At 44.9% G+C, this 257,680-nt stretch overlaps 1 protein-coding gene across 5 annotated transcripts; it reads right to left on the bottom strand.

Moving 5' to 3' along the window:
- Positions 1-17,029: 17,029 nt before the first annotated feature.
- Positions 17,030-183,736, bottom strand: CHD3 (chromodomain helicase DNA binding protein 3). 5 transcript variants are annotated; one of them, XM_077470665.1, is made up of 40 exons: positions 182,616-183,735; positions 143,293-143,420; positions 136,268-136,432; positions 132,234-132,355; positions 129,314-129,552; positions 128,866-128,990; positions 124,690-124,828; positions 123,194-123,378; positions 117,503-117,733; positions 114,254-114,457; positions 112,523-112,728; positions 106,700-106,831; positions 103,925-104,024; positions 99,364-99,555; positions 92,951-93,151; positions 92,702-92,839; positions 91,611-91,732; positions 87,717-87,890; positions 86,724-86,865; positions 86,224-86,355; positions 84,022-84,139; positions 82,864-82,988; positions 79,191-79,422; positions 78,358-78,524; positions 67,458-67,635; positions 66,673-66,738; positions 66,490-66,575; positions 66,190-66,323; positions 59,501-59,645; positions 53,270-53,438; positions 44,731-44,867; positions 41,652-41,787; positions 29,894-29,983; positions 29,657-29,809; positions 29,452-29,560; positions 27,612-27,744; positions 23,229-23,424; positions 21,411-21,574; positions 21,116-21,239; positions 17,030-17,789 (listed from the first exon to the last, which is right to left on the bottom strand). In XM_077470665.1, exons 1-40 carry the CDS (start codon positions 182,917-182,919, stop codon positions 17,689-17,691), a joined length of 6,144 nt encoding a protein of 2,047 aa, XP_077326791.1. In that variant the 5' UTR covers positions 182,920-183,735; the 3' UTR covers positions 17,030-17,688. The 5 variants fall into 5 exon arrangements, with proteins under 5 accessions (XP_077326791.1, XP_077326792.1, XP_077326790.1 ...); XM_077470666.1 differs by having other exon boundaries at positions 78,358-78,521; positions 132,234-132,358; XM_077470664.1 differs by having other exon boundaries at positions 132,234-132,358; positions 182,616-183,734.
- Positions 183,737-257,680: the final 73,944 nt, after the last annotated feature.

Genomic DNA, 257,680 nt, shown 5'->3' on the forward strand with positions numbered 1-257,680 from the left:
AAGCCCTTGTGGATTTATTTAACCTTTTGGGGGGGGGGGGGGCATATTTCCACTTTAAGGGGGTGTGGCAAAGGGTGTGTCTTATGCCTACATACTGTTTGCTAGTAGGTGTCCCTCATTCCTATCTCAAAATGTTGGGCGGAATGACCCATAGGGGGTTATTTATGAAAGACAAATCCACTTTGCACTGAAAGTGCACTTGGAAGTGCAGTCCCAAATCTAAGGGGTAGATCTGAAAGGAGTGGAAGCTCTGCTGATTTTATCATCCAATCATGTGCAAGCTAATATGCTGTTTTTTTATTTTCCTTGCATCTCCCCCTCGGATCTACAGCGACTTTACTTCCAAGTGCACTTTCAGTGCAAAGCGGATTTTTCTTTCGTAAATAACCCCCTATGTGTCATTCCGCCCAACATTTTGAGATTGGCAAATTCATTTTGCACTACAAGTGCAAACTACAAGTGCAAAGTGCACTTGAAATTGCACTGAAAGTGCACTTGGAAGTAAAGTCGCTGTAGATCCGAGGGGGACATGCAAGGAAAATAAAAAAACAGCATTTTAGCTTGCACATGATTGGATGATAAAATCAGCAGAGCTTCCCCTCATTTCAGATCTACCCCTAATGCCATGGCCGGACTTTTTGGCAGCAAAGGTCCAACGGAACAAGTCTGTCGGACAAGTCGATCATGTGTGGGCTCCATCGGACCTTTGCTTGCCAAAAATCCGGCAGACTTTAGAAATAGAACATGTTTTAAATTTTCCCACCGGAACTCCGCCGGACCGAGAAATCCATCCATGTGTATGCTAGTCCGACGGACAAAAACCGCCGCTAGGGCAGCTACTGGATACTGGCTATCCAGTTCCTTATTCTAGTCCAGTCGTACGTCATCACGTTCAAATCTGTCGGACTTTGATGTGATTGTGTGTGGCCAAGTCCGTTCAATTCGAAAGTCCGTCGTAAAGGCCGTCAGACCTAGTCCCTGGAAAAGTCCGGTCATGTGTACACGGGAATTAGATTTAGAGCGACTGCACTTCCAAGTGCACTTGCAGTGCAATTTCAAGTGCACTTTGCACTTGTAGTGCAAAGTGGATTTGCCTTTCGTAAATAACCCCCATAGTTGCAATTGTCTTAAAAGTCAATGTAAACTTTGAATAACATTTAGTTTGCTACAGTATAGCACTGTGTGTCAACAACTGCCATTTTTTTAACCCCTTCACATCACATCTGGTGGGCCATTAACATACTTCCCAACTTTTTGAGATGGGAATGAGGGACACCTATTAGCAAAAGTATGCAGGCATAGGACACACCCCCTGCCACACCCCCTTAAAGGAGAATTATACCAAAAAAAAAAAAAAGACTTGTGAAACACAAGTACTTTTTTTTACCACTACTATTCCTTTATATTGACTTTTGAAATATTCAAATGCAGAAATTTAGAAATTGGATGAAAGGTTTAGCACTGGGAAACACTTTTTGATAGATAAGTAGTGCATTTTATATACAACTATATTAGGGTTGGGCCGATAGCGAGTATTTGCACACGTATCGGTGCTTGTGCAAAATGCACCGATACCTGAAACCAATCATTTTAGGCTTGGTTCTTTAACCACTTCCCGACCAGCGCACAACGATGTACATCGACAGAATGGCACGGGCAGGCATATTGGCGTACAGGTACGTCCAATATTCGATGCTGCCCTGCCATCGGAAGCGCGCCGCCGGCGGCGCGCTCCCGCGCTGGTCGGGACCCCCGTGAGTCCGGTCGCGGGACCCGCGGACTCGATCGCCGTGGGCATCCCCGCGATCGTCTCACGGAGCGGCCGAATGGAGGAAATGCTGTGTAAACAACATTTCTCCATTCTGCCTAGCAACTAGTGACGCTGATCTCTGCTCCATGTGATTGGAGCAGAGATCAGTGTACACTAAATGAAAGCCCAACCCCCCCACAGTTAGTAACACACCCCTAGGAACACTTAACCCCTACACTGGCACCCGCTGGTTAACCCTTTCACTACCAGTGTCATTTACACAGGAATCACTGCATTTACATAGCAGTGATTACTGTATAAATGACAATGGTCCCAAAAATGTGTCAAACATGTCCGATGGGTCCCCCACAATGTCGCAGTCACAATAAAAATCGCAGATCGCCGCCATTACTAGTAAAAAAATAATAATAAAAAATTATTAATAAAAATGCTATAAAACTATCCCTATTTTGTAAACGCTATAACTTTTGCGCAAACCAATCAATAATCGCTTATTGCGATTTTTTTTACCAAAAATATGTAGAAGAATACGTATCGGCCTAAACTGAGGGAAAAAAATGTTTTTTTATATATTTTTGGGGGATATTTATTATAACAAAAAGTAAAAAATAATGCGTTTTTTTCAAAATTGTCGCTCTATTTTTGTTTATAGCGCAAAAAATAAAAACCGCAGGGGTGATCAAATACCACCAAAAGAAAGCTCTATTTGTGGGAAAAAAAGGACGTCAATTTTGTTTGGGAGCCACGTCGCACGACCGCGCAATTGTCAGTTAAAGCGACGCAGTGCCGAATCGCAAAAAGTGGTCTGGTCTTTGACCAGCAAAATGGTCCGGTCTGCAAGTGGTTAAGCTATCAGTGAGTCTCCCCTGTTGAAAAAAATAGGATTTTTTTACTCACCATAAAATACTTTTCTCTCAAGTTCATTGAAGGACACAGCCAGTAATCTTGACCGTAGGGTTATTATGCCACCTTCAGGAGAGGACTAGGCAGAACATGTAATACATGTGAAAACAACAGAACTTGGACCCAGGGGGCGGTCCCTCTGGTAATAACCCCCCAGCCTGCTTCCTGCAGCTCAGTACATCAACAAGCAGTATAATGTAAATCAATAGGAGGGGAGGGTGCTGTGTCCGTCAATGAACTTCAGAGAAAAGGATTTTACGGTGAGTACAAAAATCCTTTTTTTTTACATTTATATCAGGAACAGGGCCCACAAGGACTGGCAGGGTTACAGAGTAACATACAATACAGATAATGATTGTGCAAAACATAACATATGTTATAACAGCCTATGTCCATTGAACATTAACATAAAGGCAATAGGTATAAGATCAATAGTAAATGCTGCATTGGATTGAAGTATCTTCTCCCACCTGCTCAAAAGCTAGATGGGGTACATCATGTTCGGCTGGTTCTGGGGGACGCCGTTCGTGGGGGGGGGGGCTTTAGTTACCTCCCTTCTATATACTGTATATTCATCAGGTATTGTAGGAATTATGGGGTGTTTCAGTCCCGTGAGTCCAGTCCCCCTATTCTATATTTTTTTTTAAGTCCTACACTCCCCCTGCATGCAGTCCCCCAAATATGGGGAGCTACACCAGTGTGGAATATAAGACCAGAAATTGAAAAATAGTATGAAAGGAAGCGATAGATCAAGTAGAAAGGTGTGGGGGGCACTACCCACGACCTAGGGCGTCAGCGGGTTAATGCTGGGTTCTGGCTATGAAAAGTCATGTTGCTACATGGAGATCTTAGAGACTGAGTGTTCTCTTGTTTGTGTTCACGTGTCTAACACGGATCCTCTCAGGGCCCGACCTTCAGCTGAGTATATGAACGAAGTCCTTAGCTGCCAGGTTTTGGTAAATATCTCCTGTCTTTTTTGCGCAGTAAGGACAAGGTCTTCCATTTTCCTTATTTCCTCCACTTTTTGGAGCCGTAAGTCAATGGTCGGCGGGAGAGAAGATTTCCAGCAGAGCGGGATGCAGGCTTTAGCTGCATCTAGTAGGTGACGAATCACCGACTTTTTGTATATCCAATCAGGGATGTTTGATGTATGCAAAAGAAAAAATGCTGGGTCGGCTGTAATGGTCCGTTCAGTGAGTTTTTGTATTGTCTTGTGTATTACTTTCCAAAAGTGCGTCAGTTTGGGGCATGACCAAAAAATATGTAACAAGGTCACCTTATTCGTTAGCAACGCCAACTCCGGTCTGATGTTGTCTATGTAAACAAGGTAGATCGCTGTTCTGTCGGAGGGAAAGAGAGCACGGATCTTTCTTTGCCAAGACAAACCATCCCCCCCAACCTGTTTCTGCATGGGATGATCTTGGATGGAGGAATGTGCCTATCCAGCAGCATGCCAGAGAATCGGCAGTGGAAAATCTGCAGATTGCCATCCCCAAAGCTGAAGTGATGACAACAGGGCAGAGCTCTGCTAACCTCTGCTCAGCACTGATAGCATCTTCTGGGTTCCATGGACAGGAGATGGTGAACCTATATCCCCAGACACCAGTTGTAGAGACTGGGGATTTGATAGACTTTTCTGTTGGAGGGGACTGAATGCGAGCCTCTTGCCTTGTGATTATGGGCCCTCGCATTTGGGGGAATGGTGCTTGTTGTGAGCTGTATGCCTGGGGACCCCTGAGGTGTTACTTGGGTTCAGGTCCATGCTGCCCCCCCAAGACGCACAGACTCCGGATATATATTTGCCATATTAGCAATAGACTGAATCACACTGTTGGGACACAAACGGTTAAATGCTAATGTCATCAACTCCAGCCACCTGTCTGTTGTGTAAATGAGTCTAGTCTGGCTTGTAAGAATATTCCACACAATCTTGTTGTGCTAATTAACCCTGTGTTGATGTTTATATTAATATGATAATGTGTATTGAATAGTCAGTCAGTGAGCTAGGAGACGTACCCTGAAAAGTCTTATCTCTCAGTCAACTAGTCTGGGTCAATAATTAGATAATTAGCTCATGCTAATTAGGTGAGGTTTTAGTCATCTTGCGGTATATATTTGTGTGAGATCTCAAATAAAAGGCTATTCCTGATGTACTCCAAGACTGGTGTTGCCTAGTTCTTGGGGGTTCCTATAGCCAGATCCATTGGCGTCGTGTTCCAGGACTTAGGAAGCGGTATACTGACGGAAACACTCAAGCGGAGTGTGGGGGATAGGTTCCGGCACACGGAACATCTGGAAGAAAGGCTTGGTGTGGTTTATAAAAGTTTCATCTCTGTGTGGTCACTCCTTCCATGTTGAGCCACAAACTTTTCAGATAACCCTCATAACTGATAAGGATGCGAGAAAAGTAGATTGTACTGGTCAGGGTTGCACCGATATTGATATTGTATTGATGCCGATACTAAGCATTTACGCACGTATTGGTCCTCGTGCAAATGCTCAGATATCTGAAACAGATGCTTTCAGGTTCGGTTCTTTCATCTGTCAGCGGTATTCCCCCTCTGACAGCTGAAATGTAAAAAAAAAACGGCAATTGTCATCTGTTATGGAGACGGGCTACCGCATCCTTAATAACCGATGAATCATTCAGCTGTCAGTGGGGTTCCCCTGTTGACAGCTGAAGTGTAAACAAAGTCCTGGGCAAAAAAAAAGCAGCCGGGCAATGTTTATCAAGAACATTGCTTATCTGTTGAAACGGAAAAAGAAAAGTTTTTTTGTTTATACATCTACAGATCAAAGGGATGAACTTCGGTCTGCAGATTAAGTCAGTTTAAAGCAACCTATCAAGCAAAAAAAAAAAAAAAGGTTTCGGACCGCCTTCCGCACATTTACTACGGCAATGTGGCCCGGCTGCACGAAACGATGTACCTGTACAAAGTTTTTGTGCAGTAGCTCTGGGGGGGCATGCGCCGCTGGAGGTGCGATCATGCACTGATTGGCTAGAGGGGGAGTCAATCAGTGGGTCTGCCACCCGCGATTATTTTTGAAAGAGGCAGAACTGTGATTTGCCTATGTAAACAAGGTAGATCGCTGTTCTGTTGGAGGGAAAGAGAGCACGGCTCTTTCTTTGCCAAGACAAACCATCCCCCACACAGTTAGAAAGAACCCCCTAGGGACACATTTAACTCTTTGATCACCCCTGGTACTAACCCCCTCCATGCCAGTGTCATTAGTACAGTAATTGCATATTTTTAGCACCGATCACTCTATGGGTACTTTCACACTGGGGCGGTGCTGGCGTTAGCGGCGCTTTACCGCTTTTAGGTCGATAGTGGGGCATTTTTAACACCTGATAGCGGCCAAAGAAAGGGTTAAAAGCACCCGTGTTGCAGCACTGCTAAAGTGCTTTGCACCCGTGCTTCGACAGCACTGCCCCTTCATTTCAATGGGCAGTGGCGGTGCAGGAGCGGTGTATACACCATCCCAAAGATGCTGCTTGCAGGACTTTTTTCCTGTCCTGAAAGCGCACAGCCCCAGTGTGAAAGGGCTTTCACACTGGGGAGGCATGAGAGGCGCTTTACAGGCACTATTTTTAAAATAGTGTCACTGGTCCCTAAAAAAGTAACAAAAATGTCAGTAAGGTGTCCAATCCGTCCACCACAATGTAGCAGTCCAGCTCAAAATCGCTGATCGCCTCCATTACTAGTAAATAAATATATATATCCCATCGTTTGTAGACTATAACTTTCACGCAAACCAATCAATATACACTTAGAGATTTTATTTTTTACCAAAAACATGTAGCAGAATAAATAATGGACTAAATTGATGAAGAAATTTGATTTTCTTACATCTTTTTTGGATATGTTTAATAGCAGAAAGTAAAAAATAGGTTTTTGGGGTTTTTTGTAAAATTTTTGCTTTTTTTGTTCACAGCGCAAAAAAATAAAAACTGCAGGAGGTGATTAAATACCACCAAAAGAAAGATTTCTGGGGAAAAAAAGGACATCAATTTTATTTGGGTACAGCGTCGCACAACTGCGCAATTGTCAGCAAAAGTAACGCAGTGCCGTATCGTAAAAAAAAAAATTTAATTGGCCTGGTCATGATGGGGGTAAAATCTTCCGGGGCTGACAGCTGCATGTTTGCATTCATGGAACAGATATAATAGAACACTTTCAATGTTATATTTACCAGACGAAAGGGAGTCAATAAGAGGAGTTTATTCTAGTGATTACATAAACTTTAACTGAACTTATTGCAGTAGCCGGTAACAGAACTTGATACTTTTTAAAAGTATTGATCTAAAGCAGGGGCAGGGGTTAAAAAAACTATGGCCCAGGGGCCACATCCGGCTCAAAGAGACCCTCAGATTCAGTGCACAGGATTCAGATATATTGATTTCCTCTTCTTTTGCTCATCAATAGACGCCCTCCCAGAGCTGACGGCCAAGCTGTAGCAATCATTTGGCTATAGTGGGGTCGGCAAGAGGTTAAAGCTGAATTCCAGGAATTCAGCAACTTTGCAAAGTTGCAGGCACACTATGAGTTAAGTCTAGTTAGGTGCAAATCACCTCCATGACTTCTCTATTACTTATATGCGACAGGTTTATTGCACTCTCACAGAGTAGCTATGCCTGCCCCTCCCCTCTTTCTGCCCATTCACAGAAGCCTTTGTATTTTGGGAATGACGTCACATAATACAAAGGCTTCTGTGAATGGGCAGAAGGAGGGGAAAGAGCGGGCACAGCAGTTCCAGCGATTCTTGAAGGAGCTCAGACCACAACGAGCAGCTTCAGAGCCAGCCTAAGCCTTCAGTTTTTACAAATTATTTTCATTCCTGGAGTTCAGCTTTAACTGCTTCCAGACAGCCCACCGCACATATACTGTGGCAGGGCTGTGCAAAACAACGTACCTGTGCGTTGTTTCCACCTCGGGGTCTGGGGCACATGTCCCCAGCGACCCGCTCCTGCTGTGATTGGACACAGCAGGATCAGCAGGGCCGGTGGCCGATGGGACCCGCCGATCATTCGCTGGAGAAGCAGAACGGCAGTCTGCCTGTGTAAGCAAGGCAGCCCGTCGTTCTGTCAGCATCTCTCTTCCTTCAGTCAGTCCATCCCCCACACAGTTAGAAAACACTCCCTAGAGCACACTTAACCCTTTAATTGCCCCTGTTTTTAAACCCTTCCTTACAGTAACAATGCATTTTTTAGCACTGTTCACTCTATTAGTGTCACCGGTCTCCAAAAAGTGTCACCTCATGTCCAATTTGGCCATCGCAATATCGCAGTCCCACAAAAAAAAGAAAAAAAAAAACGCTGATCGGTGCCATTACAGTAGATTTATCCCATAGTTTACAAACGCTATAACTTTTGCGCAAACCAATCAATATACTCTTATTGGGGGTTTTTTATGTAGCAGAATACATATTGGCCTAAATTGATGAAGAAAATTATTTTTATTTATTTTTTTTAGATGTGTTTTGTAGCAGAAAGTAAAAAGTATGTTCTTCAATTGGTCTTTTTTTTGTTTATAGCGCAAACAATAAAATAAAAAAAATGCAGAAGTGATCAAACACCACCAAAAGAAAGCTCTATTTGGGGGATAACAAGGGGAAAAAAAACAGGATTTTTAAAAATAGCTTACCTGTAAAATCCTTTTCTTTGAAGTACATCAGGGGACACAGAGCCATAGTAGTTACTATATGGGTTATATCGGACCGACAGATGCTGGACACTGGCATGCCCTAAGACAAGAAGTGCACTCCCTATATAACCCCTCCCACTACTGGGAGTACCTTAGTTTTGTAGCCAAACAATACAAGTGTATACCAAAGAAGAGAGGGACCTCTGTGTCCCCTGATGTACATCAAAGAAAAGGATTTTACAGGTAAGCTGTTTTCAAAAATCCTGTTTTCTTTTCATACATCAGGGGACACAGAGCCATAGTAGTTACTATGTGGGCTGTCCCATAGAAATGGCAACTGAAGGGAGGGAGACAACAAAAAAAGTAGGGGATTAAGAAACTACAGGACTCATATTGCAGCCTGCAATATACCACATCCAAAGGCAATATCCTAATGACCTTTTACATCGATTTGATAGAATCTGGTAAATGTATGGATTGAAGACCAAGTTGCGGCCTTGCAGAACTGAGCCATAGAGGCCTGGTGATGCACCACCCAAGAGGCACTAACAGCCCTCGTGGACTGCACTTTAACATGAAAAGGGGGAATTTTCTTCTTTAGACCATAAGCATGAAAAATCACTTGATGAATCCATTTAGATATAGTAGATTTTGATGCTGCCTGTCCTCTTTTAGGACGTTCTGGCAGTACAAACAAAAATTCTGTTTTGCGAATCTGAGCGGTCTTCTTTAAATAGACCTTGACCGTTCTCACTACATCAAGGGAATGTAATGACTTCTCTTCCCTTGATCAAGGCTCTGGGAAAAAGGAAAGCAGAATATCCTGGTTTAAATGAAAACCTGTCACTACCTTCGGTAGGAATTCAGGATGAGGCCGCAATACCACCTTATGCATAATCAAATATGGTTCTTTACAAGAGAGAGCCGCCAATTCCGATACCCTTCTGGCAGAGGATATGGCAACCAAAAAGATTATTTTTCTTGTCAAAAGAACCAAGGGAATTTCCTGTATAGGCTCAAAAGGCTGTTTCTGTAAAGCCGACAAGACTAAATTCAAATCCCAAGGATTCAGGGGTGCCCTGACTAGAGGATTAATCCGCATTGCCCCCTGAATAAATCTATGCACAAGAGAGTGAGAAGCAAGAGGCCACTGAAAGAATACTGAAAGGCAGAGACCTGACCCTTGATAGTACTCAAGGCCAGCTTCATTTCCAATCCCATTTGCAGGAATTCAAGAATCCTACCTATGACATACTTCCTGGGGTGCCAACCCCTGGATCCACAACAGGAAACATATGCCTTCCAGACTCTATAGTATATGACTCTGGAGGCCGGCTTCCTAGCATTAACCAAAGTAGACACAACTGAAGGAGATAACCCACGGTCCTTTAGAATGTGGGTTTCAATAGCCAAACCGTTAAATTTAGCATTTGTAAGGTAGGATGGAATACTGGACCTTGTACAAGAAGGTCTGGCCACAATGGCAGGGTCCAAGGGTCCCCTACTGCCATCTTTATAATCTTGGCAAACCAAGATCTTCTGGGTCACCAGAATTACCTCTTTCCCTTCCTGCTTGATCCTGCGAAGAAGGCGCGGAAGCAGCTGAACCGGAGGAAATGCATAGATCAGTGAAAACTGATCCCATGGAAGGACCAAGGCGTCTGTTCCGCATGCCAGCAGATCCCTCGTCCTTGACACAAAGTTGTCGACCTTGTTGTTGAATCTGGACCTGAACAGATCCAGGTCCAGAACACCCCATCTTTGACATATCGACAGAAAGATGTCGGGGTGAAGGAACCATTCTCCCGGAAATAATTGTTGGCGATTCAAGTAATCCGCCTGCCAATTTTCTATCCCTGGAATGAAAATCGCAGATAGGCAAGGAATGTTGCTTTCAACTCAAGATAGAACATGATTCACCTCAACTTCTCGTGCCCCCTTGGTGATTGATGTAGACCACAGCCGTGGCATTGTCAGATTGAATCCTGACAGGACAATTCTGTAGTCTGAGCGTCCAGGCTTTTAGGGCCAGAAGTACTGCCCAAATTTCCAGAATATTGATGGGCAAGGTTCTTTCTGACTCGGACCACTTCCCCTGGACAGATGCTTCTCCCAGGATTGCTCCCCAGCCTAGAAAGTTGGCATTTGTTGTTACCACTTTCCAGACTATTGGTAGAAAGGATTTCCCCTGTTGAAGGTTGCTGGATATCAACCACCAATTGAGGCTCTGTCACACCTCGGGGATAAGCGCATTGGAAAGTCCAAAGCCTGGACTTTCTTGTTGCAGGTCGACAGAATGGTGTTTTGCAGCAGTCTTGAATGAAACTGCGCATAAGGAACGGCCTTGAAGGAGGCTACCATCTTCCCTAACAATTTCATGCACAGCCGAATGGAAGGATTTCTCTTTGTTTTGACAATTTGAATCAGTTCCTTTATGGAGCTGATTCTTGCCTGGTGTAAGAATACCTTCTTTGAATGGTATCTATGATCAGCCCCAAGTACTGTAATCTCCCCGATGGCTTTAAGGATTTTTCTAGGTTGAGAATCCAACCTAGGAATTCTAGGTAGCTTACGGCTGAGATTAAACTTTGGTTTAGACAGGTGACTACTAAAAGCAGATCGTCTAGGTAGGCTAGAATTGTTATACCCTGAGCCCTTAACCTGGCTAAAGAAGGCACCAGGATCTTTGTGAACACTCGCGGTGTGGTAGCTAGACCGAACGTCAGTGCCATAAACTGAAAATGGCGATTTTCTACCTCGAAGCGTAGAAACTTCTGATGAGCGGGAAATATTAGCACGTGGAGATAGGCATCTTTGATATCGATTGATGCCAAAAATTTCCTTCCTTGTAGAATGGAAACAACCGACCGGATTGACTTCAGGCGAAAGGAACGGATCTTCAAGTGCCATTGTCATGCCAAATAGTGTCCCCCGTCGGATAGTGTCCGCTGTGTACTGCACATGCACAGTACAAGCAGATTCAGAAAATCTCTGAAGATGAATGGTGCCTGCGCTGTGAGTCCAGGTTCAAGCCCCACCATTCAAGTGGACATAGAGTTAGAAAAAAAATAGCAGAGCGAAGCGAGGCCGTGCCCAAAGCGTGGCGAGAGAAGCGAGCCCGCAAGGGGCCCTCTAATATGCACAGTTGGATGGTGGGGCTTGCACCTGGACTCACAGCGCAGGCGCCATTCATCTTCTGAGATTTTCCGAATCTCCTTCTGCTCCGTACTGCGCAGTACACAGCGGACACTATTCGATAGGCGGACATTTTTGGACAGAACACCGGTTCAGATCCTTGAGATCTAGAACGGGTCTTACCTCCTCATTTGGTTTTGGTACCGTGAAGATGTTTGTATAAAACCCTGAACCCTGCTCTTCTGTGGGAACCTCTGATATCCCCTTCTGGGCCAAGAGATGATCCAGAGCTAGAAAGAGACTTCCTTTTCCCTGGATCTCTGGGAATGTCTGCGACGGGAATTCTCGGAAACTTTAGTTTGTAACCTAGAGAAATTGAGAAAGCCACCCATCTGTCTTGACAATGTTCCTGCAAATCTTTGAAAATTTTATAAGCCTTTCCCCCCACCCGAGCGAGCGGGGGGTGACACTTCATAAGGAGGCTTTAGTATTTTGCTTTGCGGGCTTCCTGCCCCAAGTTCTATTTTGGCCCTGGGACTGCCGATGAGGCGTTCCTCTTGAGCTCGACGGTGGAGGCTGTCGAGACTGTCTGGAGGCAGATGCTCCTGGCACTGGAGAAGATGCACGTTTAAAAGGAAAAATGTTTAAACTTCTTCTTTACTGGTAAAAGAGAACTTCCCATTAGAAATCCTTTGGATATACTTATCTAAATCATCTCCAAACAACCGTTCACCATAAAATGGGAAACTGGCTAAGAGATTTTTACACAGCGCTTTGGCTGAGGTTTCATTTGGTGGGCACAGTGAGGTTGCATTTGGTGGGCACAGTGTGGTTGCATTTTGTGGGCACAGTGAAGTTGCATTTGGTGGGCACAGTGAGGTTACATTTGGTGGGCACATTGAGGTTACATTAGTGGGCACAGTGAGGTTACATTTGGTGGGCACAGTGAGGTTGCATTTGGTGGGCACAGTGCAGTTGCATTTGGTGGGCACAGTGAGGTTGCATTTGGTGGGCACAGTGAAGTTACATTTGGAGGGCACAGTGTGGCTGCATGTGACTGGGGGGGAACATGCAGGAAGACAGTGAGATCAGCAACACTGCAGCACACCAGTGTGAGCCCACATCCTTAGGACCAGCTACTGCACATGCTGCTGAAAGAAACTTCCTTATCTGCAGGGGGGGGGGGGGGGGGAAGGACCCAACACAGACTCAGTCATCTCAGCTTCCATAGCATCCCATACAAAACATTATCTGCTCTGTTTAAATGTTCCCGCCCACACATCCTATTCAGACGCAGGACACAGGCTGCTCAGAGTGTGGGTGGGCACAGTAAGAGAGGGGGCTGGAGGAGGCGGAGCGGATCCACCCTCTTCCATTCGGCTGTGCTCACTCAGCTCAGAAGCCGGGGACAGCACTGTGACATGACAGATGTCCGCTCACAGCACAAACGTTCCTGCACTTCTGGGCTGTTATCCAGCCCTGTCAGCCTCCCTACGGACCGAGCAGTAACATGTGGCCAACTGCGGAAACTGCACATGTGCAGTTCCCAGCTCAGCTGGCAGCACATCAGCCTTTTTTATAGGGAATCAGAGCAGCCCAGGGGGAAATTGCATACCTGCCCCCCAGCCCAGCCCGCCCCTGCCCTGATCCCTTGAAATAACTTCATGTTCTCCTGCCCTTTGCTCCTCCGTATGAGGGTCCTGAGCACTGGATGGGGATCTGCTACGCTTGGATCCACTATGGAAAGCGACCATAGCATCAATCTTCTGTTTCAAACTTAAAATGGTAGAAGAAAAAACCTCCTGAGTGAAATATATATATAGGGGCTGAAGTGTCCAGAGCTGCTGCAACACCAGTCCCCCCTGATGGCTCACTCTGACCGGCTGCATCACTCTCAGAGGAGGATGACATTTTCTTGGACATGGATTTAGGTTGTCGTAAAACAATCAATCCTTTAGAACCCTTTGAGGTGTTCCTTGTCCCCCTTCCACTCATAGTCCGATGCACAAAACAGAGGCACTACCAGAAGGAATGCATACTAGGGCTATAGTCCAGCAAAATTGCTGCTATTAATGCCCAGCCTGATGCAGCAGTAACAATGTGTCAAAAGGAAATGTCTGTGTCACCAAACCTGATAATGCCACCTCTTTGCTTTTGTGTCCCTCCACAGCCTGCAGCAGCACAGTGTGCTTTTAAAAACTTGCCTCCATGTGCACCTGGCATCGAACACCGATGCCGTTAAGCCCCGCGCCCCCTTGTTTCCTACGCTCCACCCCCTAGTTCAAAAGGAAGGGTTTTCCCGCACGAGCGGTGGACTACAGGTCCTCTGAGACCTAGAGAAAGAGCATGGCGGGGGGTGTTACAAGCCGCCAAGCAGCCGCTGATCGCGCTTCCCCCCCTTTTTTTTTTTTACGAGTTTGAGTGATTTTACCACATGAGGGGTGAAAATACCTGCATAGGAGGGCAATAGGTGACAAACCCCCCCCCCTTAGGCTTACTGGAGGATCTGCTACTCGGCTGAAGGAGGAGGAGGAAGTATTCAGCTCCTGACACAGCGCTGTTTCCAGCATGAGGCGTTGAGTGCTCAATACAGCCCCCCCCCCCCAGTGGTGACACATGGACATGACAACATTATAATGTTTAACCACTGGGCACTTAAACCCCCTTCCTAACCAGACCAATTTTCAGCTTTCGGTGCTCTCACACTTTGAATGAAAATTACTCAGTCATGCAACACTGTACCCATATGAAATGTTTGTCCTTTTTTTCACATAAATAGAGCTTTCTTTTGGTGATATTTAATCACCGCTGGGTTTATTTTTTGCTATATAAATCAAAAAAGACTGAAAATTTGGTTAAAAAAAATTCTTTGTTTCCGTTAAAATTTATTGCAGAGTATTGGCAAGTGTATTGGCACGAGTATGGGCAGAGTATTGGCAGAGTATGGGCAGAGTATGGACAGAGTATGGACAGAGTATGGACAGAGTATGGACAGAGTATGGGCACTACAGATCCAGCCCCCAGCGCTGCTGCAAATGATCTCTCCGCTTGCACTGTACAGATCGGTACAGAGAGGGGAGGGAGGGAGGAACTGGCGTCATGAAGATCGCTCCGTCATTTAACGGATTGATCAAGCGGTAAATGGTCGTTACCAGCGGCCATTTACCGTGATGCACCATGTCTTCCAAAGCAAGACGCCCTCCCAGAATAAGCCGACCGCACTGCAGCCATCTTTCGGCTATGGCACGGTCGGCAAGTGGTTAAAGGAGACATTCATAAGAAAATTCTAAGGATTTCATAGAAAATTCACTTACCTTTCCCGCCGCAGGGTTTTCTGGGGTAAACCAACAGACCCAATCTTCACCCTTCACGGTGGGTTCCGTTAAACTTTCAGGAGCAGGGGATCCTCGAGGAAACCCACTATCCTGGGCCTGCAACAGCACCCTGCCAGTAAAAGCTTTATGGCCTCACTACCAAAAAGTCCTGGATCCCAGGATCCAGCTCTCTAAAAAGAGAAGCATTCACAGGCAAAACCTAATTTCTTCGGATACAAGGCCCAGGTACCATTCAATCTGGCCAAAAATAAGACACTCTGAATGGATCCGGTCAGCATGGCTAGCCCCAACAAGGATCGCTCCAGTGGAGCTCAGCACAGCACATCTTTATTCGTGACTAAGAAGTTAGACACTGGCGAAAAAACTGAGGTACTCCCAGTAGTGGGAGGGGTTATATAGGGAGTGCACTTCTTGTCTTAGGGCATGCCAGTGTCCATCACCTGAAGGTGGCCTATAACCCACATAGTAACTACTATGGCTCTGTGTCCCCTGATGTATGAAAAGAAATGTTGTTTATGCGATGTGGTGCCGTATCGCAAAAAATGGCCTGGTCATTAAGGGGGTGAAACCTTCAGAGGCTGAAGCAGTTAAAGCAGACCTTTCATCGCAAATTGGACAAATCATCTGTTGTCCAAATCCCTCTCTTTCTGAAAAGCTATGCAAAAGTAATTAAAACTGCAACCGATTTTATAATCTAGGTTCACACTGACAGCAAGATTGAAATCATGCGAGGTCATCTGAACTGAACTGATCAGCTGTCAGTCCAAGCGATTTCAGAGACATCTGTGCGGGTTCCTGTACAGATGTCAATTGAAATCGCACCCTAAAGTTGCCAAAAATAGTGCTGAAACGACTTTTGGGAATCTTTGCGGCGCCATAAAGTCGGACAGTGCCATTGCCAGCAAAAGCCGCTGATTTGATATGTCAAATCGCATCGATGTGAACCTAGGCTTAAAGCTTGATGTTTAGGTATGGCAATTTTTACATCCAGCTTGGACCAACGTGAAATATGTATGTGCCAAACCTGTGGAAGCTGGAAATCACTGTAGTGGTCTCCTTGCTACTACAGTGGTCTCCACTAGCTTCTGGGTCTCGTGCCGCCCTACTGCATTGTGAACATAGGAGGTCACTTACCACAATTGCCATTCACTGAACTTTTGGATTAATTTCGTAAAACTGGAGCGTGCAAAATCTGCATAGAAACCAATCAGCTTCCAGGTTTTAAAAAAAATGTTTTTGTCAAAGTTGAACAAGTTGAAGTGGAGGAACAAGTTGAGGAACAGTGGCACCAGATTTTGGTCTTTCCAGTTTTAGTTTTTACATCTGTACAGGAACCCCTTTAGGCTGAATTCACATTTATGCATTTTTAGCGCACTTGCAGATTTGCACTACAGAACATGTTCCATTGGAAATCACGTTAAATGGACTGTGGTGCAAATCTGCAAAATGCACTAAAAATGCATAGGTGTGAATCCAGCCTTACGTTTTCTTAATGAATGCAAAGCATTATCTGATTGAACAAGGTAGAGAGGTGGCATGATGATGTCACGATCTCAACTTCATTCATTCAGAGAACACATTTGCTTTCATTCAGAAAATGAGATGCGTCCTCTGCAATGGCGCCGGTGCGGAAAGAGAGATTGGCAAAATCTGCTGAGGTTGTGTGAAAACAGTTCAAAATGCAAAAGCGGTTTTGTTTTTTTAAATATACAGTGGAACCTTGGATTAGGAGCATAATCCGTTACAGGAGAATGCTTGTAATCCAAAGCACTCGCATATCAAGTTTCCCCATAGAAGTCAATGGAAACGAAGATAATTAGTTCCGCATTGACTTATATTACATGCAATACCGAAAGTGGCCAGAGGTGGGTGGGGGAGCCAGAGAGCCTCGGACTCGGAGACAGCTCGTCAGAACTCGAAAACCCTCAGAAACACTCCGGAATGGAGTATTTCTGAGTGTTTCCGAGTCATTCTGAGTATATCCGAACGGCTTCAAACCGTTCCGAGTCTCCCCGGCGCCCGCTCACCTCTGGCCAAATGCGGTACTGCACCACCCATTAGCTTGAATTCTGCACGTTTTGCGAGACAACACTTGCAAACCGCGTCAGAATAAAAAAAAAGTTACTCGTCTTTCAAAACATTTGTTAACCGCGTTACTGGTAAACCAAGGTTCCACTGTATACAGTACAAAGCACCCAACACACACACATAAAAAAAAGAAAAGACAGCTCTCTCTCCAACAGAATGAAATAAAAAGTATAATTTATATGTACATCAGGAGGCAAAAGCGCACCATGAGAAAAACAGAACCACACTAGGCATTGCAAGTCAGGCAGCGCTATACGGAAAGCAATGTGTTGCGTGTCTATTGAGTTATATACATGGTATACATCGGCAGCAAAGAAGAACAAAGGCGAGCAGTCAGGCGAGAGGACACTGGGACAGAGAGACTGACAAAGGGCTTTGTAAAGCATCATCTTTGCTCATTCATATGGCGTCAGAGTGTAGTCACATGACCGGCAGACCCATTACTCGCAGCTGTCTGTGTCACCCTATGAGGGGAGGGCCAGACTTTCTACTCCTGTCTGTGCCTCTTGCAAAAGGGGAGGAGGGGATAAAGCTGTTTCTCCCGGCCATTTTGGTTGCTCCCTGGGGGAGGGGGCGGGGGTAAAAGTCTATAGTCTGATATCACCCCACCAAAAACGGGACCGCTCAAGAAACCTTCGCTCTGTGCGGGCCTAGAGCATTTTTAAACACGAGTGATCCTGATGGGAACGGACACGGCAAAAGTACTTTCCTCTTGGTCTCCAGGGGCCGGTCTAATCCGTAGCGGCTTCCCCTTTAGTGCTCAACAAAATCTTCCGGACATCGGCAAATGTCAAGATTAGGGGGAGAAGCATCAATCATCGATACAAATCACCTCCCCGGCTCTTCCTTCTTTTCTTTCCATTAAATCCATCTCTCGCTCTTTCTTCACCAAGATCGGTGGCCCATTCGAAGCTGAAAGATCAAAGAGAAGAAAATAAATATAGTAAGGCAAGGAGCAAAATGATCACCAGTATATACAGTGCTCCCTAACTATTTTTTGTACTTTCAGGGTGTTTTTTCAGGACAGAAGTATAGGAGCTACCATTACCAGGGCAAAGGGTCACCTGGTAATTGCCTTTCTTTAATATTTGCAATCTTAACCACTTCCCGGCCCGTAGGCCGTTATATGACGTCCTGGACTTTGAGTGGAGATATCTGGAGTGCATCCAGATATCTTTTTCTTTTTTTCGGCAGGCTATTCCCTGCAATGTAAAAGCCATCATAGCGGCTGTTTAGCCACTTGATCTTTTTCTTTTTTCGGCAGGCTATTCCCTGCAAAGTAAAAGCCATCATAGCGGCTGTTTAGCCACTTGATGGCTTTTACAGGCGACTGGGAGGGGACATCCCCCTCCTGCCACCCCTTCGGTGGTTCTCCCAGCCCGCATGTCTGATCAAAGAGCTAGAGAACGAATTCGCTGGCGCTTTACCATAGGGCTGGCCATGAACCAGATGAACCCTGGCCATCTCTATGACCCTCAGAGCCCAGAATTGGCATCATGACGTCACATCCAGCATTGGCTGATGTAAACACTGACATTTTTTTGCTTGAAAGTTTGAGATTTTTTTTTTCTTCTTCTTCATCTCAGGCTTTCCAGCATAGAAAGGCGAACATTTTAAGACCTCAGATCTCTCTATAAAGAGGACCTGTCATGTCCTATTCCTATTACAAGGGATGTTTAAATTTACAACTGGAATCATGACTACAGTAGAAGCGGTATACGTTTATATTTGGCATCTTCTTAATATGCATGCACCATTTACATACTATCCATGATTCAGCCGTTTTGTAGCTGGTAGTATTGTCCTGCTGGGTTCGCTTTTGGTTTTTAGACAGGAAGTGATGTCATGTCGGGTTTTCCTCCAGCGTTATGGCAATTAAATTTGGGATCACTAGATCTATTTAAGCGATGCAGAAGTAGGGTGGTCCATACCCCAGATGACGACTGGTTAGTCGAAACGATTCGGGCAGACCTACCTACAAGCATCGCTCATGTACCTGTACTTTTCCGTGATAAGCCTATCTATTATCATCTAAATGTGAGTGTTCACTTTTAACATTTATTAAATACTACTTTTAAACGGTATCGCACTATGCAAGTTTTTTCTATTATATTACGCATGTTACGTGGTACCAAGCCTCTGCTTTCCATATGAAGTCACGGTTTACCCCCTGTGCCTTCTATTGATGTTTTGATCGTTGATGTTGATCAACCGCCTTGGATCTAGGACCAGCTGTATCCATCGGGCATATTGAATAACAAGCTGTTTATGACTTGTAAGCTACAGTGCCTTGCGAAAGTATTCGGCCCCCTTGAACTTTTCAACCTTTTGCCACATTTCAGGCTTCAAACATAAAGATATCAAATTTTAATTTTTTGTGAAGAATCACCAACAAGTGGGACACAATTGTGAAGTGGAACGAAATCTATTGGATATTTTAAACTTTTTTAGCAAATAAAAAACTGAAAAGTGGTGCGTGCAAAATTAAAATTTTGAAGCCTAAAATGTGGCAAAAGGTTGAAAAGTTCAAGGGGGCCGAATACTTTCGCAAGGCACTATGTATAAGCCTTTTCAAGTCAACATCATCTGGTAAGCCTCCTCCTCCTGTCTATGGTGGTGGTGTTTCTGGCTATTCTTCCCATCTTAAAGGGTCACACCTGTGGTTGGATTTTTCTGCCCAGTTTTTTTGGATCACACTCCTGTATTTGGGACTATAACATTTCGGAAAACCACACAGAGCAGGGATTTAAAAGAGAAGTATGTTTTTTGTTTTTTTTAGGTCTGCAACTAACGATTATTTTCATAATCAATTAGTTGGCTGACTGTTTCCATTAATTGGTTAATAACCTTTAAAAAAAAACAAAAAAAAACTGTGGTGTATAATTTAGTTAAAGAGGGATTCCACCTACAAAAAAAAATATTAAAAGCCAGCAGCTATAAATACTGCAGCTGCTGGCTTAATAAATGGACACTCACCTGTCCCAGGGTCCAGCGATGTCGGCAGCCGAGACCGATCGATCGATCGGCTCTCGGCTGCTGCCGCCACCATTCTTGGTGAGGGAATCAGGAAGTGAAGCGTTGCGGGTTCACTTCCTGGTTCCCTGCTGCGCATGCACGAGTCGTGCAGCGCAATGAGAATGGTCCACGCTGTCTCTGGGACCCGTGTGTGTCCCAGCAGACAGCGTGCTGAGACAGGAAACAGCATAGACTCCCGTGGGAGTCTATGCCCGGAAGTGGGTGCAAATACCTGTCTTAGACAGGTATCTTCACCCCCCTCCCCCCTGAAAGGTGCCAACTGTGACACCGGAGGGGGGGAGGGTTGCGATGAGCGGAAGTTCCACTTTAGGGTGGAACCCCGATTTAATATGTAAAGTTTAAAAAAAAAAGGCAATTTATTCATAAAAAGTCCCTGACCCTTTCCAAATAAGCAGTGGCTGAAAAAAGCGTAGATGTGAACGTGTCCCATAGGAAACCATGTAAATGCAAAAAGCACCAAAAGACACATAGGTGTGAAACAGGTCTAAGATGTTTAGTAACATAATGGGGTTAAAAAAAAAAAAAAATTAGCCCTTATAGTACAAAAAAGAAAAAGGAGCAGATAATCACTACTGTAAAGGGTTAATTTTTTTTACTGTAGAACAGTGAAAGTAATATCTACAGTAGCAATTATTTGCTCTTTTGTACTATAAAGTGCTAAGTTTCGTTTTTTTAACTTCATTATGTTTATGTTACTCGATCAATTTCATAAATCGATTAGTTAATTCAACCCTAGTTTTTTTTTAAGGATCTTACCTAGGTGGATGCCGCATTCGTCCGATGCTGCACCTGCCCCCCCCCCCCCGCCTCTAACACTGAGAACAGAGCGATCGATTGCCACAGATTGCTCAGTTCTCACAACCCCCCTCCCCCCTTCTAGATCTGTGTACTTGAGCTACAAGGTCCGACCATCTGCTATAATGTATGTAAAAGGACTGCATTTTCTACATTTCCACAGCAAAGGTTGTGCAAATTTCTTCATAAATAGACTTTTTACACAAGTTTTGGTGTTAATGTGTTGATCCATGTTATAACGCCTTTAGTTAATTATATCCTCTCTTTCCCATTGTAATACTCTGCCGATAATATACAGTTATGATGAAACTGCATGCATTATACTTCAATGAACTGACCTGATAAATGAAGACCGATCAGAGAAAGAAAGAAAAAAAAAAAAACTGGAGAGAGAAGGCCACACTTACCTGGCAGGAAGGATCCCAGAGACATCTGGTTATAACCTGCCCCTGGGTGTGGGGCGGTGGGTGGAGTGCTAGCGAAATGCCCCCCAAAAAAAGGGGGAGTGGCATAAGGACCAGGAGGGAACACCTGCAGACAGAGACAAATTATTTAAATATGCATACAAATGTAACCCAAAAATGCATTTTGGAGACATTGGCAAAAGTGGTAAAACCTCAATAGAGGAAAAAATTTTAAGAAACGCGCCCCCCAATATCCCCCCCCTTTTTTTTTTTAGGCAAAAATCCCCTGGTCTCTCACCGGATGGGTTGAGCTCTCATTCCCCTTGTTGGCAAGCCGGCTTAGGATGCTGCGTTCAGACATCTGCAGTCTGGCGGCGATGGGCGGAATGCGGGCGAGGGAGGCTGGCAAGCGGGTCACATCTGCTTTCATGTCGCTCAATAGTTCCTCCAGTTGGTTCAACACTGAATGGAAAGAAGAGATCTGAGACACTTGTACAGGAGTCTTCTCTATGATCAGTGAGATGCTGCCCTGAAAACTCTTCAGATGAGCTTACTTTTCCTTCCATTTTTTTTGTATACATCGTCCCCCTAAAGAAGAACCCTTTGTATGTCCTTTTCGGGCATAAAATTTTTTTCTGTACATACACTAGATTGTCAAAAATATTGGGACACCTGTTTTTACACGCACATGAACTTTAATGACATCCCAGTCTTAGTGCGTAGGGTTCAATATGGAGTTGGCCCATTCTTTGCAGCTATAAGGTTTAGGAGTGTGTCTATGGGAATGTTTGACCATTCTTCTATAAGCACATTTGTGAGGTCAGGCACTGATGTTGAGCAAGAAGGCCTGGCTTGCATTTTCCGCTCTAATTCATCCCAAAGGTGTTCTACTGGGTTGAGGTCAGGACTCTGTGCAGGCCTGTCAAATTCCTCCAGCCCAAAACTCCCTCATCTATGTCTTTATGGACCTTGCTTTGTGCACTGGTCTCCAAATCATTTGGTGGAGGGGGGGGGGGGTATGGTGTGGGGTTGTTTTTCAGGGGTTGGGCTTGGCCCCTTAGTTTCAGTGAAGGGAACACTTAAGATGTCAGCATACCAAGACAATTTGGACAATTTCATGCTCCCAACTTTGTGGGAACCGTTTGGGGATGGCCCCTTCCTGTTCCAACATGACTGTGCAAGCAAGGTCCATAAAGACATGGATGAGCGAGTTTGGGGTGGAGGAACTTGACTGAGCTCAACCTGATAGAACACCTTTGGGATGAATTAGAGTGGAGATTGCCAGCCAGGCCTTCTCGTCCAACACCAGTGCCGGACCTCACAAATGCACTTCTGGAAGAATGGTCAAACATTCCCACAGACACACTCCTAAACTTTATAGCTGCAAAAAGGTGGGCCAACTCAATATTGAACCCGACAGATTAAGCCTGGGATGCCATTAAAGTTCATGTGCGTGTAAAAGGCAGACGTCCCAATACTTTAGACAATATAGTGTATATGCACCCGATGGTAAGAGCTCCTGTGGGCACTAAAACTTTTGTTCTTTAAGCGTTTAGCTCTGTTAAAGTACTTAAAGTAGAACCCTGTGATAAATAGCAGCAATGAAAACCATCTAGGAGGTTCAAACTCTACCCACTCAGGTTTTGGTTGGGGCTTCACTTTTGAGTCAGGTGTGCATCCACTCTCTTTTAATATAATATACATTTTATATATATATATATATATATATATATATATATATATATATATATATATAATTTATATATATATATATATATATATATATATATATATATAATTGATATTATATTAAAAAAGAGTGGATGCACACCTGACTCAAAAGTGAAGCCCCAACCAAAACCTGAGTGGGTAGAGTTTGAACCTCCTAGTTGGTTTTTTCATTGCTGCTATTTATCACAGGGTTCTACTTTAATATATATATATATATTTTTTTTTAGAACACTGAAGTGCTGTGTTATAATTAGGATGCAAAAACAAGGGATATTTATGTAAAATTCAAAAGGTGGTGCACAGATTTTATGGGCTGTGCTACACTATATAGCACAGAGATGACTGGTTCTCTTTAAACACCCATGTCTTCTTCTTTCCCTCTTACCTTTATGGAGAACAGCATTGGCTGGCTTGTTCCCCGCTAGGGACTCTTTGGACAGGTGCTGGTGGCTCTCTGCCAGACACTCCACTTCTGAGAAGCGGGCGTTAAGAGCCATGGCTGGGTGAGACGGATCTTGTGTCATGTTCAGGTAGGCTGCACGGCGCAGCTGCTCCTCGATCACCAAAGCTTGTTCCAGAAGCTAGTGGGCGAGAAGAACAATGCTTTTATGTGACTGAAGATTACCTGGAACAGCCCTGGAAAAGTCGATCAATTGGATTGATTGCAAGCGGAACTTGTCCTGTAAATGCTCTTATGCGCCAATTGGCTAGAAGTGGTCTACTCCTATAAAGGCTCCAGCTATCCAGGACAGATGTCGGAAGATTTACCCTCACCTATTGTACTGCGGACAACTCTAAAATATTGGGATTTCCCCTCACTTCCTCTGTGAAAATGGTAACCTAAACAAATAGAGGTAGTAAATCTCCCTAGAGGGGACACAGAAAGGATTAGGATTTTTAGTTTACCTGTAAAACCCTTTGGAAGTACATCACAGGACACTGGAATTTTTCATATTTATGACTTCTTGGGTTATGCTGCCACCTTCAGGTGAATGGACACTGGCCAAAAAAAAAAAGGAGGTAGGTTTCCGCTCCCAGGTAGAATAGCCCAAGCAAGACTGTTCACCAAAAACGAGGGTCAGCAAAAGAAAGAACATCCCCCAAAAACTTGGAGGAGCTCAGTAAGCAGCCTTACAAAGTTAAACAAAAGCTTAATGCTGAATGGCCCAGTAGGCACCGACGCTCCTGGTGGACGACGCAAGGAGGAATATTGTCTAATACCATAGGCTTGAGAAGGGAGCTGACAGATAGACCTAGAAATTGTGGAAAGAGAAGCAGCTTAACCCTTGCAAGGTCCCTCAGAGAGAACCAACAGGGGATCAGACTATTGAAATGAAGCTGTAGACTTCAGATATATAGGCAGCTCAAACAACTTCCAAAAAATGAAACACCTTCTCCTTAGGAAGTTCAGGATTAAGACAAAAAGATGGCAACAAAATGTCGTAATTCAGGTGGAATGAGGAAACCACCTTACATACAGTGCCTTGAAAAATTAGTCATATCTCTTGAAATTTTCCCCATTTTGTCATGTTACAACTAAAAACGTACCACCCCAGACGATGTTTGAGGATGAAACGCGTCGGATGGACTCCACTGCCGCCAATTTTTTTTGAGTTTGTTACCATTTTTTTTAATAAATTTTGTTTTTTAATGGAATTACGCTATATGGCCCTATCTTTTCATTTTATGTGTCCATCACTCTGAGTTGGACCTCTATCAGATTGGAGAAAACCTATTGTCACCAGTTGTGTTGGCGGAAAGATTGCTTTGATGTTTTTGGCATTCCAGCACATGCGAGTTTGAATTTCTGCAGATATTGTGAAAGCGTGTATGACCCTTGGAATATATATTCTTTTGGGTCAGATACATCTGGTAAGCCCGCATCTACAGAGGTGGTGGGATTGTCACATGGTGCTCGCATGCTAACCTTTTAAGATCGGATGGTGTATTCCAAACTTAACTATACACGTGGGACTTGAATATCTTCGTTTAACAAAGAGACTTTACGTTTAAAATATTTTGTTTGACATTGATTGTTTTGTTTTGCAGACACACATAAGCACAATTTTATATGGCAAATGTTCTATTAATATGTTTTTGGTGTCTATTAGCATAAAAGTTTTCACTATAGATAACACAAAAATTCTACGTGGTTGTACACGAGGATGTTATATATGTTTTTGCACTAAGTCTGCATATTATATTTTTTAGCACTACACTTCTTTATAAACTGTACAACTAAAAACGGAAATGTGTTTTATTGGGAGTGATAGACCAACACAAAGTGGTACATAAATGTGAAGCGGAAGGAAAATTATAAATAGTCTTCACATTTTTTATTAATATGTGAAAAGTGTGGTATGCATTTGTATTCATTACTAGAACCACCTTTTGCTGCAATTACAGCTGCAAGTCTTTTTGGGGATGTCTCTACCAGCTTTGCACATCTAGATGTTGACATTTTTGCCCATTCTTTTTTTGCAAAATATCTCAAGCTCTGTCAGATTGGATGAAGAGTATCTGTGAGCAGCAATTTTCAAGTCTTGCTACAGATTCTCAATTAGATTTAGGTCTGGACTTTGACTGGGCCATTTACACATGAATATGCTTTGATCTAAACCATTCCATTGTAGCTCTGGCTGTATGTTTAGGGTCGTTGCCCTGCTGGAAGGTGAACCTTCGCCCCAGTCTCAAGTCTTTTGCAGACTCCAACAGGTATTCTTCTAAGATTGTCCTGTATTTGGCTCCATCCACCTTCCCATCAACTCTGACCAGTTTCCCTGTCCTTGCTGAAGAAAAGCATCAGTGGGGATGGTGTGTTCAGGGTGATGTACAGTGTTAGATTTCCGCCACACATAGCGTTCAATTTTGGTCTCATCTGACCAGAGCACCTTCTTCCACATGTTTGCTGTGTCCCCCACATGGCTTCTCACAAAATGCAAACGGGACTTCTTATGGCTTTCTTTCAACAATGGCTTTCTTCTTGCCACTTTTCCACAAAGGCCAGATTTGTTGAGTGCACGTCTAATAGTTGTCCTGCTGATCTCGGCAGCTCCTCCAGAGTTACCATGGGCTTCTTGGCTGTTTTTCCGATTAATGGTCTCCTTGCCCGGCCTGTCAGTTTAGGTGGACGCCCATGTCTTGGTAGGTATGCTGTTGTGCCATACTCTTTCTATTTTCAGATGATGGATTGAACAGTGCTCCGTGAGATGTTCAAAGCTTGGGATATTTTTTTTTATAACCTAACCCTGCTTTAAACTTCTCCACAGCTTTATCCCTGACCTGTTTGGTGTGTTCCTTGGCCTTCACGATGCCGTTTGTTCACTAAGGTTCTCTAAACAAACCTCTGAGGGATTCACAAAACAGCTGTATTTATACTGAGATTAAATTACACACAGATGGACTCGATTTACAAATTAGGTGACTTCTACAGGCACTTGGTTCCACTAGATTTTAGTTAGGAGTATCGGAGTAAAAGGGGGCTGAATACCTCCGCCCCAGTGTTAGTTTTCTGTAACAAATAGCATTTTGCTTTTAGGCCAAAAAGTTGCATTTTGGTCTCATCTGACCAGACCACCTTCTTCCACATGCTTGCTGTGTCCCGCACAAAGTTTCTCGCAAACTGTACTTCTTATGGCTTACTTTCAACAATGTCTTTCTTCTTGCCACTCTTCCATAAATGCCAGATTTGTGGAGAGCACGAGTAATAGTTGTCCTGTGGACAGATTCTCCCACCTAAACTGTGGATCTCTGCAGCTCCTCCAGAGTTACCATGTGCCTCTTAGCTCTTCTCTGATGAATGCTCTCTTTGCCCGGCCTGTCAGTTTAGGTAGACGGCCATGTCTTGGTAGCTTTGCAGTTGTGCCATACTATTTCCATTTTCAGATTTCAGTGCTCTGTGAGATGTTCAAAGCTTGGGATTTTTTTTTTATAACCTAACCCTGCTTCAAACTTCTCCACAACTTTATCCCTGACCTGTCTGGTGTGTTCCTTGGCCTTCATGATGCCGTTTGTTCACTAAGGTTCTCCAAAAAAACGCTGAGGGCTTCACAGAACAGCTGTATTTATACTGATATTGAATTACACAGAGGTGGACTCTATTTACTAAATAGATGACTTCTGAAGGCAACAGGTTCCACTAGATTTTAGTTAGGGATATCGGAGTAAAAGGGGGCTGAATACAAATGCACGCCACACTTTTTTACATATTTATTTGTTAAACACTTTGAAAACCATTTGTCATTTTCCTTCCACTTCACAATTATGTGCCACTTTCCGTTGGTCTATCAAATAAAATCCCAGTAAAATACATGTAAGTTTTTTGGTTGCAACATGACAAAATCTGGGAAAATTTCAAGGGGTGTGAACACTTTTTCAAGGCACTATAAACATGTCACTTGTGAAATCTACACAGTAAATTGCCTTACTTGGCACCACAGTAGCAACAGAGGCTCACAGCATAGTCCTGACAATTTCCCCTATGTTAGATACAAAGACTTCCACTGGTTTCTATTAATGCTTTTTCAAACAAAAGATGTATTCTTTTTTGTGCATAAAACATATTAGGAGGAGAAAAAAAAAAGATTCTTATAAGTTAAACGGTCTAATAATGCTGTGGGGTGATAACGTATGCTTAGAGGTTGGTGTCATCCTATAGATGTTCCCATGAAAATGATGATAGAGAGGGTGGATGGATTGAAGAGGATAGACAATGATGAATTGAATAGACACAAGAAGGCTGATGAGAAGAAATTCAGGAAGTGCACACCTTGAAGCGTCTGGCCAAGAACTTATTCTTCATCTCCAGGAAGTTGCCCTTGTTGGCTTCAGATTTAAATGGCTCATTAATGATTGCATATGGAGGGTCATTCTGGAGGTCCTGCCACCTTGCATAACCATGTCTGAGCAAGGGTTAAGGAGAGCAAACAAAATAATGAAAAGGCCATTTAGAGGCACTGTTAATTATGTCATAATAGGACTCAAAAGTGGTGATTAACCACTTCAATACTGGGCACTTTCACTCCCCTTCCTGCCCAGGCCAATTTTCAGCTTTCAGCGCTGTCACACATTGAATGACAATCACGCAGTCATGCAACACTGCATCCATATGAAATTTAAGTTTTTTTTTTCCACAAATAGAGTTTTCTTTTGGTGGTATTTGATCACCATTGGGGTTTGTTTTTTTTTGCTAAACAAATAAAAAAAAAAAAGTTTTTCTTCGTTTTCTATAACTATTTGTAAATAGTTTCTTTCCTTCCTTGACAAGCACTGATGAGGCAGCACTGATGGGCACTGATGAGGCAACGCTGATGAGCACCGATAATGAGGCACTAATATGCAACACTGATAGGCATTACTGGTGGGTATGGGTTGGCATCCCTGCTGGGCTCTAGTGGGCCTCCTTGGTGGGTCTGCACCAATAATCAATGCACCGATTATCAGCGCAGAACCCGTGTCAGAGCCGCTGATCGTCTGTCCTCTACTCGTGCCTTGTCAATGTGAACAGGAGGAAAAGCCGATAAAACAACACTTGCTGGTTACAATGTGACCAGCCGTGATTGGACACAGATGATCACATGGTAAAGAGGCTCTTTACCAGGATCGGAGCTGCGGTTTGTCAGAGCGACACACCGCACTACCGATTGTCATGTTATCCTGCTGGACGTCATATGACGCCCAGTCAGGATAATAGAGCCACTCTGCGGCCGTTATTCTGCATACGGTGGGTAGGAAGTGGTTAAAGAATCTGAGAAAGGCAGCAAGGTTTGTTTGGTCCATGTTTTATTTTTTTATATATACTATTTGATAATTTTTGATATTTAGTTGATTTTAGTTTGTTTGTATAACTATAAAAAATAAAAATTATTTGATTAAAAAAAAAAAAAAAAAGTCTGAGGCGGAAAGGGGGGGGGGGGGGAGAAAAGGAAGGGAAGGAAGGAAGGAAGGAAGGAAGAAAGGAAGAAAGGAAGGAAGAAAGGAAGAAAGGAAGAAAGAAAGGAGAAAAAGAAAGAAAGAGAGAAAGAAAGAGAAAGAAAGAGAGAAAGAGAGAAAGAAAGAAAGAAAGAGAGAAAGAAAGAAAGAAAGAGAGAAAGAGAGAAAGAAAGAAAGAAAGAAAGAGAGAAAGAGAGAAAGAAAGAAAGAAAGAAAGAAAGAGAGAAAGAGAGAAAGAAAAAAAGAGAAAGAGAGAAAGAAAAAGAGAAAGAGAGAAAGAAAGAGAGAAAGAAAGAAAGAGAAAGAGAGAAAGAAAGAGAGAAAGAAAGAAAGAGAGAAAGAAAGAGAGAAAGAAAGAAAGAAAGAAAGAGAAAAAGAAGGAAAGAGAGAAAGAAAGAGAGAAAGAAAGAGAAAGAAAGAAAGAAAGAAAGAAAGAAAGAAAGAAAGAAAGAAAGAAAGAAAGAAAGAAAGAAAGAAAGAAAGAAAGAAAGAAAAAGAAAGAAAGAATAGCATAGCCAGCCACATTTACTTTTCTTATACAAAGCTTCATTAGTTTTATTAGCAAAAAAAAATTGAATAATGATAAAAAAAACCAAAAGCAAAAAAATAAACACAACATTGAATAACGATATATATATAAAAAAAAAAAAATACTGAATGATGATATAGAAGGATACACCACAACCCCGGCCAGCAGCCAGTAGTCATGACGACGATGCCAGATCTCATTGAGTCTCCCGGAACAGATGGCGGCACGCTCTTCATTCTGCCACAAAGTGTGAAGTTCTGAGGATGATAGAAGGTGGAACATATGAAATGCATGTCCCCATCGTTGCCCATTATTATTCCATGTCACTTCTTTCCTCTCGGCCTTCTTCATACCTGTGAATCCTCCATCAGCAATGTTAAACATAAAGCGGGGCCTCTCTGGTCGGCCCTCCTCTTTCCTCCCATTGCTGTTCCTGGTCTCTTCCCGCTGGTTGGTGGGATTGACATCTTTCAGCGTCTCCTCCTTCTGTTTCAGCTCTTCTGCTCCTGGAAGACAACAGCCCAATTTATTTCAAACTGTGCACTGGAGTTTCAGCTTTGTGTTTGCCCTTATTATTTTGTATGAAATACCTCTTGGTGCTTCACCCTGTCCTGTTTCTGCCTTGTCTGCCGCTGGGTCTTTTTCTGTGGCACCACCTTGCGATTTCTCCGTCTGAGAAGCTACAAAAGGGAGGGGGGAGGAGATAAATAACTTTTAAATTCAGATTTTTATTTTACCTGTAAAATAAGTTTTATTTATTTATTTATTGAGTACATCACATCACGGGGCACAGGGTACTTATGCCGCGTACACACGATCTGAATTTCAGCCAGCAAAAGAAAATACGACCGTGTGTATGCTCCATCGGAATTTAGCTGGCCGAATTACCGCCAGCAAAAATTTGAGAGCATGTTCTCAATTTTTAAGACGGAAAAACTTTCTATCGGAAATTCAATTCACGTGTATGCAATTCCGACAGGCAAAAAACATCACGCATGCTCAGATTCAACTATGAGATGGATGCTATTGGCTACTAGGTACTGAACTTCCTTTTTCTAGTCCCGTCGTACGTGTTGTACGTCACCGCGTTCTTGACGGTCGGAATTTGGTGTGACCGTGTGTATGCAAGACAGCTTGAGGACAAAATCCCGTCGGTAAAACCATCAGAGCTTTTTCCGACCAAGATTCCGATCGTGTATGTGGCATTACTCAAACTTGCTGCTTTCTTTTTTGCTCTCTTGATTTGTCTGTTTGAGTCTGTTTGAGTAACAGCATTTGTGGAACCTCGCATAGAGGTCAAGACCTTCACATCTATAGTCACAATTCCTCTTAATACGCAAGAATTGCCCCACTGGTATTCCATTTTTTAACTGATGGGGCAGTGTTGTTTTGTATTGTTATATATGTTTTATGTCATGTTATGTTTATCTTTGATGATATGTTTATGCTAATTAATTAATTGCCTTATCGGAGTTAATCAGTTTTGAAGAACACTGCACTATTTCTAGTATAAACTTATTGATACATTAATTAAACATTTGTAAATGGAGTAAATGTAATATTTTTTTGAAAAATTCCAGTTCGATCTAATTTTCATTGCTAATGGTAACCCTTTACCCGGTATTCTCTATAGCTGGGTACCAACCCCCCCCCCCCCCTTTTATATGCTACACGGTTACAGCAACAACACCTTGTGAATGATCATAAATTGTCATTTAATGTATGCAACCGTTTACTAGTGGACAGCTTGCCTCCTTCCTTCCCTTTCCTTACCCCCTTCCCCCTTTTTTTGTTTATATACTTCTTACTCATGACTACATAGGCCCCTTTCACACGGGCAGACTCCGCCAGCAGATCCGGGGGTGGGTGGTGGTTGTGTCCGTTGATCCCCTTTGAGCAGGCGGATGACAGGTCCGGATAAAAATCAATCTTACAAGTGTATATAATAAGCGTGACAACAATATATACAACATATATACAATGTATCACTGGTGCATATAATCAAATATATAAAAAAACATCTAATGAAAAGTAGTCCATATATATTCAAGTGCAGAAACCAACTGGTGTGTATGAGCTTTGGGGTGTACATCCTAATGCAATAGTCTACGCACACCAACAAACAAGTCTATAGGTTGCTATGATGACACGTTTCGGAGGCGTGGCTTCCTTCCTCAGGTCACTTCCACTCTAACCACAATGTGCATTAAGTAGGATCCAGAGAGTAACCCCCTCCCCAGGGTCTTAAAGGCAGGGCTCGACAAACCCCGGCGCCAGGTCGCATTTGCGACTAGATTTAGCGACCTGGCGCCTGGGGATCCTGTCTCCGTGGACCCCCCCTCCGGCGTGATGGCGTCGGGCCGCGCCACCGGCGGCCGGTAATTGAGCCCCCGGCTTTGAGGCCTTCTGCGATCCTATGGTTCCTTCTGGAATCTGGCGCCCTCTTGTGGTGGCCGTTGGAATGACAACCAGTAATGCTTATGGAGCTTCCCCTGCCTGCCAGCCTAACTCCTAAACATGATATATATATTTTTTATTCTAACACCCTAGAGAATAAAATGGTGGTCGTTGCAATACTGTCTGTCACACCGTATTTGCACAGCGGACTTACAAGCGCACTTTTTTGGGGAAAAATAATTTATTTAATAAAAAAAAAGACAACAGTAAAGTTAGTCCAATTTTTTTTATATTGTGAAAGATAATATTACGCCGAGTAAATCGATACCCAACATGTCACGCTTCAAAATTGCGCCCGCTCATGGAATGGCGACAAACTTTTACCCTTTAAAATCTCCATAGGCGACGTTTAAAAAATTCTATAGCTTGAACGTTTTAAGTTACAGAGGAGGTCTGGGGCTAGAATTATTGCTCTCACTCTACCGATCGCAGCGATACCTCACATGTGTGGTTTGAACACCGCTTTCATATATGCGTTCGCTTCTGCACGCAAGCTTGGCGGGACAGGGCGCATTTAAAATTATTATTTTTTTCTTATTTTAACTTTTATTTTTTTCACTGTTCTTTTAAAAAAAAAAATGTGTGTCACTTTTATTCCTATTACAAGGAATGTAAAAATCCCTTGTAATAGAAAAAAGCATGACAGGTCCTCTTAAATATGAGATCTGGGGGGTCAGAGAGACCTCACATCTCATATTTACACTAAAATGCAATTTTAAAAAAATTTGTCATTTGAAAAATATTAAATTAATAAAATGTCCCTCTAAGAGCTATGGGCAATGACTTGGAGACAGGTGGGGGGCGGCAATCTTCCCCTCACTCGTCTCCATGTCAGACCAGGGACAGGTCCAGATCGCCGTCACGGACCTGGCTCCTAACTTTTTTAGCTGGCTCCTAGATTCCAAGCAAATTTGTCAACCCCTGCTTAAAGGGACCAATCCAGGGGAGGCCAGCACAGGATTCCTTAACCCATAATTCATTCCAATGCTCTACCTTATGTGTTATGGGTTAAAGTGGTTGATAATAACCCATATAAGTAAACCTTTGCCAGCCCCTCTATTAGAGCTTGGCATAGCACACTGTGTAAGTCTTCTATAAAAAAAATAAAATTTGGCTTGTAAATAACTGTTTAGAACGGTCTTCAGGCCAGTCACATGACTCGCGGCCGCTGTACAGCTCCGATGTATGGCTTCTGCAGGAGGGGCCGAGATCTCCCTCTGACGTCAGCTGGGGAGGTCACATGGCTGCTCAGCCCCTCCTGCAGTAGCCCTGTAAACCAACCGAGAGTCATGTGACCGGCCTGACGATCGCTCTAAACAGATATTTACAAGCCTCGTTTTTTTTTTTTATAAAAGAATAATACAGTGTGCTATGCCAGGCTCTAATAGAGGGGCTGGCAGTGACCATTTCAAGCTTGGGGGGAGGGGGGGGGGGGGCAGAGATAGAGACACAGTGCTGACAGGCAGGGAGGAGGGGGAGGGAGGAGAGCAGAGCAGGGCTGCGGATGATGTACACTGACAATGATGGTCAGCCCTGATTTTCATTGTCAACGCAAGGAGGGGGGACACAAAGTGGAGGGATCAGGGAGGTTTTTTACAGTTCAGAGGGGGGCAGATTACACAGCACAAGCACTGTGCTGTTTAATCTGCTTTAAGGGACCAGGATCTGCTTTTTTACTTTATTTTGGGTTAACACTTTAAGGAATCCCACCGCAGACAAATCTCGGCGAACACCACCGGGGGGGGGGGGGGGATTAAGCTGACAGTTAAGAAAACCTGCTAAATTTTCCACATCGGGAATGTGCAGTTTTACCCAGGACAAGATCAGGTCTGCTTCTTTCTGAGCGGCACAACTTCTTGCCCCTCCTTGATGGTTCATGTATGCCTCTGCAGTGGCATTGCCAGAATGCACCCGACAGGGGGGCCCTGAAAGCAGACAGACCAGTGTAGCAGAGCCAGTTGAAAAGCTTGAAGCTTTAGTATATTGATGGGCAACTTCAGCTCTTCCGATGCCCATGTTCCCTGAACTGAGGGGTTTTCTAGAACACCTCCCCAGCCCGACAAGTTGGTATCTATTGTCAAGACCTTCCAAGTCATCAAAGGACCTCCCATTATGCAATATCTGGTGGAATTCCACCATTCCAGAACTGACCTGGTCTTGGGAGTCAGATGCATTGGCTGATCCAAGGACTCTTGATGCTTGTCTTAAAGCAAAATGATATGGAGCTGTAAAGCTCTGAAATGAAACTGGGCATATGGGATGTGGCTACCATTTTTCCCAGCACCGATATGCCAAGAAGTCATCCTGATGAAGTGAAGCAATAACTCACTAAGTGGACTCCATCCTGAATGTTTGTATGTCTAGGAACTTGAGACCCTTGAGGTCCAGAACAGGCCAGATATCTCCGTTTGGGAACAGCAGGTTAGAATAGAATTTCTTGAGTTCTCTCCTCTTCTGGCAAAGGTGTGATTACCTACCTAACTACCCCCCTCCATAAAGCATGGAGGGGGAAAGCAGAGAAACTCTAGCCCATTAACCTCTGGATACCGTGCTGCAGGCCCAGTTGACTGACTTTCTGAGTCCCGACAGCTTCAATGGTCAGTAAAGTAAGCAAGTGACTCCCGCTCTGTCAAATTAGGAACTAAGTGTACAGTGCAGCAAACACCTTGTAAACTGATCCTTAACAGAAAGGGTGAGGGTGAAATTAATAAATAATGGCACAAGACTGTATAATGCCGCTATATTAAAGGTATGTGCAATGGAAAGCAACACAAGTGTTATAGTATTAAATGGAAAATACCACAAATAAACAGTGAAATTTAAAAGTAAAAACTGAATCCAAAACATATGATGAACATCAAAACATATGAATGATAAATGGTAAACAGATGAATCAAAATATCAGAAGTCCAACGTGCACAACTGGGTATAAAATATATAAGTGCAATCCAAACAAATTTGCAACAATCCAATGATCAGAAGATGTGATCCAAAAAATTGTGAGTCTAAAAATATATTTTTCAAATTGCAAAGTAGATCCCTCCACCGTGAAACAACAAAAGGCCGGGCCTGGCCAATCCTCTGTGATGGCACCTATGCGTGTGCAATCCTGACGCGTATCGTCACGTCATGCAACTTCATCAGGGGATGACAATCGGCTGTAATTCCGGTCCTTAAATAGTGTATTGAATAAGTTTGGCAGCTATTTAGGTGTGGTCCGCCATTGAAATATATGGCGTCGACCATTTTGCCTTTGTCTCCCATAAGATAACATTGGGCGGCCATTTTCCGTTGCATTCTGTATTTATCGTTACGGCGGCCATGCTCAGCTGGTCTCCATGTGAACCATCATCAGACAAACCATGGCAAAGAGACATGGAGGTCAGAAGTGATCTGAGCAAGACCGAAAATTAGACCCCCATAGGTTGGCATGTAAATTGCCATCATCCCCGAAAGAATTGAAGAAAATAAACCTCAAAATAGGATTTTAAAGGCAATTTAAAAAAAAAATTAGGAAAATTATATATAGAAAAAATATATATATAAATGTATTAATACACAATGAATCATAAAAACATAATTCTTATGGAAAAAAAACATAAGAAAAACATATATACATGCATTGTAATTATATAGTAGTTGACAGAAGTGGTAAAATCCTACTACATTGATAGAAACCATCTATCCAGATGACCAAAGATGGTAAGTAGTGGGAAAGTTCAATACGTTTCAGAAAGTGTATAAATTATAATCTTCATCAGGGACTGTTACTACCTATGTCAAAATAAATTAATTTGGAGAAAATAGTCCCTCAACACCACAGAACATCCTGAAAGCTTGTATTAGCCTTTCATCACACAAAGGGGCCAAAGGGTATGAATCCCAACGGAGGCGTCAAAGAAGAAGGAGATCCCAGAGTCATCCCAGCCAATGAACAAGGGAAACAAACTATGATTTAACAATTCCCAAGTCCAGGAAAGGAACTTGAAATGCAGTGGCCCCTACGAAAATAGTAGTCCCAGCCAACAAAAGGGGAAAACCAACTGTAGATTAGCAATTCCTTGGTCCCAGAAATGACACCTAAATTGCCGTAGCCCCTGCCCTCAGATGGACAGAGGATGGCCCCCCCTTATGGAAAGACTAAACTTTCCTAAGTATGATCCAAACAAAACGAGTGTGGAAGGAAAATGGTGCAAAGTGTCCTTTTGGAATGTTGAACAGACAGTTTTTATGTTGCCATCATAAAAACTGGCTATTCAACATTCCAAAAGGACAGATTATGCCATCTAGTCATGCTGTAACCTTACAGCAGTAAGGTGAGGGGCTTGCACACACATAGGTACTATCACAGAGTATTGGCCAGGCACTGCCTTTTGTTGTTTCAGGGTGGAGGGATCTACTTTCGGAATTTGAAAAATATCTTTTTAGACTGTCACAATCATTTTTTTTTGGATCACATCTTCTGATCATTGGACTGTTTCAAATTTGTTTGGATTTCACTTATATATTTTATACCCAGTTGTGCACGTTGGACTTTTAATACTTTGTTTCACCTGTTTACCATTTATCATTCATATGTTTTGATGTTCATCATATGCTTTGGATTCAGTTTTTACTTTTAATTTTCACTGCTTACCGTATATACTCGAGTATAGGCCGACCCGAATATAAGCCGAGGCCCCCAATTTATCCCCAAAAAACTGGAAAACTTATTGACTCGTGTATAAGCCGAGGGTGAGACATGGCTGTCCATCCCTGTGTGTGTGTCCGTCCATCCCTGTGTGTCCATCCATCCCTGTGTGTGTATCCATCCATCCATCCATCCATCCCTGTGTGTGTGTGTGTGTGTGTGTGTGTATTCATCCATCCATCCATCCCTGTGTGTGTGTGTGTGTGTGTGTATCCATCCATCCATCCATCCCTGTGTGTGTGTGTGTGTGTATCCATCCATCCATCCATCCCTGTGTGTGTGTGTGTGTGTGTGTCCGTGCAGCCTTGTGTGTGTGTGTGTGTGTGTCCGTGCAGCCTTGTGTGTGTGTCCAGCCTACCTGTGTCCCAAGCCTCCGTCCCGAGCCGCCGTCGTCCCGAGCCTCCTCCGACCCGTGCCGTGCCTCCTCCGTCCCGTGCCTCCTCCGTCCCGTGCCGTGCCTCCTCCTTCCCGTGCCTCCTCCGTCCCGTGCCGTGCCTCCTCCTTCCCGTGCCTCCTCCGTCCCGTGCCGTGCCGATGGATCGCCGCTCTTCTCGGCGGCCATTCTACAATTCATTATTCCGCCTCCGCCTGTGATAGGCGGAACACTCAATTTCCCAGCAGCCTGTGTTCCGCCTATCACGGACATCCTCTCATACTCGTCCGTAGTATGAGAATGAGCGGATGTCCGTGATAGGTGGAACACTGACTGCTGGGAAATTCAGTGTTCCGCCTATCACAGGCGGAGGCGGAAAAGGAGGCGCGGCTTTTAAATTTTAATGTCCGCCGTCTGTCTGCTCGATACGCTGATCGAGCAGTCAGACAGCGGTGACTCGAGTATAAGCCGAGGGGGCACTTTCAGCCTCAAAAAAGAGGCTGAAAATCTCGGCTTATACTCGAGTATATACGGTATTTGTGGTATTTTTCATTTAATATTGTAACACTTATGTTGCTTTCCATTGCACATACATTTAGTATATTGGCATTTAAACAGCGCTGCACCATTTTGATTCTTTTCTGGTGGAGAATGCGGGCATCGATCTGCACCATTATTTATTAATTTCAATGGTCAGTAGACACCCCTCCATCTGCTCAAGTGGGGGTGCCTCTTCACTGTGAAGAGGACCTGCTTCCAGATTTAGAGGACTTGAGGGACCAGTTTTTTATGGCTTTTGCATTAAAGCCCAAGGCTTTCCGCTTATAAAAGAATAGATGTAGCTTAGCTGGTAAGGGTTATGGCCTAGGTAGGGGGGAATTCCTGCCTTTTTTTTTTTGGGCAGCGTTTTTACCTGAAAATAGAAACATAAGCCAAATAGTCATGAATATGAAGTGCCTGTGATGTACGATTAAGAAACAAAATGTTCCACCAGCTTGTGCAAACACTTCGCATCCCCTGCGAGAACCTGCTTGTTTTATGCCAAAAGTGGCTCCACCTTGTACAGGAATGTCAATGAAAGCTAAAAACTGCTAGTTACTGGCTGAAAAGTGGCAAGTTGAACTCCAAGCAGGACTCCAGATGCAAACAAAATGCTATAGTTATCCAGTGTACTGTACACCCTGTAGTATTTTATTTTTATTTTATCTCGTTTTGATTTTAAAACAATTGTAAAAAGCTACAAACTTGTTGGAAGTTAAATATATGTTCTATTCAAAATACAAGGCTGTTTAGTTTAACCACTTAAGCCCCGGACCAATTTGCTGGCAAAGGACCAGGCCCCTTTTTGCGATTCGGCACTGCGCCGTTTTAACTGACAATTGCGCAGTCGTGCGACGTGACTCCCAAACAAAATTGATGTCCTTTGTTTCCCACAAATAGAGCTTTCTTTTGGTGGTATTTGATCACCTCTGTGGTTTTTATTTTTTGCACTATAAACAAAAATAGAGTGACAATTTTGAAAAAAAATTCTAGATTTTTTACTTTTTACTATAATAAATATCCCCAAAAAATATCTAAAAAAAATTTTTCCTCAGTTTAGGCCGATGCGTATTCTACATATTTTTGGGGGGGAAAAAATTGCAATTAACGATTATTGATTGGTTTGCACAAAAGTTATAGCGTTTAGAAAATAGGGGATAGTTTTAAGGCATTTTTTAAATTTTTTGTTTTACTAGTAATGGCGGCGATCTGCGATTTTTATTGTGACTGCGACATTATGGCAGACACATCGGACATTTTTGACACATTTTTGGGACCGTTGTCATTTATACAGCAATCAATGCTCTGATTCCTGTGTAAATGACAATGGCAGTGAAGGAGTTAACCACTAGGGGGCAGTGTAGGTGTTATGTATGATGTTATGAGTTTTTGTTATTGTAGGGGGGCGTGGCCTGGCCATATAAAAGGGAACAGACGATTGGTGACAGCCACACTAGGAAGCACGGGGAGAGGTTTGTTTACACAGACCTCTACTCGTTCTTGGGCTCTGTGACCCGATCGTGGGACACCAGCGGCGATCGGGTCCCCTGGTCCCGTAGTCACGGAGCTCAGGACCGTGTCGGGAGCGCGCCGCCGGCAGCGCACTCCCGACCCACGGCTGGGCACTTCAAGAGCAACGTACCGGTACGTGCTTGTGCCCAGCCGTGCCATTCTGCCGACATATATGTGCAGGAGGCGGTCCTTAAGTGGTTAATAAGCATTCAGCATAACGAAATAAAAGTGTAAACACAGACAGTCTCCAGTGAATCATTGGTACAGATGTGTACTTTTGAAGTAAAAAAAAAAAAAATATGACACGATAGTAAAACAAACCCTAGAATTTGTAAAGAGTGTCATAGACACTAGAATAATGTCCCACCGCTGCACAAGTTTCAGTTCTTGTGACAGATTCATAGACACTAAATAAATAATAAAGATCTTACGAGCTACCAAAAAGATGACCAAACCTATAAAAACACACCTACATCCATGCGCTATGGTGATAAATTTATACAATTTGATTATTATTATAAAGCAAATTAGCACTGATCACACTCCCATCATTTGTGCTAAAAAGTATATAAATCAAAGTAATGCAGCGCTGTGAAAATACATCCTTTAAACACCATAATATCATAACCATAGTGATAAAAATAAAGTGCAAAAGTGCCAAAAGTAAATAAAGCCCAGAGGTGGTTCAGCTGCTTTTCCAGACCAAACTTAGGGTCCTTTCACAAGGGACCAATCCGTGATGATCCGCCCTGTGAACATCCGCTTGCTCAGCGGTGATCGCTCTGTCGATCCCCGCTGAGCAGGAAGATGACAGGTCCGTCTCTGCACACAGCGCAGGGACGGACCTGTCAGAGCACCACTCTCCCCTATGGGGCATCAGATGATGATGGACCGCAGAGTCTGTCGTCACCCGTTCCGATCCTCAGACAGATGGAAAAGTAGGTTTTTCATCCGTCACACTTTTTCGGATCGGGTCGGATGTCAGCGGACGTGTCACCGCTGACATCCGACGCTCCATAGAGGTCTATGGAGTATCCATTCAGGTCTGCCTAAAAAACTGACAGGCGGACCTGAACGGATCGTTCGTGTGAAAGAGGCCTTAGTTGTGCGGTCACATACTCTGTGTGTGAAATCACTATCATTGCTTGGATGACCATAACACAGTCACTTTATTGGACGTTTACTTCAATTTCAACTATTTTTACTGTGAACTTGCTTTATTTAGGACTTTTTACAATTACCTTTATTTATTTTTTATTATTAATTTACCAGCAATGGCTTTGTATGTTATGAACAAAGCTTCTCTAAGCCCTTGTACACACGGTCGGACATTCCGACAACCAAATCCGTCGTGATGCCGTTATTTCGTTATGACGGGACTACGTTCAGGCTAGTAGCCAGTAGCTTTGGTCTAGGAATTTGATCTGAGCATGCGTGGCACTTTGTCCGATCGGAATTCTCTACACATGATCGGACAAAGTCCGATCGGATCATGTTGTTGGCAAATTTTATAGCCAAGCTGGAAAACTTGGTTGCTTCGGATATTTCGACGGAAAGGGTCCGATGGAGCCCACACGCGGTCATGTTATCCGACAACGCGGTCCGATCGGACATTTTCCGTCGGAATGTCCGACTGTGTGTACAAGGGCTAAGGAGTATTCTAGTATAACAAAGTTCTTCATAAAGTATACTAAACAAGCAGATTTTAGGAATACCCTGCAGTATTTTATTCGTGCTACTCCAGTCCATTGTCACACAATGCTTATTCAAAAAGGTCACCAGGAAGTTCCCTTCTACTCATAAGATGGGTCACCATTGCCTGCTTCATATAAGCAGGGTTACTGTAAAAAAGGTGAACTACACTGCATCTGAGCACCACTAATCAAAAACACTATTTACTTAATTATTATTATTATTATTAAACCTCCCCCATCCATTCACATCTCTATGCTTTATTTTGTTGAGAAAACCACTGGGTAACAACCCCCTAGCATGTCTGGCCATGGCCATCTTGGGTAAGGGCAAATGATTCATGAAGCATTTACTTCCTGGAATCCATTTGACCTTAGCACAAGCATGCATGCAGGACAGTGTGATTAGCTGAGAAAACCCATCGCTCTCCCCTCCTGAAGACTCCTTGGATACATGACATAATTTGCCTAGACAAGAAACCAGAAAGTAACTGAAGAAGCAAGCAAATATGATATACTTTCCTATCTATTTACTAATGCTAGCAGCATGAGGAATTAAAAAAAATCTCAACTTTTATCCAATTAAAAATTTCAATACCTTTTATCTTATGTGTGTGCCTACAGAGTCCATTTTTGTAATTTTAGTCTTTTCCAAATAAAAATAGTCAATGTTCATTTGGAGAGTAAAGTTCCACTTTAAGCCCAATGCAATTCTAATTATAGTAATCACATCAGTGCTACCCATTGATGGAGGAAACCAGGGATAAGTGAGTGGTAAGCTGGGGGTGATCTTCAGCTTCACATCCAGCACCATCCACCTTGGTCAAACACCCCCATTCTGAGTGCCAATCACTGTTGTTCCCCACTCGCCTCTCTACGCTTAACGTCAAATTTCATATATTTTGTGCTGCCAGGTCATGCAGCTACCCACAGTAGTGCCCACCCAGCTGCCAGCAACATTATTGCCACTCCCAAGACCCAACTACGTTGTGCAAAAGCCAGAGTAGATAAAAATCTAAAGGAACAGTCATGCCCCACAGAACTTGGAATGAACTTGGAGGCTTCTGTCAGTTATGTAGACCTACCGCTCCGCTCCTCTGTGACCGGGGTTTGGGTTCTAGGTTCTTGTTTTCCTTGCGCCGTTTCTGGAGGATCGGACGCCGGCTTCTCGTCGGGAACAGCGTTGGATGGAGGGCTTACCGTGTCCGGAGGACTTGGGGTCTGGAAGAGACACGGTGATATTGATTTTATTTTTAAAAAAAAAGGGAAAAAAACATTCAGTATTTCAAGAATATCAAAATTAACTAACAAAAGTCTACACTGTATAAATACACACTTCCTCCAATGTGGCAAACAATTGTACCCATATGAGGCTGCGTATATATGTACATCTCCTTGTGCTGGGAGTGCGCCGCACAGAGTGCTCCCTGTACAGAGGCCAGGTTCTCCCCGTACTAACAGGTCACCTGATTGATAGCCTCTGATTGGCTAGCACAGTGAGGCATAACTTATAGTAAAGTGGAGGTCCACCCTAAAGTGGAGCTTCCGCTCATTGGAACCCCCCCCCCCTCCCTCCGGCGCCACAACAATTGGCACCTTTCAGGGGGGAGGGGGGTGCAGGTACCTGTACAGTACAGGTATCTGCACCCACTTCCGGCATAGATATCTGCAGAAGGTACGCCCCTTTCTGCAGAATCTACGCCCCTTTACGAAGGTCCCCCGCTGTCTGCTGGGAAACACACGGATCCCAGAGACAGCGGGGACCATCCTTATTGCGCAGCGCGACTCGCGCATGCGCAGTAGGGAACCGGGAAATGAAGCAGCAAGGCTCCACTTCCTGATTCCCATACCTAAGATGGCGGCGGCAGCAGCACCCGAGAGACGATCGAGAGATCGGCTTCGGGTGCCAACATCGCGGGTGTGCTGGGCGGGTAAGTGTCCTTATTTTAAAAGTCAGCAGCTGCAGTATTTGTAGCTGCTGGCTTTAAAAAAAAAAAAAAAACGGCGGACTCCCGCTTTAAGAAACATTCCCATTTTATATGCAGATAAGGATCTTTTTGTGATTCTTAAAAATGGTTGTGTTTTTTCCAGCAGATGGGCCCCTATTTTGCGGAGCATGTTGTCCCCCACTCTATTCAGAGGGTTCCAATGGTTGAAGGACTTGGCTTTCAACTAAAGGTTCCTATTGCTGGATCCTCACCACATGTAGATATTGCATAAAAAAAAAAACGAAGAGTACTAAAGTGACATCTTCCCATCTTCCCAGAGCCATTTGAGTTAAACAGCTTAGATTACCTGTGGCTCTAAATTTGTGGTTTATGTGATATAGAGTGCCGTGTATGCAAACCGCAACATGTGGGGTGCACAATACGCCCCCTTCAGAGCTAGAATAGCTGGAAACTATAATGACACTAATCATTTTAATGCCAAAAAAAACATCTTGTGCTTCAAGACACTTCAGAGAAATGCATAAACAGTAGTCTAGATTCGTTCTTTTTCTTTTGGCATAGAGCGGGTTAACAGACCCCTATAGAGCAGCCTTTTTTAACCATGTCGCCCAGGTGTACCCTGGGGTGCCTTGAGGTTTCTTCAGGGGTGCCTTAGCAAATTGCCTAAAAACGTATCACAAATGGTATGCAAGCCAGTAGGTGGATGAAGCCTGCCATTTTAGTTACACAAAGCCACAGGTTTTCATTATGCACTATTATGACTTTCTAGGCACCGGCATCCTAACAACCAATGACGTCATCAATTGATAAGGAGGATGTCTGTTTCGTTTTCATCATCCTTGTTTGACCCTGCTCTGCCTCTCTCAGCACTGGGGTCACATTAGCTGACTGATGAAGAAAAACTGAGGGAGAAGAGAAACATTGGAATACTAGTAAGTACCAGTGTGCAAAAGTATATTTGCTTTGAAAGAATAAAATCACCTCTAAAGTTGGGTGTCCTATGTGTGTGGATGCGGCTGCATTATGTAAAACTATTAGGCCCCTTTCACACTGTCGGACCGTTCAGGTCCACCTGTCAGTTTTGTCGGCGGACCGGAACAGGAGCGCCATGTTAGTCTATGGAGCGACGGATGTCAGCGGTGACATGTCCGCGGACACCCGACCTGGTCAGATTTGCTAAAATCAGACGGATGGCCCTACGTTCCCATCTGTCCCTGGCGGATCGCATCGGGTGAGATCTGATGAAAAAACTGACATGCTGTCCATTTTTTGTCCGATCTCGCCATAGCAAACAACAGCGCTCGACAAGCCCCTCCCCGTTCAGTGAGCAGAGAGGGACCTGTCATCCGCCGGCTCAGCGCAGATCAATGGAGAGATCTCCCGCTGAGCTGGCCGACTTTGTGGCAGTGGATCCATCTGGTGTGAATGAGGCCTTAGAATTCGTTTTTTACATTTTAGAATGGGGTGCCTTGAGGGCGTCTTTAAAAAAAAAAAAAAAGACTCATCGTATCTTACTACAGCGAGAGGTGTGGTGGATCTACAATCTGAATACCAGGGCACTACTCGGTCTGAAAAATAGATGGGATATGGATTGGTTACTGAAAGGATTCATTTGTTTATTGTGATAATGGAGGTTTACAAATTATTTTCCCATATTCATTCTACAGTGGTTATAGAAAAGAATCACCCCCATTAAAATAATCACATTTTGTTACTTTGGAGCCTGAAATAGACAGGCACAGTTTGCTTTATCCAGCTGTATTTACTCAGTGTAACTTATAATATCCAAGAGAAAGATATAACACCAACATGTCAGGGAAAAAAAAAAGGGAGGGAGGATCACCCCCCTCCACCCCATAAGAATGACTTGTAATCACCTTCTGGAAGGCACACAAAGCCATTTACCATTCAACTGTTATCAGCTGTGATCATTTTGATTAGCTCAGCATGAAAAGCTTTCCTGGAGCATTTTAGTCCCCGGTACTGCAACTGAAGCAAAACAACTGAGTGGCAAGGCACTGTCACCAGGATCTCCGGGATAAAGTTGTGGACAGGCACAAGTCAGAGGATACAAAATAAAAAATAAAAATGTTAAAGGCTTTATCAATGCCTAGAAGCACAGTGAAGTCTATTATGAAGAAGTGGAAGGTATTTGGTACAACACAGACCCTCCCTGGATCAGGAAAACGCTCCAAACTGGATGAAAAAGCCTTACCCTCTCACTTGCTGCCTGATCACTCTCCGTCTCCCTCTTCTCTGTTCCTTTCACGTCTTTCTCTTCTTTACTTTCAGATTCCTCCTTGTCCACAGGCGTTCCCCCATTCTCTGCTCTCTCGCTGGGGGCCGGAGTGGCTTGAAGAAAAAGACATGATGAATATAAAGTACATACATACATACTCCTGCCAGTTTGGTATAAAATTAACCACTTCTGGACAGCTCACGCCAATATACATCGGCACTTTGAAGAGGGATATTGTTGTTATGGCAGCAGCTGGCTACCATAACCCCAGTATCCTCTTCTTCAGTGAGTGGTCCAGTTTCAGATAAAAGTGGTCTCTGCAGAAGATTCGCTGCAAGATCACTTAGTGGCGGGAGAGGGGCCTCCCGCTGCTTACCGGTAGCGATCGGGTCTTCTCCCTGGCTTGGTATGGAGAGGAGTGAGGGGAAGATGTCTCCATATTATGGCAGGGCGGAAGCGACATCAAAACGTCACTTCCACCCATAGCTCTTAAAGCAACATTTTTATTTTATTTTTGACATTTTAGTGCAAATATGAGATCTTTTTATTTAACCCTAGGTCTTATATTTAAGAGGTCCTGTCATGATTTTTTTTTTATTACAAGCGATGTTTATATTCCTTGTAATAGGAGTAAAAGTGACTTTTTTTTTTAAAGAACAGTGTAAAAAAAAATATATATATATTTTATTAAATAAAAAAAAGTAAAATAATAATAAAAAAAAAACACGAGCTTGCGTGCAATAGCGAACACATATGTGAACAGCGCCCGCATATCAAAACGGTGTTCAAACCACACATGTGAGGCATTGCTGTGATCGTTAGAGAGAGCGCAATAATTCTAGCCCTAGATCTACTCTAACTCAAAGATCTCTAACTGGAGATTAAGGGTAAAAGTTTGTCGCCATTCCATGAGCAGGCGCAATTTTGAAGAGTGACATGGGTATCAATTTACTCGGCGGAACATTATCCTTCACAATATAAAAAGAAGAAAAAAAAAAAAAAATGGGCTAACTTTACTGTTGTCTTAATTAAAAAAAAAAAAAAAAAAAGTCTATTTTTTCCAAAGAAAGTGCGCTTGTAAGACCGCTGCACAAATACGTTGTGACACAAAGTATTGCAACGACCGCCATTTTATTCTCTAGGGTGTTGGAAGCTAAACATTGGGAACCTTGAGTGGAGAGTGTGAGCAAGTTTTGTTTTTGACTGCTGGTGATTGACGTGTTGCATTTTTAGGTTCTTTGTGGCTTTTCCTTGTAGCTTTTTAACACCTTTTTCTGTCACTTTTTAAACAGCCTTTTTTATTTTCTTTGCTTCCTTCAGCCTACTAATTAAGAGGAGTGGTTAAGTGGTCACAGGTGCTTGAGCCCTATATAACCTTGTGAGTCTGCTCATCTTTTTATCTTGCTGGAACTTTGGAATTGCACTAATGCCCCATACACACGATGAGATTATCGGACGAACGATCGTCCGTTTTTTATTGCATGCTAATCTCAGATCGAATCTGATGAGTTTACTAAAGTCACGAAAATTCCCGCACGACAGAAAAAAAATTTGGAAGTGATGTCATGTGTTGTAATGCATTTTCGAACGATAGCTGTACTGATTAAACGAAAATCGTACGATTTGGCATCGTACGAAAAAAATTTCCGTGCATGTCCGATAGAATAATATCGGATGTACTGTCCTAATCGGCTCTCGAAAGCTCTGTACTAACGATCCGATTATCGTACGATCGCTTCGAAAGCGGTATTTTCCGTACGATTTTCGGATCGTGTGTACGGGGCATAAGTGGTGAGTTAAAAATCAGAGTTGAAAACAGAATGTTATAACAGGAGTCGAGTACCTGTGTAGGGTGAGTGTGTACCTGTGTATTGTAAGTGCACGATTGCATGTGGGCTGTATTGAGTATTAGTGTAAGGTAGTACCTGTGTATTGTGAGTACCTGAGTGTTGTCTGAGTAGTGTGTGTGTGGATCGTTAATACTTGTGTATTGTGAGTGCGCGTAGGTCTGCGAGTGTCTGTGTATTGTCTTGTTGAGCATTAATGTCAGGAAGCTAGTTGTTTGGTAATTTGGACAGGGTATAATCCCCAATCCTCATTAAATTAGTAGGTACAATGCCCGGCGGGTGTGGAGATGCGACTCGTACATCTTGTGGCATGTATGCATTCCTTGATCATCCAATCGAAGGCGAATACTACTGTGCAAAATGTAAGCGCATTGTTTCCCTGGAAGCCCAGGTTCTGAATCTGGGGAAGCAACTGTCAGCACTGAGAAGACCCTCCATACTAAAAGGAGAGCCAGGAACGTACACGGCAGGTGCCAGAACAGAGGCGGGTGGAGACAAAGAGGTGCAGGACTAGGAAAGAGTAGATGAGTGACAGTCAGGCAGGGTGGGAGGAGTTCCAGGGAGGCCAATCCACTCCATTGAGTGACATTGGTGAAACCAGTCAGAGACCAGCACTGCTGGAGCTGAGGGACTCTCTTAGCTGCCGGGGGAAATCTCCAGTGAAAGTGTGGGGGGGGGGGGGGGCAAAGGGAAAGGATATACAGATTCTGGGGTTAGGGGACAAAATTCTTAGGACAGAGAGGGCAATCTGTAAAAAAGACCTGAAGCACCAAAATGCATGTTGTCTGCCGGGGACTCTGGATCGGCACATCATGGATCTGGTGGACAAATTACTAGGAGGGGCTGGGGGAACACCCGGCTGTCATGGTGCACATTGGCACCAATGACAAAGTCAGAGGCAGATGGAGTGTCCTAAAGAACAATTTTAGGGACTTGGGAGCTAAATTGAGGAAAAGGGCATCCAAAGTAGTATTCTCAGAAATACTACCGGTACATCGAGCCACACCAGAAAGGCAGAGGGAGATTAGGGAAGTAAACAAGCGGCTGATGAGCTGGTGTAATAAGGAGGGGTTTGGATTTCTGGAGGACTGGGCCGAATTCTCAGTTGATAACCAGTTCTATAGAAGAGACGAACTGCACCTAAATGAGGAGGGTGCAGATCAGCTGGGAATGAAGATGAAGATGAAGAATCAAGCCAAAAAGTTAGAAGCGTTTTTAAACTAGGTGACGGGAGAAGAGGGCTCAGAGGTAGAAATAGTCAGCGTGGAACATATTCCAGAGTGTAATCATTAGTAGGGCATTAGTGGTAGCTAAAGCACATAAACCCAAGGTAAGTATAGTAACAAGTCCTAGTTGCAATCTCAGAACACCCAAAAAGAAGACAGTATTCGATTGGTCTAAACTACGTGGCATGTTCACCAATGCCAGGAGTCTGGAGGACAAGATGGGTGAACTAGAGATACTGTTGTACGAGGAGGATTTGGAATTTGTGGGAATGTCAGAGACTTGGTTCAACGGCTCTCATGATTGTCTGGCAACCATTCAAGGGTATACCCTTTATCGCTGGGATAGAGAGGGTAAAAAAGGGGGAGAGGTATGCCTATATATCAAGAATAATGTACAAGTGAATGTGAGAGATGACATCACTAAGCTAGGGAGGAGGTGGAATCCTTATGGGTAGAGCTCCTAAGGGATGAAGCAAAGAGGAAAAATATTACTGGGAGTATGCTATAGGCCCCGTAACCTGAGGGAGAAGGGGCAGACTGATCTCCTATCACAAGTTGGATTAGCAGCAAGATGAGCAGTGTTATCATAATGGGGGATTTTAATTATCCAGACATAGACTGGGTGGAGGGAACCACAAATTCGTCCAAGGCTCGAAAGTTGCTAAATGTCTTGCAGGATAATTTATGGTTCAGGTGGTCGATGCACCAACTAGAAATAAAGCGTTACTGTAGCTACCGATTACCAATAATACATACCAGATCAGGCATGTGAAAATACGGGGAAAATTAGGGAACAGCAATCACAGGTCAACGGGCTTCAGTATAAATCACACAAATAGGAAACATAAGGGGAATACAAAGACACTGAATTTAAAAAAGAGCCAACTTCCCTAAACTACGAACCTTACTAGAAGGCATGAATTGGGATAAAATCTTAGGAACAAAGAACACGGAGGAGAAATGGGTTCACTTTAAGAGCATATTAAATAAGGGCATTAGCCAATGAATCCCATTGGGTAACAAATTTAAAAGAGCGAACAAAAGTCCTGGATGGCTTAACTCCAATGTAAAAATACATATAAAAAGCAAAGGAGAAGGCCTTCAGAAAATACAAGATTGAGGGATCATCATCAGCATTCAGGAAATGCAACAAGAAATGTAAGGGTGCAATTAGGGCGGCAAAGATAGAACATGAAAGACACATAGCAGAGGAGAGCAAAAAAAAAATCCCATGAAATTCTTTAAGTATGTAAACAGTAAAAAAGAGGACAGACCATATTGGCCCCATAAAGAATGAGGAAGGACATCAGGTTACAAAGGATGGGGAGATTGCGAAGGTATTGAATTTATTCTTCGAGGGAATCGGGGGGCATCAGTAACCAAAATTGCAGTGTTTATCCTCATGACACATCACAGGAAGCACCTCCATGGTTAACAGAGGACAGAATTAAAATTAGACTTGGGAAACTTAACATTAATAAATCACCGGGACCAGATGGCTTGCATCTGAGGGTACTTAGGGTACTCAGTCAAGTAATTTCCAGACCATTGTTCCTATTTTTTACCGACAGTCTAATGGTACCAGCTGATTTGAGAAAAGCCAATGTAGCACCAATATTTAGAAAAAGGGCCCAAAATACATCCTTGGTAATTACAGACCACTTAGCCTAACATCAATAGTATGCAAGCTCTTGGAGGGATGATAAAGGACTTTATTCAAGATTTTAGTAACGAGAACGGTATCATTAGCAGTAATCAGCATGGATTCATGAAGAATCTATTAACCTTTTAAACCTAAAGTGAGGATTTGGTCTCGACTTCCACTAGGGATCTGGGGCCACATAAATTTAATTAAAATGGTCCTGCTTCCTAAAATACTTTACGTTCTATGGCATACCCCGGTATATCTCCCCCTGAAACCCTTTAAATCTTTAGAGGCCCTTTTAAAGCCCTTTGTGTGGGGTGCTAACAGACATAAATTAGTGTGGCAATCCCTCAAGAATCCCACAGATCTGGGAGGCATGGCCCTAACTGATTTCAATTTATATTATGTCGCATCCCAGCTATCGCAGTTATTCCACATAGATAAGACAGATGGTGAGAGATTTTTAACTCTCCTATGTCTCGGGTGGGCGCAACATACCAAAGACCCGTTGTGTGTGATAGCGGCGGGTACGCAGGGGCTGACACAAGGGGGACATAGACACACCACATTATACCATTATAGGAGGATATGGAATAGCACAATTTTTTTTTTTTAATTATGACAACATAAAAAGAGTACAAAATATACGCACTTCAAAATGTAAATGTATAAAAATATAAAATATAACAACAGAGACAAATCCATGGCACTCCTTTTAAAATGAATGGCCTCTCATCTTAGTCATCTTAGGAAATGCACTTCCCCTGCCTGGATATGGACCCAGGTCCATATCTAGCATTAGTAAGATAGCAAAATCAAAATTATGAAAAATAAATAAATAAAAAACCCTCGATATTATGAATGCTGAACTCAGGGGAATTGATAAAGCTAACCTTGACCTGGTGCATTATCCTAAAACATGATTGTTTATTGTATAAAGTGGTAAGTATTATACTCATAGTTTTTTTTTTTTTTGTTTTTTTACTAGAGCAGGAGAGTGCAAAATTTGTCACAATTCTGCATAGAAACCAATCAGCTTCCAGGTTTTATTGTCAAAGCTTAATTGAACCTGCTGAGGACAGAAGCCGACTGGTTTCCATTAAGATACAGTGCCTTGTGAAAGTATTCGGCCCCCTTGAACTTTTCAACCTTTTGCCACATTTCAGGCTTCAAACATAAAGATATAAAATTTGTATTTTTTGTGAAGAATCACCAACAAGTGGGACACAATTGTGAAGTGGAACGAAATCTATTGGATATTTTAAACTTTTTTAGCAAATAAAAAACTGAAAAGTGGTGCGTGCAAAATTATTCGGCACCTTTACTTTCAGTGCAGCAAACTCACTCCAGAAGTTCAGCGAGGATCTCTGAATGATCCAATGTTGTCCTAAATGACTGATGGTGATAAATAGAATCCACCTGTGTGTAATCAAGTCTCTGTATAAATGCACCTGCTCTGTGATAGTCTCAGGGTTCTGTTGAAAGCGCAGAGAGCATCATGAAGACCAAGGAACACACCAGGCAGGTCCGTAATACTGTTGTGGAGAAGTTTAAAGCCGGATTTGGATACAAAATATTTCCCAAGCTTTAAACATCCCAAGGAGCACTGTGCAAGCGATCATTTTGAAATGGAAGGAGTATCAGACCACTGCAAATCTACCAAGACCTGGCCGTCCCTCTAAACTTTCAGCTCAGACAAGGAGAAGACTGATCAGAGATGCAGCCAAGAGGCCCATGATCACTCTGGATGAACTGCAGAGAACTACAGCTGAGGTGGGAGAGTCTGTCCATAGGACAACAATCAGTCATACACTGAACAAATCTGGCCTTTATGGAAGAGTGGCAAGAAGAAAGCCATTTCTCAAAGATATCCATAAAAAGTCTCGTCTAAAGTTTGCCACAAGCCACCTGGGAGACACACCAAACATGTGGAAGAAGGTGCTCTGGTCAGATGGAACCAAAATCGAACTTTTTGCCCACAATGCAAAACGATATGTTTGGCGTAAAAGCAACACAGCTCATCACCCTCAACACACCATCCCCACTGTCAAACATGGTGGTGGCAGCATCATGGTTTGGGCCTGCTTTTCTTCAGCAGGGACAGGGAAGATGGTTAAAATTGAGGGGAAGATGGATGCAGCCAAATACAGGACCATTCTGGATGAAAACCTGTTGGAGTCTGCAAAAAACCTGAAACTGGGACGGAGATTTATCTTCCAACAAGACAATGATCCCAAACATACAGCAAAATCTACAAAGGAATGGTTCACAAATAAACGTATCCAGGTGTTAGAATGGCCAAGTCAAAGTCCAGACCTGAATCCAATCGAGAATCTGTGGAAAGAGCTGAAAACTGCTGTTCACAAACGCTCTCCATCCAACCTCACTGTGCTTGAGCTGTTTTGCAAGGAAGAATGGGCAAGAATTTCAGTCTCTCGATGTGCAAAACTGATAGAGACATACCCCAAGCGACTTGCAGCTGTAATCACAGCAAAAGGTGGCTCTACAAAGTATTAACGCAAGGGGGCTGAATAATTTTGCACGCCCCACTTTTCATTTTTTTATTAGTTAAAAAAGTTTCAAAAATCCAATAGATTTCGTTCCACTTCACAATTGTGTCCCACTTGTTGGTGATTCTTCACAAAAAATACAAATTTTATATCTTTATGTTTGAAGCCTGAAATGTGGCAAAAGGTTGAAAAGTTCAAGAGGGCCAAATACTTTCGCAAGGCACTGTATGTGATGAATTGTACCCTCTCTAGGCTTTCGTAAATAAACCCCAGAATGACAATTGCATCAAAGAACAGCAACATCCAGTGCAAAAGACAAATGGAGATCCAATACACGAATGTATTTCATGGACTAGCCTCTTCCTCAGAGCCACTCTGAGGAAGAGGCTAGTCCTCGAAATGCGTTACCCTATTGGATCTCCATTTGACCTGCTACACGTTATGGTGGTCTGGGTGGTGCTGTTCTTTGTCAGCTTTGATGCAATTGTCATTCTGTGAGTATAATAATTTCCACTTTATACAATAATAAAGTCATGTTTTTAGGGTTATGCACTAGGTCAGTGCGCTCTCTGTTTTGTTTGCTTTTGTGGTTTCAGTGGTTCCAGACTTCCCCAGTCTAATGAGGGCAGCAAGGAAAGACTTATCAATGAAAGCCAGCATGAAATTATAGAAGCAGGAGCCGTCACTGTAACTATTTTTTTTTCAGTTCTACATACTACCTTTCATACTGTGTTATCGGTATTATGCTGCAGCTGTCCATCAACTTTAAGACTAAGAAAATCGCATATTGCTCAGTTCTCAACCTGCTCCGAACAGAGAGCAGTGACTGTCAGTCACTGATCTCTGCTCCACCCTTACAGGACTCACTGCTGAGTGGCAAGAGCTGGGGAGGATGGGATTGTCTGGCTCTGGATCTCAGATACACGCTGAAAGGTAAAGCCAGCTGTCCATCAACCGGCAGGGTGGATGCCAAAAATATCGTGCTTCCGAAGCTTGCCCAATCAGTTGATAGCCAACAACAACCCGCTATCACGTGACTCTGGGTCACAGGTGAATAGAAGAAATTGTACTCCTGTGACCCACAAAAGAAGAAGGATTGCCTAAAAACAAGGGGTGGTGGGGGAGGAGGATGAGCAGAACTTTCACTTTTAAGTGAAGATCCACTTTAAGTTTCCCTTTAAACATTTTCTGTCCAAGACAAAAACAGCAAGCTCAGACTACTAAAGGTCTTGCTCGGAGCCAGAAGACAGCCAATGGCTATAGAGGATTTTGAACACCTCAACGTACCAGGTTTAGATGTGCAGGGGGTGTTGGTGAGAGAGGGTTCAGGAGTGGTTGTGCTGGTTTTCACAGTGGGTGAGGACGCTCTTGAGGACAGCTTGGAGGATTCTAAACTGGGATCGGGCATCAGCTCCGGCATGCTCCACCGCCCATTGATATGTTCAAATTCCTGAACCTGCGAGGAAGGAATAAAAAAATGTCACAATGCAGCAGAAGAGAAGGAAAATCAGCATGTCATTGTAAGTATAGAAAATGTCCTGCTAGTCAAACATTGAGCGTTCATTACCACGTCCATACCGAAGGCTAAATTGCACAGTTTAAATATACATACATTATAAAATTAAAAAAAAAATAGAAAGGAGAGAGAATAGAGCACATATCCAGGTTTTTATGGCTACCTGTGCCCACCCCCCCATTAAGGAGTCACCCTCTCTGCTTTGTCTTGTTTACTGCCATCACTGAGAGTGAAAGAAAATCCCCAGCTGTCCCAGTTCTCTTTCACCTCCCTGGCAGTATGATTCATTCTGGTTTTAGGTGCTGAAAGCGGTACAATTATTTTGCATGGAAATATTGTAGTCCTGTAATTCTTAGGAATAAATCTCTTAAATCTGTTCAAAACAGTCTAGCAGACATCCCGGGTATGATAAAGTTTATAATATAATAAATAATAATAAAAATTATTCAATAATGTAAACAAATCCAAAAACACTGAAATTTGCTCATTTGCAGAATTGTCGCTGTCATTAGATTTAGTGTTTGATGATGAATTTCCCCACAAATCGCTATCGCTCAATTCTGCAAGTGATTATAATTTATTATCACTGTTTGTTTTCTAGTTGGTCTAAAATCACTTTTGACATAAAGGGACACTTTTTGGTTGCTATGGGCAATCTCCAAATTCCAGGCAGAAAAAACTGTATTAATAATATAAAAGTGCATGCAGGGCACTGCACAGACCACTAGGGACAAAGGGTGTGTGTAATTTTTTTTATACAGTACTGTAATCTATAAGATTACAGTACTGTGTGTTTTGTGTATTTTAACTTTTTTAAATTTGGTGCCAATCTCCGCTCCCGCGCGCCGTAACGTCGCAGGGAACGGAGCTCGGTGGCACTTGGGCACTGTGTGAATCGAGCGGAGGACGGCTCGATCACACAGTGCGGAGGACAACGCTGGATCCAGGGGATAAGGTAAGTAACCTCTCCCTGTATCCAGAGATGCGATCCCGAGTCTGGCTCAGGGTTACTGCTTATGATAGTAAAATCCTATCCCGAGCCAGACTCGGGATTACCGCCAGGGAGGTTAAAAAAACACTTTGGGGTTGATTTACTAAAGGCAATTAGATTGTGCACTTTGCAAAGTGCAGTTGCACTCTCCAAGTGCAATCGTTCCAGAGCTTAGTACATGAGCAGAAGCTCTACTGAATTCCATCATCTAATCATGTGCAGCAAAAATGCTGTTTTTTTTTTTTTTTCTCCTTGATTGGGTATTAGCAAAGTGAAACTTTACCTCGTTTACCAAGTTCAGGAGCAACTGCACTCGGAGAGAGAAACTACACTTTGCAAAGTGCACAGTCTGTTTGCCTTTGGTAAATCAACCCCTTAATATGGATGAGGGAATTATTCAAGCTCATCTATTGCACTCTGGGCAGCAAGAGACTTTCTCACCATTAGAATACACTGATCAGTGTTGTTGGCCAGGACCACTGACAAGTAAAGTAAATAAACATGGATTATTTCATTACAATGGCACTTTAAAATAGAATATAATAGAATAAAATAAAATCGGTAAGTGCAAGCATTTGAGCGACTTGGACAAGGACCAATTTGGCTAGACGACTGGGTAAGCAACTCCAAACTGCAGGTCATGTGGGATGTTCCTGGTCTGCAGTGGTCAGAACCGACCAAAAGTGGTCTAAGGACAGAAAACCAGTGACAGGATCATGGACAGCCAAGGCTCATTTGATGCACGTTGGGGGGGAGGGGTGACGAAGGCTGGACTGCGTTGTCTGATTCAATAGAAGAGCTAATTTAGCTTAAATTGTTGAAAAGTGAGTGCTGGTTCTGATAGAAAGATGTCAGAACACACAGAGCAAGCAGTTTGTTGTGTATGGGGCTACGTAGCCGAAGACCAGTCTAGGTGTCCATGCTGACCAATGGGCATAACTAAAAGTGTCTACAATGGGCAGGTCAGCATCAGAGCTGGACCACGGAGCAATGGAAGAAGGTGTTCTGGTCTGATAATTCACATTTTGTTTTACATCATGTGGGTGGCCGCGGGCATGTGTGTCACTTACCCGAGGGATAATTGGCACCAGAATGTACCTCCAATCCATGGAGGCCCCACCTTGCATCTTCTAGGACTTAAAAGGATCTGCTAGTGACAGCTTAGTGGCAGATACCAGAAGACACCTTCAGAGGTCTAGTGGAGGCCTCAATGGGTCAGGGTTGTTTTGGCAGCAAAAAGTGGGACCTACTCAATGTTAGGTGGGTGGTCGTAAGTTCATGGCTCAATGGTATACTGTAGATATAGGGATGATGAGAATATACTTTATATACTGTATATATTAATATATTATTATTGCAGTTTTTAAATTATTATTTCATTAAGGGGAAAAAGCTGTTCAAACCTGCCTGGCTCTATGTGAAAAAGTAATTGCCCCCTCCCATGCTGAATCATGAATGAACTGCGATTAACCACAATTTTTTAAAAAAGTTGGAGTTAAATTTCACATGCCTGATTACTGCCAGCCCTGTTGAAGCAAGAAATCGCATAAATAGAAGCTGTCTGACAAAGTGAAGCATGCTACAATCTTAAAAAAAAAAAAACAGGAACAGATTAGAAACAAACATAATCGGTCTAGGAAGGGTTTCAAAGCCATGTCTAAGGCTTTGAAACTCCAGTGAACCACAGGGAGAGCCATTATCCTCAAACTTGGAACAGTGGAACATTGGTAAACCTTCCCAGCAGTGGTAAGCCTACAAAAATTACTCCAAGAGCATGACAACGACTCATCCAGGAGGTTATAAAAGAACCCAGAACAACATCTAAAGAACTACAGGCCTCACTTGCCTCAGGTAAGATCAGTGTCCATGATTAAACAACAAGAAAGAGACTGGTCAGATAAATGGCATCCATGGGAGAGTTCCACGGCCAAAGCCACTGTTGACCAAAAAGAACACAAAGGCTCATCTCACATTTACCAAAAAAAAATCTTGATTTTCCAAGACTTTTAGGCAAATATTCTGTGGACTGATTAGACAAAAATTTAACTTTCTGGAAGGAGTGCATCCCGTTACATCTGGCATAAAACTAATACAGCATTTCATAACAAGAACATCATACCAACAGTCAGACATGCTGGTGGTAGCGTGATGGTCTGGGCAGTGCTGTATCTTGGCTTAGGCCAAAAAGGCCAAGGCCTAGGGTGGCACTTTGCGAGGGGGCGGCAAATACGCGCACTTATGGGCCATATGGAACGTACTTGGCTGGGTAAGGTGGAAGGATGGGCGCCCCCCATAGAGTGGCCGGTGACTGCACCCTCCATAGAGTGGCCGGTGACTGGCCCTACCCTCCTGTGCGCTCCTCTAAGCAAGTCTGTCCCTCTCGGCTCTTCGTCCTGTCAGCGCGTGATGCATGAACGGCGGCCAGGGGCGATAACAGCGGTGACTGAAGGGTGTCTCGGGGAAACTATGGATGAGCAGAGTGCTGTGAAACCCTCCCTCCTTCTAATGCCCCGTACACACGAGCGGACTTTTCGACATCCAAACTCCGACGGACTGAGTCCGTCAGACTATCCGATCGTGTGTGGGCTGCAACGGACTTTAGCTTCGCTAAAGTCTGACGGACTTTAGAAATGAAGCATGCTTCAAATTTTCCCGACGGAACTCCGCCGGACCCGGTCCCCTTCGAAAAATTCGCTCGTGTGTGTGCTACTCCGACGGACTAAAACCGACGCTAGGGCAGCTATTGGCTACTGTCTATGAACTTCCTACGTCGAATCCAGTCGTACGTCATCACGTTCGACTCCGTCGGAGTTTGGTGTGATGGTGTGTGGTCAAGTCCGTTCGGTCGAAAAGTCCGCCAGAACTCCGTCGGAACTCCGGCGGAACTCCTTTGGAGGTCTGTCAGACTTAATCCCTCTCGTGTGTACGGGGCATAAGGAGGACTGGCTGGAGATGAAGGAGAGGAGCTTCACTGACCTGGAGGAGAAGCCTGAGGACAGGTATGAATAAAGTGTTCCTTGCCACAAATGTATAAAATAAACTTTGCAGTACATTAATTTTCACTGAATAGGCACTGTTTAATGAGTTAGCATGCATAGAGCACTTTGCACATGCTGAAATCAATGCAAACTCATTAAACAGTGCATATTCAGTGAAAATGTATGTACTGCAAAATGCTCAGTGCTATAATCCATACGCGATTAATATTAACTAATAAGCTGTGATGTTGATGAGGAGGCAGGGGCAGGGTAGGGGTTGGGTGGGGCAAGTGATGACCAGTAACTCTTATGGGTCCTTTCACATGGGGTGGATCAGCGGAGCGATCTCCGCTGAGCAGGAATATGACAGGTCCGTCTCTGCACACTGCGCAGGGACAGACCTGTCACAGCGCGCTCTCCCCTATGGGAGATCGGATGACAACAGACCGCAGTGTCTGTCGTCATCCGATCCGATGACGAATGGAAAAAAATTTTCTCCGTCACACTTTTACGGATCGGAGCAGGTCGGATGTCAGCGGACATGTCACCACTGACATCCGGCACTCCATAGATCTCTATGGAGCATCCGTTCAGGTCCGCCTGAAAAACCGACAGGCGGACCTGAACGGATCGTCTGTGTGAAAGGGGCCTAAGGCCTGGCTAGTGGTTTAGGACTTGAAATTTTGAAGTCTGCATTGTACATTCACATCAGTCCCTGCCCTCAAGGAGCTTGCAAGTAGGCACTTGGTACCCCCTTTTAATGTACAGAGGGGAAAAGGTGGAGCCTAAAGAGAAAGGGGTGTGGTTTACCGGTGGTAGGGTGGGTCTTAAACAGAAAGGGTATGGCCTTAGCAGGAAGGGGTGGGTCATATTTAAATTAAGGGGTGCATGAGTTTAGTCGGACCTAGGGCAGCACAAAACCTAAATACGCCACTGGGTCTGGGGCAGCTTTGCAGCTTCAGGACCTGGACGACTTATCATAAATTGATGGAAGCATGAATTCTGAGCTCTACCAAAAAATCCTAAAGGAGAATGTCCAGGCCATCAGTTTGTGACCTCAAGCGCACTTCAGTTATGCAGCAGGACAATGATTCAAAACACAACAGCAAGTCCACTTCCAAATGGTTCACACAAAGCAAAATTTTGGTTTTGGAGTGGCCTAGTCAAAGCCCAGATTTATATCCAATTGAGATGCTGTATCGTCACCTTACACAGGCCGTTCATAATGGAAAACCCTCCAATGTGGCTGAATTAAAACAATTTAGTGGACCAAAATTGCTCCACAGCAATGTGAAAGACTCATTGCCAGTTATCGCAAACACTTGATTGCAGTTAATGCCGCTAAGGGTGGCACAACCAGTTATTAGGTTTAGGGGGCAATAATTACTTTTTCACATAAAGCCAGGCAGGTTTGGGCAGCTTATTTTTTTCCTTAATAAAATTAAACCACCATTTAAAAACTGCATTTTGTATTTAATCGGGTTATCTTTGTGTAATAATAAAATGTTGTTTGATGATCCAAGTCATTTAAGTGTGACAAATATGCAAAAAAGAAAAAAAAAAAAAAGAAAAAAACAGAAAGGGGGCAAATACTTTCTCACGGGTGTGTGTATATACACACATACATACATTTTGTCTCTTAAAAACAAAGCTGCTAGGGGAAAAAAAAATTAAAAAAGGTAGCTAGAGCAAAAGTCTTACGACATGGGTAATGTGTCAGCAGCATCGGAATCTCCCTGGAAAGCCTTCCACTAAACTATCGAATCACTCCTTTGACATTTTGCTCTCCCAAGTAGCAGGGAAACAATGACCCAAGAAATAGGTACAGAAAATATACAGAAGCAAAGTTTATGCTCTCAGCATTTTTAGTGCCTCAAGGACAGTCTGCATCCTCACCCTTATTAGAACCAATCAGCTTCTCCCTTTTCCATCATGTTATTATGGCAGGAAGTGAGTGGTTGGCTTGTGGAGACACACAGATTGCCTGTACTGTACGTGAAGGGCCCTTCGCTGTATAATGTGTTCAAAGTTACCTTTTTCTTGACCAGGGACATGACGCCAATACGGGTCAGAACTTGCTGGCGGGACAATCCCTCACGGGGAACGCCATCTGCAAATGTCTCAGATCCGTCAGCACCTGGCTCACATAGATGTCTCATAAAGAGGGATACGTAAGCTCTAGGGCACAAAAAGATAAAAAAAAAAAAAATCATGACATTAGTAAATTCCTAATTGAAAGTTGTCCTTCAGTCCCAAAGAGGAGGAACCTGTATGAGAGTGTTGGAGAAAAAAAAAAAAGTCAGAAAATCTGCAGAGCCCCCCAAAGACCACAGAGACCACCATGCTTGGATTATAGAATCCACAATCCAATTATATAAACAATAATAAATTGTGAAGCTCACCTGATCAAATCATACATTGGTATTTGATTATTTATCAATGCTTCTCTCTATGGGTCCGATTTGACTTATGCCGCGTACACACGGGCGGACTGTATGGCATACTTAGTCCGTCATACAATCCGACAGACAGTCCGTCCTACTTTCCACTGAACGGACTTGACCACACACGGATACCCAAACAGTCCGACGAAAGCTTGCGCGATGACGTGTACAGCACGTACGACGGGACTAGAAATAGGAAGTCCAATACACAGCAAAGCACCCTTCCGCCGTGAAAATCCTTTCTGGGCATGCGTCATTCTTAGTCCGTCCGACTAGCATACTGACGAGCGGATTGTCCGCTGAAACCAAAGTATGACGGACAGAATTTCGAAAAATCCGAAACACTTAGTACGCCGGACTGCACGCTGAAAAAGTCCGCTGAAGCCCACACACGAGCGGACTGTCCGCTGAAATGTGTTTCGACGGACTAAGTACGCCATACAGTCCGCCCGTGTGTACGCGGCATTAGAACAGGATAGACTCTGTGCCGAGCTTAATAGCAAATGGCAAGTCTATAGGGTCCCTGACAAAACACTTTCTACAGTCTCTAAAATGAAACGCCCACAAAAAGCTAGGCTGATCATAGTTCAATCAAAGAAAAAAAAAAAAAAGAATCCGGCATCACAAGGTCTCAAAAATAAAAATGTGTACAAATTTTATTTAATTCATTCAATAAAAAGGAAATCAATACCTTTTAGTTGACGTGTTTCAGCCTCTTACATAGTCATAAAAGCTTTTATGACTAAGGCCTGTGTAAGAGGCTGAACTGAAAGAAATAAACTACAGGTATGGATACCTTTTTTTATTGGATGGATTGCATAAAATTGTCCATGTTTTATTTTTGAGACATTGTGGTGCCAGATTTTTTTTTCTCTTTGCACGTTCGGATGCCCGACTACAGGGGGGAGCCCCAAGCACGTGCGTTTCCACCTGACCCCATCTATCATTAATTCGGCGCTCCCCCCCAAAAGGGGAAGATCTGCTTATTTGCCTCCTCCAAGCAACCCCTCCCCCTTCGCTGACAGGTACCCGTCCCCACGGTGAGGTCCACCTTGAACTTTGGCCCCCCTCCTCCATCCCCCGCAACCGCGCCAGTCACAAAGGCTTCGCTGCCAGTTTCCGTCACAAGGAATGGTGGCGGCAGCCCCCGAGAACCGATTGAAAAAATGTCTGGGGTGCCGACGTCGCAGTGTCCAATTAAAATAGTCAGCGGCTACAGTATTTGTAGCTGACAACTTTTAAATTCTTTGGCGGGGGGGGGGGGGGGGGTGCATTCTTCCCACTGACCAAGGTAACTGCCACTTTTACAACTGCCCCCCAAAGAATTGGTTTTAGTAGGAGTTCCCTGAGACATAGAAATTATTTCAAGGGGTGCCATGGGGTGAAAAAGGTTAAGGCAGGCTGTATGCTGAGGTCAATTGAGGAGATGATTTAGCAAAGACAAGAGATACACACTCTGGCCACACAGACATTTATTGCTCTGCTTTTCCCCATCAGATATGCCACAACATCCTGACCCGCCTGGTCTGGTGTGGTGTCACTGGGTGACTGCTGATCTGCATCCAGCTGTGGGCAGAAAGACACAACTTAAGTCTTCTCCCGATTTCTGTCTGGCTGCAGAATGTAATGTGCGTCTGTGTGAGGGAGGCGGCTGGAGACTCATTAGCTGCCCCCAGGAAAACAGACCAATCACCAAGCGGGCATCAGATGAGTAAGGGAATCATCACGTGGGAAACTCTCAAAGCATTTAAATACTGGATTCTGCACGTCTTCTTTTTTAAATTTTAAAGCAAGTTGGGTGGTCCCCATTTCTAATGCCGCGTACACACGATCGGAATTCTCGTGGGAAAAAGCTCTGATGGTTTTCACAACGGAATTCGGCTCAAGCTGTCTTGCCTACACACGATCACACCAAATTCCGATCGTTTATAACGCGGTGACGTACAACACGTACGACGTGACTAGAAAAAGGAAGTTCAATAGCCAGTAGCCAATAGCTTCTGTCTCGTAGTTGAATCTGAGCATGCGTGATTTTTGGCGTGTTGGGATTGCATACACACGATCGGAATTACCGATAGAAAGTTTTTCCTTCGGGAAAATTGAGAACATGCTATCAATTTTTGGCTGGCAGGAATTCGGACAGCTAAATTCCGATGGAGCATACACACGGTCGCATTTTCCAATGAAAAGCTCTCATCTGTCTTTTTCTGGCCGGAATTCCGATCGTGTGTACACGGCATTAGAGTATCCAGGTCTACGATTATTCTCAGTCTTATATGGACATGGTGCGTTACTTATAGTGCCATCAAAATGCTTAAGGTTTCATTTTGGTGTCTTGACTATACCCACTACCTGGATGTACTTATGTTACTTTTATTGGTATACTGCTGTTTCTTTACTATTGGCTTGTTGACATGGAACAGTCTCTATTGAAAATAAAATATTTGAAAACAAAAAAACAAAACAAAACAAAAAAAAACACCACAACTGGATCCCTTTGCCGCGTACAGGCAATTGGAAATTCCGCCAGCAAAAGTCTGACGAGAGCTTTTGTTCGGAAAAGGCGACCATGTGTATGCTCCATCGGACTTCTGCTGGCGGAATTGCCAACAGCAAAAGATTGAGAGCAGGTTCTTTATTTTTCGGTCGGAAAAAGTTCCGATCAGAAATTCCGATCGTCTGTAGCAATTCTGACGCACAAAATTCCTACGCATGCTTGGAAGCACTGAACTTCATTTTCTCAGCTCGTCGTAGTGTTGTACGTCACCGCGTTATTGATGGTCGAAAGTTCAGAGAACTTTTGTGTGACCTTGTGTACGCAAAGCAAGCTTGAGCGGAATTCCGTTGGAAAAACCATCCAAGATTTTTCAGACGGAAATTCCGCTCGTGTGTACGGGGCATAACAGGTTTTCTTCTTAGCCCTTGTACACATGGTCAGACATTCCGACAACAAAATCCTTCGGATTTTGACGGATTTTGTCCGAAACTGGTGTTGCATACACACAGTCGGACAAAGTTGTCGGAAAATCCGATCGTTCGTAATGTGATGACGTTATTTAGTTACGACGGGACTACGTTCAGGCTAGTAGCCAATAGCTTTGGTCTAGGAATTTGATCTGAGCATGCGTGGCACTTTGTCCGATCGGAATTCTCTACAAACGATCAGACAAAGTCCGATCAGATCATGTTGTCGGAAATTTTTTTTTATCCAGCTCTCAAACTTTGTTGGTCGGACATTCGGACGGAAAAAGTCAGATGAAGCCCACACACAGTTGGATTATCCGACAACACGGTCCGATCTGACATTTTCCGTCGGAATGTCCGACCGTGTGTACAAGGGCTAAGCTTGCCCTGTATTTGGCTCCATCCATATTCCCAACAACTCTGACCAGCTTCCCTGTCCCTGCAGAAGAAATTCATCCCCACAACATGATGCTTCCACCACCATGTTTCACAGTGGGGATGGTGTGTTCAGGGTGATGTGCAGTGTTAGTTTTACGCCACACAAAGTTAAATTTTGGTCTCATCTGACCAGAACACCTTCTTCCACATTTGCTGTGTTCCCCACATGGCTTCTCGCAAACTGCAAAATGGGGCTTCTTATGGCTTTCTTTCAACAATGGCTTTCTTCTTGCCACTTTTTCATAAAGGCCATATTTGTGGAGAGCACGACTAATAGTTGTCCTGTGGACAGATTCTCCCACCTGAGCTGTGAATCTCTGCAGCTCCTCCAATTACCATGGGCCTCTTGGCTGCTTCTCTGATTAATGCTCTCCTTGCCCGGCTGGTCAGTTTAGGTGGACGGCCATGTCTTGATAGGTTTGCTGTTGTGCCATACTCTTTCCATTTTCAGATGATGGATTGAACAGTGCTCCATGAGATGTTCAAAGCTTGGGATTTTTTTTTATAACCTAACCCTGCTTTAAACTTCTCCACGGCTTTATCCCTGACCTGTCTGGTGTGTTCCTTGGCCTTCATGATGCCGTTTGTTCACTAAGGTTCTCTAACAAACCTGAGGGCTTCACAGAACAGCTGTATTTATACTGAGATTAATCTACACACAGATGGACTCTATTTACAAATTATGTGACTTCTGAAGGCACTTGGTTCCACTAGATTTTAGTTAGGGGTATCGGAGTAAAAGGGGGTTGAATACAAATGCAGGCCTCAATTTTCACAAATTTATTTGTAAAACACTTTGAAAACCATTTATCATTGTCTTTTCACAATTATGTGCCACTTTATGTTAGCCTATCACATAAAAGCCCAATAAAATACAGTTAAGTTTTTTGGCTGTAACATGACAAAATGTGGAAAATGTCAATGGGTATGAATACCTTTTCAAGGCACTGTAAATCCTGTATAATAAATGTAAAAAAAAGTGTTTAAACACACTGACCTTAACCAAGACCCAGTTTTGTCCTCTAGCAACGAGAAAAAGATAGAATGTATCTTTTTCTCCATTCAAGAGGAGAAGAAAAAAAAAAGACACATAAGGATGTACAGTGATCGATCAGAACCCAGTTCCCAATCGTTCGTACAAGACCCCGAGCTGCTCGCAACATGCAAGTTCATAAAAATAAAAAACAAACCACCACAGTCACCCTCTCCCATTTGTAAATACCTTCCTTTTTTATTACCCTGGTGCTCTTTTTGGCCATTGGGAGCAAAGACTTTTTCCCACCCTCATGTGAGGGTGCTGCCTGCCTGACTAATCACTAGAGCTGTCACATGGGAGGGGAGATAGCAATGCTTCCTATAACTGGAAGTACCGGGTATTTTACTTTAATTCTGACGGTCAAAAGAAATGGCAAGGAGCAATGCCATTATGAATATATATGAAACTGGGGGAGGAAGCATGGATGGACTGACAACTCATGGAGCTGCCGGGCAATAGAGGATTATGGGGCCCCCAGGTTTACAGATGACTGTCACGCCAGGAGTACGTAACAAACAAAACCTTTAGAGTACAGCAGTCTAGATGAGAGCCACGCTCACATCAGAGTCATCCCTTACATTAAAGTCCCAACATTCTTCCCTATACATTACAGTCCACAGAGTGCCACCCTGCGGCAGAGCCCCCCCACAGGGTGCCACTCTACGACAGAGGTCCCCCCCCCACAGGGTGCCACCCTACGGCAGAGCCGCCACCCACAGGGTGCCACCCTACGGCAGAGCCCCCCCCACCACAGAGAGCCACCCTACGGCAGAGGCCCCCCCCCCACAGAGAGCCACCCTACGGCAGAGCCCCCCCCACATTGTCACCTTCCATTAGTGTCTCCTTACACACTCCTTTACACCTTAGTGCTTGGTGTGGCAGGCAGCTGCCGGGAAAAGGCTTTTAATTAGAAAAAAATAAATTAAAAAATCCACTTGTTGCAGCCTCTGCACTGTGCAAGAGTCGTAGAGCCATCGGGATAGTGAACTGCTGTGGTTGGTCTCAGATCGGGCAGTGGGGCATGTGAATAAAGGCCATGCTTGACATGTGCCATGATGTCGCTGCACAGGTGTGCACCCAGACCTGCCCTGCTGCCTGATCCGAGGCCGAGCTCTGCAGTGCACCAATTAGATGGCTCCAAATGGCAACAAGTGCATGGGAGCAAGGCAGTTAAAAAGGAACCTGTTGCTTTTCTTTGCATCGGTCAAGCATAGGTTCACTGAATGGAGGAATGTAATGTACAAAACGATAATCATAAAAATGTCTATTTTGTTATGTGTATATATGTTTCTATACAACCTCTTACTTATTACATAGTAAAACAGCTTTGCTTTGGAACCAAGAAAGATATCCCCTGTTAGAAGAATGCAGAAGTGAAGAGGACCAGCTTCATCCAAGCATCGAATTTCTGCATTTCTCTTGTATTTCAGCCAATAAGATGTACTTATTAGACTGACATAGTAATGACGTATAATCTATTATGCTTTGTGTATAAAACATTAGCACCGCACTGCAATAAAGCAGAAGTGTGCAAGTAACCAAGCTGAACATGTGTCAGGGTGTTTACTTCTAGAGTGCATGCACACTCACACTTTTTAAATTAGAAACAGCAGCAGATAAGAACTTCAATTGAGTTCAAGGTTATCTATTACAACTGACACTCTCCAAATTGATAACCGTTGATGTCAGATGCCATAGAGAACAATGAAAACAATAATATCAAGACAGATTTTTTTTTTTTTTTTGCCTGCAGTAAGAGGTGAACAGACAGCATTAATGCATATGGGCAGTGATGATGACATCCATGGTCTGAGAACACAGAAGTAGATGGACCACTTACTTGAACTCCTTCTCGCTCTTGCCACGGAGATCCCTCACCAGCCAGTGCGTGGAGAAGGCGTCCTGAGGCGGCATACCCCACCGCATAACCGCATTTAAGAAAGCCTTCCGCTGCCGCGTGTTGAAGCCCAGGACCTACAATAAGACACAGAGGACATCTTAAAGTTTGTAGTCAAGAATAGGCCAGGTGCATTACGCAAAGCGAGACCAAGAACTCAGGCCTTGTCTCTCGGAATACAGGCTGAAACATTGGCCAGATGCAAAGGAACCAGTGTTAGTGACATGAATCTCGTCATCTTACCTCTATGTTTCCACCAACTCGAGCTAGAAGAGGTGGGAGCAGCTTGTCTTTCTCATTGCGAAGCTGGCGACGGGACTGCCTGCGACCTATTACAAAAAAAAAAAAAAAAAAACAATTAAAAAGCTAAACTCTAAACCGCAGAACAGATATAAAGCTCCACTCTGGAGTTCTTATCCAGCTCACCTTCTGTCCTCTCATCAAAATCTTCATCTTCCTCTTCCGAGCCCACAGAGTACTCGGATTGGTTATCTGAAAAGGTAGAAACGGGTCATCACATTCACCCTCCCACAGTCTTCAATTTGAGGAAAGCCAAACAAACCCTCCCAGGGGTAATTTTACTTAAATTTTGCCTCATGGGGGGCACCCAAGAGCTGTTGCATCAATTCTTCTGAGAATGAGATTAGTATGCAGTTGTTCTTTGATCACTCAAGCTAGCATTAGTTAAAGCGGAACTAAACTCCCAAAAAAATGTTAGTTCAGATAGAAGACTCTCCCTCTCCATAACAAAATAGTTCCCCCCTTTCTCTCATATATATATATATATATATATATATATATATATATATATATTTTTTTTTTTTTAGCCCTGCCCCCAGTCGCCATTCCAAATTGCACAGAATGAAGTAGACCAGGTCCTGCAGTCTCCTGGGATACTTACATCAAATCTCCCAGGAAGCTGAAGCGGCCAGGGGAGGGGGGGGGGTGGGGGTACTGTCTTTGTCTGGAGTGCAGGTCTGGCGCATCATCTCAGCTGCCTGCCTACACCCACAAGAGGCAGCCAGCTGAAGAGAACCAAGATGGCGGCATGGAACCCACTGTGTTGCCCGCAAACAGCCCGAAGCAGGACAAGGCTGGATTGGCTGTGCGGGTGAGTGTGTGCTTTGAGAGAACATAGCAATACAGGCAAGAGGAGAGAAAAAACAAACAAAAACATGAAAATAGTTTAATACTGCTTTAGGAGGTCTCACCTTGATCCTCCTGGGCTGCGTCATTGTAGTTGACCTGTTTCCGCACCCTCTTCCCTTTGCCCAAGTTCCGAGCCAGGTCCTCCTGCTGCTGCTCATAATGGTGCCTAAGAAGCTTCTCCCAGTAATCGGGATCTACATTCTCTTCTTGTTTTATGACCTCCCGTTCCAACTCTTCCAACTATGGACATTAAAAAGGTAAGGGTACTCTTAAGTCAATTTAATATACACAGGCAAATCAAACAACGCTGTAAATACAGCGAGAAAAAAAATAAGTATTGAACACGTCACCATTTTGCTACTGACGTGACTTGTTCACACCAAAACAAAGACGTTCAGAAATTAGGTTATATGTAATACAATGGAAAGACACAGGGAAAAAAAAAGTATTGAACACATGAAGAAAGAGAGGTGCAAAAAGGCATGGAAAGCCAAGATACCAGCTGAAATCTATCAGTAATTAGAAAGCAATCCTGCCCCTTGTCAGTGCTAATTAACATCAGCTGATTCCATCTCAACTGATGGCCTATAAAATGGTTTTAAATGAATAATTGCACTAATATTAACCTACTAATATTGCACGGTGTATATTGAACATATAGTGAACCATACAAAATATAAGAAATATATAAAATTATATAAAATTCCTTCTGTGTAATGGTAACAATAGAGCAAACTTTTGCAACAGGTAAAAGAATATCACATTCCACTGTGTACAAACCAAAGTGTCTGCCAATAAATTCACATAAGTGGGATTAGATAATCAAGCCTTAATGAGTCTTCTGAGTAACAGATGGTTCATTCAGAGATTTCACTGCTAATGCCCCGTACACACGACCAGACTTTTCAACATCAAAAGTCTGACGGAATGATTCCGGCAGACTATTCGAACGTGTGTGGGCTGCAGCGGACTTTTGATTTGCAAAAGTCTGACAGACTTTAGAAATGGAACATGTTTCAAATTTTTCCGACAGAACTCTGCCGGACCCAGTTCCTACTGAGAAATCCGCTCGTGTGTGCGCTAGTCTGACGGACTAAAACCGACGCTAGGGCAGCTATTGGCTACTGGCTATGAACTTCCTTATTCTAGTCCAGTCATACGTCATCACGTTCGAATCCGTCGGACTTTGGTGTGATTGTGTGTGGCCAAGTCCGTTCATTCGGAAAGTCCATCAGAACTCTGTCAGAACTCCGTCGAAAGTCTGTCAGACTTAGTCCCTCGAAAAGTCCGGTCGTGTGTACGCGGCATAATTCCCATGGATGAACTTCCAACAGGCTTCCATAACATAAAAAACAAAGAACAAACAAGACCATTGCGCAGATAGTATAACAAAGTGATCCCCATTTAGTTAGGATGAACCTCACTAACGCTTCCCCGCAGGATAGAGCGCATATGAAATGATCAGTTGCATACAGCATAACGCTGGGATCTCCTCATACGCACACAAAACTCTGCTGGTAATGTCACAGGCTCTAAAATGGTGTCTCATTACCAAGGGGCCACGCAAGAAACATCTCATGACAGCTAAAAGCAAAGAACTCTCTTAAAACCTTCACAAACTTATTGATGCCATTGGTTATAGGAGGATTTCTAAACCCCTGAATGTTCCAGGGAGCACTGTTGGGGACATAATCCAGAAATGGGGAAAAAAGAAATAAATAAAAATTTCACCATAAACCAGGGGTTGACAAATTTGCTTGGAATCTAGGAGCCAGCTAAAAAAGTTAGGAGCCGGGTCCGTGACGGCGATCTGGACCTGTCCCTGGCCTGACATGGAGACAAGTGAGGGGAAGATAGCCCCAAGCCCCTCACCTGTCTCCAAGTCATTGCCCCCCATAGCTCTTAGAGGGACATTTTATTTATTTTTTTCAAATGACAATTTTTTTTTTAAATTGCATTTTAGTGTAAATGTGAGATGTGAGGTCTCTCTGACCCCAGATCTCATATACAAGAGGACCTGTCATGCTTTTTTCTATTACAAGGGATTTTTACATTCCTTGTAATAGGAACAAAAGTGACACATTTTTTTTTTTTTAAAGAACAGTGAAAAAAATAAAAATAAAAGTTAAAATAAAAAAAAAATACAGAGACCTCCTCTGTAACTTAAAAAGTGCAACCTGTAGAATTTTTTAAATGTCGCCTATGGAGATTTTAAAGGGTAAAAGTTTGTCGCCATTCGATGAGCGGGCGCAATTTTGAAGCATGACATGTTTGGTATCGATTTACTCTACGCAACATTATCTTTCACAATATTAAAAAAAAATTGGGCTAACTTTACTGTTGTCTTATTTTTTTTTTTTTTATTAAATACATTTTCCCCAAAAAAGTGCGCTTGTAAGTCCGCTGTGCAAATACGGTGTGACAGACAGTATTGCAACGACCACCATTTTATTCTCTAGGGTGTTAGAATAAAATATATATATAATTTTTAGGGGTTCTGAGTAAAGGGAAGGAAGATAGGCTGGCAGGCAGGGAAAATTAGCATTGCATCCATTAGCATTGCTGGTTGTAATTCCAACGGCCACCACAAGAGGGCGCCAGATTACAGAAGGAACCATAGGATCGTAGAAGGCCTCAAAGCCGGGGGCTAAATTACCGGCCGGCGGCGGCGCGGCCCGACGCGATCGCGCCGGGGGGGGGGGGGGCCGCGGAGACAGCATACCCCCAGCCCCCCAGCTGTGCTGCCCCAGGCGCCAGGTCTGGAATTCTAGTCGCAAATGCGACCGGGCGCCCGGGTTTTGTCGAGCCCTGCCATAAACTATCCATGACCAGGTGCTCCTCACAAGATATCTGACCTCAGAGGATTGAAAAGAATTATCAGAAGAGTTGCCCAAGAGCCAAGGACCATTTGTGGAGAGCTTCAGAAAGACCTGGAATTAGCAGGTACAATTGTTTCAAAGAAAACAAATAATGCACTCAACCTCCATGGCCTGTATGCACCCTCACCACGCAAGACTCCATTACTGAAGAAAAAACATGTTGAAGCTCGTTTAAAGTTTGCTGCCCGACATTTAGACAAGCCTGTGAAATACTGGGAGAATAGAGTCTGGTCAGAGGAGACCAAAATTGAACTCTTTGGATGCCATAATACACACCATGTTTGGAGGTTAAATGGCACATCACCCCAAAAACACCCCCCATACCAACAGTGAGGTTTAGAGGTGAAAATCTGGGAATTAATAAACTGCAAGTCCCATCTGCCACCGCAGAAGATGAACTTGTAGGTTTAGACTAGGACTATGAGTGTGGTAATCGGCATGCTCATAGTCCACTGACACGTCCTCCAGCTAACTGAAATCCTGTACAAGCACAGGAGATGTTTGCAGGAGACAGTCAACCGTGATCCACTGATTGTGGGTGCAATGCTTTGCAGGCTTCTGTGGCAAAACAATAAATGTACTCCCCCCCCTGCAAAAATATGTTAATTTTTTTTTCCTTTAGGCCTCAAGCACACTGGACATTTTTACAGCCACTCCTAGGGGCTTCTGGTGTTTCTTCCTGCCTCTAAACTCCCCTGCACATTCGCCTATGTGTCCATGCACACATAGACTTTTAGCAGCGTTTAGTGGCAGGGAAAAAATGACCGCCGGCATTGTGGCGATTGTGGGCACGAGAGGCAGAGCACGGAAGTGTGTGTGTGTGTGTGTGTGTGTGCTAGGAACCACGATCCATCACTTCCTCTAGTCAGTCCCACCCCCCCCCCTTCAGTTAGAAACAAGATGCAGGGAACACAGTTAACCCCTTGATCGCCCACTAGTGTTAACCCCTTCCCTGCCAGTGACATTTTTACAGTAATCAGTGCATTTTTATAGCACTGATCGCTGTATAAATGCCAATGGTCCCAAAAATGTGTCTAAAAAGTGTCTGCCATAATGTTGCAGTCACGATTAAAAAATAATAATAATAATAAAAATGCTATAAATCTATCCCCTATTTCGTAGAAGCTATAACTTTTGCGTAAACCAATCAATATACTGCGATTTTTTTTTAAAAATTTTTACCAAAAATAAGTAGAAGAATACATATTATGCCCCATACACACGGTGGGATTTTCCAACAGAAAATGTGCGATCGGATCATGTTGTCGGAAAATCCGACTGTGTGTGGGCTCCATCTGACATTTTTTTCCGTGGGATTTTCTGACGCACAAAGTTTGAGAGCTGGATCTACAATTTTCCGACAACAAAATCCGATGGCATAGATTCCTATCGTGTGTAGACAATTCCGATGGACAAAGTGCCATGCATGCTCAGAATAAACTAAGAGACGAAAGCTATTGGCTACTGGTCCGTTTATAGTCCCGACGTACGTATTTGACGTCACCTCGTTCAGAACGATCGGATTTTACGACAACTTTGTGCGACCGTGTGTATGCAAGACAAGTTTCGGCCAAAATCCGTTGGAAAAAATCCAATGGATTTTGTGGTCGGAATGTCCAACCGTGTGTATGGGGCATTAGCCTATACTGAGAAAAAAAAATTAGCTTTTTTTAAAAGGGGGGAAAAAATTGGGATATTTAATATTGCAAAAAGTACAAGATATTGTGTTTTCTTTTTTTTTTTTCAAAATGGTCGCTCTTTTTTGTTTATAGCACAAAAAAAAAAATGCAGTGGTGATTAAATACCACCAAAAAAAAGCTCTATTTGTGGGGGAAAAAAGGACATCAATTTTGTTTGGGTGCAGCGTCGCATGACTGCGCAATTGTCAGTTAAAACAACACAGTGCCGAATCGCAAAAAAAATGGTCATTCAGCAGCCAAATCTTCCAGGGCTGAAGTGGTTACTAAGCCTTTAAGTTGCTGACCTTACCCTTCGGGCTAGTGCATCTTGCGTGGATTACCTGCTCCTCCCAGCTCCTGCATGGTTCAGACGAGCAAGCCTTCCATCAAACACCTTCCAGCCACATCAACTGCAGATTCCATTCCTCTCCCATGCTCTGCGGGAAGTGCATAGGCTTCTGTCAGGCGCTCCAACTGCTAGTAGCTGCTCCGTCTTCCATGCCAGCCCCATCAGTAAAGCTGCTGCTCTGAGCTCTGGTCAGGTTAATTGCTTCAAAGCCTTCAGACCATGTGACTCACTTTTACATCATTAAACAAAGGCTTGTACAGTGTTGGCATACGCCCATTACTCTCCTTCCAGAGGTTACCCATCAACAAGCATTATACCTTTTGTTATGCACCATTAACCCTTCCCATCCTCATACAATGAGTAGACAGAAGGTGATATAATAGAAAACTCTTACCCTATTATTATGCACGGTTCCTGCTTCACACCTATATACAAACCCTAGACTTATCTAATTAACATTCTGTTTTGTCTTATTGGTATGCACTGCTAACATTCTATGCTTTTCTTGGGGTGGGGAAAAAGGTTATCGATTAAAAAGATTCCTTTGACATATGCATTGTTAACTCTAAAGCCTCATACACACGCGCTTTCCGGCGGGAAATGTTTGATGACAAGCTGTTGGCAGTAAATCCGACTGTGTGTGTACGTTCCATCGGACAATTGTTGTTGAATTTTCCATGGACAAATGTTGGCTAGCAGGTTTTAAAACCTGCTAGCCAACATTTGTCCATGGAAATCCATTCCTCAATCCATTTGAAGAGTAGTAAAAAATAACTACTCTTCAAATGGATTCTGCCGGACCCCCTGCTATCTCTTCCTGGAAGGCACTGGTTAGAGCTGCCCTACCTATGTATAGGCTCACCTACAGAAACAGTGGATGGCAATGGAAGTAAGATAAAATTTGGGGCCCATGGATCAACGATTAGGTTAATGTTGACGATCGTATATCTCACCATCGACAATAGTTACTTTATGCTGGTAGATAATTGATCGAAATTGTGTATATCTATCCTTCTAGCTGTGAACACTGGATGCATGTTTGCCGTATACTGCTTTGAGTTTTGACTGTATGTGCACAGATGCTTCCTCATGCAATGCTATGTACTGTACCCAATGGTTATACTGTTTATTCAACCTATATGACAACAATAAAGCACCTTTGTTTTGCAAAAAAAAAAAATGTCCGCGGACAAATGTCTGTTGTCAGATTTTCCGAGCGTGTGTACACAAGTCCGTCGGACAAAAGTCCAAAGCACAAACACGCATGCTCGGAAGCAAGGAACGAGTCGGAAGTGGTTGGTCTTGTAACCTAGCGTTCGTAATGTAGAATTAACATTCGTGACGTGGCAAATCATGGAATCTCCAAATGCAGCGCACAATTCTCTTCTTCTTTAATGGGATAATAATGAAGCTGCTTTGCTGGTGATACTGATGGAGTTATTGCAAATTAATTTTCAAAGTTTTTTTTTTATTTAGATATATAGAATAATATTATTACGCTTGTTATTTTTTCTTTTTTATTTGCGTAAGTTACCACAACACCATTATCCTGTAGTTTTTAAAATCAAAGATACAACTATGTTGTTAATTTTACATTGTATTTTTTAAAATGTAACTGTCTACTCCCAAACTGTCATTTAAAGTAAAACACATAGCCAAGTATTATTCTACACAATTATTTTAATTGTGCATTAAAAAAAGCAAACAAATAAAATTAGACATGCAATCTGCCAACAGAACTTAACAAAAAGTGCATTCTATGTATCCAAAAATATTGAAAATATACCAAATCAAATCATTATTCAACCAAAAAAATAATGTCAAAGCAATAACTCCAAGACCAATAATAAATATGCACGTTATGTCCTCTGATTCCGCAACATGTTTGGTTGACGAACGGCCGCTCAGAAACGAACTGAAAAGCGCAAAATGAAAAGCGCTAAATAAAAACCACGTAACGAAAACCGCAAATCAACACTCACCAAACTTCTGCTAACACGAAAATAGCATAAGGAGCCCACAGGGTGGCGCTAAAGAGCTGAAAAAACAACGTATTATGCCACTACGCTTGTAATTGCTGGCTAATAATTGTGTGGCCGCGTGTATGCAAGACAACTTTGGGCCAACGCCCTTCAGACAAAATTCCACGGTTTTTGTTGGCCAACAATCCGATCATGTGTACGAGGCTTTACACAAAAAGCAGACAGAGATTATGTAATTGGGATGCAATCATCTTGTCAGCATGCACCGTTAACCCCTTTTACACCCCTAATAACCAGGCAAACACAAAGGTTATCTCATTAACAAGCATTTTCCATACATGCTGCTAACCCTGTACAAGGCTTATTACTGGTAATGTAATTAACAAGCAATTTACCTTGTTGGTCTGCACCATCAATCTATTGCTCCCCCTTACCAGAGTTAATGGAGGTGCGATTTATTTAGCTGTGAGGTCTTCAGTTATGCTCTGCCCCCCCCCCCCCCACAGGGCTCAGAGGTCTTTGTATAATTAGCAATCCTTTCAACGCTGCTGCTAATTAAGGATGGGCTCAGGCGTAGGGATGAGCTTCAAGTTCAACTCATGTTCGACTCGAATATTGCCTGTTTGCCCGTTCGCCGAACAATTTGGGGTGTTCGCGGCACATTCGAAAAGCCATGGAACACCCTGTACAAGTCTATGGGAGAAATCTAAAGTGCTAATTTTAAGGGCTTATATGCAAGTCATCGTCATAAAAAGTGTTTGGGGACCTGGGTCCTGCCCCACGTTTTTTTCGGGAGCAGTGATTTTAATAATGCTTAAAGTGAAACAATAAAAGTGAAATATTCCTTTAAATTTCGTACCTGGTGGGTGTCTATAGTATGCCTGTAAAGGGGCGCATGTTTCCCGTGCTCAGAACTGTCCCTGCACAAAGTGTAATTTCTGAAGGAAAAAAAAGTAATTTAAAACCACTCGTGGCTATAATGAATTGTCGGCTCCCCATAATACAGAGAACAGTCATTGTTATACAAAAAAAAAAAAAAAAAAGCGTGGGGTCCCCCCAAATTCAACTAGCAGGCCCTTCAGGTCTGGTATGGATTTTAAGGGGAACTCCACGCCAAATTTTTATAAAAAATTACATGGAGTTCTCCCCAAAAATCCATACCAGACCCTTTATCTGAGCACGCAACCTAGCAGGCCGCAGGAAAAGAGGGGGGGGCGAGAGAGCCCCCCCCCATACCAGGCCACATTCCCTCAACAAGGGCCTCATCCCCACAAGCCTTGCCCGGTGGTTGTGGGGGTCTTCGGGCAGGGGGGCTTATCGGAATCTGGAAGCCCCCTTTAACAAGGGGAACCCAAGATCCCGCCTCCCCCCCCCCCCCCGTTTGAAATGGTAACGGGTAGGGATGCACCGAAATTTTTGGCCACCGAAACATATCGGCTGAATATTGCCCTTTCGGCAAAAAGCCGGAAGAGAATTCCTGCCGATACTGTCGCAGAAACTGGGACGGGGGCGGAGCTCCGTCCCTGGTGCCGCCTATCAGGGGGGCTTCCTATATCGTAGAAAAGAGGAGAGCCGCCGCCTGTTTCATTATAGCTTCAGAAACATCACAGCTTTCATTTCAATAGCGGTGTGTTCCCCGCTGCTCGCCGTCACATACAGCCCCTCCCCCTTGTCCAGGCACTTTGATAGACAGATCACCTGTCTCAGGATTGGACTGGTGATCTGTCTATCAAAGTGCCTGGACAATAGGGACACTGGCTAAACTACTGGGGACACTGGCTAAAATACTGGGGACAATGGCTGCACTACTGGGGACAATGGCTGCACTACTGGGGACAATGGCTGCACTACTGGGGACAATGGCTGCACTACTGGGGACAATGGCTGCACTACTGGGGACAATGGCTGCACTACTGGGGACACTGGCTGGCTGCATCTGACCGGCACTGGTGAGGCTGCATTGATCTCTTGTATCATGTCCGCAATCTCTGACCATCTCAGGTACCATGTCCTCAGTCTCTGACCATCTCCTGTACCATGTCCCCAGTCTCTGACCATCTCCTGTACCATGTCCTCAGTCTCTGATCATCTCCTGTACCATCTCTGCAGTCTCTGACCATCTCCTGTACCATCTCTGCAGTCTATGATCATCTCCTGTACCATCTCTGCAGTCTATGATCATCTCCTGTAGCATCTCTGCAGTCTCTGACCATCTCCTGTACCATCTCTGCAGTCTCTGACCATCTCCTGTACCATGACCCCAGTCGCTGACCATTTCCTGTATAAAAATATTTTTAAAAACAGTCACTTTCGGTATCGCCATTGTTTACAGTATCGGTTTTCGGGATCAAGGAAGATTTATTTTCGGTATCGGTTTCGGGACCAAAAAACCCATTTGTACATCCCAGGTAACGGGTTCATTGTATCCCTACTATTTCTCATAGAAAGTGTAAAAAATTGTAAAAAAAAACAAAAAAAACACACGTTGGGATAAGTCCTTTATTAAAAAAAAAAAAAAAAAAAAAATAAAAGATTCCAGCGATGGTAATCCACTCTCGGTATCCTGCGATGGCTGATCATCTCTCCGGGGTCCAGCGATGGATGATCTCTCCTCTCCAGGTCCAGGATACAATGATGATATCCAGCGCAGCGCATCCTGTCTCCACCGGAGACACTGCGGGAATCCAGGCAGCCTGACAGGTCTCTTTGCTGATAACGGGGCCACCCGTCACGTGACCCCGTCCTCCTCTGACGCAAGGGGAAACCCGGGCTTCCCCAGTGACGTGCGGGTGACCCCGCCCCCCTCTGATGTAACGCAGGTTTCCGTTCTTTCTTATGTGCCCCATTCACACTGCAATGCAGCCTAGGGCAGCGATAAAATTGCTGAATTGCATGACATTACTTCAGTGCAGGCGCACATTGCATGAATGAAGTGTACATTTTGTACACTTCACATAAAGTTTGTACAAAAAAAAAGGGGAGGGGGAGCTATGTAATGCGCTGAATCGCACCACACTGCCCCCTAGTGCAGCCAGCCTAAGTGAATCCTAAAGGTTTGTCCAATTTATTTATTTTATTTATTTATTACAGGTACTTACTGTATATAGTGGCATCAATTCGTATGCCACGCTATATTGTACATTCACATCAGTCCCTTCCCTTCTTCGAGCTCACAATCTAATGCCGCGAACACACAACCGGACTTTCCAGCGGACCAGGTCCGACGGAATCAGTCCGTCAGACAATCCGTAAAAAAAATCAGATGGACCTAGAAATAGAACATGTTTCAAATCTGTCCAACGGACTCAACCCCCATCGGGAAAACCGTTCGACTGTGTGCTGGTCCGACGGACCAAATACGATGCTAGAGCAGCTATTGGCTACTGGCTATTGAACTTCCTTTTTTTATTCCCGTCTTACGCCATCACGTTCAAAACGAACAGACTTTAGAACGGACTTAGTCCATTCGTGTGTGGCCAAGTCTTTGCACTGGGTTTTTATTAAAAGTCGAGGGTCACATCACATCAAATAATCCACAGCAAATAAGCTATGAGTAAGCACTGATTTCAGTGCGAAACGCGTCAGTATTTTTGTACCCTTTTCCTTTGTGGATTATTTAATGTGATGTGACCCTCGACTTTTAATAAAAACACAGGATTTAAAGTCTTTTTCTGGCGTACGGCTATCCAGAGTTTTTCTGCTATTGCCTGCCTATTGTGTATGTATCAGCCAGCACCTGGGGCTCCTTGATAGGAAGAAGAGCAACTGCCCTGGAGGGCTATCCTGGAGCGGTGGTTCTCTTTCATTAGCAGAAGATGCCCAAAAGGTGGCATTCAAGAGTTGAAATTTCTCGTAGTACGTCACTACAGTCGTGTTTGCTGGCCAACAATTGTGTGCCGCTAATATGCAAGACAAGTTTGCAGCACCCGCCCTTCGTACAAAAGTCTGGCGCTTTGTCTGCCAACAATCCGATCGTGTGTGCGCAGCTTTAATCTGTCTTTTTTTCTGATCATTGAAATATCCCTTGTGGGTGGAGTGAATCCAGATGTGTTTTTGCATATTGTTGCACTCACCTTCTCTTCCTCCCGCACCACATATCGGGCCACCTTGAAGGAGCTGAGATACTCGTTCATATTCTGGACCTCGGTGTCCTCCGTCACATCCTGATTGCGGTCTAACAGCCTATCGATGGCGCTTGTGTCATAATGGATCACACTGCTGTCCTCCTCCTTATTGTCTGCTAGCAGAGAGAAAACAGTTACCGGTAATTTGTTTTTGATCTGTATATCTTAAAGTATATCTAATTTTTTTTTTTTATTCTGGATAAAGTAAGGAAGGGTTAACCACTTCCCGCCCGGCCTATATAAAAATGATGGTCAGAAGCGGTTCAGTTATCCTGACTGGGCACCATAGGACGTCTAGCAGGATAACAAGCCAGCGCATGAACACAGCACAGCGATAGGTGGTGTTGTGTGAGGCTCCACATCTCCTATCGTGCCCTGTCAAATCAGCTCTCCTTTCCTCACACGCTGTCTCTGTGTGAGGAAAGGAGAGCTGAGAAACCGGCAAGCCAGTGTGATTGGACACAGCTGATCACATGGTAACGTGCCGCTGTGATTGGCCCTTTACAATGATCTGTGATCCGTGGTGTCCAAGGGACATAGCGATCACAGGCACTTCCCAATGCATGCCCCCGGGGGGGATGCACGTTCTTGGGATGATGTCCAAGGACGCCTTTCCAGAACTGGAGAGCCGTGCTGCAGCTGTATATCAGCTATAGCGCAGCTGGCAACTGGTTAAACATGGAGAATCTTCTTCTAATCTCTTTTCTACAGACAACATGGCACTATAGGGACCAGTCTGGACAGCTTCTTCAAAACTGTGACTTTCCTTTAAAAAAACTTACCTTCAATTTCATTCTTGAAAAGCTCCTCTGTTCCAAACTTTAGGATGTCATCGAGCTCCTGCTTGGACATGGAGCCGGCCTTGGAGCCTAGGCCTGGCCTCACTACCAAGTGAGTCAGCATCATCTTCCTCTTGGCCACCTGAGTTATCCTTTCTTCCACTGACGCCCGCGTCACAAACCTATAAATCATCACTTTGTTGGCTTGGCCAATACGATGAGCCCGGCTGAAGGCCTAGAGATAAAGATATAATGAGGGCACAATGAATACAGTGCTAGCGCACTATCACTTTGTAACACAAACACATCCTCCTATAGTCCTGTTTATCTAGAGAACACCCTTCATAGCAATGTAGTCATGACCGTAATTAGTACATATAAAAAATACTGTAAAATATATGTAAACCAAAAACATAAATTTGTTCGTTTTGGATGGATTACGGCTTGCCGTCCCGGGGCAATATTAAAATTTTTCCATTAAAATCTAAAGTTTGTTAGAGAATTATTTAGAACCCCCAAACATTAAACATTTCCTGAAAACAGAGGCCCTGGAGAATAAAATGGTGGCTGCTGCAATTTTTTATGTTGCATGATATTTGCGCAGCAGTTTATCAAATGCAAATTCCCAGGATAACATTTGCTAAAAATGTATTTTAGCGAACACAATAGAATACCCAATTTTTTGTAAAAATATAAAAGATGATGTTGAGTCAAGTAAATAGATACCAAACATGTCAAGGCTGTAAATTGGAGACATAAAATGACGTGGATGAGAACACCCTGTGGTTGTGGTAATCTTGATCGATATCTCAGTGACAAATCCTCCACCATACGAATAAGGTACTGTTACCAAATGTGTAGGACCAGACCATGGTCATAAACGCATGGACCCAATAGTGGGGTGAAGAGGAGAATCTGATCGGACCAGAGGATAGCCAGAGGACATAGGCAGTAATGATGATTAGGACACAAATTATCTCTGCTGTGTCACCTTCCTCTCTAGGAGGGTCCTAATCATCATACTGCCTATGTCCTCAGGCTATCCTCTGGTCCGATCAGATTCTCCTCTTCACCCCACTATTGGGTCCATGCGTTTATGACCATGGTCTGGTCCTACACATTTGGTAACAGTACCTTATTCGTACATTCGTACAGGGTGTTCTCATCCACATAATTTTATGAATTCATGAACTTTTATTTGATTTAATTTTTTTGTGCTGCACTTATTTTCTTTTTATATACTTGTACTAAGGATTTGTGATATTGTTCAGCTTGCAAATTGTTCTTTCAAATTTTTTTAGTGGTATGCGCTGATTGCTTTACACATTTGTAAATTGGAGACACCTGTGAAATGGTGCCAAACTACAGTACCTAAAATTGTCCATAGGTGATGCTTTTAAAGCCTTTACAAGTTGTGAGTTGCCTCCCCTGCCCTCCACAATGGCTGATCAAATACAGATGATGCTTGGTTAACTGCTTCCCTGGCTTTGTGCACTGGTGAGCAGTCATGTTGGAACAGGAAGGGGCCATCCCCAAACTGTTCCCACAAAGTTGGGACAAGGAAATTGCCCAAAATGTCTTGGGATGCTGATGCCTTAAGAGTTCCCTTCACTGGAACTAAGGGGCCAAACCCAACCCCTGAAAAACAACCCCACACCATAATCCCCCTCCACCAAATGATTTGGACCAGTGCACAAAGCAAGGTCCATAAAGGCATAGATGAGAGAATTTGGGGTGGGGGAACTTGACTGGTCTTCAACCCCATAGAACACCACTGGAATGAATTAGAGCAGAGACTGCGAGTCCGGTCTTCTCATCCACATCAGTGCCTGACCTCACAAATGGTCTTCTGGAAGAATGGTCAAACATTCCCATAAAAACACTCCTAAACCTTGTGAACAGCCTTCCCAGAAGAGCTGAAGCTGTTATAGCTGCAAAGGGTGGGTCCACTCAATATTGAACCCTATGGACTAAGACTGGGATGCCATTAAAGTTCATGTGCGTGTAAAGGCAGGTGTCCCAATACTTTTGGTAATAGAGTGTATGTAACCTTTTGGTATATGTCTAATAGCCGCATTAGTGTTTTTAGTCCTTTATGTATTTTATTAAATTGTGTAATAATAGCTTTGATACTTTTATAAACTCAATTACCTCTTTTTATGCCCAGTACAGTCCTCATTTGAGAGATAATTTCTTTGGTTTCACTATCAATTCAGGGATGTGGGCATAACTTATGCACTCCAAAGCGGAGGGCAACAGTAAAACACAGACCAGTTATAATTCCCATGGTGGTGACCTTCACAGTTTTAGATGTTACAGATTTTAACTTTTGTAGCTTAGGCCCCTTTCACACTGCAAGAGAATTGAAAGTTGTGCGATTTTTTGCGGCTGCGATTTTGACGCAATTTCAGTGAATGTCTGTGTAAACTTGAGGTCTATGGATCAACTCATCAAGGTCAGACTTGCAGAGACTACTTTGAAGTGACACAGATATGAATGGTTATCATTGGAAATCGTGGGGTATGACATGTCATGCGACTTTGCACTCCCAAGTCGCAGGACAAGTTGCACAAGTGTGAAAGGGGGCCTTAGTTTTAAAGCGGAGGTCCACCCTAAAGCGGAGCCTCCGTTCATTGGAACCCTCCCCCCCCCCCACAATTGACACCTTTCAGGGGGGAGGGGGGTGCAGGTACCTGTACAGTACAGGTATCTGCACCCACTTCCGGCATAGATATCTGCAGAATATACGCCCCTTTCCGCAGATATCTACGCCCCTTTCCGCAGATATCTACGCCCCTTTCCGAAGGTCCCCCGCTGTTTGATGGGAAACACACGGATCCCAGAGACAGGTGGACCATCCTTATTGTGCAGCGCGACTCGCGCATGCGCAGTAGGGAACCGGGAAATGAAGCTACAAGATGGCGGCGGCAGCACCCGAGAGACGATCGAGAGATCGGCTTCGGGTGCCGACATCGCGGGCGCGCTGGACAGGTAAGTGTCATTATTTTAAAAGTCAGCAGCTGCAGTATTTGTAGCTGCTGGCTTTTAAAAAAAAACGGCGGAACTCCCGCTTTAAGACCCCTTTCACACCACACCACACCTTGCGTCGGCGGTAAAACGCTGCTTTTTTTTAGCGGCGTTTTACCGCCGGATTTGCGGCGCATTTCGGCCGCTAGCGGGGCGCTTTTACCCCCCGCTAGCGGCCGTGAAAGGGTTAAAACCGCCGGCAATACACCGCAATGGCGGCGTTTTGCCGGCGGCATTACAGCGCTGCCCCATTGATTTCAATGGGCAGCAGTGGTGGAGGAGTGGTAAACACACCGCTCCTTCACCGCTCCAAAGAAGCTGCTGGCAGGACTTTTTTCTGACGTCCTGCCAGCGCACCGCTGTAGTGTGAAAGCCCTCGGGGCTTTCACACTACACACAATGGTGCAGCTTCTTTAGGGCGTTTTGCAGGCGCTATTTCTAACGCTATAGCGCCTGCAAAATGCCCTGGTGTGAAAGGGGTCTAAGGAGAGATAGATAGATACAAAAAAAACAGACATTCACACATTCCCAATGTACATTAAGGTCTGAAACATGTGGTTCCCTATATATGAAAGTTAGGATGGACAAGAAGATGAATGGATTCATAAGGTGGCGATCGATGCAAAGGGAAAAGTTGATGTTTTGCTACCTGAATGTCGTTGTGGGGGTTCCAGTCGGAATCATAGATGATGACGGTGTCTGCTGTAGCTAAATTTATTCCCAGGCCCCCTGCCCGGGTGGAGAGTAGGAAACAGAACTGCTGGGCACCAGGAGCTGCAATATAAAAGAGGAAACTTGTAAAAAAAAAAAAAAAAAAAAGAAAAAAAAACATACAGACTAAATAAAACACATAGGGGGGAGATTTACTAAAACTGGAGCACTCGGAATCTGGCACAGCTGTGCATAGTAGCCAATCGGCTTCTAACTTCAGCTTGTTCAATAAGACCCCTTTCACATTGAAGCTCTGCTAAAACAGCCGCTAACCCTAGGTTCAACACCTATGCATTTTTACGTGCGTTTTGCAGTTTAAAAAAACGCACTACAGTCCATTTAACATGGTTTCCTGTGGTACTAGTTCACACCTATGCATTTTGCGGCCAGGGGCCTTTTTGGAAAGGGTCAGGACTTTTGTTCCCACGATTTGCCTCCATTGTGTTGTCGCCGCTGTGTGGCTTCTCTTATATAGCCGTGGGGTGCCCCACGCAGCAGCCGGCTTCTCGGCCCTCACCTTAGAAACCAGTGTTTACAGTGTGTTTAAAGAGGGGAAAAAAAGAAACGTATAACACAAAATGCATGAAAACTGCATGGAAAATAACTAGGGTTTAAAAACGGAAAATTTACTGCAAAACGTGGCTGAAAATGCATCAAGCGCAGCCGCGTACATGTTAACCTAGACTAAAGCGGCAGTCGTTTTTGTGGCACTTTTTGGGTGCTAGCGAGGTGCTTTTTAAGGTCATTCATTTCAATGTACAGGGGCATTTTTGAAGCGCTATTTGTAGCCCTCCAAACATGCCCCAAAGATGCTGTTTGCAAGACTTTTTCCCGCAAGCGCACCGCCCCAGCGTGAAAGCACCCATTTAAATGAATGGGAGGCAGTTTTCGGGCGCTATTTTTAGCAAAACCGCCTCCAGTGTCCTAATCTTTGGAATTAAAACCGGATTGGTTCCTGGAACGCAGAGCTGCATCAGATTTTGCACAATCCAGTTTTAGTGAATCTCTCCCGTAAAAGTGAATCTTCCCATGAAGTCTAAATAAAGATTTCCTTTCGCTTGCTCTTCAACCAGATTCGATGGACATATCTACACACCATTAAACCTGTCAATCGCCTCCTGTCTCAAGGATCCTGTTATTCCACCATCGATCCGTTCATATTTGTATCCCTCATAATCCAAAAAGTCTTCTAATAGGTCCAACATCTTTGTCATCTGAAAGAGGAAGGAGAGTCAGCAGAGGCAACAGTGACCACTAATCTGAAAATGCAAGCTTGCTTCATAGAACACAAGGAAGCCAATCACAGATCGGCATTCATGAGGTCATTTTGGATTTCTTGTTAATTAAAGCGGAACTAAACCCTGCAGAACTAAACCCTCCTATCCTATTCAGCCAAGGAAGCTGCCATGTGGGCCTCCGTTTGATTTGCAGCTGCCATGGTGCTGTACATGTGATCAGTTATGACACCAGGCATTTGATGAATTGACAGTCTGGTTAAGACCCCTTTCACGCTGTGCCACCCATAGCGTCGGTGGTAAAACACAGCTATTTTTAGCCCCGTTTTACCGTCGGATTTGCGGCACATTTCGGCTGCTAGCGGGACACTTTTAACCCCTGCTAGCGGCCAAGAAAGGGTTAAAACCGCCCCCAATGGCGGCGTTTTGCCACATGTATAGCCATGCTGCCCTACTGATTTCAATGGGCAGGAGCGGTAAACACACCGCTCTTTCACCTCTCCAAAGAAGCTGTTGGCAGGACTTTTCCTGACGCCCTGCCAGCACACCGCTCCAGTGTGAAAACCCTCAGGCTTTGAAGCAGCTGTTTAACCGCTTAAGCACCGCCTCCTGCACATTTACGTCGGCAGAATGGCACGACTGGGCACAAGCACGTACAGGTACGTTGCTCTTTAAGTGCCCAGCCGTGGGTTGCGCACGCACGGCGTGCTCGCGGGACCCGTGGACCCGATCGCCGCTGGTGTCCCGCGATCGGGTCACAGAGCTGAAGAACGGGGAGAGGTCTATGTAAACAAACCTCTCCCCGTGCTTCCTAGTGTGGCTGTCACCGATCATCTCTTCCCTGTTATAGGGAAAGATGATCAGTGACGCCACATGCCAGGCCACACCCCTCTACAGTAAAAAAAACACACACACGTTACACTTAACCCCTCCCCACCCTCGAGTGGTTAACCCCTTCACTGCCAGTGTCATTTACACAGGAATCAGTGCATTTAAATAGCACTGATTGCTGTATAAATGACAATGGTCCCAAAAATGTGTCAAAAATGTCTGATGTGTCCGCCATAATGTCGCAGTCACAATAAAAATCGCCGCCATTACTAGTAAAAAAAGATATATTAATAAAAATGCTATAAAACTATCCCCTATTTTGTAAACGCTATAACTTTTGCACATACCAATCAATAATCGCTAATTGCGATTTTTTTTTACCAAAAATATGTATAAGAATACGTATCGGCCTAAACTGAGGGAAACAAATGTTTTTTTATATATTTTTTGGGGATGTTATTATAGCTAAAAGTTAAAAATATTGCATTTTTTTCAAAATCGTCACTCTATTTTTGTTTATAGCGCAAAAAATAAAAACCGCAGAGGTGATCAAATACCACCAAAAGAAAGCTCTATTTGTGGGGAAAAAAGGACGTCAATTTTGTTTGGAAACCACATCGCATGACCGCGCAATTGTCAGTTAAAGCGACGCAGTGCCGAATCGCAAAAAGGGGCCTGCTCCTTTGGCTGCAAATTGGTCCGGGGCTTAAGTGGTTAAGGGCGGATTGCAGGCGCTATTTTTAACGCTATAGCTTAGAGAACAACTATTGTGACAGCATTCTCAGCATGCCGGGAATGTAAGACCCCCTTTTACACTGGGTTGTTTTGCAGGCGCTATTGCTCTAAAAATAGCGCCTGCAAACCGACCTGAAACAGCCGCTGCTGTATCTCCGAGGGCTTTCACACTGGAGCGGGGCGCTGGCAGGATGGTAAAAAAAGGCATTGTTGGAGCGGTGAAGGAGCGGTGTATACACCGCTCCTGCCCATTGAAATATGCAGAGGCGCTTTGCGGTGGTTTTTAACTCTTTCTTAAAACCGCCCCACTACCGGCCGAATAGCGCCGCGCAACTCCCGCCCAGTGTGAAAGGGGCCTTACTGTTTTTCTAGAAACTATTAAAATCGGTGGGTTTAGTTCCGCTTTAAGTAAGCCATGATGTGCCTCAGGTGTTGAGCCTATTAAAGCAGATGCACAGTACACCTAGTGGAAGTAGTAAAGGTCACCCTGCACCCACCTGGGAAAAGATGAGGACCCGGTGTCCCTGTTCATTCAGCTTACGCAGCATCTTCTGTAAGAGATGTAACTTCCCAGAGGCTTTCACAAGAGCTCCTCCCTCATAGGCACCACTAGGGAGCTTAGGTGATTCCTGAAAAATCAAGAGTGCAAGTCAGTCTTTGCCAATGGGCATACCAAAAACTCCCTCATAGCTCCCTTCTGTATGTATCCCCCTGCAGGAGGAGAACAGACTCATACCGCCTTCTGTCTGTATCACCCTACAGGAGGAGGACAGACTCATAGCTCCCTTATGTCTGTATCACCCTGCAGGAGGAGGACAGACTCATAGGGCCCTTCTGTCTGTATCACCCTGCAGGAGGAGGACAGACTCATAGGGCCCTTCTGTCTGTATCACCCTGCAGGAGGAGGACAGACTCATAGCTTCTTTCTTCCCATATCAATGAGCATTGCTTTTCTCTATGCAGAAGCACGGAAGGGAAGTTATACACTGAAACTCACCATGGATGCTGCTGGGAAGAGATACGGATGGTTGCAGCATTTCTTTAGATCCATCATAATGTTGAGCAGTGACACCTGGTTTCCTCCACCTCGAGAGTTGAGTGCTTCAAAATTACGAGTGAGTATAAACTTGTAATATTTTCTGCAAATGTGAATCGAAATAAATCATTGATTTCCAATAGAGCAGATGCAATTATTGTGATTATTTACCCACTACAATATAACCACAGCTGGTTTAATATAGAAAATATTGATTAATGATCGCATTAGAAGTTGGTTACCGTTTACTATTTCTATGGACAACTGATGGCAAATACAAGCCTTATGCCGCGTACACACGATCGGAATTTCGGCCCTCAAAAAACCGATGAGAGTTTTACGTCGGAAAATGCGATCGTGTGTATGCTCCATCGGTCTTTTGCTGGTGGAATTCCAGCCAGCAAAAGATTAAGAGCATACTCTCGATTTTTCGGTCGGAAAAAGTTCCTATCTAAAAATGTGATCGTCTGTGGCAATTCCAAACATGCAAAATTCCTACACATGCTCGGAAACAACTCGATGCATGCTCGGAAGCATTGAACTTAACTTTCGCGGCTCGTCGTAAGTCTTGTACGTCACCGCGTTCTTGACGGTCGTAATTTCAGCAAACTTTTGCCTGACCGTGTGTATGCAAGGCAAACTTGAGTGGAATCACTGTCAGAAAAGCCGTTGTATCTTTTTCCAACGAGAAATCCGATCGTGTGTATGCAGCATTAGAACAACCCAATACATGCTGCAGAAAAACTACAGGACCCAACAGGCTTTGCTACCTAAAAGTAAGTGTCTGAAAGCAGAACTGTCTGAGTTGCCTGCTCAGTGAGATTTTTTTCTTCTCCTTCCAATTTCCATGAGCAGTATGCAAGAAAAAATACAAAATTCTGCTGCAAGTCGCAAGGCTTTCATTTGTAAACCCTTTCACCCATCCTTCTCCACCTCCACCATTCTCCCTCTTACTTCTGTATGGGGCTCAGCTCCACACGCACAATCAGTTCCGTCTTGGCTGGCATATTTTTGAACACGTCGGCTTTAAGTCGGCGCAGGAGATGGGGGCCCAGTAGGTCATGAAGCTTCTTGATCTGATCCTCTTTGGAGATGTCAGCAAATTCTTCCAAGAAACCCTCAAGATTACTAAAAAAAAGAAAACTGGAGTAGTAATATCAAACAAGGCACACAGAGATGTTTGGCTCAGTATTCGGGTTTTGTATAAATCGGCACCAGCCATTCTCAACCAGGGTTCCATGGAGCCCTACAGTTCCTCTAGAGGTTGCTAGGGGTTCCTTGCACTCATTATCCTCCTATCTGATGGTACCTGCTTAGTTTTGGGGCCAATGCTACTACCTATATACTTGGCTACAAGAAATCACTATACAACTGACTTTGACCTCCGGAAGATTTATCCCCCCCCCTTTCATGACCAGGGCCATTTTTATTCCCATACGGCACTGCGTTACTTTAACCACTTAAAGCGGAGGTTCACACAAAAATTTAACCTCCGCTTTTGGGAACCCTCCCCCCCACCGGTGTCACATTTGACACCTTTCAGGGGGGATGGGGGTGCAGATAGCTGTCTAAGACAGGTATTTGCACCCTCTTACTGTCCCGGTGCGCTGTCTGCTGGGACACACACGGGTCCCAGAGACAGCGTGGACCATTCCTATCGCGCTGCGCGACTCGCGCATGCGCAGTAGGGAACCGGGAAGTGAAGCCGCAATGCTTCACTTCCTGATTCCCTCACTGAGAATGGCGCCGGCAGCAGCCGAGAGCCAAGTGATTGCTCGGCTTTGGCTGCCGACATGGCTGGACTCCAGGAAAGGTAAGTGCCCATTTATTAAAAGTCAACAGCTGCACTATTTGTAGCTGCTGGCTTTTAATAATTTTGTTTTAGGTGGACGCTGAGTATATTGATACCCAACATGCCACGCTCCAAAATTGTGCCCGCTCGTGGAATGGCGACAAACTTTTACCCTTAAAAATCTCCACAGACGACGTTAAAAAAATTCTACAGGTTGCATGTTTTAAGTTACAGAGGAGATCTAGGGCTAGAATTATTGCCCTCGCTCTACCGATCGCGGCAATACCTCACATGTGTGGTTTGAACACCGTTTTCATATGCAGACGCTACTCAAGTATGCGTTGGCTTCTGCTCGCTAGCTCCGTGGGACGGGTGCGTTTTAAAAAATTTTGTTTTTTTCTTATTGATTTTAGCTTTTTATTTTTACACTGTTTTAAAAAAAAAAAAAAGTGTCACTTTTATTCCTAATACATGGAATGTAAACATCCCTTTTAATAGAAAAAAAGCATGACAGGACCTCTTAAATATGAGATCAGGGGGTCAAAAAGACCTTGGATCTCATATTTACACTAAAATGCAATAAAAATAAAATAAAATAAATGTCCCTTTAAGAGATGTGGGCGGAAGTGACTTTTGACGTCACTTCCGCCCTGCAATGATATAGAGATGGGTGTGGGCTGTCTTCCCCTCACTCGTCTCCACCCGATTGTCCCACACTGCTACCAACGGCTCAAGTAAGCGGCGGAGGGCCCTGGAGCGGGGCGGAAGGGGGGAGCACTGGGGCGGGGGGGGAGAGGGCACTGGAGCGCAGTGGGAGAGGGGGGGCCCTCTCCCGCCGCCGATAAAACTGATCTTGCGGCGAATCTGCTGCAGAGACCACTATTATCGGAAACTGGACCATCCGCTAAAGAAGAAGATACCGGGGTTATAACAACGATATTCCTCCTTAGGCCGGGTTCACACCACAGCGATGCGGGAACGCCGCGAATCCGCGGCGTTTTCCCGCATCGCACACCTCCCGCCGGCAGTTCACACTGCCCTATGCGGACGGCTGGGAGTGTCAATGATATGTTAATGACACCCCCATATCCGTCTGCATATCGCAGTGCGATCTGCTGACTCGCACAGGAATCGGATCGCATGGTGTGAACCCCCATGCGATCCGATTCTGTTGCAGACCAAAAAAAGGGTCCCGTGCGAGTTTGCTGCGGGAGCGATGCGAATTCAGCCATACTATCTGTATGGCTGAACTCGCATCGCTACGGAGATCGGATGTGATTTGCGGTGCGAATCACATCCGGATCTCCCCCCGCAGCAGTGTGAACCCAGCCTTAAAGTAACGATGTAAAACTGCAGCGAGCGGTCCGTAAGTGGTTAACTGACAATTGCGCGGTCGTGCGACACTGTACTTAAATAATATGTATGTCCTTTTTCCCCACAATTTTGAAAAAAAAAATATATATTTTTTTACTTTCTATTATAAGATATATTCAATAAAAAAAATGTGGAAAAAAAAATCTAAATTTCTTCATCAATTTAGGCCAATATGTATTCTGCCACATATTTTTGGTAAAAAAATCACAATAAGCGTATATTGATTGGTTATATTGTCCTACAAACTATGGGATATTTTCATTTTATTTTATTTTTATTTTTTTCAATAAGTGCATATTGATTGGTTTGTGCAAAAGTTATAGCGTCTACAAACTATGGGATATATACTGGAATTTATTTAATTTTTTTTTTACTAGCATCGGTGGCGATCAGGGGGACTGCGATATGGCAGTGGACATACTGACACTTTTTCACTGCAGGTCCTCAGGTACAGCGCCATCTCCAGCAAGGAGAACAGTGAGCAGCACAGTAGTGACATCACCAAATCTCCTGAAACTGGCATTCAGAGGAAGAAGTGTGGACATACAGCTAGAACAGGTAGTGTGCCAACGTTCTCAGGAGTAATGCAAAACAAAAGAGACATCTTTCAGGTTATTCCTAATGCCCCATACACACTACCAGATTTTCTGATGATTTTTGTCTTCAGATTTCCAAAACCATGTAGTAGAAGGGCCTGCCTGATTGCATACACATTGAAACTCCTAAGGTTTGACCTCATATTACAAGGTTTTGGTAAATATGAAGGAAAAAAAAATCAGCAGAAAATCAGAAAGTGTGTATGGGGCTTTAGTTACAATTAACAATTTCTAGATGCTCCCTATAACATAGCAAATCAATTTTTTTTTTTTTAGTTCAGGTCTTCTTTAACCGCTTACTTACTGGGCACTTTTACCCTCTTCTTGCCCAGGCCAATTTTCAGCTTTCAGCGCTCTCACATTTTGAATGACAATTTCGCGGTCATGCAGCACTGTACGCATATGAAATTTTTATCACACAAATAGAGCTTTCTTTTGGTGGTATTTAATCACCGCTGGGTTTTTTTTTTTTTTGCTAAATAAAGCAATAAAGACCGAAAATGTTGAAAAAAAAAAACTAAAGTTTTCATAGTTTGTTATAAAACTTTGCAAACAGGCAATTGTTCTCCTTCACCGATGTGCATTGATGGGCACTGATAATCAGGGCACTATCAGTACAGCCTATCAGTGTACATGTCCCTTTTGCAGAAGCTGGTCATCGGCTCTCTTTTCCTCTTCACGCTGACAGCGTGAGGAGGAGAGAGGAGAAGAGTGCCGATGACCGGCTTCTATTTACATCCATGATCAGCTGTGATTGGACACAGATGATTACGTGGTAAAGAGCCGCTGATTGGCTCTTTACCACACACAATCTGCCGTGGCAGGCGCAATCACGGCACGCCGCCATATGACAACCTCCCAGAGCTAGCCGGCCATGCTGTAGCCGTCATTTGACTACCGTGCGGTCAGCAAGTGGTGCGGCTGTGCAAGGTAGCCAATCAGCTTCTAACTTCAGCCTATTCAATTTAAGTTTTGACAAAAAACACAAAACAAAAACTAGAGACTGATTGGTTTCTATGCAGAGCGGCACCAGGTTTTGCACTCTTCGGTTTTATTCAATCAACCCCCATGGGGTCAGATACATACTTGAACCTCTCCGGTGTCAGGAAGTTGAGCAGATGAAAGAGTTCCTCCAGGTTGTTCTGGAGAGGGGTCCCCGTGAGGAGCAGCTTGTAGTCAATCTTGTAGCCATTGAGGACCCGGAAAAACTGCAACACAGAACAAATAACTGACCAGTCTATATAAACTACTGACACGTGAGAAGACAGGAAAATGGAGTACGAGGTTTTATAAAAAAGACAAGAGGACCGTGAGCCACAAAATGGACAGGGCCTAAAGAAAAACTCTTAAGCTGGCAATAGATGGATCGAATCTCAGCCAGTTCAGGAGGGCCTGGCCTAGTTTCATTCCATCTATGGGCAGGCTGATTGTACCCAAGTCTATCGTTTAACTTGGGTACAACCAGCATGTCAGATTTTTAGCATGCGATTATTGCCAGCGGCTATAGCCGCTAGCAGTAATCGCTGCATTTTGCCGGCAGGGATGGCTTCCCCCGCCCCCTGCTGGCAGAACACGATAACTCCATGGGAGGGAATACTGACTGTACGATTTTCTTTCCTGCAAAATCACATAATCTATGGCCTGCTTTACTGTAATGTACAACAACCAGTTATGTTTGTGTAATACAGGTCACTGCTTAGACCCACCCAGTGCCGATGAAGTGTATTAAATTATTTGGCTTCAGCCAGTGCTGCTCTGGCCACACCCCCCCGACGTGTTTCATCTCTCCCACCGGTGGGATGGGTGAAAAGCATCAGTGGTGTGGAAGGAGCAGCTCTGGCTGAGGCCACATAATTTAATACACTTCATCGGCATTGGGTGGGTCTGAGGGACATCCTTTATTACACAACTTGGCGCTTATGGATGGAGGGAACTTTGATGCCTGCTCCCATTCCAGTAGGGAGACATTTCAGCCTCATATTGGAGTGGCGCTTCAAGCGTCTTCATGGACGGGGTACTTCATTATTCCATGTAAGTGCCAGATTATGAAAAGAAAAACGTTTGGAGCTGTTGCTAATAAGAACATGCCTACTGAGCCCTTATGAGTCTAGGTCTGCTTTACAAACAGCACAGGGTGCACGGAGGTTGCCCTTACTGTTGATGGCTTCCGGACACACCTTTGACTGGTTGTTCTTCAGGCGGTGAGCTTCATCCACCACCAGACAGGCCCACGTAATGGATCCCAGAGCAGCCTGATCAATCGTCACCAGCTCATAGGAAGTAAGCAGCACGTGGAACTTGACCTGGGCTTGAGCCTAAATAACGAGAGTCAAAACAAGAACATAAAGTCGTGCAAAGGGAAAGCTCAAAGGAACAAAACCCAAGACACTCTTTAGACTATAGACCGACATCCACCAACATCCCACCTTCATCTTGAAGGCTTTCTTCCCTCCCTTTATGACGTTGTCCTGGTAGGAGAACTCGTTTTCTCGGGTGACAGATCTACTGTCCTTGTCCCCCGTATAGGTAACAACGTAGAAGTCGGGCGCCCACATCTGGAACTCACGCTCCCAGTTGATGATGGTGGACAATGGCGCACTTACAAGGAAAGGACCTCTTGTATGACCCTGGCGGAGACAGAAAAAAAAAAGCACAAAGTGAAGCCCTCATTTCCAACACACAATGTTCTCCACTAGCTCTGTTATCTGATAATTACTGCCAAAGCAGCTAAAGAGAAGGTCCAGCCCAGTTAAAAGTCAGCAGCTACAAATACTGCAGCTGCTGACTTTTAATATTAGGACCCTTACTTGTCCAGGGAGCCAGTGATGTTGGCACCGCAGCAGATCTTTGGATCGGATGTTGGGTGCAGCCGCCGCCATTCCTGGTAAGCGAACCTGGCAGTGAAGCCTTTCAGCTTGACAGCCAGTTCCCTACTATGCATGCATGAAGCGTGCAGTGCTTTCTAATTGGTCTGGCGTTGGAGGAAGGAGGGGGGGCGAACATCCGAGAGACAGTGCCGCGGCCCCGTCTCCCATAAGCGGGGAACGGTACCTGTCAAAAACAGGTGCCCATGCCCCCTTCCCCCCTAAAAGATGGCAAATGTGGCACCAGGGGAGGAGACGGATAAGCAAAAGTTTCACTTTTGAGTGGAACTCCGCTTTAAGCAAGAGCTACAGGTAAGAAAAATGACTATTGTGACAAACGTTCGATCATTTGCATATCAACAGTCCTCCCAGATTCAGACAACTTTTTTTGACATTAGCACAGATGCAGATTCTCCTAGACAGCAAAGCAGCTAAAGTTCATCTAAACCCCAGAACAAAAATATTATATATCGTAGATTACCAGTCACTACATGTGATGACTGCATTACTTTTTTCAGTCAATATTTCCTTCATCCACTTGAAGGCCAGGCCTTTTCTGGCACTTTTCGTTTACAAGTTTAAATCAGTATTTTTTGCTGGAAAATTACTTAGAACCCCCAAACTTTATAAATTTTTTTAGCAGAGACTCTAGGGAATAAAATGACGATCGCTGCAATTTTTTGTGTCACATGGTATTTGCGCAGCGGTTGTTCAAATGCAATTTTTTGGGAAAAAAAGACAGTTTAATGAAAATAAAAAAAAAATTATATATATATATATATATATATATATATATATATATATATATATATATATATATATTTATTTATTTATTTATTTATTTACCCCAATTTGTTGGGGTAAAAGATGATGTTACGCTGAGTAAATACATACCCAACATGTTACACTTTAAAATTGCATAAGCTCATGGAATGGCGTCAAACTACGGTATTTAAAAATCTCCATAGGTGACATTTTAAAAATTTTGAAAAGATTATTTGTTTAGAGTTACAGAGTAGGTCTTGCGCTAAAATTATTGCTCTCGCTCTAACGTTCAAAGTGATACCTCACATATGTGGTGCGAACACCATTTATATTAGGGTGCGCAATGTACGTTTTGTGTTTGCTGCTGCGCACGACTATGGAGGGATGGAGGGGCTTTAATTTTTTTTTTTTTACACTGTCCCTTTTAAATTTCTTTCTTTTTGATCACTTTTAGGCTGGGTTTACATACTACCGGTAGCTCATTATACCTTGCAGGGTTTTTTTTTTTTCCTTTTTTTTAGTTTTTTTTTTGGATGTGCGGGTTTACTACCGCTTTAAGAGGTTTCAGATGCCAGGAGGCAGGGCGAGGTTAATGATCATGTGACCATGGTGACTGTGACAGCATGCAGGGTGCATGTCAGTGACACGAGTACCAATATGAGTATGTAGAACATGTGCGAAGTTGTTAATACCTATAGAAGGTAGATTGGGGCAATTCATATTTCCTATGCAATCCCTCAAAAGGAGCCAATACATTTCCATCACAGCGCTCCCAAAATCCAGAGTCCACAAATTGCCTTAAATGGGGGAACATGGGATTGTGCCAGAGTGGTAGCGCCTCATTGGCACCCTGAAAATTTGTAATTTTCTTGGTCTGCCTCCACACCTTAAGAGCCAGTGTCAATATTGGTATATGCCTTTCCCCCAGTGCCGCAATAGGTGCCTCCAGTGCTATCAGCAGTTGTTTGATTCTAACCGGGTCCTGACCAGCCGCTGCAGTTACACTGCGGCGGAATGGCTCCCCTGGGCGAAGCCGGCCCTTTAAGACGTGCCCACAGCATGTGCCCGAAGCCGGGCGCTCGTGACAGAGTGAGAACCGAGATCTGTGTGTGTAAACACACAAATCCCGGTTCTCTCAGGGGGACTGGAGACAGATCGTGTGTTCATACTAAGTATGAACACCGATCTCTCTCCTCCCCTAGTCAGTCCCATCCCCCCCACAGTTAGAACACACCTAGGGAAGACAGTTAACCCCTTGATCGCCCCCTAGTGTTAACCCCTTCCCGGCCAGTGTCATTTATACAGTAATCAGTGCATTTTTTTAGCTGTATAATTGTCAATGGTCAAAAGTGTCAGATCTGTCCGCCGCAATGTCTCAGTCCTGATAAAAATCGCTGATCACTGCTATTACTAGTAAAAAAATAAATAATAAAAATGCCATAAATCTATAACTTTTGCACAAACCAATTAATATGGGCTTATTGCGATTTTTTTTTTTTTTTTTTTTACCAAAAATATGAAGAAGAATACATATCGGCCTAAACTGAGGAAAAAAAATGTGAAAAAAAAATTTGGGATATTTATTATAGCAAAAAGCAAAAGATATTGTTTTTTTTTTTATGAAAGCCAAATCCAAAAGTGCACTTGGAAGTGCAGTCGTTGTAAATCTAAGGGGTAGATCTGAAACGAGGGGAAGCTCTGCTGATTTTATTATCCAATCATGTGCAAGCTAAAATGCTGTTTTTTATTTTCCTTGCATGTCCCCCTCGGATCTACAGCGCCTGCACTTCCAAGTGCACTTTCAGTGCAATTTCAAGTGTAGTTTGCACTTGTAGTGCAAAGTGGATTTGCCTTTCGTAAATAACCCCCATTGTGTTTTTTTTTTCAAAATTGTCGCTCTTCTTTTGTTTATAGCGCAAAAAATAAAAACCGCAGCGGTGATCAAATGCCACCAAAAGAAAGCTCTATTTGTGGGAAAAAACGGACGCCGATTTTGTTTGGGTGCAACGTCACACGGCCGCGCAATTGTCAGTTAAACAGCGCAGTGCCGTATCGAAAAAAAAAAAAAGCCCTGGTCATTGAGCAGCCAAATCTTCCGGGGCTGAAGTGGTTAAGGACATAGGTGAGATATGACTCAACCACCGCCTGCGTAGCCAGTCCCAACCAGTCTGTCAGATGGTGTCGCTGCCCAGCCAAATAATAATATAAGTTAGACAAAAAAAAGTGGGCTGGGCTAAGGACTGACCAATACTTAATGACTGAATATTAAAGTGACAATGTGTGATTCAAATAAATAAATAAAGAGCACTGATTGCTTCTCCAATAATCAATAAAAAAATATGTGCAAAAAAAGTAAACAATTCATATATATATATAATATATATATATATATATATATATATATATAAATATATATATATATAATATATATATATATATATATATATATATATATATATATATATATATATATATATATATATATTAGAACCATATACAAAAAATTAATTTACAAAAATCTAGCCACAAAAACGAAAAAAATAAATAATAATATAGAGTGAATATTTTGAAAATAAATATTATTAATATCACAATATATGCACTGATGTCACCGCTACACGCTGAGTCCCGGAAGTATTGGGTGTTTATCGAGATCGGCCGGATCGATTGCTATATGCTTTATGTACATCGTTTTAATGTAAGTGCGCACTCTGTTTTATTCTTTAAAATAAATGTTATGGTTTTACACTATTGCGAGCTTTATCCTTTATATATACGCTGACGTTGTGGATATTTGCTGTGTCGGACCGGAATATCGGTGGTGATTGGGGGAGCCTGCCCACACTAATAAATCTATCCAAGAACCTTGGCTGGGGTAACAAGCCATCTGTGTATTGTGGTTCCCTATAAGGAACCACTACCATCTGGTAAGCGGCAGCATTTACTGTGGTGGAGGTGCTGTTTTCCACATTTGACACGTCTTCGGATTTTTCTCACTTTCTCTTCACCGTGGAAGAATATACTTCTCTTTGGGACTTTTTTTCTATGAACGTTCAATAGAGTTACACTTAGACCCCTTTCACACCAGGGCGTTTTGCAGGCGCTATAGCGTTAGAAATAGCGCCTGCAAAACGCCCTAAAGAAGCTGCACCATTGTGTGTAGTGTGAAAGCCCCGAGGGCTTTCACACTGGAGCAGTGCGCTGGCAGGACGTCAGAAAAAAGTCCTGCCAGCAGCTTCTTTGGAGCGGTGAAGGAGCGGTGTGTTTACCGCTCCTCCACCGCTGCTGCCCATTGAAATCAATGGGGCAGCGCTGTAATGCCACCGGCAAAACGCCGCTATTGCGGCGTATTGCCGGCGGTTTTAACCTTTTCGCGGCCGCTAGCGGGGGGTAAAAGCGCCCCGCTAGCGGCCGAAATGCGCCGCAAATCCGACGCAAGGTGCGGTGTGGTGTGAAAGGGGTCTTAATTATTGGTTTCTTTATGTAATTGCGGTCTGATTCAATTACATATTCAATATTTATGCTTATGATACACATGAGATTTTTGATTGTGATAGTAACCACTTCGCGCCGGTAGGACGTCCTGGGACGGCCTCGGCTTTCGGTGGTTATATCTGAATGATGCCTGAGGCCACAGACATCATTCAGATATCTGCGTTTTCAGCCGACGATTCCCTGCACCATAAGAACGATCATAGCGGCTGTTCCCCCTGCTTGATCGTTCTTACGGGAGGGGACGTTCCCCCCCCCCCCCCCCCCTCCGGCTGCCCTCCGGTGCTTCTACCGACTCACCGCTTCCATCGGTGAGTCGGTCACAGGATCCGCCGGCCCCCGGATAATACCGTAGAGGTTTCCGGCGGACTAGATCGATAACGGTGCCGATTTGGCTAGGAAGCCAGGATCGGTTTTGTTTTGTTTTTTATTTTAGGCTTCCCAGCCTAGAGGTGAGATGCGGGGTCTTATTGACCCCATATCTCACTGTAAATAGGTCCGATCGTGCCATATTTCTATTACAAGGGATGTTTACATTCCTTGTAATAGGAATAAAAGTGATCTTTTTTTTTTATTTTATTTTTTAAATAAAAGTAAAATTAACAATAAAAAAAATAAAATATTAAAGTGCCCCTGTCCCCGTGAGCTCGCACACAGAAGCGAAAGCATACGTAAGTAAACGGTGTTCAAACCACACGTGAGGTATCGCTGCGAACGTTAGATCGAAAGCAATAATTCTAGCACTAGACCTCCTCTGTAACGCAAAACATGTAACCAATAAAAAAAATGTAAGCGTTGCCTATGGGGATTTTTAAATACCAAAGTTTGGCGCCATTCCACGAGTGCAATTTTGATGGGTATCTATTTACTCGGCGTATCTTCATCTATCACATTATGCAAAAAAATTGGGCTAACTTTACTGTTTTTTTTTTAAGCATGAAACTTTTTTTTTTCTGAAAAAAACGCGTTAGAAAAATTGCTGCGCAAATACCGTGCGAGATAAAAAGTTGCAACAACCACCATTGTATTCTCTAGGGTCTTTGCTAAAAAAAAACATATATAATGTTTGGGGGTTCTATGTAATTTTCTAGCAAAAAAATGATGAATTTTACATGTAGGATAGAAATGTCAGAATTGGCCTGGATGGGAAGTGGTTAATAATATTTATTTTCACGATATTCACTCTATATTATTATTTTTTTAGTTTTTGTGGCTAGAGTTTTGTAAATACATTTATTGTATATGGTTCTAATATATATATATATATATATATATATATATATATATATATATATATATATAAATTGTTTACTTTTTTGCACATATTTTTTATTGATTATTGGAGAAGCAATCAGTGCTCTTTATTTATTTATTTGAATCACACATTGTAACTTTAATATTCAGTCATTGAGTATTGGTTAGTCCTTAGCGCAGCCCACTTTTTTTGTCTTTTTTTTTTAATGTAGTATAACATTTGGGAATTGCAGCTTGTTTTTTTCTTGTTTAGGATAGCGCATTTCTTTTTCAATAATATAAGTTAGGCAAAGCCATGCCATCATTGGCCATAGGGCGCTGCAGAGTGGAGAATTAAAATTTGCGCCTATGGGTGGCCCAAATAAAGGTGATAAGTAGCGTGTCCGGGTTTTTAAAAAAAATGGTTTAGGTATTGATGTAGGAATGCGAGAAGTCACATGGGCAGACGGATCATCTTGTCTTACCTCTTTATACAGGGAATACAGGAACACGATGGTCTGTATGGTCTTCCCTAGACCCATCTCATCTGCCAGGATGGTATCTGTGCCCTGGGCCCAGGAGAAGCGCAGCCAGTTCAGCCCCTCCAGCTGGTACATGTGCAGGGTACCTCCTGTGGCGGTCACAAACTGCGGCTGAGTTTCATATTTCACTGTGGTCTGTGTAAGAGTCATTATAGGCATTAATGAATAGGTTACAATCAGGGCAAACAAATAAAATAGAAAATAGAAGATCAATTGCTGGCTGAACACTGAAGGAAAATCCCATCACCTTAAAAAATAAAATCGTAAAAAAAAAAAAAAAAAAAAAAAAAGTGCAGCGCAATGAGCAATAAAACACCAGTCCAAAATAAGAAATAGAGACATTACAACCCCATACTTGTTGCACATAAATGCTTTGTCGATAAGTGAGCAGAGCAGAAGAGATCCGTTCAGTCATTTAGATGGGGTTTCCAGACGTAGTTCTTTGTATAAAAAGTAATATCGGCGATACAGAAGTTAGTGTCGGTAGTATATAAATTATCAGTAGTATATATATTAGAGCTGTAGTATATTAAACAGCTCTGTAGTATATAAATCGGCCTTTCTCAGTATTTTACTATGGAGGAACCCTTGAAATTCACTGATCAGCCACGACTTTATTACCACCTTCCCAATATTCTAGGCTCTAGACCTCTGAAGGTACACTATGGTATCTGGTACCAAGCCGCCAGTAACAGATCCTTCAAGTCTTGTAAGTTGCGCGGTGGGGCTTCCATAAATCGGACTTGTTTTTCCAGCACATCCCTACACACAGTGGTGTACTTTGGTTTTGTGCTGCCCTAGACAAGACCCCACCCATCTAAATTTTTCCCACCACAGCCACTTTAAAATTGCACGCGCCAGTGCAACGGCGACAAACAACATACATTTTATTATGCATAGGTGACGTGTAAAAGTCTTTATAGGTTACCACTATAGATTTATGCCACATACACACAACCGGATTTCTCGACGGACTAGGTCCGACCGTCTTCCCGACGGACTTCCGATGGACTTTCCGAATGAACGGACTTGGCCACACACAATCACACCAAAGTCCGACGGATTTGCACGTGATGACGTACGACCGGACTAGAATAAGGAAATTCATAGCCAGTATCCAATAGCTGCCCTAGCGTAGGTTTTTGTCCGTCGGACTAGCATACAGACGAGTGGATTCCTTGATAGCAACTGGGTCCGGCGGCGTTCCGGCGAAAAAATGTAAAACATGTTCTATTTCTAAAGTCCGTCAGATTTGTGGACAGCAAAGGTCCGATGGAGCCCACACACGATCGAATTGTCCGTCAGATTCGTTCCCTCGGACCTTAAGGGCCGGTTCACACAGGGGGCGACACGAGGCGACACGACTTGCCGTGCCGCGACCTGACAAGTCGCCCCCGTTCTGTACAATGGAACCGTTCTAAGAGGAGCGACTCGAGTCGCTCCGTCTTAGAAAAAAGGTTCCTGTACTACTTTTGGGCGACCTCGGGGCGACTTGCATTGATTTCTATACAGAAGTCATTTGCAAGTCGCCACTGAGGTCGCGGCAGGTCGCAGCGAGGCAAGTCGTGTCGCCTCGCATCGCCCCCAGTGTGAACCGGCCCTTACTGTCAAAGTCCGGACGTGTGTACGCGGCATTACAGAGGAGGTCTGGTGCTAGAATTACTGCTCATGATCAGATGTTCGCGTGGTGATACCTGAAATGTGTGGGACAATCGCACGTTCCCCTTTGCCAGCGAGCATGGGAGGACAGGGGCACTTTTTCATTTCTTCATTAATTACTTCCCGTCCAGCCTATAGCAAACTGATGGCCAGGCGGTGGTTCGGTTATCCTGACTGGACGTCATATGACTATATAGCAGGATAAGCCGGGGGCGCGCAGTGTGGCGATCGCTGTTGCGCCGCATCACCGATTCTGGTAAAGAGCCTCTGACGGATCAGCCGTGTCCACTCACAGCTGATCACAATGTAAACAGGAAGAGCCGGCTTTTATCGGCTTTTCCTCACTCACGTCTGACAGACACGAGTAGAGGAGAGCCGATTGTTCATCAGCGCAGCACACCCAGGACCACCAGGGATGGCCACCACACAGGACCAACAGGTATGCCACCCTAGACCACCATGGATATCTCAATCAGTGCCCAGGCAGCTGTCAATCAGTGCCTATTAAAAATTCCTGCCAGTGAGTCGGATTTGCCTCTTTATACGAGAGGCGGGGGGGGGGGGGGGGGAGGCTCCCCGACACTGAAATTTCTCACGAGCTCAGATCCGGGTTGAGTGTGTCCTGAGTTAGAGTTGGGCACTGGGTACAAGAGTGTATACTAGCATATGGGCTGTTAACTATTTTGACTGTTAGTTATCCGCTGCATGATCTATATGGATATGTTAAAGCGGGAGTCCGCCGGGAGTGCGCATTTTTTTTTTTTTTTTAAAGCCAGCAGCTACAAATACTGCAGCTGCTGACTTTTAAAATAGTGACACTTACCTGTCCAGCGCGCCCGCGATGTCGGCACCCGAAGCCGATCTCTCGATCGTCTCTCGGGTGCTGCCGCCGCCATCTTGGGTATGGGAATCAGGAAGTGGAGCCTTTCGGCTTCATTTCCCGGTTCCCTACTGTGCATGCGCGAGTCTCGCTGCGCAATGAGGATGGACCGGCTGCCTCTGGGATCTGTGTGTTTCCCAGCAGGCAGCGGGGGACTTTCGGAAAGGGGAGTAATCTACACCCCTTTCCGCAGAGAGCGATCCAGGAAGTGGGTGCAGATACCTGTACTGTACAGGTACCTGCACCCCCCTCCCCCCTGAAAGGTGCCAATTGTGGCGCCGGAGGGGGGGAGGATTCCAATGAGCGGAAGCTCCACTTTAGGGTGGACCTCCGCTTTAATGATCACACTCTGTTACTGTTTGTAATGTGGGGTCCTCGCCCCTGTTTTGAGTTGAATAAAATTTATATTTGAAAACAAAAAACAAATGCCTGCCACTGCCACCAGTGATGCCTATCAGTGCAATCCATAAGTACCCATCAGTGTAGCCTTTCAGTGCCCATCAGTGCCACCTATGAGTGCCCATCAGTGCTGCATATCGATGCCCATCAGTGCTGTATATCAGCGTCACGCACACGTGCCGCAATGGCACACTGATTGGCCCCACAGGGGGAGCCGCCCTCACCCCCGCGATCACTCCCCACAGAAATAGAACGGCCATTCTGTCAGGCATGGACACTGTAATCTTGTGTTCCTGCTAATCAGGAACAGGGATCACTGAGTCCATGCAGTGAGCCCCCCCCCCCCCCCACTAAGAAAGCACAAACAGGGAACACACTTAACCCTTTGCTCGCTCATGATGTTAACCCCTTCCTTGCCAGTGTCATTTAGACAGTGTCAGGGTATATTTTTAGCACTGATCACTGTAATAATGTCACTGGTTCCCAAAAAAAAGGTGTCACTTAGTGTCCCGACTGTCTGCTGCAATGTCGCAGTCCCACTAAAAATCGTTGATCACCGCCATTACAAGTAATAAATAAATAAATAAAAATGCCATAAATATATTCCCTATTTTGTAGATGCAATAACTTTTGCACAAACCAATCAATATACACTTAATGGGATTTTTTTTTTTTTTTAACAAAAATATGTAGCAGAATATCATATTGGCTTAAACTGATGAAGAAATGAAATATGATTTTGTAAATTTTTTGTATTGGATATGTTTTATAGCAGAAAGTAAAAAATATTGTTTTTTTTTTTTAAATTGTCGCAAAAGATTGTGTTTTTTTTTTTCAAAATTGTCGCTCTTCTTTTGTTTATAGTGCAAAAAATAAAAATCGCCGAGGTGATCAAATACCACCAAAAGAAAAAGCTCTATTTGTGGGGAAATAAAGGGCATTAATTTGATTTGGGTACAGGGTCGCACGACCGCACAATTGTCAGTTAAAATACCGCAGTGCCGTATCACAAAAAAATTACCTGGTCAGGAAGGCGGTAAAACCTTTCCAGGGCTGAAGTGGTTAACTACTTGTCCTCCGGGAGATTTACCCCCTCCCTTCATGACCAGGCCATTTTTTTTTTGCGACACGGACTGCGATATTTTAACTGGCAATTGCGCGGTCGTGCGACGCTGTACCCAAATAAAATTTGTCATTTTTTTTTCCTCACAAACAGAGCATTCATTTAGTGGTATTTGATCACCTCTGCGGTTATTTTTCAAGATAATTGTGAAAAAAAAATATATATATATATATATATATATATATATATATATATATATATATATATATATATATATAATTTTTTTTTTTTTTTTACTTTCTGCTATTAAACATATGAAGTAAAAAAAAATGTAAAAAAAAAATCGAATTTCTTGGAAAATTTAGGAAAATATGTATTTTCCACAAATAGAGCTTTCTTTTGGTGGTAGTTGATCAGCTCTGGGGTTTTTTTTTTTTTCATTATAAACAAAACAAAAGTAGGTGTAGTGGCGCCCTCAGTGTTTTGTCAGGAGGTGTACTTACATCGCTGGTGGGGGAGCTGGGCACAGCATGCATGAATGATTCCTTGGGGTTCATCTTGAACTGAGGTGGGCAGAGGGCACTCTCTCCCATAATCTGTTCTCTGAAAGACAGAAGGTAGGTGAATGCATGACCCAGGAATAAGGTAAGGTAAGGTAAGCATCAAGGTGGGGTCTTTTTTACATTTATTTTATTCAAGGAGTATTAAAGCGGTATTAAACTCCAAACCAAAAACGTACTACATTGCAGCTTACCAATCATTAGATGTGGGGGCTGCATTCGTTTTCTTTCTTTTTTTTTTAAGCCTTTTTTCCTGCTCTTTTCTCACTTTGTGATCTTCCCAGTAACATACCTCCTGTATTTATGGCACCCCCGCTCTGGATGAAGCATTGGGGCACATTTGGACAACAGCATTGTCAGTCTGGGGGGAAGGGAGTGTTTGGGTACTTTCATACTGGGGCGTTTCGGGCGCTGGCGGTAAAGCGGTGCTATACTTAGCTGCGATTTACCGTCATTTTAGCGACGCTATTCGGCTGCTAGCGGGGCAGTTTTAACCCCCGCTAGTGGCCGAAAAAAGGGTTAAAATCGCCCGCAAAGCGCCGCAAAGCGCCGCCGTTTTCAATGGGAAGGGGCTCTTTAAGAGTGGTAAATACACCGCTCCTACATCGCTCCAAAGATGCGGCTTGCAGGACTTTTTTGACCGCCCTGCAAGCTCACCGATCCAGTGTGAAAGCCCTCGGGGGCTTTCACGCTGGAGACACATCAGCAGCTGTTTCAGGGTGCTTTGCAGATGCTATTTTTAGCACTTTAGCTCCTCAGTGTGAAAGCAGCCTTAAAAGTACTAGCAGATTTAGATACACTAAGGCTCCTTTCACACTGAGGCGCTTCTAAACGTCCAGTAAAAAACTGAGCGATTTTGAAGTGCTTTTCAGGCACTTTTGAAGAGCTTTCCATTTATTTCAACGGAAGGGGTGTATTTCCACCGTCCTGCCAGTGCACCGCTCCAGTGTGAAAGCATTAATTGATTTGAATGGAAATAGGTCTTCGTGAGCTTTTCAGGCGCTTTTTTAAGCGCAAAAGTGCCTGAAAAGCGCTGCAGTGTTAAAGGGGTCTTACAAATTAAAGCCAAACTCCACTTTCCTCCACTCTACTTTCCTTTTAGGCCCCTTTCACACTGAGGCGCTTTTCAGGTGCTTTCTTGCAAAAAAAAAAAAAAAAAAAAACGCATGAAAAGCTCCCGAAAACCTATTTCCATTAAAATCAATGAATGTTTTCACGCTGGGGCATTGCGCTGGAAGGGTGGTGAAAAAAATACCCCTCTCCACTGAAATGAATGGAAAGCTCTTCAAAAGCGCTCAGTGTTTTACTGGCAGTTTAGAAGCGCCTCAGTGTGAAAGGAGCCTCAAGGTTTTACCTAGATAAATAAAAGCCGATCATTGTAAGCACCCATTAATGGTAACAGGTTTGTCTCATCCTTCTAAGGCCCCTTTCACACGGGGACGGTGTGGGCACCGGCGGTAAAATGGCAATATGTTTTAGCACTGCTTTACAGTCATTTTAGCAGTGCTATTCGGCCGCTAGCGGGGTGGTTTTAACCCCCACTAGCTGGTGGTTTTAACCCCCGTGTTCATTACCACTTTAATGTTTGGGGTGGTTTTAACCCCCGCTAATGCCTGAAAAAGGGTTAAACTGCCTGCAAAGCGCCGCTACAGAGGCCCTTTGCTGGCGGTATAACCGCACTACCCCATAGATTTCAACGTGCAGGAGCGTCTCTTTCACCGCTCCAAAGATGCAGCTTGCAGGAGTTTTAACCCCTGCTAGCAGCCGAAAGGGTTAAAACCGACTGCAAAGCGCCGCTGCAGTGGCGCTTTGCAGGTGGGTTTGCAGCGCTGCCCCATTGTTTTCTATGGGAAGGGGCGCTTTAGGAGCAGTAAATACACCGCCCCTACAGCGCTCCAAAGATGCAGCTTGCAGGAGTTTTTTTAGGCTACTTTCACACTGGGGCTTTGCTGGCGCTGGCAGGAAAGCGGTGCTAGATTTAGCGGCGCTTTACCATCGCTATGCAGCTGCTAGCGGGGAAGTTTTAACCCCTGCTAGCGGCCGGAAAAGGGTTAAAACCGCCCGCAAAGCACCGCTGCAGTGGTGCTTTGCAGGCGGGTTTGCAGCGCTGCCCCATTGTTTTCTATGGGAAGGGGCACTTTAGGAGCAGTAAATACACCGCCCCCTACAGCGCTCCAAAGATGCGGCTTGCAGGACTTTTTTGACCATCCTGCAAGCGCACCGCTCCAGTGTGAAAGCCCTCGGGGGCTTTCACAATGGAGAGACAGCAGCGGCTGTTTCAGGGCGCTTTGCAGGTACTATTTTTAGCACTTTAGCGCCTGCAAAGCGCCTCAGTGTGAAAGCAGCATAACTGCTACATTCTGCTGGAGAGCTTGTTCTTTTGAAAAACAAAAGGCTTACTTGGCTGGATCATCAGATAAAAACAGAAGAAAGAAAGCCCAAAAAGAAAACGGATGCAGCCAATATATATAAAATAAGGGTAAGCTGCAATATAATAAATGTTTGCTTTTGGGTTTATTACCACTTTAAATGTTTACAACCCTCACCACTCCATATAAACCACCATTACCCAAATGTCAAAACAGGTTTCCACTAACAAAGTCACAACCACATCTATCCTGTGTAAAGGGAATAAAGCAGCATGGGATGGGTGCTTTCTCAGCATCTTTCCCAGAATCCCCTATTACCAGAAATTCAGCTGAGCCAAGCGCCTGGTACCTGTGTTGCCAGTACATCTGTTTGTGGTAGTTGACGTCGGGCAGTTTCATGTTGTCCTCCTCCCACGTAGACTGGTCATAGGACAAATCCCTCCATTTCACCAGATAGCGGTAATTCCCTCTCTTGTCCACGCTGCAGGACAAAGACAGACACCACAGACCTCAATGTCACATGTTCACATTATGCTTTTTGACTAAATAGAAAAAAGTTAAAAGTTGCTTGAGGCCGGCCTTTCTCAACCAGGGTTCATTGGATCCTCAACCTTCCTCCAGAAATTACTAGGGGTTTCTAAATCAATGAGTAATTTCTGCTTCTCAGATAAGTGATCTTTCAGCTATCAATATAGGTGGGTCTTCTCTCACTCACCACATATGGAAGACGTATTCTGCCCTTGACCACATATGTACAGAGAATTCTTCCTATTGACCACCAGTGAGAAGTATTCTTCCCACTGACCACCAATGTAAGGAACATTCTTCCCACTGATCACCAATGTAAGGAACATTCTTCCCACTGATCACCAATGTAAGGAACATTCTTCCCACTGATCACCAATGTAAGGAACATTCTTCACACTGATCACCAATGTAAGGGGAATTCTCCCCAATGACCACCAATGTAAGGGACATTCTTCCCACTGACCACAAATATAAGAAGATTCTTGCTGTTGTATCATTTCCGGTGTGTGTGGTTTGGAGTTGAGGCAACAAAGCAGATAGTTAATTAAAGCGGAGTTCCACCCAAAAGTGGAACTTCCACTTTAAGCACTCCTTCCCCCCCGTACATGCCGCATTTGGCCATGTAATTTTGTTGGGGGGGGGAATAGGTAACTTCTTTCCCGTCCCACTTCCTCCTTCCTCTTCTTGGCCACCGAGGCGACTCCTCCTTCTCCCCATAGGCGGCCCCTCCCTGCCAGCAATCTTCTGGGACACGTCACAGGTCCCAGAAGATTGCCTGGCCAATAGCAGAGCGCATGCGCACCACAACCCGCACATGCACAGTGCACACCCGGCCGTGTAAAGCCATAAGCTGTCACGACCGGGTGCCCGAGGTTGCTATGATGGCGCCGCAGAGAGGAGGGGGATAGGAGCTGGGCTCCGGGGGTGCCAGCATCGCTGGACTGTGGGACAGGTGAGTGTTTGTTTATTAAAAAAGTCAGCAGCTACACTTTTTGTAGCTGCTGACTTTTAATAAACTAAAAAAAGGGGTGGAACTCCGCTTTAAGAATCTGCCCCATTGTTCTTTGTGTTGTAAAATGTTTCAAGCGGGGTGAGATCTCAAACCAAAACAAATCCCCATTGAGAAGATAGTAGCAGTGGCTGTATTTAAAGCCCCAGTCCCTTGCACTGGGTCCTCCACACTGCACTACTTGTTAAAGGGGTAGTAAACTCTATTATTTTTTATGTTTACCTATAGATAAGCTTATAATAAAGCTTACCTGTAGGTTACATGAATACCTCCTGAATGTGATCCGTTTAGGAGATGTTTTAGTGAGCGGCAGCAGGTGAAGTCACTGGCGCATGCGCTCTGAAGGACTTGCATAACCCGTGCCCTTCCTTCAGATAAAGTCAGTACACTCAGGGTTGCCAGCAATGAGGAATAGAAGCCAAAATTACCACTCACCATCCTCGGAAAACACCACTCACCATCCTCGAAACACCACTCACCATCCTCGAAACACCACTCACCATCCTCGAAACACCACTCACCATCCTCAAAACACCACAGTACACCACTCACCATCCTCGAAACACCACAGTACACCACTCACCATCCTCGAAACACCACAGTACACCACTCACCATCCTCGAAACACCACAGTACACCACTCACCATCCTCAAAACACCACAGTACACCACTCACCATCCTCAAAACACCACAGTAAACCACTCACCATCCTCGGAACACCACTCACCATCCTCGAAACACCACTCACCATCCTCGAAACACCACTCACCATCTTCGAAACACCACTCACCATCCTCGAAACACCACTCACCATCCTCGAAACACCACAGTACACCACTCACCATCCTCGAAACACCACAGTACACCACTCACCATCCTCGAAACACCACAGTACACCACTCACCATCCTCGAAACACCACAGTACACCACTCACCATCCTCAAAACACCACAGTACACCACTCACCATCCTCAAAACACCACAGTAAACCACTCACCATCCTCGGAACACCACTCACCATCCTCGAAACACCACTCACCATCCTCGAAACACCACTCACCATCCTCGAAACACCACTCACCATCCTCGAAACACCACTCACCATCCTCGAAACACCACTCACCATCCTCGAAACACCACTCACCATCCTCGAAACACCACTCACCATCCTCGAAACACCACTCACCATCCTCGAAACACCACTCACCATCCTCGGAACACCACTCACCATCCTCGAAACACCACTCACCATCCTCGAAACACCACTCACCATCCTCGAAACACCACTCACCATCCTCGAAACACCACTCACCATCCTCGAAACACCACTCACCATCCTCGAAACACCACTCACCATCCTCGGAACACCACTCACCATCCTCGAAACACCACTCACCATCCTCGAAACACCACTCACCATCCTCGAAACACCACTCACCATCCTCGAAACACCACTCACCATCCTCGAAACACCACTCACCATCCTCGAAACACCACTCACCATCCTCGAAACACCACTCACCATCCTCGAAACACCACAGTACACCACTCACCATCCTCGAAACACCACAGTACATCACTCACCATCCTCGAAACACCACAGTACACCACTCACCATCCTCAAAACACCACAGTACACCACTCACCATCCTCAAAACACCACAGTACACCACTCACCATCCTCAAAACACCACAGTACACCACTCACCATCCTCAAAACACCACAGTAAACCACTCACCATCCTCGGAACACCACTCACCATCCTCGGAACACCACTCACCATCCTCGGAACACCACTCACCATCCTCCGAACACCACTCACCATCCTCGGAACACCACTCACCATCCTCGGAACACCACTCACCATCCTCGGTACACCACTCACCATCCTCGGTACACCACTCTCCATCCTCGGTACACCACTCTCCATCCTCGGTACACCACTCTCCATCCTCGGTACACCACTCTCCATCCTCGGTACACCACTCTCCATCCTCGGTACACCACTCTCCATCCTCGGTACACCACTCTCCATCCTCGGTACACCACTCTCCATCCTCGGTACACCACTCTCCATCCTCGGTACACCACTCTCCATCCTCGGTACACCACTCTCCATCCTCGGTACACCACTCTCCATCCTCGGTACACCACTCTCCATCCTCGGTACACCACTCTCCATCCTCGGTACACCACTCTCCATCCTCGGTACACCACTCTCCATCCTCGGTACACCACTCTCCATCCTCGGTACACCACTCTCCATCCTCGGTACACCACTCTCCATCCTCGGTACACCACTCTCCATCCTCGGTACACCACTCTCCATCCTCGGTACACCACTCTCCATCCTCGGTACACCACTCTCCATCCTCGGTACACCACTCTCCATCCTCGGAACACCACTCACCATCCTCGGACAAACCATCACCCCCAGCACTAAAGCCAAAAGCCTCTGAGTCATCTTTGACTCAAACATGACGATGGATGCACAAATAGGATCACTAGTAAGTGCATCCCACCACCTTCTTCGCCTATTGCATAGACTCATCCCCTACATCCCGGAGGGAGATACAGCAGCATTAGTTGGAACAGTCATCAATTCCCGACTCGACTACGCAAATTCCCTCTACCTAGGACTTCCAAGATATCTAATTTCACGTCTGAAAACCGTCCAGAATACAGAAGCTAGACTGGTAACTGGAAAAAAACATGGGAATCAATCACCCCGTCCCTGAGGACCCTCCATTGGCTAGCCGTGAAGGATCGAGTTACATTCAAGAGCCTCTGCCTCACTCACAAATGTGCACAAGGAAAAGCCCCGCAATACCTCTGTGACAAAATAAAGCACTACACCCCAGGTCACACTCTCCGGTCAACTAACCAGAACTTCCTCCCCAAGACCCATTACAAATTAAAAGGCGAACAAAGGTTGGCAGTACAAGGACCACGGCTACGGAATGCTCTACCCGCGGACATCCGCTCGGAGGAAAACTATCTGGTCTTCAGGATGAAGCTCAAGACTCATCTCTTCTGAAAACCCAGGCGGACACTGGCGGCAAAAGCGCCCTGAGGTGATTTAGTTCACATATATACCACTATACAAGTTATTCATTCATTCATTCAAAATGCCAGAGAAAGTAAAAACAAACAAGGAAAAAGAGAGGAGCCTCTAAGTGTAGAAGCTTAAAACACATTTTAATAAAGACAGACAAATGGTAACTCACACAAGTGAAGACAAAAACAGGCAAATCTGTGAGTAAAGCATCCAGGGGCACAGTGGGGGACCGAGTGGTGGTTTCTCCTAATCTCCACTGGTCTCAGGAAGGAGTGTGGCAGGCACATCTGTATGTCTGGTACAGATGTAGCACTGGTTGAAGGAGTGCGGCTTGTAATCCGGGAGGATAAGGACAGTGACCTGTCAGAAGCCCTCGCTCAAAGTTGCTGCAAAGCATTGGGTCCTTGCTGCGAACCGCTGATGAAAGTACCGGACGTGTTGTGATGATTCCAGAACGAGGCCTGGAGAGCGGCGTAGGGCAATGACGTCACTAAGGTGCTACGCGTTTCTGTGCATGTGTGCTGCGTATGTTACGACAGCCGCGCTCCTTCAACCAGTGCTACATCTGTACCAGTGTTTTAAACTTCTATACTTAGAGGCGCCTCTTTTTCCTTGAAGAGATCCCTTAGAGAAGTGGTCTCCAAACAACGGCCCTTAGGCTTGATTCACACCTTTTGCATTTTTAGTGCTTTTTGCATTTTGCAGATTTGCACTACAGAACATGTTCCATAGGAAACCATGTTAAATGGACTGCGGTGCAAATCTGCAAAATGCAAAAAGCACTAAAAATGCATAGGTGTGCATCCAGTCTTAGCTTGCCTTTATCTGGCCCTTGGGACACAATACTAATATCCTTCTACTGGTATGAGACACTATTCTGCCATCTGAAACCAACAATGAGGCACCTTTTCTCCACCCAATGACACCTATAAGGCACTATTCCTCCCTATGGTGCCAACAATTGTGCCACTATTTCTTCCTCTAATTACAAACGTGGCGATGTTTACCCCCACTGATGCCAGGAAAATTTCCACTCTCCTCACAGTCCGGACCTCCTAAAGTCTGAAGGACAATAAACTGGCCCTTTGTTTAGAAAGTTTGGAGACACCCCTGGCTTAGAGCTTCAAGATAGACAGTCAATACCAGACAGAAACTGCATCCCTGTTTTCACATCTAGCGCCGTGTACACACGGCTGGACTTTTCGACAGCAAAGGTCCGACGGGAACAAATCCGTCAAACAATTCGACCATGTGTGGGCTTCATCAGACCCTTGCTGTCGAAAAATCAGACGGACTTTAGATTTAGAACATGTTTCAAATCTTTCCGAGGGACTCGAGTTCAGTCGAAAAAAAACAGTCCGTCTGTATGCTAGTCCAAAGGACAAAAACCGACGCTAGGGCAGCTATTGGCTACGAACTTCCTTATTCATACGTCGTACGTCATCACGTTCAAATCCGTCGGACTTGGTGTAATTGTGTGTGGCCAAGTCCGTCAGAAGCCCGCTGAAAGTCCGTCGGACCTAGTCTGCCGGAAAGTCCAGTCATGTGTACACGGCATCAGTCTAAATCCCTCACCTGTGATTGATAATCCTCTGTATACACATCCACTCGGGTTTAATGCCGTATCGGTAGAAGCGTTCCTCCATATCGGAGTATTCGGCATCTTTGCTCTTCTCGTTTTTGCCCTCATCTTCTCCTGAGCCATAATCAAAAGGCGGCGGCTCGTCCATGTCATTCTTCCGCTGGAAGTTTCGGTACATAACCATGTGGAAGATCTCCAACTGGAAGAAATGTTGAAGGAGAACCACAGTCAAGGTAAATATATGGGGGGGGGGGGGGGGGTCTGTTTACAAAGCAAAGGGTGTCACTTTTACCAACATTCCCATTTAAAATGCATGGGCCTGGACAATTCAGCACTAGAGAATGTTTGTGCATTTTGTGAATCGGTGGCTTTACTATGTACCCCTTACTCATTCATGTGTTTGTGTGTGGGGAAAAGGGGGGGGGTATCTGGGGGCCCCCTTACTTTTAAGTAGAGCTTACAGATTATAACAAGCCCCCCACCCGCAAACCCCAACAAAGTTGTGCTTTGCCTTGCCCCTGGCACCCCCACCATAATGAAGGCATGAGACCTTGTATGGATCAGGGTGGGGGCGCGCACGTTCACCTTCTCCTCCCTTTCCTGGCCACTCACGCTGCAGGCTCAGATAAAGGGCTGGTTTGGATTTTGGGGAGGGGGGAACTTTTTTCCTTTGTTTTTTGCGCCTGCTCCCTAACAACCAGGACAAAGCTGTCACATTTAGCAGTAGTAATAATTCCACTGCTAAATGTTTCTCTTCACGTTGCACCTGGAGAACACTGTGATTGTTGCTACTGGCTATAGCCGCCGGGTAATAATCACATCCTAAAAATCCAAAATGCTTGTTGTACTCAAGTCGATCCATTGATTGACTTGGGTACAACAAGCATTTTGGATTTTTAGGATCAATCAGTCTGCCCATACATGGTACAAATCTCAGCTGGTCCCTGCTCAACTATGGCTATGGCCGGCTTAACAGTGTATGGCCTGCTTTAAGCTCCTTGTGCGGCGTACACACAATCGGACTTTCCGGCAGACTTGGTCCGGTCGACCAGAATCCGTCGGACAATTCGATTGTGTGTGGGCTCCAGCGGGCTTTTTTTTTTCCAAAAGTCAGACGGACCTAGAAATAAAACATGTTTCAAATCTATCTGACGGACTCGAGTCCGACGGACTAAAAATCGGGAAAACCGTCCGACTGTGTGCTAGTCCGATGGACCAAATATGACGCAAGGGCAGCTATTGGCTATTGAACTTCCTTGTTTAGTCCAGTTTACGTCATCGCGTTCAAAGCGAACGGACTTTCGAAACGGACTTAGTCCGGTCTTGTGTGGCCAAGTCCATTCGTTCAGAAAGAACGTCGGACCTCCGCCGAAAGTCCGTCGAGAAGACTGTCGGACCTAGTCCGTCAAAGTCTGGTTGCGTGTACGCGGCATTAGCATTCTGAGGATCTCCGAAGCGGCCCAGTGACGTCAGCCTTGCCAAGGCAAGCTGACCAGAAGCCAGGGAATAAGGTGAGTATCGGTACTTTTTTCTTTCTTAGTGTTTTATAATGGGGAGAGATGTTACAAAAGAAGTACATCTTGCATTTAAAAATTAAAAAAGACTGTTGATTCACTTTTATAGTGTAGTGTTTGTTGCCTGCTGCACTGGTCTGACTGGCTCCTGAATTCTAGATGAATATCACCACTTAGTTGGAAGCCTTTGGAACCTAGAACCATACACACCTGCAGTTCCGTGATCCAGCTACAGTGCCAATAGGACATGTTGTGCCACTTTACAAAGAATTCTCTCTCGGACCTGCCTTGCAGGATTCTTGGCTGTTCCTGATCTGGAAGTGGATTGGGCAGCTGGGGGGGCTGGATTCCTTCCGGGGGAACACCCCAACGCCAGTGTAGAATTTTCTGGACCTTCCCTTTCAACTGTGGGCACTGCGGACACAAAAAGGAAACCTTTGTTAAAAATGGGTATGACAAATCTGTGCATACACTTCACGGGAAGACTGAAGGCTTCTGAAATAGATAACAGTATAATATGAACCTAAAAACAAAAATGTTATATATTACCGCTGACCAGTTCATAGATGTGGTGGCTGCATTAGTTCCCTTTTCTTAGCCCTTTCTTCCTGTTTTTCACCTGGTAATCCTGCCAGTAACACACTTCCTGTCCTAAGGTGACCACGCCTATTCACCCACTCCGTCATTATGGAGGAGCAACATTGTCGCCTAGACTGCTGGCTTCTCGATTAGGACCACAGTGCTTTGAAAAAGTATTCATACCCCTTGACATTTTCCACATTTTGCTATGTTAAAACCAAAAAACGGAAATGTATTTTATTGGGATTTTATGTGATAGACCAGTGATGGTGAACCTTGGCACCCCAGATGTTTTGGAACTACATTTCCCATGATGCTCATGCACTCTGCAGTGTAGTTGAGCATCATGGGAAATGTAGTTCCAAAACATCTGGGGTGCCAAGGTTCACCATCACTGTGATAGACCAACACGAAGTGTAACATAATTGGGAAGTGGAAGGAAAATGATAAATCATTTTCAACATTTTTTTTTTACAAATAAATATCTGAAAAGTGTGGCGTACATTTGTATTCCACCCCCTTTTCCCTGATACCCCCTAAATAAAATCTACTGGAACCAATTGCCTTCAGAAGTCAAGTAAATAGAAGTCGAGTAAATAAAGTCCTCCTGTGTGTAATTAATCTCAGTATAAATACAGCTGTTCTATGAAACCTTCAGAGGTTTGTTATGCCGCGTACACACGATCAAACAAGCGGGTGGAAAAGTCCGGCAAACTCAAGTCCGCCAGACAATCCCCCCCCCCGTGTGTAGCCTCCGGCATAATTTTTTGACCCGAAAGTACGGCGGACTTAGAAAGTAGTTTTGCACTTCAATCTTCCCGCCGGACTCGCATTTCGGCGGACAATCCGGCCGTGTGTATGCCAGTCCGCCGTACTTTTGAAATGAGCAGACTTTTCCCGCCCGGAGAAAAGTCCGCTCATTTCGAGCGGGTCTGCAGGTAGGCGGGGCCCGCGAAGGATACGCCGCTGGCCCCCCCACATGGTATGGACTTAAAGGGGAACCCCAACACCGAAAAAAATCGGCCCCTCCAAGGGGTCCCTCCAAGTCCACAGCAGACCCTTGTCCGAGCACGCTACCCGGCCGGCCAGGAAAGGAGGGGCGAGCGAGCGCCCCCACCCTCCTGAGCCGTACCAGGCCGCGTGCCCTCAACATGGGGGGTGCCTTGGGGAAGGGGGGGCCGTGCGGCCCCCCCACCCCAAAGCACCTTGTCCCCATGTTGATGAGGACAAGGGCCTCTTCCCGACAACCCTGGCCGTTTGTTGTCGGGGTCTGCGGGCGGGGGGCTTATCGGAATCCGGGAGCCCCCTTTAATAAGGGGGCCCCCGGATACTGGCCCCCCACCCTATGTGAATGAGTATGGGGTACAATGTACCCCTACCCATTGACCTGTAAAATAAAGTACAAAAAAAAAACACAACACACAAGATAAAATAATTTATTGCACTCCGTCTTCGGGGGTCTTCTCGCCGGACTCCTCCGCTATCTTCTTGTAGCTCTTTTGCTAGCGGAGGAGCCTGGCATTCTTCTTCGTCGCCGCGGCCTCTTCTTCCGACTTCGGGGGTCTTGTCCCCCTCTTCGGTTCTTCTGCCGGGCCACCGCGCCTTCTTATAGCTCTTTTATAGGCGGTGGCCCGGTCTTCCGTCGCCGCCTTCCGTTCTTCTTCTTCTCCGTCTTCTCCTGGAGATGTTGACTCGACGTTCTCTCCGGCCGCAATGCCAGGGACGCGCTACGCTGCGACTTATATAGGGACAAGGGGCGGTGTCATCGGTTGATGTCACATGGGTTGATGTCACATGGGTTGATGTCACGTGGGTTGATGTCACGTGGGCTGATGTCACGTGGCGACAGTCCCAGCATCCTCCGGGACTGTGACATCGTAAGGGGGCGGGGGTCACCATGTGACATCAACAGCAGTATTTGTAGCTGCTGGCTTTAAAAAAAAAAAAACGGCGGACTCCCGCTTTAAAGCAACACAGTGTCATATGTAAAAATGGCCTGGTCAGGAAAGGGGTAAGTCCTTCCGGAGCTGAAGTGGTTAAGGGTCTATTCACGCCAGCTGATGCGGGGTGCAGTGCTATGTGACGGGTCAACTGCCGTGTCAATGCATTGATCAAGCATCACTTTTTTTTTTTTTTAAACAATCTTTATTAAAATGTGACAAAGTGAAATTTCAGAAAGTTCTACTGGATGCCACGCGGTGGATTGCCGCACACTGCTTTGGATAAAAAAGTACCCCCTGTCATAGATTTTTCAAAAGCACAACGCAATGGTTTGGTGTGAACCAGGCACATAGGAGACCAGGCATTTTGCCCTGTCTTGAAGTGGGATGGTGCTGGAATAGCAATCCAATGCAGTCTCACTGCACCTGGTGTGAATGTGTTCTAAGCAATCACAATTCCTATGTTTTAACTCTATCTTGGGTTCAGTTTCAACCCTTATGCCCCATACACATGGTCAGACATTCCGACCACAAAATTTTGTCCGCAACTAGTCTTGCATACACACGGTCGCACAAAGTTGTCGGAAAATCCGTTTATTCGGAACGAGGTGACATTTGTAACGTACGACGGGACTACGTAGTGGCCAGTAGCCAATCGCTTTCGTCTCCAATTTTTTTCTGAGCATGCGTGCCACTTTGTGGGTCGGAGTTCTCTACACGAGATTCGGAAAAAGTCAGATCGGATTTTGTTGTTGGAAAATTTTTAATCCAGCTCTCAAACTTTTTCCGTCGACAATTCTGAAAGAAAAAGTCAGATAGAGCCCACACACGATCGGATTTTCCCACAACATAATCTGATCTGACTTTTTCCGTCGGAATTTCCGACCGCGTGTATGGGGCATAATTCTTTTTTTTCTTTCTGAGAATCAACATTTCTCACCGTACACCGCGGGCACAGCCACTCTCCGTGCGGGATGTCGGGCAGAGGGGGATTCAGGCAATGGATGTGATAGGAGGACACGCAGGCATCACAGCATAACAGTTCTCCGCCGTCTTTACACACACGGCAGAACTCCATGTGGTCATCCTCTTCCTCTCGTCTGTCTCGCCGACGCTCTTCTATCTCCTCCTCTTCCAGATCTTTGGCCTCCCACTGGATTCCTTCCTTCTCCTGCCGGACCAAGAGTCAAAAATAAGTAAAAGGAAACATGAACAACGTTTTATAAATACCCACAATACTGTGCTATCAACAGTAATATTGATCATATAAATGTGCTCAAAATCTTATCATAAGTTCAATAAAGCAATAAAACACAAAATCCTTATTCAATGAGTCCATATATGTGTGAAAACACAATAAACACAAAGTTCCATGAAAACAAATCAACGTGACGTCTCTCCAAGCTGGTGCAGACGGAACGTGGAATTTGAAAACCTTCAACCATAATGGATCCCCTTTTGGGTGCGCTCTCACCTTAATATATTGCCCCGCACAACAAAGGTCACAATTTACTTCTATTTGATTGATCAGATTAACACTTCCTCTCAGCCTATTATTAAAAACCTTATTGTAACCTCAGGAACTGTGGTGATTAACAGCAGCTCAGGTAGTGGATAGATTAACACAATTCCCCATGTTAAAACACAGTGGAAAATTATATAGTGCTCACTGTTTGTTTTAAGCCACTCACATGTTAGCAGACAAGGCTAATGCATATATTACTGTACCCCCGATGACGTCATTATGACAAAACGCGTAGGGAATTGCTACACGGAACTGAGCGAGAGCGAGAGAGAGCTGACGGCTGGAGGAGCTGGACTACACTGACAGCATCCATTACCACCTGTCCCAGTTTAAGCTGAGGAGGGCAATTTGAAGTTATATATGCATTCTCCTTGTTTTTTAACAAGTGAGTGGCTTTTTATTTTCAGCTGAGCTCCAAACAAAGATAAAAGACATAAATTAATGCAACTAAATATTCATGAATCCATCCATAATTTATTTTTTAATTGCAACCAGTGTTATGCCCTGTACACACGGTCAGACTTTCCAACGGAAAATGTGCAATCGGAGCGTGTTGTCGGAAATTCTGGCCATGTGTGGGCTCCATCGAATGTTTTCCATCGGAGTTTCCGACACACAAAGTTTGAGAGCTGGATCTAGAATTTTACGACAACAAAATCCCACCGCATAAATTCCGATCATGTGTAGACCATTCCATCGCACAAAGTGCCACGCATGCTCAGAATAAAATACCAGACGGAAGCTATTGGATACTGCCCATTGAACTTCCTCTTTATAGTCCCGTCGTGTTGTACGTCACCGCGTTCTTGACGATTAGAATTTCCATCAACTTTGTGCGACCGCGTGTAGGCAAGACAAGTTTGAGCCAACATCCGTTGGAAAAAAGCCAATGGATTTTGTTGTCGGAATGTCCGATCGTGTGTACAGGGCATAAGAGTTAGCAGTACCTAATTTTGACTTGGTATCAGCCTTTAGTGTTCGGCATTCTATTTTTTCAATGCATTGTGGGAGTTTGGTATGCACTGTGGGATTTTTGGAGTGTCCTCTGTGTATTTTTATTGAAAACGCCCATAAACGCTAATAAACGCTCATAAACGCTAATACAAAAAGCTGTTAAAAGCACGTTTTTCCACCAGTGTTTTCTGCCAGCAATCTGGTGTCCAGAAAAAGCTTTTTTGAGCTTCAGTGTGCATGGAGCCTAAGGCTCCATGCACACTGAAGCTCAAAAAAGCTATTTCTGGACGCCAGATTGCTGGCAGAAAACGCTGGTTGAAAAACCTGCTTTTAACAGCGTTTTATACTAGCGTTAATGAGCGTTAATGAGCGTTTTACAGCGTTAGCGTTAATGGGCGTTTTTTATAAAAATACACAGAGGACACTCCAAAAATCCCACAATGCATTGAAAAATAGAATGCCGAACACTAATGAACGAGCGTTAATGAGCGTTAATGAGCGTTTGTCGTTTTTTGCCGCTGAAAAACTGCACTTTGAACGCGAATTTCTGGCGTTCAGAAAAAAGCCCATAAGCTCCACTGCTCATTAAAGCTGAAAAACGTCCATGTGTGCATGGACACATAGGCTAACATAGAGTGGAGTTTATGGGCTTTTACAAAAAATGCCGAAACGCCAATAAACTGCAGTTTATCAGCTTCAGTGTGCATGGAGCCTAAATGGCAAATACATTATTCTAAATTTAACGTACTAAAAATATTTTTTATACCAAATGATAAATCAATAAGAAGAAAAATATAAAAACGAGTATACATTCCCCCTAAAGGGAGGTTTTAAAATTTACAATTCCCTTTTTTTTTGGCCATAAGCATTGAACAGAATTTAGGCTTTTTGAACCCATCAACTGTTATTCTCAACGAAGCGAAGGAAAAAAAAACTTTTCTTTAAGGAGATGTCACAGGGGAGGTCTGGAGAAATAATAAAACTACCCTTGCATTGGGGCTTAGATGGCAGCCTGAAGCTTGAATCAGCAGAGGCCTGAACATCCACCTGGTAAAACTTTGAAAACATGTAAACAGAAGATGAGGTAAAGGCCTTGCAAACCTGCAAAATGGATGCTTAAAAGCCCAATAAACACCTACAGATCTGGTGGAATGGGCCCTAATAGGGAAGGGAAGAACCCGTTCCTTGAGGGTGTAAGCCCTGATAATATGAGTACCCTGAACCACCTAGAAATGGTGGAAGAGGAAGCAGGATGTCCCTTGTTGGGGCCTTCGGGAAGGACAAAAAGTGACGTTGCAGCTAGTTAGACCCTAACTACCTCCAGGCAATGGAGCGAAATCTTCTTGGCATGTTTTAGAGCAGGACATAGGGAAGCAGAATAATGTCCTTATTGAGGTGAAAGGATTAACAACCTTGGGGAGGAAGGAAGGTCTGGGTTTCAGGACCATTTTGTCCCTATGTAAGATAAGAAAAGGCTTCTTGTAAGAAAGGGCCATCCACGCAGAGATATGCCTGACAGAGGGGAGATCCTCCAATGGGATGAATCAGTTCCAAAAGGTGTTTTTTGAAGAACCAAAAGTATCAGATTCAGGTCCCATGAAGACATAGGAGGTCAGAGTGGGGATTGACGCAAGCAATTCCTTCCATAATGGTCATGACAACAGTGCAAAGCCAAAGTTTGTTGGAACAGAATGGATAAGGCCAAAACATGTCCCTTTAGCCCTTGTACACACGGTCGGACATTCCGACAACCAAATCCGTCGGATTTTGTCCGAAACTGTTGCATACACACAGTCGGACAAAGTTGTCAGAAAATCCGATCGTACTTAACGTGATGACGTTATTTCGTTGGGACAGGACTACGTTCAGGCTAGTAGCCAATAGCTTTGGTCTAGGAGTTTGATCCGAGCATGCGTGGCACTTTGCCCGATCGGAATTCTCTACACATGATCGGACAAAGTCCGATCGGATCATGTTGTCGGAAAATTTTATAGACCAGCTGGAAAACTTGGTCCGTCGGAGTATGGAGCCCACGCACTGTCGGATTATCCGACAACACGGTCCTATCGGACATTGTCCATCGGAAGGTCCGACCGTGTGCACAAGAGCTTAGAGTACTAAGAACCAGATGTTTGTCCAGGCATGACTGGAAGAAGGCGAAAATGTGAGGCATATAATATTCCCAGGCGTTAGGGTGCCTACTTTGACACAAGCCCTCCAAGTGTAATGGAAGATCCTTCAAGAGGTGGATTTTCTCACCTTGAGCAAGGTAGGAATGACAGAGTCAGAAATGTCCCTATCCTTTAGGACCTGAGTTTTAACAGCCATTCCGTTAAAGACAGTGACAGAGAAGCGGGGTGGAACAGAGGGCCATGTGACCTGTTTGGCAGCAGCTAAGGCTCATCTGCTAAGAGTCTATGTATGTCCGTGAACCAAGTTCTTCTGGGCCAATTTGCAGCAATGCGGATCAACAGAACCAGTTCATCCTCTATTTTGTGGGGTGGTTAAGGGAGAATTTTCTCCGGAGGGAATGCATACACCAGTCTGAACGGTGACAGCCACGCCCCCCACAGTTAGCAACACGACCCTAGAACACACTTATCCCCTACACTGCCACCTAGTGGTTAACTCCTTCACTGCCAGTGTCATTTACACAGGAATCAGTGCATTTAAACAGCACTGATTGCTGTATAAATGACAATGGTCCCAAAAATGTGTCAAACATGTCCGATGTGTCTGCCATAACGTCGCAGTCACAATAAAAATCGCTGATCGCCGTGATTACTAGTAAAAAAAAAAAAAAATTTATAAAAATGCTATAAAACTATCCCCTATTTTGTAAAAGCTATAACTTTTGCGCAAACCAATCAATAATCGCTAATTGCGTTTTGTTTTTTACCAAAAATATGTAGAAGCGATTCAGTTCGCATTGTGCACTATACAAGTATTTCATTCATTCATTCATTCAAGAATACGTATCGGCCTCAGGAAAAAAAATGTTTTTTTATATATTTTTTTGGGGATATTTATTATAGCAAAAAGTAAAAAATATTGCATTTTTTTCAAAATTGTCACTCTATATTTGTTTATAGCGTAAAAAATAAAAAGCGCAGGGGTGATCAAATACAAGCAAAAGAGAGTTTTTGTGGGGAAAAAAGGACACCAATTTTGTTTGGGAGCCAATTGTCAGTTAAAGCGACGCAGTGCCGAATCACAAAAAGGGGCTTGGTCCTTTGGCTGCAAATTGGTCCGGGGCTTAAGTGGTTAAGCGGCGCTTTTCAGGCCGAAGAAGGGGTTAAAAGCGCCTGTGTTGCAGAGGTTCCGAGGTGCTTTTCAGGGGCTTTGGAAGCGCTGCCCATTCATTTCAAAGGGCAGGGCGTTTTGGGAGCGCTAAATACAGCGCTCCCAAACCGCACCAAACACGCTGCTTGCAGGACTTTTCCTAATGCCTCGCAAGCACACCGCCCCATTGTGAAAAGTCACACTGCAATGAACGGGTGGCAGTTTTCAGTCGTTATTTCTAGCGCTAAAACGCCTGAAAACCGCCTCAGTGTGAAAGGGGTCTAATTAATAGGTTTCAGCCACTGGGACAAAGCAGGTAGGACTGACCCTTTCCAAGACAGTAAACGCTAACAGTAAAATCACTTTTCTTAGCATAAAAATACAAAATACGTTTTAGCCGCTAAGCACATTTAGAAAGAGGCAAGTCCCCAAAGATTCCCAGGAGACAATATTTAGGATTTAGGCCATTAGGAAGGCCCAACTTAGAAGAGAGAAAGGAGCCCACTTCCTCTCAGAACTTCTGAACTAAGGATAAGCTCAGGAGTGGAAACAACTCCACGGGCGCCCGCCAGGAAGCTGACACTGCGCAGCGTTAATCACAGGAAGTGAGACGTTTCCTGCACAGGCCGGGAAGTGTCTCAATACCTGTGATTGAGTGCTGCGCAGTGTCAGCTTCCTGGCGGGGGCGCGGCCACGTGGAATTGTGAACACGCCTGGGCCCATCCTTACTCTGAACCATGGGACAGAACCAAAAGTGATGGAGGAAATCAGCAACCTGACCACAGCCCTCCCCCTTCCCCACTCTATCCAAAAAAATAAAATAAAATAAAAAATACACAAAGTGCCATGAATTACGGAGTAACAACTTACGCAATGAGGGCAGCTCCACTTGCCCTGAGGTGCTCGCTCCAGCTCTGGCTCCAGGCACACCAGGTGATAGGCCCGCGGACAGGTATCACACAGGATAATCTCGCCCCCCTGCTGGCAGACCTCGCAGTAGTCCTGGTGGTCAGTTTCGTAGCCCTCCCCTGCAGAGATGACTTCATCCACGACAACTAGAGTGAGTCAACAAGGGTAAAGATATAAAAAAAAAACAAATTAAAAAGTTTCCCTCCATAAAAATAAAAATAAATAAAAAAATCAGTCTAGCCTAAGCTGATATAACAGCCACTCCCAAGGTGGACAGGAACTTTGAAAACTCCAATGGGAGAGGGAGCATTTGGCCTCTTGCACACGCTGCATTTTTATGACCCCTTTCACACAGGGGCCACGTCTGCGTTGGCGCCAAAGAAGGTTTTTTTGAACAGTTTGTCAGTAAAACTGTCAGTAAATTTTGTAAATAAGTAATTTTTCTCCTTCACTTAAGGGTACTAATGAGACGGCACTTACAGGCACTGATTAGTTGGCACTAATGAAGAGGCACTAATATGCCGCACTGATGGGCACTGTATAGGTTGCACTGGTGGGCAATGATAGGTGGCATGGATAGGCGGCACTGATGGACACTGAAAGGCAGCACTGACCGGCATCACCAATGGGAATTGATTGGTGTCACTGATGGGCACTGCTGGGGCTGAACTGTATCCGTCGCTATGGCTCTGAGGAAGAGGGTTCGCCCTCGTAACGCGTAAGCCGCTTGCGATGCCATCTGGTTCCTCCAAATATCTGATCCGGGTTGTAGGCGTCTAGAGATACTACTCGCAATTGCCAGAGCATTGATAAGCCTTGTTTTAAAGCTCGTTTGTGAGTATATTTCTTGTTATATTTTATGAATACATTTTATCTTTGGTAATGCATGAGGTTGGTGCGCCCTCCTGTTCTTTTTTGTATGTTTAAGTTCTCAGGGTACCCATTATTCTGAGGAGGGCAGCAAGATGTGTGACATTCTATTGACTTTGCTAAGGGGGTTGGCTGCACCACTTACTTAGCTGACCGGGCACCCGGGCGCAGGAGATTATTTTGTGGGGCTGAACTGTAATCAGGGCATTGATGATCAGTGCCCTGATTACCTGTGCAGGTCTCCCCTGCAAGGAGATACCGCTGATCGGCTCTCCTCTCCTCACACCCTGTCAGCGTGAGACGAGGAGAGCCGATAATAGGCACTTCCTTGTTTACATGTGACCGGCTGGGATTGGACACAGCCAAACACATGGGTAAAGAGCCGCGTCATCGGCTCTTTATGGAGATCGGGGTCGCACCTTGTCCTAGGACCATGGCGTGACCACAATCGCCGCACTGTGCCCCCCTCACGGGGGCGCTTGAGAGTGTTGGTTCTGGGGTGCCGTCATATGACGTCTTCCTAGAATGTGAGTGTATAGTAAAATGACGGCGGACGGGAAGTGGTTAAACTTCTACCTCCCAGTTACCTTTCTTCTTCTTCTTCTTTTTCCCTGCCGGTCTCCCTCTCTTCCTCTTCACTCTTCCTGAGGCATCTGAGGGTGCAGACGAGCTATGGACGCTGGAGTTCTCCAAGTCTGACACTTCGGCAAGTTCCATCTCTTCGCTCTACAGGAAGGTATAATATCGGGAGAAGGGGGTCAGTACAATACTAAACAATGAAAAACCATCGGACAAATAAAAATGGACATCTCTACATATCGGTAGACATCATTCGAGCCTCTCCCAGATCAAATTATATGGAAGAAGAAATATCTCTGTTGCTGCATGTCTCCCAAACAGAGTCATCTTGTCATGCTACTATGGCATGTGAGAAAATACGGTATTGAAAAAAAAAAAGGAATCGGATTTGCTAAAGTGAAACACAGACATTTCTGTGTTAAAGTGGGGTACCCCCTAAAAAATTAAAAGTCAGCAGCTACAAATACTGCAGCTGCTGGCTTTTAATAATCGGACACTTACCTGCCCCACGGTCCAGCGATGCGGGGGAACAAAGCCCCCCCCCCTCGCTCCCCGCTCTGCTCGCGGCGCCGTCATGCATACTGTGGGCACCCGGCTGTGGCTTCACAGCCGGGCACCCACTGCGCATGCGCAAGCGGCGCAGGGTGCCGTGGTACGCCGTACAGTCACCTGGGACACATGACTGGTCCCAGGTGAATGTGTGGCGCGAGGGGAAGTGATGTCACCAGCCCGGGCAATGAAAAAGGCAGATTACGAGGGACCCCCTAGCAACCGGTATTTAGAGGTGAGTAAAAAAATTTTTTTTTGCCAATTATTTATTTTATTTATTTTTTTTACAAATTTTAAGTAGCTTTTATTTTTTTGGTGGCAACACCACTTTAAGGAAACACAGACAGTTCAGCCAAGTGGCATGACGCCAGCATGTAGGCTCCACCCTACATAGGTGATGTCTAAGTGCTGGCGTCATGCCACCGCTTCAGATTTTTGGGCCTGAGGCCATACCAGTGGCTTCTGCCGATTGTCTGTTTGTCAATGCCGGGTTAATTTCTGTGGCATTTATTGTGATTCATCTGACTTTTATAATCATTTATTTAAACCAGTTGAGGACAACCCTATAGCAGATTTACGGCTACAGGGGCAGCCCCTCCTGGGCAGGTATAAATATGTGATTCTGCACATCCACCTGCAGGGGGAGCATGCACGCCGCTGAATGGGCCGCTTCTGCTGTAATTACTGACAGCAGAAGCCAATCTGCGGGTGCCGGGCACAGGATATCCGCCAGCACCCCGCCGAACGTCGGTAAAACACACAAAACGGAGATCTGCCTATCTAAATAAAGTAGATCTCCGTTCTGACGGGGGTGGGGGGTGGATTTTGTGTTCACGGCAAAGCAGGGAATAAAATCCATCTCTTCCCCCAGTAAAAGATGAACGCATAATACCGGTAAAACACTGGTTAAAGTAGAACTATAGGAAAAACTTTTTTTTATTTATTTTTTCATTCTGGATAGAGTATGGGAGAGTTATAACCCTCGTCAGATTTTTTTTTTTCGCCATCTGTGTCCCGTTGCAGAGATTTCGCTTCACTTCCTGTCCCATAGCAAAACAGGAAGTGAGAGGAAATCCCTGAAAATGAAGGGAATGCCTTGGGGACCCCCCGCCCAGTTCACCAGAACTAGTGTCCCCATTGGAAGATTTCCACATTATTACTTTTTTGGGGACAATAGACAGGGGGAATCTCCTTAATGGGGGCACAGACAGTGATAATATCTGACAGGGGTTCTAATCCCTCTCCACTCTATCCAAAGCTAAAAAAAAATGTTTTGCTTTAAGACCCCTTTCACACTGGGGCCGCCTGTGCATTAGCACTGAAGCGCCGCTCGCTTTAGCACGATGATCAAGCGCCGCTTTTTCGGCCGCTAGCGGCAGAAGAAGAGGTTAAAGGCACCCATTTTGTGCTTTTCAGGTGCTTTGAAAGTGCTGGCCATTCATTTGAATGGGCAGGCCGTTTTGGGAGTGCCCTGCCCATTGCCAAACCGCCCCAAAGATGCTGCTTGCAGGACTTTTCCTAAAGTCCCCCAAGCGCACCGCCCCATGGTGAAACATCACACTGAAATGAATGGGAGGCGGTTTTCAGTCGCTTTACAGGAGATATTTCTAGAGCTAAAACTCCTGTAAAGTATAATATATATAATCACACATTTAACCCTTTGATTGCCCTCTATGTTTAATCCCTTCCCAGCCAGTGTCATTGGTACAGTGAGAAAAGAGGTGTCCATCAAAAAAAATATATATTTAATCGTGGATCGAGTTTTTTTTTTTTTTAAATCGCAGATTTTTTTTTTATTTATTTTTTTTGAAAATCGCCCAGCTCTAATATCAAAGGATAATGCACAAGACTGGTGCGCCCTCTTTTCCCGGTGCAAAAAAACACAAAAAACACATCTCCTGGTCCCGTTAACGATCGGTAGCCGGCGGGACTGACCTCCTAACATGTGACCAATGTGACAGCCAATAACAGTGGTCATGTGATCAGCTGATATTTCCCGCCTACCGGAATTCAGAACTTTTTAGAATGACGCTGGGGCGGGTGAGAAATTTCAGTCATTTTTTTCAAATTCCCATCTATTAAATCTTCTGCCCTTAACTTTGGATAGTAAAACATTTTATTTATTTTTTGTTGCCAGTAAATACCTTATACAGCCCACTTCCTGTTTCTTGTCTGGTCATTAGCCTAGGCTTATGACATCATGCACAGCTCTCTCACTCACTCTCATATGGGTTTGCCAGGAGGGGGGGGGGGGGGGGGGGGGTGTCATAAGCAGGCCAATGAGAGCTGCAGAGCTGGAGGTGTGCCTCTGTGTGAATCCAGGAGGTGAACAGGCAGCAGCTTCAGCTGCCCACAGTTAAAATGGCTGCAGCCAGACTCAGTGGAGAGATTTCTGCAGTATATTTGGCAAATACAGAATCACAGTATATATAAAATAATATGCAAAGTGGTTGGAGGGAAGCTTCAGAATGGCAAAGATATTTTTATTACAAATTATGTGAGCAGACTGCAGTTCCTCTTTAAAGTGGTTGTATAAAGATGGAGCCAGCATGAACTGACCGCCCTGCCTTGAGGTGGTCCCGATGGAGTCGGAGCATGGGGATAGGCTAGTTGGAGGCTAATGGATGCCCCCCTGTCCTTATGCCCTGCTCAGCGGAGCCATTTCCAAACTACAGTGACTCATTTAAATTTAAGGGTCGTCGGAGGTCTGGCTGACACTCCCTTCTCAAGTACACAGATCCCTTTGTTCGGGATATCATTGGCGATCCGGGGATAGTGTGGGGGTAATATATCCACCAACCCCAGAAAATGAAGGGAGACCCCACATAACACCCACCACCCAAATAACGTGCCTTTCATGTTACTGGTTGGACAATCAATCCTTTCTTGTCCCTTGTTCTTTCCCCTCTTTTTATTTTCTTAATTATGTGTTTATTTTCACTTTCATTATTATTATTTTATTTTTATTTTCACTGTTCTATGTATTTTGCCCCCCTTCTCCCCAACTTTATTTTTCCCTGAAAAATTACAAGTGTGACAGTTGATATGTATATTACGGCAACTTTATTGAATTGTACATTCTTGTCCTTTATAAATAAAGATTATACAAAAAGTGGTTGCATAACCCCAATGCGGAATTTGTACCTATAGGTAAGTCTATAATAAGGCTTACCTATAGGTACTGTAAATATCTCCAAGAAGTGCTCCGTTTAGGAGACATTTACCTTCTAGTGCGCTGATGATGTCATCGGCGCATTCGCTGCGAAGAAACGGCCCTCTGTGCCGTTTCTTCACTAGAAAGCGCCTTGACTGACGGCTCCCACGCGCACGTGTGGGAGTGACGTCACACGACTCCGGCCAGTCACAGAGCTGGAGTCCGCGGGCTTGGAAGGAAGAGGGGCTAAGATGGAGGCGGTCACCAGCAGGGACAGCGCAGGCTTCGTTTTCAGGTAACTGGAGCATAATGGGGCTAGTATGCGATGCGATGCACACTAGCCCATTATGCTTTTACGTTGCAGGGGAAAAAAGAGGAAGTAAAACACATCAGGGTTTACTTCCTCTTTAAGGACACTCATCTAAAAAATAAAAGCGCCACGATGAACACACAATGTTTCAACCACATCAAATACACTCACCGAACTTCCAGCCTTGCGTTTTACTCCAGCAATTTTGATCTTCAGCATGCCCATCTTCTTCTTTCCTACTTTTTTTTTAGGATCGGACCCTCTGGGGCCCTTATTGTACTTCTTGTGGCCAGGACCTGAGACAGAGACAAATATGAAGAGTGGGCTGAAGCACTGATGGGGAATGTTGGGGGGGGGGGACAAGCTTCTGCAGGGGTGGGTTGGGGTTTTTCAACAGTACCTTTAAAGGCAGCCATTATGTCAGAGTCTACTCATTGGCTAGGGACCTGCGACATCACTTCGGGCATTGTGTCACAGTGAGGTCGCAGGTGCTTAAGAAATCAGCAGGCTGCAGACTTTAAAATATTTGCCCAGTATACAAAATGGCTACTTCTAAAAGCATGGCAACACACTGCAGAGCTTACACAAGGGACACGTCATGCTCTGCCACAGGGCCTACCCTTGCCCTCCTTGGTCTTGGCCCTGCGGATTGGCATTGCTGGGGAGACGCTGGTAGAAGAGGGGAGGGTGACGGTCACTTGTTCGGCCACTGCTGCCGCAGCTGCTGCCGCCACCGCCGCCACTGCTGCGGGTGATGACTTGAAGGGGTTGTTGGCACTGAATTCCCGCCACTTGGCACCAAGGATGGTCATCATCTTTGACATGGGAATTTTGGGGTTCTTCTTGGCAATGAGAGGCCTATGGGTACACAGTGACAAAGAGCCATGGGTCTGTCACTACATCTCCAATGTGACACAGCAAGGGGGCTTACGTCAACAGCAGCCATTAAGAAAGCAAAAGAGAAAGACAGAAGCAGAATAATGAGCAGATCCCTTCTGAAAAAATTACACAGATAACAACTAGGAGCCTGTCCTTTCCATAACAAAGGGTACACAGTGACACATATAAAATGGGACTATGGAACTGTCCCTCCTCCTGCAGGGTGATATATATATATATATATATATACAGTGCCTTGAAAAAGTATTCATACTCCTTGAAATTTCCCACATTTTGTCATGTTGCAACCAAAAAACGTAAATATATTTTATTGGGATTTTATGTGACAGACCAACATAAAGTGGCACATAATTGTGAAGTGAAAAGAAAATGATAAATGGTTTTCAAACTTAGTTGCGAAAAAATATGTGAAAAGTGTGGCGTGCATTTGTATTCAGCCCCTAACTAAAATCTAGTGGAACCAATTGCCTTCAGAAGTCACCTAATTAGTAAACAGAATTCCCCTGTGTGTAATTTAATCTCAGTATAAATACAGCTGTTCTGTGACGCCCTCTGAGATTTATTAGAGAACCTTAGTGAGCAAATGGCATCACGAAGGCCAAGGAACACACCAGACAGGTCAGGGATAAAGTTGTGGAGAAGTTTAAAGCAGGGTTAGGTTATAATAAAATATCCCAAGCTTTGAACATCTCACGGAGATCTGTTCAATCCATTATCTGAAAATGAAAAGAGTATGGCACAACTGCAAACCTACCAAGACATGGCCGTCCACCTAACCTGACAGGCCGGGCAAGGAGAGCATTAAATCAGAGAAGCAGCCAAGAGGCCCATGGTAACTCTGGATGAGCTGCAGAGATCCACAGCTCAGGTGGGAGAATCTGTCCACAGGACAACTATTAGTCGTGCTCTCCACAAATCTGACCTTTGTGGAAAAGTGGGAAGAAGAAAGCCATTATTGAAAGAAAGTCATAAGAAGTCCCGTTTGAAGTTTGCGAGAAGCCATGTGGGGGACACAGCAAACACGTGGAAGAAGGTGCTCTGGTCAAATGAGACCAAAATTGAACTTTTTGGCCTAAAAAAAAAAAAAAAAAAGAAGCTATGTGTGGTGGAAAACTAACACTGCACATCACCCTGAACACACCATCCCCACCGTGAAACATGGTGGTGGCAGCATCATGTTGTGGAGATGCTTTTACCAAGCATGGACAGGGAAGCTGGTCAGAGTTGATGGGAAGATGGATGGAGCCAAATACAGGACAATCTTAGAAGAAAACCTGTTAAGTCCCATACACATTATCAGATTTTCTGCTGATTTTTTTCTTCAGATTTACCAAAACCATGTAGTGCATAGGTGTTCAACCTGTGGCCCTCCAGTTGTTGCAGAAGTACAAGGCCCATGAGGCAGTTAAAGCATGACTCCCAAAGGCAGAGGCATGACGGGGCTGGTAGTTTCTGAATAGCCGGACGGCCAGAGGTTGAGCACCCATGATGTAGTGCAAGGGCTGTCCTGATTGCATACAAATTGAAGCGCCTAAGGTTTGACCTCATATTATATGGTTTTGGTAAATCTGAAGGAAAAAAAAATCAGCAGAAAAACGGATAGTGTGCACACGGCTTTAGAGTCTGCAAAAGATTTGAGACTGGGGCGGATATTCACCTTCCAGCAGGACAACCACCCTAAACATACAGCCAGATCTACAATGGAATGATTTAGATCAGGGGTCTCAGACTGGTGGCCCTCCAGCTGTTGCGGAACTACAAGTCCCATCATGCCTCTGCCTGAGGGAGTCATGCTTGTAACTGTCCGCCTTGCAATGCCTCATGGGAGTTGTAGTTTTGCAACAGCTGGAGGGCCACCAGTTTGAGACCTCTGATTTAGATCAAAGCATATTTATGTGTTAGAATGGCCCAGTCAAAGCCCCGACCTAAATCCAATTGAAAATTGCTGCTCACAGACGCTGTCCATTCAATCTGACAGAGCTTGAGCTATTTTGCAATAAAGAATGGGCAAAAATGTCACTCTCTAGATGTGCAAAGCTGGTAGAGACATCCCCAAAAAGACAGCTGTAAATGCAGAGATGGGGGGGTTCTACAAAGTATTGACTCAGGGGGGCTGAATACAAATGCACGGCACACTTTTCACAGATTTGTGAAAAAAATTTAAAAAAATTTATAAATTTTCTTCCACTTCACAATTATCAGCCACTTTGTGTTGGTCTATTCAAGGGATATGCAATTAGCGGACCTCCAGCTGTTGCACAACTACAAGTCCCATCATGCCTCTGCCTTCGGGTGTCATGGTTGTGGCTGTCAGAGTCTTGCTATGCCTCATGGGACTTGTAGTTCTGCAACAGCTGGAGGTGCGCTAATTGCATATCCCTGGTCTATCCCATAAAATCCCAATAAAATACATTTACATTTTTGGTTGTAACGTGACAAAATGTGCAAAAATTTCAAGGGGTGTGAATACTTTTTCAAGACACTGTGCAAATAGAAGGGAGCTATACTACTAATGCAGGGTGACAAAAAAAGACAACATATATCTAATAAAGCTAACACCCTTTTGCATGGTGAAGAAGAACAGTTAGAAGAAAGATATGAGATCAGCCCAAACTGCATAGCCAAAGAACCATTCTCACCTCATAAACTGGCTGAAGGCCTTGTAGTTGGTTAGCGTATGATAATCATCATCTGTAAATACATGATCAACATCCTCCAATCCCCAGCTGGCCAGCAGCACTGCAGAGGATTTCTGTTCCACCTGCTGGAAAAAAAAACAATATGGCCACTTAGGTATGTTTACACATCTAAGGAAGTTACGTGCATGCACACCTGGAACAAGGTCCTTCAGCACCCGAGGAGAAAAGGCCAAAGTGCCCCCCCCTCCCCATGAGCTGTAAACCACTTTAGTCGCATATATATTGGAGATCCTACCCTGTTTGCACCACTTTCCTGCTGAAGTGCTCATCGTTCTGGACCTGTCTGCATTAGTGGCAAAGCCTAGGAGAGCTGTCTGTTTCTTACTGCAACCCCTCAGCCTCCCTGTTTTTTTTTGTTTTTTTAACCTCCTTCTAGAATTATGAAAGGACAAAGTTACTTAGTTACTGCAAAAAAACACAGGCAACTATAACTTCAACACCACAGAAGACGTCAGATTTGAAGAACCGCGTAGGGCGGAGCCGACGTCCATGACCTCGTCGCGCATCGCGCTAACAGGAATTGGCCCGTCTGATTCTCGGGACCAGCGTATACAGCTTGAAAGCCTTGCTGTTTTTATATTATTGCGAGTATGATGACTGCTTTTACTACATTTTAAACAGTTATGTACATGGCCTTTCTTTACATGATCTGGTCGAAGCCTTGGGGGGTACCTGGTTAACCCGTTAGCGCTGACTGAATGCGCATATGTGGCCTCGGCTTTAAGGGGTTATACCGGCAGCTGCAGGCATCACCCTGGTACAGTTTTTTAGAACGGACGGTCGGCGCATTGGGAATAACAACCGATGCAGGCTAAAAGCCACCAAAGGAGTGGGAAGGAGAGGGGCGAACTTCCGCCGCTCTTCCCCGGCCTCCCGTCCCACCGGGAGACCCGATCCATGATCTGACACTTCCGTCGGCTAGGCTGAGACTGGAACACAGCCGGAAACAGCTTTGTTCCAGTCTCCTATGTAAAAACATGGAAGCGACGACACGTCACTTGCGGTTTATTCGGCTGCCAATGGCGCTGATTTAAAAAAAAAAAAAAAAAAAAAAGTACAGTATTCAGAATCGCAGTTTTTGGAGATTTGAATACTATGAAGTGCAAAGGAGGGATTTGGGGTCTTTTAGACCCCCGATCCCTCCATAAAGAGTAACTGTCACAAGGGATGTTTACATTCCTAGTGACAGCAATAAAAGCGATCAGAATTTTTTTTTTAAAGTGACAATATAAGAAAAAAATAAAAAAACAGAAATAAACTAAAAAAAGTAAAGCGCCCCCCGTCCCCACGAGCTCGCGCACCAAAGAAAACCCATGTGCAAGTCGCCCCCCACATATGTAAACAGTGTTCAAATCACACATGAGAGGTATCACCACGATCGTTAGACCGAGAGGTATCACCACGATCGTTAGACCGAGAGAAATAATTTCAGCAAAAGACCTCCTCTGTAACTCTAACCTGGTAACCGTTATATTTTTTTTAAAGTGTTGCCTATGGAGATTTTTAAGTACCGTAGTTTGTCGCCATTCCACAAGTGTGCGCAATTTCAAAGCCTGGCGTGTTAGGTATCTATTTACTCAGCGTAACATCTTTCACATTATGCAAAACAATCGGGCTAACTTTACTTTTTTATTTCATGAAAGTGTCTTTTTTCCCAAAAAAGGTACCACTGCGCAAATACCATGTGACATAAAATATTGCAACGATCACCATTTTATTCTCTAGGGTCTCTGCTAATTATATATAATATGTTTGGGGGTTCTAAGTAATTTTCTAGCAAAAAATACTGATTTTAACTTGTAAGCAACAAATGTCAGAAATAGGCCTAGGCATGAAAGGGTTAAGATACATATTTGCGGAAAGCTAGGAAGTACAACCAATGAGCTGTGCCATATAAAGCATACACTGACTTTCCTTTAATTAGGAAGTCCTACCATTTTGGTAAGAGTAATGCCGCGTTCACACGACCGGACTTCCTGGCAGACTAGGTCCGACGGGATCAGTCCGTCGGACAATCCGATCGTATGTGGGCTAATCCGATCGTTTTTCGTTATGAAAATCCGAAGGACCTAGAAATAGAACACGTTTCAAATCTGTCCGATGGACTCAATTCCTATCGGGAAAACCGTTCGTCTGTGTGCTAGTCCGCCGGACCAAATACGACGCAAGGGAAGCTATTGGCTACTGAACTTCCTTTTTTAGTCCCATCGTACGTCATCACGTTCAAAATGACTGGACTTTCGAACGGACTGTGTGTGGCCAAGTCCTTTCGTTCGGAAGTCCATCGGAACTCCATTGGGAAGACAGTCGGACCTAGTCTGCCGGAAAGTCCAGTCGTGTGTACGCGGCATAAGACCCCTTTCACACCGCAGAGCCTATACCGTCGGATTTGCAGTGCATTTCGGCCGCTGGCGGGGCGCTTTTACCCCCGCTAGCGGCCGAGAAAGGGTTAAAACCGCCCGCAATACGCCACAATAGCGGTGTTTTGCCAGCGGTAATACAGCACTGCCCCATTGATTTCAATGGGGAGCAGTGGTGGAGGAGTGGTAAACACACCGCTCCTTCACCGCTCCAAAGAAGCTGCTGGCAGGACTTTTCCCTGATGTCCTGCCAGCGCACCGCTCCAGTGTGAAAGCCCTCGGGAGACAAAGGAGCAGCAGTTTGAGGGCGGATTGCAGGCGCTATTTCTAACGCTATAGCGCCTGCAAAACGCCCTGGTGTGAAAGGGGTCTAAGGCCGCGTACACACGGGCGGATTGTCCGCCCAACTTAGTCCGCTGAACCGTGTTTCAGCGGACAATCCGCTCGTGTGTGGGCTTCAGCGGACTTTTTCAGCGGACGGTCTGACGAACAAAGTCTTACGGAATTTCCGTAATTTTGTCCGTTCAAACTTGGTTTCAGCGGACAGTCCGCTCGTGAGTAGGCAAGTTCGACGTACTAAGTTGGGCGCATGCTCAGAAAGGATTTACACGGCGAAGGTTGCATTGCAGTGTATTGGACGTCATTTTTCTAGTCCCGCCGTACATGCTGTACACGTCATCGCGCAAGTTTTCAGCGGACTGTTCGGTCATCGTGTGTGGTCAAGTCCGTTCATTCAAAAGTAGGACGGACTGTCTGTCAGACTGTCTGCCGAACTTAGTTGGGCGGATAATCCGCCCGTGTGTACGCGGCCTAAGTGTTACAAGGTGGAGGTTCACTGCATCAAGAGTATGCAAGATTGTCACTTGATCATCATATCTTTTCTCTGATTTCTCTTCACTATTGGATGAAGGACTAAAGCCTCATACACACGGTCGGACTTTGTACAAACTTTTCCGTGGACTTTTGTACAAAGGGCGTGGTCCACAAGTTTGTATTGCATACACACGGTCGGACTTTTTGACAACAAACACGAACGTAGTGACGTCACAACGTACTGACGCCACTTCAAAAGAGGACGTTCAATGACTCCAGCGCCACCTTTGGTGAACTTCTGTATTGTAGTCTGATCTTTGGCATTGGTTCTGAGCATGCGTGTTTGTACCTTGTACAAAAGTCCGATGCTTTTGCGTACACACGGTCGGACTTTGCTCCATCGGACTTTTGTTGCCAGAAAGTTTGTCCGTTCGCACAGCCAACAAAAGTCCGATGAAAACAGAAAAATTTTGTCCGATGGAGCGTACACACAGTCGGATGTTGCTCCAAAACAGCTAATTTGCATGTTTGTTGTCAAAAAGTCCGACCGTGTGTACGGGCCTTTAATTTCCACTAATTGGGACTAATTCTATTAAGTACAGCACTGGTTTTATTTTGTTTGGTTACCAATTTATAGCTATTGGTGTGCTAGCAGCTAAACCCAGTCTATATTGCATACCTTTGAACGTGAATTTCTGTTGTTTATTTTTAGCTCTATCTTCAGAATTTGTCAATTTTCGAGGGCCCTTCTCTTCCCCCCCGTCTCCCCTTGCTCAGCCCCTGTGGAAGAGGTATACAAACCTTGCGCTCCACAACCACCTCTTCCTCCTTCTTCCTCTTTTTGGTTTTCTTCTCTTTCTTTTCTTTGTGCTTCTTTCTTCGCTTTTTCCCACCCATCTCGGAGTCGCTGTCCGGAGAGACATGACCTCTGATCCCCTCGTCCCACTGGAGCTCATCATCGCTGTCCTGCAAAAGCATGCGCACAAAGAAGACAAAAACAGTTAAATACAAAGGCAGCCTAACAGGTTTACATGAAGTACATGGTGTCTCTTTAGCGGTTGGGTGCAGGGCCGGTGTCCTGCCAAAAAAGGTCCCCCCCGGCGGATAATGCCCCCCAGAACCCAGAAATGTAATTCCCTGCTTGGCACACTGATTTTCCCAGAAGTCTACACTAAGATGCAGGTCAGATTTTGTGCATCCCCTGCAATAAAAATTAGATTTTTGGTGAGACACCCCCAAAGGTAAATTGCATCTAAAGGGATGCAGACCCTGCCACTTTCCTCATTAGAGCCCTGCACACGGCGCCTGTGCAATGACAATGACATTGTGCCAGACGCTGCCGTACACTCCCGATGCTCGTGCTACCCTGCAAGGGACGGGTGTATTACTGTTATATCATGTAAGGGGCAGATGCCTACAGAGGAGGCCGAATTTACCTGCCCTGTGCAGAGTAGTACGAGCATCGGGAGCGTGCGGCAGGGTCTGGCACAATGTCGTGGTCATTGCGCAGGTTGCTGTGTGCAGGGCTCTAATGAGGAAAGTGGCAGGGCCTGCACCCCTTTAGATGCAATTTACCTTTGGAGGTGTCTCACCAAAAATCTAATTTTTGTTGCAGGGGATGCACACAATCTGACCTGCATCTTAGTGTAGACTTCTGGGAAAATCAGTGTGCCAAGCAGGGAATTACATTTCTGGGTTCTGGAGGGTCCTGTGTACAGAGCGCTTCCACGTTTCTATATTACATTTTACAGAAAATGACTGCGCAGCAGATTGATAAGGAACCGTCATTTAAAAAAAAAAAAAATTTATAACATCAATTTACAATGTGACTTGTGTCGCAATTGTATACGCTAGATTATTTTGTTAGCGCTTTTTTTTTTTTTTTTTTTCCTCGAAAGTGGAGTTGCCCTTTAAGTAATCTTCAGGCCTGAAATATGCATTTTAACCACTTAAGGACCGAGTCTCTTTTTTGAGATTTGTTGTTTACAAGTTAAAAACCGTTTGTTTTGCTAGAAAAATTATTTAGAACCCCCAAACATTATGCATTTTTGTTTTCTAACACCCTAGAGAATAAAATGGCGGTCGTTGCAATACTTTCTGTCACACAGTATTTGCGCAGCGGTCTTACAAGTGCACTTTTTTTTGAAAAGTGGATGGAGTCTGGCAGCAGCATTCATGATGGACAGAAGGGGGGATAATCTATGTAAAGGTGAGCCAATGAGGAGGGAGTTGCTGTAGTCGAGGTGAGAGATAACCAGGGAGTGAATCAGGAGCTTTGTGGTTTCATTGGTTAGAAAGGGACGTAGTTTGGAGATGTTGCGGAGGTTGAGGCGGCGAGCTTTGGAAAGTGATTGGATGTTGGGCCAAAAGGAGAGTTCAGAGTCCAGGATAACACCTAGGATCCTGACATGTGGGGATGGGTGGATGGTTGTGCCATTGCTCTTGATAGAGAAGTCAGGGGAAGAGGCACGTGGGGGAGGAAATGTTATGAGCTCTGTTTTGGACATGTTGAGTTTGAGGAAGTGCTGTGACATCCAGAGATACGTCTGTTAGTAAGTTGGTGATGGGTGAGGAGACTGATGGAGTGAGTTGAGGGGTGAAGAGAGAGATTTGTGTGTCGTCAGCGTAGAAATGATATTGAAAGACTTGAGAGGCTATCAGCCGACCCAGGGAAGAGGTGTAGACTGAAAATAAAAGAGGACTAGGAACAGAACCTTGGGTGACATTATATATATATACACACACACACACAAATCTATATATATATATATATATATATATATATATATATATATATATATATATATATATATATATATATATATTGTCCCCCAAGGTTCTGTTCCTGGCATATATATATATATATATATATATATATATATATATATATATATATATATATATACACACATACATATACACACACACACACACACACACACACAAATCCATATATATAACAGGGCTCGACAAAACCCGGGCGCCAGGTCGCATTTGCGACTAGAAATAGCGACCTCGCGCCTGGGGCAGCACAGCTGGGGGTATCCTGTCTCTGTGGACCCCCCCCCCCCCCAGCGTGATCGCGTCGGGCCGTTCCGCCGGCGGCCGAAAATTTAGGCCGCGGCTTTGAGGCCTTCTGCGGTCCTATGATTCCTTATGGAATCTGGCGCCCTCTTGTGGTCGCCGTTGGTATGACAAACCAGCAATGCTAATGAAGCTTCCTCTGCCTGTTTTATATTACCTGCCTCTTCTTCCCTTTATTTAGAACCCCCTAAACATTATATATATTTTTTATTTTAACACCCTAGAGAATAAAATGGTGGTTGTTGCAATACTGTCTGTCACACCGTATTTGTGCAGCGGACTTACAAGCGCACTTTTGTTGGGAAAAATAATTTAGTTAATAAAAAAATAAGACAACAGTAAAGTTAGCCCAATTATTTTTTATATTGTGAAAGATAATGTTACGCCGAGTAAATTGATACCCAACATGTCACGCTTCAAAATTGCACCCGCTCATGGAATGGCGACAAACTTTTACCCTTTAAAATCTCCATAGGCGACGTTTAAAAAAATTCTACAGGTTGCACGTTTTGAGTTACAGAGGAGGTCTGGGGCTAGAATTATTGCTCTCGCTCTACTGATCATGGCGCTACCTCCTATGTGTGGTTCGAACACCGATTTTATATGCGGGCAGGACAGGGCGCTGCTATCTTCCCCTCACTCGTCTCCATGTCAGGCCAGGGACAGGTCCGGATCGCTATCACGGACCTGGCTCCTAACTTTTTAAGCTGACTCCTAGATTCCAAGCAAATTTGTCAACCCCTGATATATCTATATATATATATATATATATATATATATATATATATATATATATACAGTGCCTTGCGAAAGTATTCGGCCCCCTTGAACTTTTCAACCTTTTGCCACATTTCAGGCTTCAAACATAAAGATATAAAATTTTAATTTTTTGTGAAGAATCACCAACAAGTGGGACACAATTGTGAAGTGGAACGAAATCTATTGGATATTTTAAACTTTTTTAGCAAATAAAAAACTGAAAAGTGGTGCGTGCAAAATTATTCGGCCCCTTTACTTTCAGTGCAGCAAACTCACTCCAGAAGTTCAGCGAGGATCTCTGAATGATCCAATGTTGTCCTAAATGACTGATGGTGATAAATAGAATCCACCTGTGTGTAATCAAGTCTCTGTATAAATGCACCTGCTCTGTGATATTCTCAGGGTTCTGTTGAAAGCACAGAGAGCATCATGAAGACCAAGGAACACACCAGGCAGGTCCGTAATACTGTTGTGGAGAAGTTTAAAGCCGGATTTGGATACAAAAAGATTTCCCAAGCTTTAAACATCCCAAGGAGCACTGTGCAAGCGATCATTTTGAAATGGAAGGAGTATCAGACCACTGCAAATCTACCAAGACCTGGCCGTCCCTCTAAACTTTCAGCTCAGACAAGGAGAAGACAAGAGGCCCATGATCACTCTGGATGAACTGCAGAGAACTACAGCTGAGGTGGGAGAGTCTGTCCATAGGACAACAATCAGTCGTACACTGCACAAATCTGGCCTTTATGGAAGAGTGGCAAGAAGAAAGCCATTTCTCACAGATATCCATAAAAAGTCTCGTCTAAAGTTTGCCACAAGCCACCTGGGAGACACACCAAACATGTGGAAGAAGGTGCTCTGGTCAGATGAAAACAAAATCCAACTTTTTGCCCACAATGCAAAACGATATGTTTGGCGTAAAAGCAACACAGCTCATCACCCTCAACACACCATCCCCACTGTCACACATGGTGGTGGCAGCATCATGGTTTGGGCCTGCTTTTCTTCAGCAGGGACAGGGAAGATGGTTAAAATTGAGGGGAAGATGGATGCAGCCAAATACAGGACCATTCTGGATAAAAACCTGTTGGAGTCTGCAAAAAACTGGGACGGAGATTTATCTTCCAACAAGACAATGATCCCAAACATACAGCAAAATCTACAAAGGAATGGTTCACAAAGAAACGTATCCAGGTGTTAGAATGGCCAAGTCGAAGTCCAGACCTGAATCCAATCGAGAATCTGTGGAAAGAGCTGAAAACTGCTGTTCACAAACGCTCTCCATCCAACCTCACTGAGCTCCAGCTGTTTTGCAAGGAAGAATGGGCAAGAATTTCAGTCTCTCGATGTGCAAAACTGATAGAGACATACCCCAAGCGAAAAAATCAAAAATCCAATAGATTTCGTTCCACTTCACAATTGTGTCCCACTTGTTGGTGATTCTTCACAAAAAATAAAAATGTTATATCTTTATGTTTGAAGCCTGAAATGTGGCAAAAGGTTGAAAAGTTCAAGGGGGCCGAATACTTTCGCAAGGCACTATATATATATATATATATATATATATATATATATATATATAGCGCAACGTCAAAACGTCACTTCCGCCCATAGCTCTTAGAGGGCCTTTTTTTTTCTTTTTAAATGACAACATTTTTTTATTTTTTTGCATTTTAGTGTAAATATGAGAACTGAGGTATTTTTGATCTCATATATAAGAGGTCCTGTCACGCTTTTTTTCTATTACAAGGGATGTTTACATTCTTTGTAATAGGAATAAAAGTGACACTTTTTTTTTTAAAGAACAGTGTAAAAATAAAGGGTAAAATAAATAAGAAAAATTTTTTAAAAAAATGTAAACGCACCCTGTCCCGCTGAGCTCGCGTGCAGAAAGAAACGCATATGTGAGTAGCGCCTGTATATGAAAACGGTGATCAAACCACACATGTGAGGTATCGCTACGATCAATAGAGTGAGAGCAATAATTCTGGCCCTAGACCTCCTCTATAACTCAAAACATGCAACCGGTACAATTTTTTTAATGTCGCCTATGGAGATTTTTAAGGGTAAAAGTTTGTCGCCATACCACGAGCGTGCGCAATTTTGAAGCGTGACATGTTGGGTATCAATTTACTCGGCGTAACATTATCTTTCACAATATTTTAAAAATTGGGCTAACTTTACTGTTGTCTTATTTATTTTTTCCCAAAAAAAGTGCGCTTGTAACACCGCTGCGGTGTGACAGAAAGTATTTCAATGACCGCCATTTTATTCTCTAGGGTGTTAGGGAAAAAAATTTATAACATTTGGGGGTTAGGCCTCATGCACACGGACGTTTTTACAGCCGCTTTTTTGAACGTTTATTTATCTAACGCGCAAACGTGCAAAAACGCCAATGCAAAACGCGGTAAAAAACGTGTTTTTTAACTCCGATTTTTCCAGGCGTCGGAGCTAGCTTTGCAGCCAGTTTTTTTAAAACGTCTCTGTGCATTTATGCATATAAGTAATTTTCTAGCAAAACTGTTTTTAACTTGTAAACAACAAATTTCAGAAAGAGGCCCCGGTCCTTACGTGGTTAATATTTGCAACCAAAATGAAGGTTTCCTATTTAGAATAATAAGCTGCCAGGTCAGTAAAACAGCGATATCAGAACCGATTCAATCATACAGTTTGTAGTGTACATAGATTTGCAAAACAATGGGATAAAGGAATATTCCTGAACTTTGGTTTATCTCATGGGTACTGTAAAACTGTGTGAATGCAACAATGCAGCGCATGTTATCTCAACTTGCAAAGCTTGAAATCATTGAATGAGTTTACCAAAAATGTAACTATTGCAGAATATACAGGCTCATGCTACATAACTAAACTCCATTTCATTCTGAATAAACTAAATTATTAATGTATCTTAAATAGAAAACTATCTTTAGAAAGCGTTTTATTGAAATAAATGTGATAAAAATTAAAATCGATTTAAATTAAAAAAAAATCTGATTTAAATAAAAAAAAAAAAAACAGATTTTTTTTATTTGTTTAAAAAAAAATCATTGATGTATACCCACCCTGAACAAAACGCACTAAAACACTGATATCAAGTGGGACTTTTCCATGAAGCACACGGGAGCAATGAAACAAATTCGATTAAAAGTAGTTTTTAATACATCGAATTGTTTATGAAATATTCGTATCAATTGGTTCCATACATTTTACTATATATTAATATTTTTATATTTTTACACATATACAATTCATAAAAATTATTACACATTGATTATACATTCCAACAAGGAGTTGGTACATATATTATGAGATACAGACAGTAATTGAAACATGATTTAGTATAATGGAATTAATGACTGTACAGATATCACAGAGAAGTCATAAAAATAGAAAAATGGAAATAATGTGCAATAATTTTTATGAATTGTATATGTGTAAAAATATAAAAATATTAGTAAAATGTATGGAACCAATTGATACGAATATTTCATAAACAATTCGAATTATTAAAAACTACTTTTAATCCAATTTGTTTCATTGCTTCTGTGTGCTTCATGGAAAAGTCCCGCTAGCTACGTTCTCCTATTTTTATATATTGAACCGGGATGGAGGAGGGGACTTGAACGGCCCCTGTATACCTCATTTAAAGTCCCAACTAATTCTCTTTCTCTCTTTTTCTTCTATTTTAACTGATATCAAGTGTTTCCACGCATTTTTATGTAACAAAAAACACTTTAAAAAAACGCACCAATCTGCCCGATTCGAGCTACAAAGAAAGCTCCAGAACTTTTTTGAGCTTCAGGCGTTTGCCCTCAGGTGACTTGTGGTGGAGAGGTGAACCTTCTCCATAGAGAATCATTGAGGTTTTTTTTTTCTCTCTTCCAATGTTTTGGAGATTGGAGCTTCAAGCTACAAAACGCTGAGGTGTGAATGGGGATCTTATTTTCAGGAGGAAGGAACAATAAATGAAAGAGTCTCCTTACGGGCTTTTTGCGCTTGTAAGTTCTCGGAGCTTTGGGCGGCTTCTGCTTGTCCTTGTCCTTCTTCTTAGGTCCTCTCTTCTTCTTTGTAATTATTTCGGGAGAAGGAGGTGGACTGAGGTCCTCGTCTTCTGTTCATGCAGAAAGAAAACAAGAATGGGTGAGTTCAACTGGTATAACTTCTCAGGCCTCAACTACTACATATATAAGCAGCCGACACACTAGTCCTCCAAAAGAAAGGGGAAAATATTGTTCACCATAAAAGCCAATGTAAGGTTATTAAAGCAAACCGAAGCACAGACAGATCCGCCCGCTGCACAAAACACATTAACGCGTTTCGTTCCCAAAAAAACGGGCTTCATCATGGCCACTTTATGATTAAAGTAGACCGCACCAATGATTTGGTTGCTCAGTTTGTGCATGTACTGAGCACCCAAGTGCTTCCGTGTGCGAGGGTAACCTAACTAACCTCAGAGCTTTTCACCTCACGTGTGACATCACCCCCCCCCCCCCACACACAAGCTGCCGCTTCCCTGTCTCCAGCCTCTCTACCTCCCGCCGCTCCTCTTGTTCTAAAATGCCACCTTAACCCGCTTCTTTCTTTTTCCCCTGCAATCACCCCCCCCACCCAGCACTAATTTACCCCCAAACACACCCCTCCACCGTGCAAACCAGATTCCCTGCAGCTACCCTGCAACCTCCGGCTTCCCTCCTCTACTTCTCCCGCCAGCTTCAGGTGCTGCAGGGGCTTTGAAGGCATTGAAATATGTCCACCCAGGAAAAAATAGAAAAATAAACTATGGAAAAATTAGCAAAAACGGCTTGATCATCTGAGTTTAAAAGTGGAGTGAATGAATGAATGAATGAATGAATGAAATACTTGTATAGCGCACAATGCAAACTGAATCGCCTCTAGGAGTGCAGGGCCTGGCAGCGAAAAGGGTTAAACCCAAAAGAAAACATTTATTATATTGCATCTTCCCAATTCTTAGATGTGGTGGCTGCATTCGTATCACATCTATAAACCCGGCAGGTGGCACCACCGCTATAGGCTGCAGCTTGTGGATGGATAGTTGGAGACAGTCCCCTTAAGATCACAGACCCCCCTCTCTGTACGGTGTGGTATACCTTCCGAGGCTTGTGACACATAGATGAAAATCCTACGTCGCCGGCTCTGCTCCCCACCCCCACCCCTTTACGCGTTACGTCATGAATGTGTCTTCTTCAGAGGGAAAAGCTATTAGGGGACAGTTTTCAGCCATGAATAAATAAGTGCAGCGCTAAGGTTGCAAAAAGCAAATTTACATAAATAGATGATAGAAATGTGACTTAAACATAAATATATCAAATAAACAGAGATTCGTACATGGTGAAATGTGAAATCGCTGGGAAAAAATGCAGGTATGGTGAAGAATGTGCTAGTATGGTGACTATACTATAAATAAGGTGAGAGATGGTATAGTCACCATACTAGCACATTCTTCACCATACCTGCATTTTTTCCCAGCGATTTCACATTTCACCATGTACGAATCTCTGTTTATTTGATATATTTGTACTGTATTTAATCGGCATATAACATGCACAGACGTATGACACGCACCTTCATTTAAGGAGGGAAGTTTCAGGTAAAAAAAAATTTAAATGAAGAACTTTGAAGCAAAATAAGGGTCAGTGCCATCAATGCAGCCTCACCATTGCCCTTCTGCAGCCTGATCAATGCCATCTGCAGCCTCACAATTGCCCATCAATGCAGCTTGAACAATGCCCATCTGCAGCTTCACAATTGCCCATGAATGCAGCCCGATCAATGTCCATCTACAGCCTCACAATTGCCCATCAATGCAGCTTGATCAATGCCCATATGCAGCCTCACCAATGCCATGAATGCAGCCAGATCAATGCCCATCTGCAGCCTTGCCTCAGAGGGGACAGGGATGGGGCGGGACGAGCGTCATCAGATTACATACAGCGCAAATCTCCTGTTTACTCGGCAGCCTCTTTAATACAAAGTTCTATGACAGACAGAACACTGGTCCAATCCCGGCCCAGGAGACGGGACTTCCTATTGGAGAGTAAACAGGAGATTCTCACTGTATGTAATCTGATGGCGCTCGTCCCCCCCCCACCCTCCCTGTCCCCTCCTAGGCAGCCCGAATTGCAGTATCGGCGTATAACACGCACATGCTATTTGCACCCGATTTTCAGGGTGAAAAAGTGATTGTTATACGCCAATAAATACAGTATGTTTAAGTCACTTTTATATCATTTATTTATGCAAATTTGCTTTTTGCAACCTTAGCGCTGCACTTATTTATTCACAGTTTTTTGCTTTTTGTCTACAAGCTGTGCTGGCTGCTAGGTTGCAGGCTCACAGCGCAGTATTCCTTTAATTTTATGACAGTTTTCAGCTATCCATCCAAAAGCTGCAGCCTTCAACGCAGGTTTATACATACGCTATTTGTCTATTGCGCACCGGCCTTGAGTGCACTTCAAATCATGCGTTTATTATATTACTATATATATGTTTCATGCATTTATTGCATATATGTTTTAATAAGGCTACGTTCACAGTGGGGCTGCCCAAGCCTTAGCACTAAAGCGCCACTAGTTTTAGCAGGGCTTTAGCGCTGTTTAAGCGGCGATTTTCGGCCACTAGCGGTCACTTTTCGGCCACTAACGAGTCACGTGACACCGGGGAGGGAAAATGGCTAATTGGGCCCAATTTGGGCATTTTCACTTAGGGGGTGTACTCACTTTTGTTGCCAGTGGTTTATACATTAATGACTATGTGTTGAGTTATTTTGAGGGAACAGCAAATTTACACTGATATACAAGCTGTACACTCACTACTTTACATTGTAGCAAAGTGTCATTTCTTCAGTGTTGTCACATGAAAAGATAGAATAAAATATTTACAAAAATGCAAGGGGTGTACTCACTTTTGTGAGATACTGTATACGTATTATTGAAATTTTGTTATTTCTGTTATTTTGGACTGTTTATTTATGCTTTTGTGGAATGGTGGGATTAAATATTGAGTATATACACTGGGTGGACTTGCAGATTAACGTGATTCATTTATTTGTGTACTTATATACAGGTGTGGTGCTGAATCTGTATCGTTTTTGAATATTTTGACACATAGGAGAAAGTGGTGCACTCCTGGCAGCAGCACTTTAAAGTGGAGCTCCACCCAAAAGGGGAAGCTCCGCTTGTTTGTTTCCTCCCCTCCCCTGCCACATCTGCCACCTTGTGGTGGGTGGGTGGAGCGGATACCTGTCAAAACCACTTCCAGGTAAGATCGCAGCAATCATCGAGTGGCGATACACGCAACTTTGAAAATCTGTATTTTTTGCTAGAGAATTACTTAGAAACTTAGATCCCGCAAACATTTTATATATATATATATATATATATATATATATATATATATATATATATATATATATATATATATATATATAAAATGTGTGTATGTATGTATGTATGTATGTATGTATGTATGTATGTATGTATGTATGTATGTATGTATATATATATATATATATACACACACACACATACATATACATATACATATATATATACACATACATACACATATATATATATATATATATATATATATTAAAATATTTTATGCCACCCGGTATTTGCGCAGCGGTCTTTCAAATGCAATTTTTTGGGAAAAAATACATGTTAATAAATAAAAAAAATAAAAAAAACAGTAAAGTAAAAAAAATAAAAAAAATTGTATAATGTGAAATATGATGTTACGCAGAGTAAATAGATACCCAACATGTCACGCTTTAAAATTGTGCAATGGCGACAAACTACGGTACTTAAAAATCTCCTTAGGCGACGTTTTAAAAATGTTTACCTGTTTGGAGTTACAGAGGAGGTCTAGTCCTAGAATTATTGCTCTCGCTCCAGTGATCGTGGCGATACCTCACATGTGTAGTTTGAACACCGTTTATGCGGGCGCGACTTACGCGGTCGTGTTCACTTCTGCACGCAAGCTCGGAGGGACGGGGAGCGTTAATTTTTTTTTTCTTATTGATTTTACTTTTTATTTTTACACTGTCCCTTTAATTTGTTTTTTTTGGTCACTTTTATTGCTATTACAAGGAATGTAAACATCCCTTGTAATAGAAATAAGCATGACAGGTCATCTTTATTGAGAGATCTGGGGTCAAAAATACTTCAGGATTTCTCATTTACCTTTAAAAGCAAAAAAATGTGGACTCTAAAAAGAAAAAAAAAATTCCTTTAAGCCTGAGAGGCGGAAGTGATGTCAGACGTCGTTCCGGTCCTCCAAGGGCATAGAGTTGAGTAAGGGCTATCTTGCCCTCACTCGGCTTTCTGCCCAAGCATCCAATGGATCAGTGGGAAAAATACTGCACTACTACAAAAACCTTAAAAAATAAAATAAAAAATAAGCAGCTGCTAAAAGTGAGATACACACTGAATAAAATGCAGAAGAATGTAGCAGCGCTGCTACATTCTTCTTCATCCGATGGATCGGATCAGCTTCGGGATTACCGATGACTCTGGTAAGCTCAGAGACGTCCAGGAAGCGGCGGGAGCAGCAGGCACCTCTCCCACCGCCCATAAAAGTGACCTTGCGGCGCATCCGCCGCTGGGACCCCCTTTATATGAAAGCAGGTCGTCTGCTGTAAATAAAGATATCGGGGTTATGGCAGCATCAGTGAGGGAAAAAAGTTATTTGATCCCCTGCTGATTTTGTACGTTTGCCCACTGACAGAAATGATCAGTCTATAATCTAGTCTATAATTAAAAAGAATTTTAATGGTCAGTTTATTAATAGTTAGAGACAGAAAAACAACAAAAATATCAAGAAAAACATATTTAAAAAAAAGTTATAAATTGATTTGCATTTTAATGAGTGAAATAAGTATTTGACCCCTTCGCAAAACATGACTTAGTATTTGGTGGAAAAATCCTTGTTGGCAATCACAGAGGTCAGATGTTTCTTGTAGTTGGCCACCAGGTTTGCACACATCTCAGGAGGGATTTTACCCCACTCCTCTTTGCAGATCCTCTCCAAGTCATTAGGGTTTCGAGGCTGATGTTTGGTATCTCGAACCTTCAGCTCCCTCCACATATTTTCTATGGGATTAAGGTCTGAAGATCTGAAGACTGGCTAGGCCACTCCAGGACCTTAATGTGCTTCTTTTTGAGTCACTCCTTTGTTGCCTTGGCCGTGTGTTTTGGGTCATTGTCATGCTGGAATACCCATCCACGACCCATTTTCAATGCCCTGGTTGAGGGAAGGAGGCTCTCACCCAAGATTTGATGGTACATGGCCCCTTCCATCGTCCCTTTGATGCGGTGAAGTTGTTCTGTCCCATTAGCAGAAAAACACCCCAAAGCATAATATTTCCACCTCCATGTTTGACGGCGGGGATGCTGTTCTTGGGGTCATAGGCAGCATTCCTCCTCCTCCTCCAAACACGACGAGTCGAGTTGATGCCAAAGAGCTCAATTTTGGCCTCTTCTGACCACAACACTTTCACCCAGTTCTCCTCTGAATCATTCAGATGTTCATTAGCAAACTTCAGATGGGCCTGTACTTGTGCTTTCTTGAGCAGGGGGGCCTTGTGGGCGCTGCAGGATTTCAGTCCTTCACAATGTTACCAATTGTTTTCTTGGTGACTATGGTCCCAGCTGCCTTGAGATCATTGACAAGATTCTCCTGTGTTGTTCTGGGCTGATTCCTCACCGCTCTCATGATCATTGAAACTCCATGAAGTGAGATCTCACATGGAGCCCCAGACCGAGGGAGATTGACAGTTATTTTATGTTTCTTCCATTTGCGAATAATCGCACCAACTGTTGTCACCCTCTCACCAAACTGCTTGGCGATGGTCTCGTAGCCCATTCCAGCCTTGTGTAGGTCTACAATCTTGTCCCTAAGACAGCTCTTTGGTCTCGGCCATGGTGCAGAGATTGGAATTTGATTGATTATTTGCTTCTGTGGACAGGTGTCTTCTATACAGGTAAAAGGCTGAGATTAGGAGCACTCCCTTTTAAGGGAGTGCTCCTAATCTCAGCTTGTTACCGGTATAGAAGACACCTGGGATCCAGAAATCTTGCGGATTAATAGGGGATCAAATACTCATTTCATCATTAAAATGCAAGTCAATTTATAACTTTTTTGAAATGCGTTTTTCTGGATATTTTTGTTGTTCTTTTGTCTCTAATGCCCCATAGACAGACACAGTTGGATTTTTCAACGGAAAATCTTCGATGGGAGCTTGTTGTCGGAAATTTCGACCGTGTGTAGGCTCCATCAGACATTTTCCATCAGGATTTCCATTGCACAAAATTTGAGATCTGGTTTTCAAATTTTCCAACAACAAAAACTGTTGTCGGAAATTCCAATTGTGTGTACACAATTCCGACACATACTCGGAATCAAGCAGAATAGCAGCACTGGGCGTTGAACATTTTTCTCGGCTTGTCATACGTGTTGTATGTCACCGCGCAGTAACAATCTGAAGCACAAGTCTGAAAAGCGCGAACCGTCTCTAACCAAACTTCTACTAACACGCGATAAACACGAGATCAGCAGAAGGAGCCCAAAGTGTGGCGCACGTGGTACTGACTCCCCTTTTATACGTGTTGTACGTCTCTTGAAGATCGGAAATTCCGACAATTTTGTGTGACCATGTGTATGCAAGACCCCATTCGAGCCAACATCCATCTTTAAAAGAAATCGAATGGATCTTGTTGTCGGAATGTGCGATCAATGTCCGATCATGTGTACGGGGCATTACTGTTAAAATAGACCTACCATTAAAATTATAGACTGATCATTTCTTTGCCAGTGAACCTACAAAATCAGCAGGGGATCAAATACTTTTTCCCCTCACTGTAGCTACCATAACCCGTTATATAACGTCAAAGTAATGATGTATATTTACAGTGAGGCGGTTGGCGAGTGGTTTTAAAAATGCATCACAGTGCATTGGTGTGAAGAGTTCCAAAGGATTTAAAGAGATAGAGTTTTTGTGCATTTTGTTTCGCTGTTTAGGCACCAAAAGCTCATCATAATCTGATCAGGGCTCTTGATCTTTCTCTTTGTGGTCATCTAATTCATGCATTGCTTCATTCTACTGCTGCCAAGATTCTTTGTCATTAAATCTGTAGTGTAGTGGTTAAGGCCCCAATCCGCCGTGTGTGTGTGTGTGTGTGTGTGTGTGTGTGTGTGTGTGTGTGTGTGTGTGGTCATGGCTTCACCACAGTTGACATCTGTCTGCAGTGTGGTCGTTAAGTCCTCATTCCACACCATACATGAGCGTGGGTTTGAGGCACACCACAGCTACTTGCCATTGCTTGGGGCCGGTTAGCTCGCAGTTGTGCGTTCAACCCATGTAAGCGAGACCTTATTCACAGCTTTCGTGTATTTAACCACTTTCAGACCGGACCATTTGGCTGGCTCCCAAACAAAATTGACGCCTTTTTTTTCCCCCCACAAATAGAGCTTTCTTTTGGTGGTTTTTGATCACCCCTACGATTTTAATTTTTTGCGCTATAAACAAAAAAAATAAAAAGTTTTTCCCCCACTTTAGGCCGATATGTATTCTTCTACATATTTGTGGTAAAATAAAAATCGCAATAAGCGATTATTGATTGGTTTGCGCAAAAGTTATAGCATCTACAAAATAGGGCATAGTATTTTGGCATTTTTAATTTATTTTTATTTTTTTTATTAGTAATGGCGGCGATCAGCGATTTTTATCGTGACTGCGGCATTATTATTGCGGACACATCGGGCATTTTTGACAAATTTTTGGAACCATTGTCATTTATACAGCAATCAGTGCTATACAAATGCACTGATTTCTGTGTAAATGACACTGGCAGTGAAGAGGTTAACCACTAGGTGGCAGTGTAGGGGTTAAGTGTGTCCTGATGGCGCGTTACTAACTGTGGGGGGGGGGGGGGGGCGTGGCTGTGTTTTATACATGACTGATCTCTGCTGCAATCACAGGGAGCAGAGATCAGTGATAGTGTTGCTAGGCAGAACAGGGAGATGCTTGTTTACTTTAGCATCTCCCCGTTCTTCCTCTTCGTGAGGTGATCCCGGGTATCCCCGCAACGATCGGACTCACGGAGGTCCCAGCCGGCGCCACGCACGCGATGGCACGGCGGAAAATTTAAAGGGACGTACCCGTACGCCCATTTGCCTGTCCGTGCCATTCTGCCGACACACATCGGCGTGTGCCGGTCGGGAGGTGGTTAAAGGTTCCAGTCAAGTTCTACCCTTTCTGTCCTCAAGACTGTAGGTATTAGGTTTCTGCAGTTTCTCCTGATCTATTGTCCTTCAAACTAGGGCTAAAGCTACTAATCAGCATGATCGATTATAATCATGTATGGAAATAGTTGTCAACTATTTTCATAATCATTTTAGTTGGTCGCTCGATTAGTTGGTCTTCATACAGAATGCGTTATTTCTTATTTCTTTCCAATCAGACACGGAGCCCTGACCAGGCCCAGCGCCCCTCTCTCTCTCTCTTTCTCTCTCTCTCTCTCTCTCTCCTAATTGGCTAGCTGACTTTGATTGACAGCAGCAGCAGTCAAAGGCACCACTGCTGTGTCTCAGCCAATCAGGTGGGAGAGTCCCGGACAGCTGAAACACTCATGGACATCGCTGGAGCGAGAGGAACCTCAGGTAAGTAAGTGGCAGAGGGGCTGCTGCACACAGAAGGCTTTTTATCTTCATGCATAGCATGCATTAAAGAGGAAGTAAACCCTGATGAATTTACTTCCTCTTTCATTCCCTGCAAAGGTAAAGCATAATGGATTACTATGCATCGCATAGTAGCCCATTATGTGTCACTTACCTGACACAGGAGCCAGCGAAGTCACCGCTGTCCCTTGTAGTCCGCCGCATCCATCTTGCTGGTGGCGTCTCGCAGCTCCGCCGCTGTCATTCGGCGGAGCCGCGATGACGTCACTCCCACGCATGCGCACGGGAGCCGACATGCGCGGCAGATCCATTGTTGGAAATGCCGCGTTCAGTGCGCCTGAGTGTCGTTGTCTACGGCACATGCGCCGTAGACAGCGGTGCCTGTCTTCAGGCAAATATCTCCTAAACCGTAAAGGTTTAGGAGATATTGCTTGGACCTACAGGTAAGCCTTAATCTAGGCTTACCTGTAGGTCAAAGTGGTTTGTAAGGGTTTACAACCACTTTAAGGTAAAAAAAAAAACCTGATTTAACAACCCCTTTAATCCCTTGATTGCCCTCCTGATCACTTCTGTCACCCAGCCAGTGTCATTAGAACAGTGTGCAGTATTATTACTGATCACTTTATTAGTGTCACTAGTGAGGTCAGTGTCCGTTGGTATACCTCCCAGCCAGTGTTAGTTAGCACCAGATTGATTGCCACCTTATCACAGTCACTCTATATGTCGCTTACCTATAGGTACTGTAAATATCTCCTAAACTGGCACCTTTAGGAGATACCATATTTATCGCCATATAACACACACAGGCGTATAACACGCACATTCATTTTAAGAGGGAAGTTTCAGGAAAGAAACTAAAATTTTAAATAAGGAACTCTGAAGCAAATAAAGGTCAGTGCCCATCTGCAGCCTCACCATTGCCATCAATGCAGCCTGATCAATGTCCATCTGCAGCCTCACAAGTTCCATCAATGCAGCCTCACCATTGCCTTCAATGCAGCAGCCTCGCCATTGCCTTCAATGCAGCAGCCTCGCCATTGCCATCAATGCAGCAGCCTCTCCATTGCCATCAATGCAGCAGCCTCTCCATTGCCATCAAAGCAGCAGCCCCCCCATTGCCATCAATGCAGCAGCCCCCCCATTGCCATCAATGCAGCAGCCCCCCCCCATTGTCATCAATGCAGCAGCCCCCCCATTGCCATCAATGCAGCAGCCTCTCCATTGCCATCAAAGCAGCAGCCTCTCCACTGCCATCAAAGCAGCAGCCCCGCCATTGCCATCAAAGCAGCAGCCCCCCCATTGCCATCAATGCAGCAGCCCCCCCATTGCCATCAATGCAGCAGCCCCCCCATTGCCATCAATGCAGCAGCGCCCCCATTGCCATCAATGCAGCAGCCCCGCCATGGCCATCAATGCAGCAGCCTCTCCATTGCCTTCCATGCAGCCTGATCGATGCCCATCTTCAGCCTCACCATTGCCATTAATGCAGCCTTATCAGTGCCCATCTGCAGCCTCACAAGTGCCATCAATGCAGCCTCATCAGTCCACATCAATGCAGCCTCACCATCGCCATCAATGCAGCAGCCCCCCCCATTGCCATCAATGCAGCAGCCTCGCCATTGCCATCAATGCAGCAGCCTCACCATTGCCTTCCATGCAGTCTGATCGATGCCCATCTGCAGCCTAGAGGGGACAGGGAGGGGGCGGGATGAGCGCTGACAGATACATACAGTGAGAATCTCCTATGATAGGTATAACAGTGGTCCAATGGCGGCACAGGAGACGAGACTTCCCATTACAGAGGCCACCAAGTAAACAGGAGATTCTCACTGTATGTAATCTGGCGGCGCTCGTCCCGCCCCCCCCCCCCCCCCCCTCCCTGTTCCCTCCGAGGTAGCTAAAATTGAAGTATTGGCGTATAACACACACGCGCTATTTGCACCCGATTTTCAGGGTGAAAAAGTGTGTGTTATACACCAATAAATACAGAATTTACTGTATACTGTGCTGATAACGTCATTGTTCTAAGGTAAGTAATTCATAATAAGCTAGTACGTGATGCATACTAACTCATTATGTCTTTGTCTTACACGTTTCTGTTTGTTTGTTTGTTTTTTTCTTTTTTTCTTTTTCTTTTTGGAGGGGGGGTTTACAACCTCTTTAAACCAAAATTTTTTTTAAAAAGTCCTCTAGGTAAGATGAGCTTTCAGGCACTCCTCCGTACACATTTAAAGCGGTAGTAAACCCGCACATTTTTTTTTTTTAAACCTGCAAAGCAAAAGGCATAATGAGCTAGTATGCACCGCATACTAGCTCATTAAGAAATACTTACCTTAGAACGAGGCCCCGACATCTGGCCCGATCCACGCCGAGGGAGCTGACATGCTCCCTCTGCGTTTCTTCCGGGTATCGCGGCTCCGGCGCTGTGAGTGGCCGGAGCCGCGATATCGTCACTCCCGCGCGTGCGCGCGGGAGATTTCATTCCAGCCGGCCGGCCACTGCCGGATTTTCAGGCCGAGAATCCCCTTGTGCGCATGCGCCGCTGCAGTCAGCTGCGCATACCGAGGGGAATATCTCCTAAACCGTACAGGCAATGGCAGCAGACACACAGGACAACCACCCTCGACCTGCACGTTCGCATTCGAGTTACAGATGCACGATTCTGGCAAAAATTTGAATCACAATTTTTTTTTTGCTTAGAAGATAGATGCCGATTCTCTCTCATGATTCTCGCGGCGTAATCTTTCACATTAAAACGAAAAAAAAAAATGGGCTAACTTTACTGATTAGTTTTTTTTTTTTTTTTCATTCATTGAAGTATATTTTTTCCCAAACAAATGCGTTTGAAAGACCGCTGGGCAAATACAGTGCGACATAAAATATTGCAGCAATTGACATTTTTATTCCCCAGGGTCTCTGCTAAAATATATATATATATATATATATATATATATATATATATATATATATATATATATATATATATATATATATATATATAATGTTTTGAGGGTTCCAAGTAATTTTCAAGAAAAAAATATTGATTTTAACTTAAGAAACAAGTGTCAGAAGAAGATTTATGCCGCGTACACACGACCGGACTTTTCGACAGACTTGGTGCGGCGGACAATCCGACGGACTTTGCAGCTGAGGTCCGCCGGACTTTAAAACGAAATGGTCTTGGCCACACGCGATCACTCCAAAAGTTTGACGGATTCGAATGTGATGACGTAGAATTAGGAAGTTCATAGCCGGTAGCCAATAGCTGCCCCAGCATCGGTTTTAGTCCGTCGGACTAGCACACAGACGACCGGATTTTTTGACCGGACTCGAGTCAGTAGAAAAAGATTTGAAGCAAGTTTTATTTCTAGGTCCGCCGGACATTTGGGAAGAAAAAATCCGCTGGAGCCCACACACGACCGAATTGACGGATTCCAGTCCCCCGGACCAAGTCCGTCGAAAAGTCTGGTTGTGTGTACATGGCATTATGCCGCATACACACGATCAGACATTGATCAGACATTCCGACAACAAAATACATGGATTTTTACAGACGGATGTTGGCTCAAACTTGTCTGGCATACACACGGTCACACAAAGTTGGTCGGAAATTGCGAAAGTCAAGAACGCGGTGACATACAACACGTACGACGAGCCAAGAAAAAGGAAGTTCAATAGCCAGTGCGGCTCTTCTGCTTGATTCCGAGCATGCGTGGAACTTTGTGTGTCAGAAATTCCGATGGAAAATGTCCGATGAAGCCTACACGAGGTCAGAATTTCCAACAAAAAGCTCCCATAGAACATTTTCCGTCGGAAAATCCCACCGTGCGTACGGGGCATTAGACTTTAAGTGGTTAAACTTCCTGCATTTACACATTGTTTTAAAACTTGCCAGACTGCCTGGATTTTCTTCTTTACACACAGAAGTTTATCCCTTTGATCTAAAAAGGAAGAGTTAGTTACAATGTTTCATTTTAAAAGCTTGGCATACTGCCCTGATGTTTTCATTTGACAGCTGAGTGAGCAGATAAGTCTCTCCACTTATAGTCCAGTTAAATGAAAAAAAAATCGGCAAACTCTGCAAATGGAGATCGTCAGAGGGGTTGAATTTAGATCACGATTTTTTTTAACAATTAATTGTGCAGCTCTAATTCGATGTAGTAGAACCTATGGAAGCCCATAATGCCAGAATAAATAATTCTCTCACTATCTATGAAAGAGTGTGGGACTCCTGGGTCTGCTTTGATGCCCATACTGCAAACCACTCTACAGCACTATTTCTACAAAGGTACCCCCCCAGTCATCATCCTGCTATTTATTGCACCCCTTCTTCCTAATATTTTTCCCACCTCTATCTATTCAAGTAAAAACCACTCGCCCCACTCTTCATATTTTCTCTTTCCAAAATCTCCCATTAATTACTATCTCTATTATGGTTTCTTAACCCTTTCATGACTAAGCCTATTTTTGGCATTTGGTGTTTACAAGTTAAAATCCATATTTTTTGCTAGAAAATTACTTGGAACCCCCAAACATTATATATATATATATATATATATATATATATATATATATATATATATATATATATATATATATATATATATATATATATATATATATATATATATATATATATATATATATATATATATTTATTTTTTTTAGCAGAGACTCTAGAGAATAAAATGGCGATTGTTGCAATATTTTATGCCACACGGTATTTGTGCAGTGGTGTTTTAAACGCAACTTTTTGGGAAAAGGGACACTTTCATGAATTAAAAAAAAAACGAAACAGAAAAATTAGCCCAATTTTTTTGCATAATGTGAAAGATAATGTTACACCGAGTAAATAGATACCAAACATGTCACACTTTATAATTGCACGCACTCGTGGATTGACGACAAAGTACGGTACCTAAAAATCTCAATAGGCGACGCTTTAAATTTTGTTTACGGTTACCAGGTTAGCGTTACAGAGGAGATCCAGTGCTAGAATTATTGCTCTCGCTCTGATGATCGCGGCGATACCTCACATGTGTGATTTGAACACCGTTTACATATGCGGGCGCGACTTCCGTATGCGTTTTCTTTGCTTCGCGAGCTCGCAGGGACGGCGGGCGCTTTAAACAAAATTTTTTTTTATTTTTATTATTTATTTTAAAATGAATAAATTGTTTAAAAAAAATAAAAAATGTGATCACTTTTATTGCTGTCACAAGGAATGTAAACATCCCTTGTGACAGTAATAGGTGGTGACAGGTACTCTTTATGGAGGGATCGGGGGTCTAAAAGACCCCCCATCCCTCCTTTACACTTCAATGTATTCAGATCGCCAAAAACTGCGATTCTGAATACTGTATATTTTTTTTAAACCGCGCCATTGGCAGCGGAGTAAACGGGAAGTGACGTCATGACGTCGCTTCCATGTTTACTATTAGGATACTGGAACAAAGCCGATTATGGCTTCGTTCCAGTTGCTCCCCAACAGCCGGAGGCATCGGAACTTGAATCTTATAGATGACATTGCTGTATGTAATTATTTCACATCCCCTTTGTCCCTAGTGTTCTGCCCAGTGCTCTGCATGCAGTTTTATATAATAAAAACTGTTCTTTCTGCCTGGAAACTGGAGATTGTCCATAGCAACCAAAACTGTCCCTTTACATTAAAAATGATTTTAGACCAGCTAGAAAACAGCGATAATAAATTAGAATCACTCGCAGAATTGAGGGATAGCGATTTGTGGGGAGATCCGTCATCAAATACTGAAAAGTAATGACAGTGACAATTCTGCAACTGAGCAAATTTCAGTGTTTTTGTTTTATTACATTTTTAAATAATTTTTATTATTGTTATATTATTATTTGGTACAATTATTTATAATTATTTATTATATTATAATTTATGATTTCATTTTTCAAACTTTATGATACCCGGGATGTCTGCTAGACTCTGGTTTGGACAGATTGAAGTGAGTTATTGCTAAGAATTATAGGCCTACAATATAAAACACCAAATTTCCATGCAAAATAATGGGACCGCTTTCAGCACCTAAAATCTGAAATAATCGTACCGCCAGGGAGGTTAAACCCTATTTTTTGAAAGGTGTTAACATTGCCTCCAACACTTTTAACTACTTCCGGACCACCCACCGCACATATACTGCGGCAGGGCAGCCTAGCTGCGCGAAACGACGTACCTGTACGTTGTTTGCGACTTTCGGGTCTGGGGCGCGTGCCGGTGACCCGTTCCCTATGTGATTGGACACAGTGGGAGCCAATCAGTGGTTCCTGTGGCTGCGCTGGCCGCCCGCAATCGTTCGGGGGAATGACAGAACCGCGGGCTGCCTGCGTAAACAAGGCAGACCATCGTTCTGTCAGACAAGGAGAGAGAGATCTTATGTTCCTGCTAATTGGGAACACAAATGTCTCTCTTCCTGCAGTCAGTCCATCCCCTACACACAGGGAACACACTTAACCCTTTTATTGCCCCTGATGTGAACCCCTTCCCTGCCATTTATACAGTAACAGTGCATTTTTTTTTTTTAATACTGATCACGGTATTGGAGTCGCTGGTACTCAAAAAGTGTCACTTAGGGGTTGATTTACTAAAGGAAAATAGAATGTGCGCTTTACAAAGTGCAGTTTCACTTTTCAAGTGCAGTTGCTCCAGAACTTAGTAAATGAGCAGAAGCTCTGCTGACTTCCATCCTCCAATCATGTGCAAGCAGAAATGCAGTTGTTTTCTTTTTCCTTGCACCTGATTGGGTATTCTGTGCAAAGTGAAGCCTTACCTCATTTATTAAGCTCTGGAGCAACTGCACTTGCAGAGGGCAACTGCACTTTGCGAAGTGCACAGTCTATTTGCCTTTAGTAAATCAACCCCTTAGTGTCAGATTTGTCTGCCGCAATGTCGCAGTCCCGCTAAAAAAAAAAATCGCTGATTGCTGCTATTACTACTAAGGCCGCGTACACACGGGCGGATTGTCTGCCCAACTAAGTTCGTCAGACAATCCGACAGACAGTCCGTCCAACATTTGAATGAACGGACTTGACCACACACGATGAACAGACAGTCCGCTGAAAACTTGCGCGATGACGTGTACAGCACGTACGACGGGACTAGAAAAACGACGTCCAAGGCCGTGTACACACGCGCGGACTGTTCGCCCAACTTTGTCCGTCCAACAGTTTCGGCAAACAGTCCGCTCAAACTTAGCATGGACAGACATGGCCACACACGACGGACGAACAGTTTGCTGAAACCGTGCGCGATGACGTGAACGGCACGTACAACGGGACGAAAAATACGACGTCCTATACACTGCATTATAGCTTTCGGCGTGAAAATCCTTTCTGAGCATGCGCGCAACTTTGTTTGACGAACAAGCCTACACACGAGCGGACTGTTCGCTGAAACAAGGTTTCAGCGGACAGTTTTACGGAATTTCCGAAAAACCTTGTCCGTCCAACTGTCCGCTGAAACTGTCCGCTGAAAGCCCACACACGAGCGGACTGTCCGCCCAAACACTGTTCAGCGGACAAAGTTGGACGAACAGTCCGCCCGTGTGTACGCGGCCCAATACACTGCAATGCAACCTTCGGCCGTGTAAACCCTTTCTGAGCATGCGCCATACTTAGTCCGTCCAACTTGCCTACACACGAGCGGACTGTCCGCTGAAACCAAGTTTGGGCGGACAAAACCAAGTTTGGACAGACAAAATTACGGAAATTCCGAAAGACAAAGTCCGTCAGACTGTCCGCTGAAAAAGTCCACTGAAGCCCACACACGAGCGGATTGTCCGCTGAAACACAGGTCAGCGGACTAAGTTGGACAGACAATCCGCCCGTGTGTACGCGGCCTAACACAAAATAAAATGCCATAAATCTATCCCATAGTTTGTAGACGTGATAACTTTTGGGCAAGTCAATCAATATATGCTAATTGGGATTTTTTTTACCAAAAATATTTTGCAGAATACAAATTGGCCTAAATTGATGAAGAAATTCGATTTTTTTTTTTACAAATTGTTTTATAGCAGAAAGTTAAAAATATTTTGTTTTTGTTTTTTTCAAAATTGTCGCTCTTTTTTTGTTTATAGTGCAAAAAATAAAAACCGCAGAGATGATCAAATACCACCAAAAGAAACCTCTATTTGTGGGAAAAAAACTATTTTGCTTGGGTACCGCGTCGCACGACCTCGCAAATGTCAGGTAAAGTAACGCAGTGCCGCATCGCAAAAAATGGCCCAGTCATTAACCACTTCCCGCCCAAGGTACGTCATAGGACGTTGTGGACTTTGAGTGGGGATATCTGAATAATGGGTGCAGCTACAGGCATCATCCAGATGTCATCTTTTTCGACTGGCGATTCTCTGCACCATAAGAACAATCAAAGCAGCAGTTCAGCCGCTTAATCGTTCTTACAGACGGCTGAAGGGGACACCCCTCCCCTCCTCCCGCCGCCCTATGGTGCTTCTACTGATTCTCCCATACGATCGGTGAGCCGGAGAAGGAATCCACTGGCCCTGGAAGTTAAGCATTGAGATTTCCTAGGGACAAATGGTCCCCGACACTCTCTATGATCTTCAGAGGCCCGGGCGCGATGTTATGATGTCACGCCCCGCCCGACGGAAATAAACATTGGCAGGGATTTGGTTGGAAAGGCTGAGATTGTTTTGTTTCTGCTGCCTGGAGGACCTGTCATGCACTATTCCTATTACAAGGGATGTTTACATTCCTTGTAATAGGAATAAAAGCAATAAAAAATAATAAAACCAATAAAAAAATGTTTTAAAAAGCATCCTCGTCTCCGCGTGCTCGCACACAGAAGCAAACGCATTCATACGTCATGCCCACATATGTAAACGGCATTAAAACCACACATGTCAGGTATCACCGCAAACATTAGAGCGGAAGTAACAATTCTAACCCAAGACCTCCTTTGTAACTCTAATCGGGTAACCCGTAAGAATTTTTAAAGCGTCGCCTATGGAGATTTTTAAGTACCAAAGTTTGGCACCATTCCACGAGTGTGCGCAGCTGCGCAATTTTAAAGTTGTTGGGTATCTATTTACTTGGTGTAACATCATCTTTCATATTACACTAAAAATTGGACTCTCTTTAGAGCCGGTTCACACAGGTGGCGACATGGGATCCGACTTGAAGTCGCCGCAAGTGGCGCAACATGTCAAATTCCATGTTAGTCAATGAGACCCATCCTAATGCACACTACTGCAGTCGCTCCGACTTCAGAACAGGTTCCTGTACTACTTCAATCCGACTTCTAGGCGACTTGTACCCATTGATTTCAATGGAAGTCGCCTCCAAAGTCGGATCATGTCTTAACTGGAGCAACAATACAGGAAGGGAAAATTGTTTTCTCAAGCAAACCCCTCCCTCCCCCATCCCTCACACAGAGCTGATTGTTGGTTTGATTGCCCACTGGAAAGTCGCCTGTCCTGGAGGCGACTTGAAGTCGCCTCCAAAGTCACCACAAATCCTGGTTTTGGCAGAGTCCAGCGAATAGGCAAAAACTACCGTGGCTCTCACAAGTCCTGTTAGGTGTTCCTTGGTTTGATGTTAATATCAGCTGTCGTGTCCAGGCCGCCTCGCAAAGTTGCGGCCAGAGTCGTGTTGCCCCTGTGTGAACCCGGCTCTTACTGTTTTGCTTTTTTCTTTTTTTTTTTTTTTATTCATGAAACAGTTTTTTTTATTTATTTATTTTTTAAAAACGCCTTTGAAAATTGCTGCGCAAATACCGCAGGACATAAAAAGTTGTAATGGCCGCCATTTTATTCCCTAGGGTCTTTGCTTAAAAAAAACATATACAGGCATACCCCGCTTTTAAGTACACAATGGGGTTTATTTACTAAAGCTGGAAAGTGCAAAAATCAGGCTCACTTCTGCATAGAAACCAATGAGCTTCCAGGTTTTATTACCAAAGCTTAATTGAACAAGCTGGGGTTAGAAGCTCATTGGTTTCTATGCAGAAGTGAGCCTGATTTTGCACTTTCCAGCTTTAGTAAATAAACCCCACTGTGTACTTAAAAGTGGGGTATGCCTGTATAATGTTTGGGGGTCCTTTGAATTTTTATAGAAAAAAAAAAAATGATGATTTTTTTTAAATGTAGGAGAGAAGTGCTAGAATTGGCTCGGATGGGAAGTGGTTAAGGGGGGGTAAAACCTTCCGGGGCTGAAGTGGTTAATGCAAACTAAAAAGAATCCCTGTCTCTTGAAGAGCGCGACTGTATAGTATAAATCCTCTGAACATACAGTGCCTTGCAAAATTATTCATCCCCCTTGGCTTTTTAAAGCGGAGGTCCACCCTAAAGTGAACCTTCCGCTCATTGGAATCCTCCCCCCCTCCGGCGCCACAATTGGCACCTTTCAGGGGGGAGGGGGGTGCAGATACCTGTACAGTACAGGTATCTGCACCCACTTCCGGGATAGCTCTCTGCGGAAAGGGGCGTAGATTACGCCCCTTTCCGCAAGTGCCCCGCTGCCTGCTGGGAAACACACAGATCCCAGAGGCAGCGGGGACCGTCCTTATTGCGCAGCGCGACTCGCGCATGCGCAGTAGGGAACCGGGAAATGAAGCCGAAAGGCTCCATTTCCTGATTCCCATACCCAAGATAGCGGCGGCAGCACCCGAGAGACGATCTAGAGATCGGCTTCGGGTGCCGACATCGCGGGCGCGCTGGACAGGTAAGTGTCACTATTTTAAAAGTCAGCAGCTGCAGTATTTGTAGCTGCTGGCTTTTTAAAAAAAAAAAAACGCGGAGTCCCGGCGGACTCCCGCTTTAACTATTTTGTTACATATTACAGCCTTTAGTTCAATGTTTTTTTTAATCTGAATTATATGTGATGGATCAGAACACAAAAGTCTAAGTTGGTGAAGTAAAATTAGAAAAATATATGCATCAAAACTATTTTTCAGAAATAAAAAACTGATACTTGGCATGTGCGTATGTATTCACCCCCTTTGTTATGAAGCCCATAAAAAGCTCTGGTGCAACCAATTACCTTCAGAAGTCACATAATTAGTGAAATGATCTCCACCTGTGTGCAATCTAAGTGTCACATGATCTGTCATTACATACACACATCTTTTTGAAAGGCCCCAGAGGCTGCAACACCTAAGCAAGAGGCACCACTAACCAAACACTGCCATGAAGACCAAGGAACTCTCCAAACAAGTAAGGGACGATGTTGTTGAGAAGTACAAGTCAGGGTTAGGTTTTAAAAAAAAAATATCCAAATCTTTGATGATCGCCATAAAATCTATTGTAAACAAATGGAAAGAACATGGCACAACAGCAAACCTGCCAAGAGGCGGCCGCACACCAAAACTCACGGACCGGGCAAGGAGGGCATTAATCAGAGAGGCAGCACAGAGACCTAAGGTAACCCTGGAGGAGCTGCAGAGTTCCACAGCAGAGACTGGAGTATCTGTACATAGGACGACTATCAGCCTTTTACGTGCAGGGTGCAGATAAGAGTGGCATTGTTGAGTAGGCGACAGCATGGTGTGAGATTGGCCAGTCCTTTGTCCCGAGTTGGTAAGAAGGGCAGGGATCTGATATCTGCTTTCTTCACAGCAGGCACCTGCGCACACCAACCTTTACACAGGCATTTGGCCAGGCAAGCTTTTTCTACGTATGGGTGAAGTTATGCATGTGCCCGTTTCATGGTGCAAAAGTTCATGCACACCTGGCGTGCACTGCCCATTTCCAGTGCTGGTGCTTCTCAAAGCCATTCCCTCTACTAACTCCTTTGCTGAGTGGTCGTCAGCTGTACCTGTCCTGGCCCGAGCCAACCCGTGGATACACGCTATTGAACGATATTTTTTTATTTGCGGACAAAAGCAAGCTATGCACTTAGCTACACTGCAGGCTGAGCAAGAGAAATCTAATGCCCCATACACACGACCGGACTTTTCAACATCAAAAGTCTGACGGAATGATTCCGGCAGACTATTCGATCGTGTGTGGGCTGCAACGGACTTTTGATTCGCAAAAGTCTGACAGACTTTAGAAATGGAACATGCTTCAAATTTTTCCGCAAGAACTCTGCCGGACCCAGTTCCTACCGAGAAATCCGCTCGTGTGTATGCTAGTCCGACGGACAAAAACCGACGCTAGGGCAGCTATTGGCTACTGGCTATGAACTTCCTTATTCTAGTCCGGTCGTACGTCATCACGTTCGAATCCGTCTGAGTTTGGTGTGATTGTGTGTGGCCAAGTCCGCTCATTCGGAAAGTCCATCAGAACTCTGTCAGAACTCCGTCAGAACTCCGTCGAAAGTCTGCCGGACTTAAGTCCTGTCGCGTGTACGCGGCATAACAGACTCCTCTATGGATGCTATACAACACGGGTGGATGAATCTCCCCTGCCAGCTATTGTATTCTGGCAACCGGCTCCAATGGCTGTCAGAGTACCTAAACAGTGTCCCCTTCTGATTGGATACAAGCGCTGATGGCCCAACAATTCTTCCCCTGGTTCCTCCATCAACCGTTGATTGTTTAATTTACTTTTGTGAATTAAGGTGGTGCCAACAGGACGCTTGAGTTCCGCCGCACCCTCACTTCCACCTGACTACGCTCCCGCTTGCTGTCCCGATTCCTGACTACCTGCCTGACTTAGCACTAGTTTCTGTTGCCCGTGGTACCAGTTCATTCCATACCTCCCAACGTTTTGAGATGGGACTGAGGGACACCTACTAGCAAAAGTAAGTAAGCATAGGACACGCCCCCCTAAAGGAGAATTGTACAAAAGAAATTGATTGTTTAAACCCACAAGTGCTTTTTTTTTACCACTAGTAATTCCCGTTATATTGGCTTTTGGAATTTACAAATGCAGCCATTTGGAAATTGGATGAAAGGTTTAGCGCTGGGAGAAACATTTTGATAGAGAAATAGTGCATTTTTTATACAACTATATTGATTAGACCAAAACGAGGGACAAATGAGGAGCTATGAGGGACAGAGGGACTTTGTTCTAAATCAGGGACAGTCCCTCAAAACCAGGGACAGTTGTCATTCTGTCATCCCCATCGACATGCACCTTCCTTCAAAAGGACATATAATAAAAACTCAAACATAAGCTTCTTAAATTATCATATCAAACTGTTGTAGAGTCAATCCAATCCAATGAGTTCTCACCTACCAATAAGCATATATTTACAAAAATCTACTCGTAGGAATACATATGGGTGGTAGGAAATGGGCCAGAGTCGCAAGGGGCTATCCTCACCACTTATCCCTTGTACACACGGTCGGACATTCCGACAACAAAATCCGTCAGATTTTGACCAAAACTGGCGTTTCATACACACGGTTGGACAATGTTGTCGGAAAATCTGATCGTTCGGAATGTGATGGCGTAATTTAGTTACGACGGGACTACGTTCAGGCTAGTAGCCAATAGCTTTGGTCTCAGAATTTGATCTGAGCAAGCGTGGCACTTTGTCCGATCGGAATTCTCTACAAACGATTGGACAAAGTCCGATCGGATCATGTTGTCGGAAAACTTTATAGCCAGGCTCTCAAACTTTGTCCGTCGGATATTCCGACGGAAGCAGTCCGATGGAGCCCACACACGGTCAGATTATCCGACAACACCATCCGATCGGACATTTTCCGTCGGAATATCCGACCGTGTGTACAAGGGCTTAGACTCTGATCAGGTTCAAGGCAGGCTCACCGAAGAGAAGGTAGACCTGAAGGTGACTGATGCCCAATAAGACATTCTCACACCATATCCAAAGCCCAAACTTTGTGTTTTGTTTTGGGTAGAGTGGGGAATGTTTAGTACTTACTGTAGTTTCTATCTCTTGTCGGTGTCCCCATGAGGACTAATTGTGAGGAAAAAAATCAAAAACTTCCAGTCACCAGAACAAGAGGTGAGGGGAACCTCATGATGGATGGATCACCAGCAGGAGGAAGGAGGTTCTGATTCCACTATATAGATCGGAGTTCCACCCCATGTAAAGGTCAGCAGCTACAAACAGTGTAGCTGCTGACTTTTATTAATTGGACACTCACCTGTCCCGCGGTCCAGCGATTTGACCGAACGAAGCCCTGCTCCTCTCCCCCCTCCTCTCTGCGGCGCCAGCATTGTCACTGTGGGCCCCAACTGTGGCTTCACAGCTGGGCACGCATCGTGCATTTGTGAGCTGCGCCAAGCACTGTGACTGGCCAGGCAATCATCTGGGACACAGGTCTTGCCCGGAGGGGAGAACTTCCAGCGCCCCGAGAGGAAGTGAGAGATGGACCCCTCTAAAAAGAGGGTTTCCGCTCCCCCCCCCAAAAAAAAAAAAGAAGACACGTCACATGGCACGTCAAGGGGTCACCTGCACTTAAAGCGGAAGTTCCATTTTTGGGTGGAACTCCGTTTTAAGTGAGACCTGATTTAGAGTACTGTGTCCAGCTCTGGAGACCTCAGTTACAGAAAGATATTGATAAAATAGAACGAGTCCAGAGACGGGTAACAAAAATGGTAAAAGGTTTGGGGGGGATCGAGATCGGCTTCGGGAACTTAATATGTACAGTCTGGAGGAAAGAAGGGAAAGGGTTTTAACCATTCCCTGCTCAATGTAAAACTAAAAAAATACAGTTTTGGCTATGCACACACTTTGGGAATGGTACACATCTGACCTCAATCTAATGGCTAGGGCTTGTTTAAAGGGAACTTGTAGTTTGGTCATGCAGGGCAAAGCGATAAGCTCAGTTAATAATTCCCCACCCCCCCCCCCCCCAACCCACCACCATCACCTCCACCCACCTTCTGGTCAACATCCCACCACCACTACAAAGACAAAAAGATCAGCATAGTCTCTCCATGGCAGTCTTGTCAAGCGTTTACACAAAACAAAGGTCTCCCCTCCCTACCCTCATGTGGCAACACTCAGGCTTCAAGGGGTCGGGGGCAATAAATGAACCCGCATTAGCAAAGCAAAAGTTACCTTTATGTCTGATTCTAGACAAAGGAACACCATTGCTCAATCCAGACACTAACAACAGGATGAGAAAATGATCACCATCCCTACAGACATGGAGCAACAGTGATGTAGCTACTGACTTAAAGTGGTTGTAAACCCTTACAAACCACTTTGACCTACAGGTAAGCCTAGATTAAGGCTTACCTGTAGGTCCAAGAAATATCTCCAAAACCTACACGGTTTAGGAGATATTTGCCGAAAGACAGGCACCGCTGTCTATGTCGCATGCGCGTAGACAGCGGCAAGCAGGCGCACTGAGCACGCCGCAGTTAACGGCGATATGCCGCGAGTGGCGGCTGCCGTGCGCATTGCGCGGGAGTGACGTCATCACGGCTCCGACGAATGACAGCACTGGAGCAGCGAGACCCACCAAGAAGATGGAGGCTCCGGACTACAGGGGACAGCGGTGACTTCGCTGGCTCCTGTGTCAGGTAAGTGACACATAATGGACTACTATGCGATGCATAGTAGTCCATTATGCTTTACCTTTGCAGGGAATCAAAGAGGAAGTAAACCCATCAGGGTTGACTTCCTCTTTAATGGACCTCATGCAACATCTTACCATGCCAACCCCACCTTTCTGGATATCGTTCCCACAAACTTACTGTTATAAACTCACCAAGTGGTCATTCTTGGTGGCAATGCTGTGCAAGGAAGCTAGGGTTGGGTGCAAGTACACTTCTGCACATGTCCCCTGTGTTTTCTCATGTGACCGGTTCTGATATCACAGGACCAAGTGAAGGAGACACGCCTGCATCTGACACATCGCCTCAGATCAAGGAAGCCATGGCTAGGAGGTGCAGAAATACCTCTCCACGTGTCCCCTGCTTTTGCTCATTTTAGCAGGTCCGATATCACATAACCGAGTACAGAAGGTGCACCTTGCATCTGGCTCCTTTCATTAGAGCAAAGAAGTTACAGTCTGGTACAAGGATACCTCTCCAGCGCTACCAACACCATTCCAAAATGACCGATTACTGAAGTTCCATATCAGCAAATAAGAACAAAAATAAAAAAACCAACCAAATTTCATAAGAACATTTCTCAAGGTGACAAGAGGAGAGAAGAATTTCTACTCGATGGCCGAGGTCAAACTGGACCAACTGATTGGACCAACATCTTTGCAAGCTATGCCTACACATTCGGACATATTTATGGGAAGATCTTTCATAAAACGTAAATCTTTGTGTTTTATGCCTAAACTTTTGGACATATTTATGGGGCGACCTTTCGTGAAATGTGTACTTTTTTTTTTTTGTTTCACGCCCAACCGATTGCCCGTATTTACAGAAGGATCTTTAGTAAAGCATACATCTTTGACCTACTTGATTGAACATATTTATAGTGAGCTATTTTGTGTACTGTGCACACTGTGCGTTACCCCTAAACGATCTGACATATTTACGGGAGGATCTTTTTCGTAAAATGTTCAGCTTTGACCTTACCGATCAGTTTATTTATGGGAAGATCCTTTGTAAACTGTACGTCATTGTGTGTTATGCCATACCAATCAGACATATTTAACGGGAGGGTCTTTAGTGACTTGTAGATCTTTGACCTAATTGATTGGACATTTTATGGTAAGTTCTTTCGACAATTGTACATCTTTGTGTCCTAGCCGATCTGACAAGTTTATGGGAGGATCTTTCGAAAAACGTACATCTCTGAGCCAACTGATTCGTTATTTTATGGGAAGATCCTTTGTGAAATGTACATCTTTGTTCATTATGTCTGAACAATCGGTCATAGTTAAGGGGGTGCTATTTCTCGAACTGTATGCCTATGACCGTCACACCACAACCTCAGGGCCCCCCACAGCCTTCTGTACACACAGTCCCCTAGGCACTCCGTGACCACTCTCTGATGAATATGGTGGAAACGTCCTAATTGTTCGGACATACTTATGGCAAGTTCTTTTGTGAACTCTATGTCTTTGTGCACTAAACCTAACCCAGTGATGGCGAACCTTGGCACCCCAGATGTTTTGGAACTACATTTCCTATGATGCTCCACTACACTGCAGAGTGCATGAGGATCATGGGAAATGTAGTTCCAAAACATCTGGGGTGCCAAGGTTCACCATCACTGGCCTAACGAATCAGAAATATTTATAGGAAGTTATTTCGTAAAACGTACATATTTGTGCGTTACGCCTAACTGATCAGATTAGATGTACTGGGAGGATCTTTATTAAAGTGGACTTCTTTGACCCTAATCATCAGACATATTTTTAGGGGAGATCTTTCGTGAACTGTACGTCTTTGTGCATTATACCTAACTGATTGGGCATATTTATGGGAAGATCTTTCAAAAAAACGTCCATCTTTGTGCATTTCCCTTAACCGATTGGATATATTTATGGAAGGATCTGACGTAATACATACATTTTTGACCTGACTGATGGGTCATATTTATGGGAGGATCTGACGTAAAACATACATCTATGACCTGACTGATGGGTCATATTTATGGGAAGATCCTTTCGTTAACCGCACATCTTTGTGCGTGTTACCTAACTGATCGGACACATTTAAGAAAAGATCTTTCGTAAAAAAGAGGATCTTTGTGGGTTTCCCCTCGCTGAATGGACATATTTACGGGAGGATCTCTCCAGAAACGTACACCTTTGCATGTTACGCTTAAACGATTGGACATATTTATGGGAAGATCTTTCGTAGAATGTTCAGCTATGTGTGAAACACCTATATGATAGGACCTATTTATGGGAAGCTACACCTAAACGATCGGACATACAGTATCTCACAAAAGTGAGTACACCCCTCACATTTTTGTAAATATTTTATTACATCTTTTCATGTGACAACACTGAAGAAATGACAATTTGCTACAATGTAAAGTAGTGAGTATACAGCTTGTATAACAGTGTAAATTTGCTGTCCCCTCAAAATAACTCAACACACAGCCATTAATATATAAACGCTGGCAACAAAAGTGAGTGCATCTTTAAGTGTAAATGTCCAAATTGGGCCCAATTAGCCATTTTCCCTTCCTGGTGTCATGTGACTGGTTAGTGTTACAAGGTCTCAAGTGTGAATGGGGAGCAGGTGTGTTAAATTTGGTGTTATGCTCTCACTCTCTAATACTGGTCACTGGAAGTTCAACATGGCACCTAATGGCAAAGAACTCTCTGGGGATCTGAAAAAAATAATTGTTGCTCTACATCAGGGATATGCAATTAGCGGACCTCCAGCTGTTGCAGAACTACAAGTCCCATGAGGCCTAGCAAGACTCTGACAGCCACAAGCATGACACCTAGAGGTCGACCGATATGGGTTTTTCTCTGGCCGATGCCGATATTTAGAAATCATGGCGGCCGATAGCCGATATATGATGCCGATTTTTTTGGGCCGATATGTTAGCCCGATTTTATTTTATTTATTTATTTTTTCCTTTTTTTTTTTTTTTTTTTTTTTAATCCCCCCTTGATCTAACACACCTTTCCCACTGAGGCGTTTTTCAGGCGCTTTTGGGCTAAAAATAGCCTGCAAAATGTGCCTGCAAAATGGCTCCCCTGCAGTCTGTGTGAAAGACAGAGTGCTTTCACACTGAGGTGATGCGCTGGCAGGATCTTAAAAAAAAAGTCCTGCAAGCAGCATGTTTGGAGTGATGTATATCGCTCCTCCACCACTCCTGCCCATTGATATGAATGGGCACCACTGCCGAAGCGCATGCAATGCGATTTGGCAGCAGTGCTTCATGGGCGCATTTAACCTCTTCCTTGGTCGCTAGCTGGGTTATATGTGCCCCACTAGCAGCCAAATAGCACCGCTAAAATGATGGTAAAGAGCCGCTAAAACTTGCGTTTTACCATCAACGCCTGCACGCTCCAGTGTGAAAGCAGCCTTCATAAGTGATACAGAAAATTTCTTACATTTAAACATTTATTAAACAAAACAAACCTCCAATCAGTTTACTTGTATGTATGATTTAGATTAAAAAAAAAAAAAAAAAAAAACCTATGTATTAAATAAAAACAGGTAGTCAAAACTTTTGGACGAAAAAAAAAAAAAATGGGCTAACTTTACTGTTTTTATTTTATTTTTAAATAGTGTATTTTTTTCCCAAAAAAATGCATTTGAAAGACCTCTGTGCAAATGCCGTGTGACATAAAATATTGCAACAACCGCTATTTTATTCCCTAGGATCTCTGCTAAAAAAATATATATAATTTTTGGGGGGTCTAAGTGATTTTCTGGCAGAAAATACAGGATTTTTACTTGTAAGCAACAAGTGTCAGAAAAGATTTAGTCTTTAAATGGTTAAACTGAGAACTTCTACACACAGAGATGACTTCATTCATTGAAGTGTAAACATTGTATCATTTTGTTCTTTTCTTGGCAGCCTGCCCAGAGAGGAGGAAAGTGTTGCTATGAGGACTCCTTACAGAAGTCATTTCAAAGTCCTGCTGCAGTTCTAAATCGGCTTTTTATCAGCACAATCGGCCGATGCCGATTATTTAAAAAATGGCAAATATCGGCCGATATATCGGTCGACCTCTAATGACACCCAGAGGCAGAGGCATGATGGGACTTGTAGTTTTGCAACAGCTGGAGGTCCGCTAATTGCATATCCCTGCTCTACATAAAGATGGCCTAGGCCAGGGATCTCCAAACTACGGCCCTCCAGCTGTTGCAGAACTACACATCCCATGAGTAATTGCAAAACTCTGACATTCCCAGGCATGATGGGAATTGTAGTTCCTGAACAACCGGAGGGCCGTAGTTTGGAGACCCCCTGGCCTAGGCTATAAGAAGGTTGCCAAGACCCTGAAACTGAGCTGCAGCACGGTGGCCAAGACCATACAGCGGTTAAACAGGACAGATTCCACTCAGAACAGGCCTCGCCATGGTCGACAAAAGAAGTTGAGTGCACGTGCTCAGCGTCATATCCAGAGGTTGTCTTTGGGAAATAGACGTATGAGTGCTGCCAGCATTGCTGCAGAGGTTGAAGGGGTGGGGGGTCAGCCTGTCACTGCTCAGACCATACACTGCACTAGAGGTCGACCGATATGGGTTTTTCTCTGGCCGATGCCGATATTTAGAAATCATGGCGGCCGATGGCCGATATATGATGCCGATTTTTTTGGGCCGATATGTTAGGCCGATTTATTTTTTATTTTTTTTATTTATTTATTTTTTATCCCCCTTCATCTCATAAAACCTAACAGACACCTTTCCCTCTGAGGTGGTTTTTAAGGCGCTTTTGGGCCAAAAATAGCACCTGTAAAGTGCCTGCAAAATGGCTCCCCTGCAGTCTGTGTGAAAGACAGAGTGCTTTCACACTGAGGCGATGCGCTGGCAGGATGTTAAAAAAAAGTCCTGCAAGCAGCACGTTTGGAGTGATGTATACCGCTCCTCCACCACTCCTGCCCATTGATATTAATGGGCACCACTGCCGAAGCGCATGCAATGCGATTTGGCAGCGGTGCTTCATGGGCGCATTTAACCTCTTCTTCAGCCGCTAGCTGGGTTATATGCGCCCCACTAGCAGCCAAATAGCACAGCTAAAATGATGGTAAAGCGCTGCTAAAACTTGCAGAATTTTACCATCAACGCCTGCCCGCTCCACTGTGAAAGCAGCCTATAAAATAAACAGGTAGTCAAAACTTTCGGACGAAAAAAAAAATGGGCTAACTTTACTGTTTTTGGTTTTTGTTTTTTTAAATCATTTAGTGTATTTTTTTTCCCAAAAAAAATTGCATTTGAAAGACCTCTGCGCAAATGCCATGTGACATAAAATATTGCAACAACCGCTATTTTATTCCCTAGGATCTCTGCTAAAAATATATATGTAATTTTTTGGGGGTCTAAGTGATTTTCTGGCAGAAAATACAGGATTTTTACTTGTAAGCAACAAGTCAGAAAAGATTTAGTCTTGTGTGCATGTGTGTCTGTATGTATGTATGTGTGCATGTGTGTATGTGTGTGTGTGCATGTGTGTCTGTATGTATGTGTGTCTGTATGTATGTGTGTCTGTATGTATGTGTGTCTGTGCATGTGTGTGCATGTCTGTATGTATGTGTGTGCATGTGTGTCTATATGTGTGTGTGTGTGCATGTCTGTCTGTATGTATGTGTGTGTGTGTGTATGTGTGTCTGTATGTGCATGTGTGTCTGTGTGTGTGTGTGTGCATGTGTGTGTGTGTGTCTGTGCATGTATGATTGCATGTGTGTGTGTGTCCATGTATGTCTGTATGTATGCGTATGTGCATGTGTGTCTGTATGTATGTGCGTGTATGTCTGTCTGTATGTGTGTGCATGTATGTGTGTCTGTATGTGTGTGCAGCATGTGTGTCTGTATGTATCTGTGTGCATGTATGTGTGTGTGTGTGTGTGTGTATGTATGTCTGTATGTGCGTGTATGTATGTGCGTGTATGTATGTATGTATGTGCCTGTATGTATGTATGTATGTATGTATGTGTGTGCATGTGTCTGTGTCTGTATGTGTGTATGTGCATGTGTCTGTATGTATGTAAGTATATGCATGTGTCTGTATGTGTATGCATGTGTCTGTATGTGTGTATGTCTGTGTGTATGTGTATGCATGTGTGTTACTTTTAATCCAGACCTCCCCCCCCCATTCTTGTACCATCAGAACTGCTTTTGTGGTGCTTGTGTGTGTGATAGCAGCCAGGATTGCTGCTCCTCTGAAAAGCAATCCATATACAGATCGCTTTTCAGAGGCATTTGAAAGGTGGTAAAGAGGCATTATGTTGCCTCCTTACCACCTGTTTTAAGCCCGTAAATGTAGCATCACTATACCGCAACTGTGCAGTCTACACAGTTGCGGGGTAGTTGCAGTGCAGGCCCATTCACCCTGAGCATACCTCCAGCTGCAGCCACAGCATGTGTACACCCCCAGCTGCTCCCTCTGCAGCTAGAGGGGGAGAAGTTGGGGGTGGTAAAAACAGCTTAACCATGTAGTTTTACTGCCCCTCCAATAAGCCCTTGGTTCACATCTGCATGGCTGCATGCTGTGTGTAGGGCAGCCCATGCATTTCAATGGGCTTCCATACCCACAAAAATGCAGGGAAAGAAGTCCCAGAGCTTTTTTTTTTTTTTTTATTGCGCTGCACCAAAAGCACCCCATGTTTCCAATGTGTGGGGTACCATTAAGACTTAACGGTACCCCTAAAGAACAGAGCATTCGTCTGTGTGTCGGGCAAACGAGCGCAACAAAGGCACGAGAATTTTTGTTGGGCCAGGTATGAGTGCTCGAATGACCGAATTTTAATGGTTCAAAGAATGTCAGGCAAAATGGTCGGCCCTCACACATGTTCACTTCATCGAATCTGGCCCTCTTTGAAAAAAGTTTGGACACCCCTGCTTTAAATGGTTAAACTGAGAACTCTGCACACTGAGTTGAGTTCATTCATTCAAGGGTGCACATTGTATCTTTTTGCTCTTTTCTTGGCAGACTGCCCAGAGAGGAGGAAAGTCTCTTCTATGAAGACTCATTTCCAAGTCGTGCGGCCTTTTTATCAGCTCAATCGGCCGATGCCGATTAATTAAAAAACGGCAAATATCAGCCGAAATATCGGTCGACCTCTACACCGCACACTGCATCAAATTGGTCTGCATGGCTGTCGTCCCAGAAGGAAGCCTCTTCTGAAGATGGTGCACAAGAAAGCCTGTAAAACATTTTGCTGAAGACAAGCAGACTAAGGACATGGATTACTGGAACCATGTCCTGTGGTCTGATGAGACCAAGATAGTTATTTGGTTCAGATGGTGACAAGCGTGTGTGGTGGCAACCAGGTGAGGAGTTCAAAGACAAGTGTGTCTTGTCTACAGTCAAGCATGGTGGTGGGAGTGTCATGGTCTGGGGCTGCATGAGTGCTGCCAGCACTGGGGCGCTACAGTTCATTGAGGGAACCATGAATGCCAACATGTACTGCGACATACTGAAGAGCCCTTCGGAGACTGGGCCACAGGGCAGTATTCCAACATGATAACGACCCCAAACACACCTCCAAAACGACTACGGCCTTTCTAAAGCAGCTGAGGGTAAAGTATTAGCCACCCGCCTTAATCTAATTATTTTATCCCTTATTCTCCCTGATCAGATGGGATTCATGCCTGGGAAAAATACAGCCATAAATCTACGTCACCGCACATCAATCTCCAAGCAAGCCATGAGACAACAGGAACTAGAGCAGTGGTAGCGTTAGACGCCGCTAAGGCGTTTGATTCCGTGGAGTGGGGATACTTATGGGAGTGTTTGAAGGGCTTCGGGTTCGGTCCCAATTTCATTAAATGGGTACAGTTGTTATACTTCTCCCCAGAAGCCTGAGTGACAGTGAACTGGTGGACATCGGGCCCCTTCCTTATGGGATGGGGAACCCGACATGGCTGCCCATTATCCCCACTCCTGTATTCTCTTGCCGTAGAACCACTCACCATCTCACTTAGAATGAACCCAAATATCCACAGTCTTCGCATGGGCTCCCTAGTGGAGACGGTGAGCCTGTATGCAGATGATGTGCTCCTCTATTTAGAGGATACTGGCTCCACTCTACAGAACGCGCTTTAGACCATTGAGGAATTCGAAAAACATTCAGTATTGCGCATGAACTGGTCCAAATCGCAAATTCTGCCCCTAGACATGTCACCACCCACACACAGTTCTGCTTCCCTCCCATTGCATAGAGTATCGTCTATTCAATATCTAGGCATACAAATCACTAGAGAGCCAATAATCAACAATAATATTGAAACGCTTTTCAAGCATCTGAAATCTCATACGCAATCATGGGCACGACTCCCACTGGGGTTAATGGGAAGGATCAACCTTACCAAAATGATTTATTGCCAAAGTTCCTCTATATGTTTTGGAACTCGCTGGTACTAATTCCCCTAGAAATCTTCAAAATGATTGACAAAATCCTCAACACTTTCATATGGGGACCAAACAGACATAAGCTAGCTTGAAATACCCTCAAAAACCCGACCTCCTCAGGAGGAGCAGCCCTTACGGATTTCCTACTATATAGCCGCACAGCTCTCCCACTTTTACCATCTCCACAAAGATGGATAGACTAATGCCGGCCATACACGGTTCGAATTTCGAAAGAATTTTTTTTTCGAAAATCGTATCTAAGAATTTTCGTATGAATTTCGCACCATTAGTGGGCTGCAGCAACAACCGATTTTCGTGCGGAAATAAAATTTGAGGAATCGGACATGTTGGAAATTTTTAGAAAAACAAACGATTTTCTAATCAATGATGGGAGAATCGTGCGAGAAACGTAATAAGAAAAGAAAATGTACGGAGATAAAAGAAAATGTACGGAGATGAAAGAAAATTTACGGAGAGAAAAGAAGATTCCCAGCCAAGAAAATTATTTTCTGTAGCAACATGAGGTGAAATTGAAGGCTTGGTCGGCCGAATTTCGAAAATCAATGGTGGCATCATCGGATCACAAAAAAAAACGAATTTTCTGATTTTGAAAAGAAAATTCGTTCGAAATTCGACCATGTATGGCCTGCATTAGATACCAAACCCTAACGTGTAAGAAGCCAAACAATGATACTCAATCCCCCTTACAAGTACTGTTTAAAGGTAGGGATGGCCGGAGGGGTATTGACAGCCGGGACCCTCTGCTATCCCAACACAAACGCATATGGGAGATTGACAGACCGGAGATGATTTCTTTCACTCACATACACCCTTGTGGTTCAACCCTCAGCTAGAGGAACTGTCATCACTCCCGGTAGCTAACCTATGGGCATCCAAGGGGATAATATTCTTACATCAGGTAATTACCCCGATGGGAGTGAGAAACTTCCAATCACTTAAAGAAGAGTTCAAACTACCCCCCCCCCATATGTTATTCAGGTATATACAGCTGAGACATGCCCTTCAAACCCAATTCGCCAACGGCTTCCCAAACCCACAAACAATACCACTGGGAGATGTAATTATAGAACCAGCTAAACTGATATCTATCCTATATAATACATTAAGAGCGAGTTTGGTAGCACGGATTATAGATACAGCCAAATTCAGATGGGAGGAGGACATAGGCCCCTTGGAAGAATCATACTGGGATGAGATATTAGAAAATACTAAGAAGGTATCTCCTACGCTCTCCAAGCATTTGACCCAACTGTACATACATCTTTCCTCACACCAGCAAGAATAGCCACATTTTGACCAAGCCAGAACCCAAAGTCTCCAAGATTCACGGACCACCCATGCACATTTTTGTCACCTGATGTGGGCACGACCAGTTATTCAGAGTTACTGGGCACAAATCATAAAATTTCTGCACGATCATATGGGTTCGCCCATACAGTTGGATGCCCAAACCTTCATATTGGGCCCGCTCCCAGATATCACCATTGATTAATTTCTAGCCACATTCCTATATGAAACCCTCTTCAGAGCAAGGAAGCTAGTGACCAAATACTGGATGAGGAATATCCCCCCCCCACTATTCAGGCCTGGATTAGGGAAATCAACTTAACCTTACCAGACAAGAAGGTTATATACCGACATAGGGGTTGCCCTACCAAGTACAACAAGATTTGGGACAGATGGCTCGACACCCCTGACATGTATTGAGTAGGCATACATGACCTAACGTATATCCCGGGGGGAGAGTGTCACCCCAAATCACATAACAACACACCATACTGTAGGCTGGTAAACATTCACGAGAGTCCCTGTGGCAGGGCAAGGAAACACAATATGGCAATTATAATAATTAAATAGATGTCAAGATAGACTATACAATACAGTGCATGATGTGGACAATCTACCTGTTTGTGATTACAATGTATCCCTTCCAATCCCTTCCAATGTACTACATGACATGTACCATACCTGTATGCTTTACTTAAAAAATAAATATGTTTTTTTGTTTTAAAAAAAAAAAAAGTAGCTGAGGGTAAAGGTGATGGACTGGCCAAGCATGTCTCTAGGCCTAAACCCTATTGAGTATCTGAAGGTGGAGGAGTGCAAGGTCTCGAATATCCACCAGCTCTGTGATGTCATCATGGAGAAGTGGACTCCAGTGACAACCAGTGAAGCTCTGGTGAACTCCATGCCCAAGAGGGTTAAGGCAGTGCTGGAAAATAATGGTGGCCGCACAAAATATTGACACTTTGGGCCCAGTTTGGACATTTTCACTTAGGGGTGTACTCACTTTTGTTTCCAGCGGTTTAGACATTAATGGCTGTGTGTTGAGTTATTTTGAGAGGACAGCAAATTTACACTGTTATACAAGTTGTACACTCACTACTTTACATTGTAGCAAAGTGTCATTTCTTCAGTGTTGTCACATGAAAAGATATAATAAAATATTTACAGAAATGTGAGGGATGTACTCACTTTTGTGAGATACTGTACATTGTGTTACACCTAAACAATCGGACGTATTTATGGAAAGTCCTTTGGTGAACCGTGTAAGTCTTTGTGTGTACAGTTCATGAAAAGATCTTCCCGTAAATATATCCGATCCTTTAGGTGTAACATGCAAAGATGTAGGTTTTTTCGTAAAAAGACCCTCGTAAATAGGTCCGATCGTTTAGGTGTAATGCACAAAAGATGTACACGGTTGGACATATTTATGGGGAGATGTATTCCAAAAACCTACATCTTGTTACGCCTAAAGCAAATCGGACATGTTTACGGGAAGACCTTTCGTGAACCGTTTACTTCTTTGTGCATTACACCTATCCGGACATATTTATGGGGCGATCTTTGGTAAAATGTTCATCTATGTGTGATACACCTAAACGATCGGACATGTTTATGGGAGGATAATTTGTGAACTGTGTACGTCTGTGTGCTAAATCTAAATAATCGGACATATTTATGAGGCGATCTTTCGTAAAATGTGCATCTATGTGTGATATGCCTATACGATCGGACAATTTTATGGGAGGATCTTTCGTGAACCATGTACGTTTTTGGGCGTTACACCTATCCGGACATATTTAAGGGGCGATCTTTTGTAGAATGTTGATCTATGTGTGATGCACCTAACCGAACGGACATATTTATGTGAACCGTGTACATCTTTGTGTGTTACGCCTTAAATTTGGTAAAATTAATGAATTAAACTTTCATAAAATGTTCCTCTATGTGTGATACACCTAAACAATCGGACGTATTTACTTTAACCACGTACGTCAATCGGACATATAAGTGTACGTCTTTGTGCGTTAAGTCTATCCGGACATATTTATGGGTCGATCTTTCATAAAATGTTCATCTATGTGTGATACACCCAAAGGATCGGACATATTTATAGAAGGATCTTTTTTGAACAGTGTACGTCTATGTGTGTTACGTCTATCCCAGTGATTCTCAACCAGGGTTCCTCCAGAGGTTGCTAGGAGTTCCTTCAGCATTGGGCCATTTCTGCCTCTCGGATAAGTTCCCACTGACACCATTGATCTTTTTAGCTATCTGTAAGGGGGTAATTCTTCCCAATGACCACAAGTGTAAGGACCATTCTTCTACTGACCATCACACTAATGTATCATGAGTTATAGATTTCAAATTCTTAGTAGGGGTTCCCCGAGACCGGAGAACTATTTCAAGGGTTCCTCTGTGTTGAAAAGGTTGAGAAAGGCTGGTCTATCCGGACATATTTATGGGGCCATCTTTCGTAAAATGTTCATCTGTGTGTGATGCACCTAACCGAACTGACATATTTACTTGAACTGTGTACGTCTTTGTGCGTTACACCTATTAGGACATATTTGTGGGGTAATCTTTCCTAAAATGTTCATCTATGTGTGATACACCTAAACGATTGGACATATTTATGGGAGGATCTTTCGTGAACCGTGTATGTGTTTATGTGTTACGCCTTTCCAGACATAGTTATGAAGTGTACGTTTTTGCACGTTACGTCTATCTGGACATATCTGGGTATTTTTCATAAAATGTTCATCAATGTGTGATACACCTAAACAATCAGACATATTTATGGGGACATCTTTTGTAGAACATTCATCTATGTGTGATACACCTAACCGGACACATTTACGTGAACCGTGTACGTCTTTGTGCATCAGGTCTATCCGGACATATTTATGGGGCCATCTTTCATAAAATGTTCATCTATGTGTGGTGCACCTAACCAAACGGACATATTTACTTGAAATGTGTACATCTTTGTGCGTTACACCTATCAGGACATATTTACATGAACCGTGTATGTGTTTGTGTGTTATGCCTTTCCAGACATATTTATGGGGCGATCTTTCATAAAATGCTCATCTATGTGTGATACACCTAAACGATCGGACATATTTATGGGAGGATCTTTTTGAACAGTGTACGTCTTTGTGCGTTACATCTACCCAGACATATTTATGGGGCCATCTTTCATAAAATGTTCATCTATGTGTGATGCACCTAACCCAGGGATGACGAACCTTGACACCCCAGATGTTTTGGAACCACATTTCCCATGATGCTCGTGCACTCTGCAGTGTAGATGAGCATCATGGGAAATGTAGTTCCAAAACATCAGGGGTGCCAAGGTTCACCATCACTGACCTAACCGATCAGACATATTTATGTGAACTGTGTACGTCTTTGTGCGTTACATCTATCTGGACATATTCATGAAGTGTACGTCTTTGAGCGTTACATCTATCCGGACATATTTATGGGGCCATCTTTCGTAAAATGTTCACCTATGTGTGATGCACCTAACCCAGGGATGGCGAACCTTGCCACCCCAGATGGCAAGGGATGGCGAACCTTGCCACCCCAGATGTTTTGGAACTACATTTCCCATGATGCTCAGCCACACTGCAGTGTAGTTGAGCTCATGAGAAATGTAGTTCCAAAACATCTGGGGTCCCAAGGTTCGCCATCACTGACCTAACCAATCGGACATATTTATGGGAGGATCTGTGGTGAACTGTGTCTGTGTGTGCGTTACACCTATCCGGACATATTTATGGGGCGATCTTTCAAAAAATGTTCATCTATGTGTGATACACCTAAGCAATCGGACATGTTTATGGGAGGATCTTTCGCGAATCGTGTACGTCTTTGTGCGTTACCTTTCCAGACATATTTATGAAGTGTACGTCTTTGCGTGTTACTTCTATCCGGACATATTTATGGGGCCATCTTTCGTAAAAGGTTCATCTATGTGTGATACACCAAACCAATCGGACATATTTATGTGAACCGTGTACATCTTTGTGCATTACACCTATCTGGACATATTTATGGGGCAGTCATTTGTAGAACGTTCATCTATGTGTGATACACCTAACCGATCGGACATATTTATGGGAGGACCTTTCATGAATGGTCTACATCTTTGTGCGTTACGCCTATCCGGACATATTTATGGGGCAATCTTTCGTAAAATGTTCATCTATGCGTGATGCACCTAACCGATCGGACAAATTTACGTGAACAGTGTACGTCTTTGTGCGTTACGCCTTTCCAGACATATTTATGGGGCGATCGTTCCTAAAATGTTCATCTACGTGTGATACCCCTAAACAATCGGGCATATTTATGGGGCCATCTTTAACAAAATGTTCATCTATGTGAGATACACCAAACCGATCGGACATATTTACGTGAACTGTGTACGTCTTTGTGCGTTATGTCTATCCGGACATATTTATGTGGCCATCTTTCATAAAATGTTCATCTACGTGTGATACACCTAACCGAACGGACATATTTACGTCTTTGTGCGTTACGCCTTTCCAGACATATTTATGAAGTGTACGTCTTTGTGCATTACGTCTATCCGGACATATTTATGGGGACAACTTTCGTTAAAATGTTCATCTACATGCGATACACCTAAACAATCGGACATATTTGTGGGGCCATCTTTGGTAAAATGTTCATCTACGTGGGATACACCTAAACAATCGGACATATTTATGGGGCCATCTTTGGTAAAATGTTCATCTACGTGCGATACACCTAAACAATCGGTCATATTTGTGGGGCCATCTTTGGTAAAATGTTCAGCTACATGCGATACACCTAAACAATCAGACATATTTATGGGGCGATCTTTGGTAAAATGTTCATCTAGGTACGATACAGCTAAACAATCAGACATATTTATGGGGCCCATCTTTGGTAAAATGTTCATCTACGTGCGATACACCTAAACAATCGGACATATTTATGGTGCGATCTTTCGTAAAATGTTCATCTACGTGTGAGACACTTAAACCGATGTTTATGGGAGGATCTGTGGTGAACCGTGTACGACGTCCGTGTGCGTTACACCTATCCGGACGTATTTACGAAGTGTGACCACCTCAGCACTCCCTGACCACTCTCTCTCTCTCTGTGGTGGGAACGTCCCTGCTATATAAAGGTGACGGGACAGACTGCACCACCCTGACAGAATGGAGAGGGGGGGGGATGAGGTGGACACAGGGGGGGTCTGCCGTCACCAAGTCACACAATAGGGGGACACACGGCTCTTGTCCCCTCACCCCCTCCCCTCACAGATAGTGAGCCCGTCCATCGGTTAATGTTCAGTCAGGAAGGTGTGGGGGGGGGGGAGTAGAAGCCGCCCCCGCACTGTACACTGTCTGCCCCCCACCCCTCCCCCTCCTCACCCGTTTACCTGCGACAGCTGCGGGCGCGTCGTCGGTCCCCTCACTCCCCGGCTCCCCCGGGGCCTCCGGCGGGAAGAGGAGGCTGGGGCTATGGCGCCCCGGAGCGCCTTCGTCGCCTTCTTCCTCCTCCCCCTCTTCTTCTATTTCTTCCTCGTCGCCTTCCCTGCCGCCTTCTTCTTCTTCATCCTCCTCGTCCTCTTCCTCCTCCTCCTCCTCCTTCTCGCCGTCCCCCTCTTCGGACACGGCCATCTCTTCTTCTTCTTCTTCCTCCTCTTCCTCGTCGTCCCTCAGCGGGGAAGAGGAGGACGCCATCTCCGCCAAAAAAAAAAACAACAACACAAAAATAAAAAAAAAAGAAGAGAGAATAAAACTTTTTGTTTTTTTTTTCTTGTCACCCTCAGGGGCGCCCCGGGGGATCCCTCATCCGAACACTTTCACCCGCCGAGGAAAAAAAAAAAACAACAAAAAAAGCCCGCCAATTTTTTTACCTCACGAAATCAATCAAAAAACGTCAAAAAAACACCTTTTCCCGCCGATTTAGGGGGGACTTTACCTCAGAAATACGAAGTGTGTCACCAAAAAAAAAAAAAAAGACGGAATAAAGAAAGAAAAAAAAAATCTGCTTTCCTTTGTCTGAAAAACATAAATACATAAAAATTAAAAAAAAAAAAAGACACCCCTCCTCCTCCCCAAAAAAAAAAAAAAAAGTTGAGAGGAGGTGAAGGGGTTAAAAAAAAAAAAAGCGGTATTAAAAAATGGTATATTAAGAAGAGAGGGATTTATTTTTATTCAGATCAAATAGGAAAAGTTGACAGGGAACCAAGATGGCCGCCCCTTCAATTATTATATGTAAAGTTAAAAAAAAAATAATAAAATGAGGCTGTGTGAGATATTTATAAACCTTCCTCATCCCTCCCCCACCTGAATCACACAGCAGCTACTCCCCCTTTTATTAAGACCATTTCTATTATACACAGCGGCGGCGGCAGCAGCCTCCTTCCTTCTCCCTCTCTCTCTCTCGCTCTCTCTCTCTCTGTGTGTGGAAAGAGACGCACAAAATGGCTGGGGGCAGCTGGCACAATTCTACAAAAATATATGTGGAGAGAGATATGATATGTGACCAGGCATAGAATAGGTGGGTGGGGCTGTTTGTGTCAATATGTGGCTAGACACATTGAAATGTACGGCCGAGTAGAGGCAGACGTGAGAGAAGAAGAAGAAGAAGGTGGGGGGGAGAAAAATTGGAGAAAAAAAAAAAGCGAGAGCTATGAATATGTAAAAGACGAAGGATTTGTAGGCAGCTGTGATTTTTTTTTCACAAGCAGTTTATATTTTTTTTGTAGTGAACTACAAAGTTTTTTCCTCCTTTTTTTTATTATTTTTTTTTAATCCCCTTCCTTGCCTTAGGAAAGTCATGAGGTGAAGGTCTACAGGGGGGGGGGGGGGGGGGTCACCACCTCTCGAAACGAGAATGTTCAAAGTGTGAAAAGTACGTCACCAGCACAACAAGGAAGCAGGTCCGCACATCACCGGCACACCAAGGAAGCAGGTCCGCACATCACCGGCACACCAAGGATCTCCCCAAAGCAGGTCCGCAGCTTCGACGGTGGTTATAATAGCCACGTTTCCTGGGGACCCCCTTTCTCGCTTTGAACATTCTCACTTCCACACCACATGGTCGCCACACCACCCCAGGGAAACCCACATGAGATGAAGGTCTACAGGGGGGGGTCACCACTTCTCGAAAACGAGAACGTTCAAAGTGAGAAAAGTATGTCACCAGCACACCAAGGATCTCCAAAAGCAGGGCCGCAGCTTCGACGGTGGTTATAATAGCCACGTTTCCTGGGGACCCCCTTTCTCGCTTTGAACATTCTCGCTTCCACACCACGTGGTCACCACAGCACCCCAGGGAAACCCACATCCGATTCGAATATTTGTGAACCCAGCCTAATTCCCTTCCTTGTATTAAAAAGTAATGAGATGAAAGTCTACAAGGGGCGGGGGTCACCAGCACACCAAAGATCTCCAAAAGCAGATCCGCAGCTTTGGCGGTGGTTATAATAGCCACCTTTCCTGGGGACCCCGTTTCTCGCTTTGAACATTCTCGCTTCCACACCATGTGGACACCACAGCACCCCAGGGAAACCTACATCGGATTCACATATGTGTGAATCCGGCCTAATTCCCTTCCTGTATTAAAACGTCATGAGATGAAGGTCTACAAGAGGGGGGGGGGGGGGGGTCACCACTTCTCGTAAGCGAGAACGTTCAAAGTGAGAAAAGTACGTCACCAGCACACCAAGGATCTCCAAAAGCAGGGCCGAAGCTTCGGCGGTGGTTATAATAGCTACGTTTCCTGGGGACCCCCTTTCTCGCTTTGAACATTCTCGCTTCCACACCACGTGGTCGCCACAGCACCCCAGGGAAACCCACATCGGATTCACATATGTGTGAATCCGGCCTAATTCCCTTCCTTGTATTAAAAAGTCATGAGATGAAGGTCTACAAGGGGGGGTCACCACTTCTCGAAAACGAGAACGTTCAAAGTGAGAAAAGTACGTCATCAGCACATCAAGGATCTCCAAAAGCAGGGCCGAAGCTTCGGCGGTGGTTATAATAGCCACGTTTCCTGGGGACCCCCTTTCTCGCTTTGAACATTCTCGCTTCCACACCACGTGGTCGCCACAGCACCCCAGGGAAACCCACATCGGATTCACATATGTGTGAATCCGGCCTAATTCCCTTCCTTGTATTAAAAAGTCATGAGATGAAGGTCTACAAGGGGGGGTCACCACTTCTCGAAAACGAGAACGTTCAAAGTGAGAAAAGTACGTCACCAGCACACCAAGGATCTCCAAAAGCAGGGCCGAAGCTTCGGCGGTGGTTATAATAGCCACGTTTCCTGGGGACCCCCTTTCTCGCTTTGAACAGTCTCGCTTCCACACCACGTGGTCGCCACAGCACCCCAGGGAAAGTCACATCCGATTCACATATGTGTGAAACCGGCCTAATTACCTTCCTTGTATTAAAAAGTCAAGAGATGAAGGTCTACAAGGGGGGGGGGGGGGGGGTCACAACTTCTCGAAAACGAGAACATTCAAAGTGAGAAAATTACGTCACCAGCACCCCAAGTATCTCCAAAAGCAGGGCCGCAGCTTCGGCGGTGGTTATAATAGCGACGTTCCCGGAGACTCCTTTCTCGCTTTGAGCATTCTCGCTTCCACACCACATGGACACCACAGCACCCTTCTATACCTACAAATTTTTCTCTTTTTTTTTTATTCTCCACCTTGCCCTAGGATGTCATGAGAATAAGGTCTTCAAGGAGGTAACCACTTCTTGAAATGAGAATGTTCAAAGTGAGAAGAAGGGCGTTTCTAGGTCTACAAAAGATCTGGGGCTAGAGCCCATAGCAGTGTAGTAAAGAGTCATACGCTTGGGCGGGCATACACATGTATATATACCCAGAGAGCCCCGCACTTACATTAGGGTCCCCAGAAAGCCTCCTCCTTACATCAGAGTCCCCAGAGAGCACCCCCCTTACATTAGGGTCCCCAAAAAGCCGCCCCCTTAAATAAGGGTCTCCAGAGAGCCTCCCCCTTAAAAATCAGGGTCCCCAGAGAGCCTCCCCCTTGCATCAGGCTCCTCAGAGAGCCCCCCACTTACATCAGGGTCCCCAGAGAGCCTCTCCTCCCCCTGGGGACCCCTGCACAGACTCTGGGCTATGGGCCCCAGATTCAGGGCTATAGTCCCAAAAGCCACCCACTAGCGACACCACTGGTGAGAAGTATGTTGCCAGCACACCAAGAAATTCCAAAACAGGTTCAAAGCTTCAGCAGTGTTTATAATAGCGACGTTTCGGGACCCCTTTCTCGTTTTGAACATTCTCGCTTCCAAACCACATGGTCGCTACAGCACCTGTCTGTACCTCCAGTTTTTTCTTTTTATTTATTCCCCTCCTTGCCCTAGGAAGTCATAAGACAAAGGTCTACGAGGGGTTCACCACTTCTCGAAAACGAGAATGTTCAAAGTGAGAAAAGTACTTCACCAGCACACCAAGGATCTCCAAAAGCAGGTCCACAGCTTTGGCGGTGGTTATAATAGCAACGTTTCCTGGGGACCCCCTTTCTCATTTTGAACATTCTCGCTTCCAAACCACATGGTCACTACGGCACCTGTCTGTACCTCCAGTTTTTTCTTTTTATTTATTCCCCTCCTTGTCCTAGGAAGTCACAAGACAAAGGTCTACGAGGGGTTCACCACTTCTTGAAAACGAGAATGTTCAAAGTGAGAAAAGTACGTCACCAGCACACCAAGGATCCACCACTTCTCAAAAACGAGAAACCACGTGATCACTGCAGCACCATCTATACCTCCAGTTTTTTCTTGTTTTTATTCTCCTCCTTGCCCCCCAGGGAGTCATGACTCATGAGATGAAGGTCTACGAGCGGGTCACCACTTCTCAAAAACGAGAAACCACGTGATCACTACAGCACCATCTATACCTCCAGTTTCTTTTCTTTTTTTTTTATTCCCCTCCTTGCCCTAGGTCAGTGATGGAGAACTTTGGCACCCCAGATGTTTTGAAACTACATTTCTCATGATGCTCAAGCACTCTGCAGTGTAGTTGAGCATCATGGGCAATGTCGTTTCAAAACATTTGGGGTGCCAAGGTTCGCCATCATCACCATAGGAAGTCATGAGATAAAGGACACAGCACACCAAGGATCACCAAAAGCAGGTCTGCAGCTTCGGCGGTGGTTACAATAGCCACGTTTCCTGGGGACCCCCTTTCTCGCTTTGAACATTCTCACTTCCACACCACGTAGAAGCCACAGCACCCCAGGGAAACCCGCATCCAATTCACATATGTGTGAATCCGGCCTAATTCTCCCCCTTGCACCCCAGGGAGTCATGAGACGATGCTCTACGAGCGAGTCACCACTTCTCAAAAATGAGAAACCACGTGATCACCACAGCACCTGTCTATACCTCCAGTTTTTTCTTTTTTTTATTCCCCTCCTTGCCTTAGGAAGTTATGAGACAAAGGTCTACAATCACCAGTACACCAAGGATCTCCAAAGCAGGTCCATAGCTTAGACGGTGGTTATAAGAGCAACATTTCCGGGGACCCCCTTTCTCACTTTGAACATTCTAGCTTCCACGCCATGTGGATGTCACATCACCCCGGCAAACCCACATCCAATTCACATATGTGTGAACCCGGCCTAATTCTACTCCTTGCCCCCCAGGGAGTCATGAGACGATGCTCTACGAGCGGGTCACCACTTCTCAAAAATGAGAAACCACGTGATCACCACAGCACCTGTCTATACCTCCATTTTTTTCTTTTTTTTTATTCCCCTCCTTGCCCTAGGACAGTGATGGAAAACCTACATTTCCCATGATGCTCAAGCACTCTGCAGTGTAGTTGAGCATCATGGGCAATGTAATTTCAAAACATCTGGGGCGCCAAGGTTCGCCATCACTACCCTAGGAATTCATGAGATCAAAGTCTACAAGCGGGAGTCACCACTCCTCGAAACAAGAATGTTCAAAGTGGAAAGTACATCATCAGTACACCAAGGATCTCCAAAGCAGATACGCAGCTTCGGCAGTGGTTATAATAGCGACGATTCCGAGGACCCGCATTCTCGCTTTGAACATTCTCGCTTCCAAACCACATAGTCGCCACAGCTCCCCAGGGAAACCCACATCCAATTAGCATATGTGTAAACCTGGCCTAATTCCCCTCCTTGACCTAAAAAGTCATGAAATTAAGGTCTACAAAGGGGGTCCCCACTTCTTGAAACGAGAATGTTCAAAGTGAGACGTACATCACCAGCACACCAAGGATCTCCAAAAGCATGTCCGCAGCTTCAGTGGTGGTTATAATAGCAACGTTTCCGGGGACCCCCTTTCTCGCTTTGAACATTCTCACTTCCACGCCATGTGGACCCAACAGCACCCTTCTATACCTCCAAATTTTTATTTTTATTTTTTTAATTCTCCACCTTGCCCTAGAAAGTCATGAGAAGAAGTCTACAAGGGGGTAACCACTTCTTTAAACGAGAATGTTCAAAGTGATAAGTATGTTGCCAGAACACCAAGGAATTCCAAAACAGGTCCTCTTTCTTGCTTTGAACATTCTCGCTTAAAAACCACATGGTCACGCGGTTTTTATTCCCCTACTTGCCCTAGGAAGTCAAAAGACGAAGGTCTACCAGGGGTTCACCAATTCTCGAAACGAGAATGTTCAAAGTGAGAAGTACGTCACTAGGACACCAAGGATCTCCAAAACAGGTCCGAAGCTTCGGTGGTGGTTTTATTAGCAAAGTTCCAGGACCCCTTTCTCGCTTTGAACTTTCTGACTTCCAAACCACGTGGAAGTCATAAGGTGAAGGTTTGAACTTCTTGAAACAAGAATGTTCAAAGTGAGAAGTACGTCACCAGCACACTAACGATCTCCAAAACAGGTCCGCAGCTTTGGTGGTGGTTATAATAGATTCGTTTCTGGAACCCTTTCTTGCTTTGAATATTCTCACTTCAAAACCATGTGGTTGCTACAGCATCTGTCTATTCCTCCAGTTTTTTCTTTTTTTTTATTACCTCTCCTTGCCCTAGGAAATGATGAGATGAAGGTCTACAAGGGGGGTCACCACTTCTCGAAACGAGAATGTTCAAAGTGAGAAGTACAGTGGTGTGAAAAAGTGTTTGCCCCCTTCCTCATTTCCTGTTCCTTTGCATGTTTGTCACACTTAAGTGTTTCGGAACATCAAACCAATTTAAACAATAGTCAAGGACAACACAAGTAAACACAAAATGCAATTTGTAAATGAAGGTGTTTATTATTAAAGGTGAAAAAAAATCCAAACCATCATGGCCCTGTGTGAAAAAGTGATTGCCCCCTAAACCTAATAACTGGTTGGGCCACCCTTAGCAGCAACAACTGCAACCAAGCATTTGCAATAACATGCAATGAGGCTTTTACAGCGTCCTGGAGGAATTTTGGCCCACTCATCTTTGCAGAATTGTCCTAATTCAGTTACATTAGAGGGTTTTCGAGCATGAACGGCCTTTTTAAGGTCATACCACAACATCTCAATAGGATTCAGGTCAGGACTTTGGCTAGGCCACTCCAAAGTCTTCATTTTGTTTTTCTTCAGCCATTCGGTGGTGGACTTGCTGGTGTGTTTAGGATCATTGTCCTGCTGCAGAACCCAAGTTCGTTTCAGCTTGAGTACACAACAGATGGTCGGACATTCTCCTTCAGGATCTCTTGGTAGACAGCAGAATTCATAGTTCCTTTTATCACTGCAAGTCTTCCAGGTCCTGAAGCAGCAAAACAGCCCCAGACCATCACACTACCACCACCATATTTTACTGTTGGTATAATGTTCTTTTTATGAAATGCAGTGTTCCTTCTACGCCAGATATACTTGGACACACACCTTCCAAAGAGTTCCACTTTTGTCTCATCGGTCCACAGAATGTTGTCCCAAAAGTCTTGGGGATCATCAAGATGTGTTGTGGAGAAATTGAGACGAGCTTTGATGTTCTTTTTGCTCAGCAGTGGTTTTCTCCTTGGAACTCTGCCATGCAGGCCATTTTTGCCCAGTCTTTTCCTGATGGTGGAGGCATGAACGCTGACCTTAACTGAGGCAAGTGAGGCCTGCAGTTCCTTGGACGTTGTTGTGGTGTCTTTTGTGACCTCTTGGATGAGTCGTCGCTGCGCTCTTGGGGTCATTTTGGGCGGCCGGCCACTCCTGGGAAGGTTCACCACTGTTCCATGTCTTCGCCATTTGTGGATAATGGCTCTCACTGTGGTTCGCTGGATTCCCAAAGCTTTGGAAATGGCTTTATAACCCTTTCCAGACTGATAGATCTCAATTACTTTCTTTCTCAATTGTTCCTGAATTTCTTTGGGTCTCGGCATGATGTGTAGCTTTTAAGGATCTTCTGGTGGACCTTACTGTGTCAAGCAGCTCCTATTTAAGTGATGCCTTGATTGTGAACAGGTGTGGCAATAATCAGGCCTGGGTGTGGCTAGAGAAATTGAACTTAGGTGTGGACAACCACAGTTATAGTATGTTTTAACAAGGGGGGCAATCACTTTTTCACACAGGGCCATGATGGTTTGGATTTTTTTTCACCTTTAATAATAAACACCTTCATTTACAAATTGCATTTTGTGTTTACTTGTGTTGTCCTTGACTATTGTTTAAATTGGTTTGATGTTCCGAAACACTTAAGTGTGACAAACATGCAAAGGAACAGGAAATGAGGAAGGGGGCAAACACTTTTTCACACCACTGTATGTTGCCAGCACACCAAGGAATTCCAAAACAGCTCCAAAGCTTCAGCGGTGGTTATAATAGCAAAGTTTCGGAACCCCTTTCTCGCTTTGAACATTCTCGTTTTCCAACCACATGGTTGTTACAGCACCTGTCTATACCTTCAGTTTTTTTCTCTTTTTTTTATTCCCCTCCTTGCCCTAGGAAGTCATAAGACGAAGGTCTACGAGGGGTTCACCAATTCTCAAAACGAGAACGTTCAAAGTGAGAAGTACGTCACTAGCACACCAAGGATCTCCAAAACAGGTCCGAAGCTTTGGCGATGGTTATAATATCAACGTTTCAGGACTCCTTTCTCGCTTTGAACATTCTCGCTTCCAAACCATGTGGAAGTCATAAGATGAAGGTCTGCAAAGGGGGGTCACCACTTCTCGAAACGAGAATGTTCAAAACAGGTCGACAGCTTTGGCGGCGCTTATAATAGCGACATTTCCGAGAGACCCCTTTCTCGCTTTGAACATTCTCGCTTCCAAACCACATGGTCCCCACAGCACCCGTTTATGCCTCCGGAGAGTTTCAGGAATGTATGCGTTGGGAAAATTGTACTTGACCTTTTCAAAAGGTTCAGGGACCTATACCTCACAGTGGGGACACTTATATTTTAGTGTTAGGACCACAGATACCAGGGCGCCTTTACGTGGCTCTGTGGCTCACGCATGCGTTTGCAAATGCGTGCGGACTAAACCCCTGTTTTTAACACATACTTTTAGACAGGTTAATTTGGTTGTCTGCGAGCTGGTGGTAAGTAGGCTTTGTTTTTTTCCTGGGCATTCCCCAGATATTGTTGTTACCTATACCACACATATATCAAAGTTTATATTTTATGTTTTAAGTTTTTTCTTTTTTTTTATTCCCCCCATGCCCTAGGAAGTCATGAGATTAAGGTGTACAGTGGGGGGGGGGGGGGGGGGTCACCACACCTCAAAACGAGAAACGTTCAAAGTGAGATGTATGTCACCAGCACACCAAGGAAATCCAAAACAGGTCCACAGCTTTGGCGGCGGTTATAATAGCGATGTTTCCAGGGGGACCGCTTTCTCACTTTGAACATTCTTGCTTCCAAACCACGTGGTCACCACCACAGCACCCGGGACAATCCGCATTCCAATTCCCATATGTGTGAACCCAGCCTAATTCCCCTCCTTGCCCCAGGAAGTCATGCAATGAAGGTCTACGGGGGGGGGGGGGGGGTCACTACTTTTAAAAATGAGAATGTTCAAAGTGAGAAGTACATCAAAGCACACCAAAGAATTACAAAACAAGTCTGCAGCTTCAGCACTGGTTATAATAGCGTTCTGGGACCACTTTTCACTTCGAACATTCTTGCTTCCAAACCACGTGATCCCCAAAGCAAACGTTTATACCTTCAGACAGTTTCAGGAACATGTGCGTTGGGAATATTGTATTGTTTCGGGAATGTTTGCGTTGGGAATACTTGACCTTCTCAAAATGTGTAGGTTCTGGGACCCATACCCACAAGCATGTCAAACTTTATATTTTATGTAGTGCAGCACAAAGTTTTTTCTTTTTCTTTTTTTTTTTTTTTTTTTTTAGGCCAGGTTCACATATGTTGCGGCCGCGGTTTACAGTATGGGGTCCAGTGCATCACTGTTCATAGATTCAGGTGCAAATCAGGTTAGATATTTTGCCTGAATTCGCACCTCAATCGGAAACCTTAGGCCGCGTACACACGGGCGGACTGTATGGCCTACTTAGTCCGTCATACAATCCGACGGACAGTCCGTCATACTTTCGAATGAACGGACTTGACCACACACGGATACACAAACAGTCCGTCGAAAGCTTGCGCGATGACGTGTACAGCACGCACGACGGGACTAGAAATAGGAAGTCCAATACACAGCAATGCACCCTTCGGCCGTGTAAATCCTTTCTGAGCATGCGCCATTCTTAGTCCGTCGAACTAGCCTACTGACGAGCGGATTGTCCACTGAAACCAAAGTATGACGGACAGAATTTCGAAAAATCCGAAATACTTAGTACGCCAGACTGCACGCTGAAAAAGTCCGCTGAAGCCCACACACGAGCGGACTGTCCGCTGAAATGTGTTTCGACGGACTAAGTAGGCCATACAGTCCTAAGGCCGCGTACACACGGGCGGACTTTATGGCCTACTTAGTCCGTCGAAACGGACTAAGCTTTCGACGGACTGTTTGTGCATCCGTGTGTGGTCAAGTCCGTTCATTCGAAAGTATGACGGACTGTCCGTCGGATTGTATGACGGACTAAGTAGGCCATACAGTCCGCCTGTGTGTACGCGGCCTAAGACACACAGGTCCCTTTTTAAATGTGGACCACGTTGTGTGAACCGACTCAATTGAGAGCCAGTCATGCGAATTTTGTGCATTTGTGTGAACCCGGCCTAATTTGGCTCCTTGCCCTAGGAATTTATGAGATGAAGGTCTATATAGGGGGGCAACACTTCTCAAAATAAGATTGTTCAAAGCAAATGTTCAAACCAGCACACCAAGGAATTCCAAAACAGGTACGAAGCTTCAGTGGTGGTTATAATAGCGACGTTCCCGGGACCCCTTTCTTGCTTTGAACATTCTCGTTTCCAAACCATGTGGTCGCGACAGCACCCTTCTATACCTCCCTTTTTTTCATTTTTTTATTCTCCACCTTGCCCTAGAAAGTCATGAGAAGAAGGTCTACGAGGGGGTCACCACTTCTTGAAACAAGAATGTTCAAAGTGTTCAAAGAAGTATTTCACTAGCACACCAAGAAATTCCAAAACAGGTCCAAAGCTTTAGCGGTGGTTATAATAGCAACATTTCAAGACCCCTTTCTCGCTTTAAACATTCTCACTTCCAAACCACATGGTCGCTACAGCACCTGTCTATACCTTAAGTTTTTCTATTTTTTTTTTATTCTCCTCCTTGCCCTAGGAAGTCATGAGACAAAGGTCTATGAGGGGTCACAACTTCTCAAAACAACAATGTTCAAAGTGAGAAGTATATCACCAGCACACCAAGGAATTCCAAAACAGGTACGCAGTTTCGGTGGTGGTTATAATAGCGACATTTAGGGACCCCTTTCTTGGTTTGATCATTCTCGCTTTCTGTGGATATCTGCAGACAGCTGTGGATCCTGTCAGCCTGATATTGTTTTGTGCAGGTTTCTGGGTCGTAGCTGTTCACAACCACCTTTGACAGGAGCCGCCGCCATTCGTGTTCACATGACATCTTTGTTGGTGTTCGTTGTAGTGCGCCCAGTGTGAATGAGACCTTATGGATAGACAATCTATCCCGGATGGGATTTGTGACGGCTAGCTTTGTTTATATCTATGGACAGCCACAAATCCTGTCAGCTTCGTGTTGCTTTGTACGGGTTTCTGAGCCGCAGCTGTTCAGGACCCCTTGGGACAGGAGTCACCACCTCCGTTGGCTTGCACATCCAGCAGTTAGGGACAGATGATCCCTCCTGGACACAAGCTGCCTGCCTTCAGGGACGAAGGACACATGCAAACTGCCACAGCTCCTGTCCACCTTCCCCTAGCAGTTATAGGAGGGAGTGATCTTCAGTTCTCAATAGGTGGGGGATTGATTGAAAAAAAAGGCCTCATTCACACTTGCCTTTAGGGTCGGCAGTGGCGAGAATTTTCAGATTGCAAAGGGTGGAATCACAAGGTGTTTATGAAGGGCTGCAATCTTTACAAAACAATGACTGGCATGTGGACGAGGCTTTTTGCCCAAATTGTGGACCCTCACGAATACGCTCACTAATGCCTTGGGAACACGGCACAGAGCCATGGTCACTAAGGCGGCACTCCAACTCAGAAGTGAGCTGCTCGCCTTGCACAGTTTCACTTGTTGGATGTTAACACTTCACAGTTAGGCACCTTTCCCATGACACCTTCCCCTCACGAATGCAATTCCATGGGGACACCGCAGGACCCCACTCACCAGCACAGCCATACTTGTTACCTCACTCCCAGTGACAAAGTGAGTTCCCGCCATTTTCTGAGAGCAGACCTCTCTTGCTCACGAGCTTTGGCACTTAACCTGGATCCCTTTCTTATTCTCATTTACTTCTTACTTCTGTAGCGGTACCCCCTCAGGGGCTGCTCAATGAACATCCGCAGAATCCCGCTATCGTCCGCCTCCGCTATTGTCCGATTCTGCAGACGGAGGAAAATCCTATTTTTCTATCCGTTTGCAGAGCGGATCAGATGAACACGGACAGACGGTCCGTGTTCATCCGATCCCCCATAGAGGAGAGCGGAGAGCTGACAGGGCGGTCCCTGCACAGTGTGCCGGGACCGCTCTGTTATCCGCCGGCTCAGCGGGGACAACGGAGCGATCCCCGCTGAGCAAGCCGGATCATCACGGGGCGGATCATTACTGATCCATCCCGTGTGAAAGGGGCCTTAGGAAGTAAACCCTGATGGGTTTTACTTCCTATTTTGCTCACTGCAAAGCCTGCAAATGAAAAGCATAATGGGCTAGTATGCATCGCCAGAGCCACGTGACGTCACTCCCGCGCATGCACACGGGAGCCACGATTAACAGCACAGGATAGGGAAGAAATTACACTTAGTTTAATTTCTTCCCCGCACAAGCACCGTTGGAATTTTCAGCGGACTACAAGTGAAATATCTCCTAAACAGCGCACGTTTAGGAGATATTTTCACTATCTATAGGTAAGCCTTATTCTAGGCTTACCTATAGGTAGAAGTCCAAAAAGTGGGTTTAGACTCCAGGTCCCTTTTTGTGTAGCAAAAATAGAAAGTCTTTAGTGCTAGCTGTCCTATAGGGGACTACTGCTCCCAGCAATCACTCTTCTGGCCTTGCCAGCCCTCCTGTCTGCAGCTTCCCAACTCCACTGCCTGTGACATTGCAAGACTCACTGGCTTCTGGGCTGTCATTGGACACAGCCGATCAGCAGGTCCCGGCCATGAATCATTGGCCAGGACCTGCTGATAAACTCCTGCGTGTGCCCTGCACCCAGAAGAGGCTAGCGCCACACCGTTATGGCTCTGTACCTGTAGGGTGCTGCCCCGTCTGCAGTACATTGCAGGCAGGCGGTCCTTAACCATTTGACCTGCTATAGCCCAATGACAGCTACAGCTTGGCCAGCTTGTTCTGGGAGACTGCCGTATGACAGCCTCCGGTGATCACGCCCACCGTGCGCCTGCTGCTGGGCACGGACGGCGCGCTCTGTGATCACAGTTTCTGAAGGACACTGCTGATCACAGATTGAGGTAAAGAGCCAATCAGCGGCTCTTTACCATGTGATCAGCTGTGTCCAATCACGGATGTAAATAGAAGACGGTTATTGGCACCCCTTTCCTCACGCTGACAGCATGAGAAGTGGAGAAGCGATCCGATAACCAGCTTCTCTAAAAGGAACATGTACACTGATAATCAGTGCATGGATTATCAGTGCAATCCAAACAGTGCCCACCAGTGCTGCCAATCAGTGCCCACCAGTGCTGCCAATGTGTGCTCACCAGTGCTACCAATGTGTGCCCACCAGTACTGCCAATAAGTGCCTATCAGTGCTGCCATTCTGTGCCCACCAATGCTCCCAATGTGTGCCAACCAGTGCTACTAATGTGTGCCCACCAGTGCTGCTAATCATTGCCCACCAGTGTTGCCAATAAGTGCCTATCAATGCTACCAATCAGTGCCCATCAGTTCCTCCTGATCAGTGTCACCTATCAGTGCTGCCTACCAATGCCGCCTATCAGTCCAGCCTCATCAGTGCCCACCAGTGCCTCTTCATCAGTGCCCACCAGTGGCGCCTCATCAGTTCAGCCCACTAGTGCCACCTCATCAGTGCCCATTAGTGCAGCCTCATCAGTGAAGGAGAAAAATTACATGTTTTCAAAATGTTATAACAAACTATGAAAACTTTTTTGTTTTTTTTAAAAAATTTTGGTCTTTTTAATTTCAAATATAAAAAAACCCAAGCTCTATTTGTGTGAAAAAAATGATAACATTTTATATAAGTACAGTGTTGTATGATCGCGCAATTGTCATTCAAGGTGTGACAGCGATGAAATTTGGCCTGGGCAGGAAGTGGTTGAGTAAATAATGCACAGTCTCAGAGAAGCACAAACACAGTCCTAATCTAACTAATGTAGGCAATCCTGTTCATACCTTGCCCAAGAGAAAAGTACGTTTAGCTCGCTGAAGTCCCGTTATGGTAGGTTACTGGTCCAGGGAGAATCCCAGCAGGGTGACCCAAAAGAAGGAGACGTGCTCCAGCAGACATACAAGGTGTAGCAGTTGTTCCTCTGAAATCCCATGTGGAAGACAGACTGATGCCTTCCCCTTATATTTATGAGGCTTATAGCTAGGGTTGCCACTTTTTCTTCAAGCCAAACCCGAACGCTTTAGCAAAAATAATGGGATTTTTATATACAGCTTACCTGTAAAATCCTTTTCTTGAGAGTACATCACGGGACACAGGAGCTTCATTACATAGTGGGTTATATAGGCACCTCTGGTGATTGGACACTGGTTGACCCTAATTAAAGAGAATTCCTCCCCTATATAACCCCTCCCATTTGGGAGGCACCTCAGTTTTGTAGCAAAGCAATAAGAAACCACGTAAAACCCAAGAGGGGCGGGAGCTCTGTGTCCCGTGATGTACTCTCAAGAAAAGGATTTTACAGGTAAGCTGTATATAAAAATCCCATTTTCTTGATCATACATCACGGGACACAGGAGCTTCATTACATAGTGGGATGTCCCATAGCAATGCTCAGGTTGAGGGGAGGGAGACACAGATCATAAATATAGACCGCCAGGGACCTGAGGACCTAAACTGCAGCCTGCAGTACACTGCGCCCGAAGGCGATATCCTCTTGCCCTCTGACATCCACCTGGTAGAATCTGGTGAATGTGTGGACTGATGACCAAGTCGCAGCCTTACAGATCTGAGCCAGGGAGGCCTGGTGATGCACTGCCCAAGAAGCACTGACAGCCCTAGTAGAGTGCGCTTTCACCTGAAAAGGAGGAATCTTCCCCTTTAAGCTATAGGCCTGAGAAATAACCTGTCTGATCCACCTTGAGAGAGTGGACTTTGACGCTGCCTGACCCCTTCTAGGGCCTTCTGGCAGAATAAATAAACAGTCAGTTTTTCTTATCTGAGCAGTTGCTTGAAGATAAAGACTGATTGCTCTAACCACATCTAAAGTGTGTAAGGACTCTTCCTCTATGGACTGAGGATTTGGAAAAAAGGATGGTAGGATTATATCCTGATTCAGATGGAAACCTGAAACCACCTTAGGTAGGAAGGACCTGTTGGGACGCATAACCACCCGGTCCTTATGGATAATTAAATAGGGCTCTTTACAAGAAAGAGCTGCCAATTCTGATACCCTTCTAGCCGTGGATATGGCTACTAGGAAAACCAGCTTCTTTGTCAAGAGAGCTACAGAAGCCAGATGCAGAGGTTCAAATGATTGGGCTTCTAAGGCCGAGAGAACCAAATTCAGATCCCATGGGCATACCGGAGGTTTGACTGGCGGTTTTATCCGCATAGCCCCCTGGATAAAAGCCCGTACTAGTAAATGTGATGCAAGCGGTCTTTGAAAAAAGACCGATAGGGCCGAAATCTGCACCTTGATGGTGCTTATGGCCAAATTCATTTCAAGGCCTGATTGGAGAAAGGCCAAGATTCTGCTAATGACATACCTTCTAGGATGCCATCTCCTGGGTTCACACCAGGAAACATATGCCCTCCAGATCTTGTAATAGATACGCCTGGAGGCCGGTTTTCTGGCATTGACCAGAGTGGAAAGGACTGGCCCCGAAAGACCACGGCCTCTCAAAATGTGGGTCTCAGCAGCCAGACCGTCAAATTCAGACTGCGTAAAGCAGGATGGTAGATTGGACCCTGTGAGAGCAGATCTGGCCAGAGAGGGAGGGTCCATGGCCTGCCCACTGCCAACTTCATGATTTCTGCGAACCATGGTCGCCTGGGCCAAGCCGAGGCCACTAGAAGGACCGAGCTCGCCTCCCTCTTGACCCTTCCCAGGAACCGCGATAGCAGCGGGCTCGGGGGGAAGGCATAGATCAGATTGTACTGATCCCAGGGAACCGTCAGAGCATCTGACCCCTGAGCAAGAGCATCTCTTGTCCTTGACACAAACTTGTCCAGTTTCCTGTTGAATCTGGACGCAAACAGATCCACGTCTGGAGTGCCCCACTTGTAACATATGTCTCGAAACACATCGGGGTGCAGAGCCCATTCTCCTGGGCACAACTGCTGGCGGCTGAGATAATCCGCCTGCCAATTCTCCACTCCTGGGATGAAGACTGCAGAGAGGCACGGAACATGCTCCTCTGCCCAGACAAGTATGCGATTCACCTCCTTTTGGGCCACCAGACTTCTGGTACCGCCCTGGTGATTGATATAAGCCACTGCGGTGGCATTGTCGGACTGAATCCGAACTGGGAAACCTCGCAGTCTGTGGGACCACTCTCTGAGTGCCATGTAAACTGCCCGAATCTCCAGGATATTTATGGGCAGCAGACTTTCGGTCGCAGACCATTTTCCCTGCGAGCATGTTCCCTCTAATACGGCTCCCCAGCCTGTCAGGCTGGCATCCGTTGTGACAATCTTCCATGAGAGGGGAAGAAAAGTTTTGCCTTTCAGCAAATTTCTGGTTTGTAACCACCAGACAAGACTTTTGCGTGCCCGGGGGGATAAACGCATAGGAAGATCCAGGGATTGGGGCTTCCTGTTCCAAATCGCAAGGATGCATCTTTGCAGGGGCCTTGAGTGGAACTGGGCAAATGGGACGGCCTCGAATGAGGCGACCATCTTTCCCAACAGTCTCATACATAGACGAATAGAGGAAGATCTTCTGCCCAGAATCAGGCGCACCAGATCTCCAATGGCCAAGGCCTTTGGCCCTGGAAGGAACACCCTGCCCTGAGCGGTGTCGATAACGAGACCCAGGTAATCCAACCTGGTGGTTGGTTGCAAAGACGACTTTTCTAGGTTTATAATCCAACCTAGGCGGCCCAGATGTTCTAGCGTTCTGGTGACGCTGCGACTTAGGCCCGTTGTAGTTCCCTCTACGAGAAGCAAGTCGTCTAGGTAAGCCATGACGGCTATGCCCTGAACTCTTAAGATTGCTAAGAGAGGGTCTAGAATCTTCGTGAAGACTCGGGGGGCCGTAGCTAGGCCGAACGGCAGGGCCACAAATTGAAAATGGCGCTGCTCTACCGCGAACCTTAGAAACTTCTGGTGTGCGGGAAATATTGGCACATGGAGATATGCATCTTTGATATCTATTGATGCCATGAATTCTCCTCCCTGCAGGGAGGAGACCACAGTGCGTATTGACTGCATCCGGAAGGTCTGGATGTGTAGAAACCGGTTTAAGTCTCTCAGATCCAAGATAGGTCTGACACTTCCGTTTGGTTTTGGAACGGTGAAGAGATTCGAATAAAAACCTGAACCCTGATCTTTCGGGCTCACTTCTACTATCACACCTTGGGATAGTAACTGATCTAAGGCCAGGAATAGCGGTTTCTGCTTTGTCGGATCCTTGGGGATCCTTGACCTTAGAAAACGAGAAGGTGGAATCTTCTGAAACTCTAGCCTGTAGCCCAGAGATACTGAAGAGATCACCCATTTGTCCTGAATCTCCTCCCGCCAGGCGCCTGCAAACTGCAGGAGCCTTCCCCCCACTCGGCCGAGCGGGGGCGCCCCTTCACAAGGAGGTCTTGGAGGTCTGCTTGGCAGGCTTCCGCCCCCAAGTCCTTTTCTGTCCCTGGGCTCGGCCCTGAGGCTTTCTAGCAGCGGAGGGCTGGGAAGGCCGTCGCCACTGTTTAGAGCTTGATGCTTCGGGAGAAAGAGTACGCCTGAATGAAGGACGTTTACTCTTTTTGACTGGAAGGAGTGTAGATTTACCTCCCGAAATATTTTGGACGAATTTATCTAATTCTTCTCCAAACAAACGCTCCCCTTTAAATGGGAACCCAGCCAAATGCTTTTTGCATGACATTTCAGCAGCCCAATTTTTTAGCCATAGAGCCCTACGCATGTGTACCAACATGAGGGATAAACGTGATGCTTGTTGGACAGAATCCAAAATCGCATCAATTATGAAACATAAGATGTGAGGCATCTCTGCATATTTCTCTACTTCCTCACTGGGGAGGAGTTCAAACATTTGTTTAACCTGTTCCTTAAGGAACTGACACAACCCCACGGCTGCGACTGTAGGTTGCACCACAGCGCCGGCCATGGAAAAGGAGGCTTTTAACAAGGTTTCCAGCCTTTTGTCAGCTGGATCCTTAAATACCTGCGCATTATCCAAAGGACAAGTTAGGTTTTTATTCACACAAGAGATAGCCGCATCGACGGATGGGGCCCCCCATTTCTTGGTGAAACTTTCCTCCATAGGATAATACATGGAAAACCTCTTGGGAGGAGTAAACAGTTTATCGGGATGTCCCCAGTCCTCATACATCAAGTCACCCATTAAAGGATGAATTGGGAAGGAACAAGCAGTCTGTGGGGCTTTCCTGACTCCCAGGGAAGAGACAGAGGATGTAGCGACTTCAGCAGCCGGCATTCTGAACGTGGTACGCACCAATTCAGTATAATACTGCACCTGCTTTCTGAGTGCCTGGGAGGAGGGGACTAACTCCTCTTCCTCTGACTGATCCGACTGCTCATGATCCCTATCCAAAGATAGGGATCTTTCCTCATTTTCAGAGCAACTGTCTGAGAGAGGGATTTCAGCAGAGGGAGGGGATCTACCCCTTTTTCTGCTATCTTTTAGGGAAGCAGAAATAAAATTCATTATCCTCCCTTCAAAACTCTCCAATGTAGCCCTAAGGGAGTCCTCAGTGACATAGACCGGGGCTGCGACATTAGGAGAGGCTGCAAAGCCTGAAAGGGGCACTGACTCGTCTTGAGATGCAGGCTCCAGTCTTGCAGAGGGGGATGGTAATTTGCATGCACTTTTGGAACCCCTGGACCTAGGCGGTTATTTGCCAGTGCTTTTATTACCTGCCCCTGAGACCCTCTTACGAGGAGACATAGTACTGAGCTACAAAGCAGAGGTACTAGTACAAATGCAATCACTTGTTGTGCTTAAAGTCTCACAATAAATCAATATATGCTTAACTGCACAACCTGATGCTGAGTAGGTGTCTTAAGGTTCGCCTGGATCCAATCCCACGGATGCTTACAGCCCACAGCTCCTGTGTCTCACCTTACAGTCCCCTGACGCTCTGGGCTTTTTAAAACGGCCGTTTGGCGCCTGCACTACAGCGTTGAGCACACTAATCATGCACAGCTGGCAACCACACCCCCCCCTCCTCCATTAGGCCGGGAGCGCGCCCGGCGCGCGTGCACGCGCCCGCGCGCGTGCACGAGGACCGCGGGATCCGGGGGGGGGGGGAAGGAGAACCCAAAGGGAGCATCGTGGGACCCCTGACCTGCGTGGGACCCCTTCTTTACTTTAACTGTGGCAGGAACTGTAAGGAGACGTGAGTAGCTGGAAGAACCAGGCATTCACTGAGCGTGTTTGTATTGAAAGGCATGTAAGTATGCATCAGGCTGCTCTTACTCCCTCAAGTGGTGGAAACCAGGTAAGACATACAACTACTCACAATGAAGAAATCCATTCATATATTTAAAATATATAGGATGACTTCCCTTACCTGTTCCCCGCCGCAGGAATTGCTGATCTCAGACCAATTCCAGCCTTCACCCATCACGGCGGGTATTGTTAGCCAACCTTCAGGCGTATCTGGGGTTCTTACGAAAAGATCCTCCTACCTGGGCCATGTAAAAAGCTCTGCCAGAAACTTACAGGCACCCTGAGTAAACAGTACCCCAAGTCTGGTTGTCCCAGAGCCCAGTCTTCCAATGGAGAGGACTTACAGGCAGAACCTCGTTTCTTCGGCAGACGAGGCCCGGGTACCATACCATCTTGGGAGTCAAATATCGGCCCGAGGTATGGATCCGGTTTGTTATAGCCCTTCGGCCCTCGCCGGGACCCGCATAGAGCTAAGTTTTACGTGACCATCGACCAGACACTGGCGAAAAAACTGAGGTGCCTCCCAAATGGGAGGGGTTATATAGGGGAGGAATTCTCTTTAATTAGGGTCAACCAGTGTCCAATCACCAGAGGTGCCTATATAACCCACTATGTAATGAAGCTCCTGTGTCCCGTGATGTATGATCAAGAAATATATTTTGCACACTATAACGGTGGTCTCCAAACTGCGGCATCTGGCAAAATCATTATTCCTACTATTGACACCAACAATGGGCAGTATTCTTTCCACTGACATCAATGATTGGGCATCATTTCTTCTAACGACAACAAAAATTGGGCACATTTCCTCCCCCTGATACGAAAGATCGGGCATTGTTTACTCCCACTGGGCACAGACCGGCCACCCTAAAGTCTGAAGGACAGTAAACTGGCCCTTTCTTTAGAATGTGTGGAGACCCTTGATCTATAGAATTGTAACAGGCCTGGGACACCTTTGGGCACTCCAAACAGAATAGCAATGTGGCATGCATAGTGCCCTATAGTCCCTCCTATGGGGCCCTGTTTTAAGCCACATTCCTGTCTGAATATTGTGTCCGGGTTTCAGGTGGACTGAAACCCGAACACATGATTCAAAACCCGAACTGTCCGGGTGAATCCCAAACAGGTGGCAACCCTACTTACAGCAGGAGGCAGGACTCAGAAAGCCCGGGAAAGAGTCTAGACACCGTTAACTCCTTCCCACCCTGGGCAGTCTGCTAACTAAAGCGTGGTACGCACACAGCACATGAGTTTGCATAGAAAATAACACAGCACTGTAGCATAAACCTTTACAAAATGAAAGAACGCTTACATTTTGTACCACACTGTAAGCACCTGCTTACAGGCATACAAGATTGGAGGCTGACTGTCACAGTTTATGTGTGTCGATAAATTTTCCAGTTAGGCCTCACTCCATGGGGTGTACCATGTCATGTGTGTGTGTGCCATGTTTACAGGTGTATGGTGCATTCCCATTCAGGTAGTCCCAGTGAAGTCAATTAAGATGCAGCAGCTGCACAGTTATATGGCCCCAAATGCACAGAGTTGGAGCTCTTGGACCCGCAGGGATGTAAAGATGGCCCTAGCACGGGCGTATGCCCAGTGTGACTGCTGCAGACAACTGTGAGCCTGGCCATGTTTTTTTTACGGGTTACCCCTCCGTGGCTGTTTGCAACTGCCTGTAACAGGAGTTGCCGCTGCCATTCACATGTCGCTGCATATCTAACAGTTATAGGCAGATGATCTAACACAAGTTATCTGCATCCACCAATCATCTGTCAGTAACCACTAGATACACACAGATAGCCGCGGGCATTGCTTTCTAGGGTTTTTATGAGAAACAGCTGTTCTTGGCCGCCTGTGACAGGAGATGAGGGGGATTGCAAAAAAAGCCCCAAAAACTTGTAATTTGGGTCAGCAGCAATGAGGATCTGCAGATTGCCTAGGATGGAATCATAAGTGGTTGTGAACAGCTGTGACCTATACAAAGCGATGATGACAGGAGTCAGAGGAGGACTAATGGGGGGAGGTCTGAAATAACTTCCCAGCAGCCAGCATCAGGTGGAAACTGATTACTGGGATCTGCTGCCTGCTGGGAGACACCTGCTGGTGGTCACCAGGACTACAACCTTCCGCTCTGGGGAGCATGGTGCCACCAGTAGGAGATCCAGGTCCTGACACCCTGGGGACAACATTCCCCACAAGTCATAGTTCCTCCCAGCATCCTCTGTCCTTCATCTTAGTGTTCCTGGGTGGTGAGCAGGGCTTACTCCAGTTGCACACATCCCTGCAGCAGAAGTAGTGTTCTCTCTCCTCTCACACAGCTTCTCCTGTCCCTGGCAGCTCGAGGAGAGGAGATGGAGATAGCCCGGTCAATGCTCTCAAACAACAGCAGAGGACAAGACATGTTTTAGAGTTATAGCAAGGAACAAAAATGTCTACTCCAACCTTGTAGGAATGATGAACATGCAATGTACTGCAAGCTTTACAAGTTGAGTTGGGAGATGGGTCCATAACGTAAGGTTGCAAGTATAGGCATATGGCGCATCTGAGATCTGTTTTGATGCTGGGGAAGGTCGCAGGAAAAAAAGAGTCTCCAAAACTTGTATGGGTATAGAGTAGAAGGTAGTGGATAACCATCCATGTGCATTTAAGTTCTGTTTCAGAGCTGGGGGTTGGGATTGCAGCAGAGAAACGTCCCCCAAAGTTTTAGGGTAAGAAGCAGAAGGTGCTTCAAGCTTGGGAAATATCTCAGAGCTGGGTTTTAAAGTGATATTAAATTATTTTTTTTTTTTTAACTAAAATAACAAACATTTCACACTTTCCTGCTTTGTGCAATGGTTTTGCACAGAGCAGCCCCAATCCTCATCTTCTAATGCGATCACACGATTGGAATTCTCGTCGGAAAAAGCTCTGATGGTTTTCCCGGCGGAATTCCGATGGAATTCGGCTCAAGCTGTCTTGCCTACACACGGTCACATCAAATTCCGATCGTTTATAACACGGTGACATACAACACATATGACGTGACTAGAAAAGGGAAGTTCAATAGCCAGTAGCCAATAGCTTCTGTCTCGTAGTTGAATCTGAGCATGCGTGATTTTTGGCGTGTCGGAATTGCATACACACGATCGGAATTACCGATAGAAAGTTTTTCCTGTCGGGAAAATTGAGAACATGCTATCAATTTTTGGCTGGCGGAAATTCGGACAGCTAAATTCCGATGGAGCATACACACGGTCGCATTTTCCAATGAAAAACTCTCATCGGTCTTTTTCTGGAATTCTGATCGTGTGTACGCGGCATTAGGAACCCTGCCGGTGCTCCAGGCCTCTACTGTTCGCCTAGTGCCCCCAGAGAAAGCCACTTTTATTGACACAGACTCTATGACTAAGCACCAGGGAAGGTGTGGAAGGCGTTAGCTGTGCTGTATTTGAGCCCCCATTGCTGTATGTATGAGTGTGGCCATGCAGACTTTTTTACTTTATGCTTCCTGATGCGTGCAGGGCAAGCACCCTTTCCACGTGCATAGGTAATGGAGTAGAAAGATTTTGTTACCTGAAGCTGTGTTTTTTTTTCTTTAAAGAGCCCAATTGTTGGTATTAGTGGAAGGAATCATGACCCGCTGTTAGTGTCAGGGGAAGGAATGGTGCCCCATTGTTGTCAGTGTATGGAACGGTGCCCCATTGTTGGTACTAGGAGAAGGAAAGGTGTCCCATTGTTGTCCGTGGTAGGAATAGTGCCTTCATTGTTATCAGTGGAAGGTATAGTGCCCCATTGTTGGTTTCAGTGGAAGGAATAACTTCTCATCGTTGGTGTCAGTGGGAGGAATGGTGCCCTATTGTTTGTGTCCAAGTAAGTAATGGTGCCTCATCGTTGGTGCCAGTGGGAGCAATAGTGCCTTGTATCACAGAAGGAACAGTGCTCCAAGGGCCAGATAAAGGCAAGCAAAGGGCCACATCCAGTTTGGAGACCGCTGTACAAGATCAGTGTTTCTCAACTCCAGTCCTCAAGGAGCCCCAACAGGTCACGTTTTCAGGATTTCCCTCAGATGAAACGTCTGTGGTAATTACTAAAGCAGCGAAACTGATCAAATCACCTGTACAAAATAAGGGAAAACCTGAAAACATGACCTGTTGGGACGCCTTGAGGACTGGAGTTGAGAAACACTGTTCTAGATAGAATTTTGCTTTTAGTGACAATTGCAGGTTAAGGATGTGTGTTCGCACTGCAAGGTTCCTGCATGGGTGCTCATTGTCATTTTTACATTTGGAATGCACTAGGCCCATCCTGTATGCACTAGGCCAGTGATGGCGAACCTTGGCACCATATGTTTTGGAACTACATTTCCCATGATGCTCATGCACTCTGCAGTGTAGTTGAGCATCATGGGAAATGTAGTTTCAAAACATCTGGGGTGCCAAGGTTCGCCATCACTGCACTAGGCTGAAGATGGCCCATCCTGTGTTCGAAGTGGGATCTGCAAGTCACAAGGCCATGTACTCTGAAGGCCCTGCTCTTTTATTAATAGAGCCTGTAAGTTATGAGGTGGGCCACCAGATGACTACTCAAGCAAAGTGCGGCACAACTTCACTGTTTTCGAAAGGGGGGTGAGGAAAGAAAAAGTGTCTCCCATCCTGACAGGTTAATATAAGAAATTTTATCTGTAAGCCGTTAAATTTGAAGACTGCAGTGCTGACGTATGGCCCATCTTATAAAAAGCCTCACCTGTATGTAAGGTTGCCACCTGGCCAGAAATGTACAGGTCTGGCTGTTAAAAATGGGACTTAATAATGGGAAAGAAATCATAAGGCCAATTACTTTTTTTTTCACATATAGTACCAGCCTAATCCGTACACCGCAGGACCAGTGGATCAGAAAGTTTAATGGATTATCGCAGGATGACAGATGCCTAGGAGGCCAATGGAGCTTGTTTTATGCTACAAATGTTATGCGAAGGAATAAACTGCATCAGCCCTTTCACCTCCCAATGTGTCTGTTGTCTTTCGATCTTCAAAAAGCTTTCACAAAAGGCGGCCTTGTGGTGTCCGGATGCCTCTTCTTACATGAGGGGGCCTATATATTTCAGCATGGCTCTTTTAGAAATGTAGGTAACCTGTAGACCTCAGATGATCCTCCTTGTTCTACTGCTGTTCCAAAGTTTATTATTATATATATATTTTTTTATCCCGAGGGTTACCTTGTATAGCCTATGAGCGAGGAAATGACTGCTCGAGCACAGCTGGACTTGGCTAAGCTGTACTTTAGGCAGCGGGTGAAAGCGGAAAGTCTGTCGCCGAAAGCTTTATTGAAGATCTTTGGATGACGGACTCTTTGGGGGCCATGTGTTTGATGTGCTTGCACAGAGGGCTTTGTCGTGGAATGACTAAACGCTCGCAGCGTGAAATGCATACGATGACTTGGCTCCCTGTGTGGTTTAACCTGCGACCTATAATAAATGCTTAGCTCAGTGGTAATATATAAGATATAAGATGTACTATAATTTAGCTCGGGGTTCTTCAAATTTATATAAAGGCACACATAGATGGGCTATGCCTCTGCTCTGTGGGCATTAGTTCACATGCGTGTTGAGAATGAAATGCCTACAGCATTAGTTCGCACTTTAGAAGTGTTTTGGAGGCGTTTAGAAAGGGATTTCTGAATCTTTCCAATAAACTGATTTTTTATTTATTTTTGCAAAGAAAGGTGGGGGCATAACAAGATAAAGAGACGTTCCCTGGCACGCCGAAGGCAGGGGTGGATGCACTCTAGCGGGGACACTCTGAACTGCCCTCCCTAATGCCTAAATGCAAGGCAGGAGGGTGCGGTCACGTGGAATCAACATTAAGGCTGGATTCACACCTATGCATTTTTTGTGCTTCCTGCATTTTGCAGATTTGCACTGCAGAACGTGTTCCATAGGAAACCATGTTGAATGGACTGTAGTGTAAATCTGCAAAATGCAAAAATCACTAAAACTGCATAGGTGTGAATCCAGCCTCAGGCACAACTTGAACACTCCTTCTGCTTCCACTTCCCAGTTGAGCAGCATTTAGGAACTCGTACCACAGAGGCTGTACCAGTCTCCGCCAATCCAGCAATGTCATCTCTCTTCCAGTGACTAATCCCACTGGGACACAGGAAACGCTTTCTCTCTTCATTGCTTGCTCTCTAATCCCAGGCCCCTCTACATCTCTTGCTCCCGTGACTCCTGGCTGGGTCCCTAGGCACTTTGTTCCATGGCTCTGATCCCAAAGAGTGCAGAGCTGGATGCTAGTTGAGGTGCCAAGAACTTAAACCCCTCTACAACCAGCCATTTCACCCATTTCCTGGCTGATTGGCTGCTTTGCATCTGACACAACACGGTACTCCTTAGCAATGACAAATTAGCTTCCTCTGCATAGCAGTTTGTGTGTTACACCAATGTACTGTATCTTCCTCTAACTCAGTCCTGCCCTGCATGTGCGGCTCCCCTAGGTGTGGCAAAGTGCCTGGGGATTTACTCTAGACAGCAAAATTGCTTATTTTAGTCCATGTGCGTAATGTGTGAACGAGGCCTTAAAGTTAAAATCTAGACTCATTTATTTTAATGTTCAGGCCACATGTATAGTGACAGACAAAAACAAAATATAGATTTTAGAGGCATTCTTCATTATTTATGCCTCAGCTTTGTTTGGCGTGAAATGCAGATTGTGTTGTTTAGATTTGTATTTTAAAGCAGCATTTAGGAGCATAAAAATGCTTCAAACCTGTGTTTGGAGGGCAACTCACTGACATAATTTAGCCACGCATGCGTATACACTCACTCGTATGCTCGTGAATTTATTCTATTGGCTAGAACAAATGTACAGTATTTTCTAAACAGTAGAATAGGTTTATGCACATACACGCCTAAACACCATACATTCATAAACGGGTGTAATTATGCATCAAAATTAGCATTTTTTAGGCTGGATTTTTCTGCTTGCCCCTGGCACAGGGATCCAGGGTAGATGAGAATATTTTAATATTCCTGTGTGCATGAAGCCTAAAGCCTTGTTCACATGAGTGGCCAAGATGTGGAAAAAGCAGATGGTTGAGCTGTGGTGTTGCCAACTCCTGTCCCCTCACCACAATCTAAATACAGGTATGTAGCCACTGTCAGGGCAGGACTTAGGGTGGTGGGGGCCCCTGGGCTTGAGTCACTTTTGGGCCCTACCTTCTATACATTACCGTATTTATCGGCGTATAACACGCGCCGGCGTATAACATGAACCCCAAGTTTAGGAGGGAATTTTAAGAAAAAAAACTTTTAGGAGGGAAGTTTAAGGAAAAAACTTACATTTAAACACCCATCAATGCAGCCTTATCAGTGTCCATCTACAGCCTTGTCCATCCATCTGCAGCCTTGTCCAGTGTCATTTGCAGCCTTGTCATTGCAGTCTTGAAGTTTAAAAATGGCGCCGCCGAGATACAGAGTCCTCTGTATCTCGGCGGCTCTCGGGTCCTCTCAGCAGCTTTCCAGTCCTCTCGACGGCTCTCGGGTCCTCTAGGCGGCTCTCGGGTCCTCTCAGCGGCTATCGGGTCCTCTTGCAGTCCTGAGCGGAGCCGAGAGTAGCCAAGTGAACTCGGCTCGGCTCACAGTAACGCCCAGTCCCTGTGTTATGTCTATCATAGGGCGGGACTGGGCGTGACTGTGAGCAGAGCTGAGCCGAGTACACTCGGCTATATATCTCGGCGGGGCCCACGGGCCCCCTATTGGGCGGGGGCCATGGGCTTGAGCCCAGTCAAGCCCAATGGTAAGTCCTGCCCTGGCCACTGTACACATATGGCAACTGTAGCAAAATTAAACAGCGTGTCACTTTCGGTGGACAGTACTAGAAGGATCACCAGCAGGAGGAAGGAGGTCCTGAAGTCCTAATATAGTGCAGATCTTCAGTTATCACCAGAGGGATCACCAGCAGGAGAAGGAAAGTCCTTATTTTTATATATAGCAGGAAGAAGAAGGTCCTGATTCTTCTTGAAAGCTATTTAGTTATCACTAGAGGGATCGCCAGGAGGAGGAGGAAGGAGGTCCTGATTTTTTTCTATCGATCTTTAGCTATCACTAGAAGGATCGCCACTCACCAGTAAGAAGAAGGAGGACCTGATTCCTCTATATAGATCTTTAGTTATCACTAGAGGGATCACCAGCAGAAAGAAGAAGGTCCTGATTCCTCTATATAGATCTTTATATCACTAGAGGGATCACCAGTATGTGGTCCTAATTACTCTATATAGACATTTATTTGTACCTCATTACGAAAACTGTGTCCAGTTCTGGAGACACTTATTTACTTATTTTGACAGGGAGAAAAGAGCCGATAAGCAGCTTTTGTAAAAGGGACATGTACACTCATAATCAGGGCAGTCCCAAAAATGCCCACCAGTGCTGCCAATAAGTGCCCATCAGTCACACCTATGAGTGCCGCCTATCAGTGCCCATCAGTTCTGCCTATCAGTGCCTATTAGTGATGCCTACTACTGTCAATCCGTGCCGCCTACCAGTGCCCATCAGTGCTGCCTATCAGTGCCCATCAGTGTCACCTATCAGTGTCACCTATCAGTGTCGCCTATTAGTGCCCTTTAGTGACACCCAACAGTGCCAATCAGTGCCACCTGTCAGTACCCATCAGTGTTGCCTACTAGTGTCCATCCGTGCCGCCTACAAGTGCCCATCAGTGCTGCCTATCAGTGCCCATCAGTGCCACCCATCAGTGCCACCCATCAGTGCCACCCATCAGTGCCGCCTATCAGTGCCCTTTAGTGACACCCAGCAGTGCCAATCAGTGCCACCTGTCAGTACCCATCAGTGTTACCTATCAGTTCCACCTATCAGTGCCCATCAGTGCCACCCATCAGTGCAATCTCATCAGTGCCTCCTCATCAGTGCCCACCAGTGCCGCCTCATCAGTGCCCACCCATGCAGCCTATCAATGTGCATCAGTGCTGCCTCAACAGTGGCCACCCATGCAGCCTATTAATGCGCATCAGTGGCGCCTCATCAGTGCCCATCAGTGCAGCCTATCAGTGAAGGAGAAAAATTACCTGTTTGCAAAATTTTATAACAAACTATGAAAACATTTTTGTTTTTTTAACTTTCAGTCTTTTTTCATTTATTTAGCAAAAAATGAAAAACCCAATAGTGATTAAATACCACCAAAACAAATCTCTATCTGTGTGAAAAAAAAATGATAAAAATGTCATATGGGTCCAGTGTTGCATGACTGCGCAACTGTCATATAAAGCGTGAAAGCTGAAAATTGGCCTGGGCAGGAAGGGAGTAAAAGTGACCAGTAGGTAAGTGGTTAACAGGGACACAGACAGCAATAAAAGCTGACAGGTGTTCTAATCCCTCTGCATTCTATCCCAAACTAAAAAAAATAAACAAAGTTTTGCCTTTAGTTATACTTCAAAATCAAAAACTGACAGACGTTCTAAATATTCTATAATCTGTAAAATAAAAAGAAGAATCCTAGATTCCCGCCGGGCCTACCATCGACGCAGTTTCGTCGTTTACGTGACTCTGACCTTACTAAGGCATCTCAGTTTGTAACACGAGACGGCTGGGTTTCTATTGGTGCCCTTATGGACCGCAGGGGTCCCTACGGTTTAGATTTTTGGGATGCCGTGCGTCTGCATCACTTCCTCCAATCTATCCCGAACCCCTTGGCTCACTCTAGATCGCTGACGGTATTTGAGGAGTACTTCTCTGGCACAGAACCTATCCCCCGACTTCTTTCTCAAATGTATGGGCTCTTAAACACGCCGCCGCCAACGCACCAGATTTCCAGTCTTGCGAAATGGGAGAGGGACTTGGGCTACACCTTCACGCCCGCACAGATTACGCGGGTTTTACGGTTTACCCTAAAGTCCTCAATATGCACCAAAACACAGGAGTTGAATTATAAAATCCTCACAAGATGGTACCTGACCCCTAGCCGCCTCCACCTTGTTTTCCCGGACACGCCCGCACATTGCTGGCGCTGCGGGGAAGACCGGGGTACGCTCCTACATGTTTTTTGGTCCTGTCCCAAGCTCTTGGACTTTTGGACTGCAGTCCGTAATATTGTCCAGAAGTTCACGGAATGGCAAGTCCCAAATGATCCAGCCTTTTTCCTTTTACACTTATCGGACTTGCCCCCTAAGAGATATGCGCGGTCAATCTTGCGCCATCTTACCAACGCGGCCAAATCTTGTATTCCTCTGCTATGGACACAGCAAACTCCCCCTTCCGTAGCCATGTGGTTGAGGAAGGTGGAAGAAATTAACAAAATGGAAGATTTGATACTGACTGCTCAAGATAGGCAGGAAGTATACCGGAAAACGTGGTCACTCTGGAATGTGTTTGTGTACTCGACAGAAGGTAGAGCCCTTTTGGGACACTAAGGGGAGTCGGGGGGACTGACAAACATTCAGGCGGGGGACTCCGAGTTTCCTCCGTTTCCCTTTCCCAATCCTTTCCTTCCCCCTCCTTCCCCCATCCTTCCTTTCCTTAAATTCTTCACCCCCTCCGCTTATTAGCTCTTTCTTCTACACCATTCCCCCCCCATCCTCTTCTGCTTTTCTCATCTCCCCCCCCTCTTTTCTTTATCTTATGTTTTTACAATGTTGCAAACTGTTCCCTTATGCATGCGACCTACTGATTACCTACAGTGGCTGCGAGTTCGGCCGCTAGATCTAGACCTTGAGTTACTCACTGTACTTGGTATATTTGTGGACCCCCTTACCGGTTTTGGCAGAGGGGGGACTTCTACTGAGGTCGATCACATATGAAGGTGTATTAAGTAGTTGATAGTCGCATTTCCTGTTACTGTGCTGCACACTATGGAGGCTGCGACCTTCACTGTCTTTATTGTCACTCTTTGTCCCTCTTTTTTTTTTTTTTTTTTTCCCCTGGGGGATCTACCCCATGTATGTGAAAACCTTGAATAAACTTATATTTGCAAAAAAATAAAAATAAAAAGAAGAAAAGATTTGGCCAATGTTGGCTTCTTTCATAGTGGAAAGTCATACCATATGCCCCCTGTGCTACTTGGCAGGAGTCTGCCCGCTTGGAAAGCCTGCTGATCAGCTGTGTTGACAGTCCTGCTATACGGCGTCAACTTTACAACCATTCAAAGCTGCTCAGATTTCTTCAGTGGAGCCTGGGAAAACCACCGCTTCAACCTCCATGCTAAATAATTAGATACGCTATCGGGCCGATTCACTAAAGGGTGAAATGAGTTGGCACGCTTTACTTTGGCACATTTATTTTAGGTCAACGACCCATAAAATGTGACAGCCAGGTAAACAGAATTTCCAGAAAGGGTCCAACAATAGGAGCATAAATATTTCTGTCAGTTTAAAGAAGTATTAAAGTGGTTATAAAGGCAAACAGATTTTTCACCTTGGATGCGCCCCCGTTCACCCCGGTGCGACTTCAGGTGAAACGAGGGATTTCCGAGGAGCCAATGGGGCGAAGCTACCATCTGCGGGATTATGACTGAACACCTCTAAGTCACAATCCCCCCTAAAGGTGACGATACCGCAGTGGCACGGAGCCCAGGTTGGCCTGCGATAGCCGGCCCCGACCACCCCTTCGCCGGGGCTGGGGCCGGCGCGTAGTGCAGCTCGCCTCGGGACCGTAGCGCCGACGGAAGCGGGCCGCCTCTCTCCCGGAGCGCATCGCATGTTCGTTTAGGAACCCGGTGCTAAATCATTCCTAGATGACCTGATTCTGGGTCAGGGTTTCGTGCGTAGCAGAGCAGCTACCTCGCTGCGATCTATTGAAAGTCATCCCTTGAGCCAAGCTTTTGTTTAAATAAAAAAAAAAAAAAAAAAAAGAAACACGGGATTTCCAAATCGCACCCGACGTCGCATCTTATGTATTTCTATGGCTGTCTTAATAGCTGCGACTTGAAGTGGCGCGTTTTAAAAAGTAGTTCCCGTATTACTTTTTCCCAACTTCTAAGCGGTTTCTCATAGACTGTAATGTAAATCGCACTGAAGTCACGCCTGTGCCAAAATCAGCACAACTTTGAGCCATTCATTTCACTTTATTTTTAACCCTTTCTTAAAGAATTGCCGGCAATGAACTGCATGGGGGTCCCCCCAATCCATATCAGGCTCTTCAGGTCTGGTATGGATTTTAAGGGGATCCCCAAGCCAATTAAAAAAAAATGTTGTGTGCCCCCCCTCCCCAAAATTCATAGCAGACCCTTATCTGAGCATGCAGCCTGACAGGCCAGGAAAGCGAATGGGGTGAGCGAGCGGCCCCCACCTCCTGAAACATACCAGGCCACATGCCCTCAACTAGGGCTGGGGAAAAATCAATTTAAATCTTGAATCGAGTTGAGAGGTTGAATCGATTCAAAATTTCAGCAAATCGATTTTTTTTTTTTATTGATTGTTTTTTTTTTCACCAGGACCGGCGCGGTGTCAGGAGTTTTTAGGCGAAGCTGCGGCCACCCACTCTGGATGAAGGAGCACAGAGGGGGGGGGGAGGGACCTTTGGACAGCAGCAACTTCTAATACAGGAGGTGTGTCATTGGCTTGATCACCAGGTGAAAACAGAGGAAAAAAAGACCAAAAAAATGAAAACGAATGCAGCCACCACATCTAATGATTGGTAAGCTGCAATATATTACAGTTTTGGTTTTGGGTTTAATACCGCTTTAAGTTTCCCAGTTACGCTTTAGAGTTAGCAGCTGTGGTGTCATGAACAGTGGCCTTGTAGTTATGGACCTAATCTTACCCTGACACATTATAATTTACTTATTTGTGCAGCAATTGCCAAAACCCATTGCAGAGAACATCGATCATTCACGTCTACCCCCAAAGGAGCTTACAATCTAATGACTTGAGCACTGCTATAATGGGCTGAAGCATAATAAAGGCATAATCCATTAATTAATAAGTGCACCGATACTGGGGAAAAAAAAGACAAAATGTGCATTTATTTATTTTTAATTTTTTTGTTTTGTTAATTTGAGCCTGCAAAGCAACTGTGCAATAAGCATAGGCATGCACACAGGGTGCCACAACTCCATGTGCTGCAGCTTCCCCCTGCTGCCTTGGCCCCTATGCCATTCACTGGCCCCTTCCTTTTGTGAATGAACACAGTGAGTGATCGGTACCGATCGCTCACTGTGTTCATACGTTACTGTAGCATCGTATACACACACACACAAGGATGCATGTTTGTAGTACACAGCCTAATGCATTAGGCTGCGCACAATTTCGTCGATCAGTGAATCACGAGGTGCAATTCACAGGTTCCTGCAGACTATTCCTCCAACCCCAGGTCCGCACCAAAGGTAAGTTATGGAGCTGGAGGAAGTATGATTGGACTACAAGTTCGGTAATGTCACCACACTTGTGTTCTGTTTGATCTACGAGTCCTCCTGCCATTGTAATCTCTGCCAATGGACGATGCAACCGCATGGGTGGAGCCAGATGTTCAAAGTGAAACAGATGCCTGGAGGGAGAAGAAGACCCTGCAGGTGTGTGGGGCAAGGATGGTTTGGTGGGGGGGTAGTGGGCTTCAGAATGGCACCATGATGCATATTGCACCCTAAATATGGATGTAACATGAAACACCCTGTGAAAGATTTATTTAGCCTTTACAACTGAAGTTTAGCAATGGCAATTTCTTTGATAGCTACAGTATAGGCCAATATACTATACAATACTATATTAGCAAAAGTATTGGGACACCTGCCTTTACATGCACATGAACTTTAATGGCATCCCAGTCTTAGTCCATAGGGCTCAATATTGAGTTGACCCACCCCTTGCATCTATAACAGCTTCAACTCTTCTGGGAAGGCTGTCCACAAGGTTTAGGAGTGTGTCTATGGGAATGTTTGACCATTCTTCCAGAAGTGCATTTGTGAGGTCAGGTACTGATGTGAATGAGAAGGCCTGGCTTACAGTCTTCACTCAAATTCATCCCAAAGGTGTTCTAACGGGTCGAGGTCAGGTCAGTCAAGTTCCTTCACCCCAAACTCACTCATCCATGTCTTTTTGGACCTTGCTTTGTGCACTGGTCCAAATCATTTGGTGGAGGGGTTTTATGGTGTGGGGGCTGTTTTTCAGGGGTTGGGCTTGGCCTCTTTATTTCCAGTGAAGGAAACTCCTAAGGCGCCAGCATACCAAGACATTTTGGACAATTTAATGCTCCCAATTTTGTGGGAACAGTTTGGGGATGGTCCCTTCCCATTCCAACATGACTGCACACCAGTGCTCAAAGCAAGGTCCATAACAGACATGGATGCGCAAGTTTGGGGTGGGGGAACTTGACTGGTCTGCACCTCAACCCAACAGAACACTTTTGGGATCAATTAGGGTGGAGACTGGGAGCCAGGCCCTCTTGTCCAACATCAGTGCATTACCTCACAAATGCGCTTTTGGAAGAATGGTCAAACATTCCCATAGACACAGACAGACAGGGATGCCATTAAGGTTCATGTGCGTGCAAAAGGCAGGTGTCCCAATACTTTTGGCAATATAGTGTATGTGTTTGATAAACAACTGCGCAAATACCATGCAACATAAAAAAATTACAACTACCACCATTTTATTCTCCAGGGTCTCTGCTTTCAGAGAATATAGAATGTTTGGGGTATGTACAGTAATTTCTAGCAATATAGTGTTAACGTGCACAAAAAATTCCCCCGGTAGGCTAGTGGTTAAAGGCCATACACACAGGTTTCAATAGAAACCAGCTGACATGGCCTGTGTGTACGGCAGTCAGTCCATCAGAAGCTGTGGGAGGAGCATGACCGAAAAAGGTCTGCCGATCGGCATCCAATTAGGACTCTCAACCAATGACTGAGAGCGATGACCGGTGTGTTTTGTCCTTAGAAGACAATAGTTCAATGGGGGCGATCGCTGTACTAACTTTGCATAGTTAATACAGAAGCTCTTCCGGAGCTCTTCAGTTTTTTTTTTGTTCAGCCCGCTGGGATGAACGCAAAAAAAACGAATAGTGTGTACTAGGCTCAAGGGCCGGTGTGGATGGGCTTTTGGGCTGTCTTGATGAGCTTGTTTTTTTACATTATTTTGAGATGCTCCTGAGATTAGAACTCATTGACGAGTTCATTTGACCTTCTTCTTAACTGCACTTGACTTGCTTCAAGCGGTTTTTGCATCCCCATGAACCTTTACAGCGGAAGAAGAAGTTCTGATGTCAAGAAAAGCCCATCAACGCTGGTCCCCGACTTCTAGAAGTTGTGCGCAACTTCTCTAGTAAGAGGAATGATTTTGGCACCTTGATGCTTCAAGGCAAGAGTTCTAACCACTTACCCGCTGTGCCTCCCGTATTTGAGTTGGAAGGAATGTTTTCTACCGACAAAAAGCCTTGGGAACTCCGCCACATGGGGGACCTAGACAAGTACAGCAATATAAAGATTAATTCTAGTTTTTCAGAGAGCGGTGATGAACAGCAGGATATCCTTCATCTGCCCTACAAGTGGGCTCTTGATCCTCCAAGTAGGAGAGCAAAAGTGGATGATAGCTTTACTCAGCAGCTTCACAAGGCTTGGGCTGTTCAGCGGGCCGTGTAATCTATGTGCAGTGAAGGCTTTTACTGTTAGGGGGGTCACCACATTGAAGATATTTCACTCTGTCTATATTCAAATGTATGCAAAAAAATTCAATGAATGTTGAAGAGTATGCTTTGAGAAATACCGTTGTAGGGTCACTTGACACAAAAATTGTTATTGTGAGGTTAAGGGACATAAAATATCTGTGAAAACATTGGTTTACCCTGGGACTTTATATGAGGTGCAACACACACAGCCACTGAAAACCTAGTAGACGTGATTACCAACGTATAGATAAATGCAGTGGCGTAACTAGAACCTTCAGGGCCCCGATGCAAGAAACCATGAAGGGCCCCCCTGAACCCCAGCCAGGGCCCTTCCCTCCGAGTCCGGTGGTGGAACTCCAGGGCGTGGTCACAGGTATGACCTTTGTGAGCCCTGTAGTTCCACCACTGGTATCAGTCGTTTTTATTTATTTTTATTTTTTAATTTTTAGGTGCCCCATTGGGGGACTGTCCCTAGGCAAGATTGGGACCCCGTCCCCAGAAGAGATGAGGTCCTTTTCTCCAGGGCAGATGAAGTTACTGCCCCCAGGTGAGAAGGGGGTCCCTGTCCCCAGGGGGATATGGAGGGGGTATGTAATAGTGTGTGCTAGCTGCCTATGCTGCTGCCTGCCATATGTAGAGGGGGTTGCATGGGCCCCCTGCATCACAGGGCCCAGTTGCGGTCGCGACTGCTGCACCCCCTATAGTTACGCCCCTGGATAAATGGATAGAATACATACATGGGTCTTGGCGCCAATTATCTAATTATCTTTTTTACTTCTTCTGCGGACTTGGTTCTCTGGTGGACCCACATCCCTATAGTTCTTCACAACCTTTTTCTTTCCCATTTATTTTTTTAGAGATGGGTTTCCTTTTTCTTTTCTTCGTTTTATGTGTCTAGGCACAGCCTTAGCAGCACCATTCTCCATTTATTTGGTTCCTTCTGTTCACCATTACCCTGTAGTTATCTCCTCGCGTTAATTTTGTTTATATTACCTCAGTTGGACCCAGATATGTAACATGACTAGGCACGTATTTTCTTTACATTAACAACTCTGGGTGATAGAATTGGATGGACATACTTTCCTCTTACCCACACTGTAGCCACCTTCTTTTTGCCCCCTTGGGTGCTCGTGGGTCCTACTTCAACAGCTCCCAGGCCAGACGTCTCTAGCAGTCACCAATTGGAAATATTGCCATGACCGCGCTAGAGCCAAAAGACGGCTAAAGTGTGGTCGTCCAGTTCACAGAGGGTGTCTATATATGTACTCCCAGAACCACAGACACAGCTGATCACAGATCGAGGTAAAGGGCCAATCACAGCAGCCCTTTACCATGTGAACAGCTTTGTCCACTCACAGCTGATCACAATTTAAACACACCATCACAGCATGAGGACAGGAGAGCCGGTAACCGGCAAGTGTGATAGGGGACATCTACACACATCTACACTAAAGCCGCGTACACACGGGCGGACTGTCTGGCCAACTAAGTCCGTCAGACAATCCGACGGACAGTCCGTCCTACTTTCGAATGAACAGACTTGACCACACACGGATGCAAAACAGTCCGCTGAAAGTTTGCGCGATGACGTGTACAGCACGTACGACGGGACTAGAAATAGGAAGTCCAATACACTGCAATGCAACCTTTCGCCGTGTAAATCCTTTCTGAGCATGCGCCATACTTAGTCCGTCCAACTAGCCTACTCACGAGCGGACTGTCCGCTGAAACCAAAGTCTGACGGACAATATTACGGAAATTCCGAAATACTTAGTCCGCCAGACTGCACGCTGAAAAAGTCCGCTGAAGCCCACACACGAGCGGACTGTCCGCTGAAATGTGTTTCGGCGGACTAAGTTGGCCAGACAGTCCCCGTGTGTACGTGGCTTAATAATCAAAGCACTGATCATCAGTGTCCTGATAATCAGTGCAGCCCCAACAGTGCCCATTGGTGCTGCCAATCAGTGCCCATCGTTGCAGCCTATCAGTGCCCATCATTGCAGCCTATCAGTGCCACCTAGCAGTGCCTCCCCATCAGTGCCTCCTCATCAGTGCCCATCAATGCCACCTCATTAGTGCCGATCAATGCCACGTCATCAGTGCCAATCAGTGCATTTAATTATGTATTGATATTTGGAATAATCATGTATGAAACGTATTATTATCAAACCTCGACTAATCTGCTTGATATTATTTTATCTGCGTTCTGTGTAATGTGAGGAGAATAGTATCAATTTATCAATAAATTGGTAATCATGTCTATTATGTATTTAGTGGCTGTATGTGTTGCACCTCATATAAACAAACCAATGCTCTTATGGATAATTATTTTAGGGATGAAGGCTCACCACTGGGGCATTAGACCACATACTTTGTTTTTTTGCCGATAGACATACAATAATATTGGGTAATCATCAACACTCTTAAAACAAATTATTGCTATGGCAAAAAATAGAAAATATTGGCTCTGATGCCGTGTACACACGAGCAGACTTTCCGGCAGACTAGGTCCGACGGGCTTCCCGACGGACTTTCGGCAGAGTTCCGACGGACTTTCTGAAGGAACAGACTTGGCCACACATGAATGGACTAAGTCCCTTCGAACGTCCGTTTGTTTTGATGACGTAAGACGGGACTAAACAAGGAAGTTCAATAGTCAGTAGCCAATAGCTTCCCTTGCGTCGTATTTGGTCCGTCGGACCAGCACACAGGTGAATGGTTTTCCCTATTTTAGTCCGTTGGAATTGAGTCAGTTGGATAGATTTGAAACATGTTCTATTTCTATGTCTGTCTGATTTTTTTTTGGGAAAAACGATTGGACTAGCCCACACGCGATCCGATTGTCCGAAAGAATTAATCCCTTCGGACCTAGTCTGCCGGAAAGTCCAGTTGTGTGTATGCAGCATTAGGATTGTCACCAGTGCTAGGACAGGCTCATCCAGCACCTTTGGTGAAGATGTGGAATTGCGCCCCCTTCCCTGTTGCTGCATGATGTAGATGGGCATACTGCATTGCATGTTCTGGTGCACCTGTTCTCAGCCCCCCCCCCCCCCCCATGCTCTGGTTTCCGAAGGTTGGCATGGGGGGTGTCATTTACTTGCATTTTAACAGCATGGGTCAGTAGATGTTCTGGCACACCCGTTCTTCTTCCCCCCATGCTCTGGCTACCCCTGATTTGCATGAAAGGTGTCATTCACTTGCTTGCTATATGCTGCATTGGGTAGTTGGTTGTGCATGCACATTGTGTTGTGTTTTGTGTCAGCAGGGGGCCTGTGGGGTGAGGGAGGCAGAGAGGGGCATATTGGAGTATCGTGTGACAGCAGTAGCTGTCAGAGTAGACAGAAAGCCATGACCTGGTAGAAGGGAAGCCATGGTCCGTTAGGCGCACACCACTGATCTGAAGAATGTTTCCAATACTTTCCACGTGGTCATTTCTCATAAATCAATCATTTGTATTATTAATTATCATTTTATCACTACCTCAGATTTCCTGTTTTTCTTAACAGACCTCATTGCAAATCATATTTATCACCAACCTTGGCCATGCAGGGTTAAGCAACAGTTTAACTTTTAGGCTCCTTGCACACAGGGCTGTCCGGCCCCAGGTGTCACTTTTTCAATGTAGGGCAAAATTACAGTGATTCCTGATAGCCCCCCAACCCAGCAAGGTATATAAATTCATATATGCCCACATCCCAATCCATCTGACCCCATGATTTGGAGCTGTAACAAAGCGGGGCATCTGGGTATGGGGAAGCATGTGCTCTCCTCCATGTAACAGACTTGGGCCTGAGTGTCTAGTCGCTTGTGACAGTGCTCAGGCTTAAGCAGACAATTGTTAGGCTCAGTGACATCATCTTTCAGGGTAATCTTACTCAGGCTGCACACTCTCCCAGCCATTGCCCATAGCAGCCACTGCGGTAGCTACAGGGAATATCCCGGACGAGCCCCCAAATGCAGTGCTACCCCAGTAGGAGCTGCTGGTATTTTGCCTCTGAAGAAGGGAATGTTTTCCTGAAACATGCCAGGCGTTTTGGAGTTCACATTATAAAACCATTTATGAAATCTTTGATGTTGTGCAGACTATATATTTATATGTATGATTCCACGCATTGATATATGTATGGATTTTTATACTGTTCTGTAAAACGATTTTGTGTTTCATTTTTGTGACTAAATTTGTAATATATTTTTTACTCATATTTTGGTCTGCCTTAAAAGTCCCGCTGTACCGGTACTGTGATCTCCTTGTTAGGGGATCTTTCTATTTACAGGAGCGTTCCTCCGGACCATAACCCTTCCAATGCACCAGGTACTGTATGCGCCCACGGAACCTACGGGAGTCAACAATGGATTGTACCTCATACTCCTCATGGTTCTCAACCTGAATAGGGTGAGGACGTGGCACCGAGGTGGTAAATCGGTTACAGACCAACGTTTTCAATAAGGAGACTTGAAACACATTTGAGATGCGCATACTAGGAGGAAGGTCCAACGCGTAAGCCACTGGGTTAATCCTGCGAAGGATAAGGAAAGGCCCAATAAACCGAGGTGCAAACTTCAGTGAGGGAGACAATCGGGAGGCAGAATTCAAGGCACTGTTGTGAGCAAACTCTGCCCATGGTAATAGGTCTGACCAGTTGTTATGGTGGTCAGAAATATAGCAACGTAGGAATTGTTCCAAGGACTGATTGGCTCGTTCTGTGGCCCCATTAGACTGCGGGTGATACGCAGAAGAGAACGCAAGCTGGATTCCCAACTGTGCACAAAAGGCTCGCCAGAACCGGGGGACAAACTGACTGCCCCTGTCCGAGACAATCACCTTGGGTAGCCAATGTAAGTGAAAGATCTCCCGAGCAAAAATGGAAGCCAGTTCCTTAGAGGCAGGCAACTTCTTAAGTGGAATACAATGACACATCTTTGAGAACCGGTCAACCGCCATAAGGATAACAGTGTTGCCTTGGGAGTTGGGAAATTCCACAATGAAGCCCACTGGAAGGTGTCGTGGAGTCTTACTCTGAGCACACACGGGACAGGCAGCTATGAAGGCAGTAACATCAGTCCATAGACTAGGCCACCAGAATTGTTTGGAAATGGCCCAAATGAATTGATTCTTCCCAGGATAGTCAGCTGCCTTGGGAGAATGGTAAGTCTGGAGCACAGCAGTACGGAGACTCTCTGGGACAAAGCAGCGGTCACAAGGTTTATCAGCATGGACCTTAAGCATTTTTTTTATTCTAAGATACACATAGACATCACAGTTGGCCAACCTGTTCCACGTCTGTGGGCCCAGCAGACACCTGCCACCAATTTGGATTGATTCATTGGATTGATAAATAAAAGAGTAATTAAATGCATAACTTTCCTTAAGCAAATGCTGCACCGGGCTCCTTCCAGTGCTTGACACATGAACAGAGGCTTAGCCCTTTGTCACGTACCTTACAGTGGAGTCAGACTGCTGAGGGTGGCCTCTCGCACGGTTCCGGTCTCCACGCCCCTGAGGATGGGGACAGGGAGCGTGAGGACACGAAAGGGTGCAGGTGCCTGAAGGTGGAAGTAACAGACCTTGGAGATGCTGGGTCCTCACGGTAGAAGAGATGTTGACTGGTCACGTAGGTAGGCACCGGAAGATCAGCAGGTGTGCAGGAAGCACTGCGTGTCTGTAACAGGCAAGGTCGGCAACTGGCAGGCAATGCGGTACAATAACAGGAGGCAGGTGCGTAATCAGGAACAAGCAAGGGTCTGGCAACGTGCAAGCAAACGAGGTACAGATTCAGGAGACAAGCCAAAGTCGAAGTCCAAGCCGGGGTCAAAGGTAATCCAGGAGATAGTAGCACAGGGTATCCAAAGAGCGGGTGTCAGGAACGGGTCACAGGAACAAGGGTCACAGGAGCAAGGTCACAGGAGCAAGGTCACAGGAGCAAGGTCACAGGAGCAACGATCAGGTCTACAGGAGTAGCTGAAGACGATCCAGCACTGATGTCAGGCCAGGATCCTGTTTAGAGGGGAGTGAGCCAGGATTGGTGGAAGTGGCCATCCGTGCGTGAATACGTACATCCGTTCAGTTTGCGCGGGTGTCTTCGCGTGTTCGGATTGGCGTACGTCCACGTGTTCGGATTGGCGTACGTCCACGTGTTCGGATTAGCATACGTCCGTTCATCCTGGAATTCGTACGCCTCTGACGGGGACACCGCGCATGCCGCCTGGAACGAAGGGAAACTGTCGCTATACGGGGACGGGCATACGTATGGTGAGTTCCCTGACACCCTTTGAGCACATGATTTTAGGAGAAGGCAAGATAATCCAATCTGAATTCTAAATACAGATCACATGACCCAAGCTTATGGTTCTGTGAACAGCACTGGAAGGAGTCTGTAGCAGTATGTTCTCCAGGAAATGATGGGTGCATCCCATCTATCTCTCTTTTTTCCATTCCAACAAGTCTGAGTTTATTGCTTTTTTTTTAAGATTTGAGAAAAGGTCTATTTAAAGTAAACCCAAACTGAGAGAAATACGAGGGGTGCCATTGCTGACTTGCTTTTTAAAGATGCAGGCTGCAGAGCTGTCATCGCAATCCTGTTGTAATGGATTAGTTCTACCTATGTTGGTAAGCATGGTAAGGAGAGCCATTTATGTGCCTCTTGAAGCCTGGGCGAAAAAAACTCATCATCCTGGCCTGCCTTGTTGCTAGGACATTGCTAAGACACTCCCAGCTGATTCAAACCCCTCACATGTGTTCTCTCTGAGCTCTGACTGAGCTCAGCGATACTGCAAAGGAGATGCTAGTGAACCACACATGTCAAAGAGTTTGAGAGCTCAGCCCTGTAATGGTGGGGATGAGCAGGTATGACTGGGAGTGTCTTAGCAACGCCCTAACAACAAGGCAGTACATACTGATGCCACCTCTGGGAGTTTTTGGCCAGGCTTCAGGAGGTTCATACGTGTCCTATGCATATAGCAAGGGCATCATCCAACAAAAGTCAAAGCTGCACAGTTTTTTTTTTTTTCTACAGGCCCCCCTTACCTGCATAGGCTGTTTTTTTGTAAAGATGAACTAACCCTTTAACTACCTAGTTGGTCAATAACCTGGATCAAGCATGCAGCCACTGTGAAAAGCCTTCTGACCTGGAATCTTTTTCCAGCAATAACAAGTCCCATATTAGGACTTTAAAGTCCTAATTGGAATTCCAGTTAAAAATGGATACTATGTGGCTGAAAAAAAAAAAAACTACTGGCTTCTGGTATCTTTGTGGGACTACAGAGGAGATATTTCCCCCTTGGTGTTCCCAGCTCTGTCCCTCCATGGATTCTCACTCCCTCTGCTGTTGACTTTGTCATATACAGTAAAATCTCCAAGGTAGTTCTTCCCGTTCTGAGGTTTCACTACTTCTCCTGCATAGAAAATAAAATGATCCTTCTACTGTGCACTTATCAATGGAAAAAAAAGTAACAAAAGATGCCATAGAGGTGCTGAATTTCTGAGTTCTTCATAATTGTTTGGAAATCTGTCTGTAGATGTGGCCCTACGTCTTGCGTTTTTGGTGGAAGTTGGTGAGTGGTCACCTATCAACTTCTCATATCTTTTTCTCATATTTTCTACAGCTCTTCAGCATATCCCTTAAAGCATTTTTGGGATACATTAAAAACTTGCTCTCAAAGGAGCTAGTGAATTTCCGTTTAGATTAAGAAAAAAGGTTGGACACTTGGCATACACATAGGGAGAGTCGAAGCCAGGTCAATGGACCTTTAAGGATAATTTGTTTTTACTTAAAAATTGGGAGCTAAAAATATGAACACGAGTTACTCGCCAGGGGGAGAATCGAAGGTGTAAAAGGATCTGAGGGTCCCAGTAGATCACAGAGTCAGCAATAGCATGCAATGCTAAGCTACAGCAAGCATTGGTAGCAGATGATTAGCAATGTATTAAAAAGTCTAACTACTCAAAAGATAAGACTATAATTCTACCACTGTACAAAACCCTGATTCAGCCACATCTTGAATATGCCGTCCAGTTCTTGATACCTATCCTCAGGAAGGATGCTCTTAAACTTGTGTAGCGGCCACATCTCGTTGCAAGGCGACTTTGACTTTATGGGCTTACCAGTTACCTTCTCTTGGCCTGCTCTTCCACTTCTAGGGGTTCCCAGGGTTGATAACCAATGACTTGCACACAGACACAGATGAAATCCTTTTTCAAGAGGTTTATTTTGCAGTAAGAACTTTCAAATAACACAGTCTCTTAGGGAACAGAGGGCACAGGTGAAGAACTCAGGCACCTTGAACTGCAGGTCTAGCAAAGTCTTTATTTCCACCCAGAGAGTAGCCACTCGCAGCTGGGTATTTCAAAGCTGTCGAACACCCTGTGACCGGGACCCCTCACGGGACTCCCCCGGTCCTGGAACCAGAAGAGACCACACGGGTCTCACAAACAACTCCGGAACCCTGAACACGTGACCCACACCCCCTTAAGTACCCCCTCCCAGACTCCTCAGCGGGCCCGGCACTCCCACTGATTGGCTCAGAGAAGGCTGATACCTAAACATCCAACCAGACCTGGTTCTGGCCTGTCATGTGTACCTCACCGTTCACATGACCAGGCAGAACTTCCAAACACAGCCTGGGCAGACTGGTGTTAAGGCCTACCTACACAATTAACCCTCGGGAACCTTTAGTGTTCTGAGGCCAAAAACTAAATTTACATGCGTATGACATTTGATCCCAAATGTCATCAGCTACACTTGAAAGAGTCCAGAGTAAGGCAACAAAGCTAATAGGGGGGCTGGAGGACCTCAGTTACGAGGAGGACTTACAAAAAATAATGTATTCACCATGGAGATAGAGTGCTTCAAATGGGATATGATCGCAATATACAAATCTTTAAATGGCGACTCCAGCATTTGGAGGAAACTTTTGTACCTAAGGACTGTAACGAAGTCACCATGAAGTTGGATGAGAGGTGGTTCAATCTTAAACTGCATAAGGGGTTGTTTACTGTTGATGGTGTCAGTGTCAGAAACCATGAAATCAGGCAGAGACAGAAGTACGGTTAAATTACAATTGTTTAATAATAAAAGTAAAAAGAACAAACGTAGTCAAAATGTAGCCAAAGTTCAGTAACCTGAATGGATAGTTAGCCAAGCCAGAAGTCAGGGATCAATGTAGTGGAACAGCAAGCAGGATCTGGAGCCAGGAGGGATGTCAGCAAAGCAAATCTTGAACAGGATTGCAGGACATAGTTTCCATGAAGTTAACCAAGGTGAAGGCAGAGATCCTCTGGACTGGGCGGCTTAAGTAGGCTGGACTGATGAGCAGGATATCATCAACAGCTGAGTAACTGTGGAGAGATAGGAGCTGGCAATTAGACAACAGCTGAGTGGCCAGCTGAGAGAAGGAAGGGCTGATCCCAGCCCTGACAGTGAGAAGGGAGTGGAGATAAATTAAAAAACATTTAAATATTTTTCTTATGCCGTTTACACACGACCAGACTTTTCAATAGCAAAGTTCAGACGGAACGAATCCATCGGACAATTTGATCATGTGTGGGCTTCATCTGACCTTTTCTGTCGAAAAATCTGATGGACTTTAGAGATAGAACATGTTTGTAATCTTTCTGTCGCAACCAGTTCCTATCGAGAAAATCACTTGTCTGTATGCAGGTCGGACAGACCAACAATGACGCAAGGGCAGCTATTGGCTACTGGCTATTGAATGTCCTTTTTATAGTCCCATTGTACGTCATCGTGTTAAATGATCGAACTTTGGTGTGATTGTGTGTAGGCAAGTCCGTTTTAGTGGAACTCCATTAAAAAATCCATCATTCCGACGGAAAGTCTGGTCATGTGTACGCAGCATTAGTGAACGCAATCTACAGGGGTATGGAAAATGGTATGGCAAAAACACACACACTCAGGCTGAACTGGCTTCCATCAACATGAAAGCAAGAGACCAATGTGTTTTCCACGACAAAAGTAGGTGGCGTGTTTTCAAGGCCCAGGAGCGTGGACAGGAACTGTTCTGCAAGTTCTGCCGACCTAGAACCTAGGAGGCGATTTTCAGTATCTATTACCTTCTCTTGCAATGCCTTCACCTGCTTCTGAAGGGCATGAAGCTCTCTAGAATCCGCATTAATGGTACCTTCCGTCTGGGAGATCCTTTCCTCTGCCTCAGACAGTCTGGAGCGGAATATCATAACATCACTGCAGCTGAAGACCTAGTGGGCAAGATGGCTGGCGCTGATGCCAGATGGGAGGAGCTCAGAAATAAACGGGTGGTGCGCGGCTTGCCTAGGGACACCGGAGAGTGACGATGCAGGGCACACAGGCACCTGGATGGAGCCACCAGTATAAATGCAAAGCGCCCACAGGATAACAGGCACAGAGCTCCAGCAGTGTGCAGCTTGCCTCGATCACATCCTGGCCCATGAGACCAATGTATCAAAGCCCTGTAGGACCCCTTTCTTAAGTTGACAGTCACCTTTGAGAAAGAGGTCCTACAATTTTTTCTTGCTTTCCATGTTTATTTCCAAGTAAAAGGGCATTATTATTATTACAATTTGGTGTGCTGGCTTTCCCTATGATATTAAACTGTCTACAGTGCCTCAACTGCTGATCACCCATCTTCAGTGAATTGTCCAATAAGGTGTGTGTGCTTGGTGGCTTTATGTTACATATTGGAAGAGAGCTTCTGCAGTCACGGAAAGGCAACTGCTGTGTAATTGACAGCAAGAAGCTCATAGGTTTTGGAGCCTAGGGACCACTATGGAGATACTAGGTTGTGAAAGGCAGAAGAAGGCTGGCCAAAGCTGAGGAGGACAGTGGCTCAGCTTCTTCAATATAGAGCAAGAGCGAGTTAATGCAGTGCAATAAAGCCAATGTAACTTTCAAGTAGATCTTGACCTATATGCTAAGATCTCATATAAGCTTTAATGGGGCACTGTCAACTTTCCCATGCAACTGTCTCCAAATTGCACTCTTGCATTATCACCCTATCACACCAAATTGATGGAGACCACATAGAACTATGCCAACATAAACTGTATAGGTGTAGTCCACGGTGTCCACTGCATGTAGACCTAAAGTGGTTAAAATAGGCCAAAGGACATCAGCCCACTGAAATGTAACAGATGAAAACATGTTGAAAACTGTATTTTAAAGCGGGAGTCCGCCGTTTTTTTTTTTTTTTTAAAGCCAGCAGCTACAAATACTGCAGATGCTGACTTTTAAAATAATGACACTTACCCGCCCAGCGCGCCTGCGATGTCGGCACCCGAAGCCGATCTCTCGATCGTCTCTCGGGTGCTGCCGCCGCCATCTTGGGTATGGGAATCATGAAGTGGAGCTTCGCGGCTTAATTTCCCGGTTCCCTACTGCGCATGCGCGAGTCGCGCTGCGCAATAAGGATGGTCCCCGCTGTCTCTGGGATCCGTGTGTTTCCCAGCAGACAGCGGGGGACCTTCGGAAAGGGGCGTAGATTCTGCGGAAAGGGGCGTAGATTCTGCGGAAAGGGGCGTAGATTCTGCAGATATCTATGCCGGAAGTGGGTGCAGATACCTGTACTGTACAGGTACCTGCACCCCCCTCCCCCCTGAAAGGTGCCAATTGTGGCGCCGGAGGGGGGGAGGGTTCCAATGAGCGGAAGCTCCACTTTAGGGTGGACCTCCGCTTTAAAAAAAGAAGAGCATGGCAGTTGTTTATGTAACATACTTACCAACATTCCACATACTACATCTTCTTTCCCGGGACACAGTTAACCCCACCCACAGCCCACCAGATGCCACCAACCTACCAGCCAAAATTCCATGTCTCTAACCATGCCGGGAGAACCAGGATGCATTTGCAGTAACCCCACTAAGACTAATACTGTGATGCTGGAACGTGGCCTGGGACACAGCATCATCAGAACTGAGGTCCAAGATGCGGGACTGTCCCGGCAAATTCGGGACAGCTGGCATCTGTGTTTCAGGAAATTAAATGTCATGCAGTTAGGGCTTACATCTACTTTTCTTCCTATGATAAATTTCTTTCAACAACCAAAAGTAGTCCCTCAGCCACCCGTACTACTGGATGATCCATCACTCTGAACGTTTGTCTTCGTCTTACTAAGTAAGGCCATTTATCAACCAAAGGAGGGCATGAGAATTTCTCTAGCTGACAAATCTCCCTGAGTAAACGGCCGCATTATTAAATAAAGAGTACGTCCCTCAAGATGTCGGGAGCAGGACATCCCGTCACCCCCGACCCACTTAGACAAGAAGGTGACAAGAAAATGTCAAGCGTGAATCGCTGCGCTTGTCACCTTCACCTCTGCGGCTCTAAGCAAGTCTTCAGCGTCAGCTAACCTTCCTCGCCTTCCTGCTCACCAACTGACAGCATAAAATATGTGAATTCAACTATAATTACCACCTTCGTAACACACATTTTCCCCTTTTCACATTTATGCCCTTACTTCATTTTTTTATTAAAAAAAAAAAAAAAGGCATATTCATACTGCTTGCTTTTTTTTTATATCTGTCTTTAATAATCAGCTTTTAAAAAAAAAAAAAAACTCCTCTGACTCCTTCCTTTCTTTATATTTTATTTTTTTCCACTTCTCGTTTTGTTTTAATTTTAATCCACGAGCCAATTCTCAGTATATAAAAAAATGCCGCATTTGTATTAGTATTTAGCCTTTTACCCCCCCCCCCCCTTGTAATTTTCAGGCGTGTACAAAACTCAAGATGGCTTCCTGCGACATCTCTCTCATTTGTGTGTATGTGTTTTTTTTTTCCTCCCATTTCAGCTAAGAGAAGAAAGACAATAAAATATATTTCTTTTGTGAGGTGAGGGAGGGGTGGGGGGTTTGCTGTTCGTTCAGTCATGCTCAGTCTGACATCAGACTCGAATTAAGATTTAACTCTGCATGCTAGGCTAGATGGCGTTCTGGCTATGAATAAAACAATGCAAGAAGGAGGGAGGGTAGAAAAAAAATGACATTCCATCTGGATCATTTAGAAAAAGCAGGCTTGTTTTTTTGTTTCCTAAGATGTTTTTACCTATAATTTGTCTAGCCTGATCTGGGTTTGGCCTTTGTTCCTATCTACAACGATGCAATAAACATCTACGCGTGCTCAAGCTGCCTCATCACACTGCGGTTCTGATGGTGAAATCTTCAACAAAAAATGTTTTGTACGGGAATATTTAAAGTGGTGGGGTGGGGGTGCACTGAAGGAATGTTAGCTCCCTTTCTTAAAGGGAAACTATGTCGTTTCATAATCTCAAGAACGGGTGTTAATTAGCTTTTTAGTATAAATTGTTGCGTAGTAAGCTTGAAAAAAAATAAACACACAAATCCATCTAGTTCAACCAAGACTATATCAAAGAAAACATCCATTAGTAGAACTCTATATTTGCAACCAGTGGCGGCTGGTGGGTTTTTCTTTTGGGAGGGCAGCAAACAACCAATCCCCCCCCGCGCGTGGCCATCAGCGCAGCACTACCAGATCTAGGTGGCGGCCGTCGTGTCCTCCAGCACAGTCCGCCTGCCGTGCAGTTCTGGTGTCCGCTTCTCCAGCAGCTTCCTCCTCTATGTGTCTCCTCTCTCTTCTGCCTAAGCGCTAGGCATAGGCGAGCGCACAGGGTTTGCCAGGTGTGCCTGGGCAGCACTACCAGTGGTCCAACACTTAACCGATCTAGGTGGCAGCCGTCGAGTTCTCCAGCACAGTCTGCCTGCTGTGCGTGTGGCAGGGTGCGGGCAGCGGCTCCGGTGTCTGCTCCTCCTGCAGCTTCCTCCGCTGTGTGTCTCCTCTCTCTTCCGCCTAAGCGCTAGGCATAGGCAAGCGCACAGGGTTTGCCAGGTGTGCCTGGGCAGCACTACCAGTGGTCCAACACTTAACCGATCTAGGTGGCAGCCGTCGAGTTCTCCAGCACAGTCTGCCTGCTGTGCGTGTGGCAGGGTGCGGGCAGCGGCTCCGGTGTCTGCTCCTCCTGCAGCTTCCTCCGCTGTGTGTCTCCTCTCTCTTCCGCCTAAGCGCTAGGCATAGGCGAGCGCACAGGGTTTGCCAGGTGTGCCTGGGCAGCACTACCAGTGGTCCAACACTTAACCGATCTAGGTGGCAGCCGTCGAGTTCTCCAGCACAGTCTGCCTGCTGTGCGTGCGGCAGGGTGCGGGCAGCGGCTCCGGTGTCTGCTGCTCCTGCAGCTTCCTCCGCTGTGTGTCTCCTCTCTCTTCCGCCTAAGCACTAGGCATAGGCGAGCGCACAGTGTTTGCCAGGTGTGCCTGGGCACACCCTAATCACACTGTGCTGCACAGATTTCCCCTGCTGCTTGGCCTCAGCCTATTTCTCTGTCCCAAAAGTGAGACATCAGAGGTTTGTGGGGCTTCTAAAAAAAATTAGATAAATAAATTATTGTAAAACAATATTGTAAAAATTAAACACATTTGTTTTGTAAAAAATAATAATAATAAACTACTGACACCAATTTCTGCCCTACTGACACTGTCCACTACTCTACTGACACCAACCTCTACCCTACTGGCATTGTCCACTGCTTTACTGACACTGATCATTGCCATATATATATATATATATATATATATATATATATATATATATATTGTAATGGACGCCGTGGCTGGGTCCTGGAAGGACGCTATATTTCCCCTCTGTTTGGGTTGTGCTCTCTTTAGGGAATGAAAATTGATTAACCCACCTGTTAGAGGAAGTGTCTTTAAAAGGCAAGACAGGAAGTTGTAGATGGGTGTGGAGGAGTGGAGAACACATGGTGGATGGTGTTTGGCGTTTGTTTTGGGTTGCAGCAAATGAAGTGGACAGCAGTGTCCTGTTTGGAAGGCTCCTGGCAGGGGAAGCTACCTGCCATCAAGACCAAGCTCTGTTTCTGATAAGGACAGCTGTTCTGGACTTTGCAAGTCGGTGAGACTACAAATCTTTTTCCTTTTGTTTTTGGCTGCTGTAAAGCTATTTAAGTTAATAAACCCTTTGTTGTATGAAAAGCCTGTGTCCTGCGGTCTACCTGGTCCCCCGAACATTACAAGTGGTGCTCGAATGCGGGCAGAACAAAGTAACAGGCATTTTTTCTTGCTATTTTTTTTTTTTGTGGATTTGAACTGACATTTAAAGGGACAGTACAGTGAATTTATGTCCTGGGTTAAAGCTGCACAACTGCGGAAAGCTGAAACCATGGAGGAGCTAATTAAACAGCTGTCCTTGGCGAATATACAAGCGCAGACCCGCCATGAGGAAGCTAATCAGCGCTTAGCAACGCAGCACAACGAGGCACTGGCTTTGCAGCAAGAAAATACTCGCCTGTTGGTGGCCCAGTTAGCAGCCCAGCAAGCGACCCAACAAGGGGTTATGCAGGATCAGATGGCGGCCTTAAAAGAAGCAGTGCAGCAGCTTTCTCAGGGCCGTGAACAAGTGGCCGTTGCCCCTGGCAACCAGGTGACCATAAGGGCAAGCCATTTCTTGCAGAAGTTGTCACCGAGTGATGACGTAGAGGCGTTTCTGGCAACATTTGAGAGGACGGCAGAGAGAGAAGGGTGGCCCCAGGACCAGTGGGCCGGCTTAATTGCTCCTTTCCTCACCGGAGATTCTCAAAAAGCCTATTTTGACCTACCACCAGAAGATGCTAAAAATTATCAAAAACTAAAGGCAGAAATACTGGCTCGGTTGGGGGTGACTACGGCCGTTCGGGCCCAACGAGTGCACCAATGGAAGTATCGTTCAAACCGGCCACCGCGATCTCAAATGCATGACCTGGTGCAACTAGTAAAAAAATGGCTGCAGCCCGAAGTGTTGTCTGGCCCCCAAATTGTGGAGCGGATCGTGCTGGACCGGTACTTAAGGTCACTGCCAGATGACCTTCAACGGTGGGTCAGTCATGGAGACCCCAAAACCGCGAACGGCCTTGTTGAGATGGTGGAACGATATACGGTGGTGGAGGATCTGCTTGGCCCCACCAAGCGTCAAGGGCCCAGTCTGCCACGGCCCTTCCGATCAACTGCCGCCCTTCGAACGGATGTCCCCAGGAGCCCTGGAACCAACACCCCGGAAGGCCAAGAGTCACACCCGTTACCCCCTCAGCGACCTGTTCCTGATCGGAGAGGAGGGGGATGTACAATGTTGGCGATGTCATGCCTGGGGCCATACCCGGGCCCACTGCCCATTGCAGGAAGAACCCATGGAATGCGGGGTTCTTCGGAGGGGGTCTTTTTATGCCCATAAATCGTGTACAACACATCTTGACCTTGGAGAGAGGAATTTTGAGTGTGAAGTCCAAGTGAACCACCACCCTGCATGGGCCTTGCTGGACTCTGGAAGCATGGTAACCCTGGTTCACCCTAGAGTAATTGGGAAGATCGGTCCGGTAAAAAAATTTTTGCGGGTTGTGTGCATTCATGGGGACACTAGAGAGTACCCTCTCATCTCGGTGTCCATCTCCACAGCATGTGGCACTGGTACTCAAGAGGTGGGGGTGGTAAAGAACTTGGTACATGACGTTATCATAGGACGAGACTGTCCATTATTTGCAAAACTTTGGAGACAAGGAGAACTATCTGAAAGGTCCAGAGACTGGGAAGAAACTAGTCCCTCTGTTCCTGTTGTAGAGGGTAATAACCCTGAGATGCCACATGTTCATAATATGGACCCAGTTGATAAAAACGCCAAGACTTTGGTTAATAATGATGAAAATAGTGCTGATTCTGTTAAAGATGTCAATATGTGGGGTTCTCAGACCTACCTGAACACTGAGGGGGGGGGAACCTTCCCCGCTTCAGGTAATGCTGGGGGAAGATGATGAGGAAATGGCCTCTACCCCTGACTTGCCAGATTTGGGTGTTCCCCAGGGGGCATTTGGTACTGCCCAGATGCAGGACCCCACTTTGGCCAGGGCACGGGAACAGGTTGTAGTAATAAATGGGGAGCCCCAAGAGCCAGGTGCTAATGAGCGGTGGCCACATTTTTCAATACGTAATGAATTGCTTTATCGGGTTACTAAAGTGAGAGAAAATGTGGTAGAACAATTATTGGTACCCCAACAATATAGACGCAAGGTCCTGGACCTGGCCCATGATGATGTGTTAGGGGGACACCTGGGAGTTGAAAAGACGGAGGCACGGATCGCCGACCGGTTTTACTGGCCAGGCTTGAAAGCAGAGGTAAGGAGATACTGTACCTCTTGTCCCACCTGTCAGTTGACCGCTCCGGCGACCCATTTCCGGAGCCCGTTGGTCCCTCTACCCATAATTGAGGTCCCATTCGAGAGGATAGCCATGGATATAGTGGGTCCCTTGGTAAAGTCGGCTCGAGGTCATTCTTACATACTAGTGATCCTTGACTATGCCACTCGATATCCTGAGGCGCTACCCCTGCGGAATACCTCCTCTAAGGCTATTGCACGAGAGTTATTCCAGTTGTTTACACGGACAGGTTTTCCCAAGGAAATACTCACAGACCAGGGCACCCCGTTTATGTCGAAGGTTATGGCTGATGTATGCAAACTGTTCCGGATTAAACAGCTGCGCACATCGGTCTACCATCCCCAAACAGATGGATTGGTAGAACGTTTTAATAAGACCCTTAAGTCTATGCTCAAGAGAGTGGTACAAAGGGATGGGAAAGACTGGGACTGCCTGTTACCAGCTCTCCTGTTCGCTATCCGAGAAGTGCCCCAGGCCTCCACTGGGTTTTCGCCCTTTGAATTGGTATATGGGCGTAGACCTCGCGGACTACTGGACTTTGTTAAAGAAGAATGGGAAAGTGAACCAATCCAGCATAAAAGTGTTCTTGAATATGTCTCTCAAATGCAGGAGAGGATCCGAACTGTGATGCCGCTAGTTAAGGAACACTTACAAAAAGCCCAGGAGGCTCAACGACGGGTCTATAATAGGGCAGCCAAAATTAGGAACTTTCAAGTGGGGGATCGAGTAGCAGTGTTGATTCCCACTGTGGAAAGTAAATTCTTGGCCAGATGGCAAGGCCCTTTCGAGGTTGTAGAAAAAATGGGAGAGGTAAATTATAGAGTCCACCAACCAGGCAAGAGGAAACCCTTCCAGATATATCATGTAAACTTGTTAAAGCCCTGGACAGACAGGGAACCAGCGACCTCCCTGGCTAGTACAAAACTTGAGCCTCGGGTTGGGGTGGAGAGTGTCCAAATAGCAAATACCCTGTCTAAAACCCAAAGTCAGCAGGCAAAGGAGTTCTTGCAGAGAAATAAAGAAAAATTTTCAGACTTGCCCGGGCTCACTAGTGTCGTAGAGCATGATATTGTCACAGAACCAGGAGTCAAAGTTTTTGTCCGGCCCTACCGCATCCCAGAGGCTCAAAGGAAGGCCGTTTCAGAGGAAGTAAAAAAGATGTTAGACCTAGGGATTATTGAGGAATCGCAGAGTGAGTGGTCGAGCCCGATTGTGTTGGTACCGAAGCCCAACGGGACTCTGCGATTCTGCAATGATTTCCGGAAACTTAATGAAGTTTCCCGGTTTGATGCCTACCCTATGCCCCGGGTAGATGAGCTTATCGAGAGACTAGGTCCAGCCAGGTATATCACTACGTTAGACCTTACCAAGGGGTATTGGCAAATACCGTTGACTAAGGCTGCTAGAGAGAAAACTGCTTTTTCTACCCCAGAAGGGAGTTTTCAGTACAAAAGGATGCCTTTTGGATTGCAAACTGCTCCAGCCACTTTCCAGAGAGCAATGGATAGGATTTTACGACCTCACCGGAAGTATGCCTCAGTATACTTGGACGATATAGTCATTTTTAGCAAAGACTGGGAATCACATTTGCCCAAAGTGCAGGCAGTGCTGGACTCTCTTTGGAAGGAGGGGTTTACAATAAACCCTGAAAAATGTGCTTTGGGAATGGAGGAGGTGAAATACCTGGGTTATATCGTGGGTAGAGGGGTAGTGAAACCTCAGGTCAACAAGATAGAGGCTATACAGAATTGGCCCCGCCCCCTCACAAAAAAGCAGGTACGTGCATTCCTGGGCATGGTGGGATACTACAGGAGGTTTGTACCCAACTTTGCCACGTTGGCGGCTCCGTTGACCGATCTGACTAAGGGTCGGAAATCGGTCATGGTGGAGTGGAATGCAGACGCTGAGAAGGCTTTTTTGGAGCTCAAGTCGGCGCTGTGCCAACACCCTGTCCTTGTAGCACCCAATTTTTCAAAAGAATTTATTGTCCAGACTGATGCTTCCGATGTAGGATTGGGAGCGGTGTTGTCACAGGTTATTCATGGCGAGGAACACCCGATAGTCTTCCTCAGCAGGAAGTTAACACCAGCGGAGAAAAACTATGCCATAATTGAACGAGAGTGTCTGGCCATTAAGTGGGCTCTGGAATCCCTCAGATATTACCTTTTGGGGAGGAAGTTTAGGTTGATTTCTGACCATGCCCCTTTAACATGGCTGAGACAGGGAAAAGGGACTAATGCCAGGGTTACCCGGTGGTTCCTGGCACTCCAGGAATTTAAGTTTGTAGTGGAGCATAGGCCCGGGAGACTGCATCAAAACGCAGATGCCCTCTCCCGAGTCCATTGTTTGTTTGAGCTCCACTGTTGCCTCCACCTCCTTGGCGTTGGGGCACAGGGGGGGGATATGTAATGGACGCCGTGGCTGGGTCCTGGAAGGACGCTATATTTCCCCTCTGTTTGGGTTGTGCTCTCTTTAGGGAATGAAAATTGATTAACCCACCTGTTAGAGGAAGTGTCTTTAAAAGGCAAGACAGGAAGTTGTAGATGGGTGTGGAGGAGTGGAGAACACATGGTGGATGGTGTTTGGCGTTTGTTTTGGGTTGCAGCAAATGAAGTGGACAGCAGTGTCCTGTTTGGAAGGCTCCTGGCAGGGGAAGCTACCTGCCATCAAGACCAAGCTCTGTTTCTGATAAGGACAGCTGTTCTGGACTTTGCAAGTCGGTGAGACTACAAATCTTTTTCCTTTTGTTTTTGGCTGCTGTAAAGCTATTTAAGTTAATAAACCCTTTGTTGTATGAAAAGCCTGTGTCCTGCGGTCTACCTGGTCCCCCGAACATTACAATATATATATATATATATATATATATATATATGGGGTGCACACCCTAATGCAATAGGTTGCGCACACCTATGGCGCTAGGCATCAAATAGGATCGCCTGATGCTTTGGCCAATCGGGAAACAGGTCTCGCGAGCTGCCTCCTGATTGGCAGGGAGGAACTTTAGTGTGAAAATAGCAAAAATTACACAGATTTTTATCCTGCGTAGAGTCTACAGAACTCCCCAATTTCTGTATGCAATTGGACTGAGATCTGAGCCAGCCTGTCCTAGATGTGGTAACACAGGTACGTTAATACATCTGCTGTGGCGGTGCCCGAAATTTCAAAGATATTGGGCAGAGATGATTGGTACCTTAAACGGGCTATTGGATGTTAACATTCTGATTGAACCACTTATATGTCTACTGGGCTACAGTGACATGTCTATTCATACCCCCTCTACGGGTAACACTATAAGGCGCGCTTTTTTGGTTGCCCGTAGAGAGATTGCTCTTAAGTGGACCTCTCCATTCCCGCCGACTGTATCTGAGTGGATTTTAGACCTTAACAGGATTATTCTTTTAAAAAAACATACATACTTCCTAAGGAAATCCATGAGTAAGTTTGATGCTACCTGGTCAAGATGGCTTCAATCCATGGCATTAATGTAAACCAATATGCATGATGTACTTTGTAATATCCAATACTGTTTCTTTTTCTTTTCTTTTCATCCTCCTTTACTTTTTTTTATAGTCCAAGAGTAGGAGGGGGTTTTTTTTGGCTGTTTTAGTTTAATGTGGATTTGTTTGTATAACCTGTTTGTATTGTTTTAATGTTGTTTGCTTAAAGAAAAAATAATCTGATAAAAAGAAAAAAAATAAGAAAAGGGCAAAAATGAATTCACACAACTGGGTGGTAGAGTTGCCACCTCATCCCTTTAAAGAGGAAGTAAACTCTGATGAGTTTACTTCCTCTTTGATTCCCTGCAAAGGTAAAGCATAATGGACTACTATGCATCACATAGTAGTCCATTATGTGTCACTTACCTGACACAGGAGCCAGCGAAGTCCTCGCTGTCCCCTGTAGTTCTGAGCGTCCATCTTCTTGGTGGGTCTCGCTGCTCCGGCGCTGTGATTCGCCGAAGCAGCGATGACGTCACTCCCGCGCATGTGCACGGGAGTCGACACTCGCAGCATATCGCTGCGATCTGCGGCCTGCCCAGTGCGCCTGCGCGCCGCTGTCTATGGCGCATGCGCCGCAGACAGCGGTGGCTGTCTTTGGGTAAATATCTCCTAAACCGTATAGGAGATCACGTGCTTCAGCCCCCCCCCCCCCAATTGGAATCCATAGTCCGGCACCCAGATACGTAGATCAGGGGGCCGGACACATGGATTCACCTGTGTGCCCCAAATGGACGGGCCGCCACTGTTTGCAACTGATTTAGAGGAATGCAAAAAAAATCCTTAGGCTCCATTCACACTTCGCGATTTGGAATCCGCCATTGCAAATCACACGGAAATCTGTGCAACACACACAAGGTGCATTTGGGTGCTGTTCATTCAAAATTGGATTGTCGATCGCGCTGCAATCACAGCAAAAGGTGACTTTAAAATTTTGTGGGAAGGTTCTCACCCAAAAAGCAACTATTGGGGCTTTAATGGGTAACTCCACTTTCGTAGGTGAAAAGAAAATAGCAAATGAAGGAAAAATAATATAGCACATACCAGCCTTTTTTCAAACAGGGTGCCCAGGCACCCTGGGGTGCCTTGAGGTTTCTTCAGGGGTGACTTGGTAAAAAAATGGAAATTTTTTTACCATAAATTGTATACAAGCCAGTGTGTGGATGTAGGCTGCTTTTTTTAGTTAACTTATGCCTTGTACACATGGTCAGACATTCCGACCACAAAATCTGTCAGATTTTTTCCAACGGATTTTGTCCGAAACTGGTGTTGCATACACACGGTCGGACAAAATTGTCGGAAAACCCAGTCGTTCGGAACGTGGTGACGTTCGTTGCGTACGACGGGACTGCGTAGTAGCCAATAGCTTTGGTCTCGTTATTTGATCTAAGCATGCGTGGCACTTTGTCCGTCGGAATTCTCTACAAACGATCGGAAAAAGTGTGATCTGATTTTTTTTTTTGCTGGAAAATTTTAGATCCAGCTCTCAAATGTTTTCCATCGGAATTTCCAATGGAAAAAGTCTGATAGAGCCCACACACGATCGGATTTTCCAACAATATAATCCGATCTGACCTTTTCCTCAGAATTTCCAACCGTGTGTACAGGCCATAAGTCACAGGTTTTCATTGTGCACCATTACAACCTTCTAGCTGCCGGCGTCCTAACGACCAATGGCATCATCAGTTGATAAGGAGGATGTCAGTCGCCTGTATAGCATCCTTGTTTGACCCTCCCCATCAGCATCGGGGTCACATTAGCTGAGTAATGGAGAAAAACTGAGGGAGAAGAGAAACATTGGAATACTAGTCAGTACCAGTTTGCAAAAATGTATTTGCTATGGAAGAATAAATCACCTCTAATATTGGGTGTCCTACTTGTGAATGTTGCTGCATTATGTAAAACTATTAGGATAGTTTTTACATTTTAGAATGGAGTGCCTCAAGACTGTCCAAAATTTTTAAAGGGTGCCCTGACTGAAAAAGGGTAGAGAAACACTGGTATATACAATTGCGACACAAGTCATATTGTAATTGAATGTTATTAAAAATGACCTTTCCTTTTCAATCTGCAATCTGTAATTTTCCGAAAAATACAATATAGCAACCTGGAGGTGTACAGACCCCCCCCCAGAAACATAATTTCCTGCTTGTGTGATTGGCTCACTAATTTTCCCAGAAGTCTGCACTAAGATACAAGTCAGATTTCAGCCATCTTCTGCAATATAAATGTAATTTCTGGTGAAATACTCCCAATAGGAAATCACGTCTAAAGGGATGCAGGCCCAGCAGCTTTCCTCATTAGTGCCCTGCAGCTGCAGCTGATTGATCATTATGAAACCACTCCCATTAGAAAAAACACTTGCCCCTCGGAAAGGTTTACCCCCCTTCATGACCGGGCCATTTTTTGAGATACGGGACTACGTTACCTTAACTGACAATTGTGCTGGCCTGCCAAAGCTGTTCCCAAATAAATACCCAAATTGATATTCTTGTTTCCCACAAATAGAACTTTCTTTTGGTGGTATTTGATCACCTCTGCGGTTTTTATTTTTTGCTCTATAAACAAAAAAAAAGACCGACAATTTTATAAAAAAAAAAAAAACAAGATTTAAGCTATAAAACACATCCAAATTAAAAAAATCATCAATTTAGGTCAACATGTATTCTGCTACATGTTTTTGGTAAAAAAAAATTCCAATAAGCGTATATTGATTGGTTTTCTCAAAATTGAAATCGAGGCAATTGTTTGGGACTTTTTATGAGGTAAAGACCATTTAGGTTATATATCTCCATCCCTATCTAATTTCTTTTATCCTATTAATCATGGTCCTATTGTGTTTTAACCACTTGCCGCCCGCCCTATAGCAAATAGACGGCGGCAAAGTGGTTGCATAATCCTGACCGGACGTCATATGACGTGATCAGGATTATGAGCCGCTGCGCGCCCCCGGGGGCGCGCATCGCGGCGATCATTGTTGCGGGGTGTCAGTCTGACACCCGGCAACTACGATCTCGGTAAAGAGTCTCCGACGGAGACTCTTTACCACGTGATCAGCCGTGTTCAATCACGGCTGATCACAGTGTAAATAGGAAAAGCCGGTGATCGGCTTTTCCTCACTCGCGTCTGTCAGACGCGAGTAGAGGAGAGCCGATCGGCTGCTCCTCTGACAGGGGGGGTCTGTGCTGATCGATTATCAGCACAGCCCCCCCCGAGGATGCCCACACTGGACCACCAGGGACGCCACCAGACCACCAGGGATGCCAAGGACAAGGTATGCCACCCTAGACCACCAGGGATTCCAGTCAGTGCCACAATGGATGCCAATCAGTGCCCATAATGGATGCCAATCAGTGCCCACAATGGGCATCACTGATTGGCATGCATTATTGATTGGCACTGATTGGCATCCATTAGTACAATATATTATAATACAATGCCGCCTATCAGTTCCCATCTGTGCCGCCTATCAGTGCCTACCCATGCCCACTTGTGCCGCCTACCCATGCCCACTTGTGCCGCCTAACCCATGCCCACCTGTGCCACCTATCCATGGCCATCCATGCCAATTTGTGCCACCTATCAGTGCCCATCCGTGTCGCCCATCAGTGCCACCCATCAGTGCCGCCTATCAGTGCCACATAACGGTGTCCATCAATGCCACCTCATCAGTGCCACTTCATTGGTGCCACCTCATCGGTGCCCATCAGTGCCGCCTTATCATTGCCCATCAGTGTAACCCCCATCAGTGCCCATCAGTGAAGGAGAAAACTTACTTATTTGCAAAGTTTTGAAACTGAAACAAAAAAAAAACATATTTTTTTTCGAAATTTTCGGTATTTTTTTATTTGTTTAGCAAAAAATAAAAACCGCCGAGGTGATCAAATACCACCAAAAGAAAGCTCTATTTGTGGGGAAAAGATGATAAAAATTTCATTTGGGTACAGTGTAGCATGACCGTGCAATTGTCATTCAAATTGCGACAGCGCTGAAAGCTCAAAATTGGTCTGGGCAGGAAGGTGTTTAAGTGCCCGGTATTGAAGTGGTTAATAAACTTTTATATTTATACTATTGATGGTTGGCTATCCCTGAGACTGTGTACCTTATACATGTGTAGGTGTATTTGAGAACCTATCCAAGGGTTTTATGACCACCATCGTTTATTAATTGTATGCCGTACACTGCATCAAATTGGTCTGCATGGCTGTCATCCCAGAAGGAAGCCTCTTCTAAAGATGATGCACAAGAAAACCTGCAAACAGTTTGCTGAAGACAAGCAGACTAAGGACATGGATTACTGGAACCATGTCCTGTGGTCTGATGAGACCAAGATAAACTTATTTGGTTCAGATGGTGTCAAACATGTGTGGCGGCAACCAGTTGTGGAGTACAAAGACAAGTGTGTCTTGCCTACAGTCAAGCATGGTGGTTGGAGTGTCATGGTCTGGGGCTGCATGAGTGCTGCTGGCACTGGGGAGCTACAGTTCATTGAGGGAACCATGAATGCCAACATGTACTGTGACATACTGAAGCAGAGCATGATCCCCTTCCTTCGGAGACTGGGCCGCAGGGCAGTATTCCAACATGATAACAACCCCAAACACACCTCCAAGATGACCACTGCCTTGCTAAAGAAGCTGAGGGTAAAGGTGATGGACTGGCCAAGCATGTCTCCAGACCTAAACCCTATTGAGCATCTGTTGGGCATCCTCAAATGGAAGGTGGAGGAGCGCAAGGTCTTTAACATCCACCAGCTCTGTGATGTTTTCATGGAGGAGTGGAGGACTCCAGTGGCCACCTGTGAAGCTCTGGTCATCTCCATGCCCAAGAGGCTTAAAGTAGAACTATAGGCAAAACTTTTTTTTTACACTGTTATACAAGCTGTATACTCACTACTTTACATTGTAGCAAAGAGTCATTTCTTTAGTGATGTCACATGAAAAGATAGAATAAAATATTTACAAAAATTTGAGGGGTGTACTCACTTTTATGAGATGTTGTGTACTGGAATTTATGCAGCTATAGACACTAAACTGGTAATGGAGGTGATCCGCAACTTGTAGTGGGACTGTGATAGGGTGGCGGACAATCTGGCACTAACAGACACTGGCTGGGAGGGTCACTAAAGCTTGGTACACACTATGAGTTTTTTTACGTTCAACCCGCTGGCAACCCACTGACAGTACAGCGGCTCCGACCGGAGCTAACGATCCGACATTAGTACAGTGTTCTCCCCTTGCGCTGCGATCGTTGATTGGGAGCCGGTTGGCTGCTGCTTTTCCAGCATACTCGGATGGTTTCTGTCGGAGCATCTGCCATACACACAAGCCCGACATTTGGCCCATGTGTACTAGGCTTTACTGACACTCATGTCACCAGTGACACTAAACTGTATTTCAAATATGAGTCCACCCATAGGGGTTATGGCATTGCCAATCCCAAATTAAATATAAAGAGACAAATACCCCCCCCCCCCCCCAAGGAAAGTATAAGGGACTTTGTAGGCAACAGGCGCAAAGGACATAAACAAATATTATACAAATGGTATTTTATTATGAAAAATATAAAATTATTAAGGTGCAAACATCACCAAAAATATAATTGATAAAAAAAGCAAGTAACAATCATGAATTGTTAGTGCAAGAATATTGTAGATATTCAGCCCAACGCGTTTCAAGACAATTGTGCAGTCCTTTCATCAGGGGCATTCAGAGCAGGAAGAGACTACCACAGCACATTCTAAAAATAAGAGACAAAAACCAAAGATAATAATAGAAAACAAATAAAACAAGGACATAAAAAAGCAACAGAAAACAATCTCATCATGAACAGGAGCATCGTTGAGGTCATGATTATTATAATCAACGCGTCGGGCTGAATATCTATATAATTGATAAAAACAACAAGTTACAATCATGAATCGTTAGTGCATGAAAATTGTAGATATTCAGCCCAACGCGTTGATTATAATAAACATGACCTCAACGATTGTGAAAGAGATATATATTATATATGTATGTATGTATGTATGTGTGTATATATATATATGTGTGTGTGTGTGTGTGTGTGTATGTATGTATGTATGTATATATACCTCTGGCTCGGATATAGCTCAGTGGGAGTGTCTTCCCTGCTGAGCATTCTGGGAGAGGGTATTTAAGATACCGACGCCATTTATGGTGGTTCTTTTCCGGGGTTCGCTATCCCGACCTCATGGCCCTTCTGGCCTGGGGTCTGTGCCACATGGTCCTGCTCCTTGGGGACGGCTGGCCCGAGGCTATAAAAACTGAAAGGGTAGGCTCAGAAAAGTTTAGGGGCTACCAATCCAGGGGTGGTCCTGTGCTGTCTCGCCTGTGGGGAGAAGCCAAGAAACCTGGAGGATCCAGGGGAGGACTTTTCTGGTAGAGGACCGAGCGCAAGGCTGGTGTCTCTGGAGGAGCCTGGAAACTCAGTTAGAGGACGCAACCTGGATCAATATCCTTACTGTATCGCCGGGTCGGCTGAAAGAATCTGGTACTGTATGGTAGTTCTTCTAAAACTCTCAAGATTTCTTTAGTTTAATTGACAAGTCTGTGGAAGAGACTTTGTTGAGCATCTCATCGGCTGCTAGGTCAAGTGAGAGGGGCCTATCCGGTGACTGCTGGATCCAGTCTGTGGAGCTGTTTGTCCTCTGGATCTGACTGATACCTCTAACCCGCAATTACTAGGTGCCTGAACTCTCCTTATCCTCTGACCCTCTATTGAAGGACTTTTGTGCTTATCCTGAATAAATGTTAAAAAAAAAAGTGTCGGATTCAACATCATTTGGGCTACTTTCCAATGGGACCCCTGTGACGGAGAAGCAAGAAGGTGAGATAACGATGAGCCCAAATAAAACCAGCAGCTCCTTCGGGTTAGTGCTACATATACATTATATATATATATATATATATATATATATATATATATATATATATATATATATATATATATATATACAGTATACGCTTCAAAAGCGACGTGTAAAAAAATTCTACCGGTTGCATGTTTTGAGTTACAGAGGAGGTCCAGGGCTAGAATTATTGTTCTCGCTCTACCGATCTCAGCGATACCTCACATGTGTGGTTTGAACACCGTTTTCATATGCGGGCACTACTCACGTATGTGTTCGCTTCTGTGTGCGAGTTCGGCGGAACGGGACGCGTTTAAAAAAAAAATTTTCTTATTTATTTTACCTTTTTTTTTTTTACACTGTTCTTCTTCAAAAAAAAAAAAAAAATGGTGTCACTTTTATTCCTAATACAAGAAATGTAAACATCCCTTGTAATAGAAAAAAGCATGACAGGTCCTCTTAAATATGAGATGTGGGGACAAAAAGACCTCAGATCTCATATTTATACTAAAGTTCAATGAAAAAAAAGAATAAAATGTTTTCATTTAAAAAATAAACAAAAAAAATTAAGACCTGTGGGCAGAAGTGACATTCGCTTCCGCCCTGCAATGATATGGAGACAGGTGGGGGCCATCTTCTCCACACTCATCTCCATACCCAGCTAGTGAAAGCATCCAATCGCCTCCGCAGGATCCGGTAAGCGGTGGAGGGCACCGGAGCGCGGCGGGACCCTCTCCCACCGCCAGTAAAAGTGATCCCCGCGGTGAATCCGCCGCAGAGACCACTATTATCGGAAAGTGGACCGCCCGCTGAAGAAGAGGATACCAGGGTGATGGCATCTAGCTGCTGCCATAACCACGATATTTCCCTTCAAATTAAGGACGTATATCGGCGTGTGGCAGTCCGTAAGTGGTTAAAGGATATGCGACTCAAAAACTGAGCTAAAAAACGCAGCGTGGGTGCGTTTTTGCAATGTTTTTACCACATTTTCCATTGCTTTCAATGAGGGGGAGCGTTTTTGGTGTGCTTTTTGTAACTCCCCAAAATATGTTCCAAAAATGCTGCAAGCAGGATTGTTTTCACTGCAACCGAAGCGCACCGCCCCAGTGTGAACACATTCATTGGATTTTAAAAGGGAAACTTTTCGGGTGCTTTTTAACGCAAAGGCTCTTGAAAAACTCCACCGTGTGTAAGCAGCGTAAGGTACGTGGACCGGGGGTGGGGAGGGTGTAGGGCTGTAATGGTGAACCCTTGGCACCCCAGATGCTTTGGAACTACATTGCCCACGATTCTCCACTACACTGCAGAGTGCATGAGGATCATGAGAAACGTAGTTCCAAAACATCCGGGGGGCCAAGGTTCACCATCACTGGTGTAGGGTGTTAGTTCACCTTTTCATTTTTTTCTGAAAAGGTGAACTAAGGCAAGCCACAGATAATGTGATTTTCTATCCTGCAACCATGGTTTGCAGGAAAAAAAATAAAAAATCACAGTGTCGATGAGGGAATCCCTCTTGCAGAACTATTATGTTCTGCTGCCGGCAAGGAGCCTCCCCTGTCAGCAGAACACAATGATCACTGCTGGTGACTATAGCGACCGGCTGTATATGCATGCAACCAAAATCTGACAGACTAGTTGTAATGAAGTCGATGGATGCCTGCCCTGCCCTGCCCTGCCCATAGATGGATCAAATATTGGCCGGTCCCTGCTGAGCCAACTGAGATTCAATCCATTTATGGCCGGCTGAATGTGTTACTAAACCCAGGAGCTTACACTCACTATATCTGGTCTCCCACAGTACACAGAACATGGAAATACAATTATTTTAGTAAATAAAAAATGCTAAATACCTTTTCTCATCAGTAGTATATAGCAGTCTTGTGACTTCTATCAGTATCTGGTTAAAGCTTGTAGGAGGAGTTTTCATTCTGCTCTGACTGTCCAATGAGGTTGCAGGACCCCTGACCCTCTGTCTGTACAGTGCTGTTGGGCCTGTGCTGATCACATGCACCCTCCCCAAAAAAACAAAACAAAAAAAACCTCTATAGCAATACACACCATACTGAGCATGTGCAGGGTGCCCCCAAAGGCTCTGTTCTATCAGGAGGTGGATTGGGGACAATGGAAGAAGGGAAGGATCAGAAAATACAGGATCAAACAGCCTTTTAAAGTGTTACTAAACCCAGGAGCCTACATTCACCAAATATGGTTTCCCCAGGAGCCTGCATTCACTATATCTGGTCTCCCCAGCGCCCTGCATTCACTATATTTGGTCTTCCCAGCACCCTGCATTCACTATATCTGGTCTCCCCAGCACCCTGCATTCAGTATATATGGTCTTCCCAGAACCCTGCATTCACTATATGTGGTCTCCCTAGCACCCTGTATTCACTTTATCTGGTCTCCCCAGCACCCTTCATTCACTATATCTGGTATCCCCAGCACCCTGCATTCACTATATCTGGTCTCCCCAGCGCCCTGTATTCACTATATCTGGTCTCCCCAGCACCCTTCATTCACTATAACTGGTATCTACAGCACCCTTCATTCACTATATCTGGTCTCCACAGTACCCTGCATTAACTATATCTGGTCTCCCCAGTACCCTGCATTCACTATATGTGGTCTCCCCAGCACAGTGCATTCACTATATCTGGTCTCCCCAGCACCCTGCATTCACTATATCTGGTCTCCCTAGCACCCTGCATTCACTATATCTGGTCTCCCCAGCACCCTGCATTCACTATATCTGGTCTCCCCAGCACCCTGCATTCACTATATCTGGTCTCCCCAGCACCCTGCATTCACTATATCTGGTCTCCCCAGCACCCTGCATTCACTATATCTGGTCTCCCCAGGAGCCTGCATTCACTATATCTGGTCTCCCCAGCACCCTGCATTCACTATATCTGGTCTCCCCAGGAGCCTGCATTCACTATATCTGGTTTCCCTAGCACCCTTCATTCACTATATCTGGTCTCCCCAGCACCCTGCATTCACTATATCTGGTCTCCCCAGCACAGTGCACTCACTATATGTGGTCTCCCCAGCACAGTGCATTCACTATATGTGGTCTCCCAAGCACCCTGCATTCAGTATATCTGGTCTTCCCACCACTCTGCATTCACTATATCTGGTCTCCCCAGGAGCCTGCATTCACTATATGTGGTCTCCCCAGCACCCTTCATTTACTATATCTGGTCTCCCCAGCACCCTGCATTCACTATATCTGGTCTCCTCAGGAACCTGCATTCACGATATCTGGTCTCCCAAAGTACACAGAACATGGACATGCAATAGAATTAGTAAATATAAATGGCTAAATACCTTTTCTTATTAGCAGTATATAGCAGTGTCTGGTTACAGCTTGTAGGAGAAATTTTCATTCTGCTCTGACTGTCCAATGAGGCTGCAGGACTCCTGACCCTCTGTCTGGACAGTGCTGATTGGCTCTGTGCTGATCAGATGCACTCAGGGAAGGGAATGGAAGGGCAGGGAAGGGTGCAGCGATTTAGAATCACGGGGACACAAAACGTTTTAAAGGGAAACGTCCAGCAAAAATCTGCTCAGCGATCCCTCCACACTCCCCGCTAACCTCATCTGTCTTTATTTTTCCACCAGAGGGCAGTCAGCCAGAGATAATGGAGCTGAACGCGTGCTCGCGGGAACGTTCCTCATTGCCCATAGCAACCATCCTGCATCCCTCTGTCATTTTTAGGCAGCAAGAAATGTTGCTGACACACGTCTTATTCACAACTCGTCCAACAGGTATTCCCAACTCAGGATCTGTGTGATGAGCCGCCGGATGCGTCCCCTGAGGGCCACACCTACTCAATCCTAGAAGATTAGTAATTAATGGGATTGTAATGATTGCAACTCAAATAAAAATCTTAGCTCAGGGGGCCATAAACCTTTATTGAAGTATACAGCCACAAAATCATGTCAGGGAGTGCCATCCGTTCAGGAAATAAAACAAAAAAAAAAACCTGGAGCTTCATTTCGATTTAAAGTGGTATTAAACCCAGAAGAAAACGTTTATTAGATTGCAGCTCACCAATTCTTAGATGTGATGGCTGCTTTAGTTTTCTTTTTTTTTTAATTTCCTTTTTTAGGCTTTCTTTTATTATATCTGGTGATCCAGCCAGTAAATCTGTAGTTTTTTTAGACATGTTCAATTCGTTTATTTCCGAATTAATTTTTTAACAAATTTTGACAAATTCGTTAATTCTGAAATTGCCTGAATTTCCAAATTTTTCAATTTTCCACATTTCCAAAAATTCAGAAAGTCGGAATTTGGAAATTCGGAAATTTCGGAAATTGGAAAACTCGAATTCAGAAATTCAGAAGTTCGGAAATTCGAAAATTCGAAAATAAAAATGAAAATCTGAAAATTCAAAGGAATGGAAATCTGAAAATTTGAAAATCTGAAATAACTGACTAATAACTATCTATTAAATTCTATTAGTCTGAAGTTACGAATTATGTGAAATAACGAATCTAAAAGAATAGAACGTAACGATCTAATAAGAATAAATAACAATAATAATGAAACCTTTTTATTATTATATATTATTAATTTGTTCCATTCCATTTGTTTAGATGCGGCATTCGCTATTTTGGATAATTCGTGACTTCAGATAAATTTGTATTTGTTACGTTCACAAACAGCCAAATTTGAACGGAAATTCCAATACCTATAATTTAATAGTTAGTTATTATTTCAAATTTTACTGCATTTTCTTTCTTTTTTTCAGATTTTCGGATTTTCTAATTTTTAAATTCTGAAAATTCGGAATTCAAAAATTCAGAAAGTCAGAATTTGAAAATTCGGAAATTTTGGAAACTGGAAAATCCAAATTTGGAAATTTCGGAAACTGAAAAATTCGAATTTGGAAATTCGGAAGTTTGGAAATTCAGAAATCCGAAAATAAGAATGAAAATCTGAAAATTCGAACGAATGAAAATCCGAAAATTTGAAAATCTGAAATAACTTACTAATAACTAACTATTAAATTCTATTAGTCTGAAGTTACGAAATATGTGAAATAATGAATGCCGTATCTAAAAGAATGGAATGTAACGATCTAATAAGAATAAATAACAATAATAATAAAACCTTTTTATTATTATTATTTATTATTAATTTGTTCCATTCCATTTGTTTAAATGCGGCATTCGTTATTTCGGATAATTAGTGAATCAGATAAACTTGTATTCGTTACATTCACAAACAGCCAAATTTGAACGGAAATTCCAATACCTATAATTTAATAGTTGGTTATTATTTCAAATTTTACTGCATTTTCTTTCTTTTTTTCAGATTTTCGGATTTTCGAATTTTTAAATTCTGAAAATTCGGAATTCAAAAATTCGGAAAGTCACAATTTGAAAATTCGGAAATTTCGGAAACTGGAAAATTCGAAGTCGGAAATTTCGGAAACTGGAAAATTCGAATTCAGAAGTTCGAAAATTCGGAAATCCAAAAATAAGAATGAAAATCTGAAAATTCAAAAGAATCCGAAAATTTGAAAACTTGAAAATCTGAAATAACTAACTAATAACTAACTATTAAATTCTATTAGCCTGAAGTTACGAATTATCTGAAATAACAAATGCCGTGTCTAAAAGAATGGAACGTAACGATATAATAAGAATAAATAACAATAATAATAATAAAACCTTTTTTATTATTATTATTTATTATTAATTTGTTCCATTCCATTTGTTTAGATGCGGCATTCGCTATTTCGGATAATTCGTGACTTTTAGATGAATTTGTATTCGTTACGTTCACAAATGGGGCACAGTGCCTGCATCTGATGGGGCACAGTGGCTGCAATCGATGGGCACAGTGACTGTATTTTATGGGCACAGTGGCTGCAATTCATGGGCACAGTGGCTGCGTTTGATGGGGCACAGTGGCTGCATTTGATGGGCATAGTGGCTGCGTTTTATGGGCACAGTGGCTGCAATTGATGGCACAGTGGCTGAAATTGATGGGCACAGTGGCTACAATTGATGGAGCACAGTGGCTACATTTTATGGGCACAGTGGCTGTGTTTTATGGGCACAGTGGCTGCAATTGATGGGCACAGTGGCTGCATTTGATGGGGAACAGTGGCTGCATTTGATGGGGCACAGTGGCTGCATTTGATGGCACAGTGGCTGTATTTGATGAAGCACAGCGGCTGTGTTTGATGGGGCATAGTGGCTGCGTTTGATGGGGCACAGTGGCAGCGTTTTATGGGCACAGTGGCTGAAATTGATGGCACAGTGGCTGCAATTGATGGGCACAGTGGCTGCATTTGATGGCACAGTGGCTGCAATTGATGGGGCACAGTGGCTACATTTGATGGGGAACAGTGGCTGCATTTGATGGGGCACAGTGGCTGCATTTGATGGGGCACAGTGGCTGCGTCTGATGGGGCACAGTGGCTGCAATCGATGGGCACAGTGACTGTATTTTATGGGCACAGTGGCTGCAATTCATGGGCACAGTGGCTGCGTTTGATGGGGCACAGTGGCTGCATTTGATGGGCATAGTGGCTGCGTTTTATGGGCACAGTGGCTGCAATTGATGGCACAGTGGCTGCAATTGATGGACACAGTGGCTGCAATTGATGGGGCACAGTGGCTGCATTTGATGGGCACAGTGGCTGCAATTGATGGGGCACAGTGGCTGCATTTGATGGGGCACAGTGACTGCGTCTGATGGGGCACAGTGGCTGCATTTGATGGGCACAGTGGCAGCGTTTTATGGGCACAGTGGCTGCAATTGATGGCACAGTGGCTGCAATTGATGGGCACAGTGGCTGCATTTGATGGCACAGTGGCTGCAATTGATGGGGCACAGTGGCTGCAATTGATGGGGCACAGTGGCTGCAATTGATGGGGCACAGTGGCTGCAATTCATGGGCACAGTGGCTGCGTTTGATGGGGCACAGTGGTTGCATTTTATGGGCACAGTGGCTGCGTTTTATGGGCACAGTGGCTGCATTTGATGGCACAGTGGCTGCATTTGATGGCACAGTGGCTGTATTTGATGGGGCACAGCGGCTGTGTTTGATGGGGCATAGTGGCTGCGTTTGATGGGCATCGTCAGGCTGCAATTAATGTTTTTTTTTTTTCAGTGTTTTTCAGTTTGTTTGTGCCCCTCCAAAAACTTTTAAGCACTGGCCGCCACTATGCCTAAGCACTAGGCATCCAACGCCTGGCGCTCTGGCCAATCAAGAAACAGGTTTCACGACCTGCCTACTGATTGGCAGGGAGGAACTTTAGTGTGAAAATAGCAAAAATTCATTCACTATCATCGCACAACTGGGTGGGCTTGGATCGCAATGCTCGGCGCCCCAAGCCCACCTTTTTTTTTGAAGTCCAGTAGAGCCTCTGGTTCTAATCAGGTGCTTCAAAAAAACAGCCCCCCTGCATTGGAATCCATAGTCCGGTGCCCCAATATGTAGATCAGGGGCCAGACGCATGGATAGGGGAAGCGACACCTGTGCACCCTCTATAGACGGCCCACCACTAGGACTACACCTATAGCAAGGTCATCATCGGACTTTAATCCAAGCTGCACAGTTTCTTTTTATGTATAGTCGCCCTTTATCTGCAGGTTTTTGGTAAAGGTGAACTAAACCTTTGAATTATTAGCCAGCTAAGGGCCACTGAAGAACAAGCGCGCTGCATTGAGGCCCAAATAACACGTTTGACATGCCTGTCATAGACAGGAAGTTTCCAGGATCTGGATTTCAGATTTTGTACTCTGGTACCATCTACAGGTGAAATTTGGTACAGCAGGCTGCCTTTTAAAATGGAATACTCTGCCTGTTCACGAGGGTGCAAATTTTTTTAAATGGACCCGTGACATCTGTTCAGTGTATAAAACTACCAATATGGCTAAAAAGCAGGCCCCAAAACTGCCTTCTGAATGCCTGAAACAGACCCCAGGCAGACTGCCCACTAGTGCCGGGACAAGGTCCTTCAGTGCCCAAGGGAAAAAGTCCAAGGTGCCCCCCATATAAGTTGCAAATGACTTCAGCAGCATAGGCTGTAGGTCCTGAATTTTTTGCACACCCCTCTCTCAGAAACGCCCAAGGCAACTGCCTCTTTTGCCTACCCCTTAGCCTAGCTGCCCACACAGGCTAGGCTTCTGCTCCGAGTTAAGTCCTGCTACCGCCAATTAACAATCCAGAGCCAAATCCTCTATGCCAGGGTTAGGCAACCTGGGGCCCTCCAGCTGTTGTGGAACTACATTTCCTGCGAGGCATTGCAAGGCTGGCAATTACAATTACTCCCAGAGGCATGATGGGACTTATAGTTCTGCAACAACTGAAGGGCCCCAGGTTGCCTACCCCTGGGTCTATGCCATCCTATTGTTTAGTAGTAGGTGGGCTTTGCTCGAGTAGGAGGCAGGGCTTAGCTCTGAATTAGAGGACATTGCTCCTGGCATAGGACGGCTCTCTGAATACAAAAAAATGCAACTTGGAGTACTTAAAGGGTTTGATTTACTAAAACTGGAGAATGCAAAATCTGGTGCAGCTCTGACTAGAAACCAATCAGCTTCCAGTTTTTTTTTTTCTCAAAGCTTAATTAGAAGTTAGAAGCTGATTGGCTACCACGCACAGCTGCACTATATTTTGCACTCTCCAGTTTTAGTAAATCTACCCCAAAGGGTTTTTGTTGTAGATGAAGTTTGGGGGCTGCCATTGCTGCTCTCCGTCCAAAATTGCTAGTTGCCTCCCTTCAATACAGGCCTGAAAGTGACTAGGCATGGTCCAGGTCAGTGACTCACAAAGCATTGAAGCCAATGCAGGAGAGCCAGGAAATGGGCATTCTCAAAAGGAGGAGGTCAGTGATTGTATCTCGTCACAGGATGGTATCTATCACAGATAACATTAAATGTATATTCTACCTTTAGGGCCAAGCAGTGGCATCGCTAGGGGGTGGCTTTTGGGGCTATAGCCCCGAGTCGCTCAAAGACAGCTGTAGCCTCTCTGCAGCCAGGCCACGAGTGCGGCAGGCAGCACAGGAGAGCTGGGCAGGCGAGAGATCAGAGAGATGACATCATCTCTCACTGCCCGCCCTGCATCACCGCTGTTCCGTTCTCACTGTGCAGCCGCGAGCAGCAGAGAGATGACATAATCTCTCATTGACAGCCCTCTTTCTAGTGACTCGGATGTAAGGAGTGACTCTCTGGGGACTCTAATGTAAGGAAGGGCTTTCTGGGGACCCTGATATAAGTGGGGGCTCTCTGGGGACCCTGATGTAAGTGTGGGGGGGAGACTCTCTGGGGACCCTGGTGTATGTGTGGGGGGAGGCTCTCTGGGGACCCTGATGTAAGTGTGGGGGGAGGCTCTCTGGGGACCCTGATGTATGTGTGGGGGAGGGGCCTCTTTGGGGACCCTGATGCAAGTGTGGGGGAGGCTCTCTGGGGACACTGATGTAAGTGTGGGGGGAGGCTTTCTGGGGACCCTGATGTAAGTGTGGGGGGAAGGCTCTCTGGGGAACCTGATGTAAGTGTGGGGGGGCTCTCTGAGGACCCCGATGTAAGTGTGGAGGGAGACTCTCTGGGGACCCCGATGTAAGGAGGAGAATTTCTGGGGACCCTGATGTAATGGGGGAGGCTCACTGGGGACTCTGATGTAAGGGGGAGGCTCTCTGGGGACCCTGATGTAAGGGGGCGCTCTCTGGGGACCCTGATGTAAGGGGGCGCTCTCTGGGGACCCTGATGTAAAGGGGCGCTCTCTGGGGACCCTGATGTAAAGGGGCGCTCTCTGGGGACCCTGATGTAAAGGGGCGCTCTCTGGGAGCCTGATGTAAGGAGGGGCTCTCTGGGGACCCTGATGTAATGATATATATACACAGGTATATTATATACATGTATGCCCGCCCAAGGGTATGACTTTCTTTACTTTGCTACTATGGGCTCTAGCCCCAGATCTTTTGTAGACCTAGCAACGCCCCTGGGGCCACGTGTCATGGGACACCCATATTTAAGGTGCAACATGACTGTCAACCGTCATCCCCCCCCCCCCCCCAACTTACCTGGAATGCTTCTCCCCGTGGTGTCCTTTTGATATCTGACTTTAGCGTATCTCTGTTTGTAGAACAGCATCATCCATTCATAAGGATTTATGAATGGGGAGATTACGAGTCCCATCTGCCATCTCAGAGAAAGCAGATGGACTCACAGATCGCACTGACAGCAGGACACTTGTAGTCCATCGTTGACTTCCTCCAGTCCCATAATAAAAGACCTGTACCATTGTATGAACCGGGGGCTGCGGGTATATAGGAGCCTGTAATGCACTGATCACCGCTGCAATGCTCTGCAGACTTGAATGCAAAAATATAATAAATGCACTTTATTTTTTCAGAACATGAGTGCATCTGTTACATTTTGGCACAAGGTGGACCAACCCATTTAATCATTATTGCAGGGACCTTTTGGTGCCCACTCTGTAGCCATATTGCCCGTTTCATACACCTAATATTTTAACAGGTTCACATTTAAAAAGGATAAGTTCACCGTAGGGAGCGTGTTACACATTACACCCATATTTAGGTGTAACATGCTCCTGCAGTTTTCACTGCCCCTGCACCTCCCCCTGTGACAGCAGGCCAGGGGGATCTTCTCCCTGCACCCGCTGTCACAATTTAAAAACAGCATGGCCCTGCGGGGCTCCACCCATTACGTTGCATTATTCATTCATAGAGTTCTGTGAATGAATGAACTACAAATACCGTCTTCCCTTGCAGCAGATGACTTCTCAATGAACTGCGAGGCGGCTGGTGAGCGATCTCCTAGTTCATTGATCTTCCTGCTCTTCAGTAGCTGTCTGCCTGTATGGGAAGTACAGGCAGACAGCTATACTGGAGTAGGTTTGCACATAGTGGCGGCTTGTGCATAGTGGAGGCACGGTTGCCAACCCCCCAACACCGCCTTATTCAGGACGCTGGGCAAATTAATTCCTATGGCGGGGATGGGGGGGGGGTGTTTTTGAAGCACATGATTAGAGCCAGAGGCTCTAATAGGCTTCAAAAAAAGGGTGGGCTCGGGGCGCAGAGCAGTGTGTTCTGATTCCACCTAGTTGTTTTCACACTAAATCTTCTCCCCGCCAATCAGGAAGCAGGTGTGAGACCTGTTTCCCGATTGGCCAAAACATCAGGCGTCCAATAGGTTTGAGCCGGGGGGGGGGGGGGGTCGTCGCTGGAGCTAGAGAGGAAGCCCACCACCCTGGAGCTGCTGCCTGGACCCCACACCCGCTAGCCTGGAGCCGCTGCCCAGACCCCGCACCCGCAAGCCTAGAGCTGCTGGCCAGACCCCGCACCCGCTAGCTTGGAGCCACTGCCCAGACCCCGCACCCGCTAGCCTGGAGCTGCTGCCCAGACCCCGCACCCGCTAGCCTGGAGCAGCTGCATGGGCCCTGCACCCACTAGCCTGGAGCAGCTTCCCAGACCCCATTAGCCTGGAGCAGCTGCCCGGACACCACGCCTGCTAGCCTGGAGCAGTTGCCCGGACCCCGCACCCACTAGCCTGGAGCAGCTGCCCAGACCCTGTTAGCCTGGAGCAGCTGCCCGGACCCCACACCCACTAGCCTGGAGCCGCTGCCCAGACCCCGCACCTGCAAGCCTAGAGCTGCTGGCCAGACCCCGCACCCGCTAGCCTGGAGCCACTGCCCAGACCCCGCACCCGCTAGCCTGGAGCTGCTGCCCAGACCCCGCACCCACTAGCCTGGAGCTGCTGCCCAGACCCCGCACCCGCTAGCCTGGAGCAGCTGCACAGGCCCTGCACCCAATAGCCTGGAGCAGCTGCCCAGACCCCATTAGCCTGGAGCAGCTGCCCGGACACCACACCTGCTAGCCTGGAGCAGTTGCCCAGACCCCGCACCCACTAGCCTGGAGCAGCTGCCCAGACCCCGTTAGCCTGGAGCAGCTGCCCGGACCCCACACCCACTAGCCTGTAGTAGCTGCCCGGACCCAACAAAAAACCCACCAGCTGCCACTGGTTGCACAGATACT

Source organism: Lithobates pipiens, unplaced genomic scaffold (genome assembly GCF_037356315.1).
Source record: "Lithobates pipiens isolate NorthernLeopardFrog02 unplaced genomic scaffold, aLitPip1_a1.2 Scaffold_8, whole genome shotgun sequence".
In the NCBI taxonomy this organism is placed as follows: Eukaryota; Metazoa; Chordata; class Amphibia; order Anura; family Ranidae; genus Lithobates; species Lithobates pipiens.

Excerpts from the sequence above, each read along its gene's own strand:
- CHD3 (XM_077470664.1), bottom strand. The coding sequence starts at position 182,919 with ATGGCGTCCTCCTCTTCCCCGCTGAGGGACGACGAGGAAGAGGAGGAA. Across the intron at positions 92,840-92,950 it reads AGAAAGCCTTCAAGATGAAG|GCTCAAGCCCAGGTCAAGTT; the intron begins GTGGGATGTTGG and ends CTCGTTATTTAG. Across the intron at positions 91,733-92,701 it reads TGAAGAACAACCAGTCAAAG|TTTTTCCGGGTCCTCAATGG; the intron begins GTGTGTCCGGAA and ends TCTGTGTTGCAG.